This window comes from Nyctibius grandis, chromosome 3 (assembly GCF_013368605.1).
Source record: "Nyctibius grandis isolate bNycGra1 chromosome 3, bNycGra1.pri, whole genome shotgun sequence".
Classification (NCBI taxonomy): domain Eukaryota; kingdom Metazoa; phylum Chordata; class Aves; order Nyctibiiformes; family Nyctibiidae; genus Nyctibius; species Nyctibius grandis.
In genome coordinates this window covers 57,113,221-57,401,578 of record NC_090660.1, presented here as the reverse complement: position 1 = coordinate 57,401,578, position 288,358 = coordinate 57,113,221, and the positions used below count along the sequence as shown (strand labels likewise).

At 41.5% G+C, this 288,358-nt stretch overlaps 4 protein-coding genes across 9 annotated transcripts; 3 read left to right on the top strand and 1 right to left on the bottom strand.

Annotated features, from left to right (window-relative positions):
• The first annotated feature begins 19,200 nt into the window (after positions 1-19,200).
• LOC137661030 (myosin regulatory light chain 2, smooth muscle minor isoform) lies at positions 19,201-25,861 on the top strand. The gene is made up of 4 exons (XM_068396334.1): positions 19,201-19,308; positions 23,813-24,010; positions 24,260-24,421; positions 25,363-25,861. Exons 2-4 carry the CDS (start codon positions 23,827-23,829, stop codon positions 25,533-25,535), a joined length of 519 nt encoding a protein of 172 aa, XP_068252435.1. The 5' UTR covers positions 19,201-19,308; positions 23,813-23,826; the 3' UTR covers positions 25,536-25,861.
• Positions 25,862-36,815: 10,954 nt separating this feature from the next.
• On the top strand, positions 36,816-43,732 carry LOC137660839 (myosin regulatory light chain 2, smooth muscle minor isoform-like). Its single transcript, XM_068395954.1, has 4 exons — positions 36,816-36,852; positions 38,187-38,385; positions 38,548-38,709; positions 42,514-43,732. The coding sequence occupies exons 2-4, from the start codon at positions 38,202-38,204 to the stop codon at positions 42,684-42,686; spliced, it is 519 nt and encodes a 172-aa protein (XP_068252055.1). The 5' UTR covers positions 36,816-36,852; positions 38,187-38,201; the 3' UTR covers positions 42,687-43,732.
• A 49,038-nt stretch (positions 43,733-92,770) lies between these two features.
• TGIF1 (TGFB induced factor homeobox 1) lies at positions 92,771-102,988 on the top strand. Of its 3 annotated transcripts, none has more exons than XM_068396374.1 (3): positions 92,771-92,897; positions 100,394-100,620; positions 101,928-102,988. In XM_068396374.1, exons 2-3 carry the CDS (start codon positions 100,438-100,440, stop codon positions 102,492-102,494), a joined length of 750 nt encoding a protein of 249 aa, XP_068252475.1. In that variant the 5' UTR covers positions 92,771-92,897; positions 100,394-100,437; the 3' UTR covers positions 102,495-102,988. The 3 variants fall into 3 exon arrangements, with proteins under 3 accessions (XP_068252475.1, XP_068252476.1, XP_068252474.1); XM_068396375.1 differs by lacking the exon at positions 92,771-92,897 and adding an exon at positions 92,990-93,047; XM_068396373.1 differs by lacking the exon at positions 92,771-92,897 and adding an exon at positions 93,284-93,673.
• A 20,465-nt stretch (positions 102,989-123,453) lies between these two features.
• On the bottom strand, positions 123,454-263,545 carry DLGAP1 (DLG associated protein 1). Of its 4 annotated transcripts, none has more exons than XM_068396004.1 (11): positions 262,592-263,545; positions 248,566-248,780; positions 219,167-219,344; positions 216,458-216,698; positions 212,178-212,210; positions 152,636-153,009; positions 149,311-149,402; positions 137,822-138,240; positions 129,057-129,148; positions 126,494-126,646; positions 123,454-123,663 (listed from the first exon to the last, which is right to left on the bottom strand). In XM_068396004.1, the coding sequence occupies exons 1-11, from the start codon at positions 263,543-263,545 to the stop codon at positions 123,454-123,456; spliced, it is 2,961 nt and encodes a 986-aa protein (XP_068252105.1). The 4 variants fall into 4 exon arrangements, with proteins under 4 accessions (XP_068252105.1, XP_068252107.1, XP_068252106.1 ...); XM_068396006.1 differs by lacking the exon at positions 262,592-263,545 and adding an exon at positions 254,634-254,684; XM_068396005.1 differs by lacking the exon at positions 212,178-212,210.
• Positions 263,546-288,358: the final 24,813 nt, after the last annotated feature.

The window sequence follows — 288,358 nt, the reverse complement described above, 5'->3', positions numbered from 1 at the left end:
GTGTCCCGTAACAAGTTAATTGCTGGCAGCATTTATTTTCCTTTGTTACATTTTAAAGGTTTCTGTTCATATTAAAACCTCACCATGAGAGCTTATATCAGACTCCTAGAGCTATTGCAACAGAAAATTCTTATCATTTCTTTAAGCGCCTTTGGCACTTACAGGGTTTTTTAATCCATAGTATCTCCTGTCATTTTAAATTACATATTGAAACAGATGGTTATTATATGTTGTCCCATACTGTATTTGTCAATGTTTCCTAAACACCACAGATCCTTCAATACCTTTATTCCAATAATGACAGATAGATAGTTTCTGTTACCCTCACTCTATTTAGTTTTGCATCTTGGAGAGACTGGCCAAAACACCTTGACACACAACTGCTGAAGAACCAGAGCATCACTCCAACCGCAGATAACCCAAAGCCAGAAAACTTGACTGAGGTATAATATTTGAGCTCTGGCCATTTAGTTATGCAGCTTTTAGAAGCAGATAATATACTTCAAGATATGAATTAAGTAGTTTGGCCAGGATATTGGCCAAACGGAGGTGCCTGATGCCTGGAGCTGGGACTGCCTGGGTGCCCCCTGGCTGCCCTGCTCCTGGCTGGGGTGGTGCGACAGGCCTGGCTGCCAGGACCTGCCCTGATGGACCCCATGGGCAGCCCCCATGGCCCCTGGGGAGCCTGGACACTTAAACAGTGGCTTTGCATTGGTTGTCTTCCCCTTCCCTGTTATCAAACATCTGTTTAACTGCACTATTTCATTACAAAGAAAACAAACTGTAGATATCATCTCACTCATATTTAAGCCACTACTGCAATCATATAAAGCAATTGCCTCAGGTATTACAATAAACATTACCACAATCATTCAAGCATAGCGAACACCCAGTACACAATAACAACTTCCATTTTCCTTGTCCTCACATTGATTGATGAAATACTTATGAATCAATCAAATGTTTCCATTAAAGGAAAGGACAGTGGTAATGTCTTAATAGAAAAAAAAAAACAGTTTTAGCTATCACACCTGAAAATTATTTCCAATATAATAATTAAACTGAACAAAGTTTTGAGGAAAATTTGCATCAGAAATTTACAAATGGATTGGTTTATTCAATACTTCCTGCAGGACAGAGCCATCAAATTTAAAACATCAATTATGAATGAAGAACTATTCCAGAAGTTGGCAATGTAATGCAAAAAGACCTGATGAAGACGAAGAGGGGAAAATAGACTAGAGTTTAGTATTTGAAGAAGAGAAGGAGATACACTGAAGAAAAGAAGGAACTGAGATTAGAAGGATCTGATGGGTGAAGGCACGAGTAAGAGATAATTCTGGTGATTATTTGCCATCTGTGATTTAGCTTTAATGAAGCAGCTCAAACAACACCATAATTTGCAGCAGCAAATGATTTTGAGACAACTGCCAAACCCACCAGCACTTTTTACGAATATTTAGACAGATAATCTAATCACTTGAATAGTTTTTTCCAGTCACTTAAAACATCTGCTATAGCTGTTGGCTTCAGGATGCAGCACAGTCATATTCCACAAGGCCAGCAGTGTATTTAACTTTGAAATGGATCAATTCTGATTTTTATGTGATGACCCAGTACTCTTTGTTTCTTCATCCATGCTGTAGGACAAGTTTCCTACGTTTCTGAGCAAGTTCAAGTTTGAAGACTCAACAAAAGGGACCAGCATCAGCTAAAATAAGATGCTTCAAAGACTGGAGAATGTATGAATTTTCAGGGCAAGATCAGTGCAGTTTCTTGACTGACAGTCGTCAGTACTAGATGGTTCAGGAAAAGATGCAAGAAATCACACAGTGGACAGGTTTGCAATATCCTTTCCAAGGGGGTTTTTCACCTTAACATTTGTTATTTATCAGTTATTTTATGATCTCATAACTCATGTGACTTATAGGAGAAGCTGTGGTGGCTTAACAAGGTCCTTTATTGGAATAGCTGTTTATCGTAAAACTTCAGATTTCAGTATAATGCTAGTTCTACATATGAGAGCTCAACCTTCACCGACTCTCTCAAAATTGATTTGGATTTGGTTACTTTATAAGCTATTGAAATTTTCTAGTTCCCATCTGTCTTGTTCTTGCTATAGCTTGCTCCTGGCTTTCTACCAGAAGCTGTCAATGTCCTGTTAGCACGTCCGTGCCTCTTCATCTGAAATCTCCTTCAGCAGGACATGCCAGCAAGGTGTGGGCAGTCTTCCTCCATGGCAACTGGAAAGGAGCAGAGGACCACTGCCTCGTTTCTGATGGCTGGGATTCACAACCCAGCATCTTTATACCCAAAGCAAGCCTCGTAACTCACTGTAAGGTTAAACAACAGCAGTGACAAAATGGGAATCCTAACCTAGCAAACCCATCTCCTCCAAGTCACTTAGCCACACTAAATTTCAGAAGACCTCCTCCAAAATGCTGTGCTTGTGTATGTTCACCAGTGAAAAATAAGTAAGTCCTTCTGGATGTGTCATTTACAGCTCTTTTCAGTATTTCCACTGTGTAAGCTGCAGTGATGTTGAGTGGGAGACATACACCATAAGGGCAACAGATGTGCCCAAAGCCCACTGGCTGCCATGGCCCCCAGGGAAAAGGGACCACAGGTTCACTGCCAGAGAAAGAAATCTCTGTGACTGCAGCTGTCGGGGAACTGAGAGGAGGAACCAAAAGCAACTTACAGGGCAGGTGAGGGCCAAGAAGGGGGTGAGTTCCAGCTATTAAAATATCCTCCTCTGCCTACCAAGCAGCTGGCTTAAAAATCAGAACATCTTTTTCTTCCTGATATCAGCTATCACAAAGTATAGATTTATCCATGCCACATTTAACTAGCTAAATCCAGCATCAGTGATGGTGTAGCTCTGGCAACACAAAGCTCAGCATAGCACCTTTTCACCTGCTATTTACTGAGCTGATCAGTTTGGGTTGAGTTTTTCAGTTAGCCCTGATCTCGGCACTGCTGCAAGTGTACAGCTAGCTCAAATGAACTAATTAGTTTAAAGCTTTCCCAGATATATCTCTAGATGACGGCTGTGTGGACGAATCATTAATTGTTTTTTCAACAGAAGAACTTGAGGTCATCAAGGCTCTGTTAAAACCCAGATGAGGCATATCACAACTGCACAGAATGAAAAAGCCCTGCCTCCTAATGAAAACAACAAAAACCAAAATTACTTACCTAACACAAAGAGTGCTATTAAGGCAAGACTGTGCTTATATAGCCTTAATTCTGTCCCTGTGTCTGATTACGTGTTTATACTTTCTACCACTTCTCCCAGTACACAGCAACATCCACACTTCTTGGATGTGGATGCACATTGATCACCTGCTCCCTCTCTCTCTCTTCTTTTTGTGCTATTCTTAAAACCTCTACTCTTGGTTGCTTTTCATCTCTAAGTTTTCCCTCCAAGTTTTCACCTTATTTCATGGCGATGTTGCTTCTCACAATTTGAGACAAAATATTAAGCCATGATATTTGGCCTTATTTGGTCTCAGAAATACATATATAAAGTTACCATTCTACATGCTGTCAAACAGGTAAATGGTATCCCAGGAGCTCAATTTCTAAAACCTTAAATAAGGTCTTAAAAGGCTGAGATATGACATAATATGGCAGAAACAAGTGACGTATAGACCATATTTGTTGTGCAAAGCACAGGCGGTAGCACTGTTGAGTGTACAGCCTGGCCCATTCTGCATACTCAGCTTCTTATCTACAGTATTTTTTGTTTAGTGCCTCAGTCATTTTAAATGGATACTGAAAACAAATCATTGTCCAATTGAGCTAAAAATCATTCTATTAAAAATTTTCATACTGTTTTGCACCAACTACTTTGAATCTCTTCCACGCTTTTTCACTGCTCAATCTCTGTGTGGAAACTGTATGAAGATTTTATATGTGCTTGTAAATTTGACAGGCATATGTAATAAAAATTTATTCAGAATATGCAAATTCTTAAGGAGAAACATTCTCTCACTCTCTTTTTTTTCTAACTCTGATGATGATTACTGTTGCCTTGCATAAATCACAGCAGAGCCGTGGGAGCTGGAGAGATATAAGATTCAAGCTTCCCGTGTGAAGTCATTTGTCAAAAATCTTCCACATGCTGATATGCTTTCGAGAGAATCGCTATTTTAGATTTAGGATATTGTATCTCACATCTCCCAGTTGTTTTATATTTTAAATATTGCTTCATTTAACTTTTATTTATGAGCCTGGATTTTTCATCAGTTCTTATTTTCTTATGTCAAAACTCTTCCACATAGTATCTGTCATGGCCATCTCAGCTAAACTGGAATTCCCTATATGTTTTAAATTGGACCTCTTTCCATTTGAAAAAACAGTTGGGGTTTTTTTTACCCATTTTATGAATTTTTAAATAAAGTATTTCTGAATGTTGGCCCATAAAGGAAGACTGCAAATATAAATAAAATTTATTGTAAATAATTTTTATTTTTAAAAGTCTTTTATTCAAATACATCAAAAATCAGTCTAGCAGACAAAGGGAATTCAGCTGCAATATAATGGTTTGCAAAAGGAAGAACTGATTTTCTCCATGCCTGTGGGTCCTGTTCTTGCAGCCACTGGCTTTTCTAAAGTACTAAGTTAACATGAGCTGGAGAAACCCTGCTGGAGGCTCTCACAGATGAGTAACTGTCAGGTGTTACTAGTAGGCTGAGACAAAAACATTTTTAGCACCAGATAAAAAAATGAACCTTGAGAATGTGACTAACTTCCCGTTCTTTTCTGAAGTATAAGAAAACACACTAACCCAATGACTGTGGCAAAATGCCCCCATTTTACTGGCCAACGTGGTAATTTGGTACTGCTCTGTTTACCAAACCACAGGAATCTGGGAAATTTTCCCAGTCTGTAAACACCACCACTGCATGTTACCCACGGCATAAGAATCAGAAGACTTTGGTTCATATTTCTTCTTTTTTGTAGGACTTTTTGTCTTGTTATTATGTGTTCTTCCTTTATTTTCTTCTCTTTTTCCTCTCTTTCCCCTGAGTATTTTGCTCTTATGATCTGAGTATTGCTTGACTGGACAAAACACTGATTTCTAAATTTTCCTTACACCAGAGGGAATTACTATTGAAAACAACGTAACACGAACAGAATTTCTAAATCTAGCTTTACTTCAGTTGTGGTTTTTGATCACACTTCTCTCTAATGAGCGTGAATTGCGTGCAGCAGTATAATACCAGCCTTTTAAGCTACTCTGATTTGCATCTCTGAAGTAAAATAAAAGAGAAGTTATTATTTTTATTGGATTGCATTTACGCACTTGGAACAATATTCAGTTGCCAAGAAAGTCATTACTGAGCTTAAGCAGAGAAAAATCTCTCTTGGAAAAAAATTAAGCCTATGTGTAAGTGAAGGATTTCAGAAATTGGTCATGTATTTTTGTAAGATAAGATTGCTGGTGCTAAACAGAGGACAAGTGTCCCATCATTCTACTGTGATCTCTCTATTGGCCATTATTTCTAATTCATCTTATGTTTGTAGAAATTTGCATACTCTTTTCTGTCTCAAGGTACCATAATGCTAGTCCAGCTAGTAATTTCTAGTAATTACTTTACTATCAACATACAGTAAAGCACATCTGAATGGCAATTTGGGTCTACATACAATGAGAATCGCAGAACCACAAAATAATTCGGATTGGAAGAGTCCTGGGAGGTGTCTTGTTGAACCTCTGGCCCAAAGCAGGATCAGCTGTGAGATTCAGCTGTGAGATTGTCCACAGCTTTGTTGAGTTTGGTCTTGAAAACCTCTGGTGATGGAGACTGTGCAACCTTCCTGAGCAGCCTGTCCTAGCCCTTGACTATTCTGACAGCTGAGAGACAGGAGCATCATCCATAGATGCTCACAAATTTGGGGTTTCCCCTCCAGAATCATAGCTTGAGTCTTTGCACTTTTTATAAACTGTGTCATGTTTCTGGCTCTACAGTCTAGTGTTTGAGCTCCTCCAGATAACCCCAATGCACACAGGTTGCCAGCACTCTGAAAGCTGCAGAACAATAACAACAGACCATTTGGAGGTCTGATGACAGATTTGTTTTAAAAATCTCTGCAGTTTAAACAGTTCTGTATTTTACTGTTGTTACCGATTCAGATCTGTTAGGACCAAGGTAATCCTTGAGGCCAGCAACTTATCAGTGGCACAAAGCAAAGTCATTTTGCTCCATTGCACAAGTTTGCAGTGTCTACTTGTGGATGCAATTCTTTTCTTCAACCCAAGGGATGACTTTTGACAGTGAGGGGCTCTAAAGAAGATTTCAAGGGTATTTTTACATAGCAACCTACTTGCCCAATTTTCCATCTCCCATCCTATGTCCCTAACTCCTGCTTTCCGAGTTTACCCCGGAAAATCAGTGGCAGAGCTTGTCATTGGGCTGGGAGTATTTGGAGGGATGCAGCTGGTGAAAGCCTCTCAGGAGAACAGGTTTCCCTACAGTCAGTTGGGTGCTATCACCAGAGGGGAGGTTTTTCCTAAGAAGACAAACCTTGACATCTGGATGATCTCTGGACATCGCTCCAGGAAGGGTTAGTGCTGCAGCACTGCTAGATTGTCATGAGGGCTCACAGAGCTACAAACATTTAATATTAGCAAGCGTATGATGTCCACAAACATGGTTAGGTCTTCAGCTGCATGTCCAGATAAAGGATGTGGACCTGAGAAGAAGGAAATCATCTTTCCATAGATTCTGAAAGAGCTGTATACCAATCCAGAGAAGCTGAAGTGGTTTCAGGACTTTAATGACCTGTATGAAGGAAGATTAACTTCTTCACACTGGACAATGGCAAGGGAAAGACACTGATAAGAGTCATCAATGTTAGAGACAAGCAATCTGTATTTACCTTATTTGAAAGCACTGAAAGCACTGAGCTGTACATCTATGGCAAGCTGTAAGAACACGGAGCTGTGGCAATGATAGGCGATTTAAAATTTGAATCTGCTCACTAAAATTGCTGAATAACGTTAATTTTCAGAGCACTGCATCTCCGAATTATGTGTATAACTAGTAGATCAGTATTCTGAATGTAAGCTCAGACTAGCTAATCAACCACATGGTTATTTGCATAGATCAGTGAAAACTGGTGAAAGCAATATTGATATTCATAATCTCCAGCAAACACAGCAAAGCCTTATTTGTTTTTCAGTTTTTCTTTCCAAGTGTCAGATACAAGCATAATATTATTTCACTGAAAATACCTTTGAAATAACGAGCAAACAGAAACCAACTGCACAATTCACAAAGCTCTTTAGTTTCAGTCCCTTCTCAGCACAAGTTCTTAGAACAAGCTTGTAGTGTCAAATTGATTTTGGAATTCAAATAATTTCACCTAGGAGAAGGAATTACCTGGGAAAGACACCTCTTAAAAATCCCAAAATACTTCGGGGAAGAAAGACTATACATTAGGGCATTACTATGGAAGTCGTAGTATTCAGGGTGTTTGTGAACAGCACTCACAAGGTGAGCTGTGTATGCACTTAACTACCGGCCAACTTTTTATAATAGTGGACTTAGAGTTCACGGGGAACTAAAGATTCATTCAACACTATTACAACTTGAGCAGGCAGATGTAGGGCTGCCAAATCTGAATAGAGTCTCAGGGAATGGCTCTGGTAGGGTCCGGGCACACGGGGGTTATTCTCTCCCTGCCTTTTCTACACTGTGATCTCTATCTTTTCAGTCTGCCCATGGAGGTGGAAGGCGACAAGGAGATACAATGTAAGAGCCAAATATGTGCAATAATGACCAGAGAATATAGCGCTGGAAATATATTTCAACCTCCAGTCATCTAGTCAAACTTGCAAACATTAAAATCCTGCCACATAACTGGCTTTGTAACTTTCCCTTTCTTATTTCTCTCCTTTCCCTGTAGCACGATTAAATGGAGATCTGTTTCCACAGTGCATTTGTAAACTCTGTTATTTAAAGCTTTTGCATCACCATCACTTTGCTGCTGCATAGCTATGTCTTATTCTGAACACAGTTTCTCTTAGAGTTTGTTCAGTAGAGCAGGTCCACCCACACTTAGTGCCAGCATTAACTTCGCTGGCCAAGGAAGATGTTGCAGCCTAATTCTCTGCAACAACCGTAAAGGCTGGTGATCTCCTTACTTTGCTTGTGTTTCTCCTGCTCACCTAGCAAACGTGCTACATGGGCAGCGTGGCAGCCGTTTGAAACCTGCCGGGGATCTGGCATTAATAATTCTGCATTTTTGGCACAGAATGTCTTTCATTCTGGTGTCCTTATATACATTTATTTTGTGATTAATGTTAGCTGTCTCCAGTTCAAGAAGCTGGAGAGATACCAGCATCCTCATTTTTGTCTTTCTGTGATTCTCCAAATTGTTCTGATAAGTGTATTCTAAAAATCTTTGTCTGCATATGCCCTTACTACTTGATCTCACTGTTGCTGGCACTAAGCTGGCAATGGGGCAGAAAAGTCTCTTTTGCCCAGGCACTTCCTGCTTTTGAACTTCTTATAATAAAAAATCCTCCAGCACTCATCCCCCGTGCATTAAAACAGGCTAGATGAGTAATTCAGAGAACTACACACAGAGGGCTGTACTCTTTGTGGATAGGCATGCACTGTACACGATCCTAAAATGCCTACTAACATAATTGCAACACAATTTCTTTATCACAAGAGATCCCACTCTGCATGGCCTATTACACTGCTAACCCAAACAGATACGATTCCTTTATGTCTATCATGAGAAAAACAGTGGAAGGAAAATAGCCTCTAGAATTATTATCTGTATATACATACAGTCTTTGGATTAATTAGAAATACTCTTATAGATAACAGCATAATCTTTGTAGGAGTAATTAGAACAGTGATACAGACCCACAACACTCTAAGTTATTAAAGTTAGAAGAGCGTAGAGTCTGGAGTTCAGAGCTTTCACTGTGTTAAAAAGCTGATACCAACCTAAGGACTAAATGTGCACAGCAGAAAATATGGGGCGTATCTTTCTTTACTATTTATAGTCACATGCAAAAACAGAGGGGAGGTATTTGTCCACTAGATGTGTCTTATTTTCTATGAGATGGTCCAAATTTGAGCCCATCTGTTGACAATTTGTCACCTCCTGGCAGTTCTTTGAAGTTTAGCCACAGTTGCTGTATTTGCTCTTGCAAAAAAGATTTATTTAAACATCACTTTAGCTCTGGGCAAAGGCCAAAGAAAATTAAAGGTAGCTACAAGGGAGAGATCAAACTGAATAGTTCAAGCCTAGTTTCACATTCTGCGGTTTTATGAATTAAAGTTTTACGTTACTTAACTTGCAGAGGCTGAACTTCTTGAAAGTTTCAGGTTCCAGTCTGAACCAATGGGAAAAATCTTTGCAAGTAATCCACACTGGGGGAAAATGGCAGTATTTTGGGATGAGAAACATACTATTCTTAAAGATTTTTGTCAGTATTTTCTTGTATTCAGAAACCCTTGAAATTTTTAATACATTTATGTAACATTGCTTCTGCATGTCTGAAAGTGTCATTAAAACAAAATACACAATAAACATTTTTCAGCTGATATCAGATTTCTCTCATTTTGCCTGCAGAAAAAACGTTAACTTATTAAGCATACAACAGTACTTTTTACATTTCCCATCAACAAGAGTCCTGTGTTTGGAGTTTCAGAGTGGATGGGTGTGTGCTGCTCCAACAGCGACCGTGGGCAGACAGCTGAATCCTCAGCCCCTGGCTCCAAGTGCAGGGCACGTCTAAAGAACAGCCCTGCAAAAGGTATTAGTGGCTTCCTGATGCAGGGCTGATATTCTACTTACCCTCCTGCATCTGCAGTAAAATTTTACTTTTCTATTATAGCTCTCTAGGGACTGTTACACTAGCTGGCAGAGTAAATACAGAGGGAGTACAGAGGATGAGAGGAAACGGCCTCAAGTTGTGCCAGGGGAGGTTTAGATTGGATACTAGGAGAAATTTCTTCACTGAAAGGGTTGTCAAGCAGTGGAACAAGCTGCCCAGGGAAGTGGTGGAGTCACCATCCCTGGAGGTATTTCAAAGACATGTAGCTGTGGTGCGTAGGGACAAGGTTCAGTGGCGGACTTGGCAGTGCTAGGTTAGTGGTTGGACTCAATGATATTAAAGGTCTTTTCCAACCAAACAGATTCTATAATTCTATGACTCTAATATGTCCCTTCTCTCTGCTAACGCCAGCAGGGATTGACAACCAAGCGCAGCTGCATAATGACTGCTAGAGTGTTAATAACAGCTGCTGATGAGCTCCAGAAATTCCTGGTGGACCAATTACATTTGTTTTGCTGCCAGGTTGCTAATGAAGAGGGGAACAAGTCTGCCTGCCAGCAAAGCTCAAGTGAGCAGCGCCTGCTCTGGTGCACTTGCTGCCTGCCCTAGCAGGAGGGTACCTCCTCAGGAGGGTGCAGGAGCAGTGTGGGACCTGGCCTGCAACAAGGAAGCCAGAGTCCCATGTTCCCTCCAGCAGCTGCTCCAGAGAGAGCAGCGAGGGCTGGGCAAGCAGAGTCTGGTGGGAAAAGAGCTAGACAAGGGCTTCAAAACTTCCAGTTGGAAAAGTGGAAGCTCATCCTTTTATTTTCCTTGAAATCAGTACAAGGGGAAGAAAAGGGAAAAAAGGATTCTATTACATCTGTCAGATACCCCAAGGAAGCCTTTTTGGGGTGCAGTCTTGGGGGAGCACGACCTGTCAGCAGCTATTCTGCAATGAGACACTCACAAGAGGAGTACCTTTAAAATGTGAATATCTAGAGGGACTGCAAAACAGTTTTTTTGATTCCCCTACAATTTGCAATCAGCTCCTGTTCACCATCATCACTCCAGAGCCACAGGTCAGATTACAATTTTGGGTGGAGCATTTGGAAAATGATTGTGCTTTCCCTTATCCCCACTTTCAGTTGGGGAGGTTGAGTCAAGTTACACATGCTGTTTCACCTTATTGCCTGGTTTCTGGTCTCAAGGCTGCTTTCATGCGTAAAATGGTCAGAGACTTAATACTTTGTTTTTTAAAGCGAGATTTCCTTTTAAAAAGCGCAAAAGCCGCATCTCTAAACAAGGGCTTTTAAGACATCTTCCCAGCTCATCAACAGAAAAAATCGTATTTCCTTCCATAGCTAGCAAGAGAGAGCCAGTGGGGTCCTGTGTGCAAGCAGAACATCCAGATAGTGTTCCAGAAAAATTGATGGAAGACAAATACTATTAAAATAAAATATTTTGAAATCTTCCTTTTTGTAAGCCTATCCCACCAAACATCACCCAGCTCCCTCAGCCTCTCCTCATAAGAGAGATGCTCCAATTGACTCTGTAAAACATCTATGGCCCTGGTGATGCCACACCTGGAGTACTGTGTCCAGTTCTGGGCCCCCCAGTTCAAGAAAGACCAGGAGCTACTGGAGAGAGTCCAGCAGAGGGCTACAAAGATGATTAGAGGACTGGAACATATCTCTTATGAGGAGAGGCTGAGGGAGCTGGGTCTGTTTAGCCTGGAGAAGAGAAGACTGAGGAGGGATCTTATCAATACTTACAAATACCTTAGGGGCAGGTGTCAAGAGGATGGGGACAGACTCTTCTCAGTGGTGCCCAGCGACAGGACAAGGGGCAACGGGCACAAACTGAAACATGGGAAGTTCCATATGAATACAAGGAAAAACTTCTTTACCTTGACGGTGACAGAGCACTGGAACAGGCTGCCCAGGGAGGTTGTGGAGTCTCCTTCTCTGGAGATATTCAAAACCCACCTGGACACAACCCTGTGCAACATGCTCTAGGGGAACCTGCTTTGGCAGGGGGTTGGACTAGATGATCTCCAGAGGTCCCTTCTAACCCGAACCATTCTGTATGTCCAGCAAAGTCTCTCAGCAGAGGCAGGCAGATGCTCGCCACAGACATTTGAGGAACTCAGAAGCACCCCAAGCATCACCCTGCAGCACTTGTAGGGTCTTTCCCCTTCCTTTTCCAGGCCACAGCAGGATTTAGCCCCAAATCGGTTTAATGCCATTTTGCAGCGTCCTCCCGAGCCCGCGGCGGTCCCGCACCCCGGCGGTCCCTCCGTCCGTGCCCGAGCGCGGAGCTCCCCTCGCTGGTGACCGCCGGTACTGGAGCTCCCGCCCTGCTCCCCTCGGCCGGGCGGCTCGTACCGACACAAACGTGACCAGGTCGGGGTTAGAAATCAAGGTGAGTAAATCAGACGGTGCGTGTCTGTACGTACGGCCTCGGATGTGTACGGAGTCTGTCTGTCCCGGGCTGTGTAAGGACAGTACGGAAAGGTAGCAGGCTACCGATGTAAATAAAATAGACATCTTCCTCCTGGAGCAAGGCACAATCATAAGAGCTATTTCATCTTAAACATAGCATGATCAACATCCACAGCCATCAAGGAAAGAAATAACCCGGAAAAAATAAAACGTTTGTGGTACAAGACTGTCTCTGTTTAGCCTGCACACAGGGCTAAACAATGACCAGTTGTTCTAACACCCAAGACCCCTCCCTAGCTGAGAAAGGGAATTGGGAAAAGGAAGGAGACTTGTGGGTTGAAATTTAAACAGATTTAATAAAAATAAAAAAACCAATATCAATACTAATACAAAACCCACAAAGTTATACTCAGCCCATAGAGTGGTGGCAAGTCCCTCCAGGGATCACAACTATTGAAAAGAAAGCAGAGCAAAATGCCCCAACTACCCCCCAAGCTTTCCCATTTATAGTCAACCTGATGTTAATGTTATAGAATACACCTGTGGGCCAGCCTGGGTCAGCTGCCCTGGCTTTCACTGCTAATGGCCTTGATCACCATCCCACAGCTGGCCACACACTGAAACAAAATATAACAGAAAAGTGATTCTATAAATTGTATCCCCATGAAACCAGGACATAGACATATATAAATTACAGGATTAAGATTACAATAGGGGCTTAACAAATGAAGGAATGTTGCTGCGGAGAGTGGGGATGTCTCACCTGCCAACAAGGGAGGCCTGGGGGTTCTCATAGCGAGCACGGCAGGAATGTGGCTGTGCTGCTCCCAAACCCAATCTGCTCCCACAGCATCCACATCGGGTTTGTGCACCCCCAATTACTGCAGAACCTGCATAGAATCATAGGATCACAGGATGGTTTGGGTTGGAAGGGACTTTAAAGATCATCCAGTTCCAGCCCCCCTGCCATGGGCAGGGACACCTTTCCACTAGACCAGGTTGCTCAAAGCTCCATCCAACCTGGCCTTGAACACTTCCAGGGAGGGGACATCCACAGCTTCTCTGGGCAACCTGTTCTAGCATCTCATCACCCTATACTTGCCCACAGATAAGTAAGACCTGACAGACGTTGTCACAGAGCAGAATGGGCGTAGAGGACAGATGGGCCGCTATTCCTTTTCCTTCCCATGCTTGCAATGCCCAGTGTGTGGCTTGACTCCTTGCATTCAACATTAGAACCAGGTTTTGCCCCAGAATGAAAGGATGTAATGCAACAGTACAAAATGGGAGAGAGATGCATTTGCAAGGTTAAAGAGAGAAGAACATTTCAGTGATGTTCAAACTAAAAACATTCCTATAGTACTGATCGTGGCTGGGAAAAAAAGTAACGTGGCCTAGGAAAAAAGTACTGTAGCAACAGAGGTCTCTGGAAAGAGCAAGAAAGATAAATATAAGAACTGATGTCATCCAGTGTACTGTAATCAAAGGTAACTGTATTTTTAATCTTTACTTTGTAGTTATTTGCTGCTCAGCAATAGCAGAGGACTAACTCGCTACACAGACACGGCTGTTCAGTACGGACAGCCCACCAACATGCTCATTTTTAACACTTCAGGCACTTTGGTCGTTTCTCTTTCCCATGCTATCGCTCATGACCTCATGGTGCGGGAGAACAGCAGCTCGGCTCAGACAGCGCTTTTGTTTGGTTTGTTCTCAAGGGTTTTGACGGCGCTTTGCATTTTCAAAATGTTTCTTTACTTCAGCTGTGAGTGGGACATCTGAGCTGTGCAAGAAGCAAACGGATAATAAGGATAAAGCAGCTCAGCCTGCACTGAGCGAGCGAGCAGCAGCGCCTGTGACTTCTCCACAGGCACATTGTCACGGGTCAGAGAGGTGCAGGGCCATATTCCCATGCCAGAAATGCCCTAGGAATGGCACCGCAAGGCCCACGGTGTGGCACCCACCTTCCACGTGACGGTATCAGCTGGAGTTGCACTGTTTAAGTAAACTCATATTATTCACTGTAGTGTGGAAGACATGCATTGATTGCTGGAATTGGTAACAAGTCAGAGCATGTCCCTTCTTTCCTGACTGTCAGTAGTGACAATTCCCAGAATTTAACTATAGTCCAGCTTCCTTGGTTTATTGTATTTAATAGTCTGACTATACTAATGTTTACATAACAGAATACCATAAAATAATATATTCTCCTGACTTCTGTCGCAAATGCATTAAGCTATAATTATTATTATATTTTATATTGGTATTGTTGTTATTATTTAACTACTTTGGTAATTGTTGCATTTCTAGACAAAGATAATAAAACGTTTGAAAAGCATTAGACAAATTGCTAAATTTGACATATGGTTAGAGTAGGTAAATAATCTACTTGAGGACAGTGCTCAGATTTGGTTTCTTTGAATGCTCTAGGTCCCACTGAGTTGTTTGGGTTTTTTTAATGAAGCATGAGCTGCATTAAAGTATGCAGTTCATTAAGGTATGCTTCTCCCAGTAAAATACATCCTCAGAGAGGAGATACGCTGATGAAGAGCTGTGACATTCTGTCCCTTTATTTCCATATGGCCAGGATTTTGCTCTCTATGGGCTGTTCTTGGTAAATTGAAATAATTCATTTTAGGCTGCCCTTGCCAGCCTGGATTGCAACATGGTCATTTCCATGGAGGGGAATCGTATGTGTGTGGCAAATACCAGTCTACATGCAGAATAAGGTCGTACTGAGACTGAGAAGTTCCCCAAAAGTATATAGAAAGCAGCAGTGGAGTTCCTTAAAACAGTGGAGCGTGAAAAGATGTGGAAGATGCAAAACGCGATGATGCCGGTGACTAAGCAAGCCCAGGAAGGCAGAGCCTTCCCCAAACAAGCCACCGCAGAGGAGTTCCTGGGCAGATTGCCTGCTAGCTAAGCGAGGAGCTTGGTTGCTCCGTTAATAGTCTATATACTGCAGTGAGACTATCCACGGAAATGAAAGAGGCACCAACCCAGAAGGATTAGCCTAAGTCTAGCATATATTTAAAACTGAGTTTACAAGCAGCCTTGGAAAATTTCTTCCTTTAGGGTCCTCTGGCCTCTGAGGAAGCAGGAGGTATGTCACTTTAAGATAGATATTAAAGTTATTTAGGTATCCAAAGATCAGAAGTTCATAGGCGTTTTGGAAGCGTGCAAGCTTCTAAATCCCATTGGAGGTAGACCCTGATACTACTTATTGAATATCCTTTTACATTCCCACCTGAAGCCTTGATGTATCGCTGGTTGTCTAACCCACCTGTGCTTCAGTTTCACCATCTGTAGTAGAACTCATGATGCTTTTATACTGTCTAAAGAAGTTTAATGAGAGCTAATGAAGAAGAATGTTACAAATGAATCATGTATTTTTTTATAACTGGTTAATTGTTTTTTCTGGAAACAGGATTGCTCTTCTTGAATCAATATTACTACCGTCTGTATTTCTTAAAGATGCCTGAAATCTAGTGAGTCTCTAAATTTCTCCCTACTCAAAATAAAAGCTTGCACACCTTTTCCCATTAAGAAATGATTCAGAAAAAAATCTTGCAAAAGGTCAATGGGTAATAAGGTAAACTCGGCAATGATAATTTAGAGTATAGGCTGAAGTCCTCCGTGGTTAGTCAATATACTAAGTATTGCTCATTATGTTAAATATTAAACTTGGCAGCTACTCATATCCAGACACTTCAGACACGGATCCCAGGTATGAAGGCTTATTCTGACAGGCCTTCCTACGTATTCATCATTCACTTTTTAGCCTTTGATTATTCTTTTATTGGTCCATTTTTCATTATTTCAATTTTGTGTAAGCTAATAGATTATTTTAGAATAGGTCATAAAATAAATATACTTATAAATCATTGAGTTAATATTGTATCAAGTTTTGAAGGAAAAAATTAGGGAATCATTATTATTGGATATTATTTCATTGTTGGGTAAAAATAGAACCTCTGATATAGATAAACATTGCCCTTCCTGCTCTTATTGAGGCTAACTCTGCTAAATTACACGTCAGTTTTGCCACTGACTCCAGCAGCAGAAGTATTGGACTCTAGAAACATAAGAACCAATGACCGAAAAAAAAGTAGTTCAGAACAGGCATGAGTTTCGTATGCGGCACAAGGAACGACCCCTTTCTGGATCATGAGAGGAAAGGCTGTCTCAGCTTCCACGGCATAGCTGCTCTGTGTCAGAAACGTGTGCTCAGGGTCAGGTACTGCCTGTCACGATGCAGAAAATTGATTCCAAGGGGGCGGCCTGCAGCATCCCACCAGCACGTGGGAGATGTTACAGAAGCCACCACACTTAGAATCACAGAATCAGAATGGTCTGGGTTGGAAGGGACCTTAAAGATCATCTAGTTCCAACCCCCCTGCCACGGGCAGGGACACCTTTCCACTAGACCAGGTTGCTCAAAGTCTCATCCAATCTGGCCTTAAACACTGCCAGGGAGGGGGCATCCACAACTTCTCTGGGCAACCTGTTCCAGTGTCTCACCACCCTCACAGTAAAGAATTTCTTCCTAATATCTAGTCTAAATCTAGCCTCTTTCAGTTTAAAACTGTTACCCCTCATCCTATCACTACATGCCCTTGTAAAAAGCCCCTCTCCTGCTTTCCTGTAGGTCCCCTTCAGGTACTAGAAGGCTGCTATAAGGTCTCCCCGGAGCCTTCTCTTCTCCAGGCTGAACAACCCCAACTCTCTCAGCCTGTCTTCATAGGAGAGGTGCTCTAGCACTCTCATCATCTTTGTGGCCCTCCTCTGGACTCCCTCCAACAGCTCCATGTCCTTCTTATGTTGGGGGTTCCAGAGCTGAACGCAGTACTCCAGGTGGGATCTCACGAGAGCAGAGTAAAGGGGCAGAATCACCTCCCTCGACCTGCTGGCCACGCTTCTTTTGATGCAGCCCAGGATACGGCTGGCCTTCTGGGCTGCAAGCATGCACTGACGGCTCATGTTGAGCTTCTCATCAACTATCACCCCCAAGTCCTTCTCCCCGGGGCTGCTCTCAATCCATTTTCTGCCCAGCCTGTATTTGTGCTTGGGATTGCCCCGACCCACATACAGCACCTTGCACTTGGCCTTGTTGAACTTCATGCGGTTCGCACGGGCCCACCTCTCAAAATAAATGAATATAATATATATCTTCCCTATAAACGAAAAAACACTGCTAAGCAGCACCAGCTACAGGGAAAACTATGCAAGTGGGAGACCTTTTTCCCGGCTCAGCAGCTGAGCGGAAGAGATGTTCCCTTGGAGCTCCGCAGCTCTCCTCTCACCTAGCCAGGGCAGCCCCAGGGGCACAGCCTGCCCCAGTCGCCTGCCTGCTGTGTCTCCTCATCACTAGTTAAATGTTTTATTTCCCTCAGTAAAGTCAGAAAGTGAGAACTGAATATACCTGAGACCTCTGGCCACCTGTTACACCTGCTGGCATTGGCCAAGGCGGGTAAAAATTATTCCAAGATGGGATGACATACAGACAGCAAACCAGCGTAAGCCCTTTTTCTTAGGAAACCAGGCCAGATATGCAGCCTTACTTACTGCCTCTGAACCCAAGATAGACATGTAATTAACTTGTTAAAAACAATCTTCCAGTCATACCAGCTCCATCGGTTGTTGGGACACAGCACCTCCTGAGCATGCACCACAGCGTAATAACATCTTAGGGCTACAAAGGTGATCAGAGGACTGGAGCATCTCTCCTACAAGGAGAGGCTGAGGGAGCTGGGTCTGTTTAGCCTGGAGAAGAGAAGACTGAGGGGGGATGCTTACAAATACCTTAGGGGCAGGTGTCAAGAGGATGGGGACAGACTCTTCTCAGTGGTGCCCAGTGACAGGACAAGGGGCAACGGGCACAAACTGAAACATGGGAAGTTCCATCTGAATATGAGGTAAAACTTCTTTACTTTGAGTGTGGCACAGCACTGGAACAGGCTGCCCAGGGATGTTGTGGAGTCTCCTTCTCTGGAGATATTCAAAACCCGCCTGGACGCGACCCTGTGCAGGAACGTGCTCTAGGGGAACCTGCTTTGGCAGGGGGTTGGACTAGATGATCTCCAGAGGTCTCTTCCAACCCTTAACCATTCTGTGATTCTGTGGTTCTGTAACACGTGAAAAACGTAAAAAAACCCCATCCCTTCCCCGGCAGTGTTCAAGGCCAGGTTGGATGGAGCTTTGAGCAACCTGGTCTAGTGGAAAGGTGTCCCTACCTGTGGCAGGGTGGTTGGAACTAGGTGATCTTTAAGGTCCCTTCCAACCCAAACCGTTCTGAGATTCTATGATGATATTACCAGGTTGGTTACCGGCTCCCCCACACCACGCTGCCCTGGATAGGCAAAGACAACAGGGAACACAAGGTAGTTTTCTGTCAGAAAACGGCACCAGCGGAGGTCTGTGACGCTTTGTGAGAGACAGCTGCGACTCTAATTAGCAAAAGCCCCGTGCAGAGGCGGCACAGGCGGCTGGGGACGGCAGTTTTGCGGCGGTGGCGGGAGGGAGGGAGGGAGGGAGGGAGCCCGGAGGGAGGGAGCCCTGCCCGCGAGAACCGCAGCCGGCCGCGGGGCGGGGCGGGGCGAGGAGATAAGGCCCGGCCCGGCCCCGCCCCGCCCTGCCCTGCCCCCCGCCGCGAGTCGGGCGGGCAGGAAACTCCCGCCGTTGCCTTACAAGGGCAGACGCGGCGCTCCCTCCGTCCCCCGCCCCTGGAATGCAGTGATCGCACCGCGCTGCACCAACGCTCCGCTCCGCCGGGGGGGGAAGGGACAGAGGCCGAGCCCGGGGCCTTGACCTCATTCTCCCGGGGAGGGCGCAGACCCCCGAAAGGAAACGCGAATTGTATCATGACTGTCGGGATCCTCCCGTAGCACGGTTTGTGGCGCCTCGCCGCCAAACCGACGAGCCTCGTCGGCACCCCCCCCGCCTCTCCTCGCGGATGGTCTCGCCCACGCCTTCCTTCCTCTACGCCGGCGGGGCGGTGGCCGCTCGCTCTCCGGAAGTGCCGTTGCCGCCGCAGCCGCTCGCCGCTGCGCCCGGATCGGGACCCTTTCCCGCAGCCGCCAGGTGAGGCGGGGTCGTCGCCAGCGCTGCGGGGGGGACACAGCGACCGTCCGCGGAGTCTCGAGCGGGGGGGACGGTGAGGGGTGTGGCGGGCCGGGGGCAGCGCGCGGGGCGGGGCCGCCTGAGAAGCTGGGCTGGGGGTCGCTTGCGGCGCCACCCGCCTTGGGGGCGGCCCCCCTCGGCTCGTCGCTACCCGTCCCGGCTGGAGCCGTGCGTGGCGCGGGCCCCGCGGCTCTCACTCAGCGGGGAGCCGCCCTGCGCCACCGGCGCTGGAGGAGGGGACAGCGGCTTGGTGGCGGCCCGCGGCCTGCCCGGTAAGCCGGGCGGTGGGCCGTTGCCGCGGGCACGGGCGGCAGCGCCCGTCGGCACAAGCTCCCCGTGGGAAGGGACCAGCTGCCTTCCGGCCGCACCGACCCTCTCCAGCCGTTTCCCCGCCATTGTTAGAGCTGGGGAAGGGCTAGGCTGAGAGCTCCTGCAGTCGGGAGAGGTTGAGGTAGCAGGAGAGGTCGCGAGTCCGACCTTCCCTGCTCGCGTCTTGAAATAATCACGGCCCCAACAAAACTGTCAGGGACAGTTCATAGTGATTTCCCCTCTCTAATTTACAGACAGAGGCTTTGTTAAGTGACAGACACTAGATTTTGAGGCAGGTTTGACTCCTGTACAAGGGTTTAGGAAAACTTATTAATGAGGAGTGTATTAAGATGTCTTATAAGGCTAGATGAGATTGCATAGGGTATTTTTTTTTTTTAAGTGTAATCTGCTATTTATTGAGCTTTGCCACAGATCTGCTGGAGTGCCTTGGTCTTGTCATTTCTTCCTGCTGCCACCCAGACTGTGATGATGGATGAGTGGTGGTACCTGATGCTGTAACTGATTACATGGACAGAACTCAGGATTTAGCTTTGAGGTTGACTTTTGAATTTGATGAATTAAGCGAAGGTGACCATTGTATCTTAGTTTAATAAAGTTTCCAAATAATTGGCAGTGTTAAAATAAAATAGTCAGTACTAAATTTTATGTAGAGACTTTCTTGGGTGTGTTTTTTGTGTTGCATTGTGTTTTTTTTTTATTTTCAGTGACAGTCATTATAAAACCACTGTTGAAACACGAGGCTGTTCTCTGAAGCATAACTTTTGGTCGCTGCCTCTAAACAGGTCCAACTTGCAGCACTGTTAGTGGGTTGTAAAATTTCATATCTTATTGTCTGGCTTAAGCTCTGCGTTTGCTCAGTTTTGTCTCCTTCTAGGGTTTGTCTTTTTCCCAGAGGTGAGGAGCATAAGATGGCTTTCTGTGCTTTGGTAGTTTGATATCCATTGCTATTGCTTGACTAAGCAAATGAATGTACGTGTACCAACAGCGCAGAGCGGCACAGTGCTATTACAACCTCTCTAGATCAGTAGGTGCAATTTATTTATTTTTTTAATATGTGAAACATCTTTCTAAATGTTATGTTTTTGGAAATATCTTATGGTCTTACAGGCAAGATCTTACATTAGAAGTTTCTTGAACAGTTTCCAAAACAAGGCCCGGACAATTCAGTGCATCATAGCAGAGAGTCAACCTGCCTGTCATGACTTGTACTATTGAATGTGAAGTATTTTCACTTTTTATCTACTGAAATTCTTCTCTTTTCAGCCTGTACTTATCCTATTTCAATTATAAAAGCACGATTTTTTTTTTAAATAAATGACCTGGTGGATTTATCAGATTAAATCCTATTTTCTCTAAAATTAGTGGGTCCAGTGCTTGACTCAAGGTTAGTTCTGACTTGTTACATCGTTCACTGTTATACGCAGAGATAGCACTAAGTGTAAACACTTGGAACTTTTTCATCGTTAATTGATCTCTTTGGATAACTGGATTGATGTCCTTGTTTTTCTGAACACTTATCACCTTCTTTCTAACAGAGTTTCCCAGAGCTGAGTGCAGTGTTTCAGGCATAGCTGCACCGAACTTGTGCTGAAAGACACTACGATCTTGTGAGACCTAACGTTTCTCTACGTGCAGACTGACAGGTCTCTTCAAGTGAGAGTGTCGTCATGCCTTCCGTATTCTGTATGGCTGCCTCCCAAGCCTGGTTGAGTGAAACTTAGAAAATAGTAACGCAAGCATTGGCAACTTTTTAATCTTCTCTAGCACAATATTCTGGTACGGCAATCTTCTGAGTGGAATTAAAGAGGCTCTCTTCCCACCATGTGTAGCTACGGTCAGCAGTAGTCTGCTTTTGTTGCCTCCTCTTGATTAGGATTGTATTGTACCTGAGAGAATTGCAGGTAGTGGCTTGCTGGGAGCACTGCCATGCAGTGCATGCAAAGTAAACTTTTTAGTTTACTTTGAATAGGCCATGTCCTGAAAACTATGAATTATTTCAGAGAACAGTTATTAACAGATATTGTTTGACTCTATTTTGGGTAGTGGAACTTTTAATCAATAATTCGGTGTTTAACAGTAACTTGTTTGAGTGTTTTTACTGAGGTAAGAAAAAGACTGAAGTTTTGCATAACCCTTGACTGGAGCTTAAAGAAAACTACCTTTATTGTCAGCTGTCTTCATAAATATCTAGGTGTCAGGAGTTCATATTTATTTGTTGAAGTGTTGTTGGAGGCCAAACATCTCAGCCTGTGGTTAGTGAATGCAATGAAGGGAACTTCAGTGCTGTCAAATGATGTGCAGTTGCATTTCATAGGTTATTTTTAGTTGGAGACATAAGGGTTTGTTTTATACGTCAGAAGAACGTTGTCTATGCACGCAGGATTTAAAAGTGTGGAATTGGCAGGGGAAATCATTAACACTCTTTGTAGCCAGACTGAGGAGGACGTAACCATGGAATATCCTTTTATGATCCAGATGCTTGGTACAGCATGTCATGTATCTGATACAAAGCAAGGTAAAATGTCTTTCCTTTAACTAAAACAACAAAAAAAAAACCCCTAATGGCTTTTTGCCTGAATATTGGATTGATAGGCCATGTAAGGGAGTGACTTTGCTTAATTTCACTCTTTGTTAAGGGTGACTCCAAGTTAGTGACTTTGGTCTTGCTTTTCAGGAGTCTAACAGAAAATATAGTAACTTTGAGCAAACTACCCTGTGAAACATTAGAACTGTGCTGTGACTCTGATTAGAATTGCATTTCTGACCAGATAACTTTTTTAAAGTTATAAAATTAATACTTAATGTAAATTTCAAAATGTTGGTATTCTTGTGACTAGAGGCAAAGCTTAAATTTGTCCTCTTTCAGGACACTTGCTGCAGGTGCTTCCTGTAAAATTCAAAATGAAGGATGGAAGGAATCTGGTTTGCATAACATTTGGTTTGGGCATAATAACAGCCTGGATTGCTTGCATTAGATAAAACTAAAGCATCGATGTGTACAAGACTTCTAGAAACAACATTAAACAGGGTCTACCTTACTTTGATCCAATAGCAATGTTGAGGTCTTTGTGTTTGCATTTCAGTGAGTGACTCAGCTTTTTGTGTTTGTACCGTCAACCATAGTTGAACACAAGTGTATTGTCCCAGCTGAATAGAAGCAGTTAACTTGAAAGCCTCACTTCTACTCTTATATTAGTGTTATAACATGTAAACTACCATGTTTATTTCTTCATTTGACAGCTCAAGGGAAACAAAGAAATTAGTATATTGGTGATACATGAAACTATATAAAGATTCCATGAGAATATATAAATGTTTTAAAAGGGTGATAATTTAAAAGAAACAATCTTCAGACTTTTAGAACTATTGTCTAATTGTTAATTACTTTCATTAATTTAAAAAAGGGTATGCTTGCATTTGTATATGTATTGTGTAATAGTTCCACTGTTACAGCAATGTAGTGCTTTTGAACCAAGTCAGTGTCCTTTTTCTAACATACGCAATCCTCTAGTTGACTTTGGTGAAAGAACTGTAGCGGGATTCTTTGGTGGATCTCTCTCCCAGCCCCAGCGCAATTCAACAATCTTCACAAAAACATTAGTGTTCTGTGTCCAGAGACTTACTGCTCTTTTAACAGCAGCTATTCTAACAAAAGGCTCTTCAGAGCCTAAAATAACTTCCCCACCCCTCCTCCTCCCAAATGATAGTTTAGCATATTGCTTGATTCATTTAGCCACTGTATCCTACGCTAGATTAGCAGCCCATACGCGGTAGGTCAACAGTGCCTCCTAAACTGCGAAGTATGTAGTCATCTAAATTTGTGGAAGATCCAGATAGCGTACTGAATCAGCAATAGAAGCACTGTGTGAATTTCATTTCAGGAACTATAATTTGATTTGTTTTTTAAGGTAGCCTGCTATTGGCCTACAGTGCCAGTCCCCAAATCCTGAAAGGCATTATGTTTAATAGCAAGTGAAGTCCAAATGAAAGAAAATAGAGCAGGAGATATTAAAATAAATGTGTACTTTGGGGTATTTGCTTATAATGTGGAATTTGATATTCCTTTATCCATTACTCACTCAAGGACTTGCCATCTGATTTAAAGAGGCTAAATCTTGGATGTTTGTCTCCCTAGAACCAACAGCCAGCATGTCTAGCAAAAGGGCAAAGACGAAGACCACCAAGAAGCGCCCTCAGCGTGCCACTTCCAATGTGTTTGCAATGTTTGATCAGTCGCAGATTCAGGAGTTCAAGGAGGCCTTCAACATGATCGACCAGAACAGGGATGGCTTCATTGACAAAGAGGACTTGCACGATATGCTCGCCTCCCTTGGTAATGTTTTGAGAGAGCAGAGGGGAGTTCTTCCACTTATCTGTCTAGCTAATAATTTTCTCATATATAAATAGAATAATATAATGTTTGCTAGCCCAGTGCTCTGGGATGTGTTGCCATGACTCTTAGCGATGAATAAAAGTGATGGCATTTTATGAAAAACGTCACCTATAGAAATTAATGGGTTTGCTTATGTATCCGATCTTTTCTTGAGTGTTTTTTTTTAAGCTATGTGTATTTTTACTGTAGGAAAGAATCCAACGGATGAATACCTAGATGCCATGATGAATGAGGCTCCAGGCCCCATAAACTTCACGATGTTCCTTACAATGTTTGGTGAGAAGTTAAATGGCACCGATCCGGAAGACGTAATCAGGAATGCTTTTGCTTGCTTCGATGAAGAAGCAACAGGTATGTGGGTAATCTACTTATTTTTTAAAGTTACCTTTTCAAACACTATAAAACTTAAAATCCAAAACTTCTGGCGCTTCAGTTGTGGTGTTCAAGATAGGAGAAAGGGAGAAAGATGTTGACTGGGAACCGGGGTCTTGAAATTTTTCCTAACTTAAAATACAGATCTGGGACAACTTTTGTAAGGAGCATCCTCATCTTCAAAGCTGTTGTGCTTTTATGAAGAACTTTTTTTTTTTCTCTGTCAGCAACTTGTATTATCCACCTTCCCTCTGTTAAGCTGCACTTAAAGGATGACAAAATAAAGACAAGAAAAGCTTTGTGTGACTCACAAGAGTGCTGACAGAAGGAATCACAAGTTATATAAGGCTGCTTGTTTAATAAACAATGCCAAAAATGTATTCTTTGCTACCACTCTAGTAAATCTGAGTTTTGTCACCTATTTAAGATCAATTTAAAATCTTAAAAATATTTTGAATTTCCCTGTGTTTCATGCACTTGTTGAACATTGGTAGTCAAGTTTCATTTTTTTAAGTGGTTTTCATTAGGAATGTCCAAGACAAACAGATCCCTTTCGTGTAAAACGTACAGTTGTTAGAAGGCTCTCAGTACCACTGGGAGCATAGCCCTGCTGTTGGGACAAAGGTCCAATATGTATACGGACAAATTTGTGTATTCTTTGAAACAACACAGGCAAATCATAAACTGGCCTTCACTTGAAGTAGTGAGACCATGCAAATTAACTAAGAGGCTTGACTTGATTGAATGTTTTAATTATTTGGCAATTATAGTAATAGGCTTTAATGGCTTTGTTTTTATTTGGCAACAAAGACTGTAGGTCTCTGTAAGTGAAACAATGATTTCAAAGAAATAAATTGTCATCTGTCAGCAAATAAATGTAAAAACTCCTTTTTCTTATGTCCTCTTACACTCTATTCTAGGCTTCATCCAAGAAGACTACCTGCGAGAGCTGCTGACAACAATGGGAGACAGGTTCACAGACGAAGAGGTAGATGAGCTGTACAGAGAGGCACCCATCGACAAAAAGGGGAATTTCAACTACATTGAATTCACGCGCATCCTGAAACACGGAGCAAAAGACAAGGATGACTGAGCAAAGCTCCGGCTACCTGCAGATTATCTCTACTTTACAGTTATATTTTTTTTGAGGGTTTCTTCCAGATAGAACTTGTTGCATGCATTTAGCTTTACAGCTTTTGCCTTTCTCAATGTATTTATCTATTCCAGGCCATTTAGGCGCATTTGCACCTGTGTAATCAGACTGGAAGTGGGGAAAATATTGTGAGGAAAAGGATATGGGGACAAAGATTTGGGGACGTGATAGTCCAGGAAAATAATCTCAATATTTCTGGTTTAGCTGGATTTTTACATTTTTGTAATAAATGCCATTTTGAAATAAAGATTGCTATATAGATAAAATACCTCAAATTATTTTGTGAAGAATGACATTCCTATTGTGAATTTACAAATGCAGGTGTGTTAATTGTATTTTACTTGCAGTTGCAAATCAAGCTGGAAAACTTAGTTTCATAAGTATACTCAGTAGGTATGCTTTGATTTATTTCCCCAACATTTATATATTCCCCAATATGGGACACTTTCAAGATTCAGCTGAACAGGGTGCTGGACCATCTTGCATGGCCCGTGCTTTTGCCAAGAAAGGTTGGACCAGATGATTCTTGAGGTCCTTTCCAACCTGGTATTCTATGATTTTTTTTTTTTTTTTTAGTATTTTTTTAATCCTGGGTGGTTTCTTCCACTTCTGGGCTTAATTAAAATGAGTTTTCAGCAATTCTTTTCCCAATTTTGTGTTTTATTTGCTAACTGGAACTTAGCCTCAATTTTTCTTTTTTCCCTCCTACCTGGAGTATGTTCTTTGCTATACTACTTCAGACTGCCACACCTGCTCCTCTTCTCAAGAGTGTGTTTTTAAACTCTTGTCAGTGCTCTTCAGTATGGTTGCTGATGTATTTCTCCATTGCATGCCTGCAAGGTTCTAGCAACAGCTGATTTTTTTTTTTCAGAAGGTAGTTTACAAGTGTGTATGAAAGTTTTCACCTATGCTGCCCACGTGACAAAGACAACAGTGTAGAGATCTAGGAAACATGGTCTTGTTGAACTGTTGCTATGTAAGATTAAGGTGAACAGTTACACTGCCACTTCTTTAGACTGATTTGTCACATCTGTGCTGATTTGTCACATCTGTGCAATTCAATATTGTTCACTTACATGCAAGCAGCATGTTAGACTACCTTGATTATTTTTTCGCTTTGAATCTATAAATGGTGTAAGCTTCAGAGGATCAGTTTTCTTCTGTTACAAACACTGAGTCCTGAAACCATTCTTTTCCTGATCCTTCCTTCACAGTAAATTTTAGGTGCTGGTATGTCAGTTACACTGAGTAATTGGCAGACAAGCCAGCTGGATTTTTCTTGCTGGAAACAAGTTTTGAAGTAGTGATTTTTTTAAATCCTGAATTTCATAAAAGAGAATCTGGTATCCTCATTGAAAGGAAATTGTCCAAAATCTTCTGTACTGCTGCTCTTAATTTTTGAACAGCCAGCTGAAATGTGGGACGTAGCTGCTTTGTTCCTTGTCATGCTGTGTGGGTGTTACATTCTTGGCTGCTCTCTCTGCTTAGGGGGTGGGGATAGGGAAGTGTATTAATGGAAAGATACCTACTCAGGAAGACATGTTATTGAGAAAGAATTTTGAGTCATGGATGTTTGAGTATAACTAATGATGACCTTCCAAGTTCAGGCTTCCCCAGTATCTGTACTGTTATGTAGAAGACCAGTTAACCTGCAAGTGAGCACAAACCCCTTAACTACTGGAAGGCTATGAGACCTACAGACCCAGCCAAGAGACCACATAAGAGCATCAGAAGCATTTTGTAGCTAGGCAGCGAAGAATGTCCAGACAGCTGAGGTTGTGTGCTGAGGGCTGTAGGGATATGTCATCAATAATCCACTTCCAAAAATAAAAATAACTTTGGTCACTGAAACATTTTAAGCTTCTGATGACTTGGACTTAGCATTTTGCAGTCAAAATCTTGGAACCTAATCTTTTCTCCCTTGGGGTTCATATATAAGGGTCTCCAAGCTCCATGCCAGACAAAGCTTATGATGAAAAACTATTTTCAGAGGCTGATGCACACATTTAATAGTCTTACACCTACAGTGATACATAATGCCCTGTGAAGCCCTATTGAAAAGCAGTGATTTGTTTTACATGACCCATTTACCCTGTTCTAAGGCTATATCTGCAAAGGTCCATCTGAAGCCAAAGAGCTATTGCAGCTGCGTGAGAAACCTCCAACGAGGACTACGTGTGTGTGGAGTGCTGCCAGTGTATGCTTGCGTGCTGCTTTTCTTTTCCCCCTCCTCTGACTGCTGCTGGCGATACTGGTAATATGCAACATTTTAACCATTCAGGATACACTTGTTTCAGCTCTCTAGGCTGCATTTAAGCAAGGAAAATCATCTTTTATCACACAGTGATGAGATGACCAAAGCATTTCACAACATGTAGTCAGCTTAACATACTAGCTTAGCAACCAACTGATGTTACAGAGGCGGTGTTCATACACTCTGAAGTAAGGATCCATTTCACCACTGACCTAAGGACTATCTTTAGATCACTTGTTTCTAGGATCACTATAATATGTTGAGAAACAAAACGTAACACAGGGGCCCCATCCAGGCCTAGGACATCAGTAACAGTGTGCCTTGTGTCCTGCCCACTGCATTTGTTCCAAAAGCTGGAAAATATCTGAAATCTTGTCATCACATGTTTCTTGCAGCCATGGCCTTTTCTTGTCTGGAATGTTACTAACCTCTTATTTGGAATGTTCCTGGTGAGTTTCAAATGGCAACGAATAGCTCTTTTACCATACTGAAGGCATTCAGACAATGTAAATCCAAATAACTGGTGAGTAACAATCAAAACAGAGTCAGGAACATTTTAGATATCAGCAGTTAATCTGCCATTGGTATTGCCTATGTACCCATGTTCCTATTTTGGCCTGCTTACTTGAGTTTTCAAACTCTACTGTCATTTTTAGATAACCTCCTCCTTTGGAAAAAATTATTTAGGATGACAGTAACTCAGAAATGGTATTACAGAAGCCAGGAACAATACAGAGGAGAAAAAAAAAAAGATCAGTAAATGCCTGTCCTGGTTTCAGTGGGATTTTGTTTCAGTTTGTGGCCAGCCATGGTGATCAGGGCCCTTAGCAGTTAAATGCAGGGCAGCTGACCCAGGTTGGCCCACAGGTGTATTTTATATCATTAACATAAAGTTAACTATAAAAGGGAGGGCTTGCTGGGGAGAGGTGGGGTTTTTTTTGCTCTCCTCTCTTCTAGCATACCTTTTTCTGATTGCCAATGACTGGTATTCCTGGAACCTGCTGCAACTGTAGCTAAGTATACTTCTGTGTTTTATGTTATCGTTTGAATTGGTTTCTTTATTTTATTAAATCTGTTTAATTTTAACCCATGAGTCTCCCTCTTTTTCTCAATTTCCTTCCTTGGTTGGGGAAGGGACATTGGGTGAGAGAAAAACTGTTATTGTTTAGCCCCCGGGTGCGGGCTAAACGAAGACAATGCCTCTCAAAATGCAGTTTAGAAATAAGTTATCATGAAATGTTGAAGAGCAATGCTGGGAAAAAAAAAAAAAATTCCACACAGCTCATTTTTGTTGGGCTCTGAGCAGCAACTCCATAGGGACCACTGTTTTCCCAAACTTTTGATACATTAGATAGAAACCTTTTCTCTTGAAAAAAAAAAAAAAGGTGGCAGCACATGGCTGCTCTTCCTGTTTTCCTCTGCAACCCATGGGTCTGTACACATACCGTTCTCTGTTCCCTGGGACCATTCATTTTGGGTAGGAGTGAGCTCAGTTGCTGCAGGCAGACAAAGCGGGCAGGCTGCTGTGGTAGAACACCGTTTGTGAATCCCTGTGCTACACCTTGGAAAAAAAATAACTTGTATTGCAAATTCCAACAATACAGAACTAAATACTGCCAAGGAATGCTTTCAGACCAAATGTGTGGTATTCCCTAGAGAACAGATCGTACATAATAGGCGTTGCATCACAGGGCTTAAGCGGTCATGCAGTTTGCACGAATGTAATAACTCTGAGGGAAGATGTTTACATGTTCCTCGGAAGCCTGTAATTAAGGGGAGAGCAGGAAATCAATCTGCCTCCTGGAAAATCCCAACCGCCTGCTGCAAGCCACACAGCGGTGATTCCGCCCCTTAGTGAACCAGCCTTGCACTTTGATAAAGCTTGAAAGTCAGTTACAAATACTACAGGATTAGGCAGGTCAAGACTAACTTTAATATGTGTGCCTAAAGGAGCAGATGGTGTGGGACAGCAGCATCCATTTTAGCATTCTTCTAAACTGTCACTGCTCAATTTTGCAAGGTTTATTTAATCCTTAATTTGTAATTGCCTGACTTTTTGACTATTTTAGGGTATCAGTGAGTACAACCTCATTAAATATTGAACTAAGTTTTGTTTTGTTTTTTTCCTTACGAATGTTGTGGGCATAGCTCCTTGGGAGTTGAAAGACAGCATTTCACAATAATTTCCAGCCTCTGTCTAGCATATTCAAGTGAGGGGGCGTAAAATGAGGCCTGCAAGCCCTGTCTTAGTATTTGCTAAAATAGAGCTGGAGTCAGACACGAGTAACTTCAGCCTTGACTTAGCATTGTATCTAACAGACATTAGTTTTTTTTCCCCTCTATCAAATTCTGCTTCCTTAATTCTGAGGTAACCATCTCTAACGCAATAGGTTTTATACTGGCAACATTACTACCACCCCACAAGAAGCATGTTGATTTTGAAGTCGCTCCACCAGCCAAACAAACTTGCGTAGGCATCAGTTAATAAGAAAACCGATAACAACTTACTTTTTATGTCAAACACCTGACTAAATACGCTCCGTTTTGTTTTCCGGGTATGTTTTAAAATACCATTTTAGGCCTTCGGCCAAGCATTGAGCACATTTCATTTTCTTCCTTATTTGTACATACACATTGTCAGATAGATACAAACGCTAATTTAACATGCGAGGAGAGGGCACATATTTATGTCCTTAGGTTCAGCAGAATTAATTACATGTGTTTGGAAGACTGGAGGCCTTACTCTCTTCTTACTAAGCATACCTTATCAACACTTATTTTTGCATTTCCCTTATAAACATTGTGGAATCATGGTGTCTGGCAATATTTCTGTCTAAAACTAGTGCAAAAAGAGGAGAAAAACCCACAAAGATTTGGCTAAAATTATTGCAACTTACCAGCTGGGATAAAAAACAAGTGATGGACACACAGCACAAGTGGCAGTACAGTGACTTCTTTATCATAGAGAACAGGTAGCAAGGGACAGAAGCCTACCAGAAATCAACAGCCCAAGATGTACTTTTCAACTTTTTCTTTCTTTTTTTTTTGTAAATTTGTGTTCTTATAAATAAAGGACTTTGGACTTGGGAATGCAAGGAGCACACTGTGCTGAGGCCAGTCCCTCAATACTCTGTCAAACATGTTTCAGTGCCTGTTCATACAGTGATCAAGCTGCAGATTTAAATAATTATATTGGGTTTTTTTCTTTTCTCCTGTTTTACAACACTTCAGAGACTGACTTTATTTTATTTATGTTCCATTATATTTCTCTGCTTTGTCCTTGGCCCTGGCATACCGTTGTCATACGATGCTCTAGAGAACTTATGTTCTTGCCTTTTCCTCAGCTATGCATGCTGGAAGTTACCAAAAGTGAAAACAGAGCTATTTCTCATTTTCAATATGGAGAAAGAATACATCTTTTTTCTACAGGCTCCAGCACATTCTCTGAGAGATTTTATTTTTCATGCTTTGCATCTACATCGTGGCAGGGACCACCTGGGAAAGCAGTAACTTACCATTTTTACTCATGAGGTCTTTGAACGAAAACAGGGAATACACCACAGGAGGTTAGAAGTCTTGCTCTGATGCCCTCCAAGAGACCCAAGTGAAGACATGCATTCAGAATCCCTTATTTCGTTCCCAACTTCTCAAACATTTTCCCTTTGGATCACAGCACTGGAGCTATTTTGGAGAAATTCCAGAACAATTCTAGGACACTCCCAGCATCACAAAAAGAACGACTGTCACTCTGACTGATACAGCACTGCACTTGGCATAGCTTGACAGGGACAACAGATGCCAGCTGGAATCAGGGAAGAAGGGAGGGAAAGGCAGAGGGATGAGCCAGAATACTAGGTGAAGCAATTGACAGTCAAAATGCTTTTGTTAAATGACTGTTTTGACCTAGAAATGACTTAGAACAAAATTTTGAAATATTTTATTGTGCTGTCAATACTTGACCTCTGTAATTAGCATTTGCAACTTTTGTTGAACAGTGATAATATGCTCAGAAAAATCTCTTAACTTGCAAAACCATCCAACTTTCACACATTTTTAATTCTTAATTCAATGTGAAATCACAAATATGCTTTTTCATCTAGTCTCCTTTTTGTATTCTTTTGTTTGTTTCCTATGCACATCCTCAGTCTTACTTTTACGATGACCAAGGGTATGGAATAGCCACTGTACAAGAAAAATTACCTAAGCAGGACACTTCGCTACAGCTGACAGAACACACAAGAGCTCTCTAGAAGCAAAAGTAACACAAAAGAGGTGGACACACAATTCAGCCTTAGCATTTCTTCCAATACAAAGTCTAGAGTACCGAACAAAAATAGGTAGGTTCAAAATTAGTAAGGTGAAGTACTTCATGTAACAAATAGCAACCTTGCAAAGGAATCCAAAAACATCTGCAAAGGATACTGTGGATGCTAAATTTACATCAATTCAAAGACTACATATTAGGCAAGCTCACAAGAGAAGTTCATCATACGTTACTAAATACCACATTTGGCTCAAGGTGGATTACCTCTCCATGAGCTAAACATAGTAGAAGTTGGGAGAGGATTCTAGGAAGATACCATAGGGTCCCCTGATTCTTATTCTCCCTAAGTACCTGCATATGGCCATTGCTGCTGCTCACCCCTTAAGAATAAGCTGAATGCACCCAGTGCTCTCTCTCCTCCAAAAAGAAGAGGAAGTGTAGAGAACGAGATTTTTTTTAAAAAAAATGATGATTCCAAGTTTCAGGGGGGAAAAAAACCCAATCAAACAAATAAAACCCTCCAGGGACCTGCTAGGGGACACCTCACAGCACCTATTATTTGTTGAAGACATTCAAGGAGCCAGTACACAAATCCTAGTGGTGCTCCACCTAAAAATGCAAGAAGCAGGAAAAGGACATAGCTGCTGGGCTTCCCCTTCCCCACTTCATGGGCCAATTCTGACTTGCTGAAAATTCAGGTTGAGACTTGGACAATCTATCTCATTTAACCCCTGCTTCATGGTTCTCAGCTTCTTAGGAGGCAGTAAGATCTGAATGTTGAGCGAAACTCCAGCCTGAGCAACCCTGACAGGCTTGCTCTGCTCCTTGCTGTTGTGTATGGCCAAATGCAGGCGCTGGGGATGATCCTGGTATTTTTTCTGGCCCTGCAGCGAGCAAGCAGTACACCATGACCACAAACAAGTAGACAAGTCCCCTGGCCCCAGCCTGTTCAGTGCAGTTGCCTTTGTGGAACAGACAGTGCAGACACAGTCTGTGGGAACAGCAGCTCACCAAAGGATGGCCAAGACCTTGCTCCCTGCTTTCCACCTCCAGAATACACATCTCTCTACAGCTAGAGCACACTGGGCTAAGCAGACTTTCACTGTGAGCCAGTGCAGTTCCTGTACCGGTAATGAGATTCATAAAGAAACACCATATGACAGAGACTGATTCTGCTTCATTAAGCAACCAAGTTAGTCGCTGTCATCATAACTCAGCAGAGGTGAGGGAATGGAGAGAGTTAAATGAAAGTAGGGAAAAGGTTTACTGTAAATTGCTTGCTGTCTATAACAGCCTTAGGACGTAAGTATGAAAGTATGAAACAGATAATTTTGAAGGTTTTTAGACAACCCAAAAACCCAAGTCTAGGAAAATATTTCCACAGCACCAAAACATTTGTGTATTTCAGATGGAAAGGATAAGAAAATTGAATATATTTTACTTAAAAGGGTTTTTTCTTAAACAAGACTGACATAAATGAGAAAGAAGGTGGGAGTAATGAAGGAAATAGTAGTAGAAAGAAGACAACTGAGGGCGTTAAGAGCTCAGCATTTTTTTAAAAAATCATGTTTTCAGAATGGATAAATTAATTCCCATTCTGTATGGTTTATGTAGGAAATGTTGCGGTACTGAGAAATAAACAAATTTTTGGCATCCATTCTTGGATGTGGCAGTGCAAGCATTTTTCCCCAGCTCACAAAACAAACACTGCCTAAAACAAGAGCTCATCAGTAGGCAGCACTACTGCATGATACAGTACCACACGAGCATCCTTCCAACAGGCAGCCCGAGAACTCCCTGGCCCCAAACGCTCTCACAGTGCCCGGCCTGCATACAGGGCGGCAGGGAGGGCATGCTTGCTTTGCAGAGCAGCTGTAGGAGCACTTCACTCTGGACATACGTTACACTGTGTGGTGGCAAAAGTTTGGATGAACCACTTAGCAGTAGAGCTACCCATTTCAGCCTCCAGCTTCCCAGAACATGCTCTCCCTAGGATGTGCCTGGACTGTTTTTCAGAGCCTGAAGGCCGCCTTCAAGACCAGACCTGCTGTCCCATCAGAGAGCGATCTGCAAGCACAGCTCTCCATGCAGTCAGGGAGCACCATCAGAGCGCAAAGGAGCCTGCGTACTCAAGAAAGGAGCCTGCATACTCACGAAAAAGCCCGTGGCTTCATTGTACTCTCAGAATCGGTTTGTAAGGCAGCGGGAAGTGGGATTACAACCACATTCTTCTCCAGCTTCAGCTAAGGATGCACAGTAACAGGGAACTAAGCACTGTTCAGGGCTGCAGGCAGCTCACAGGTACAGTCCTCAAGCAGCATCCTTTACAGAGGGAGGTTTCAACAGCAGAAAAAAAGTCCTGAGAGATCATCATAACACACCTTCTTAATTAAGAGCTGAAGCACAAGCTAATACATTCACAAAAAAGACCTTTACTTTTTAATTTATTTTTAAGATTTACGTCAATGAGTAAAAAAATATTCCGCAAATATTACAAGAGGCAAAACAAATCCCTTTTTTCCCCTTTAAATTTCTTTAGTGGTATCACAAATGCCGGAATGAAATAAGATTGCACCATTTGTAAAAGCATTATATAGATTTACATCGCGCAGAAAATAGTCTGCGTGTAACAACTGCTTCTCATTCCATTATGATGCAACAAACTGGGGAGACAAAAGCTTTGAGAGAGACACAAACACACACACAGACAATGTTGTCAGTAAGAACTGTTCTCATATTGGATGAGTAATTTTACTGTACTTATTCTCACACTTCTTTGAAAGTTAAGCATTGGGAACAACGTACACGGTGACAGATTTCATATAACACCTTTTTAATAGCATGAAAAACAATACAATATAGAGTAGCATGTTTGCAGCAGTGGTTCAATTTAAAGTAACAGATGAAAGGATTTTAGATTAAGATATCAAATAACTATTTTCATAATTAAATTTCAACACACAATTCAGTTGTTCAAGATTATCACGGAGTATTTTAATAACTCTATTACTGCCTTGGTGTTTCTACTGCTTTTCTGCCCACTCACTCTTTGCATATAATTATCCTGAAACTATGAGCCATGTAGTAAGTACAGAGTATTTTTCCCCAGAACTTTTTCTGTGAGCATGCTCTCAATTCAACGAAGTTTAATATTTTTTTCCATTGCATTTTGAGGCAAATTTTAGAAGAGTGATATTAAAATTCATCGGGGAAGTATTCTTATCAGCTAATTAGGCCAAATTAGGGAAAGAAAGTTGGGCCTTTCAGCAATTAAAGCATCTCCCTTCAAATTTGGGACTGCAACTTCTAAATTATATGTTAACCTCAGTATGTACAGTGCCTAAATGTAATCCATTTACATTTGTAAATATAATTTCAGCAAAAGCCTGTTCATCTATTTTTTCCTTTCCTCCTTAAGAGTTATTTTTTACCAAGATACTGACTGTATACCAGCAAAACTGATAACAGGTAGGAAAGAAGTTAGAAGAATGATGAACTGACAGTGCAGCTTTCCCATGTGAGAAGCTTTCAGAGTCTACAACAGCTTCTTGAAGCCCAAGTGATTTATATGGGACTTCAAAATGCAAAACGTGAACAAGCATCCCGTTCAGAAACATGTCAGAAATGCAGAAGCGGTCATGGGCTAAAAACTAATCGCTTTGGAAGTCATTTCAGACCCCATCCTCAGGGGAACACCAAAAAGACCTTGTACCCCAGTTTCTTTGAGATCCTACATCAGTAAATGAAGAAAGCAAAAAAAAAAAAGTGTTTTCCTTTGCACTGTTTTCATGAGGAAAATATAAGCAAGAATAAATCCTCCAAGGGGCCTCATAATCTATGGATGCGAGAGGTGTTAAGTCTTGTTCATCCGGGAGCACTCATTTAGAAGACTTAAGATGCAAACTAGAATCGTTCTGATCCCTTAAGTGTAACACGAGGAAGCCTGAATGTAAGGACAACACTTTACTCTTAATCCCGGCAGCGCGTTACCAAACGCTCAGGCTTCTTGTGCCTCCCTGCTGTGACACCATGAACCTATCAACTCCGCGATCGCCGGCTGAGGCTTCAGGAACACGGACCGAAGCTCCATCTTCAACGTGATACGGAAAAAATAAAGCCCACGGGAGGAAGGCGCTGGCCCGAGGAAGCCCCTCCACAACGGCACTTCCACCGCTCAAACCAACAGCGCAGAGCGGAGCGTACCCCCGCCCGGGGCGGTGCCGGCTTCCCCCCAGCCCGGAGCTGCCCTATGTAACCCCCTGATCTCAGACACGCGTTTTTAAAGGCAGCTCGGGTTTATCCTTCCTCATCAGCTTTCTGGGCCCAGCACCCCCAGCCTCAGGGACCGCCCCCGGAGCGGCAGCCGCCAGCGGGGCTCCCTCCCTCCCTTCCCCACTGCCCGGCAGCTGCAGGCGGCGCCCAGGGCCGAGCCCCGGTGGCGGCGACTTCCCCCGGGCTGCGCCAACGCTGCCGAAGAGGGGGCAAAAAGCGGTTGCGGGGACATCCCGAGCCAGCCGCCCCGATGAGGGGGTGAGAGGGGGCTGCGATCGTTAAGGGAAAGGCATCGCTGCCGTTTCGCTGCCCTCCCCGCTGCTTCTCCCGTCGCCACCCGCTGTCGTCCCTCCGTTCTTCCCCACCACCACCGCCCGGATGGTTTCTCCGGGAAGCAGCGGAGCTGCTGCCGCCCTTTCCTCCCTTCCGCATCTGTTTGCTACCGGGTCCCCGCAGCGGCCGTTGGGGTGAGGCTGGGAGGGGTCCGGGTGCTGCCGGTGGGGGCTGTTTGAGGGCGGGAACGGGCTGTGGAGAGGAGCGACCGTTGGGGCAGCTGCCGCTGAGGAGAAGCCATGGTCGCCGGGCCGCCCTCGCCGCCGGTTGAGGCTGAGCCACGTCCGTGGCTGCCGGAGCCTCAGCCTCAACCGGCGGCGATCTCCTTCATCCTGTGCTCGCTGGAGAGCTGAGCGTTGTCTCTAAGATTTGTTATCCCCACACGTCCAAGCTTGGGGTAGGGGGTGGCTGTCACAGCCTTCTGTGGTGAAAGGTGAAAGGGGGCCCCCATCCATCCCTCCCACCTACCCTAAAGGACAAATGAGGTCTCCCCCCCACCCCCCCCGCCCCCCGGTTCATTTTATAAAATCTTAAAGCTTGCTCTGCAGCACCATACGATGGAAACCTCAGCAGGTTAAGCAACAGGTAAATTGATTGATGGTGGGAGCCATGAAATGGACCATTGCTCTGCGTTGGTCAATAACCCAGTTGACCCATTGGCCAATAACCCAAGCTCAGCCTGAGTGTTACAGGTGAGGATACCTTTTTCTGAGCAGTTTTTCTAGGGAGAAGAGCAAAAGCAGCACGAGTTGGTTGCTTTCCCCTTTTTGCTTAAAGGAGTAGGCAGCAGAAGTCAGCTTACAGGCATGCCAGACCTGTAGTATATTTCAGGTGAAATTAAATGCATAAAAGTAAATGGAAGTCAGGCAGAACTTATTGGTGTGAGCAGAAATACAGCTTGCACAGTCTTCTAGTTTTAGGGTGGTTTAAATAGAGAGCCATCGTTATACAAAATACCAACTACTTCCTGCTGTCAGGTGTTGAGTATAGGCACTTCAGAGTTTGTTCAGGTGAACTGAGTTGTGTTTCTCCTTCCCCTGCTACGTAATATTGCACACAGTTATTATATATGCATATCCATAGAGAACTCTTTCACAGACTTAATGACAGCTCTTAAAATCTCACTTTGCTCTTTTACGCTTGATACCAGTCCGAGTTCCCTTCTTGCAGGTGCATGTATCAAGAAGGGATCCCAGACAAAAGCTGTCCCTTTGAAGACTGAAATTCGTGTTTAACTTACATCTTCTTTTAGTGACTTTTTTTATTTAGGAGTCTGTCATTGATTTGTTTGTATTTTCTGCTTCTCTTTTTCCCTTCTTGGTTAGGGAAATATGTTCTGATGAGAGGAAATGGAAGTGTGTTAGAGGTGTTTTCTATCTGTGAACTTGAACATTATACCTTAGCACAGGGTTTTTTTAAGTCCTAACTCTGATCTTATTGTGTTTACCATATTTACTTCTCTCCCTAGTGTCCGAAAATCAGTATGTCTAGCAAAAAGGCAAAGACGAAGACCACCAAGAAGCGCCCTCAGCGTGCCACTTCCAATGTGTTTGCAATGTTTGATCAGTCGCAGATTCAGGAGTTCAAGGAGGCCTTCAACATGATCGACCAGAACAGGGATGGCTTCATTGACAAAGAGGACTTGCACGATATGCTCGCCTCCCTTGGTAATGTCACTTTTCTGTTTACGGTTGCCAAGCAAATTTGTGCTGTTAAAATTAAAATACTGAGTTTGGGATAGTTTATGAGAGGTGTCTCAGTTTGTATTACGCTATTCAGATTACTTTTAGTTTGAAAGCTAAAACAAATATGAATCCCGTTATTTGTAGGAAAGAATCCAACGGATGAATACCTAGATGCCATGATGAATGAGGCTCCAGGCCCCATAAACTTCACGATGTTCCTTACAATGTTTGGTGAGAAGTTAAATGGCACCGATCCGGAAGACGTAATCAGGAATGCTTTTGCTTGCTTTGATGAAGAAGCAACAGGTGGGTTCACTGCACCCAGCAACGTGGGTGAAACTCAGCCACTTGGTGTGGGGGGTACTTCTATGTTGTTTATTTGGGTTTCTAAATACTATGCTGATTTTTGCACCTTTATAAATGAACTGTGTCACAGTAATACTTCTAGATGGTATATTCTACCAAGTAATGAGAATTTGACTTATTACTGAGTGAGAATAAAAACTGTCTGGCTGTTCTGTGTAAGTACTGAGGACTAGTAGTAATGCTCTTCTCTGAGGCTTTGAAGAAGAGTGTTTTAACTGGGCAGCATGTATGTTCCTCAAAGTGCAAACTAGGATGCATTTGCTCAAAGAAGATTGAGGAATTCAAATTGGTAATATGTGATTTTGTATGGCATTGAAAAGGTAACAGATGTGAAATCTGTAATACAACTGAGTTTGTCCTCCCCCTGCAGTAGATCTGCGATGCATGTGAATTCTTCGATGTATTTAGTATTTCAAGACAGGCTGTCCAGACTACATAAACTCTTTTGAACCATCATCTTGCCTAGTGTTGTTATGGCTCTGATGACAAATATCATGTGTCATGCCCTCACCTGCAGCTCAGTTTGTTTTCAGGTTGCAGGAAAGGCTGTAGCTTTAATGATCTAAAGATAAAAACTGGGTGGAGTCTAGAAGACAGAAATGACAGATTGGACTGACTTGCGTAGCAAGATGGGGAGAAAGAGGAAAATGCAGAGCTCAGTTTTACTACATCAGACTTTCAAGGTTACACCTGTAATCTTGAGGTTAGAGGTTTATGCTTTTATTTATTTATTCATGTAGGCTAAGATTCCGGAGAAGTGTGTGGTAACCAGGGATGAATCCTTAGGGCAATTAGGGCAATTCTGCAGAATTACAGAATATCAGCACTTTGACATGTTGTGAACATGTCTTACTAGTACGTGCCGAAATTATGTAGCCTCTCTACTAGAGCTGTCACTGCACCTATAATGTTCCTCACAACTGTCCACCACAATATTTCAGTCTAACCTGTGGATCTGTTCTCTGAACCTTTCAAAGGATATTATTCCATTCCAAACAGCTATTTTCAGTCTGTGTATTTTTAGCACCTTTTGCCTTTTCAAAGAGCATCCCCTTCCTGCTGAGGTGTAGGTAAACAGGCTTTCTGTTGGTAAGGCCTTTTCAAATGTTAATTGACTTCCGCCCTCTCAAGGGAAATCTCTTTGCCATCTCCTAGAGAAGGAAGTTCTTTTAGTAGGTTAATTATTTTCTCTCCACAGGTAGTCTGACTCACTGTGCTACAGGGGTTTTTTGTGTGCACCAAAACAAGACCCTGTGAATTACGATATAAAGAAAATGATTGAGCTACCAGTTCTTTTGAACAGTAACCTTTTACGTTTATGTAAACAATAAGTTACTAGTTCAGGCCTCCATGTACTGATAAGATTGATTTTATTATCTTTCAGCTCTGTGTGGTAAATATTTTAGTCTAGTCCTAGGATCACTTGAGGATAATGGTTCCACAGTCTCTTTTGTGTCTTATGCCATCCTCAGATTTTAACCAGGAAACGTGTTAGATAGTTACACTGTTTTATTGATTTTTGATTCATAATAGTCAAAATGCAGTCTTCAAAATAACGTGTGATGTATTTGTAGAACCCATGTTATATTTGCCTTTTATTCATTTTATTCTCAGATTTGGCTTCTGATCAGTTTGTTCCTTTTAAAAATGAATAAAAGCATTTCCAGCTATGTCAAGCCTTTTTCTTTTTTTTTTTTTTCCCCCCACTTTGTAATCTCCATGTATGTTTGTGTTTGTGTTATGGGCCTAATTTTCTAGCTCTACATGTGTGTAGTTCTTTTGAAAGAGAATAATACAAATCGAATCCTCTCGACGAGGATAAGGTAGTTGTACTTGTTGGTTTTTACTTACATTTCCTATATTGCCAATCTAGTTGGGTATATTGCTTCAGCATTACTGTCGTATGTAGTGCTATGAAATTAGTATAAAAGCTGTATCTGTCTGCATTTGGTGTATCTTTTGTCTGCGCTTTGATCCTGCATTGTCATCTGTTTTGTGCTGTCTGCCACAGGCCGAATCTTAAATTTTGCTTCATTAATTTGTTACTCCCCATCTACATTGAAGCTGTGTGTGAGGGAGGGTGGGAATACTGTTCGCTTTACAGTTCAGTGCTGCTAAAACTTTAAGTATATTCCTAGTCTGGCAACCTAGTTCAGTGTTTAAACACCTAGCTGTTCAGACAGAAGCAGTTAAGTCCTTGAGGCTAAACTTGCAGCACCAAAGGCCTTGCATTCTTTGAATACTAATCCTTATGTCATCTCTCATCACTATTTGGTCCCTGTAGGACTGCAGAAATACAGAGCCTAATCTCTTTAGCTGTTTTTTTTTCCACTCTTTACGCACATCTGCAAAGAGACAACTCCAAAATTTGACCCGATTAAGATGGGCCTGGCTAACTGAACATCCTCCTCGTTTTTAGAGTAGAACATTGCTGTTAGCCGCCTTCATTTGGAGTCAGTAGCCAAGGGCTTGTCTGCACTGGGATAGGATGCTGTTTTAATTAGCGTATGTTGAAACACGTTTTTTTCCCCCTGCCTTGCAGCATACACCAACCCCATGATAATTTGTCATGCTCACTGACTGCCTTTTGGTCCCCTGATTCCCTATTTGGTTTTCTCTCTCTAATGAACTCTGTTTGCTTAAGTTATACAACTCTCTTTCCAAAGCAGAACTTTTTAAAAATCACATTCTAATTGAATCTACACCAGTTGATGTGGGTGTCTACATATGATTTCCAGCTGTTCTGCACAGTTTACATTTTTTTTTTTTTTTTGGAACATTCTTCTGCCTCCTCTGTTCTGTTATTGATATTTCTCCAACTAAAGTTCAGTAACCAACTTCTTTCTCAAATGAAGCAACTATTGTGCATTTAAAGGCATGGTAGGTCTTATTTCAACATTAAGCAGTTTCTGCATTCTTCTGTCTACTATTTGTTATGCGCATTCCTTTTTTCATCTCTAAACTTTCCTGGAGTTGTTCGGCAACTGGTGTTTCTGCCCGTCTATTGAATTTGAATTAACAGAACATACTTAGCAACTGCTCATTTTTATAACTTTGTTAATTTTCTCCAAAATCTTCTGCTACTTTTAGCATAAAATAAATAACATAATATATCCTATCTTTTTTTGACTAGCTTCTCCACCTCTGCCTCTCCACAGTAAACATTCTTCCTTTCTCCTGAGTTAACTTGCTCAGTCCTGCCTGAAAGTCTTTTCTGTTATAAACTGTTTCCCTGGACGCTTGCCAGCAGTTCACTGTATCCACGTAAATTGCCTCCAGCAACAGTATTGTGCAGCAGTGAAGAGCCAACCAGTGGTTATTTAGTCCCCAGAGGAAACTAGTTTATAGAGGATGCACAAATATATCTAATTGAGTCAAGAAAAATATAATTCAATTAAGAGAACAGCTTGTGTAATGAAGACTAGCAGTGACAGGAACTTGTTTTTCTACTTCGAGCTGTTGAAGATCAGTAGATGGAAATAGGTGTTATTAGATCACAGCAGATCAGGCCCTCTTTTCAAAAATCTGTATGAAATGCATCAAACTTCCCTCCTTCCCCTTTGCATTCAAGGAATTTCTGTAGAATTCAATTAAGAAAGTATTTTGGGCTCTTGGTGCAAATGTATATATTGCATGCCGTATTAGATAATTGCATGTCTGTTGGTCTGTCTGTCTTACTGCTTTTGAAGACTTGTCTAAGAAACGACTTCCCTTTTGTGTTCCTCTCTATACCTCTCATGCTAGGCTTCATCCAAGAAGACTACCTGCGAGAGCTGCTGACAACAATGGGAGACAGGTTCACAGACGAAGAGGTAGATGAGCTGTACAGAGAGGCACCCATCGACAAAAAGGGGAATTTCAACTACATTGAATTCACGCGCATCCTGAAACACGGAGCGAAAGACAAGGATGACTGAGCAAATCCCTGGATACCTGCAGATAACACCCCCGCCCCCCATTAATTTTATTTCTCAGGATCTGTTCTTTCTTTTTTTCTCGTTGGGACCTTTTGCGTACATTTTAACATTCCAGCTTTTTGCTCTGTGGACTCTGGGGCTGCTCGGGCAGACCTGCACCTTTGTCATAAGACTGGAAATGGGCAGAGACAGAGGGCAGTTTATGGTGACAGAAGTTTACAGAATCACAGAATCACAGAATGTTAGGGATTGGAAGGGACCTCGAAAGATCATCTAGTCCAATCCCCCTGCCGGAGCAGGATTGCCTAGACCATATCACACAGGAATGCGTCTAGGTGGGTTTAGGGACAAAGATCAGTGTGTGTGCAGGCCCAGGTAAAAATGACAGTGCTACTTATCCTGGCTAGATTAATTTTACATTTTTAATGATAACTTTTCAAATAAAACACTGCTATATTAAGTACGTCGTTAAAATTTTCATGCTAGAAGTGGCCTGTTTAATCATATATGTAAATATTTTTGTAACTGTATGCAACTGTATGTAGGAGAAGCTATTTTTGCCTTAAAAATGAAGCATAAGTCAGTTAAGCACACTAATGTTTGTACTTCAGCAACTGAGTACTTCACTTACTACTGTGAGCATATACAATGAAGCAGTTCCCATCCTTCAAATTTTAGTACATCGTAAATTAATGATTTCTGTCCAAGACTGGCACATTAAACATTTTAAATCTTATGGATGTAATTGAGGGGGTATTTTACCACCTTAGTGCCTCCATTTCTTGGCATTGAGTACTATGCCGTGTGTGAGTAGAATGCTGGAGTGATGCCTCATACCAGATCTGCAGGACTGACAATATGGAATTCATTACATTTCATTGCAACCATTTATATTTTTCTTTCTTTTATTTTCCCATCTTTTTTCAAAGCACAGTGAGAATGGGGCTGCATGAAGAAGGAAGGTGTGCTGTCTCTGTCCTTTTTGTTTTCTTTCTGTAAATGTTATTCTTGCTTTCCAAATGAAACAATATACAATATATTTTTAAGAGCTGCTGCTGAGAGTGGTGCTTTGGGTGTGTGAGAAGGAGGCATTCTTTTTTGTTTCATTTCTCGTCATTATATCCTCTAGTTCCTGTGGTATGGAATGCATAGATTTGCTACAGTCCTCTGAAGCAACTTTGCCATAATCTGAATACTTGTAGTTCTGGTTTTTTGGTGTTGAGAGGAAGGGTGATCAGAGCTGCTTCTGTCACTTCTAAGAATTACGTTGTTATCCCTTAAGAATTTAGATTACAAAATTAAGAAATGTCGTTTGGTTGAGAGTGTTTTTCTGTTTCACGGGAGGCTGCTATTGTGAACTGAACTTTTAATCAATTTAATTAGAGGACAGTGATTATTTGTTTTAGCAGTGTTTAAGGCCAGGTTGGATGAGGCTTTGAGCAACCTGGTCTAGTGGAAAGGTGTCCCTGCCTGTGGAGGGGGGTTGGAACTAGATAATTTTTAAGGTCCCTTCCAACCCAAACCATTCTATGATTCTATGAAATACACTGTTCTTTCATGAATAACCAAGCAGGACTGTCGTCTTTTGAGAAGGACAATGCCGTAAAAATAGTTCACTGGTACCTGTAAGAAAAAGCTCTGAAGCTTCAGCTCTACCTCGGTCCCAGTTAGCTTTGCAAAAGAATGGGAACAGTGTGAACATACAAAGGATGACAGGATGCTAACAGTAGGCCTGTCAGAAGAGTATGGAAGATGCTGAGAAACAGGGAAAAGGGTTCAACACGCTTTCAGAGAAGACAGAAGAAGAAATCCATGTGCTTCAAAAATAAGTTTTCTCTCAGTTGCTGCTTTTTTTCTGAAAATATTTACTTTTAGAGGGGGCAGAGATAAAAGCTCGAAAAAGAACTTTTGCAAGCTACCGGTGAAACCAATTTTGCCCTGCGTGGAGGAGGCGAAGTGGGCCAGGTCCTCCGCAGCCCCCCCCTGAGGACAGCCTCCCTCCGTGCCGCCTGCCGGCTTGCCCGGGCGGAGCTCGCGGCCGGCGCCCGGAGCCACCAGCAGGCGGCGTTCGAGCTCCGAGCGCCGGCCCCGCGGCGGGCACGCGGCTCGCAACGCGCTTTTTTTGCTGGTTTTTTGGAGTCCCGAAGAGCTGCTTTGGTGCAGCACACAGAGGGAAATACGGTCGGTTCCCACAGAAGCTCTGCGCCTACCGCAGCAAGGGCTAATGCTGTCAGGATTTTTCAAATTGCAGCTTTTGTATGCACTGGCTTTTGGCTTTTTAATCAAATTAATTCATTACAGAAGAGGGTAAAAAGGTGATTCTGCCCCTTTACTGTGCTCTCGTGAGACCTCACCTGCAGTACTGCATCCAGCCCTGCAGCCCCCAACATAAGAAGGACATGGAGCTGTTGGAGTGAGTCCAGAGGAGGGCCACCAAGATGATGAGAGGGCTGGAGCACCTCTCCTATGAAGACAGGATGAGAGAGTTGGGGTTGTTCAGCCTGGAGAAGAGAAGGCTCCGGGGAGGCCTTATAGCAGCCCTCCAGTAACTGAAGGGGGCCTACAGGAAAGTGGGAGAGGGACTTTTTATAAGGGCAAGTAGTGACAGGACAAGGGGTAATGTTTAAACTGAAAGAGGGTAGATTTAGATTAGATATTAGGAAGAAATTCTTTCCTGTGAGGGTGGTGAGACACTGGAACAGGTTGCCCAGAGAAGCTGTGGCTGCCCCTTCCCTGGCAGTGTTTAAGGCCAGATTGGATGGGGCTTTGAGCAACCTGGTCTAGTGGAAAGGTGTCCCTGCCCGTGGCAGGGGGGTTGGAACTAGATGATCTTTAAGGTCCCTTCCAACCAAAACCATTCTATGAAAAAGAGGTATCTGCAAGCCGTAGTTAGACATGCATGTACAAACACACACGTGGTGTAAGTTTGAAAAAGATTGGGTTTCAAAAGGACTTAAGGCCTTCCTTGTAATTCAAACCAGGCACGCTGCTCGTGCATTCCATTTCTCAGTATCTCAGTAAGTGCTCTTGTTGATCTGTAAGATTAGCTTTGAAAAATTACCCCCAAATTCAAATTTATATGTTTGCATAACTTTGTTTACATATGAAAGACTAAAACCTGTGATATGAACTAAACTGTTGCTGTTGAGGCTTGGAGTGAGGCAGCTGGTATTTATCTATAGCAATAAATGCCAGTTGTTAAACCCTAGTTCTTGCTTATGGGCCAGGGCTATGTTGCCATATAGCAACTCCTATATGCCATTTGGTCTTGTGATGAAGAACTGTAATTCACTATTGTAATTCAGCTATTGTTCTTAGCCTCACCTTTGGGAGAATCTTTGGTTTACCCTCTCAAGTTTAATGGCATTTAATGCTCTGATACAAACGTGTCAGAGAGACTGATAAAAATGGACTTTTGGTGAGTAATTCAGAGGCCTGGGATTTCTCTTGCAAAGAACTTTTAAACCCCAGCTCACCTCTGATGCAGGAGGTGCCTTAAAGTCTGTGTGTGTCTGGAACCGGCAACACTGGTTTTATAGACTAACTGCAGCTCTCAGATCTGGCAGTATCAGTCTCAGTAAGAACTACACAGAATCTCCAAGTGTTCTTACTGAAGTGGGTCAGCAGAACATGAAGGTGTTTATGGTGGGATGTGTTTCTCTCCTTTCATTTTTTCTATCATTAATTCAATTGTTTTGTAGCTGGGTCACTTGAGTGGAGGGCTGGAACAATTTGGCCTTGAATCCTCTCAGCTAGAAGAGAGAATTAAAAGTAGGTCTGCAACATTCAGGCTGAATGTTAAACCACTGAACAATTGAATAAGGGAGGGTGGAACCACCACAAGCATCTGTGTTTCTTATTGTGCTTTTTTTTTTTCTTTTTTGGCGAATGAAGGCGCTTAGGCAATGATCCCAGCAGAAGGGATTAAAGAGATCAATTCTACCTGAAGAAAGACTTTCCTACTCTTCAAGGTGAAGTTCCCAAAAGCTATGATTCACGAGTGGGGTTGGTATGCTTGTTTCCTGTGGTTGTAGAGGCAACAGAGCTGAACCCTAAATGAGTGTTAGCTTATAAACTGTTTCCTCTCCAGGACTGTTTGTAAATGTTTTCCTCTCCAGGGCTGTCTGTGAGAAGCTGTGCCTCACCAGGGAACTGTCTCACACATCCTGTATCTGGCCTAACACTCCCCACACATACGCTCCCCGTCAGCGTAGGTAATAACTTGTAAAGGTTGTCACCGCCTTTACTCTGCTTTAACATTGGGTGCTGTAAGCTGCTGTGGCTCAGCACCAGATTATCCTTGAGCAACCCGGCTGTCTCTGTACCGGGGGCAGTCATTTTGTAATCTGTGCTGTTTCTACTTGTGAATTACAGCCCTAACCCCTGTAGAAAGCGCAGTGGTGACTCCTTACCTTCTCTTCAGTATTTCTTGTTGATGATGTTCAGCAGATCCTTACTCAGTATGCTTGTTTAATAGTTACTAATTTTAGTGCCTAACTCCCCTAGATGGGGAGAGAGCAGCATCTGTCAATCTGGCAGGCGTGCCTCACTGTGAACAGTACCAATGATGCCAAGCATTCTTCCCTGTCATCCAGGTACCAAGTAGCGGGTATTTAATATGACAACATCCAAATGTCAAATAGAATGCTGCTTTGTCTAAAAAATGTGAGAATCTTAAGAGAATTCATATCACCAGGGTGGTAGTGTCTAAATACTAGGCACTTGGTGTGACCTTTGTGGACTGTTTCCTAGCAGCAGGCACGGTTTATATTGCTATTCAAATAACCCTGGCTAACTGCTGACTCATCTCCAGTTCCACTCTATGCATCCCATTGCTTAAGTATAAAAATTGTTTTAGTAGCAGTCATTAGCTGTGAAAGGCAAACCTACCTAGGGTTCCTATGTAATCATCATGAGATCAGAAGTGTCTTGTAAACTGAGTATTTAAAAATATAAAAAAGCATTCACACAAGTTTAATAGGGATGCACACCAGTCCCAGCAGGCTTCTTTTAGTGAGTAGGTAAGAGTTGCAAATTAAAGATACTTGCAGCTGGAAACTTCCTTTTCAAATAACTGCAGGTCACTGTGACATTGGAAATGGTTGCAAAAAGCTACAGTGAGACCGCAATCGTTGCACGCTGCCCCCCCACGCACATACACAAGATTTCCTTGAGAAATCTGCTCAGCTCTATGCCCCACAGCCCTAGCAAGCTTCAAAGCTATAGGGCTGGAGTCAGTTGAAAGGGGAGTTGACAAGTTTCATCTTAGCAAGATAAGTTCGTGAACTTTGTGATACATTTTTGGAAGAGAATTAAATGGAACAAAATTACTTGTAGTTAGTGCTTGCCTGTTCCTTTTACTGATTTAGGGGATAAGGTATTGTATATTTATTAGAACTTGAGATATATGTTGTGCAAAGCACAAGCTGTAATGCTGTTACTGCTATCCTGTTGGCAAACAGGGGAACTTGGCCATGAATCTAAACCCTTCTACTTTGCCTGCCTCCCCTCCTCTGCGAATTTTCCATTATGCAATTTCTAATTGTCAGAAGACAACATTTCTTTTAGACGTTCTTTGACTTTTTTTGTAACTAATTGAACATAATCTTAGAATTTAATTAACAATAACAAGTTTCTCTGCTGTAACGTGTAGGTACACAAACTGCATCTGTCTTGCTGGTGTTATTGGTGCTTTTTAGCACATCAGTCTATTCCACAGCCTCTTTGCCCAGGTGAGGCAGAGAACAGCAGCACCGTTACAGCTGTGTTTGGGGATGTCCTACCACATGCAGACCTAAGAGGACGAAGGAGTTATCAAACTCGTATAAAAGGATGAGTAAGGAAAACACTGCAAAAATGCAAACTCTGATTCACTTACTGGAAGATGACTATGGGCTACTTGAACCCCCAAAGAGGAGGATATACTGTTGCCAAGAAGTGCTAGTTATAGCTGTGTGATTAGCAGAAACCCTACCTGGTAGCAGCTATAGCTGAATTTGGAGGCATGTTGCAATGTGGATGGGACAGCAAGCAGAAGACAGTGATGAGACTTGTTGGAAGTACTTGGTTTTACTCTCTTCCTGTTGCAATACATGCAGCCTGCTGCCCCTGAAATTTTCTGCCCCAAGCTCTGGACACAGAATTTGGGTAACTGAGTAACCATCTAACTAAAAGAGATTATCTAACCTGGACAGGTTAGATAGATGGGCTGAGACCAATGGCATGACGTTCAACAAGAACAAGTGCCGGGTCTTACACTTCGGCCACAACAACCCCATGCAGCGCTACAGGCAGGGGGAAGAGTGGTTAGAAAGCGGACCGGTGGAAAGAGACCTGGGGGTGCTGATCGACAGCCAGCTAAACATGAGCCAGCAGTGTGCCCAGGTGGCCAAGAAGGCCAATGGCATCCTGGCCTCTATTAGGAATAGTGTAGCCAGCCGGTCTAGGGAAGTGATCGTCCCTCTGTACTCGGCACTGGTGAGGCCGCACCTTGAATACTGTGTTCAGTTCTGGGCCCCGCACTTCAAGAAAGATGTTGAGGTGTTGGAGCGAGTCCAGAGGAGGGCGACCAAGCTGGTGAAGGGTCTGGAGGGTCTGTCCTACGAGGAACGGCTGAGGGAGCTGGGGTTGTTTAGTCTGGAGAAGAGGAGGCTCAGAGGTGACCTTATTGCAGTCTACAACTACCTGAAGGGAGGTTGTAGTGAAGTGGGAGTTGGCCTCTTCTCCCGGGCAACTAGCGATAGGACAAGAGGACACAGCCTCAAGCTTCACCAGGGGAGGTTCAGGTTGGACATTAGGAAGAATTTCTTTTCAGAAAGGGTTATTAGACATTGGAATGGGCTGCCCAGGGAGGTGGTGGAGTCACCATCTCTGGATGTGTTTAAGAAAAGACTGGACATGGCACTTAGTGCCATGGTCTAGTTGACAGGGTGGTGTCAGGGCAACAGTTGGACTCGATGATCCCTGAGGTCTCTTCCAACCTGGTTGATTCTGTGATTCTGTGAAAATACCAGAAAGAGGAGAGAAGATAGGGGCTGAGGCACTGAAGTATTTCCTGATGCAGCTGATCAGAGAGATGACTCTCTAGTTGAGATCCCAGTAGTCAGACTTCTCCAGAAGCTGGACACCAATGCCTAGTCAACTCTTTAGGTAGCCCCTTACTTTGGCAACCCACAGCGGCTCTTCCAGGGTTCTGTTTCATATTTGATGTTTCTCTCTCTCTCCCTGCCTTCTGTCCTTTATGCAAGCACTTAAATGCCTTCCACATGTCAGGGGCCTGTCTACCCCTTCTGTTACAAGCTTTACACATGCCTAAGGGTTGAGGCCCTCAAGCAAGAAAGGCATTCCCTTCCCTACTTTATGTGCCACACCTGGGGCCTCACCTTGAGATAAGAAAGCAGCTAAGAAGCTGTAAGGCAGGCTTTGCAAATTTTGAGAAGCAAAAATTCAAGCACCTCCAGGATTAAGGAGTAATTAGATGGCAGCTTTGAGAATACTGGTAGTATCTAACTGGGACGTCAGTACATCAGACGTTTCAGGCTCTTGGCTGAAAGCGCAAATCAGATTTTGTGCACGTCTCTGGATGTGTAGCAACAGGGCAACACATGACAAAACTGTCATCTGAGGGCAGTAGGTCAGTATGCTAGGAAAACAGGAGACTCTTTTGGCTGATGTTCTTACTAGTGGTGCCTGGAATATCTTACTCTATGCCAGGTTTTCAGGGCAGGTAATTATGCCTCTTCCACTGCTGATCTCAAGTATTGCTAAGAAAGAGCAAATATCAAACAAAGGGGTCCTGGCTGTTTATTTTCACAACCACTTTCTAGACTCGAAGGGTACTTTACACCTATGTGACTGATTCTGGATTATTCTTACCTATGAGAGATTTAGTGCTTGCACACACCCTTTGCAGGAATTTTTTTGTTACCTGCTGGTGGTTTTTAAAGTTTAAAAGCGAGGAAAGCATTTGAGAGATGCTGTTATTATGAACAGGTTAAGGTGTGTTTATTTTAGTTATTTCTTCTCCTTCCAATCCTTCCATGCCTCCCTTAAGCCTATTCACAGGCTTTCCTTCTACAGGGAAATTGTACTGAATTCAGTGAGGCTCACCTAAAAAGGCCATTTCAGCAACATTATGCGAGTTTCCAATATTTATCTTTACATACTAATACGTAATTCTGGCTCATTTCCTGACTCTGCTTGTTTGAGGTATGATTTTTTTTTTAAGGTACTACTTGCTTGAGTTTCTGACTCTAAACAATATTATGTTAATGACTTTCCTATACAGTTTGCCCCATTTTATTTCTGTGGCAATTGAAATTTTCATTTGGTGAATCTCCTTGCATTTCTCTGCTATATGCAGCTGATGTCAGACACCTGCGATATCTGGGCATGCTCTTACAGAGTCCACAAAGGTTTGTTTCAAGCTGTTGTTCCCAGAAGCTATGGAGAAAAGGACTGTATACAATGTTTAGAACAGAAGTTGGTAGGGGGTAGGGGGCAAGAAGTTTTATCCCTGGAAATAAAAGCAATGTGGCATGAAGGTATTTGTAATATGGGTTCCTTTTAATGAATCTTAGCCACTTAGTTGACTGAAGACATTAAATTGGTTTTCCCCTAAAGTAAGTAATTAACTTTCAACACAGAAAATTAAATTGCTTAAGATTATTACACAGCTATCTGAACAATACTTCTAGTGTCTTGTTGCTTTTATTGCTTTTTTGCCCCTGGCATTTTGGATGTAATCATCCAGACACCTGAGACGTATTGATTAAATAAATTGGGGCCCTTTGCACAGTACGATCTTGGTTTATATAATCTTATACAATATGCTATTACTGTAGCCAAGTAATAAATAAGAGCAGAGTTAAGACAGAAAGTTTTGGCAAAGCTAGTGTATCCTGTAATCCATAGTCAAAAATAGTTTGGACTCCTGAAATAAGCTATGCCTTTACTGGGAGAGAGAGAGACAGACTCCTGAGTTGACTTTAGTAGATATTTTGCTATTAGGCTGAGCATAGTTCCTCTTACTACCGTGAAAAAAAGCTGGCTGAAGAGCAGCTTCCGTGCCAACGCTCACAGTGCTCTCAGAGCTCCAGACAGGTGCGTAGGTCTCCCTCTGTGTTTGTACAGTGCCTAGCAAAAAAAAGGGGGGCTGGTGGTGGAAATATAATGTCTTAAGGCATTTCCATAATAAAAGTCATAAGCACTTTTTCAGTAGAAGTGACAAAAGCTATGTTTGACCAGCTTCCACTGGGCCCATTCTAATTCATCAGAACATCATTTCCACCTCTGGCTTTGGCTAGGCTGATTTAACAGCTTTCTGTTAGCAGTGTTCTAGATAAGAAGTGGCAACCAAAATATTCCAAGGCCGCCTCATCCTTTCTTATCCCACAGCCTAATGACAAAAGGACACAATTGTAGCTTGTTTGCTAACTACATGCTGTGCTTTATCTTGTGTTTTGGCTTATGCTGTCATCAAGTTGCTAATCATCATTCCGTGATGCTGTCTGCACAGCTCCTCCATGCAGCTCTTGGCTGCGTTACACGGGCATGGTATCACAAAAGAACAAACGCGAGCGTTGGCACCTGTCGGTAACTGTTGTTTGGAGGGAAATTGTTCTTTTGCCAGCCAGTGGAACATCAGGTCTCCAGGCCACTAAATAAATGCTATTATACGTCATCTGGGCACCATATGGTCTGTGTGCTTCTGACTAGAGCAGAGCCACAGCCCTCCAAGCAGTCAGGTGAGAGAGCTACCTTCCAGCCTCAGCAGCTATCATCTGCTTTAGCAGCAGTAAGGCTTCCACACTGGTGTGTTGTGAAGAGAATCAGGGAAAGCTTCTCATAAAGTACCAGAAGGATTTTGTTTCCTTGTGGAAGTGCTGAAGTTTCTGCTGACCCTTTCAGGCACAGATGAATAAGTAATTGAGCTGTTTAATATCAATTGTCCTGCACAGCCTATAGGTCTGCACTCTGGTGTATCTGCAGCTCTAATGCCCCCTCAGAGAACTCCTCTTGTATTTGGCTGTCAGAAACCGTGGCTTAAATGAGCTCATCTCACCTCATGCAGCTTCTATTATGATGTCTTGCAAAAGAAGTCCATTCTACATTGGAGTCTTGCTTTGGCACCATGCTTGAACGGACAGAACCAACGTGTGTGCATAGCTGGAGGTGACTGGGTTAAATGTGTCAGCAGGCTAAGACATTCCACACAGAGAAAAGAGAAATGAGGTCTGAGTCAATTCCTAGAGTAGCACAAATTAGTGAGCTACTAAGAGACATCAGAGAGGTTCCAGAGAGCCTCACACTTAACCCAGGTAATTACAGCTGCAGGTGGCTATGTAAGCATGAATCACATAGGTGAAAGCAGTACCAAAGCCTCAGCAAGACTGGTTTTATAAGCCTAGGAACTGAGTCCAACTACATTTTACTGACCATACTGCCAAGGCACCCTCAGTCCTTGCACTAACCTCTAGCCAGAGTACAGCACGTTATTGCCATTTAAAACACCTGGGACTGGCACAAGCTGTATTGACCAAATCCTAGTCTATATCCATACAAGTAAATCCAGTACTCATACAAGTTTGACAGGCAAATTTTGGCTCTGTGCCCACAACTCACTTTTTAACAAGTGAAGATCTGTTTCCATCCTATAGTGCTTGAAAGGAACTTCTGTTCTCAAGAACATGAGATGACTAAGGTAACAAATGACTTAATCATCTACCAATGTCCTGTAAGCATGGACACACACAGGTTTTGCAAAGGAACTTAAGACTTCCAGGTTTCAATCCATACTGAACTTAGGCTTTGAACTCTTAACAGTGTGAACTGTATTTTTCCCATCCTAATTGCTTACACACCTCATTGTATAGAGTGGCCTTTTAATTTTTTTCCTAGAAGATTCATAACATATCTAGTGTTCTAGGCTAGGCTGAGCTGAACAGCTTCATTGTTATTTCCAACCTAAAGCCACATGCAGTGTACAATACGATGATGTCTTTGGGCCTAACTCGTGTCCTGCTCCTTCACGGGCTGAGTCCAACAGCCATACTCTGAATGTGTTTAGCAAGGATGGACAGCGTTGAGTTAAGCACAAGCACAGTGGCAACTCATGCGAAATCACAGCTGATGAGATTCATTTGCGTTCTAGTTTAGTATCTAGAGCTTACATATGGCAAGTAGAGACCAAGTGCAATTTCCTTTTGAGTCTGAGAAGGCTCCAGGCTCTTATACCAGAAGCTGTTATAGAATGTTATAGAATGAGACCTTTTTCTGCTCTTCCTGTTGAAGCTGGACGGTTAAAGAGGGTCAGATTCATGGGAGGACAAGGGAAGACAGAAAGAGTATATGTGCCTGGCTCTGTAAATCAGAAGTTCCTGAAGCACCTGACATTGGGCTTCTTCAGTGTGAGGCCCAACACAAGTCATGTCTTTTGTTCAAAGCAAAGAATTCCTCAGAAGAAGCCAGCCTCCCTTCTCTCCTAGGAAGCATCCTTCTTATTGAACTGTAAAAGTGGGTTTGGAATTACTTTCTTTTTTCTACCTCCTTTTCTACTTTGTACATACCCCTTATTATTGGCATTTCTTCTTGTCCAATTAAGAGGTTTCCCTTCTTGTATCATGGTTGACATTGGTCTCATTTTTACATACAAAGTGTTATCTTTTTATTGGATATAGTACTGGTGAACTGCAGATGCAAACTGGGTGATGGGACTTCATGAGCTGCATGAGTCATTATGGCAATTCCTAACATAGGGTCTGAGTTATTAAGGATTAAATGTCCTACTTCGAATTTAATTATTCTCATTTGCACAGGTCTGGTGCATGAATAGATGTTATGACTCTGTGGACAGAAGATTATACAAACAGAAGGGAACCCTTAACATGTCCTCTGCTTAAGGAAAAAAATCTCAAGGTGGCAGCATGATCTCTGAGGCTATTCAGAGGTCATTGAAAATAAGCCCCAGTTAAATGGGGCTACCTAGAGGGTGGATAGGAATGCAAAAATTTACATGTTAATATCAAATCATCCCAGGTGTAAAGAACTTTTCTTTTTATTATTTTTTTTTTTAACATAGGGCAACTATTCTATCTCTAATGAAGAGACAGGATTAAGGTGCTGGTTTCCTGATTTTCTGTCGATTAGGTTTCGATACCATGTTTTGCAAGGACATAGATAACAGAAAGATGCTGTCTACATGCTCCACTTCCACTTGGGTCTAGACTTCTAGCTGGTGAATTTCTCTAGGTTTTGAGATCACACAGGCAATGAGGGCTTGACTGAAAGATGCTCTTTTCTGCTCTTCATCTACTATCTCCCCCACTATACATCCAGTGGAGTGTAAGTGTAACCTCCATCACAGCTATAACTAATTGCTGATGAGGCTGAGGTATGTCCAGGCAAGGGACGAACTCCTTCACCACCTAATTCGGGAAGAAACTGCACGTCAAAAATTCCACCAGCTGGGGAAGAGTCACAGGGCAAATCTGGACCTGGGAAAGCAACTGTAATGTACAGATCATATACATTCTTTCTCCCTCTTGACCTAATCCCTCTTCAAACAGCCAAAGCCCTATACAGCAGGTACAGCCTAGGCCTAAAACATGTAGAAAACTGTGGAAGAGCTCCTCAGACTCCTAGAATGGTCTTCAGTGCCAAAGCACCTGAAGCAATGTTTCAAGCTTTCAGCCCAATTTATAGGATTAGCATTTGTCAAGCCTAAATAACTTTAAAAGGTGGTGGTGGTGGAGGGGGGTGTTACATAGGAACATACCAAATCTGTGCTACATGTTATGCTTGTTTCTGCTCAGGTTCCCACCCAACCCCACCCTCAGACACCAGTCTTGCCAATTTTTAGCTCCCTCTCAGCAGAGCTGTTATGCTACAGCCCAAGCATGCCAACACACGTGACTCCATGCCTTTAAATCATGCTGCTTTTCCACGCATGGATTTTCCCTGCCCTCAGCTCCCCAGTCAGAGCTCCTCTCTGGTATGGGATTAATTTGAGAGAGGGAGACTTTCAATAGACACACATTTTATTAGCTTACCATAACAGAAAACGACAGGATAATGGGCAAGCACTGTTTGGAAGGGAAAGGGAGTGCACAACTGCCTGCATGAGTGAAGCCATGCATTCACTCTACTCCATTTTTTCCAGATGCGGTGCTTAAGAGTTTGTAACATTGCAGCAAGTTGTGTAGCTCTGTCAATGTTTTTACAGCATACTGTGGGAAAATTCATCTGTCCCTACCCCAGATCCTGGCAGAAGTAGCATGGGTATGGCAAGTCATGAAAGTGAAGTAGTTCTGGCTCCACATCTGTGGTTCCATTGGTGGCAAGGCATTGATCCAGTGCTTCATTCTCTGGTGTATGTCTAAGTTATGCAACAAGCCTGCTTGTTTGCAACTCCCATTCTTTTAAATTGTCTGGAATCAGTACTGTGAGCCTATTCCACACTCCGGATGATAGGTCCATTTTCAGCTGTCTGACCCAGGCAGCCTTTTGCGTATCTATCATCTGCTGCGTCCCAAGACATCCTGCTCTTATCTTTAGTGCTATGCAAGTCAGCACATTCCCCTTCTCCTGGCACATTTCTGTACAAGCCAGTGTCTTCTCAGCTTTCTAAGCCAATTTCAGTGATGTCAGCCTGTGCCACATTCCATGCCTTTCTAGTCCCAGTTTCTATCTAAGCTCTGTGAATCCACAGAATGGCACAAGATAATCTGTTCACAGCTCCTGATGCAGTCCAAGCAGTCAGAATGCATCCAACTGAAATACATTTTGGTGGAAGCTGACATGATTGCAGAGGAGAAAGAATTAGGATCAAACATCACAGTCTGACATGACCTTTCTGGGCTGCCATGGAAGAGAAGTCATGATACTAAAAGGGAATCACTGTGGACTAAGGGAAGCAGGTATCCTGTTGGGGAAGAGGCCTGCATAACTAGTATATAAGCAATAATTAGTACACAAGGTGGTACCAAGTTCAAGAACACATAAAAACTATCAAGTGAAAGGAAAGCATTAGTAATACTGTTGTTAATTACCTACTGCAAAAGATTAATAAAGGTTTAAATAAGTTTAAACTGTATTTGGTGAAAAACCTAGAAAGATGAAACAAAGGTGCTTTCATGATTTGCTCGCTGAAAAGGGAGCTTTGGAGATTCAACAGGAAGCAGCCGGACTGTCAACATGAAAGGAGCGATTGATCAGAGGAGAGTGCAGAGGGGCCCCCGCTACAGAGCAAGCTCAGGAAATCGGTGCGATGGGCAATAATAGTGATGACGGAGAGCCCAGACCAAATGTTATAGGGGCTTTCTTAAGGGATGGGAAGGCTTAAAAGCTTGCTGGTATGAGTCAGAAGGAGGCAAACTGGTAGTAGTAGAAGTTGGTGGGGAGAGAATTTAGATTAATACAAGGATCAAAATTCTTTGCATGTGGCTCAGGAAAAAGGCCAAAATGGGGAAGACAAGCTGAGTAGAGAGATGAAAGTTACTGATATTGAAAAGGGAACCAGGATTATTAGTGTCTTCTGACAGCAGTGAATGGCAGAAATTAGTGTGCTGCTGAGAGCACTGTAGAATAGTGCGGCATCAGTATATCTGAGGAAAGCTGTATTATCTTTGTCTTTTCTACTTGGGAATCTCAAATTACTTTGTGCTGCGATACCTTGAGGCGTGGAGAAAGTTCCTACTCTTGAAAGGAGATACTAATAGGCCAAGATAACTGTTCACATTCATAATGGCTAGAGGAGAAAGGTTAGCAAGGGACAGAACAAGATGGTGAAATCTGGCTGAAATAGGAACAGTATGTTCAGAAAGACACTGGATGGTCATTTTCTGAGTGGTGAGAGGATGGAAAAACATACAGAACAAAGGAGCATAGAGTAGGTGAGCCCAGGAGCAGCTTTGGGAGACAAGCAAGAAAATCACTCCCAGAGAGGGCAAGAACAATTGACTGTATAGAACATAATCAGACCGAGACAAAAGAGACCACAAAGGAAAATTCAGATCAAACCACATGTCAGTTCTGCTGATTTGCTTTGTTAAGAAGTTTGCTTAATATTTCATGTGGAAATCAAGAGTTTGCATTTATTCCACTTCTCTGTGGTCAGTTTTAACAATGTAACCAACCCCAGAACTCTGACAGCTATTTTAAAGTAAAAGTAGGAAATTTCCTGGAAACCAGAAGTTTTGCTGTCCATACAGCTGGCACATTCCATTCAGATGCATATACAACTGACATGCACAAAAAAATAAAATAACACCATCGAGTCAAAAATTTATTGTCTTCTGTGCCCTCCTGCTTTTTCTACCTAGAAAATAGCTGTACAGATCAAGCCTCCTGTTTTCCCTCTCATGAGCACTGTCCTTTGTGTGCTGCCCCCAGAACAGAGGATGGAGGCTGGGAAAGACAAAGGCAAAAGTTTGCAGGGAAGGGGGGGGTTATCAACTGAAAGGTGCTAGCAGATGAGGAGAGGATGGAAGACCAACTGGTGGAGCTACGGTTTGGCGCTGGAAGAGGCAACAGCTGTGATGAGCAGTGCTGCACAGGGCACAGGGCCCAGGGAAGGACCAGATAAGCACAGCACATGGGCTGTGGCCAGGGCAGGTGGGTTGGGAACCAGTCACAAACTCCTGCAACTGGTGTGAGAGAAGGTGATGGACTTACCTGGCAGGGACGGCACTGCCCTGTTTCTAATCTTCTCTCACTTTGCCTCTTGAATTTTTTGGAGCCATTTGTCATCCTTACTCATGCAGATTCATTCCTACCCTGGAAGTGACCCTACAGATTTCAATTCAGATGTTAACTGTACAGACACAAATGTGTCATACAGAGCATTTAAAGGTAAAATTGTGACCTAAGAGTAATATGGAGGATAAATATTTGCTACACAAAATAGTTTCCTGTTTCCTGTGTATAGGTTTTGTTGTCAAAGGCTGTGTTGCACCATCATGTTGTGTCTAAGAGCAGGACTTTGGGCTGGTTAGGACTGTTTTGCTCTCCTGCATGGGCTTTCAGAGGCAGAGAGGCCTATACCACCAGTAAGGTCCTACAGGAGAGGGCTGTATATAGCTACTGAGTAAACTAGAAGGGCTCAGGAGAGGACAAATGCTACTATCAGGGAAGAAAATGCTAAAGGTGGCTGAGGACTTATATGGCAAGTAGATCCAGTGGAGACATGCAGGTAGAAATCCTCCCATATTCACAAAATATATAACCAAGTCCAGAAAACAGTAATACTGAGGTGGTACCCAGATCTGAATCAGGTACTGCCTGTCAGCATTCACGCGCAGAGGACCTGACACAGTGGGGCCTCAACAGAACAACTCCTCCTCTCTCCTCAGTGGCTGACCAAATATTGGACTCGATGGGCTCTGCTGGCTCCCCGCTCCCTTCCACATTCCAGACAGGAACGAAGACTCATCCTGGGAAATGAGAAGTCATGTAGGCAGCTATTGCTGCCCTTCAGATAGGGGAAACAAGCTACAAAGCCACACATGAGCTGAGATTAAAACTGAAGAGTTTCTGGCTGGGTGCCCTTTGGAGGTCATAGCACTCTGTCTGATTAGAAAGAAAAACATTTGATTTACATAGAAATATTTTTGCAAGAACAGGGAAAAGACACGCTATATGATGGATATGGTTTTGATTACACTTTGAAAGTTTGCCTGAGTGGAACAGTAGCAGCAAAATAGTTTGCTGTTTAAGCTATCCCCCTCCAAACTTAAAATAAGGCTTTTCCGCTTAGCCAAATATTAAAATGACATTTCACTACAAGTTCAGTCATCTCCCAAAGCTGCTCTTTCTTTACTAAGAAAACTTTTGACTTGCACATTAAAACAATTATGGGTGAAAATAATCTTGATCAATCACTGATGGATCATCTCCTGTTTATTCAGATGTTAACCCAGTATCTTTTCCTTTTCCTATTACAACCATCACTTTAATAGCAGACTTGCATTTAATGTTACAGGAGCCCTATAACGATGACTGATGAATGTGAATAGAGAGAAGTTATTTTTGCAATAATTATTGTGCAGCACTATCACTGCAGCAAGCACTCTGTGTTAGAACATGTGCAGCAAAAGCTACGTAGCTGAAATTATTTGCAGATCTCCATTTTAAATTCTAACTTCATGTACTTGAGATGCCCCATTTGTGGTCTGAGTCCAAAGAAGAAATATTTCTCTCCCTTTTGTTTGAAAATTATTTCTGTCTCAGACTGGAAGTATTTTGTTGCTGTCAGTGTTCCTGCTGTTCTTTAATCTATGGACATTGTGGATGAGGGACTGGAACAGAACCATAGAATACCACTTGTTTTGGTGCAGATCTCTGAAAAAGGGCTGGCAAAATGGGGATCCAAACACTGGACCTGGAGTGTTCCCATTTGGTCAGGATATGAGCAAAGAGTTTTCCCTTTTTATTTGCATACTCATGCTGGGGTTTGGGTCTCTTAGTCACTCTCTTACACAGACACCATGAAAAACATGTCACTTACCAAATCACTCTGACTCACTAAGTCTCTTCAGTTCAAGGCCTTATCTATTATACACTTGACCAATGTCACTGGAGTCCTATTTCATGGCATAGCCAAAATCTCCTCTTAGACTGTAAGTCATGACCGTGGCAACAGTCCAATTGCAAGATTTGTTGAACTGGACCTCCTGATAAAACGAACATGCTTTTATAGCTATGAGTACATATTTGCATTTCCAAACCAGAGAAAATAACATACAAGGTAAATATTAATGTTGCTGGATGCATTGTACAGCAAAGACCAAGGTACTGAACACAGAATTTGCTTCTCTTTCCACAGACACCTAGTTTAACAACTTGGAGTACCAAGGTAATCTTTCACAGAATCACACAGAATCACAGAATGTTAGGGATTGGAAGGGACCTCGAAAGATCATCTAGTCCAATCCCCCTGCCGGGGCAGGATTGCCTAGACCATATCACACAGGAACGCGTCCAGGCGGGTTTTGAATGTCTCCAGAGAAGGAGACTCCACAACCTCTCTGGGCAGCCTGTTCCAGTGTTCAGTCACCCTTACAGTAAAGAAGTTTTTCCTCAAATTTAAGTGGAACCTCCTGTGCTCCAGCTTGCACCCATTGCCCCTTGTCCTGTCAAGGGATGTCACTGAGAAGAGCCTGGCTCCATCCTCATGACACTTGCCCTTTACATATTTATAAACATTAATGAGGTCACCCCTCAGTCTCCTCTTCTCTAAGCTAAAGAGACCCAGCTCCCTCAGCCTCTCCTCATAAGGGAGATGTTCCACTCCCTTAATCATCTTCGTGGCTCTGCGCTGGACTCTCTCTAGCAGTTCCCTGTCCTTCTTGAACTGAGTGGCCCAGAACTGGACACAATACTCCAGATGCGGCCTCACCAGGGCAGAATAGAGGGGGAGGAGAACCTCTTTCGACCTGCTGACCACACCCCTTCTAGTACACCCCAGGATGCCATTGGCCTTCTTGGCCACAAGGGCACACTGCTGGCTCATGGTCATCCTGTTGTCCACTAGGACCCCCAGGTCCCTTTCCCCTACGCTGGTCTCCAACAGCTCTGCCCCCAACTTGTACTGGTACATGGGGTTGTTCTTGCCCAGATGCAGGACTCTACACTTGCCCTTGTTATATTTCATTAAATTTCTCCCCGCCCAACTCTCCAGCCTGTCCAGGTCTCTCTGAATGGCTGCGCAGCCTTCCGGCATCTCAGCCACTCCTCCCAGTTTTGTGTCATCAGCGAACTTGCTGACAGCACACTCTAATCCCTCATCCAAGTCATTAATGAATATATTGAATAGAACTGGTCCCAGTACCGACCCTTGCGGAACTCCGCTAGACACAGACCTCCAACTGGACTCTGTCCCGCTGACCACTACTCTCTGGCTTCTTTCCTTCAGCCAGTTCACAATCCACCTCACTACCCGATCATCCAGACCACACTTCCCCAGTTTAGCTGCGAGGATGCTGTGGGAGACCGTGTCAAACGCTTTACTGAAATCGAGATAGACCACATCCACAGCTTTACCATCATCTATCCACCGGGTTACATCCTCATAAAAGGCTATCAAGTTGGTTGAGCAAGACTTCCCCTTGGTGAAGCCATGCTGAGTGCCCCTAATGATCCCCTTATCCTTGATGTGCCTAGAGACAGCACCAAGAACAAGTTGTTCCATCACCTTTCCGGAGATGGAGGTGAGGCTGACCGGTCTATAGTTCCCCGGGTCCTCCTTCCTGCCCTTTTGGAAGACTGGAGTGACATTCGCTTTCCTCCAGTCCTCAGGCACCTCTCCCGTTGCCCACGACTTAGCAAAGATGATGGAGAGTGGCCTAGCAATGACTTCCACCAGCTCCCTCAGCACCCGTGGGTGCATCCCATCAGGGCCCATGGATTTATGGACGTCCAGGTTGCTTAATTGGTCCCTGACCCAGCCCTCATCAACCAAGACAGATTCCTCCTCTATCCTGACTTCTTCTGAGGCCGCAGGGGTCCAGGGCTCCTCAGGACAGCCTCCAACAGTATAGACAGAGGCAAAGAAGGCATTCAGTAACTCCGCCTTCTTTTTATCCTCTGTCTCCAGGACCCCCACCTCATTCATCAGTGGGCCTACATTGCCTCTAGTGTTGGTTTTACCTGCAATGTATTTGAAGAAGCCCTTCCTGTTGTCCTTGACCTCTCTTGCAAGGTTTAATTCCAAGGAGGCCTTAGCTTTCCTAGTTGGCTCCCTACATCCTCTGACAACAGACTTATATTCCTCCCAAGTGGCCAGCCCCTCCTTCCACGATCTGTACACCTTCTTCTTCCACTTGAGTTTGCCCAGCAGTTCCCTGTTCAACCATGCAGGTCTCCTGGTACCCTTCCTTGACTTCCTACCTGTTGGGATGCTCTGATCTTGAGCTCGGAAGAAGCAGTCCTTGAACGCTAACCAACTATCTTGGGCCCCCTTACCTTCTAGTACCCTGTCCCATGGGATTTCCCCTAGCAATTGCTTGAAAAGGCCAAAGTTGGCCCTCCTGAAGTTCAGGGTTGTGATTCTGCTAGCTATTCTGTTCCTGCCACATGAGATCCCGAACTCTACCATCTCATGGTCGCTACAACCAAGGCTGCTTTAATGCATCCAGCATTCCTGGGAAAAAATTCTTTAATATATTACACTGCCATTCTACTAAACTAGCATTCTGAACCTAGGCAAACACTTCTTCCACAATCTTTATTTAAGAGTTTTCCATCAAAATCCTTTTGGTGGTGGGCAGCTAATTATCTTTTTAAGCCGACTAGGGCTCTTTAATAAAACTAAAGTTTTTCACATAGAACTGGAAATTAAAACAGCCACATCAAATCTGGTACTCGGGAAGCACATCTGATTAAACAGGGATCCATATTTTGTGAGTGCCGCTTTCTGATCTGAGAATGCTCTGCAGCCATTATATCAGGACACACTAAATCAGAAGTCCTCTTCTGTGTGGAGCCTGAGCTCTCCCTTGGTGATGCCTCACGGGCCTGCTGGCACAGCTCTCACAGTGCCAAAACCACCCGCTCTTCCATAGTCTGGTGAGGCATGGTGGCCACAAGCTTCACCTTGCACCCTGAAGGCTGCCGCCTCAAATATTGGGGAAGACCCACATACTGAACAGGGAACTCAAGGGAACTGAGGTCTTGAATCTGTTGTAATGCCATGGGACTGGACTCATCTCACAAACTGAGCTACTGACAAGGTTGCTTTCACTGGTGGAGCTGGGTGTGCTGGGTGAAGGGGACACACATCTCAAATGGGGTGCTGCTGGGTTTGTTGCTTTGGCTGCTCTGGTAGAACCTCCTACATCACCACTGCATGCACAGCATCCCACCAGGGAAGGTAACACCTTTCACACTCACCAGGCCAAACACTCAGTGTAGGTCTGTAGAGCAGAGCCATGCCTGTAAGACCTGTCTTGCTCACATGGAGTCAACAGTTCAGGCCCCTGTTATTCCCTTTCCCTTCTGGCAGGTGAAGAAAATTCTCCCTGTTGAGATGCCACAGTGCTTTGCCATTCTCACAGAGGAGGAACCACTGACAAGATGGCTGCTTATGGTGGAGGAGAGCTCAGTGTGCCAGATGAAGGGGAAGCCCTGCCTGGGCAGGTTTCTCCCAGACCTGCTCCCTCCACCAGGAGGTACAGACCCTCCTTCAGCCAGGCTGCCTGTGAGGGGTTCCCACACGGCTGTCCTGGCTCTAGCCGAGCCGCAGGCCTCTCCCCAGTTCTGCAGAGCAGGGGTGGCACGCTGCTTGTAAGGTCTTGCCTTGCATCCAAAAGGCATGGTGTTTCAGTCCCCTGTTACCTAAACATCTTCCCCAGAAACACCCAACCTTTCTGCCTACCCAGGAAAACTGTCCCTGCTCAGAGGTAGTGACACTGAGACCCTTCCCAAACATGGCAACTGCAGGCATGACCCCTGCCTGCACATAGCGCAAGTCGAGGACATCGTAGGGCCCTTTGAAAGTTTCAGTGAAAGCTGTGTTGGCTTTGCCTTGCAACTGAGACGACTGATGTACTAGAGCAGCTTGGCTGTGCAGTCCCACTGCTCACGGGTGCCATCAGAAGGAAGGTGTGGATGTGGAGACTGCTTGTGAGCCCTCATATTAGAAACTGTGATAAATTAATATTCATAAACATATCAAGAAGCAGCATGCAGTGCCTCCCCAGAAAAATGACTGAACTAGTTTATTTTTACGTATACTTATGTATCCTAATCCTGCCCTTTCTTTATTCTGCTGCTGCCGAGACAAGGGAAAAAACCCTCAAACTCAAATCATTAAGTCAGGCTTAAACATCAACCATACTTCTTTTCAAAACAACTGTGCAAAAAAAAAAGACAAGTAGAAAAAACACGCAATATTTGTCAGCATAAACTGAAATAAGCACTAAAAAGAGAACTGTGGAAAAATATGTTGTACTTGCTATGGTTTAGGCCACGTGCTGATTTCACATCCTGATTTAATTCAGCACAAGTCTGAAAAAATGCTACTAAATCCACTTTGCATTTACCCCAGGTAACTGAGCAAACAAAGACCTGAAATGAAATTAAACTTGACGTTAAATTGACAGGTAGGCTTACTACTAGCACAGATGAAAGTATAATCTCAGACACTGTTCTTCCCCTTCCTTCACATCACATTGCATTTTAAACATATCCAGACACTGAAATTATTGCAGAGCTGGGCAGTTCCTTAGTTACGGGAACGTAGTTTTCACAGGCATCAAAGTTTTGTGCTTTGAATCTGCATAGGTTACTTATTTAGTAGCAGACTGAATACAAGCAGCTGGTTTTGCTCTAGAGAGCTCCACATAGCCCTCTATCTCTCAGGTTATGCTGCCCCATGCAGTGAGCGAGTGCAGACGGGCAGTTTTCTCCGAAAAGGTTGCTCAGCTGCCCACTGCCTACCAAGACTGAAATAAAGCAATCGCTTTAATGATCTTCTGTCCATGCTGCAAAGCATATATATTTTCCTGGCTTCCAGTCTATGAAAATGCTCCTGAGAACAAGACAACTGACTGTTAAATGCTTCCTTTCGGAGGGGAAGGGGTGGTTGAAATGCAGTCACTCTGTCTTTTTTCGAGTCACATTTTCAAATGGGTCAAGAAGCATCCAGGAACAAGAATAAGTGTTTCTTTCTTAGAAAAAAACAACCTAAAAATCTACAACTAGTTATTTAGATCTGTTTATTACTTAAGAAACTGAGATACTTTCATGAATGCTTCAAGGACCATTTTACTTTTTTTTGTTTTCATTCTAAAATGGCAATATTGGGACACATATAACTAAACCCTTCCTATATCAGTAACTCCAACATAAATAACACATAAAAAGAAGAAAAGCTCCAACATCAAGTGATACTAGATGACTAAGGCCACTATAAACACTACTGATTTCTGCAAAAGCTGCTTTCTAACCCTGCAGGTAGGTACACTTCCATGATTTGATGTCCTCAAACCCATCCTAGCATCCCTCCATAGGTATGTCACTGACTGAGGCAAACCCTTGAAGTCTCAAAGCAGAAGGATTCAACCAGGCTCTTCCTCCAGCATGTTCACCAGGACAACTGGAGCCTGTAGGTCAGCTCTGAATATCCTTAAGCTATATGTAGTGCTTGAAAAAGCCAAAACAAACCTTTTTTTTCCATGTATGTTTAGCACTTATCTTCTCATATTGGCTTAGTGGTTAGAGTATTCACAGCTACCATGGAAGATCTTGTTCCAGGCCCTCAAACTGGACTTTAACCCAGGGGTCTGTAACTCTGTGTAACATAGGCTGTTCTTGGGTAAGTCTCTATTAGGTAAGCTGTTTAAATAACTTTACATAGATTTGTATAAATAACTACACATCCATTAAAGCGAAGATATGAACCATGCTCAGTGACAACACAGCTGAGTGAGAGAGGAAGTCATTCTCTCTCTCTGACTTGATAAATATTTAGTTACAAGAGACTGAAAGAGATCTCTTACAGAGCATGCAGGAATCCGGGAGCTGGAACATTCCCTTGGGATATGTGTCACTTCATGACTAAGCAGCATATGCTTGTTCTAGCTAGTGACTGGCATTACCTTTGAATGACTCGTCAGATTTAAAGATCATGGCTTAAAAAAAAAAGTTTCCACAGTGTGGTGGGGAAACAGCTCCAGGAGAGGATGATGACAGAGAGAGAAAGATTACAACCTTAAGCCTTAAGGAGGACTTGAACAGTCCTCGTGATCCTGGAAATCATAGCTATTCCTGCTCACTCTCCTGTTTGCACAGCCAGCTGAATACAGTGACTTGGAAAAACAGCAATCCTTCCACAAGAGGTTTTAAATGCAAGGGCAAGACGGCAAGATTAGCTACCTATTCACAGGTGAAGTGACTTGATGGTCTGAATTGAAACTAAAAACATATATAGTAGACTGAAGACAAGGAACATGTCTCTTAACAGTCACGAAGACAAACATGTGAAACTGAATCCTTGACAAAGAGTGAAGTAAATGTGTGTGTGTAAGCCTCAAAAATTAAACTCTTTACAACCTCACAGTGTTTAAATTCAAGCAGGGGAAACCAGCAAGATGGCCTTAAAACACACAGGTTTCTAACCACCACCTTATTTTTCCTTTTCTCTCTCCTGCCATGTTGGATATAAACTCCTGAAACACTGAATTCTTCCTCTGGAAAATATCAAAATCAATTTTGCCCAATTTTAGATCCTCTAAATCATGGCCTTTTCAATACGATCTCTAGGTCACTGATCAAGGAGAAAATGATGTGCTGCACAAAGGTATGTTTGACTCAGACCTCTGGATCACTGATTTTTATCAAATGACCTGTGGGTGAGAGCTGATCACAAGGCATCCAAAATGGTCCTAAGCACAATGAAAACAGCATTCTGTAAACAAACACGTGCAGAGACAAATAAACATGAGGGGTATGGGGGTATGATAACAATCAGTTTGGACGTATTTTTAATTTGGTTTAAAGGGGTAAACCATTCCAGCAACATTACCCAAAATGTGTGTCCCACCAGGGTGAGATCTGACATGACTCAGCATTCCCTGTGCCTTTCCTTCTCTGTGGGACAGCCAGGCAGGAGCTGGTGTACACGCTGTCTGGTTTCCTACTTGGTATGAATGAAGGAACAGGATGTAGAGTGCAGGAATATCATTGCGTGTATTCATTCCTTAAAGTAAATTCAGCCCAAGGGTTCATTGGACAGAGTCAGTGTTAGGGATTAAGCCAGGGCTGAGTGCCCAGTCAAACAAATGCCATTTACAAAGCTAGACTTTGCACTTCAGTGAATGCAGGGATGACCAGCACTAAGAACTCAGGTCACTGGTCCCAAAATACTTTTAAAGTTGCAAAATCACTCTTTCTAATGGGATAACTAGATCTAACCGAAACCTTCCTCATTTAACCCACTGTTTTGAAAACAAACAATACTGGCACCAAAGAAGAAACATTAATTACTTTAGCAGGGGAGTTCCACCGCAGGATCCTGATGTATGGCTGAATTATGACACTTCGCAGGGTGCTGCAGGAACACGGTATGTGGCTGCTTTTAGCTTATCAAAGGGAGACAGCTTAAACCTTTTTCCTGGAGGTTCACACTAACACATTTTACCTTAGGCTTCCTATAGCCTAGCAGCACATACACAATGACAGTTACCACAACACAGTTGACACACAATAACTCGCTCAGCAAAGAAATTCAAATGTGTCGCCTTTACCTTTACCCAGATCTCCAAACTCCCAGTCTCTTACGCAGTGTTAAAGAAAATTGGCTGAGTCTGGGTCTCTAGGTTCGCTGATTCTTTATCGAAGTAACTCAGAGTTGGACCACCACCGCAGTGAATGGTACCTGACTCAAATTCACTATCAGTTTATATAGAAACTAATAAGTAGTTACATCACAAACTTCTCACGAGCTTCTGTTAAAAACCCACTAACTATTTCAGTTCCTCTTTCTTCCTTCGTCAAGAGTCCACAAAAGTCCATTGTCAGGAGTCCACAAAAGTCCATTCTTTTCCATCGATACGCTGATCTTTATGTTCTGGTTCCACTCCAGCTCCAGTCGACACCCCATCCTTAATGTTCTTGCTGTAATCAGCGTCCTGTCTTGATCCGGGTTGACCAGAGTCTGGTTTCCACTGCCAGCGTCTCCTAAGTATTAACCTAAAATAGCTGAAGTCTATTTAGAACTTTATTTCTATTAATGCTTATTTCTAAGTATCCCATATTTCTTTTAAAGTAAAGAAAAGGTTAACCATACATCCCTTTTACTAAAATCGTCAGAAGGTAATACTTCTAGGCCTACTCCTGCTTAGCTACTTGTTAAGCTTTGATTGATGATTTGTTCAGTCATAGGTCAGGATTACACAAGGAGCTTTGAGAACAATATTCATGGATTGTGAAAGCCCACCTGTGTTTATCAGATTGACTTATATTTATTATTCTATTCTTAATTCATGAGAACTTCTATAACAATTTACATGAAAATTTCTACAACACGCAGAACACTTCTCAGAAAAGCTAATGTAATTATTTTCAGTAAAAATTTTCCCTTTTTATCCTCTCCTACCTTTTTTACATTTTCCTTCTTAAATGGTGAAATAAAAGTTCATGAAGGAAGTATTAATCTGTTGCAAACTGGTGCACGATCATTATAGCCTTATTGTACTGCTTTAGCACTGAGTTTATACATCTGTCTGTGCCTGTGAAGAATCACTCCCTACAGAAAAAGGGAGTGATTCTTAACAAACCTGAACTTTGGCAGCTAATTCACTATCTTAGTAGCAGATACTGAAAAGCTGAGTTATAATGAAGTTCCAGAATTATCTCAGTACTATTACTGAGAGGTGAAGATACAGAGAGCAAGGGAAGACTACAACCAATGTCAGGGTCTCCCCACAGGTAGAGAAAAACCAAAAACCTAATTCTTCTGCTTCAAAGGATAAAAACTGAGTAATAATTTCACAGAATCACAGAACCACAGAATGGTTAGGGTTGGAAGGGACCTCTGGAGATCATCCAGTCCAACTGCCTGCCAAAGCAGGTTCCCCTAAAGCACCGTTGCACAGGGTCATGTCCAGGCGGGTTTTGAATATCTCCAGAGAAGGAGACTCCACAACCTCCCCGGGCAGCCTGTTCCAGTGCTCTGTCACCCTCAAAGTAAAGAAGTTTTTCCTCATTTTCAGATGGAACTTCCCATGTTTCAGTTTGTGCCCGTTGCCCCTTGTCCTGTCACTGGGCACCACTGAGAAGAGTCTGTCCCCATCCTCTTGACACCCACCCCTAAGGTATTTGTAAGTATTGATAAGATCCCCTCTCAGTCTTCTCTTCTCCAGACCAAACAGACCCAGCTCCCTCAGCCTCTCCTCATAAGAGAGATGCTCTAGTCCTCTAATCATCTTTGTAGCCCTCAACTGGACTGATATCAAAGTTCACTGATATCAAAGTTAATCTCATGATAAAATACTATCAGATTGGGAACAGGTCCAATGCATTCTCAGCGCTTATTACGCAGGACATATGTCACTTCTTAGTAAGGCACTAAGTAATAACATATAGTACTTAAATATAGGCACTGTAACATTAACATTTGGATCCAGCTCCCCCATAAGCGTCTCCATCTTCCATTCTTAAATGGGGATCGTGACTTGTCCACAATAACATGGCAAGTGAGAACCACAGCATCACATTGTTCCCATTCCATGAATGCAGCCAGACCAGAAGTGCCCAAAAGCTGCTGTGGAAGACAACAGTAGCCATTTCTGCAACTTTTGCTCTTCTGAAAATCAAGATTATTTATTTATGGCATTAAGAACTGCAGGATTAAAGATTGCTACAACTCTTCACTGAAATCTAAGGCTGAACCCCCAGGCCTGGGGTAACAGCTAACTTGCCAGAAGAGTCAGCTGAATCCAAAGCTGTCTTTAAACCAACTTGGTTGCTGTTTCTAGCTCTGGATCAGAATTGCTCTCACCCAGGCCCAGATTCCTTCTGTAAACCCTTCCCTGAGCCACAGTGCTTTATGACCCAGCTATCACAGAGCTTTGAACTGCAGCCTTATATATCAAAGACAACTCCCCTTTTCCATTCAGTAATCTTCTTGTATTTTCTCAGAACTCCTCCTTAATGTAGTTTGATGCCTCCAGGCACTCTCTCACACACACAAAAAAAAAAGCCAACTCAAAACACATGGTACTTAAGCTCAGCAAAGGAGTTTCTCAACCAGTTGCTTTATTATTAAGAAGTGCTGCAGAGTTTCAGAATTCTGTAAAGCTTGGCCTTGCCTCTGCAGCAGTCCAAGCTTTGTCAGTGTTTCAAGCCAGTCAGTTTTTCCTGCTTCCTCTCTCTCTGAGCGCCCCAGTTCACAGAGAGTCCTGGTCTGCCTCCTACCTGTCTCTCTGGACAAGCAGGCTCTCTCTCTGGTACATGCTGCTGTTGAGAAGCAGCAGGTCTATCAATCAGCTATGCTGGTTCCCTTCTGCAAAAACAAAGGAAAAAAAAAAAAAATCGAGAGTCCTCCACTTCAAGGGCCTAGTCCAGCAGTTCTGAGATCGCACCAAAAATTGTCCTACCATGGCTGTTCTCTAAGATGACTAAACATCTTTTTTTTCCGGGAAGACAGGTCATAATTCAAAATGGATGTCCTAATGTCTCCATTTTGGAGAGTGCAAAATTCTCCAGCAGAATGATGATAGAAATCTGCCAGACAGGTGCTGATGCTGATGCAGAAAATGTAAATCTTTATAAAATATATAAAGATAATTTTATAAAGTATCTATGACACTTTTTTACCCCAGTGCATATAACCGTATGTGGAGATACAGACGTGTTATACAGGTTAGACTCTCTGAGGGCAAAAAGAAAATTCCGGGACATAAGTTTAGGTTGCTCATAATTACGAGTGAAGCAGTGCTAATTAATGAATTGTTCTCACTGGACAGGCAGCTTTCAAGGGTCCTGTTTTCACATCCATAAATCAGATTTTGTTAGAAAGCAAACTGACCGGTAACACTTGCAGCAAAATCCAAGACCTTTTTTCCTAAGATACTTTCTTGCAAAATCTGTGCAACGCCTGATGCATGCCTCTTATTTTTCATTAAAAATACTCAGTACTTCTAATAATTTCAGTACAGACCATGAAAAGCTGAATTAAGGTTGAACAGAAATGTAGGCTTTCAGGATCCAAAGGACAAACTGAGGTTATGACTTCAGATGCGTTAAAAGATGAATGTACAATTTGACCTGAACCAAACTTCAAAGTCGGTGAAGGCCAAGTGGAGATAAAAAGAAAAATGAAAAAGATTTCAGCAATTACTTAGCACTGATATTTCAGCAGTAGAGAAACAACAGGTACTTAGGTTAGAAGAAGACTCTATGCCTCTGATAAATAATCTGATACTTAAAAAAAGAAAAAACAACAAACCAAAAACAACAACAAAACCCAAACTTGTGAAATGTAATATTACTTTACACTCTAATTCATTCTTTTCATGTTACAGTATAAAGAGCAGTAACAACTATGTTCCTTATAACACAGGTGTTCTTCAAATAAATAACAGCAAAAGGGAAAATAGTAGCAAGGGGAGAAAAGAGGGAAAAAGGCAGAAAAAATATTTTTCCACCCTACCACTAACCTGGAGGCCTACTGAGCTATATAAACAGGGGGCAGGGAGAGGGGGAGAGGCAATTTCTTTCCCAAATCCATAAAATTCACCACAATTATCTTTATGGACCCACTTACATCCATCTCTGCAGAATTTTAGTACTTCAAAATAGCGTAATATTTCCTAAAAGGAGAATTATCCAAGTTCCTCATGAAAGGCTGGAGAATTCAGTCTCCCAAGCCTATCGTTCACTGTAACAGCTAGAAGAGCTTGGAAAATACAGCTAAAGATATAAGTAGCACATGGAATCCTTGCCAAAACTCCCTTTCTATCAGCTTACTGCCTCCCACTCCTTTCTCCTGCTCCAATCTTTACATCCACACTGGGTTTTTAGATGATCATTCTACAAACGGTTAAAAATGAGTTTTATGTTGGATACTGGCAACAGCATGGTCAAAAACATCTGATTTGGTGGTTTTGGCCCAAAAAGGGCTCTACCAGCAAGAGCTGCCCCAGTCTCCTTGCCATGTTCAAGAGAAAATTAACTAGTAAATCTGTTGGCAGGTAAGTAATGACAAAGAACTACTTCCAATTGATCATTATTTAATATGAAATGAGCTCATGATCTCAGGATGGTTCTGGCTGTCAGGTGGCATTACATCATTCACCCTCGGTGTTGACACTGGGGCTTTTGGCACACATTCGGCAGACAGCACCTGCCTTGCTAGTATTCAGATGATACGTAATTCTTTACTAGTTCAGTTCCCCTGATATACTAATCAGGGAAACCACAGCTCAGATAAGGACAGGCTTGGCGTTTTTTTTTTGTTTTGGCTAGGACATCCATATCTGACTCAGAGGAGGACTAGATAGCACAATCATAAAAAAAAAGTTCCAGTCTTGTCTCTGCAGCAGGTTCTGCATTCACTACTACCAACAAAACCATTCCAGTAAACCATAACTTAGCCCCATTAGTGAAGGTACACCAGCAGAGAGATCACTGACTTAAAACTGATGATAGGCAGTGAGCTCAGAATCACATGCACATCCACATTATCTCACCATCCAAACTAAACCCTTCATTTCCTAGGGCAAATACAATCTGTGCCCACAAACTCTCTCAGGCATCCAGATACATTTTGGCCTCTGATACACTCTTCTTTGTAGCCAGCGTGCAGCCACACAGCCCAAAACCAAGGACTCTTATAGCTCCCTGCTCCTGTCTTAAAAGACCTTCTGCACACCACCTCTTTCCTCTGTTCCTGAGGCTGGGTAGTGCTTCACAGTTTCTTTTTCAGCCTTTAGCCCTTCATTGTCCACATGAATAGGCCAAGCAGCAAGCAGTTAATCCATGCTCTGTCTACCCAATGAGGCACTTTCTTGTGTGACCCTACATAACTACTTGTATGCCTGTAGGGAACACACTGAGCACCATTTCACTGCTACAGTGTAACTTCAGAGCTGCCTGGATGGCTGGACTGCCGTCCTGCCAGATTGAAATGCCTGGAAAGCATTCAGCACATACAATAGCTTTATATGAAGGCAAAGGATGCATACCAAAACAGCAGGAAGTAATCTTGTGAGCTTGGTCATAGTTGTGGCAATGCAAATGGCATCATATTAACTGCAGAGAACCTTTTCCCCAACATTTGCCCAGCAGTAAGAGCTGTTCTGGTTTTACAGATATGAAAAGACCACCGGCTGGTTCCCTGTGCCAAGTCCTTCAGTATCAGGTATGGAAGTCAGTTCCCTCGACTCTTAATTTGCCTATTCTAATGACAGCTATCCACACATTTAAGATGCATTTCAAGTGTTTTGTAAATTATCAAGTGTAAATATTGCAATTTGACACTGCAAATAGCAGACAAAGCCTAGAACCAGGTTAAAATCTGAGGTCTGGGCACTAGTGGTTATGTTGTGTCTTCATGGCTGGATGTAACTTTTTTCAAGCTGTAACTGCTGTGATTACCGCTATTGACAAAACAGGATCACCAACTCGACAGGCTTTGACAGCCATGAAAGCACAAGTTAGTAAATCGGGAGCCAGCGATCAGAACCTGTTCTGTCCTGAGAGTAAGTATGTGGAAATCGTGACATCACTGACTTAAGTAAGGACATCTAAAATAACTCTCTTAGTTTTTATGAAGCAATATGAGAAGCTGAATGTTCTAACTTCCTTGCAAATATTAATTCCTGTTAATTTTAAAATACATCAAAATTATCTCCATGGCACTCTCAAGAGAAAGTGGGTTTCCTCCATTCTCAGCATCAAAGCAAGAGGCAAAACCACACAGCTCTGGGAGCTCCTGCATTGCCAGCACCAGAGATTCATAGATAATCTCTGACTTGGATATTATGGTTTGTTTTACTGTTTAATAACCATATCCTTTTTGATCTGCAAGTCTCTAAATAGGCAGTTCTGTTCTTCAAATTTATAGGAACAGCCACTGCTTCAACTAGTTTAGGAAAGAACTGATTTCCATTACTTATTCAAAACTAAAATGAAATACTTCCAACAACATAGTTGAAGGCATTGTTCTATTATCAGCAATTGAAATAAAAGCCTTGTCATCGGTCACCCATTGTTTAAATTCCACTGGTGATCTACTGTAATTAAAAAGAAGAGGAAGACAACCGAATGTATTACTGACTTTTTTGTGGTGGACCCTAGAAATTGAACTCTGAGTAGGGGCAGACAAGCCAAGCTATTGGTTTAACATTTTTGCACAAAACTAACTTCACCAAGACAAATATTTGTTTTGGTATGGTGGAATTTTTTGTTCATCTGGTTTGGTGTTTGTTGGTGGAAAGAAATCAAGTAGACACCAGATTTGGTGTTAATAAGTCACTCTTCATCCGTGCAGCCACCATAGTCATGCTTGTGAGTTTGTAACTGGAAGCAGCTCAACTTTGGCTTTACAAACGCAAATGAACCATCAAATCTTTAAAAGGCTCAAATAGTTTCACAGGAAGTGAAATGCTCTTCATGTTTACTTGCAGCTTTTTGTCTCATGTTCGTATTATTCCATTTCAAGTGAGATACAAACTCTCATGGCCTTTTCTCTTGTGCTTGTGCTTGGGGCATTCAACATTTCCCCCTTGTGGGTTCGTCACTGTCTAAGAACATAACTGAACTCACACAGAATCACAGAATCACAGAATCACAGAATCACAGAATGTTAGGGATTGGAAGGGACCTCGAAAGATCATCTAGTCCAATCCCCCTGCCGGGGCAGGATTACCTAGACCATATCACACACGAACGCGTCCAGGCGGGTTTTGAATGTCTCCAGAGAAGGAGACTCCACAACCTCTCTGGGCAGCCCGTTCCAGTGTTCGGTCACCCTCGCCGTAAAGAAGTTTTTCCTCATATTTAAGTGGAACCTCCTGTGTTCCAGCTTGCACCCATTGCCCCTTGTCCTGTCAAGGGATGTCACTGAGAAGAGCCTGGCTCCATCCTCATGACACTTGCCCTTTACATATTTATAAACATTAATGAGGTCACCCCTCAGTCTCCTCTTCTCCAAGCTAAAGAGACCCAGCTCCCTCAGCCTCTCCTCATAAGGGAGATGTTCCACTCCCTTAATCATCTTCGTGGCTCTGCGCTGGACTCTCTCTAGCAGTTCCCTGTCCTTCTTGAACTGAGTGGCCCAGAACTGGACACAATACTCCAGATGCGGCCTCACCAGGGCAGAGTAGAGGGGGAGGAGAACCTCTCTCGACCTGCTGACCACACCCCTTCTAATACACCCCAGGATGCCATTGGCCTTCTTGGCCACAAGGGCACACTGCTGGCTCATGGTCATCCTGTTGTCCACTAGGACCCCCAGGTCCCTTTCCCCTACGCTGGTCTCCAACTGCTCTGCCCCCAACTTGTACTGGTACATGGGGTTGTTCTTGCCCAGATGCAGGACTCTACACTTGCCCTTGTTATATTTCATTAAATTTCTCCCCGCCCAACTCTCCAGCCTGTCCAGGTCCCTCTGAATGGCTGTGCAGCCTTCCGGCGCGTCAGCCACTCCTCCCAGTTTTGTGTCATCAGCGAACTTGCTGACAGCGCACTCTAATCCCTCATCCAAGTCATTAATGAATATATTGAATAGAACTGGTCCCAGTACCGACCCTTGAGGGACTCCGCTAGACACAGACCTCCAACTGGACTCTGTCCCATTGACCACTACTCTCTGGCTTCTTTCCTTCAGCCAGTTCACAATCCACCTCACTACCCGATCATCCAGATCACACTCCCTCAGTTTAGCTGCGAGGATGCTGTGGGAGACCGTGTCAAACGCTTTACTGAAATCGAGATAGACCACATCCACAGCTTTACCATCATCTATCCACCGGGTTACATCCTCATAAAAGGCTATCAAGTTGGTTGAGCATGACTTCCCCTTGGTGAAGCCATGCTGAGTGCCCCTAATGATCCCCCTATCCTTGATGTGCCTAGAGACAGCACCAAGAACAAGTTGTTCCATCACCTTTCCGGAGATGGAGGTGAGGCTGACCGGTCTATAGTTCCCCGGGTCCTCCTTCTTGCCCTTTTTGAAGACTGGAGTGACATTCGCTTTCCTCCAGTCCTCAGGCACCTCTCCCGTTGCCCACGACTTAGCAAAGATGATGGAGAGTGGCCTAGCAATGACTTCCGCCAGCTCCCTCAGCACCCGCGGATGCATCCCATCAGAGCCCATGGATTTATGGACGTCCAGGTTGCTTAATTGGTCCCTGACCCAGCCCTCATCAACCAACACAGATTCCTCCTCTATCCTGACTTCTTCTGAGGCCTCAGGGGTCCGGGGCTCCTCAGGACAGCCTCCAACAGTATAGACAGAGGCAAAGAAGGCATTCAGTAACTCCGCCTTCTTTTTAACCTCTGTCTCCAGGACCCCCACCTCATTCATCAGTGGGCCTACATTGCCTCTAGTGTTGGCTTTACCTGCAATGTATTTGAAGAAGCCCTTTCTGTTGTCCTTGACCTCTCTTGCAAGGTTTAATTCCAAGGAGGCCTTAGCTTTCCTAGTTGGCTCCCTACATCCTCTGACAACAGACTTATATTCCTCCCAAGTGGCCAGCCCCTCCTTCCACGATCTGTACACCCTCTTCTTCCACTTGAGTTTGCCCAGCAGTTCCCTGTTCAACCATGCAGGTCTCCTGGTACCCTTCCTTGACTTCCTACCTGTTGGGATGCTCTGATCTTGAGCTCGGAAGAAGCAGTCCTTGAACGCTAACCAACTATCTTGGGCCCCCTTACCTTCTAGTACCCTGTCCCATGGGATTTCCCCTAGCAATTGCTTGAAAAGGCCAAAGTTGGCCCTCCTGAAGTTCAGGGTTGTGATTCTGCTAGCTATTCTGGTCCTGCCACATGAGATCCTGAACTCTACCATCTCATGGTCACTACAACCAAGGCTGCCCTCAACCTTCACCTCTTCAACCAGACCCTCCTTGTTAGTAAGGATAAGATCCAGCAGCGCTCCTCTCCTAGTTGGCTCATCCACCATTTGCATCAGAAAGTTATCATCAATGCACTGGAGGAACCTCCTGGACTGAGGATGGCTGGCTGAGTAGGCCTCCCAGTAAATATCAGGGTAGTTGAAATCCCCCATGACAACCAGGCCCTGTAATTGCGAGACTGCTCTCAGCTGCCTGTAGAAGGCCTCATCACCCTCCTCATCCTGATCCGGTGGCCTGTAATAGACACCCACAACAGTATCACCCCTGCCAGCCTGCCCCTTAATTCGCACCCACAAACTCTCAACTCGCTCCTGATCCGCCCCTGGACAGAACTCAATACATTCTAGCTGCTCACTCACATAAAGAGCAACTCCACCACCTCTCCTTAGCGGCCTGTCTTTCCTGAACAGGACATAGCCATCCATGACCACATTTCAGTCATGCGAGGCATCCCACCAAGTCTCTGTAATTGCCACTAGATCATAGCCCCCCGACTGAACACGGATTTCCAACTCCTCCTGTTTATTCCCCATGCTGCGTGCATTGGTGTACAGGCATTTCAGGGAGCAAGCTGAGCACACCGATTTCACCCCAGGGGGATGGGGGGCCTCCTGGTCTACCTCAACACTAGAGCGTTGCCCCAGTGGTGCAAGCCCAGCTACTACCCCATCCCCCTTCGAATCTAGTTTAAAGCTCTCTGAATGAGCCCTGCTAATTCCTGTCCCAGAACCCTTTTGCCCCTACGACATAAACCTTTCCCATGTATTACGGTCACGCCTGGTGTCTTATAAAACCAGCCATTATCAAAGAACCCAAAGCCCTGCCTGTAGCACCAGTCTCGTAGCCAGGCATTAATAGAGAGAATCCTACTATTCCATCCCACGTCATCACCTGAAAATGGAAGGAGGGAGGAGAAAACAACTTGTGCCCCAGACTCTTTCACCAACCGTCCTAGGGCCTTGTAGTCTTTCTTCATCCCCCTCAGACTATGGGATGCAGCTTCTTCCCCACCTGTCTGGAAGATCAGCAGGGGGTAGTAGTCTGTGGCCTTCACCAGGTTGGGGAGTTTCCTGGTGATATCCCTGATTCGGGCTCCAGGCAGGCTGCAGACCTTCCTGTGATGGGGGTCAGCTCTGCATATTGGGCCTTCAGATCCCTTTAGGAAGGAGTCTCCAACCACTAAAACTCTTCTCTTCTTCCTTGTGGAGGAGGTAGCTATACGCCTGTCAGGTTTTTCTGACTGTGGTGGGACCTCTGATATAGGTTGCCTCTCCACCACATCCCCATTGGACCGGCTGTATTCCATTAGGGCTTCATATCTATTGCTCAGAGGCACCTGTGGAGGCGAGGTAGGCAAGGAGGGCACTCGCCTTTTGCCACGGCCATAGACTTGCCTCCACTCACTCCTCTCCTCTAGGTTATCGTTTTCCACCTGAGAGGGGCAGAGTACAGGGGTCCCTCGATCCTGGGAGCTCTCTGGCAGGTGCTCCCATTTTTGTTGCAGGGAGGGCAGAGCCTGGCTCCACCAGTCTATCTCCATTTCAGCCTCCCGAATGCTCCTAAGCCTTTCTACTTCGGCTTGACTCCTGTCAAAGCCTTTCCTTCTGTGGAGAGGTTCAGGCCTTTACCCACTCAATCATTTTCATCAAAAAGAAAGCATCTTTAAGACTTCTACATTCTGTAAAATTTATCCAAAACTGGCCTACAACTTTTAAATTTACTGAGGAACCCGGGCAGACCAGCAGACAAGGGCAACACAGTTGTGTAAACCTCCCTTCCTTAGAAATCCTGACTAAAATTCCTGACCTGGTTCTTCAAGGTTCATTCAGTGCCACCAGGTACCCTTTACTGCCTGCTCCTTACAGGAGACACACTTGTTTGTTCCTAAGAGGAAACTCCATGCTAAATCAGCACCTGGCAGCATCAAACCCTGCCCTGACCCTCTGAAGCCTTTGCCCTGTTTTCTGACCAAGTCTTAGCAGTACAGCTTCCCTGAGATAGGCTGTGGAGACAGAGCACACGAAGTTTTCAGTTTCATCTCTGTTCAACTTCCATGAAGCTTTCTTAGCTTCAAACTGGAGCAGTATATGATATTAAAGAAGAAATCACCAACCAAGACAGACACAGCTCTGACTGATCGCATCTGTGAGGGCAGGTTTTTCCTATCCCTCTGCCCCACTTTTATTGAAATCCCCGAGTTCCAGCAGCATTAGACGGTTTAGGCACACTCAAGACCAATCCAAACAACAAAAAAAAAAATGTACTGCCGTGATTTACAATGCATCAGGCAGTGACTCGTGTAACTGGCTCCCCTGAGAGCTCTTTTGAAGTGTGCATGAGTCAACAGGCTGACAACAAAGCAGAATGCCACCACCAGGCACTCATGGGCAGCCTCACTGCTTCTGCTGCAGCATGTCTCATTCTCCTGTCTCCAATATCTCTCTTATATATCTCCCTCTGGATCTGTCAAAGCAACTGACACTGTATTAATTTGCTGATGAGGTCCATTCATATTGCAGAAATTAAATTAATGAGAAGCACAGCATCTTTGAATGCTAGCAGAACCTGAAGTTATAGCACTTTGCCTCACCGAAGTCCATGGAAGTTTTTCCATAAATCTGAACTAGGCCAAAGTCTCACTTTCAAACTCTAAGACCATCTAAACACTAAGTGTGAGTGCTTGAGTCATGCTGAGCCCCGCACTCAAAAGAAGCTTACTTGTCCATGCAGTCTGCAGTCCCTGGAGGTCTTGTGTTTATCTGTCTCCACCAACACCTGCTTGCCTTTCTGCTGCCTTAAGCTACTTCTGACACTGGGCCACCAACGAGCCTTATCTTATTTGTACTGAATTTTACAGTTTTGATGTATAATGGAAATTTCTTACAGGGTCACTGTTTTCATTTCTGAAATGGCAGTTAACAAGTTATTTGTCCACTTCAGGGGAAGTGTGTTGCTGAAAATAATCATCAGCATGACTTTCTTAGCAGTTGTCGTGAATAACACTGTGTTATGTGGACATGAAAAGCTGAAGCTGGCTTTGAGACTGAAAAGTAGTATGGCTATATTAGTGTGGTGTTTCATCAACACTAAGCCTTGCATCTCAGCTAATCAGTGAAGCAGGAATGACACAATGACAAGATCATACTGCTATCAGTGATCAAAATTAATTTAGCATGACATGTGTCATAAATTTTGGCCAGTCGACAGAGAACTTTAACAGAGGCATCTCATTTCCCGGCAGGTGTCGGCACAACATGCACATCACAATGATCATTTCTGCTAGGCATTCCATTCACTAAGCCTTCCAAAAACAATATTGTTACCAAAATTGCAACATAGTATCTTCCATCTGCACATGTATTATTATTAATGTAGTAAGACAACAAGGAACATCATTGATAAAATGCCATTGTCAAGAATCAGAGTTACATAACTAACAGCATTGCGTGCATATTTGCAGACATACAGATGTATGCAAACAGTGCTTAATGTTCTCTGCTTTGTGTTTTCTTCTAAGATTTACACCAACAGTGAAGGTCAGGACAGGTTACTACAATGTATGTGCATGTTAGTAAGCACATACATATTCGTAAGCCCAGGACATATCTATATGTATAGAACAGAACGTCAGTCTGAAGCGCTCTGTATATTAACATGAGGCAGCAAAGAAGATGCTGCAAATAAATGCACTTTGTGGTATTATTCTTTTCCTCTTAGATTGGTAGGATCTACCCATGACATTAAATTTTATTAGCAATGTTCATGTGTTCATACCAAGATTATATATACACTAACTGTATTATTAGGAAATAAAGCAAGAAACAGTACAGCACTGTAAGAAAGCAGCAGTTTTCTCTCTGTGTTTTATCTCCACAGCACAGAACAAGCTTTATTTAAAGTTCTGCATTTAAAAAAAATACTGTGTAATACAATGTCATTTAACACCCTTATTCGGAGTGAATAATAGCTGTCAGAGTTTTAACCTTTGTATAATGTAAAGCTATTCCACTTCTAAAAACCAAACAATTTGAGAAATCCTGTTTTGGAAGATGACACTACCACCAGATTCATTACCAAGCAATGAGTACTGTCTCCTACATCATCATTATCTCTGTCTCTCTCAAATATGTGGTTCAGTGTGTATGTTAAAGAATCAGATAAAAACTTCAGTTTAAAGGGGGAAACTAAAAAAAAAAAAGTGGGGACTAAATTTATTTCAGCATTTCTGACTTCTGTAACTGGAACACAGATTGTAAGCCTATGCATTGCATAAACTCCCCCCTTTCCCCCCAAATATTCCAAACTCTCAGTGAAGGTAAGTACTTAATGCCACTTTGGCCCTTGATTTCATGTCTGTTTCAGTGTTGTACATCACATACAACGTATTGTCTATCCAGTAACCACTGTTGATTAAAAGGCTCTTTATTCTAGAACAAGAAACAAGATCCACCAGAAGCAGCTATTGCTCTACTGCCCTCCTAACCAGCACTGCTCATGGCAACATGGCTCCTGCTAACCACATGACATTGTCACACGTGGCTGGGCACTTCTATATTTTAGCATAAGTTAGGCACATTATGTTAACAATGAATAGGTATAGGTTAACAACTTGACAGTATACAGTCACATAGTGCTTTGTGCCCACTAGAGTTTACTGCAGGTATACATGATTTATCTAGTATTAAACCTGGTAGCAGTTTCTTTCCAGAGAAATGAGTGAGAGCACATTCATTGGTTCAATATCAATTAGCTTTCAGTTAACGAGTCAAAAATAAATATGGGATTTTTGAAACTTTCAACATTTCTGTTTCACATTTAAGGCTAAAAGGTTCTGTCTTCAAAGGGGAAGTTACTCAGTCTTAAACTAACATGATTTAAGAACAGAAATGACAGCCAGGACCTAGCTATATTCAGCTTGCTCAGATTTTGTGACTGCAGGCACACCTGCAAGAGATTGAAACAGATTTCAATCATCTGCCTTAACTGCACACAGGTAAGACAGACAATTAGCACCTTGTAAAGCTGTAAACAATTCAAAACAAAGACTGAAAGTCATTTGAACTTCTTGTAGCCTTCTGTTATGCTTTTCAGGACTAACCTGTTAATCAAACAGCTCCACAGCTGAGATTTATCTCTGAACAGCTGAAGTCGGTTCCTCAGCCATTTGAAGATTCTGCCTAAGACTGTTAGCATCCAGGTGATTCTATTCCTGCTCCTCAGGAGACTAATGACCCTACTTAGACTTGTCAGGTTTTGTTACACCTCATAAGGGCTACAAAGGTTGGGGTAGGTGTAAGAGATTCTGATATTTGCTGGCATTAGGATGTGTAGCTCTTATTATACCTCTTAACTGCAAGGGAAGGAAGAAAGACATAGACTTTAGCGTTTTAATAGTTGACAAACAAACGTATGATTAACAGCTGTGTAAAGACTTATGTTTGCTCTATAAGGGTACACAGTTTGTTCATCTAGTTTAACTTCTTCCTTAAGTGTCCTGAGACCCCTTCTTATCAAGACATGAAATCTCCACCCCATAATTTTAGTATTCAATCCAAGGTTGCTTTCAGTCAGGCTGCTAATGTATTCACTTTACACTGAGGATCCAAGCTCAACTACTTGTACCTTCAGTGTCTCCAGAGGCATTACCACAATTTCCGTGAGCTCCCAGGGCAGTTATCCCCCACTTCTCTGAAAGAACAATGTGGCTCTGCCTACAGCAGGACAAAGAACAATTAGCTATGACTCTGATCACCTAGCTAATTATGCAGGCCAGAGCATCCATGAAGTACTGACAATGTCCCCATGATTTCTGGCATTTGAGTTGACTATGTCTAAAGACTCCCAAAGAAGAGCAGAATCATGAAGACTATCACAAAAATATTTACATGAAGGAGGGTTTGAACATTTACACTCTAAAAAACATTGGAATGCCCAAATCTTACAAAAGCAAATGCTTAGAATATACACAGTTTTAGGGACTGCCTGCCATAATGCCATTCACTTTATGTAAGTTACGGTTTCTCACACTATTTAAACATCAGTGTTATCACAGGTCCCATACTGTCCCCGAGATGGATATTCATGGAGTCACTGGATTCTGAGATCCACGTGGCCTCACGTTCATTTTTTTGACATTGTGAAAGATTACTTGGTGACAGAAGGCCTTAGGCCTTTATAAAATGAACTACTTGTCTCCAGCTGCTTATGGACTGCCCAGAATACTCTTTAAGTATCTTTAAGTGCCATGTTCCAAAAATCCAGTCCTGGGGATGCTCCTAGGTTATAATTTACCCTTCACCAGCACATCGGAGTTTAAAAAACAGACAGACGAACTGAAAATGTCAATTATGTAAGGCTGTATCATTTTACTTCAGCATTCACAAAAGATATCTTGATGTAAACAAAATAGTTTTTATATAGAAAGCTGTCTCATTTTTCTTATGGTGTCTAGGTTCTTATTTCCTTTTTCACTAAATAGGCTACTACTTTCAGTAAGCAGTAGCCATTTCCCTACATCAGGCTGGCACTTATACATCCAACTGCAAGCCTGTCCTAAGAAGTGCTGGACTTGATGAGCATGTGTAGAAAGAGCACCCTACATAAAGAGCAGAAAGCCCCATGCAGACTCAGAAACATCAGCATTACTGAAACAGAGAGAGTGTGCATTCCTGTTTCTCTCCCCTGCTCAATCCTCCTTTATCTGCAAACCTCCAGGGTCTGGGTTTTAAAATCAAGCACCAACACCTGATGTATTTTCCCCAGTACAAAAGTACTGAGGCTGAGAGAGCAGAAGCCCCCACCCAGTTGCTGTGACCCTCCCCAAAAAACCTTGATGAAATTAATTTCCTTAGCACTCTCATGGTCTGCTAATATTCACACTTGTATGTGCCACATGCAGGTTTAGTGATCTTCCTTGGTGCTCTAATTCATACCTGGAGACAGGCAGAGTCCCAAATCACCACAACACCCATTTGCCTTCAGAAGACTAGGGCCTCAGGCTATGTCTAGGGTTTTATAGAAAGGCAGCCAACACCCGTCACCTGTCACTTTAAAAACCTTACACACCTTTTACAGAGGTGAAAACTTAACCCTTTTCTTTAGTCATCAAACATCCTTTTCATGGCTCCACCCAGGTGAAAAGATCAGCTCACCGGTGTCACCTGAAAGATAGATGCAGTAGTCCCCAATTCTACAAATTTGCTCCTTTAGGCTGGGCGTCTCAAGCAGGCACTGAATCTTTTCAGAGTACTATGTACATAAATGCTCACTAAATAAAATAACTAATAGCTTGCTTATATGTTCAATTGATGAAGCTGTGCCATAATGCTGTAAATTTGACTGGTCACTCAAAATTTCTGTAAAATCTATGATAGTGAAAGAATATTCAGTTCGTACCTAAATATGTGAAACTTACAGCTAACTTATAATAACGTAAGCATTAATTTTAAATTGTATAAAACGATCACAGCAGCAAAAATAATAAAGTTGATGCAATACCTATAAATGTACAAAGCTGACAACTTTGAAAAGAAAGCTTCCAGCATATATTCAGAGCAGGGACAGCACAGACAGCAGTGAAAGCTTTTCTAAATCCAATATACAGTGTTTAATTGTGGCCTATCATAAAATCTCATTATTTTTTAATAGTCTGCATCCTTTTCAATCTATCTTGAACACAAGGTTATATATCTGAATAGGTTTTTCTATACTATTATACCTAATAAATAATATCCACATCTATAAAAAGACATGGAAAATCTTCAGTGCCAGAAGGCATTCTTATTTTCTACATAAGTCTTCCACCCTAAAGACAGGGAAGGGCAACAGCGTGTCTTGAGCAAGAACTTTCTTTTTCCCAAGGTATTAAGCAGGCTTTCAAGAAGCCAGTCTTCTGAGCCTTTTCTTCCCTAATATTCATCTTTGCTTTTATTGGTTTGTGGTACCATCACTTCCTTAGTTCACAGGTCATAACAAGTATTCCAAGTTAGGTTTTTCTTATAAAGAAAACTAATTGTGTTATACTAAATAATATTTAGTAGAATAATAAATAATACATTACACTCATTATGACTGCATTTTTTTTGTCCTTCTGCAAGTCAAACTTAACCTTGTCTTTTAAGGACAGAAATAACTTAAGAGGCAATGTTCCTGAAATATAATTCTTAAAAACCAAAACAAACTTTTAGCGTAGACTGAACCAAGCGAACAATTGGCTGACCATTAAGTTACTTAGTTTAGAGCAGACTACACTAAAGAGAATAAAAGTGCCCAGATACAGTTATTAAGAAAAAGTTATTTTATTTTAAATTAACATTCTGCCCTGAAAAAAAATCAGTTATCAAATGTAGAGATCTCTTAGGCTTTGTTTTTGTTGCTTTATAGGGTGATTTTCGTAGTTAGATTTATTTTGCTGATGCAAAACCTGGAGTGGTGACAGACATTTTAGTATTTAGACAAGGTCAGCTAAGTGAGACCACTCTTGCTTAGGGAGCCTCGCAGTAAACCTCCTGCCTCCTCTTCGGTATGTGCTCACCAGTTACTGGTAAAAGCAAGCTAGTCATTCCACAATTAAAAAAAAACAAAACAAAAAACCCCCAAAACCACTTTTTTTTTTTGTTTTTGGTTAGCCATACCTGCTTTACTTGCTTAACTTCTTACAGATAAGCAAAAACTGATTATATACATTGCAAAATTGCCACCACAGTTTCAAATTTCAGGAAAGAAGGATCTGTTTCCTTGCATGCCCCAAGTTCTTGAGCTAAGCTGAGACTGTCAACGATCATGTCATTTGTCATGCTGATTTTAATACACGATCATGTCATTTGTCACGCTGATTTTGATACGCGCTCACTTGTGTGCCACAAAAGAAAACAGAGCCAGAGCCCCCCCCCCAAGAGAGCAAAGCTGTTATGAGATGCGCCTGTGGTGGACAAAAATTATCATTTCTGCATAACTGGAAGCAACACATGAGGTCTGTTCCTCGTCAAACTTGTACTTTTATTTTAAGTTAAAACCTGAAAGTGAACACCATTACTCCAAGCAAGATTAAACCTATAATTCACTTTTTTTTTAATTTTACACAGTGGTCTAACTTCAAACTGTGGGAAAGAAATTACTTTTACATTAATGCAAGTTTCATAAACCACTCCCCAGAGTATCTGCACAGCTTTTCGTCTCAGAGCACAAGTGATTATGCCATTTACAAAGTTTCTGCATTGTCTTACAATCATAACTAACATCACTACATATACTTAAATTCCCCTTATAGTAATCATAATATTCTATTTCCATGTGCTTATATACTGAGGCACAGACACGGGGGAGGACCATGCGGAGAGGAGGGAGCAAGGGTTGGTGCAGGGAAGAGTTGAAGGAGGCCCCAGAGAAAGACTCGTCGCTAGAACCTGCTAGAGAAGCCATTGCTCCCCTTTGCCAGTAAATGTCTGGAAACCCCAGTAGCAAGCACAGATCACTCCCGTGGCTGATCCTCATCACGAGTGATAGGCTATTGCCCGTTACCTTGACTCCATACTGAAGTCCATGCTGAGAACCAAAAACTTGCAAACCTGATGCTACACCAGACAGGAGTCAGTGTAATTCTACATAAGGAATTCCTGGGGGTTTTGCTCTTGTTTGATCTTCAATAACCACAAGAATGCCCACATAAAAAGTTAAAAGCATGTTCAAGCTGCAGAGTCAATTATGCAGAAGTTCTGAAATCTTAGGGTTGTCTTCACAACTTTGATTTACCCTTTTTGCCCTTGCACGAAAGTGGCAAAGTGAGCTCTAATTACGGGAGCACAGCTGGTTGGCATAATTTATTTAGATTTCCAAAAGGTTTTTGACAAGCTTCCATGCAAAGAGCTACTGGAGAAACTAAGAACTAAGATGCTAGAGGGAAAAGGCAAACGGTTGTCATGAATGACTATCTGGTTGGAGCAAGAGAATCAAAGTGTAAGATTAAATGGTTGTTTTTTATTATGACAAAAGGTTAACAGCAGGGTGCTTCCAGGTCCCACACTCAGACCAGTGAGAGAGGGAGAAATAGGGACAGGTAAAGAATAGCGAGGTGCCAGAAGCTGCACCTATCAAAAATATATTTTGGAAAAGGGAGATTTGTGAGTAACTTCAGTGTGACTTCTGTTACATGAATAAACAATGCAATGACAAAAGAAACTCAGCACTGAGATGAATATGAAACAGTGCACAACAGAAACTTCAAACAAGCTATAACACCTCCAAAGTTGATCAAGCCCCATGCTCAGTATGTAGCAGCAGCCAAAGATAAAGCTTAACGTGCTGGATTCCATAAGAAAGTCAGGGAGTAATATCAAATACATATATATTCTAATCAGAGGCATAACCTTGCTTAGAATACTGCATGCAGCATAGAATCATAGAATGTTAGGGGTTGGAAGGGACCTCTGGAGATCATCAAGTCCAACCCCCCTGCCAGAGCAGGACCAGTCTAGGGCAGGTTACACAGGAACGCATCCAGACGGGTCTTGAAAGTCTCCAGAGGAGGAAACTCCACAACCTCTCTGGGGAGTTTATTCCAGTGCTCTGTAACCCTTATGGTAAAGAAGTTCTTCCTCATGTTGAGGTTGAACTTTCTGTGCTCTAGCTTGCATCCATTGCCCCTTGTCCTATCGCAGGGCACAAGTGAAAAGAGGTTGCACCTTTCCTCTTGACACCAGCCCTCATATTTATACACATTAATCAGATCCCCTCTCAGTCTTCTCTTCTCCAGACTAAAAAGCCCCAGGTCTCTCAACCTTCCTCATAAGGCAGGTGTTCCAGTCCCTTAATCATCCTCATAGCCCTCCATTGGACTCTCTCCAGTAGATCTCTGTCCCTCTTGAACTGGGGAGCCCAGAACTGAATGCAATACTCCAGGTAAGGTCTCACCAGGGTAGAGTAGAGGGGTAGGAGGACCTCCCTTGATCTGCTGGACACACTCTTCTTAATGCACCCCAGGATACCATTGGCCTTCTTGGCCACAAGGGCACATTGCTGTCCCATGGATAACTTGTTGTCCACCAGGACTCCAAGGTCCTTCTCCACGGAGCTGATCTCTAGCAGATTGCCTCCTAACCTGTACTAGTGCATTTTATTACTCCTTCCCAGGTGCAGGACTCTGCACTTATTCTTGTTGAACCTCATTAGGTTCCTCTTTGTCCAGCTCTCCAGTCTGTCCAAATCACTCTGAATGGCCGCACAGCCTTCAGGTGTATCAGCCAAACCTCCCAGCTTTGTATCATCAGCAAACTTGCTGAGAAGACACTCTGTCCCTTCATCAAGGTTGTTGATGAAGATGTTGAACAGGACTGGACCCAGCACTGATCCTTGGGGGACTCCACTAGTTACAGGTCTCCAGCTGGACTTGGCGCCATTGATTACCACTCTTTGGGCTCTATTGTGTATCCACTTCTTATTCCATCTCACTGTCTGTTCTACCTCACACTTCCTGAGTTTGCTCACGAGGATGTCATGGGAAACTGTGTCAAATGCCTTGCTAAGGTCAAGGTAAACTACATCCACTGGTCTCCCTGCATCTACCCATTCAGTCACGACATCATAGAATGCTATCAGGTTAGTCAAGCATGATTTCCCCTTGGTAAATCCATGCTGACTACTCCTGATACCCTTCTTCTCTTCCATGTGCTTAGAGATGACCTCCAGAATGAGTCACCTTTACTGAAAAATGGAATATCGTAGGACTAAATAGACTTGAGAGAGAACCAAGGCAATGATCAAAAGCTGGGAGTAATACTCATAGGAAAAGAGATTGAGACAAGTGAAAAATTTTTATCTCAGAAAGCAGACATGACGAAAGTATATAAAATAATGAATGGTACAGAGAAAGTAAAAACCAGGAACTTCTGTTTTCATTGTCTCAAAGCACAAGAGGATATTCAATGAAATAAATAGATAAGAAAAAAACAAAATAAATGCATTTTTATATAATTCACAACTCAACATGCTCCCCTGCCACCGACTGCCATTACAGGGTTTTAATGCTACAGAGATATTAAACTTTTATACCAGTATAAGGCAATCCAGCTATCCCAGTAACAAAATGTGAAGTTATATTAAACTATTGCTCCAGTGCTTGTATCGAACTATTAAAGATTTGGACAGGACATTTGTGGGAAAATACTAGCTCACATCTGCCTTCTGTAGCCTCTCCTCTTCCTCTGATACATCTGAGCCTAGTCAATATCATGGATAAGAAAAGGTGAAGAATGGGTGTGACCCACAGTAGCAATTCCTGGTTTTCCATGCATAGGACAGATTTATTCATTGGAAGAACAGTTATTTGTTACATTGCTCTATTCTCATTGTCAAAGGTATGACCTGCTTAACTGACTGTGCGCTACTTAATTCTGTTTTGAATATAAAGGAATACATTTTCTCACAAATATTTCAATGGCATCTGAGAGTTCCACAAAGATCAATGGGTTTTTTTCATAACATCCTATAAAGTGAGGGAAAATATATACTCTGCAGTTTATCAAGGGGAAACTGGAACAGACCAAGATAACAAACATCCACAAGCCTAGGTGCCATTTTTCTAGAGTACTTCCTTTAAGAGCTTCTATACCCAAAGCACGGCCTTGAAGACTTTAGTAGCAGTTAGGCACTCACAGTCCCAGCACCTCAAAGCAAAGTACCTGTAAAGTAAGAAACATACAGTTAGTCATGCAAGATATCACACGTGGCAGCATGACAGGATATAAACACGTGTGCATCACCACAGAACATTGATAAATCTCTGATATGGACAATCGTTGAGCAATTCAAAATCTAGCCCCTCCAGTTTTATTTCTCTTCCTTCTTGGAATCCAGTTTTACAAATTCTTACAGCATGTCTATGCAGATGGGTCCAGACAGAGCTGAACTTGCTCTGACTAAACCAAGCTGTTCTAACCTGTTGGCACAGATGTATCTTGATGCACGTGTATACCACTACTTACCCAAGGAGCTGCACAAATGCCAGAGTTGCTCAGTGAGCAGTATGAACTGCTTGTGAGATAGGATTATTAGTGCTGGTGCAGCTCCAGCAGATTAAGTAATACTAAAGAACACAGCCTTGCCAACATGCGAAGCGAAAAGAAAAACTGCAGAAAGTTACATATTGTCTTCCATATCATCTACTTTTGCCTGCAAGCAGCAGCCAATACCAACACCCATCATCAACTTATAGGCCACTAGATTACTGCATTCATTGTAAAATCAAGTTGCTCTGTTCCTTTGATTTGAGCTCAAGACAGGTGAGAAAATCACCTGCCCTCTCTTTAGATACAACCCTGTTTCAGGTGTGTTGAGCCTCTACTGGCAGAGGAGGTTGTGGGGGGTTTTCTTCCACCCACCCTACTTTTTTGCAAACTTTATCCACCCTACCACCTTGAACACATATCAAGAGTCTTCAAGTGGTAAAGATAGACAGAATTTGTAGACAGAGCTGAGGTATTGCTCCAGGCAACAACTGTAAGGTGCGCTGCACAAGCCCACTTTCTGTTTTTCCCAGTGGTCCCAACTAGGAATACACCCCTCCATACTCACATGCATGCAGTAACTTGGTTCAAGAAAATGCCTCTCCGTGCATTTGGTACCAGGGAGCTAGAAATAAATACCTCCTGGTCCACTGCCCACTCCCACTAGCTAAAAAGCTGTTGCACAAAGTCTAAATCAATCTTCTCCTAGCATCCTTTGAGAAAATTCCTGGGAATCCACGTTCCAGCAGAGCTAAAAAGGCTGTTTCTAACGCTCTTAAAACCCAGCCTGAGCTCAGTGTGAAAACAAAACTTTGTTTTTTTCCCCTCATAATAATGACCTTGCCAAAAAGGAATTTTAAAAAAAAAACCCTCACCCTAAAAACCCAATCCAAACACACCTCAAAAAAAAAAAAAAATAAAGGTAAGAGCTTGTTTCCCAGATTTGCCGGCAGTCCCAGGGACAATAAGCAAGTGTGAGGCGGCTCGGGCGGCATGGAGAAAGGGAAATCTCTTCAAACCCTTGACGTGTCTTTTGTTAACTTCCCGTAATTACTTTTTTGGCATGACGAAGCCTGGACGCTCAAAACCCCCGGTTGAAGAGTGAGCCCTCACAGCTGGGAAGCAGGACTTCGAACAGCCAAAACAAAACAGAAAAATAAAAATACGGCGGCGTGTGCGCACACCCGCCCGGCCGCCCCTGAGGCGCCCTCGGAGGCACAGCTCGCTTCTTGTCATGTTAAAACCACCCGCCCCTCAGCAAGCCGTGTCCTCCCGAGCTCCCCCACCCCCGCCCGCGCGCGAACCGAACCGGACACAACCAGGAAGCGACGCCGGCACCACGGCGGGAAGGCGGCCTTAAGGGCACGCGCGGCTCCCCCCACCGCCGGCTGGCGGAGAGCGGTTGGGCGGCGGGTAACAGCCCGGCTCGCGCCGCCGGCGGGCGCTTCGTCAGCGCCGCGCAGCACAACCGTCCGCCTCACTCGGCGCTGGCCCGCGGTGCTGGGGGCCGCCGCGCCCGCCCTGCCTCGCCGCCCTACAGCTAAGCGCGCCGGGATACCAGGCACCGACCCCAACGTTGACCCAAAAGCAAATCCGCCGGCCCCGCAGCGGCCGACACCGGGGCCTTGTTAACTGACATGACTCACTAGCCGCCCCCCTCTCCCCCCCTCACTCCTTTCAGGCTGTAACAGCTGTTTTATCTCCAGCAAGGTCGCTGTAATTACGCCACATAAAAATAGTTACAGGGTACTCGGGAGGATTTGCTGTTAAAACGCTGTTGTTTCCTCTTCTGCCGTGAATGCACGTTTGTGTGGATGTCCGCGCCGCCGAGCAGGAGGGAGGGGGAAGGAGCGAGCCCTGCTCTGCCATAGGAATTCAGGATTTCATCAGCCACTTCCAGCGCTGGCTTCCCAGCCCCCGCCGCTGCCCCCGCTCCTCCTCGTCCGCAAACAGCCCAGCACGTGGCGGTGCAGGAGCAGTACAAATACACACGCTCCCGTGCGTAAAAATCACGCTATGGCCGCGCGCGTGTTTCGAGGCCAGGCGGCTTATTTTTACTTTCCACGCCAAAACCTTCGCGCGGGAAATGGCAGCTCGGCACCGACGGGCACCTCGCTTTGACAGGGGGCGGCGGGGGAGCGCAGGGACCTGCGGCCGGGGAGGGCTCTCCCACCACCCCCCCCCCCGCTCGGTGGGAACCTGGACCGAACCCTGGGCGGACGAGCCGTTCGCTAGTGCCGCGCTTCCCATCCCGGAGGAAAATAAACTGTTGCTGCACCACGTGCTCGCCGGAGAGGGATGAGTCAAGCTGTGAGACGCTTCTCTTTTACAGCTACGAGCATGTGTCGCAGCCAAATCCACTGGGCTGGGGGGGCGGGGGGCTGGTGAGCGGCGGGGAAGAAAACCAGCTTTTACGAAGTGATGTAAAAATAACCCCAGAAACGGGGCTCGCCTTTCCCCGCGGGAGGGGCTTGGCCAGCGCCGACCGGCCGGGGCTCCTTCAGTGCCATCGGCGAGGAGGGGGCGGTGTCAGGAGGTGAAGCAGCCCCCGCCGGGCCGCTCGGCAGCCAGGAGGGGGGCGCCGGGGAGACGAGTCGGCGGAGCCCGCCAGTCTTTGGAGGGCTCCTTCTCCTGCCGTACGTACTCTCCTTTCTTCTTTCTATTCACGCGAAGGAGTGGGTGGTTCATCCGGCAGCAACAGGAGGAGGCTAGTCAAGGGCAGCTGTCAAAATCTTGTCCCCCCCGCTCCTTCCAGTTTAATGATCAAACGTCTGCCTGGAAGAAAGGTGAGGGAGCGGGAGGCACGGAGCGCTCCCCCCGCCGCCGCTGTTGTGTGTGCATGAGCGAGCGGGTACGGGCGGACACCCCCCCCCACCCCCGCTTCCCCGCCGCCGGCCCGTCCCTCCCCTCCCGTCTGACAGAGCCCCAGCAGCCCGGGAGGGGAGGAGAGAGGAGGAGGAGGCAGCGCGGCAGCCGCGAGTGCCAGTGCAGCGCTCGGTGACTCTCCCGTACTCGCTGCGGGGAGGTGGGGGAGGGCGAGCGGGCGCTGTGTACTTTTCGCTCCCGTGCCTTCCCTCACTTTAATGAGCCGGGGCCAATCGCCGGCAGAAGGGAACAAAGGGAAGGGGGGAGGGAAGCCCACCCCGGCAGCGGCCGCACCAGAAAACCCCCGGGGAGGCAGAGCCCGGCGGCTCCCGCTGACAGCAGCGCGGTCCCGGACTGGGTGCCTGGCTGCGCGGCGGTGCTGCTGCTGCTGCTGCTTCTTCTTCGTCGTCGTCGTCTTCCACCTTCTCCTCGCCGAGTTTGAAGGGGGAGCAGCGTCCGGCAAAGGGAGAGAAACTTGGGTCGGTGTGCGGGCTGTCCGGCGGCAGCGGCGGCTCGCTCCTCGCCATCAAGATGAAAAGTAAAAAAGGTAGTTGTGATGGGGCGCGCTCGGCGGCGGGGAGCAAGCGGGGTGCCCTGCGCCTCTCCTCTCCCCCCGGGAACGGCTTGGGGGAAACCGGGGGGGGGCTGTTGCCAAGCCAGACGGAGTCTGTTTTCCTTATCGGCCGTTTTCTCTCCAGTGCCCCCCGCCCTGCCCCCTCGGCCCCGCTCCCGTGGAAGGTGGCAGTGGATGCTCCGCTCCCAGACAAAACATGCGGGGCTGTTGTTAGGTCGCGGCCGCCTCTCCGCGCCGCTGGCTCTCTGTCAAAAACATGTCCAGCCGGCCGCTTTGTGCCTCGGTGAAGTTTTGTTTTCGCTCCCTCCGCCGAGCCTCTCCCCCCTGTCCTACGCTAACACGATTTTTTTTTTTCTCCTCGCTTTTCCGCACCGAGCCCCGCCGTCCCGGTAACGGGTGATGAGGGTGCGGGTCGTTTTCCCAACTTGGGGCGAGGCAAGCGGGGGCCACCCGCAGCTCCCAGCGCCGCGACCCGCCGGTGTCTGGCAACTCTTTGTTCGCGGCGGCGAGGGGGGAGCGGGCACGCCGGACTGGGGCTGGGGGGCGGCGGGGGGGGGCTCGGCGGGAGGGTCTGCAACCCCCTCCGCGCCCTCGGCTGCGTGTTGCTGAAAGTTGCAGCCTTCTCCTTCCCTTTCTTTTATCCCTTGAAACGGGAGAATAAAAAAAGTACAAAAAGTTTCGACGCAGTTAGGGTTAAAAGGAGGAAGACTTTTTTTCCCCAGAAAAATAAGGCTGTTTGAGTTTTCTTTGTGTTAGTTTAGAAACAAACTTTACAGTTAGGGGATTATTACTCTTGGCGCTTGTGGTGCTTTAAGTGCCTTTAAATTAGAGCTTGGCCACAAAGATGCGGAACGCGCTTTCAGATTTAACACATCTGCGCTGTCTGGAAAGAACTTTATAGCAAAGCAGTGCTTTTTCAGTTGCGATTTACCAGTCCGTAGCGTGGATGAAGGGTGTTTTGCATTCAAAGACTATTAAAAGTACCCAGAGTGGAGGGTTAGAGGGGAGCAGTGCGCATGTTCAGTACTCCAGAGTTGTGCTGGTTTTCCTCTACTACGCATTCCTGCGGCTCTGTAGTAAAGCAGCCTCGCTCATTGTTAACATCCTCGGAGCAGTGAATGCATATGTAGTTCGTGAAATCATTGGGCTGCTGGAAAACGTGATGTACTAATATGGTTTGTAGCCCTCGTAAGAAGCTTTGGACGTGCCACTCGTCTAAGAGGAGCACATACAAAAGGAACTAAGCCGCAAAGACGAAGTTTAAACAGCGAGGCATTGCGAGTTCCCGCAGGAGCCGGGCGCGCACGGCGCGTTGCAGCCTGCTAGAGAACGCACGGGAGTTTGGGTTACACCATGTGCTGCATGCCAAGCTCAGCCCTCCCTCTGTGCCCGAGACAGTGATAGCATTGACTTTAAAATGTTTCAGTCATCTTAGGTAGGCTGAGATTCTTAACCTTATTGCAAGCGGGTTTTCTTCTTTTTTTTTCCTTTTCTTTTTTTTTATGGTTTCACTGAATTAATTTAGCCCAGTTATTTTTAGGACATTCCTCTGCTCCCTGTTTGCACAGCAGTGGTGAGCTGGTTTCCTGTCTGCTGTTGCTTCCATTGTTCAGACTTCTCTCCCCGAGGGCAGCTGCTGGTTGGTGAAATACCAAACTCCCTGCACTTTCAACTGTTGTTCTTGCCACCGCGAAATAAATGCGTGTGAAGAACGCTGACGTAGTTTCTAGGTATGCATGTGTAGGGCTTTGTGTATGTGTGTGAGAGAGGGGGGAAAGAGCTGCTTTGGGGATTGCAAGTCCTGGGCTGAAACAATGGAAACAATGAAAGGTGACAGGCGGGAGGGAGAACTTTTGAGAGGGGCTGTGGGCCTGGGGTTTGCGTGGCAGAAATTAAAAGGTGTGGAGACAAAGAAACTTTTAAAAAGATGTTAGGGCTAGGGTGCCTTTGTTTTATTAAAGGTTGGGCTTGTAGTTATTTGTGACCTCCTGGCATTTGAGGCTCATTCAAGAAGTTTCAAAGAGTGACTTTGTTACAGATTTCTTGCTTGCACTCCTAGAAAAATCCCGTTTTTAAAAAAAAAAAAAATGTATAGTACAGCCAAGTCTGGTTGCTTTAGAAGCGATAGAGTGCAAGCTGTGAAGTGCAGAGGAAAACAAATAAGCTGGTTCCTCAATTATGAAACTTACTCAGAGGAAAAAATGTTTTTTTTTACTGTGGAAATTCCCTTCTGCATCCTTGTAGTTCTTGGTTACTTATGAATAATTTTAAACTAATTTGTATTTGTTGTTGGTTTTTAAATTCACATTAAATCTTACTTCGTTTTTTTTGTTTATATGTTGGATTTTTTTTTGTTTGTTTTTTTTTTGTCTTTTTTGTTGTTTTTTTTTTAGCTAACAGGCTGTGGATTAAAACCCCGAGGACTCTTCTGTGGATAGTTTCATTTACAAATAATAAGATGATAGCAATCACACTGAACATACTCAGCTTATTAATTAGCTGATTTAGAATACAATCTCGCAAAGACACAGGCATGTGCTCAAGTTTCTACATGTGAGGAATCCTACTGAACTTGGTTACAACAGGATCAGGGCCTTAGATGGGAACTGGTTCTGTTTATCTGTGCTCATTAAAAAAATCCAGTTTAAGAAATTCGGAGAACCCTAAGGGGGGTGGGGTGGGAGGTTTTCCGTAAGGTGATTTTTGTCCATCCCCTCTGTGGAGGGCAGAGATTGTTCCTAGTGGTATACTTTGTCCTGTTTTGAATAACAATTGGCTTCTGCCACTTCCTCTGTGAAGCTCTTCCTCGACACAATGGGACAGTTGTTTTTTTTTTTTCCTGATACTCAGCCTAAATTTTTCATTTGCTTAACTCGCATTTCATTTGTTTCGGCCTCTCCGAATACTTTGTCCTCCCCCTCAAAGTATTTCAGCGTGCCTTCTTAAGTAGCAGTAGTTCGTTTTGAAATCAGCCTTAGTCGTCACTGTACTTTTACTCAAGTTGTTTCAAGCTGTTAACGGTGGGGTGTTGAGCCTAGACTCGAGATCCTGGGTGTAATCTTCCCTGAGCTGATTATGGGAGGACCTGCAAAGTCTTTGGGCTGTGATACAATGCAACAGTGTGTTCAATCATGTATATGACATCAGCTGGGAAGGCAGGAGAATAAAGTAATTTATAAAGAAGGGATGCTGATCGTGTAGTTCTTAGGTCGTTAATAGCGTGGACTGCTCATCTAAGTGGTGATGGCGGGAGTGAAGAACTGGGCTTTTGTGTTGTTCCTCAGACCTCTCTGCAAATGAACTTGTGCTGCTTTTTAATTTAGTCCTGTAAAAGCAGTTTTTCTGTTTAGATGAAAAGTATTTAGGAGGAGACATAAAATAACCTGGCACTAGCCTGCTTTTAAGACAAAATAAATTAGTAGGTCAGCTGGGGCTACTCATGGTGTCCACAAGCCTTTATTCTGGGTGTAAATAGCAGTAAGCCAATGGTCCAGTTGTGGAGCCTAGCCAGAAACCTTTTCAGTTGGGCCCTGTTAAAACAGGAAACCAGTGGCGAATAGCCTGATTACTAACAAGACGGAAAAACAAAGCTGGGTTGTAATCAGCAGGAATGCTTTAATGAAAACAGCCTTGACAGCAACAACGTGGCTCCTGCTCTAGTAAAAAATATCAGCTGGGGTAGTGTGAGATTTCTAGCCATGGCTTCCTGTTGCTCCGCGCTAGAGAGACCTGCCACAAGTTCAGAGGGCTGATCATCTATTTAAATGAGCTCATTTAAATGAGGAAAAGTTGTGCTACACTCGGTTTCCTGCTTAACCAAAACCTGCTTTGTGTCACTAACTTAGTGTGTCAATTAATATGACACACTAAGTGAGCGGGTCAAAGGGCAGGCTCCGCTGTTGACTCATTTCTTGCTCATTTCTTGCTAGGTGGGTTAGGGTTAGTCAGATGGCAACTTTTACTTTAGCAAAAGATCTTGTTTGCGAAATAGAGAAACGTTTTTATGCTGCTGGCTTTCAGACAGTATTTTGTCACTTTTTGGGAGGGGGTGTGTGAAAAAGAGCAATAGTTCTAGCAGAAGTTTTGCTGTCAAATCAGTTTTTCTCAAATTCAGAGAGGCTCCCGTGGAGTCTTTTAGCTGTGATCTTTTAGATCTTGGAGAGGTTACTCCAGATGAGGTGGTGTGTGACTGGAGGACTTTTTGTTATGCCATGTAAATATGGCTTGCAAACCATTAGACACCCAACTTTCTCATAGGAGTAGTTTCTTTGGCTTCTCTTCCCTCTTATTTCCAGCCCCCACTGTTTGCCTCTCCCTGTTTTCCAAGGTCCTGTCTTGCTGCCTATTATATTTAAAAACAAACAAATAACCCAACCCACTGAAGTGCTGCAACACTTCTGGTTTCTGACAAACAAGAACAGCACACTTGAAAACATTGTCTGAATAGTGTAGCCTAGTTTTAGCTAGTTTTTAAATTCAATTTAAAAGGGATGAGTTGCTTTGCAGAGCCGTCCCTCTTGTCTGTGCAGGATCTTTGTTCCAAGAAGTGCTCCTCATGGCTCCAGGAGCCCATTGTGCAAGGCATGTTCTCAGGTTAGGTTGCAAGCATGACAGCACTTTCCGTGAAGCTATGACAAATACAAAGCAGTTTGCTCGGAATCATTTTAAAGCAAACTTGACATACTTTCTACGTGAACTAAGAACCTGTTTACATAATTTGGAGTTTATCTTGTGTTGACCATTTAAATATTGTCCTATTGTTCCTGTTCCATGACTGGATAATTTATGTAGCTAATCATCACAGGAAAAATTTGGTATGTCAGTTTGGTGTTTGTCGGTTACATAAATCAGCAACTGGGAGAATGAAAACAACACTAAGTAAGTTACTGAAGTAACTATGCCAGACAAGTTGCAGATTGATCATCCTGGGAATGCTTGCATGACAAATATGCATTGAAATTTGGACAACTTAAATTAAATTTAAGGATGTTGGATCTATTCATAAATAGGGGAAGGAAAGAACAATTTATCATGTCAGCTTTGGCTGAAGTTTGAAAGCGTGGGGAAAGGGCCTCCTCTACTCCCCGGCTCCCACTGAAGTATTAAAGAAAACTTGTACACACACACCTTCTTTCTTTCAGTGTTGTGGGTCGTTTGTTTGTTTGTTTAAATGACATTAATTCGTTCTGTTTCTTTACTTACGGATATAACTATAGCTTTGTATAGTTTTATACTTTCACGGGCACACTACTTCTATTTTAGGGCTGACTTTGTTTCCTTAAACAGAACTTTTTAATTAAGGGTGGTTGCGCACATAAAAATTTTACTTTTGACATTTAACTTGTTTTTACTGTTTAAGGTTTTGATGTTATGAATGAGCAAGTTTCTTCACCCCGCCCAATCTAAGTTCAAAACACAGAAAGATTAAGGGCTTGTTTTCCTTTTATAGTTTCTAGAAAATGCTTCTGAAAGCCACTATAATTTCACTTGAAATTTGTATTAAATTCTACTAGTTGAAAATGGGTGATATCTGGTTTGAATTTATATATAGTTTGCAAGATTCCTAAAATTTCTGGTGAGCTTAGCCTGCTAAATATTTAAAGCATGGTTTTCTTTGTATTTTACAGTACTATTTGTTTCCTCAGTGACTTGTATATCCTACCAAAGGAGTAGAACTTTGTAGTCTTCCTAACCATTGGATACTTGTTTGTTTTTATTTATATACCGTAACTTCATGTTGCTAGTAGAGTGGTGTATATATAAACAGATAATCAAATTTCGAAATCTGATCCTTCCTTGGTGTTGAAGGAAAAAGGTGTGCAGTTAACTTGTACATCTGGGGCCTTTGTAGTAAGAGTAGCACAGAACACACATTTCTACAGATTAAAATGTGAGATGAAGACCATGAAGTTGAAAAAATGATCAGGCTGCAAAGTGGTACATTTAAAACAAACCAACCAGCCCACCCAAACATTAAATGGTTGTGGTTCTTTGATACAGAAGTGCAATTAAATTACAGAAGTCAATCTCCTGGTAAACTGGTAGACTCTTATATGAATTAGGCACCTGGTTCTTTCCTTTTCCCGCACTTTTTTTTCCCTTCCTTAATGAAAATCCACTTGGGGGTGGGGGCAGGCACAATTTTTCCTTTTCTTCTTTTCTTGTTCCATTGGGTTTTATTAATAGATCTGGAATGAGCTATTAATTTATAAAATCTACAAGCTATCTCTCCCAGGAGGGAAGCAGCAGCATGTTAAGAAGTAATTGAATAACCCATTGCTTGAGTTCGGTGTTTTAAGTTCTTGCTTGTTGACCTTTTGCCCAGCCACTGCATAGTCATCCTTGAAGAAGAGTGTTGGATGCATACCATAGCAAGCAAATTTGAACAATATTGGCATTAGATAGAAGCTATCTGATCACATGCAGCAGATAAAAGGTTGCCAGGGGAACAAGAAAATGAGGGTTTGCAGAGAAGAATTCCCCTAGGAGCAGATCGTTGGTGCTTCTTTTTGTTCAGCTGACAGAAAAGCTGCAGCTTGACAAGTTAACACTACAGGACGAATCTCCTGTATAGAAGGCTATACCATGATTCATAGTAAAGACAGATAATGTAATAAAAAGCAAACCGTAGAGTGCTCAAGCTGAGTACCTTATGGATTTAGGAGACTGATTGTTCTTGTCTTATAATTGTAGGTGTAGTTGCAATATCAGGCAGTGAAACAGAGGATGATGACACTATGGATGTCCCACTGGATCTTTCCTCATCTGCTGGCTCAGGCAAACGGAGGAGACGTGGTAACCTGCCCAAGGAATCCGTGCAGATTCTCCGGGACTGGCTATATGAGCACCGATACAATGCTTATCCTTCCGAGCAAGAAAAAGCACTGTTATCCCGACAAACACACCTTTCCACACTACAGGTATTAAAAAAAGTAGCTCTCGCTTCAAAAGGAGCTATTTTCTGTTTTGTCTTAATTTACCTGTGGTCTAGTTACTGATACAAATGTTTACATTGCATGTGAGATTTCCTTGTTTATTGTTACTCACTCTTCTTCTGACAGTGCTTGTAAGGAGAAATATAAATGAGTTGTGTGTTAAGATTATCTTTGCTTATTGGGAATAAAATTTCTTCTGTGGGAGGATAAGCAGTTACAAATTTGAGCATGCATGCTAATTTTTGCTGAATCGGTGCCCAAAAGATATAAAGTGTCTGTATAAGGTATTTATTGCGAGGAGAAGTTATTTGTCAGCAGAGGTTTTACGGTTATAGATACACAGCTTAACATATAACTTCACTCCTAAAACTGCAGCTTGAGGCTCCTTCATGTAGAACATGCATATATATAATTACGTGTATGATCACTTCCATTAAGATCAGTGAAACAAGCTATATGATATATAGGTGTGATGAGGCGTTTATGTAGTTAGCTTGGATTCTCATCCCGGGATACCACTGGCAGCTGTGAGGTCTCTTGGATGCATCATTCTCGTCTTCTGTGGTCACCTTTGGTGGAATAGCTGTTGACAATTGCTGCTTTCCACCTTGTGGGAGGGTGGCTGCATGACAACTTGGGTAAACCCTGGTTTGGCTTTGAGAGGCGCTAAATATAGAGCACTCCTGTTGACTTCTGGGCTTTATTTTTCCAGATTAATTCGTTAGTACAAATTTCGTAATTGGCTATAAAGTAAAATTTCCTTACTGTAACATCATAAAGAAAACCTCCTTTATGTAGTAAACAGAAAAAAGACGTTAAACTATAAACTATCCTGTATCGCCCAGGAAACTGGTTTGATGTTTAAACAAGGACAAACTTAAATGAGGTAATTCATGTTATGTCTGTCGACACAGTCAGTTGAACAAGGAAAATCAGTAACTATTTGTAGGAGGAGTGGCTTTCTTCAGAGAGAAAAGGTTTTCCTGTTGTTAATTAACCTAAGCTAGGAAACAATAGCTAATAGGTTAATGTGTGTGCACAGAGTTAAAAGCTAAACCCCTCCGTTGGGGCTAGCAGTCTTCAGATGTCCAGGGGCTTTCTGTAACAGGAGTGGGGAGCAGGGACAAGGGAAGGGCCTTTGCCAGGCATGTCAGAACTTGTCAGTAGGTCTCTCTTTTGTTCTGCAGTTAAGGAAACTGCTTGGAGGGACTTGTTAATCTAACTCAACTACTCTAATGGCACATAGTTGGAAATGAATGAAGGTAGAAATTAAGATGTCATTATATTCCCAGGTCTGCAACTGGTTTATCAATGCACGCCGCAGGCTTTTACCTGACATGCTGAGGAAGGATGGCAAAGACCCAAATCAGTTCACTATCTCGCGGCGAGGGACCAAGCTTCCCGAGGGCGGCCTGGTGGAGTCTTCCATCAGCACAAAGAACTACATTCCCCTCCTGGAGGAGACGGCCTTCCTTCCCGCTGCCGCGCCGCTTGGCAAGGCACTGCCCTCTACCAAGCCGGCTTCCCCGGGATCGGTCCTGGCTCGGCCATCGGTGATTTGCCACACGACTGTGACTGCACTGAAAGACGCCCCTTTCCACTTTTGCCAGCCGGCTGATGTAGGCCAGACCACGGACCTGCAGCAGCCCCCGGCCAACTGCTTCACAGACAACTCCCTCTCCTACCACGAGGATGCATCTAAACTGGGACCTGGTGCAAACGCACAAAGTGGGCTCTTTAACACTCCTCCTCCAACTCCACCAGACCTTAACCAGGATTTTAGTGGATTTCAGCTACTGGTGGATGTTGCACTCAAAAGGGCGGCAGAGATGGAGTTGCAGGCGAAACTTATGGCCTAAATCCCCTTCCTTCTCCTTCCCGTTTTGTTTTTCCAGGCAGGGATCTAACAGCTGTGTGGTTATTGCCACCCACACGATATCAAAAGACTTCACTGCATTATTATTATTTTTTTTATTAATCTTATTTGCACAAGGGATTGCTGAAATGAAGCTTCCTGTCACTGAGATGGTCTTCAGTGGAATATGGTCATTCCAAGAATTACAAACTTAAAGCTACTGTAGAAGAAAGGATTGTGTGTTGTTGTTTTTTTTTTTTTTAATGTTTTCTTTGTAGGTTTTTCATAATGTGAGATGGTTCCCAAGATCATGTGATTTGTTTTTGTTTCTTTCAGACTGTGCAATATCTAGTAATGATATAGAGTCTTCTTATCATTCCCATGCGGAACAATATACCGACACGCTGTTTAAAATAAATTTTCAATTTTTTTTAACAATATGAACTTTGGATGATTATGCTTTTTTCCCATAATGTAATAAAATATTTTCTTTAAAAATGGTGCATACAGAGTATTTTGTTGAATACGAGCTTTGCAGAAAACACAGCTTTACTCTTGAAATAAATGGAAGTGAGAAATATTTTTGAGCTCATACTGACTTTGGTTTAGAGAGCTACACTAGTAGTTGTTAACTGGATGTTTGAAGGAATGCTGAAAAGTGGGCCAGAAGTACCTGACTCTGTTTTGCTATGTTGAAACGTTTCAAAAGGGCCAAAGGGAGCCACGTAGGCAACTCTCATTACATTTCAGGGGGCTATCTTATGTCCCTCTAGGAGTTCCAGCTTTTGGCTCCTAGAAATACTTCAGGGCTGGGAGATGTGAGAACTCATGGAGAAGTTCTGAAGATGAAATGAGGAGGCCAGAAGAGGGGTTGGGGCGAGCGTTCTTTGCAGGTCTTTGTGACAGAGCTCCTAGATGTCACTGGTGACAAATTTTGAGGGGGGAGGACAAGGGCTGCCACTCCTCTTCTAGCAATGCCAAGGTTTTGACTCAGTAATTCTAGTAGACTGAAATAGAAGAGACCGTATTGGGTTGAAATCTGAGTTCTGGGAGCCAGGTCTTGGTGAGATACTTAAACAGGTTGTTGAGTAAGATTTAGAAGAGCTCCCTGTTGTATTGGGGTGTATTCTGGCAAACAGAATCTAAATTACCTTTCAGAAAAGGACTTTGCTATCAAAATGACTTACTACTGAAAAATGTGAAGACTTGCAGTTCACATTTCAACTTACTTGAATGTCAATCACCCACCCTTATGCTTCCAACAACAGTGAAATAAGAGACCTCTGGGGGAAAGAATCAGTTCCAGCTAATCCTTAAGAGCAAACCAGTTGTCTGTTTGGGAGGCTGGGGGGGGGGATTTGTGGAGCAGCAGAGCTGACAAATTTAAGGAGATCATCATGAGTAGAAGACTACGTTGTATGCATTTTGTTTTGCTGTGGCCTTTGTCTTTTTTTTAGTGTCAGAAATACTCTTTATTTGTTCTCTGGAGGAGTGCTCTTTGGAATTCTACTGAACTGCCTTTCTTTAACCTTCAAGTTTAAAAACGATTATATTTTAAAAAAAAATAGTAAACACTGGCTTACTCATGTCTGCATCAGCTTCAATAAGAGTCATCCTACTATACTGTATGAAGATAGAATTCTTTTTTTAAAATACTTTCTATTGAAATAAAGCTAGAAAAAATAACTGAACATAACCAGAGATGGCTCTATACTTTGTCTTCATGGGAGTCCAGAAAGAGCCTTGTGTCTTGTCTCTTTGGACACACTGAACTGTATACTTCTAGGCTATTTTTCCTGGGATACCTATGTATGGTTTTTCAGTTGTTTGTTTGTTTTTTTTAATGGCTAATTATAAAATAAAATGGAAGTACACTTTTGTGTAACTGTGAGGTCAATAGAGATCCTTTTGTGGCATAGATAATTGTTCTGAAAGGGTGCTAGACACCCAAAGAGGAGTGTCATCTTTGGTAAAGGTTTGGAAGATGCTTCCTTGTCCACGTGCAGGAAGGAACTTTGTTGCAACACTCCTTACGCCCACGCCTCAAGCACTGACAAAGGAAAAACAGCCTCATGCAAATATGTTTGCATTGTTTGATTGGAGTTGTTTGACTTTTTCCTCTTTTTTTTTTTTTCGAAGTAGGTTGCTGCTGTGCTATGGGGTAGAGAAAAAGTGGACTTAGATCGTTAAAGGGCATTCTCAGAGATCTTTACTCTTTGTTACTCTGCCCTTTAAAATAAAAAAAAAGTCAGCAAGTTTAGAAAAAAAAAGTTTGAGCTTTGCTTGCTGAGCTGACCAGTTCTGTAATTCCACTAGAACAGCTGCAGTAATGAAAATGAAAATAGGATGAAGAAGAAAGCTGTTGCCATTCAGGTTAACAGTTTTCATTGAAAGTAAAAGCCTGTGGTCTCTGCGCTGTTTTCATTTACCATTATGCCACACAAAATGGCATTAGCGTAACTGAGCACCAAAGTCCTGCCTGTGTGATGAGCACTGCATTTCCATTTTGCTGACTGACTTACCCTGGGGACTTCACTTGTGACCAGTTTTGCTTGAGGCCAATTGTTTTTTTTTTTAATTATTACTTTTGTTCAGGTTACACCTAGAAGTTCAGCTGTAGTCATAAGCCAAACCCCTTGGCGGAGTAGCACCTGGCACACCGTGTAAAAGCTTTTTCCTACCCTGAGGTGTTCCTTAACTCCGAGGAAGAAAATGACTCATATGGAGTACCCACTAAAATAATATCAAAAGGGAGTTTCTGTTTGCCTGTAATCTGGCGCTGATAGTTTTGGTGCAGGCTATTGAAGTTTGCCTGAACGTATTTTCTTTCAAAGCAGAATCTTGAATTAACTCCAGATAAAATTATCAAAGGTAGGTAGATGTAGGGCATCAGGTGGAGCTAGGATTCAGAACTGAGAAGTCCTAGTAACAAACCAAAGGCTTCATGGGCCGGCCACTCATCCCTCGTAGAGCAAAGAAAAAGTTTGTTTCTGGAAACTTGCATTACCATGGAATAAAAAAAAAATAAAGGCTGTAGAAAGAAACAATGGGCAATTTCGCTGTTCTTGCTGCAGTGATAAACCTAATTGCAAGGCAGCTGTGTCAAAACCTGACCTCTGCCTGAAAACACCCACTTAGGCTGACTCCGAAGATGAAGGGAAGGCATTGCCAAGCGTTACTGGAGACCGCGTGGCCGGCCAGGGCGTAAGCGAGCTCAGAGGTATGACAAATCTATGCCAGGGAACACTGCTCACGCAGAACTTTGTCAACCTTGTTTTCATGGCTTTTGTGTCTTGTACACAACTTGTGGCAGCTGCATGTGATAAATCTCTGCGCAGAGCAAAAATAAGTACAATAGGGAGGGGAATCTAGACTGGCGTCGCTGCCTGTGTGTGCGGGGTGGTGGTGTCTCGCTGCCTGTTTGAGGAGGGGCTTGTGGTATCCCACATGTCTCCCGGCTTCTGCCGTGAGGTCAGTGTACACGTCTGTAAAACCGTTGAAGCTGTAACAGCTGGGTTCGTGTGCTATGGGGGAGGGAAGGGGCGCGGGGAGAGCACGAAAGCGGGATAACTCACTTTGTGAGGGCTGTCAGGACAGGGCAGTGCAGCCGGTCTGCGAGTGCCCGAGCATTGCTGGCTCCGTGGCTGGAGGGATGCTGCTGCCCAGGCAGAGGGGTGCAGGCAACAACCTCGCTGGAAAAGGGGTGGCAGGGGAAAGTAAGCAGAAACCGGGGAGAGAGAGTGTGGGTGCCGGTGGGGAATGATCTCGTTTTTCCCCTTGTAGAGAAGGAAAGCCTGGAGTGGGAAGCGCAGCCAGCAGAAGGGGCAGTGCAGCTGGGCGCCCAGGTGCGCAGTGACCCTGTAAAGTGTCACTTTTGTACCTATGGTATTTAGGCTGTTGGCAGTTAACTGTGTGCTGCCTGTCAAAGTCTGTTTTCATTCATCGCTTTTCTCGCAGCCTTACGCAGTTTTCTTGTTAATGCCTAAAACCTATTCTTGGAGTACTTCGTAGTTCTTTTAAAGCTCATTTGGGTTTTCTTTTTTTTTCTTCGTCTTCTTCGCATCTTGCAGTTGTCAACTTCCCTCCTGGCTTTTGCCAAATAGGGATTACTGGCACGAATACAGCGCATGTTCACTTTTCAGGACACTACTCGTTTTAAGTCTCTTGTTCACCAGTTGCTGGAGTTGTTACGTCTCCATCCTGTTTCGCTGGTTCAGAGGGCTTTTCTCCCGTAAGCTGCAGTGTTCAGACTGAAGGAAAAGAGATTAAAGTAGCCACTCTCTCTAGCAAAGCATCACTTAAAGCTGTTCCAGACATCATAATTGCATCCACATGTTCTGTATGCGGTTCAGTGTCTATTCTGGTCCCTGTCACGACAATGAGTGGCTGGAGTTCTGCGCACACAGAAAATCACATAAAATGATGCTAGCTATACTACAAAGTCAAAACTCAGACTACCCTCTCCCTCTAAATTTTGCATGCATTCCTGCTGACAGCTCAAAGCCATGGCACTTAGCCATTTTGCTCTCTTTTCCCTTTGAAACTGGCTTTACTTGCCCTTTTCTTTCTGAAGCTTTCTAACGCCTTCAGCTCTGAGGCATTGGGTCTGGGACTAAAACTGGCAAGTATCACAAGTCTTGCTACACAGGCTTGCAGACTAGGGTAGCTTCCAACAACAGATAAACTTCACAGCCCTTTGTAGCACTGCAATGCTGCCTCACTGCGTAACACGAATCACGGTTCCTGAAGCTGATGCAGACAAGAATAAGTCACATCTGCCCCCCAGCTAGTCCCTGTTCTACTGGATAGCCGGGTTCCTGCCAAATTTCATGTACTTCCATGGACAGAGTCTTGATCTTTCAGCTCCTTGTGGCAATGCATAATAAACCTGTAAAGATGCACACAGGTAGCAGTGCTTTGAATTAGTGACTTAATCAGGGGGCAGGCGGCAGCTTGTGAGGATGGGTTGAATGAGCGCAGCTGACAACCATCTAACCCTGTTTATTCTTGGACAACTTCTCTGGGACCATAGACCAGGGCTGCGGCTGCTTTCTCTAATTACAGCCTAGCCAGTGACTGCCCTGGGCTATGAGCCCTCTCCGTAGGTGTGTAACAATGTGACCCTCTCACAGCAGAGAGCCCTTGTCGGGGCATATATAAACCCTGCATGTGGTTTTTGTTGTGAGCCTTTCATCAAATCATTCAGCTGATGATGAAGAGGATCAGCCTGACTGCAGCGAGAGCAGGTCAGTCCCGGTGCTGTGGGTTTTGCAGTAGGTATATATGTTTGCATGGCTTCTCTGAGTTGTTCCCACTCTGTACCACTGCCGTGCTGCTGGGGAAGTACCACCCCGGCAAGCGTTGCTGGAGCTCCTCCATCAGTGATGTTTCACAAGTTGGTAGAGCTCAGCTTCTTTTAGAGAATATTCATTTTTATCAGTAGTAAGGAAATAATTCCCAATTTTGAGGCCTCTTAAGTTTTACAAGTATAGTATTTAATAAATATATAGAAAATGTTTGGTCCCACCTCTGAAGTCCCTACAGTCTAATAGCTCTTTGGGAAATGCTTCAAGCTTGCTGCTGCTTCCTCCCCTACAAACAAACACTTAGGGCCAGAGCGTCTTACATTAGGGATAAAGCTCTCAGTTTCTTTAACTGATGTGTCCTATCTAGTTTCAGCATAAAACTGAGCATTCTGTCCTATCTCAGCTTTGCCTCTAGCGTCCTAGGTCTATTGCAGGAGCAAAATTTTTTCTGTTGATCAGTGAACAGATGTAGTGCTTGACTGGGGGCTTTCGGCCTTTTGACCTCTCCTTTAGAAACTGTTGATGGAAAGACAATCTTGATCATAATTTACAACAAGCTTAAAGATTTTACCAGGACACTATAGGTATATGTGTGTATATATATATATGAGTGAATACATATTGTAATAAGGACACCATATATTTGCAGTCCTGGTATTTTTTTATATATATAAAAAAAATGAAAAATCACTTGACCAACTGTGGGAAGAACATGATGTCCTCCAGCTTGCTTTAATGAATTTGTGTAGCTTGTCTTGGAAATTGTGCTGGATAGCAGACACATAACTGATGGTAAGGATCACAACAGTGTTGTAATTTTCCTGAGTAAGCGTTCGGCTGTTTTGCCAGAGCCTGTAATTTCACTTCCTTTTCTAGCCTGCAATGTTCTGATTGCCTGACCTTGTGCCGAATGTCTCATTTTGTTTTCTTTTGTACTTCTAGTCTCATTCCTTGTTTGAACTCTCTATCATCTCTCTCCCTGTTTGACTCGAGAGTGCTTACATAATATCATGTGTAGTCCATTTAACTAGGTTAGAGATTATTTTGACCAGTTTTGTACTGTTTTGAAAGTCATCTGATCCTTGCTACCCCACTAAACTAACCACAAGAGCAAATCTTGCTCTGATGCAAACAAATCAACTTCTGTTCATGAGAGAAAGCACATCTTCCCTGTATAGACAGCTCCGCTTTTTTCTAACTTCTGCTTTCTGTGATGTGACAGGGGTAAGCCGAAGAGAGAAGCGAGTAATAAAATCCACTGGGCATGTTTAAAACCGGAGGGATTGTTTTTAGTTTCGACTCGGTGGCATTTCTGGTTTCAGCATGCAGTCCTGGCTCTGCTGCTGCAGGCCTTCCCCAGGTGGACGTCCCACCAGGTGAGGTGTGAAGCAGACATTCCTCTGCCAACCTCAACTAAAAGGTTAGTTCAGGTTATCATATTTAACGCTACTTAGGCAGTTGCTGCTGTAACTCATTCTTCATGTTAAATTCAGCTGGCTTGCGTTCAGCCAAGGTATTTCCAGTGATGTGCTGCCAACTTTCTCCAAGGGCTTCCTCAAAAGTCTTTCTTCCTTACCTGGTGATACATGGTAAATATCTCCTTTTAGTGTATAGATTTACATCTGCAAAGCACATACTGTTATAAATCTACCAGTCCCTCTACCTCCCTTTACCAAACCAGGCCTTCTCAACCCACTGCTCCCTCTGTCCTGCCACAAGCATCTTCAGCCGACTTCATCTCCTTGCCTGCTGGCACTTGTCACCATATCAGCTGCCCTGGCCCTGGGGGCTGTCCCCAAGTTTCTGGAGGCTGCTCAGATGCAGAAAGCCTCTTTCATTGCTTGGCCAGTAAAACAATAGAAGTGCTCTGGGTCTTTGGGAGACACCTGGTCTTATTTCTTACCTACTGTGTCCATGACACTTGGGGCAGGGGGGAATGTCCCAGTCACCCTCTGAAGGGAGAGTGGCATCCCCTACTGTCTCTTTGGACCCTAGGAGGAGGTGGTGGGAATGTGGGCATACAAGTCTCTCCGTGGGAGAGTTCCCACTCAGTCCTGCAGCGCCTTACTCCTTTGCCTGGATGTGAGTGTGGGAGCGGTGGAAGCGGTGCAGATCCCGGGGGCCAGAGGGTGTTGGTGGTCTCAGGGAGGGCAGCATGCAAAGCCCAGCTGGGGAGCGTGCCAACAGCCAGCACTGCTCTCTGACCTTCCTCTGATGTGGCAACTTGAATTTAAATAAGCAGCATGCATGGAGGGTTTGAGGGGGGCATAATTTTCCCTCTTATTTACGCTGATAAGCAACAGGTATTTCCGCTGTGAGAAATTTAATTTCCTTTCAAATGCAGTGATACAGAAGCTCAGATTTCCTTCCACAGGGTCAGAGGAGCGAGGAGGGGGACGAGGACCAGCTGATGCCTATGTTAGCCAGACTCTCCTCATCTGGCAAAGCAACTCATCAACGGCATGACCGTGTTGCTCCGTGATGCTTGTTGAACTCAGAGGGAGCTTGATTTCGGATCCTCTTCTTCCCTGAAGATTTGCCTTTAATCCTCGCCTTACTCCAGCCCTCTTTGGCATTCACTAGCTGGTCTGGGCTGACAGCAGGCTGCCCTGGATGCCTTCCCCAGCGCCTGTGGGCTCCTTTGGCAGGGTGTGGGGAGCTGCTGTCTCAGAGCTGCTCCCTCCACCTGGGGCTAATTACGCACAGCTTCCTCTCCAGCTGCCAGGGGCCTGGATGGATGGAGAGCGGGGAAATCGCATGCGAGGCTCTAGTAAAAGCCGCAGCCTGGCCCTTGGTGCCTCGGCCCTCTCTGCCATTGAAAGAAGGAAATCCCCTGCTGCGAGGCAGCCCGACAGACCCACCATCCGGATTTTAAACTGCAGCCAGTGAGTGCTGGCTGGGTACAGGACGAGGTCTATGGGATTTGAGAAAGCCCTAATAAACCTTTTGATTGTGCTGAAGAAAAAAATAAATAATCCTTCCCACTCCTCTGCTATGTGGTTTGCCTAAACTTACTTCTCTGGGATACATCAGAGTTTGGTCTTTAAGAAATTATATCTAAAAAGCCCACATGTAAAAACTTAACTGTTCTGGTTATAGGATTGTAATCTGCCTTTGATCCTGTAAATTGTTGAGCCACAACTCTATCTGTTGCCCAAGGACTGCAGGAAACATACACAGGCTTATGCAAATGTCTAGGCGAGGGAATATTTTGCAGGGCTGGGGGGGAAGATGGCTCTTGCTGCAGCTCTTGGCTTCTGGATTGCAGCTGAATAGTTCGGCAGTCCTGACGCTCTCCTGTGTCATCCTGCTGCCAGTTCCCACGGCTTCTACCCCTCGCTGCTCGCAGCCCAGTTGTGCAAGCCTGGAGCAGCAAGATTTTTCCAGAGCTCTTCCCATGTACGCTGGTGGCATTTACAAGCAGAGTCTGTGAGCTGGGTCCTTTGGCTGCGTTTTTCTGCAAACAGCCACAGCGACAGCAACGTTCATGTTTTGCCTCTAAATCCCCATGACTTTTGCTTGTTGGGGGGATATTCACACGCGGGTGGATGAAGCTGATAGTAGGAGACAAAACAATTTCTTTGAGAACCTTGAGGGGAGCCAAGGCAGGACGCAGCAATCACATAGCGGGGGCGCAGCCTGCAGGTGGGGAGCTGTCAGGCAGGACTTCAATTTTGTGTAAAATGTGATTTTTCCTCTTTCCCAGACTTGTAAAAGAATATTCAAATCCTTGTAAAGAGGCATGTTGGGTGTAGCGTGGAAGTATGTCTGTCACCACATTCAAAACAACTCTGCTTTACATCTGAACACTGGCTCGAGGTAGCAGATCCTGCTAAAAAATAAAAATAGAGATCCCTTTATCCCTTCTCCATTCTTTCTTTTTTCTTTGTTTTTTTTTTTTTTTGGTATGTAAACCAAGTGACATGACACTGGACTTTAGTACTTCACCTGATTTACTTTAATTCGCATTGCCCTGTCAAAAGGGCAGGATGAGCCCTCCATCACCCAGCGGCTCTGGCAAGAGTCCCCTGGCAGCCGTGCTGCAGTGCCGTGCCATGCCGTGCCGAGCCAGGGGACCCCATGCTGCATCCAGAGCACGGCCCAGCATTTTTCGTAAGCCGCATGTGCCGTGCAGGTACAGGGCTGCACACACCAGAATGTGGGGCAGCTCTGCCTCAGCTGGGCACGAGTTTGTTTTGCTGTTCGTGTTTGTTTTTTTCACCTCGGTGATAATTCTTACCCAATGCGTGATCTCTGCTCTGTGTACTTTGCTACTCCTCACGATAATCAAAATCCGGCCCTGAACTTTTTCACTACAAAGGAAACAAGAACTTTGCCCCGTCAGCTGTTCACAGGGAGTCCGGTGGTGCTGCAGCCTTTTCCCACGTGCAAAAATCCCCAAAGTCTGTGAAAATCAATATTATGCTGATGGCAGAGCACTTACTCGTTTTTCACCAGTGTGGGTGGAGATCAGGTGCTTTGACACGACGTGAGACTTCTGCTGTCAAGCTCCTCTTAAAAAAGAGAAGGTGCCCAACCGGTGGGAACAAACCTGTAAGCACCAGGATCACCAATAACGTGCTGTACATGGCTCAAAGTGCAACCTGTGGTGAGGAAGTGCTGAAACATTAACCAGACTTTGGGACACCATCTGTAGTCGCCGCTCGGTGCCCACGCCGTCGCTCCTGGGAGCGGGGAACAAGGGCTGCACTATTATTACTCGGTGTGGAGAAAGGGCGCAGCGGTGTTTGCACAGTGCGGACAGAAGCGCTGGTGGCGGCCCCGAGGTATCGTGTGTACGGCGGTGCAGGCAGCAATAAAAAGGTACGAGCTTCCCCGTGAAGGGCAGCGTGAGAGCCGGGAGAGGCTGAGAGCTTATATCTTGGTTTCTGGCTCTTGTTGAGGTGCTGTGGCAAGCAATGTGGTGGTGGTCGAGGCCATCCTTCCCTTCCACGTGCACTCCCACACTAGCAGGTATAACCTTGCCTGCGGGTGAAACCCCTAAGCCTCTCCCTGCCCCCAAATGAGGTGAGGCTTGTGGGAAGAACAGATATCATTTATGAAATGAGGGCTGCGATGGCAGGGGAAAAGGGGGATGCTGGAGATGCTCCTGGACCCGCGCCTCAGATGGTTTGGATCTGGGTGGTGTTTTGGGGGTGGTTTTTTTTTTTAACACTGGTGAGCTGTCCTGGAGATCAGGCGAGGAGATACGAGGAGCCAGAAAGCGTTTCTGAGCGCACGGGTGTTGTAATCACATTACTGCTCCCTGAGCTCAGCTGACAGAGGAGACGGGTAAACATCTCCCACTGCCCGGGTAGGTGACAGTACATAAATCTTCAGAGCACCCTGAGGAATAACAAGTCTTTTGCAACTTTGCCTTTGAACTCTGAAGGAGTTATGTTTGCATGATGGATGGCGGCGGTGCCTGGCTGTACTCCGAGGGGCAGTGCAGCTCCTGACTCCCTTGCAGAGGTTTTATCCTCACCTGGAGGGAGGGTATAGCCAGGCTGCATGCCAGCTCTGACACTCACAGCTATAGAAACTGTCATCTCCTTTCAAACACCAGCACCCTCAGCAAGAAGCTTGCAGCCGCCTTACACGCTTAGCGTTGGGCCAAAGGCCGTTCCTATAGCGTCCACTCATACTATATACATGTGTAATGTTAACTTACCTGATTCCCACTGTGGGTTACTCCGCCGCTGCTGCCACATGTGCATGTCTTATCAGTGGGGCAGCTTTGGGAGCAGCCTCTTCCATTAAGGCTTAGAGTGAGCTTACCTGCCAGCCTGTCCCCATTCAGGAGCAGCAAAGCGATGCCTTGCCCTCCTCATGCTGAATCATTGTCACCTGGCAAGGGTTTGGGAACCGTGAGATCATTTTTTATTGTAGAACAATATGTAGAACATTACAGCTGCAGAAAAAGTATTGGATTTTGGGTTTATATCAAAAGACTAATTCTTGGTCAGGATGATCAAGTCTTCAGGTATAGGACTTTGCCTTCACAGCTCTTTGTAAAGTAATTGCTCTCCTAGTAGTGGCAAAAGAAAGGACATGCTCATTTATGATGCTTTAAATCATACAATTCATTTCCAAAGACAAATAACAAATCGTAGCAGAGAGCTCTGGTGCAGGGCTCCTTCTTGGATTGTAAACACTGCAAGACAGAAACCATCAATATTTGCAGTGTTCAGCTCAGCACAGCACAGCTTCTCTAGTTGGAGCTTCAGTGGCACGCTAATAGGGACATTAAGTCACACTGAATACCTTTTTACGATATTTACAGTTTAACAATAACTGTGCATGTGTGTACCCAGGACTGTGGATTGTGACCATACAGCACCGGAACCAAAAGACCCGTGATGAGGCCAAATGATACGGCCCCCCGCTCATCCCCTTGCTCATCACGTGTGTGCTGTGGTGGCTGGGACCCTTTCAGGTGCTGTCAGTATTCATCAGAAGCAACTTCTTAGAAGCAGCAATGTGAGACCAAGTGCGTTACTGTGTGAGCTGTCATCAGATGTGCCAAGGACTGTGTATTGAAAAGGCAGAGGGGAAAAAAAAAGCATTAAAACTACCATTGCCATGTTGCCCTCTGGGCTTACACAAATGTGACACAGAGAAGAATTAGACTTCTGCAGTTTCATGTTTCCTTGACCTTTTGAAAGAGGAAGAAAAAACCAGATCCAACTTCTGCTCCCAGTTGTAATGCTGAAAGTCCAGAGCAAATATAATACACTGGCTCCAGAGGTGCGAGAGCAGAGTTTCATGTTGTCTATTGAAAAATCAGAAAGAGCGAGATAGCTGAGGTGTAAAGATATTTGAAGAAAAGCTGGATGAATTGAAAGCTGAACGTCTGTCCCAGGTGAGTGTCATTATTGGTGTTTAAGGAGATTTGTTCACCCAGCTCCGGTAGGTTTTCTGACTTGACATCAGTACAAGGTAAAGCAGAAAACACGTAGCTCCTACAGCACAATGTCCTCTTACCCTATGAGTGAGGAACGTGCCATGTGGGAAGGTTCCTAGACAGTGGCACCTCAGCTGACAGACCCTGGCAGTGGTGGCTATGGCTAACGCATGTGGCAGAGATGCTGCAGTGCTTGGGAGACCCTTGGACCATTAGCGTTAATCTCACATGTGCTACTTGACATGAAAACATTTCCAGTTACAAATAATTTCAGAATATTGTTATATTGGCTCATGCAATGATGACAAACAAAATCTGCTTGGATTGCGCTTTAATATCAAACTCTGCATGCTTCAACAGGTTTTCTTTCTTTTGGCTTGGTTTCCCGATTTTATTCCCTGCCTTCTACTGAGAAATATTTTAGCTCAGAGAGGACAAATACGGAGGGTGGGCTGCTTCCTACCTGAATTCTCAGCATTGCCTGGGAGAAGCTGTTCGACGCGGATCATCGCAATGAAACGTGGTACTGCACAGAAGTAGCTTTTTTCCCCTTTTGTATGCAAGCACAAGGCTATTAAGCAAAGGACAAGAAACACGTGGAGTACAGCACAGTTTGCTAACGTATGGCTGGGTTCCCAGGTCCACGTGCATTCTTGCAGACAGGCTGCAGTTGTCATGATGCTATTGCCAGGAAAGATGTAAACAAAAGGAAACCTCTCGTTGTCAGTTGAAGCATTAGGTTAGTAATACAAAAGAGTACTTTATAGAGTCTTTTGGACTGATACACGCTATCTATTTATCAAAGATGGTATTTGTTATATGTAGTCATACAGATTCATTGATGTAAGTCGCCGGTTTTTACATTTTTTTAAATCACAGCACTATTTACTGTGTGGTGAGTCAGGGCAGTGAGCAAAGTCATAGGATCCTCTCGCATAGGATCATGACTTAAAATTCAGGTGTTTTAGGCATAGCTCTTCTGGGTTCACCCGGGGATTGACAAATGGACATGTTTCCATTCAAGCTGCTAAAGGTTCATCTTTATGCCTCAGCTAAATTTCACTGCTGGCAATTAGCCTGGGGTAAAGTCTCCTCTCTCTCCCAACCCTGAAAATGCAACTGTGTAACTTCACTAAAAGTCAAACACTGGTGTTTATGCTGGATTAAAACAGTTGTTAGCGAGATGACAAGACTCACCCTTTCAAACTCTTCTTTCCCACCATGATGGCTTACTTCGTGGAAGTAACAGCCATGAACTGACCTGGGTTACTTTTGGGTTACGTTATATGTGTTAAATCCATGCCACGTTCCCCTAGAGTTGGCATCATTTTAGTAGCGCATGACAAAACCGTGCCCTCTGCAAGGCCCGGTGTTGCCCAAGGACTTGCATCTCACTGCCCTCAGCTGTGTCCCAGGGGCTCCTTGAGAGCATGATGCTGCCCTGGCACATCTGAGGCTTGCAAATAGCACAGTGGAAATTGTGGTTGTGGTGGCACCGATGCACTGGGAAGGGATGTTGGATATTTAGAAACTTAATGAAACGTCGCTCCAAGATGGGAAGGAATTTCTCTCTTCAGCTGTCGCTACAGATTGCAGCAGCAAATGCTTTGGTCATGGATGAACTTGGTGGTATTGAGGCTCTTCTGCCAAGTCTCTCTCCTTTCTCCTGCTTTCTTCCTTCCCCAGGGCTACTGGTGGCATTCCCTGTTTCAGCTCTTGGTACCATGGCTCGTGCTCTTAGTGCTCATTTCACTCTGGTACCATACCATGGCAAAATACCATTGCAGTTTTGGTGCATTGTCTGTGAGCTGCCTGACCGGTACCAATTTTTTCCCTTTCACTGTCAATTTTTATGAGGAGAGATGAGGAATGACACATGCTGAAGTTCATCAGTTATCTCTGTTTCCCCCCCTTATGCCTAGTATAGCCATGATTTGCCAGAACTAGCTACAAATGAAGACATTTCAGTATTGTTTTTTTTTTTCAAGCAGTAGGAAAGTTTTCTTTCCAAGACTGGCAAAATGACTGGAGTATAGTGAGTTACTGTGGCAAATTCTTATTAAAAAAAAAAATAAAAAAGAACATGCTATAAGATGACAAATAACATAGCCCAACTCATACAATGCATTAACATCTCAGTGCTACATACTTTCTGGAGCGCACACAACAAAAGCAGGGACTATCACAGTTCTGGTTCAAGGACTGCAGCAATCCATTGCTGAACATATGCTCACAAAGTGATTCCAGATTGCAGTTTTGAGCACCGATAGCCAGTAAAATAACAAAAAATAAGCCATACTATTTTAAGGACATGACTTTGATAATTTTCTAGTTAAAAGCCAGGGAAAAGTGTTAGGCTGGGCATTCCCACTGGGGAAATAGGTTAGTTACATCGGAAGGGGTTACCTTTTGCTATTCAGCATCTTGGCTCCCTAGTTACCATCTCCAAACTAAGTTTGCCTCAGCACACGGTTGTTTACCCAAGTGACTTACTTTACCTCAGTGAGATATTTGATACCCATAAAACATCCTTCACACTCTGTCCTACTGCTTTTCTTTAACTCCAGGCAAGGCCCGTCTCTTTGACCGAACCTTTGACAGCTCTGAAACAGGGCAGAGCGTCATTGTCAGCATGGCTCTGGGGCCGTCCAGCATTTGACTTCTCTGGGGGCTCTGTAATGCTCCAGTATTTTTCCTCTCTGAATAGAGCTGACAAAATCCATAATTGCTTCCATTCTGCTTGGCTAAAAACAAGGAAAAGCCCAGCACCCCGCCATGGGGATTGTTCAGCACAGAGTCGATATGATGAAGGCCTCTGCACCTGGAGTCGCCCATAATAGGTGGTGGCAATGTCACAGCTCAGCTTGTTTTTTAATATATCTCTTTTTTTTTTCTCCTTTCATGTGCTGTTTTTTTTTCCCCCTGGGTGGAGCGCAACCGGGGAGGTGATGACTTACCAGCCACAGCTCGATAGATCGCAATCTGCAACTGGCAGAGTGTTAACACAATGGCCCAGCAGAGCTTTTCTGTCTCTAATTTCTATGATTATGTTGTTACCGGATCAGTGAAGAGAACCATGAAAAACACAATTACCAGGAAGCCCTGTTCCTTTCCTCGTCCCTTTGTCTTGCTGCAGATCGAGCGTGTGACTCACAGGGCAACAGAGGACCCGCTGTATTCGCCCGTGCTACCGAAAAGGGCGCTGCCCGCTGATGGGACCCGAGCGTGGGAAAGCTGACCGCTGGCTGAAGAGGCCAGTCATGTCATGTTTTGCAGCTGACATCCAAATGCATCCTGATGGATCGAGTGATAGCAGCTACCTTCTCCTGCTACAACAGTGGCCGAGCAGCAGCTCAGAAGAGGGGCTGTAAAAACCTCCCCGCCGTGTATGAAAGCACAGGGAAGGGAAGATGGTTGTGAATGAGCTTGCCGTGGCAGGACAGCAATTCTTTTTAGGTCACTGGCATAGCATCAGACTAAAGGGAAAGGGCACAAGTATGTTTCAACTGTGGGTGCTGGTCCCAGGTTTGCTCAGTGCTAGCCCAGGTGTGCATCACAGGCTGGTGGGGCTGACCCGACTGCCTTATGTCTTGAATAGTGGGAAAGGAGAACTTCACTTACTGACTGCACTCCAAATCATGTATAAACCTAAGACTCCAACAGCAAATGCCAATAGTGGCAGAGCTGCCGATATTTTTATTATTAATTGCTATCAAATGTGTCAGCTCAAAGTCAACACCAACTCCCAACAGATCTGATAGGCGAGCATGCTCCAAACTGACGTTTGAAATGTATTATTTGCCTATTGCGTGCTGCAAAAATAAATGTCTAGAAGGAGAGAACAGACTTTGGCAACAAACTGACAACAGGCTGTGCTTGTGGGGAAGGCTCATGATTTGATCTGGAAGGGAACATTGAGTATAAATAGGGATAAAGTTTACCTTAAGCATGCATGAAAGGCAGGGCTATGAGCCATGGTTTGGACTTCATCATTCCTCTGCTGGAGAACAGCTTGAAACGTATCTGCTATTTTACACCCTCTGATCTGTTCTCATTACAAAAAGATACCAGCCATCTCAGAAAGGTTTTTAAATAATAAAACATTTTTTTTCCATCCCCGGGGTGTCAGTTTATCAGTGATTAACAAGAACATAAATTCCAACAGATGAAGAGAAATCCCTTCATCTCACTGGTAATAAACCTTTAAGCAGAAGTTTCCCTACCTATAGATCCCTGGCACAAATCTTTCTGATCTTCCTGTGCTGAGGGTCTAAACGTGGGCAAATGGTACGTGGTGCAGCACTGGCATGCTATCAATATAACTATTAGGCTCGATAGACTGAATCAGAATCTGTTTAAATGCTGGTATAGCTATGAACAACATCATCTGGGACATATTTCTCTGGGAACTGGTGGCTGTCTTTATTTCATGTACTGGGAAAAACCCCATCTGGAAGCAGGACTCCAGTGAAGGGAAAGTCAGCTATCTCTGCCAGGGATCTCTTTTGCCCCCCGTGTTTCAGCCATCACCAGAGATGAGTGCAAGAGGAAGGGAACCAGTGAGGGGAAAAAGAAACAGGCTGAGGGTTTCTCGCTGCTTCTTTTGAAGTCACCAGCATAACTCCTGACATCTTCAGCGGGGTATGGCTGGGCTCCGTGCAGAAGCATCTTTGAAGATTTTGCTAAGGCTCAAGGCCTTGGTCATGGCAACATTTATGCCTGTAAGTAACTCTGTGCAGATGAGCACTTCCAGGGTGCTCAGCAGGACTCTCCATATGAGCCTTTGCAGGATTGATCTTAAGCAATGACTGCTTAAGAGAAACGTTCTGCTTGTTGTGCTTTTATCCTTGACCAATCAAATGCAACACCTTGGCAGTTCTGGGAGAATGAATTTGCATTGAAAACCCACAGCTCTTACAAGCAGTGCATTAATTATTTTATTAATTTGCTCTTTTTACATTATGGGAAACATTCATCTATTTACATTTTCCTGTCCACACACAAACTAGATAGATAATCCTATGGAAACCCAAATTGTCAAACCATAAAAACACTCTCCTCTGTCTAAAAGCTTTCAAATTTGTGCCTTTTGTTTCAAATCAAAAACATTTTTAAAATCACATTTGGAAATGCAGGTAGGCCAGTGATTTACATTCCAGTTACTTAAAATTTGACCATTTTCCTTAAAAAAACTCCCAAACCAAAAAACCCAATAAGTTCACAAAGATACAGTTTAAATTAAAGTGATGATAGTGCACATCAAAGCATTAAGGGAACACTAATAAATAAACTGAAATATATTACAAATAAATTATTTCTATTTACCTTTTAAAATATTAAAAATCTTTAATCCATTTCTTCATCTTTCTTTACAAAAAGATTGTGAGAATTTTATGGAAACATCTGCAAAAAATATAATAAATACTTTTTTTTTTTTTAACTTTTGAAGCAGGAGACAAAAACAACCTTTTCTAAAATTTCCCCCAATGAAAAAAAAAAAAGCAATACTTTAGTCCCAAAGTGAAACAGAATATAGGCATTTTTAATATACACTGGGCAGGTTAGCATAAAAACAAATAGTTACAAATTATACTAAAACAGATGATAGAGCAAACACACTAGCATTAATGTTGGTAAATGAGTCAAGTGGTTAACTAGTGGCATTCTAGGGGCAGAATTATTCTATTTTATATTTCTTGGTCTCGGCTGTATTTTTAATATTTTGCTAAAAAACTAAGCAAACATAATACCCTCTTCAGCGCCAAATGAACTAACAGGCATTCAGCTAAGAATAGATTCTTTTAAAATAGATATGAAAAATATTCTGTGATATACAAATACAATAAATCATAACATACAAGACTAGATAGTCCTTGCTTTTCTGCTTTTTTAGGCGGGTCTTGCTGGATATAAATTTCTGTTGCCACTTGTCAACCCAAGTCTTAACTCATCTTTCATAAAACGTTCACAAAACTAAGGAAGTCTGTGACACAGTTGTGAATGTGGACTTTCACCTGGATGCTGCTTTGAATATTTCAATACAAATGAGTTCCAAATAATTAATACTTCCTATGACTATATATGCTCAAAAGTGGCAGTCGGCACTATTACATACTGCAAACACGGTGATGTTTCGTTGCTGCTAAAAGTTGAACGCAGTGTTTCAAAACTAGCAAATACACTGGTATTCAAATGCTTAAGAGGGTCTAACCTTTCGAAGTTTCTGTAACACAAAGCACTCTAGGGTTACACTGGATTTCTGATTAGTTAAAAGTCTCTTGTATATTAAATTATTAGCCCTTATCTTGTAAACCACAGCGTAAATATTTGTGCCCTGTTTATAAAGACATAGCTCAGATATCAATGGCTTTGAGAGGTAGCAAATTCTCTAGTGGTTTTAGTATGCTCTCATGAAAATGCTTGGTGCCAGAACCTATTACCTCTCCTATTTTCTTGAATAAAATTAAATTAGCACCTGGCTGTGACGTTGTAGGAAAAGAAGCTGTCTGGCATGTTCTCGATGAATAGTTTTAGCAAGAGCTTAACTTTTTGATGACGATTTTCAATGCTTTTTAAATGCAAGCTGCAGAATTGCGCCAGCCGTGCAGTGGGATTTTTCATGAGTTGGACCGTCCATAGAAGTTTAACAGCTACAGGCACAGACAGCCAGCGCTGGTGTGCGGCCATGGCTGCACCCTGTGCCCCTCCATGGCGGAGGCTGTCCCTGCCCCTGCTCCCCTTGGTAGCAGAAAGCAGCCTGTCTTCCTCTCCCGCGTACCCATGCCCTGGCAGCCAGGGCGAAGAGCGCGCTGGGAGCAGCGGAGGGGTCCGGAAAGCATCGCCGCGGGGCTGCGCGCACACCGGGGGCCACACAGCGCTCCTCTGCCCTGGACCAGCCCCATCATCCAAACCAGCTCACGTTAATCCTGCTTCCAGCAGCACATGCCAGCTAGGCACGCGTGTGCACACACACACACACTCACACGCACTCAGGCACACAACTTGCTTTCAGCAACATGCCTGACATAGCTTTCCTAATGTTGGCACAAGAGGTTTTGGTAGCGGCATGGTCAGCATCGTTCCCTGTCAGAGGAGGTGGAGAACAAGCTCGTGGCTCAGCTGGGGGCAGCTGGCGGGGATAGGCATGCAAGGGCTGACCTCTCACGCTCCTCTCCAGCCCTATTGTCTGCCATTTCCCCCCAGTATTAATGAGCTACTTGGGATGCATATTTTTCGTGATTGCAAAACAATGGCAGAAGCCAGGGTAGGAAGGCTTGTAATGAAAAAAATTAAGTTCATATTGATCCCATAACTTGTGAAAAATACTTTATTGTTCTTCTTCAAATGGGTATCTTATACTATTAAGAGGAGTCTGAATTAGAAACTTACTCCTAGATATGGACTGTTTGGTGATAAGCAGTCTGAACTGTAGCATACAACCGGCTGTGGATAGAGCAAAGTAAGCCTGGCCTGGAAAAGCATCAGAGGCTCCATGTACAGCAATTTGCCTACAGGTGTCCATGTGTGGCTGCGTGGACGTGTGAGATCGGATGGTCCCACCGAGATTAAGACATCAACAAAACCAAGATTTTTTTCTTTTTTCTTTTTTTTTTTTAACCAATATAATCCATACAATACAATACAGGAGGAATTGACAATACAGTACAATTTTAAAAATTCTTAATACTTGGACAAGAAAATCCTTCTTTTATATTATCTCTTCAACTGTCATTGCTTCTAATCTCCTTTCTTTTCACTCTTTTATTGCCTTTCAAAATAGATTATTTCCCTGGAAGATCGAATTTACAATCTTCTGCTGATTGAAATGTTTAAGTAGTGATTGATGAAATAAAAATGAGGCAGTTTGTGCAGCTGTGAATGTGCAGGTATCTTTCCACAGGATCTTTTCTATCCCTTGCCATCTCACCTGTGGGATATACTTCCACTTTTTCACCCTCATAGATCTGTGTTTTTTTTCTCCCCCCACTCCCCACTCCTGCCCCAGCTCCCTCCCCTTGTGTGACTCATTAAATTCAGGTGAGAAGGTGTGATTCAGAGGTTTATAATAAAGTGCGCCATCTGCTTTAAAAAAAACAGTAATAAAAAGAAGGGAATCTGAGTCATAGTTCCTTTCATCTTTTGTGAGGAAGACGGCAGAGTCCGAAAGGATCACCCTGCATGACTGAAATTTCCAAAGTCCCCTACAGTTTGATATTGCTGTACACTGGGTAACAGACTAGCTTTAGGTCAACTAAAGATCATGAGTAAGTTAAATGGAGCGTCTACTGTACAGGTGCGCGGGTGTGTGGAAGTCTGAGCGCCGCGTTTATTTGTTTCAAACAGAAAAAAAAAAAGGATCGTACTCGTTTACATGAGGCAAAATGGCAGCATCAGTACATGTGACAAAGCATCGTGATGGCATGGGTGAACCTTCAGAAAGCAAGGGTGATTAGAGGACATCTCTCGGAGGACCGACAACTACGCCACGGCAGTGGAGTTCACTGGGAGCATCAGGGCGGCTGCGTACAGAGAGAGGGGAGGGGGAGAGGAGAGGAGAAGAGAGGAGAGGAGAGGAGAGGAGAGGAGAGGAGAGGAGAGGAGAGGAGAGGAGAGGAGAGGAGAGGAGAGGAGAGAGAGTGAGAGAGAAAAGGAGGAGGTACAAATACTTCATGGTGACCTCGAGCAGGAGCCTAGAGGGGCAGATTATACATGAGGCTTGTCTTGTCAGAGAGAGTCCTCCCAGTTGGATCCCTTCATAGCCTTGTCTGGGCTTCGGGGATGTATATCTCAATGCTTTCGGCGCTCTCGGTAGCTGAGTTCTGGCGGACCGATGCAGCGCGCTTGGCAGCCATCAGCCGTTTCCGGGCCTCTTGACGCTGCGAGCTTTCCAGAGAGCGTTCTCGTATGAGTGGCACCTGACCTTTCGATGGCTTCTTTGGCACTGGAGGAGGGACCCTTCTCTCCTGATCAAAGCAGAAGGTTAATGGCATTATACAGCTTCTCAGGGAAAGGCGGGAAAAACTAGGATATGTCAGTAGTTAGAACACACATTTTACCTAAGGTTTGTTAGCTCTTATCTGCCTCTCTGTCTTCAGTGAACTGGCTTTTGTGCTCAAGGGTTCATAAACACAGGGCAAGGGCAAAGGGGAGGGGAGGGCCGGCCGCAGTGCTACTTCTCGGGGACGGCCAAGGCCCCCACCGCTAACCGCTGAGTGTGGCACCCCAGGGCGGGGGGATCCCGGCGTCTCCTCCTGGTGCCAGGGACTAGAAAGGAGAGCATCTGAGACGCCGCCTCCCACCGCCAGCACAGTCGCTTGTGGCTGGGGAGCGAATGCTGCTCTCGGCAGAGTCACCCTGGAGAGCCCCGACTCCTGGGCCACCCTCTTCTATACGTGCATAACACTAGGTGCTCTTGCAACACGGAGGTACCGTGGCTTTGGAGTTCCCAAATGCATATGGGAACTAGCTGCCTGCAGCTGATGCATCAAAGTAAATATTTTAAAAAAACACCATACATTTATGTATACATTTTGTAGTGGCTTAATCACTGCTCAAAAAACCCACACTTTGGGTCTCACTGTGCAAGCTCATAAACTCTAGCCTCCTGCTAAATAGGCATGACAAGCTACAATCAGCTAGAAATAGAAAAAACTGGTAGGAAAAACTTAAAAACCATTAACAGAATATGCGTTAATCATCACTGTGGCAGCTAGCTCCAGATACAAGATCAACAGGGAGGACTTTTATGTATATCCTGGTGCATGTACACACATACACAAAAAAAAACACAACAAAAAAACCCCTTCAGAGAGGGATCTGTCCCGAAAAACAAAGTGCATTCAGGTCTGAATTTCAGGCGGCCACAAAGACTTTGTCAAGTTAATTAGATTGTCTTTTAAGTTACATCCCCTTCCAACTGTGAACATGGTCTCTGAGCAAAGGGATTTTATCGCACTACAAAGGTCCCATTCTGCCTTTTCGTTTTCTCTCATGCTGCTCACAACAGCTTCCATGGCTCGAAATATAAAGGTGCTTAGTTACACTTATTCATACTTCGCTTTTTCTCTCCATCCAAGGATTAATCTATGCTGCTTAAAAAGGGGCTGGTGGCAAAGGCCAAACGCAATTGCAAATATAAATTCCACAGAAAGTTTTTTCTTTTTTTTTTTATCCTTTTTAAGAAAGGAGATGATCTGTTTCATCTAAAATCATAGACACATGCTGTTGAAACAGGAACACAGTCAGTGTAATTTTTAAAATCTTTACCTTCCTACTGTAGGTCCCTTTCTTCAGCACTACTTAACTTCCTTTAACCCGTTATAGTCTTCTTTTTGTTGGAAACTCTTTGAAATGTTTTTCAGAAGCAAAGAAAAGGCACGTTTTTTTTAAAGGAAAGCTCTTGTTTCTTACTGCTGCAATTGCAAACACTTGGCCTACCCGCTTTACTGTAAAAGCTAATGAAAGACCATACACCAGCGTTTCTGTGCATGCATGTCTGACGGTTTTAACTTCCTTTTTTGACAGATACTGAAAAAAAAAAGAAGATAAGAAAATGACTTGCCTTCCATACCTTGGGCTAGGAAAACAGATTCCCATTCATTCCCCTACAAAACACACTAGGTATGCATAAATGATGTGAACATGGCACTCCTAAGTCAGGAATGGGTATTTAGCCTTGATCGGAGGAGGAAGGAGAGTGCTACCAGCACTGCCTTTGCAAACTTCCTGCTGCAAAATTAATGGGTTTTGATATTATTATGGTTATTTGTCCAAAAAAAACCACCACTTTGGTCATCGACAGCCAGCTGACTGTAAATTGGGGCAGCCTGGACTCCTATCTGAGCCACTGTACCTGTAAGTCATGTTCCCCCTCCTTCTGGTGACTCTACCTGTTGGCTCTATTCATTGGTGTCAGACCAGCCACAGTGGAAATTCAGCCATCAAATTACATACCTATAGGAGCGTGACATTAGACCGTTGATTGCTCTAGGAATGGGTCTGTCTTTTAAGGATTTCCTGAAACATTTGTGTATTTTGGCTCACCCAAGTGCTGTTTGTCTCTATGCAGATAGTGAGGAGAAAAATAAGGCAATGGTGCCGAATGAGAATGGAAAGTGAAATGTGGCTCACACTTGGAGATGTGGTAGTTTTTCATGGTGACTACATTTAAAAAAAAGACCAAAGCTCCAGGTGATCTTTATGCTACCTTGAGTAAGCAACACTACCAGCAAAGTGAACCTGGTTATGAAATCACCCATTAAAAAAAACCCAAATAAACAAAACCCCAAACAAACAGACAAAAGAAAAAGAAAGATGTAGAAGTTCTTTCATGTAACATTTTGGAAGGCATATTTCTGATATTGCTCCGTTTGTAACCTGGTTACCAAAGTCAGCGATGGTTACAGTTCTTCCCTATTTTTTTCAGTAACACAACCTAGAACTCTTGCTATATGCAATAATATGAACCGTAAATGTGATTTATTTAATTTTAAGAATCAATATATAAGGCAGTTCCTTCCAACGATTGATCACCTAATAAGATTAAATGTAAAGCTTAACAAAGTACCACATTCCCATTATCCGATTCACAAAGACAGATTTGGTTTAAAAATATGCCTGAAACATATTACAGATAATATCCCAGATGATTATTATGTAAACATTGTTATTACAATTTGATATGAGCTTCATTTCACATTTTTAATGTCAACACTGTAACACAGAGGCCTATTTAATCTGTCCAGTATTTGTGCAGGGTTTTAAATGAAGCATACAAAATCTACAATGTTCTACCTTCTTGTCATGAGGATCCATCTGTTTCCAATTATTGGCCTTTAACTGATGAAGTTCATCAAATTTCATACTAATATTTTCTATGGACAACTGCAGCATATCCCAAAACCCTGCTAAATCCTGGGAGGTCGGCCGTGGATGTGCATTAGGATTCTGTACAACAGAAGAAAAAAAACACGTTGGCTTTAGTACCTCTTAATGTAAAGCATTTGTACAAGTGGTTACGAATCTCGCTAGCAAAGCAATTTCAGCAGATCCAAGCCATCGGTGAGACACAGAGAGAGAAACAAAAACGATCGCTACTTACTGGGTTTTGTGAGGGGTCTGGCTCAGTGTCAAGCCTCTGTGCCCCCACAAGCCCCCGCTTGCCGAAGGCAGCAGCTACCCTTCCTGGACCACCGGGAAAGGGCACATGGCAGGTCTCCTGTTGCAGCGTCTGCCTAGGGATGTTTCTGGGCACAACTGGTGACGTCCTAACTGCCCGGAAATTAATTGCCAGCCTCCACTTCGATGAGGAAGGATTCCCTGCCATGTTCACACTTCAGAAATACTGTGCAAACGCACATTTGCTACTTGTGCAAATAGTGATATACTAAGGCATGAATGCTTTTCCCACACTCTGAGAATCTAAGGGCTACAAAAATACACCATTTCAAGTAAAATTGCCTCTCATACACCTCAGGCCAATTTCTTTCTTTTTTTTTTTTTATACAAGAATAACCTCTGCAGGGTGAAAAGCTCAGAAGAGAACACGCAGAAGCACAGTAATCTCATTTTTGCAGGCACATTTTTGGGAAGAGTGAGTCTGGGACACAGGTGGGGAGTGTTGCTTTGCGTGTGCTAACTCAGTCCAGCTCATCAGCCCCGGAGTATTGCTCAGAAGAGCACACCTGGACTGTTAGCGTCTCCAGCACACCATGTGCCAAACTGGTGACCCAAGAGGTCCTGTGCTGTCTCCTGTCCCTTCTGTGCAACCCAGCTCTGAACATTTTGTGCATGCAACGGACATACATGAAATGGTCCCTGCTCTGCCAGCAAAGTTTGTATGAGTGAAAGCTTTCTAGAGGATGTGTATCTGTATGCTGGTTCCCAATTGAAACTCTTCAAATAAAATGAGGTGTTGCATATGCTCACTTCAAGCATGTTTTTTCATAAATGCCGAGCAGTCCCTATGGCAATCTGAGTCTGAAAGGCTTTGTGGGTGCTGTGGCCTCATAAGATTATATCAATATATTGTTATTAATAAAGAATAAATAAATTATTATTAGACCCCTGCATGTTGTTTTACATGGTTCACGTTTTACTCTGTGTTTAAGTTTTCTCCCTTACCAGAAGCAATAAACCCAAAAGAGTCAGTTGCTTGCCTTACGAAATTTATATTTGTGCTTTTCACATCAACACTGACAAATGATTTTGATAGGACGATTATATCACCAAAGCAGCAATTATTGAAAACAATGAAGCATATATTTTAGATTCATAAGGAGAACAGAGTTTATACCTCAATCCTAGTTTTTCAGTGCTTGACACTAGCAGGTTGCCCAGTTGTAGGCCTTTATTTACAAAGATGTGCAACTAGAATGCTTTTTCAATTTTTATATTAAGAATTGGAAAGCTTATTCAGACAGAGCCAATTTCTGTTGCATTTGTCCACTCGGGCAGATTTTAGTTTGGGGCTTGATTTTCAGAGATGCATTAACTGAAGTGGAAGATGGTCACCCGACTCTGGTGAATATCACAGGGTTTGCCTTCCCTTCCTTATTCTATGCTGACAGAGCATATTAATAGCTCGATGCTTTCTGGGCTTCTAGCAATTTATGCCAAAACTGGGAATTAAATGTATCTACTATGCAAGGATGGATTGTTAATTTAAAAGTTTGAAAATTTTTATAAGTGGCATTTTTGAGAATACTGCTTTAGATACATGGTGTGAAATGTATTTTTATTTGTCAACAGGAATATAATTCTGATTCTACTACTACTAACAGCATAAAAATAGCAAATAATAATAACAACAGTGGTAGCATATACCAATTATATACAGCAATAATAGTGATAACATACTAGCTCTTTGCCTCTTTGCCCTTTTAGCACTCTGGAAAATTACTTTTGCTGTTGGGGTTGTGGAACATGAGGCACCAACTTTCAGTGTCTGATTTCCTGGTATTTCTGTCTTTCTTCTGAATACAGGCAGCATTGGGATTACGTGGGAAAGTCCCACTTGTGAGACTTCTGGAAGACCCCAAGGAGACACCCACGTATCTCTGTGCCCATGCAACTGAAATGAGAGGTCAAGGAACAGATCCTTGCTCCTCTGAACTCAGCAGCAGAGCCCCTGTGATATTTCACCCAAAGCTTTTTGCCTGTCTTCATTTTAAGGATCTCAGGCTATTGTGAAACTCATACTGACTCCACCAAGTTTGACAGAGTTACTCCCAAATTCATATCAAGGCCTTTACTGGAAAAATTACCGTGTTATTCAGAACATCTGTCTAGTTTAGGTACGATTATTCACAGGGTTAGTAAAAGGCACACAACAGTGTCTAGCAGAAAAGTTACATACCAGGTTTTCTTCACAAAGTTCTCTGAACTGGTAAAATTTCTGGGCCATGAGAAGCTGGGCACTGCCCACTGCAGTTCGAATTTTCCCTAGAACTGAGAGAAAAAGAGACGTAAGTCACGATGTTTTCTTTTCTGCGGGCAACTAAAAGCCTATAAAAAGAGAGGAGAAAGCTGCGCAGTAGTCAGCTCTAGCGTTCAAAAAGCATGTTATCTTTCAGTCATAGATTAGAGAGAAACTGATAAATCTAAGGCCAGATCTGCACTAGGCAAAAATACTAATCTGTTGCTGCAACTTACTCTCATTCCCCCAGTGAGACCAGTTGTAACCAGCAAAGAGCACTTACATGGTAGTATAAACATGGCTAATCAAAAGCTCTTGCAACCTGTACAGAAAGCTCACCAGAACTTACACCTCTCGTCATCACCGTGACTCAGGCTCAGGCTTTGAATACCAACCCAGCTCCCTGCACAAGGACACGTGGCTTTCAAACCCTGAGATGCCATCTGCACTATTTGGAAATCACTGCATCTACCAGCATTTCTTCCACCTCGCTTAGCAACTCGGCGCCTTGTTTTCAGGTTTAGCTGAGTGTTGCTCTATCTGAGGCCCAGAAAGGGAACGGTGATTTTAATGCACACCGATGAATCTCATTCAGACCCTCTTATGAGCACAATCTGAGGCAGCTTTTGCCTTTGAACCCGGATGCCCAGGTATACTTCAGGGAGCAATCACACCCTGGCCTCTCCTCCTTGCTGGTGACCTGGAAGGAGGTGTCAAAGAGTCCTAGCCCAGCTCCAGCACTCTCTGGGGACTCCTTTGTACAGACAGCTGGGTACTTATGGTGTCTTTGGACTGACTGAGTGCTGTGAAGGACTGCAGTGAAGCAGAAGACAGCCCATAGTAAATGCCTCTGAATAAAACAGGAGCTCATATGGTTTTGGTTGCATTCAACCTCACTGAAACAGTGGAGTTTTACTGCTGCAAGGGCTGGTTGGGAATACGCTACCCAAAACCAAGGCATACACTGGGGCATTCGGAGACCTGCATTTCTCTGGGGCTTTGCTGAGTTCTGGTTGAGAGACACACACACAAACACCATCCCTTTTTGTATAAAACCTAACACAACGTTAGCAGAGATCCACTGATAGAATACTGTTAAGTGTTTTGACTTACCACAATGAAAAATAAATAAATAGAAAAATAAAGAATAAAAACCCCCCTTTTCTATAACCCCACCTGACAACATTTTTAGGGTCTCATGGTCCTGTGACTGGCTGCAGTGCATGTCGTCAGCTCGAGACCAAAATGCCACCATGCAGTGTTTAGTAAGAGAAAGGTCTCTCCGAGGGATTCACTTGCATAACCACATGTTAAGCAGACTGCCACAAACACTCATGATGAACTGAAACCAGACACACAGTAGTATAAAATCTGTGTCTGCCCCTTCAAGGCAAATGGCTTTTCCTTCAGCAGCCTTAAAGCTCGCTCCTTAAGGCTGCGGAAGGAAAAGTGGGATGCGGAGTTCATATATACTTCAAACATACAAAGGGGAAAAAAAAGAGGGAGAGGGAAAGAGAGAATCTTTTCACTTTTTTTTCAGAAACTATAGGAAAGAGCTCTGTAGGAAAGAGCTCTGTGAACACACACAGAGCCCAGACTTTCATTTTGTTCCCAGAACTCAGCTCAGCACTGCCAGGAAATAGCCGTGACCTGGAAGATTCACTAAGCAGAATATTTTCAGCATATTGCGCAGGGAGTTTTGCACACCACTCTCATTATTGTTAGCAAGGCTTGCGTGTCTAATTCTATGCGCACAGTGCTGAAAATGGACCCCTTGGTGTGTCTAGTCGTTTATGCAACCCAATATGCAAACCACTCAACTGAAAGGACTCTTCAATAGTAGGAGGAGCTACTCCGGGAGCTTTCATGTGGTTCCCATTGTTATGAAAACTCTTCCCACTGAGTATATTTGGGAACAGCTGCCTCATCTGGAGCTTGGCCACTCTGATGCTTCCCAAGACTTGAGAAGGGGAGAAAAAAAGGTCTCTTGACTTCTTGGGACAAAAAAAGACGAGGCGGGCTCTTCCTGGAAACCTGCACCACCCGAGTTGGAAATCACGTCCTAAGCATGAAGAAATGTAAATACACCTTGTTGGTGATGGGTGGGAATGTGTCCCTTTCTTTGAGCTTAATATTCAGAGATCTCAGCAGAGGGAAAAGGAAGTCCTTGTCCTTGGCTGCCTAGCGACTGGCTGTTTGCCTAAAAACCATCATCCCAGCTGACTGTGGGATGCATGCTGATGCTGTTCTCTATTGTTGCCACTTCTGCTGTAGCTGTGGCTGTATCTAGTCAAGTGTCACTGATTCCTCACCCCTCAAAAGCAAGCGGTCTGTTAATGTGCAACCCGTCAACAACCAACTCTGTCACGGAACTTAACAGGGGAATAAAAAAAAAAGACAAAGCATGCGAAAGACTGAAAGGAATCTCTCCAGAAGGCCCAAAGCCTTATCAATAGCCTAAGTTTTGCTTCCAAACACACGTTGCTTTTAGTGTTTCAAGGCAGAGTGCTCATTTCATTTACTCAGTCAAAACCTCTGGTGCCAAAGGGAAAGGCCAAGGTGTAGTAAAAAAACAAAAATTAAAAATAGACCGATACTTTCTTAGGAGAAAAGCCTGTGAGATTTGAAGCCACATACCAAGAAAATACATGGAATTGAAAAGATAATACTCAAAACACATCAGAAAGGAATCAGAGAAATCTTTTAACAGTAAGGGAGATGGTGTACAGGAGAAAAACATATAAACATTCAAATTTATGTTCAGCTAATAGGATACAAACAAAATGTATAAAACCAAGCAACAACAAAAAATACCGACCCATCAAGATGCAATCATAACAGATTTAAACACCTATATAATGTTATTCATGTCTGCTTTCTATTCCATACAGGGTTATACAGCACACTCAGCACTGTCAGATCTGAATGCCTTCCAGTAATGCATTAAACAACATTATTAACATCCATCATATGCTTTGCTGTCACCCCTTCCCAGGGGGAGAAGTGTGTGTACTGCAGTGTTTTGTTTTTATAGTTTGAATTTTTCCTTTTTTTCCCCTCTCCTTGCTTTGACCTCTCTTCCTTTTAAATTCAGTTCTCTTCTATGACCACTTTTATGAAATATGTCTATTCTGGAAGAACTGCTTCGGTATAGCTATTTTGATATAATTCAGCTATTGTGGAGTGCCTTCTCACTATTATTGTTCTTGACTAGCAGTTGCAGAATGTTATTCTAGGATAGACACATGACAGTGAATTTCCTTGTGTCTCTGACCCCACAACCTGTTCTCCTTTTCAAATGTTCTTAAATATAGACTTAGACTATGTGCTGTTCAAGCAAGAAGTTCTTGCTTCTCTTGGTTCTAAGAACTGCATAGGACCTACTTTGGGGTTGTAGAGCTCTATGTATCTCTTCTCTATGTCTTCATGGGAAAAGAAATGAAACAACAAAAAAAGAATTGCAAACACAAGGGAAAAAATGGTGATATTGTCGTCTACCCTACCTTGGAAGGACACTGTGTGTGTAACAAGGATAACAAAATATAAGAAAACAACAACAAAAACACCTGAAGTCATGTGAAAAGTCATCACAGAGAAGCCACTGGAGTTCTGGGGAGTGCCAGCATTATTTGGCCGTAAAATACCAACTGATCTCTTTGCATTTCAACTTTGACAGGCCCCAGGGTCTAACAAATGACAAAGGAGGCACTTTAGGACTGTGACTTTCAAATGCCCTTAATGTGAAAACACCTGGTTGGTAGGCAGGGCCCAAGCGGGGGAACAGAAAACCAACGACTTGCTCATTGCCCCAGGAGCAAGTGGCAGGAACAATAGCTGAAATTACAGGGACACAGCCTGACATTTGGGTTGCAGATGTTGGCTGGGCACTGTGCATATGAAGCAATCCTGCCATAGAGCTGTCAGAATCCATTTCCAAGCCAGGATGGACCAGCATTTTAGCCTATTCATGTTGAAGGACCTACATTTAAATAAAGCCAAGCATGACAAAAGCCAGGAAATTCAAAGTTAAAGCTACTGCTCAGGTCTTAAGCTCGGCTATTAAGGAGAAAACAGCCAAATGGAGCAAACTATGGAAGGAGCAATCCTTGCTTTGAGTCATATATATTTATAGGAGTGATGTCATTGAAATTAATAGGGCTGTCTGCATGAGTAAATGCTGTTCTCTGGGAGTAAAGCGGTTTCCATGTGTTCTCTGACTTACTTGGCTTTTATTAGCACACTTCATGTTTTTTCCCTAATAGATTGTTTCCTTGCTTGTGGATTTCTCTTTTTTCCTTTCTAGCCTTTGGACACTGGCAGGGCTTCCAGCCAGGTGCTGGCTTTCCTTGGAGAAACTGTCATGTACAGAGAAGTCCCTTCTGGGGAGAAAAGAAAACCAGAACAAGAAAAGGGTGAGTGAAAACCAGAACAAGAAAAGAACGGGTCGGGTATATGGCCAGAGGCATGTAGCCAGGGGGATTCCAGCAGGACTCGGCCACACGTCAGGCTGGTGTCCATCCCTCTGCAAGGCTGCATCAGCCTGCTGCAGGATGAGGACACCTCGCTCCTCCAAGAAGCAGGGACCAGGACAGCTTGGGGAAGCCCTGCAGAGGACTGGCAAATGGTTTTCCTTGCTTGTGGCTAAGAGCAAACTCATGGGTCTCCTTTTCTTTTGCCATGCACAACTATTATGAAAAATATATATTTTCCTTGTTTTTCTTCTCCTGTGTCTAGCCTTCACTCTTTAAGTTTTCCTTTGAAACAACCAGAACAAACCAAAACAGCAGAAAGTGTGCAAGCATTGAGTAATTTGCCAGAACTGGCTGAATTTGCAGAGACTCTGGTCCTAAGCAGTGAGGTTACTGCAGATTTGAGGTCAACCTTTGTTCGCAGACTAGCCCAAGGGAGTATAATATACATGCAAGGCAGTTATAATGACATGTCTTGTCAGAACCTTGGTTTTCTGTTTTAGTTTTTACTTGATTGGCCTGACTTGTCTTGCCACTAAACCCACATTACACCTGACTTGTGGTGAATCAGGCCCACTGTTTGCTTCCGATGGTTATTTTCACGTTGAAGCCACATTACAATCCCACATGAAAGAGAAACATTTCTGAAGGGGGGGCAAAATGAAGCCCTCTGGTTCTTCCAGAAAGCTTAATGCCCCATGTGAAATAAAAACACGACAAAAAATCCAGCAAAAGCCAGGCTGAGACTGTAGGTGTATGTTCCCGTGCCCACCATCACTGGGAAAAAAAGTGGTGAGAGGCTGCTCTCTAGAAGCGCTGCGTGGAGATCCAGGCCTGTAGCTGCTAATTCTGTGTAAATGGTTACTCCAGTGGCCTGAGACAAAAGTCACCAACATCAGCAGCGAGGCTCTGACTATATGAAATTTTGCAGGGGAGAGAGCAGAGGGTTGAGGAGAAAACCAAAAAAAAAAAAAAAGGTAAACAATTGATTTCACTTGAGGCCTGATCCAAAGCATCAATCAATTCTCACAAGGTGTTTAGCCTCATATCTCTAACGTCTTTTTTTTTAATGAAAGCCCTAGAGTTTGTAGCCAACAACCCCATAACAGCAAAATACATGGAAACCATATCACGTATCCTAGCTTGAAGTGTGAGTGATATTCATCTGCCTGTTACACATGCTGCGGCTTTATCAGAAAATGATTTCAGATAAAACCAGAATATACTATACCATAAATAATTCATGGTGGAAGGGGAGCCACATTTCTCTCTATATTGGCATTTCATCGTGCAGCCACTGAACCACAGCTTGTTTTTATACACAGCAGCAGACTCCATTTCCCAGCTAGAAACATTCAATCCCATCTGGTAGATTCATTCCCAGCTAGATAATACCCCACGTATCTATGTAACATACAAGCTACTGTCAAACAGCAGCGAGCCGTCTCCCCAAGACAGCTGTTTCGCACAAGGACCGCATTGTCTGGAGGAAGCGCGGATCGCTTTACGCGGAGCGCCGGGGGGACGAGCCCTCTGTCAGCTGCCATGGCATCGAGAAAACCTCGCTCATCGCACGTTCGCGTTATTTTGTTATCTGGCCAAACACACGCTGGGGATGTCAGGTTGAAAACAAAGGATGCACTCCCTGCTCTTGTTATATTTCATTAGGAAAACCAAAGCAAACACACTTTGTCTACTCCTTTCCTCCCTCTCTTCAAAGTTTATAGACGTATGAAAAAGACATATTTTGGGGCAGGGTTTGTAACAGCCAGGCTTTGTTTCTGGCACTGCTGAGTGGGCAGAGTGGCCCCAGCCATATGCTTTTCCTTGGCACCAGGTAGAGCAAGGTGTGCTGAGCCACAGCAGAAAGCCCTGTGCAGCCTCTGCAGGAGGCAGCTGCCACGTGCCCGAGCGGCCGACAGCATCACACTGAAATCAGTACCTCACCAGTAACCACAAAACCAGGTGAACCCTTTCCTCCTTCATTTTCTAGCAATCATGAGAAGTGCCAGTCAGAAAAATGAAGAGGAAGAATAATCTGGAGGACACATGCCATGTGCACTGTAAGGAGGCACTGGGAATAGCCAGCCTAACGATTCCTTTTTCTTATCTTCTCCATAACTGACTTCTCCCATAGATTGCTCAAAGAAGAGCCTTTTAAAACTATCATATATCAAAGACACCAAGACACTGTGAGAAAATTCTGTACATGGATATACATGTTCTGCATGTATTAGCATTGTAAAATTCACTTCATGTTCTTTTCCCAAGGTGAATAACTACTTTGGTGCACAAATGAAATATTTGTAGGTTTTTCCATTATTATCAGTTCATAGAATCATAGAATCACAGAATGGTTTGAGTGAGAAGGGACCATTAAAGATCATCTAGTCCAACCCCCCTGCCATGGGCAGGGACACCTTTCCACTAGACCAGATTGCTCAAGGCCTCATCCAGCCTGGCCTTGAACACTTCCAGGGATGGGGCATCCACAACTACTCTGGACAACCTGTTCCAGGGTCTCGCCACCCTCATCACAGAAAATGTCATCCTTTTGTCCAATCTAAGTTGTTGTGGAAAAGAGAAAGCAAGTGGGTTTTGTGGCTTGGACTTACAAATGTTGTGTATTTCCTATTTGTTATGTGTTCACACTTATTTTTCATTCTAAAATCTCTTATTTCATCGAGTTTATTTCTTGCATGCTAACAACAGAAAACCTTTGTATTCTGATACATGTTCAAAGAGATTTTTGAATGTATTGATGATGTAAATTAAAATGAGGTTCAAATTCTCTAAAACTTGGGGAATCTGGATCTGCTTTGAAGGTTACTCCTATATTTTTCCCTCAGAAGAAATAGTTAGCTTATTATATAACAGAAATTTTGTAGAAATAGAAAACCTTAACATACCTTAACATTAAGGTTATCTCATACTTTCCATTACAAGTCAATTTCCAGTTCCTTACAATAGTGTCTAACTATCTAAATCAAACTTCTCTATGGTTATTTCTTTCATTGGGTTGAATGGAAAGTTCCAGCAGAAACAGCTTATGCCTTTCTAAGAATTTAAAGAAATACATTTTTTGCCAGTGTTAACTCCTTTCCTTCCATAAATCAAAACCTTCACAGCTCAAAAGAATTCTAGTGCCTCCCTTCTTGAGAGGAATGGTTAGAAATTTGGAAGAAGCAATCCTGGAGCTGAAGTAGTAGTCCTTGCTTTGGTAGGAGCTAATTTGGGGGTCAGAAAAGTGTTATTTTTATATACAGGAAAACACACTTATGTGTGCCTAAATTATATAATATTGACCTCTCTATATGCAGTTGCTCCTTTGTGTTTTCTAGAAGCTCCCTGCTAGAATTTGAAAAAGCTTCATTCACAAGGAGCATGCTTCTCAGTGCACAGGTTTACATGTGTCCAACAGTTGACAGCTATCAATAGTACTGCTCCTTGTAATGGAAGTAAATGGAAAAAACTTCCATTTTTACTGGGAGAAAAAATTCTGGACAGTGAAGAACATGTTCAGCTCTTCTTCCCTAATTAGAATGAATGAATAAGATGTGAGCTACCCAACTCTTCTTACTAATGAAGGCTTACTAGACGTTCCCATTACCTTACAGGTTGGATAATACTTCTGGCAGGTGTGACAACTGAGATGTAGTTTGCATATGTGTGGTTTTTATCACAGAATACAGAGAGCTTGTTTTACTGGGAAGGTCAAAGAGGAATGAGAACTGCCATGGAGATGAAGGGAGGCTGGAGAGGTGAAGAGAGGGAGAACAACTTGGCAGCACAGCTGAAATCCCTTTCAGTTGGGAGAAGCATCTGAAGACTCTGATGCCAATCACCATCTAAAAAGGCAACTAAAATATGAATTTAACGAAAGGGAACTAGAATCTGTTCAATTATATTCTAAGGTTATGAGAAGTGATTTCAAAGGGAAGAGTTAAGAAACATTAATACTACAAGATCCCTAACCACGATCTTCTAATTATCCGTTGAACTATGCAATCCCAAAAGCTAATACCTCTGAAGTTTCAGAAGTGCTGAGCATTTCCATTCCCTGTCAACTTTAATAAGGATTATTATATACATACATAAATACAATCTTTTTGAGAATCATGACCATAGCTTCATTAGCTAAATGAGAAAGGGCATGATACAGAATTCACTGTAGTAAATTTGAACTATATTAAATACTTTTTTGCAGTTGCAATATTGTTGTAAACAGTTACTTACTGTCCTCAGGTAAGTTATTTTCCTGCTCTTCTCTCTCCATCTGTTGGCACCAGCCCTCCATACGATCTCTCTCTGCCTGAAGTAGCTTCAGAAACCAGTGGCCGTCTCGTGGGCACACTGACCTTTGAACAGCTTCCAGAGGATCTTCAGTGATAGAGTCAATCCAGGGGTCAGGAGGAGGTAAAATTGATGGATCAAAATCTGTATCAAAGTCATCATCCACTGCACATGCATGGTAATGGTTTCCTGACCCTTGTATGCTAACGGTAGAGGTGCTTGCATCTCTGGAAAATTGTCTTGATATTTGACCAGAACATGTATTGTCCTCTTGAGGGTTGATTATTTCAAAGTTCTCGTGGAAATCCAGGTCTGCTTGCACGGCTGTTGTTACACTATTAGATCGTGTAAACCTGCGAAAGCTTTGGAGAGCACAAACATGAAAAGTTTAGAAAGTTTTTCTAGGTAACTCAGTAAGAAAGGACTTACTAAGATTCTGCCACTCCTCCTAAGACTTGGCAGTCATGGCTCTCAGTGCTACACTCAGGTGCTTTTTCTTGAAATGATAGCATAAACTTCTTTTCTCCTTGCAAGCAGAACAAACAAAACACCTCTTTTTTTTCCATGCAAGCTCACTATTTATTGAGGCAAGTATCCCTAATTGTTGTGTGGTTTAACAAAGCCAGAGGCTAGCCCAAGAGACAGCTAATACTGTCAGTAGCTCAGGATTTTAAGTTACCAATTAATGAAAAGTTAAATTTTAAGAAGTGGCTTATCTTTCAACTTTTAAAACTCACACCCCTTTGAAGTTACACATGCAAACTCACAAGCCACATTTAAAAATTATACATGTGAGATGATTGATAAGATAGTAATACCAATGAGTCCACTATCTACGTAATATTATACATTCCATTTATAAAGAAGATAAGTATTTTTAACCCAGATAAGTATTTTGTATTGCTTCTTCATAATTACTCTTTATAATTATGTACCTGCTAATACCACTGCCATCTCTCACACTTCTAGCTCCCATTCCCAGTGTTCAGACATTTTGTTTTTCACATTCAACCTTCATTTTCAAAATGGTCTTCTCTTTTTCACCAAAGCTAGCATTCTCAGTCACTGTCTATGTTACCCTCATCGTGATGGCTGCTACCCTGTCAGTAGCTTCCTTTCACCTTGCACAGTTTCCCTATGATGGAGCCTCTGAGGGCAAAGAGCAAACTCTGAGGGCAAAGAGCAAACGCTGAGGGTAAAGACAAAGGCAGGGGAGAGAGGAGGTTTGGGGCTTTGGGTCTGAGTGGGTTTTCTTTATGTAAATAGCACTCCAAATCCTGCAGTCCAAGGCATCTGAGGTGAAAAGGCTGTTAGAAAAGGAGCAGAAGGAAGTGTAAAGAGTAAGAAACACCTAATGCTGTTGTAGGGGGTGGTAGTGAGAGCAGATACGACACGCAGTAGTAAATTGTGAAGGGAATGAGTGGAAAATCTGCAGGCAAATATTATTACAGAGAGTCGGGGTAACTCTAGAAACTGATGCTCTGAGGAACACAAGAAAACAAGCGAAGCAGCCATCTGTCTTGACTCATGACAGAAGGAGATAAAGAAGGTAGAACCATAAAGTAATGAAGATGTTACTTAAATGAGTAATATCCAGGCTTCAGAATTAACATAGTTTTGAACTGAATAGGGACAGATTCTCACTCCTTCTTCTTACTAATCCAGCATGCCTGTGCACTTGTGCAGCTGGTAGCTCGCTTCTAATTTGTTCACAATCTCACATTTACTCTTGAAACCAGTGTTAGGACCCGTTTCCGTGTGATATTTTGGCTGTTTTGCCTTTACAAGTTCTATTTTTAGTTTGAGCTCAAGTAGCAATGAAAATGCTGAAGAGACTGTGAAGCTGGATGCTGGGCACCATTTCTCTCCCCTTCGTTTATATTCCACCTTCCACTGAAGAGCAATAGCTGATTAGACAAGTCCAACTGACAGCAAAACTTTGTCAAGTGTATTTAGTCTGCAGCTGGGGATGGAGCAGATGGAAAGATGCTGAGGGAGAATTTCATGTCCTATATACCTGATGCATCCAGATACCTCAGGAGGAGTGCAGCAGACTTCAGGGAGGACTGTATCAAGTCCTGCTCATAGAGGAAATTAGTGGCTGTTGATCTGGGGCTTTGAGAGGAGTAGAGCAAAGCAGAACAGGAATTGAGAAAGGTTCTCCAACTGAAAAAAAAAAGGCCAATTCCTCTGCAGAAGAAAGCTCAAATTGACTTTTCAGCCACACCAGTCCCTGGAAAAATTTAATAATAAACTGTGTATGTATTTTTCTATAATGGCCTAGAATACAAACATTTTAATGTAGTGCCTGTTGCTTGCAGTGCTTTTGAAACCTAAACAATGCAAAAGTCACAGCTATGCCACCGTAGTTTTGCATGATATGCACCAGCAAACTGAAGAATATGGAGTGAGCAGAGCTCTTTAGCTTGGTAGTATTTATCGTTTGACAAGCAGCGCAAAGCATTTTGCTACGGACTGATGCAGCAGAAAAAGTTCACAAGGGAGGACGAGAATCATTGGAGATATGGTATAGCTTCCACAGGAGGAAAGGCATTTCTTGGTTTAGAAAACAGATGGCTGAGGAGATATATGAGATCTATGAAATCCCGACTAGGTGATGTTTCACCATTTCTCAGAGTGCAGGAACTGTGGGGAGGAATGCAGCCAGTTGCAAGGCTTAGAGATCTAAAGATTTACATCTAGCAAAAGGAAGTATTTCTTCACACAATGTGTAATTAAATTGCCACAGGATCCTGGGAAAACCAAAGGTAAAAATAATTTCAAAGAGAACCTGATCAAATTCACAGGAGAGCTGTCCAGGAAGAGCTATTACACAGATGTCATATTTGGCTTAGGAAGTCCCTGAACAACAGAGTGCTAAATTGGGAAGGTCTACTGGGAGAAGTAGTGCTTTATACACACCCTTTATACTTTTCCTAAGTATCTGCTACTGGCCCTTGGCAGAGAAAAGCTGTTAGACTGGTATGAGCGGTTAGAAAGACTTTAGCTCTAGGCTGACATTACATCTTTTGGTCCAATCTATGCTAGTTTTTTAAAAAATTGCTTTAATTTGGCCACAAACCTGACAAATCCCTTATCTGCACTGAAGTGTGTGCATGCATACACACACACAGAAACATGTGTGCCCACACAGGCACATGCTCACACAGGATTTCTTTTCAGTCATTTAGTCAGGGTTCACTGAGAGGCAAAGCATTAGTACACAGTGTACTCTTCCACACCTTCCAAGGTACTGGAGAGAAAAGCAAATGCCTTAATCCAGCCTCATTCTTCTTTGTGCCCCTACTTCCACATCACAGCTGCCTTCTTTCCCCAGTGCCCTAGACTCTGATATACTTCTGTTTCAGATGACTATTTGTATTTTCAATTAACACCCTATCTTTTCAGTGTACACCAAATCCCAAATGTGAAAACATCAAGGTCTACTTGTCAAGAGAATATATTGCTGGAGGCACTACATTTCAAAGCTTTCAGGTGTGTACTCTTACTGGGTTCAGTATGAGCTAGTACCACCAAAACCAGACTCTGCTCAACAAATAAAATAGAATGGCCTACTTTTTTTGCCTTTGCCTTTATCTATATAATAGTATGCTACAGGCTTGCTTGACAAATTCTTGGCACTGGATTGTGTAACCTATCTGTCTTCAAAAGAAAAACAACTTGGCAGTAGAATATAGCATCAGTTCAAAATTAAAAAAACACTCTCAAGGAAACGTATGTTGAATGAAATGGAAATGGAGGAAGGCACCTACCATCTGCCTGCCTCCAGCACATCTATATAAACTGCCTAATAGATGGTAATTTTAGTCTCTGACATAGCTTCCTCACTCACTTCCAGGATGTTTTACTCTTACAAAATACTATTTGTGTCCCATGTGAGCCTTTTTTGTTTTGTTCTCAGTTTAAACTCCATACCATACGAGAGCCGCTGAAGCTAACGCCTAAGTTTTCACTGTTTCTACACACACAAAACATTCATAGGTCTACCTAAAAAAAAAAGTTTTCATAAATTGCTAGTAATCATTACAAACAGAGATTTGCTTCTTCCTCTGCTTTCAGGCTTGGCCCTTTTGTAGTCAGTTGTGCCCTGCAGGCACAAAGTGTAATAATTACAGCTTCAGAGAACTGCAGCAGATATCTGACCTAAGGTGCACAAAGCCATGAAACCTCAGACTGGATAAACCAGTATGGAGAACAACAGCATGATGTGTTTTGAACAGCAACAACAGGGTCACTTGTTCCCATTTGATTCTCCGCTTCTAAGATTTCTTTTGCTTTCTTTTGAAAAACATGTTTACATTTCAACTCAGAGAGCTTTCTTTCCTAAAAAAAACCCCAAAACCTAGAAAAAATCTATGTATTAAACCAATTGATGCATGGTGAGCCTCAAAGGCACTTACATTAAATTCAGCCTGCCTCACTTTACCCGTTGGTTCTACTCTTTCTCAGTTGTGGGCTTCTCTGCTAAGGTTGCAGCTGCTGTCAGCAGAACAAAACAAACTGCAGAAGGAGTTCACAGATACGGTACCATGTCTTCTAATGGCAGGATCTCCATCCATACATCTTCAAGCTACACAGTCTTGTGTGCTTTGCTCTATCCCTACCCCTTTTGCCATTCACATAGTCTTTTTTCATCACTAAGAGTCTTAGCAGGGAAAATTTAATCCCTTATGGCAATGTTAAAATAGACTATTTCAGTTGGAAGGAACCTACAACGATCATCTAGTCCAACTGCCTGACCAATTCAGGGCTGACCAAAAGTTAAAGCATATTGTTAAGGGCATTGTCCAAATGCCTCTTGAACACTGACAGGCTTGGGGCATCAACCACCTCTCTAGGAATCCTGTCCAGTGTCTGACCACCATTTCTCTCTAAAGAAATGCTTCCTAATGTCCAGTCTACACCTCCCCTGGAGAAGCTTTGAACCATTCCCATACATCCTGTCACTGGATCCCAGGGAGAAGAGCTCAGCACCTCCCTCTCCACTTCCCCTCCTCAGGAAGCTGTAGAGAGCAATGAGGTCGCCCCCCAGCCTCCTTTTCTCCAAACTAGATAAGCCAAAAGTCCTCAGCCACTCCTCACAGGACATTCCTTCCAGCCCTGCCACCAGCTTTGTTGCCCTCCTCTGGATGCATTCAAGGACCTTCACATCCTTAAATTGTGGGGCCCAGAATTGCACACAGTATTTGAGGTGAAGCCACACCAATGCTGAATACAGCTCTCTTGTGCTGAGAGGTTTCAGCCCTACCCAAGACTCCATCAGCATGGGCCCAGCTCCTTGGCAGTGGTCAGCCCCCCAACAGTGAGCAGTCAAGAGGGGGCAAAGAAAACAGGTATGCTGCGGTGGGAAGCCAAGGCCTTAGCATGGTTCTCCACCCTGTTCCCACTGTTCCCTGCAGACCTGCCATCCTGAGATGGCCCTGCTGCTCTCCCAGCATGGCAGTGGCAGAACCCACAGACTTGGGAACTGGTACCCGCAGGGCTCAGCCTGCTGCTGCTGCAGCAAGTTCATGCCAGCTTCACATGCACACAGAGCAAGGGCTGTCCATGCTCAGGAGTGCTGAGCTGCTGCACAGCCCACCCTGGGATTGTGCTCCCCTCTATCCATCCTGCCGACACATGGTATGGTTCCCAGTGACCAAGAGGTTGGGCAGCCATCCAGCCCCATCGCCCTGGCAGGACACCCCTCCTCGTTGGGTATCAGAGAGGCTTGAAGTCCAAGATGTAAGGGTGTGTGGGGAAATCAGAGCGGTTTCCAGTGAAAGGAAATGTCTAATGCCATGTGGGGACAGCACTTGTCCGCTTTACACACAGAGATCCCATAACCACATTTTTTTTCCTTTTTTTACCATATATTGGCCTTTGCATTGAAGAGCAGAGGGTGCTAGCTGGAGCGCTCAGCCTCCCACCAGGGCCAGGGCTGGAGGAGAGAGGCTATTGCCAACCAGCAGGGGCTGATCAGAAATTTATGGCAAATTCTGCAAATGCCAGGTTTGGGGCAGCCCACCAGTAGGCTGAAAGCCACCAGGACTACAAGGGTTTACTCTGATCACAGCCAGCCGTGGCCAGGGAAGGAGACTGGCCATGTCAGAGCCAGTGGCTGCTTCACCTTCTGTTGACCAGAGCAGCAGATCGTCCCCCAAGCATGTGTGGGGTGGCGGGAGGTGTGGAAAGTGGGTCCCACCAGGGTGGGACTGGGCAAGGGCAGAGCACCCTCAGCCCCAGGCACCCTGCTCTTCCCAGGTGGGGCATCTTTCAGGCCAGACGCCCCTCAGCCAAAGGGACCCATGGTCAGCCATGTGCTTGGGCCGCCATTACAATGGCCTCCTGGTGTCACGTGCCACCTCCTCACTGCCCATTGTCCCCTGACGATAAGCCCTTTGTGTCTGGAGTGCACTCATTTTCTAAGGATTAGAGGCTGTCCTTTATCAGCCAGTTCACTCCTGAAAGTCCATGATAGATTGCTGCTTGCCTGTCTGCTCCAAAATGGTAGCCCTACCCCTGGCCACCACTTGCACAGCTGCTCGTGCCTTCAGTGCCAGGAATCGGAGCAGGACAGGAGCAGGGAAACCTCAGGCAGCGATTTCCAGCCTCCGGGTGCTGCACCCCAACGAAGCTGTCAAATGCAACAGTTGTTGGGGCAACTACAAGATCGCCTGAACCAAAGAGGATGTCTGGGGATTCTAGTTGGCGACCTAAAGCCGCAGAGGATGGCACAGAGCCAATGGAGGCTGACCCACTGGAAGATCAGGAAGGCCCCATGGAGGTTGATCCAATTCCAGCAGACTTAGCTGGGTACTGCAACGCTGATCCCAGGCTGTGCTTGAAGAAGGGAGCCCATCATGCTGAGATGGTCTGGCCTCACCGAAGACTCTATCGGCATGAGCCCAGGTGCTCGGCAGTGGCCAGATGTGCTGCAGGTGGGAAGCCGAGGCCTTAGTGTAGCCAGCCTGCATGTGTCTTCCAGCCATCAATCAATCAATCAATCAATTAATCTCCAACTATCAATCTCCCTTGAAACATGGTGGAGCTTCAAGTGCTGCTTGGGCTCTTCCTCCCCATCCTGCATTGCCCTGCTGACCTCCAGATATTCACAGGGTATCATCTACCCTAGCGTTTCCAGTCCGTGAGGAGCACAGCAGCACAGGGAGAAGCTTGTGCTACAGACACCATCCTCGGTGAATACACACCCTGTGCTGGGCATGTCTCTCACCAGCAGAGTTTGCAGAAGTCGGAGGATCAAAGTTTTCCTGGGATCTCTCATCCTCAGATAAATGTGCTCTAACCTTTGCCTTGTGACACTTTCTGGCAGCACTGGAACAAGAAGGCAGCACTTTATTAAGGCCTAGCACACAAGACCAGGTCAGGACCCTTAGCTTTAACCAGCGAACGTTATTAAGCTTTGCTTTTGAAACTGCCTCTCTCTTCTTCTGAATGCCACCTCAGTCACTCACAGCCAAGTTAGAATCACAGAATCATAGAATAGTTTGGGTTGGAAGGGACGGACCTTTAAAGGTCATCTAGTCCAAGCCCCCTGCAATGAACAGGGACATCTTCCACTGGACCATGTTGCTCAGAGTATGGTCCAACCTGACCTTGAATGTTTCCAGGGATGGGGCATCTACCACCTTCATAATTTCTCAGTGGAATGGCTTCCACTGTGAAGAACCAAGACAGACAGAAAATGTTGCAGACAAAAGCCAAGGAAATATCAGTCCCAGCTCAGCTTAGCCAAAATAGAGTTTTGAAAGTCCTGTCCTAAAGACTAGAGAGTTGAGAAGTTTGAGTTAGAGCATAGGACTGGCCTGCTGTGCATGGAAGACCCTAAAACCTGAGTATTTTTTGTCAGGACAGTAAGTGACTAACCCAAAAGTCTAAATGAAAAAAAGAGAAAAATATTGCTTTATATAGTAACAAACGCCAAAGATGTGGGTTTTTTTTCCTTGAAGAGACAGAAGAGTGTTTTTTGGGTTTGTTTTTTTTTATGTTACCTCACCACCATTTCAAATCATTTCACTTTATACCACACCAAGAGGTATTGTGTGGTAAACCACACTTTATACCACACCAAGAGGTGGGGGCACCTTCCCTAGCCCCACAGAAGCCGGAGAAAATGGAGAAGGAACATCTGTCTATGGTCTTAGTCTCCCACGGCAGTGTTCTTACTTGTGAAACTACCATTGTTTCAGCATTCATAAATTCCTATGATGGCAAACCAAGTACAATTACCAGCTGATGGTATGACTAGAGCAATGAGAAGACAATTTTGGGGGTGAGGGTGTAATGGGAGGAGATCTTGGGGCAAACAAGGTAAGTTGCAAGAGAGACTAAAAGTGGTTACAGACTATGGGACTGAGAGCCCCTTGTTCAGTAAGTAAGTGTGCTAATTGGCCTGGCACAATATATGATTTCTTCTTTTCTGGTTCAATAGAACTGGTTGACTTCCAAAAACTCAATTATCTTCTCCAAGTGAGAAATGGAATGTGGTCCCTTGAGGTCAAGAAGAAGTCACAGGTAGAGAGAAAGGACAAACAGAAATGGACAGAAATGGAAGTGGCCTGAGATTACACTGATCAGCTTCATTAGATACACGTTTCAAAATTGCCCTGGAAGGGGTGGGTCATGTGAGAAAAGGGGAGGAACATTTTGGTTGGAGTTTTGTTAACATCATGGGAGAGATCAGGTGGGAGATAAGCGAGTAACAGCAGGAAGATCATGAGGTTGAAAGAAATGCATACCAGGTTTTTTTTTTCCATGAGAAGGACTGGACAGAGGTATTCTATAAATGCTAGAAATTGTAGAGCTACACTTAGAGAATGGGTATGAAAAAGATTATTGAGAGCAGGCAGCATAAAGAGCTAAGGATAAGATGAATAGAGGTGATGAATTCAGTTGTAATACGGTCTGGTAGCAGTGGGCACTTTTATCCTTTGAGCAATACAAGAGGAGGAGGAGGAGGACTCAGAGTCATTTGTCTTGGCAGGAAGCCCAGGTTGCAGAGAGTAAAGGGCTAATGAAAGGTCTGAGTTGAGATGGAAGATGGAAGAGATAGAGCTGTCCTCTGAAGATGCTCTGTTTTTGAGCTACTTCGATCAAGAAATGGAAGCAAAATCTTTTGCTTACTTGGTCCAAGCACAGAAGCAGGAATATTTAAAAAGACATGAGGAGGTAAGACTCCTTAGTGTGAAAATGACAGTCTCATGATGTGAGGGAAAGGGCGAGGAAAGAGCAAAGGAGAAGAGTTAAGGAAATTTTGTGTGGTAGGCTTTTGGAGCATTAAGCAAAGAGCTTTCTTGTTTTATAACAGTACACTTAATAACTTAGACTGGCAAGGAAACATGATCAATTTACTGTATTTATCCTCTTTGCTGTGCCATTCTTATCTTCTTATTTTATCTTTATTTAATATTTCTGAAGCCTAGAAGATTTTTAAAACATTCATTTGTCAAAGATTCAACTCAAAAGGGCTTTTCTGAGGCTCTGCAGATGTTATGGTGCAGGGGCAGGGAAGAATGCACTGTATTTACAATTCTATTCCTGTAACAGATAATCAATACATTGTGCTCTGCTGTGTTAAAAAAAAAAAAAAAGAATGAATATGAGTGCCAAACTGTGACGATAAGCCCTTTGTGTCTGGAGTGCACTCATTTTCTAAGGATTAGAGGCTGTCCTTTATCAGCCAGTTCACTTCTGAAAGTCCATGATAGATTGCTGCTTGCCTGTCTGCTCCAAACAGCAGCAACCTCAACTTTATCAGCAAGGAAACCGCCAAACACAGCTGTCAGTAGGTAATGCAGAAATATTGCTTTCTCAGGGCAGACCCTCACAGGCAAATCTTAAGTTTTTCTCTGGAGCAATAAAAACTGCAATAGAAAGAGGACTTTGGAAGTAAGGTATACAAACAGCCATTTCTTTCTTTGTTTTTTTTTTTTTCTGACTTTTTTTTTCTTTTTCTTTTTTTTTTTTTTTTTTAGGGGAGGGGGAGGGTTGTTGGAGTAGTTATTTCCTTTGTGCTCAGGCTGAAGGGAAATGGTCCTTCAGCATCTATTCTAATGTGCTCATTTATCTAGTGCTGGAAGAGTTGTGGGTAAATGGGGCTAAGGTCTAACACATAAAGAAATGTCTGCCAGCAAGAGATGTTTTAGCAGGTTAATGAGGAACTTGGTAACAGCCTATCAGGGTCATTGCAAAATCACATTTCTTTTTGCTGAAATCACTTTAGCCTTTTAAAACCACAAGAAAATACTCTGCTACTTTACGAGGAGATTTTGTTGAATTGAAAATGGTGTAGATAACATGTTATTTTTGAGTATTTTTAGCAGACGTAGGAAAAAAACAGTGTGAAAATGAACATCTCTACTCGCTACTGCAGTTGGTGGGCCAGAGGAGGGCAGGGGGCCTTAATTTTGTCAGCTCAGATTTGCTGCACTCAGATTTTCTCTGGAGAGATTGCAAGGGAGACTCTTCCCTCACCAACAAGCTATACTGCCCTGAGGCTTCTCCTACGCTAGGGTACAGTGAGTTATCAACAAAATGGCTCCAGGATCCAAAAGTTACACTGTGCCCAAGCGGCTTGTGAAAAACCAACAAAGACTTGGGTGGGTGCTTGCAGCCACAGCAGCACTGGGCAGGCCTGCACGCTCAGAGGCGAGGGCAGAGTCCCACTTTTCTTCAGTTGCTGAGTCCAGTTTTGGGCAGGAATTAAGATTTGCGGTTGTGATCAAGCACTCAGAAGCTTTATGTGTCTGGAAAGTGCTACGGACAGTTACGCTGCCCTGCAATGTAACTTCAATTTGTCATCAAAAAGAAACACAGCCCTTAAAATCAACAACTATTCTAGATTTTTTAATTTTCATTTTTATTGGAGCATATTTGTTTACTAATTCAGTTTACACTGCAGATTGGGGAGAGAACTGAGTTTTACAGGCTCGCTTTTTAATCTCACCAATTTTTTGCATGGGAGCAGCTGTAATGCAGAGATGGCTGGGTGAGATACCTGAGCAAAAGCAATCAGTTTGGCTCTGCCACTGCACTGCTCCACGTGGCTGAAATTATTCTGCTGAAAATCAAGGTAAACTTCCCCATCAACATTACACTGCTGCAGCCATCCTGAGACTAATACTCCAGCTGCATCACCTTCTGATGTTTAGGTAGATTTTCTGGGGAAAAAGAGCTTATTAAAAGTATATTAACCTTCAAAGTATTTCTTCCAGTTCTCCCACTGGTCCTGAAAAATCCCCTCTGAGAAACAAGAGCTACAGTATTTATAAAACTCAGCTTTTCAGTTGGGCGATCTAACAATTCATCCCGGAAGCCAGTTTATAAGGTCATGTGTGGAGGAACTAGGGCTCTTAAAAATTAGTTGTGGCATAATTATTTACTTTAGAAAAACAGTATTAACTTTTACTCACCACTTCTCCTCCTCTACTTGAACTCCTATGGACTGGAACTTACTGGTTGTTTTATTTTCACCTGATTTGGTGGATTCTTCAGCACCATCAACCTTAAAAAAATTAACCAGCTAATTAGAATGCATTTTAGCAGAGATCACCCAGCTACTTACAATTTCTATGCATGATAACTACTAAGTGTTTGCACATATAGCTTGTACCATAAGTACCCTCATCTAGTCAGATAGTTTATCTGTGGTGTGCCCATTTCTGATGTTATTAGTGAATATTCATCATTCTTGTTAATCTGTAAAGCATTTCTGTTAAGACAACATTCAGCTTGCAAAGTGCAGATGGAGTTTATCCAGTATTTTATGGAGGCTGGATGCTCACATTTGCCAGAGCAAATCTCTGAGCAGCTGTAACTCCACTTGACTGTGCTCCACCATTTGTTTGATTTTACCTGTTAGTCTGTATGTGCATGCATATGTGAACTCATGTCAAAATTATGTGTTTATTTTGTTTAAATGTTAGTGCCCTGAATCAGAGCACTGTACAGGTAAGATTTAAAGAAAGCAAATGCGACTCTTGGATGCATTTTCTTTACTGCTTCATCATGCAAACAGGTGTTCCCCAGGAGCACTGTCAGGAGCTTTATACCACCTCTTCATCTCTGTGAGGAGATTTATACTGATGGTATAAAGTTAAAATTTAACCACAGATGTGTCTTTGAGCAAAACTTCTGGGTCCAATCAGTGTAGCTGTTAATTCCCAGTGCTATATATGACATTGTTAGTCATACAAGAAAAAAAAATTGCCGGCACAGAGAATATTTGGACCACAGCAGTGTTATGAAGTGACCTGTGGATCCACTCTGACCTCAGGTGTACAAAATCTCCTCCTGTAGCTAGCATCTGTTCCACCAGTAACTAAGCTTCTTGTTGAGAGCCAATTGAACAGCCTATGCAGGAAAAAGTGCTCAAGGAGGGACAGCAGTTACAGAGCCAGTGAAGTGAGGTACTTACCTGAAACTGAAGCTTTTGGGGAGATAACTACACCTTAAATCCCATAACAAATCCCATAACTGACAGAGAGAAGCAACCTTTTGATGGAAGCGTTTTTCTTTGCTTTACTTTGCTTGTTTGCTGAACAGATTTACAGCAAAGGCTTGCCGTGTCCTGGGAGTGACTGAGGGGTGCAGAGGAGGCACACGGAGGTTCATCACAAGTGCACATTTAGTTTATTTGTCAGAAGAGGAAGCAAACCAAGAATATGCTTCTGGCTAAAGTGGCTTGCCCTGCTCCTCAGAGATGGGCCAGTACGGTGTATAACTGGTCTAAGTTCAGTCTAAGCCTAAACTAGGCTCCCTTTACAGTCAGTGGAGAGAGACTGACTTCATACTGCCAGTCAGATGGCGGACAGCTTACCTACCTATTTTAGGGCAGCTGTTTCTAGGAGAAGTCATTTCTGGCAGCAACAACTATCTTACAGTACTTCCACTCCCACACTATCCCTTCAGCTGCAGCAGCATGACTGCTTGTGCAATGATGCTGCAAAGTGGACCAGACAGCAGACTGGCAAAGTAGTTTTCTTTTATTTGTGAAGCCTGTCTGACCCTCCAAATCTCATTGATGGGCACAGCTGGGAGGATGGCAGGGTGCACAGACAGGAATCCTGTATGGGTGTATCACTGCTGAAGGTTTAGCTTCATGTAATCCCACCTTTAGGTGTCTCCATTGGTTTGTACACAAAAACTACCCTGGCAGCCCCTCTATGTACCATCCCCAGGCAGCTTTCACATATGATTATGCTGGTCATCTGTAAATTTCAAAGTTTTAGAGAGAGATTTTCAAAGGCTTGAACAGCATTTGGGGCTCCATTTTCCTCAGATCTCAGGAAACTGAGGCTCCTATACCTCTCAAAAGCAGCATTTGTTACTTGCAGCAACACTACCTTAAGGAGAGGCAACAGGGAGGTGGTATCTCAAGAGCCATGATTCACATTACCGTTGTTCATTTTGGCTTCTGCAAATGCGGAAATGATTTCTTTCTACCCATTATTTTGCAGTGTGCTTGCCGGCTAAGGAGTCTTTGTTGCTTTGCTCAGTGAAATGAGGGATTACAACAATAAAATGGCACTTTAGGCTTGGCTGGGTATGGGAATAAGTAATAGAAGAGCTTTCTTCTATCCCTGTCCCACCTGGATCTCCCTCCTGTGTTTAACACTGAACATCAGCCTTTCTTTCAGAATATACCCAAAACAAAAGGCTGTAAAGCAGAAAAAGGCTACAACAAAGGCAGTGAACTGAACCCACAGGCAATAGTAATTAGTGCCCTTCCAAGAAGAAGCAAGCGAAAAGTCACAGCTTCTGCAGGAGCTGCCCCTGGGATGGCATACTTCTACACAGCACCTCTCATCTCATCAGGCTGATGCAGAGATTTCATGGTAAATTCTTAGGCTTTGCTAATCAGATAAGCCTGTCCAGGCACATAGTGCTGTGCTTACAACCTCCATCTGCAAGAAAAAAAAATCACGTCTTCTTATGAAGGCTGATAAACTGTGGATTGCTATTCTGTTTGCTTGGGATTCATCTCCCATCAAAACTTGTGTCGATTCTCTGTTGATTGGAAGTTCAAGTACTTCGTTGCAAAAGCTAATCCTGCAAGCAGATAGTTGGAGTTCTATGTACATTCTTTTGGGGGGGTGGGTATGGGAAAGGTTAATTAAGAAAGCAGATTAAATTGGTCTAGTTTATTTGCTCTTCTCCTTTCTGTAAATAGGAGTGAACTTTGGCAGGGTTAGTTTTCTTGTTTCATTCCACTAGAAGTAACAAAATGTAATTTTCTTTAACAAGGGCAAATCAGAAGGAACTTGTCCTCTGCTCTTGAGGCTGAGATAGGAACAACACTGCCTCATTCAAACGGCTACCAGTCATTATGAAATGCATGAATAAGCAGTGACAATTAATTCTGTGAGGCTGCATGAAAATATTTTTTGGGTGATAGTGTAATGTAAATCATTGTTTTACACATTCCCTTTCAGTGATTTAATTCATGCCTTTCTGACCCCTGCTGTGTTATGATTCATAGATTAGTGCTCATGTGTGTAATTTAACAGAACTGAATAACAAGCAGCAAGGAGACTTAAACAAATCCTCTCATCTGATGTTTTTACGATAAATTAGGAAAACATCATTAGTACCATCCAGAATGATTACGCTGCTGTGATTTCTACATAGGTACCTGTCACGAAAAGAAAAATACACAAAACATCGCATAACAAGCAGTAAATTAGATGTAGAAATCCAAAACAATGGCAGGCATATAATCCATGTCCTGTACTGTACCTGTATTCCAATAGATAAGCATCTGTTTTTCTTGAAGTGGTCCTTCTTTCTATCTTCTACTGCAACGGTGGCAATGGTTGTGGTGGTGGTGACGGTGGCAGTATTGTTCCCTACGTGTTGACTTGCAGGGCCGTGTATCTGCGCATTGGCAGCTTCAATAGCAGCTGTTAGCGCCTTCATACTGTCCAAGCTCTCTGTGGAGTTGCTAAGTCCAGACTGACTGATGATATCTCCCCTCTGTCCATGCCCATCCATATATGCATCTTGGGCAGACTCTGTGCTGCTCTGGGCTGTGATGGAAATAAATGGTTTGGTGGTAGTTCTTGGTGGGACTGGAGGTGGTGTCTTCTTATAGGTGGTAATGCAGGATGACACTGGAAAAAACATATGAGAGTTCTTGATTTATTGATGTTGCAGGGAAAATGGATGCAAATATGATCTCAAAGCATCAGTGAGTATGGACAGAGCAGATGTAAGGGCTCCAAAGAGCCCCCAAAGGCTCCAATGTAAGTGCCATGGAATTACCTCACTTATCAGTGTCCTTTGTTCCTACTAATCTACGTGGCAGAATTGCCAGTTGAGGGAAGTAAATTATCTGTTTGTCAAGTTCCTCCTTAGTCTTTTTAGGATTGTTTTCTCCAGTATGTTTTCTACTAACATTTCTAAGTCCCATGGGAACAAGTCCTTCCACCAAAAAACTTTTGTTCTGCTCATGGCTTCCAAACAAGATTCACAAGGATGATGAATCTCCAACAACTTATCCTAGCTAAACCGTACTTCATGCAGTTTTATTGCAATTGTTTTCTGTCTCTCTACCCTGTCCTACTGTATTTACCAAGCTTACATAGAGTTTTAAACTACATGTTTTGATGAGAGAGAGATCCCCAAACCATCCTAGGTCAAAGTCTGTTAACATTCACTATGCTTGGACTTGTGTATTTCTTGCTATGAAACACCTCACTTGTTGCACAGACTTCTCAAATACTTTGAAATGCTTTGTAAGCTGCTGAGGGCATATTTAAAATAACATTTTGCCACACATAAATTTCTAATCACTAATATGACATACCAGTTCTGGAAAAAAATTGCTTGATTTTTACAGTCAGGGATTTAGTGTAATGAAGTCAATGGCTAAAGCCTGTCAATCAGTGGGACTATTTAAAGGAAAGTGTAAGTGTAAATGTTTGCAACAACAGAAGCTTTAATAAAAGTTTATGATAACTCCTTTTTTATATTTTGAAGGCCATGCTCTGTTTTTAAGTGCTGCTATATGGATTTAGAAGGTTAGCTTGAGGTTCCCAGGTTAAAAACTATTGGCCTCTGTATACAGAATTACATGCAGAAAGCACTACGTGGAGATAAAAACATATTCCTTTATGGGATAGTTTGCAGCTCTGTATTACTGAAGTCCTGGAACGCTTTCAAAAAACAATCATGATATGCTCTGTTTTTTAAGAAAATAAATGCAGGCATGAACCTGTGGAAAGTTCAGACACAAACATGTTAACATAAATTCTTATTAACAGTAATCATATGGCAAGAAATGATTAATCAGATCATTTTAATTGGCAGACGTCTATGCCACCCACATAAAAGGTAACTCTACTACAGCTGTTCTGCTCTCTGTTTGCACTGTACGTGCTTGTCGAGCCAGAAGCCATTATGGTATTAATTTGACTAGCTCAGATCCATATGCCTCATACCTCCTGACAGCTGTAGGAATATAGTGTAAAAGGTGTTTCCAGGACATGAAATCACACGAGATTTTTTTTTAAGGACTCTGGTAGAAATTTCTGATAACGTGTCTGAACTCATGTTAAACACGTTGAATGCTAATGGAAAAAGAGTGTTTCACTAAGGCAGTAAGGGTTTTGAAACTATGATTCACTTCTGAAGAATCAAACAGAAGCCACAGCATCTTTGAGAGAAGGGACGGCTAAAAATGAACTTGTCAAATTTTAACTCCAGAGAAGTGAATAGTTGATAGGGGTTAAAGGTGTTTTTTAAAGTGCTTATGACAAGACCAATACCTGGAACTAACAGAAGGGATGACGATTTTATAAAGGAGATTGTGAATTTTGTGCCGTTCCTCACTGGTTTTGATGCTGCCAAAAAGCATTTGTTGCAACTGTGCACGTTCAGGTAAATCAGCTGCTGTTGCTGCAGCACAAACATTTACTCCAGGAGTTAACGGAGAATTGTGGAAGCTGCTGCTTGGGTGATGATATCCCAGAAATGACCCAGGTGGTTTGTGGTCTGGAGAATGTTCTTTGAGTGGTGAAAATGCAAACTGAAATTCACCCCTGAAGAATTCAAAGCTTATACATATGTGTATATCCAGGTAACGCTTTGGGAAGCTGGTGCCAAACTTGTTTAGTAGGTGTGCAATGCTACTTTGCTACAGTGAAGTGTAAATTGCACCATTTGAAATACTCTAGGCAAGGTCATTGTGGAACTCCTGGGGAGATGCCAGCACCCTCAAGACATCCCAGCAAGGCACAAAAGTATCATTTTTCCTACATAACAGATAGGGAAATGATAATGAAACACACTTGACAAGGGATCTTAGGTAGGGGAGAGAGCTTTGAAAATAAAAACTAAGCCTTAACAAGACTGGTCCGCACGTCACTGGTCATGCCCCACTAGAAAGAGAGTCAATAGCAACTGTCTATCGACAGCTACCGGGCGCTCTGGGCACAGCAGTACAAATACAGAAACGCTTGATTAAGATGTCTTTCATTCTGTTGGTAAATGTACTCAATGAGGAGTCTAATCCACACGGCAACGAAAGTTGTTTGCACTCAGCTAATTAAATCTGAAGTTCTTAAGAGAGGGAGAGAACTGACAAGTCATATGGTGAAATTGTAAAGAGAAACAGCAAACGTTCTTTTAGCAAGTCAAAACAAATCCTCAGTTTCCTGGAGTCACGCAGCACATACTGTACAGTGCCGGAGAAGCAGAGTGTCCAAGTCATAAAAGAACCCCAGGCACTTCATTACTGGAAATGATGTAATCTCCCGCCGCTCCTCTGCAGAAATGACAGCAAAACAATGCTCGGGCCGCTGCCGCCGTCGGAGGCAGCTGTGCTTTAAATGTCGTAGCTGGCTGAGCCCTCCAAATGACTGAAGCACAACAACCAAGGGGATTCGGTGCATCAGTTTGTCTCTGGATGCTTTCAAGAACCTGGCAACTTGTGTCATGGCAACCTGAAGGATCTGCTGGCTTTTCAAGTGGCTAACAGTATTTTAAATGCTAAGCTGCTTTGAAAAACAAAATGAGTACTCCCCAAGAAAAATGACAAAAACCTTGGTGCTCTCCTTGTGCAGCCAAGAGAGCCTGAGTATTCAGTTGGTGCAGGAAGAGCACATCACGGTGCTTTCTGTCCCCACGGGCAAAGGGGATGCTCTTCCATCCAGCTTTCTCGCAGCAGAGATGGACTGTCCTGTAGGAGGACTCTGAGGGAGAAGATTACAGGATCACGGGATGTGTGAAAAAGATGGAGAAATCCTCACTTCACACAGAGGGAACTTTCCAGGGGTTTTGCACATGAAAGCTAGTTTAATTCACATCAGGAAGTGAATTTAAAGGGCTGTATAGATTCCCTGATAAATACATTCTTGGACAGGGATCAAGGAACGAAGTTCTGTATGGATATTTATCTGACTGGAGAGTCAAGTCAAAGTAGTTTAATTTTTCATTAAAATTGTTTAGACATGGATTTAATCAGAAATATCTTTTTCTGAACAGCAAAAGTGTATGTGAACCCTCAGTTTGTCACAATATAGACTAGCTTTTCCTATTATTTTCCAGAGCACACATGCTGCTGGAGCAGGTATACATCCCTCTTCTAGGACATATGCAAGGTTTAATCCAGAAACTAGTTAAATCATGTGCAAGAATCCTCTGACTCCCAAAGCACCTTGAATCAGGCCCACCACTTCCAGCTGTATCAATCTACCAAGTAGTGCTCTCCTTTTCCTTTTGATCTTTATCCTATTTCTGTGGCCTGCCTTCGGGTTACAGTTTAATCCCAAATACCTAGTGAAAAAGCACTTTCTCCAGATTAAAAAAAAAAATTCATGGTGTTTGTCCTCCTAGCCAGTATTTCCAAACAACTAGCTCATGGGACAGGAATTTGGAACAGGGAGTGTCAACCACCCAGTTCAGAAGGAAGTCTAATGATAAAAAAAAATAATCCCAGATTGCATAATAATAAAGGCTTGAATTTGAATGTTTCATTGTAAGAGCACTTCAGTTGTTTAAACATGCTCACTAGGGAGATGAGCCCTCAGGAACAAACATCAGCACACAAACACAGATTTTTAGCTCATTGAATGGGTGCTCAGGAGTACCCCAAGGCAGATTAATACTTGTGAAGAGATCAAATTCATGCAGTACTTTGAACAGTTCAAGTGATGAGATATGTAAGCAATATCAGTCTAATTTGGCAGTCTCGTATAAGCTTGGTTAACAAATACAAGAATAAACGAAAGTGCAAATTTAAAGTTAATTAAAATAATAGTGGTTCTCTTGAGAAAAAGAACTAATTCCAAAGTTTGAAAGGAGCAGCAAAGGACACAACTTTTGCACAACTAAGTATTAAGGTACAAGGCAGGAGTTCTTCCACCCCACACAGATGGACCTCAATCTTCTGATTTACTGTCTGTTAAACAGGTGCGTTTACAGCAGTGCCCTCGCACCTCACACAACTGCATCACAAAACAAGCAGGCACGACTGCAGCCCCCGAGCTCCGCACACAGAGGTGCAGTACTTGATTTGGCTTGTTAGACTCAAACAGAGCTGTTTTTCTCTTTACCGTGCACTTATATCCTCGCTTTGTTGAGGTTTGAGGGGGGAATGCTTGGAAATGGAGTGTCAGATCCTGTATTGTTAGTTTTAGATGCAAAAAATTGGTATGAAAATGGAGAATGCATTTTCTTAATAAAAAACTGTTTTCAGAGGACGCAGAGATTTACTATTACAAACAAACTGAAATAAAGATTTTCCTAAGAATTTCTAAACTGCCCAATGGAATGATACCAGAGTGAGTTATGGGTGCCATTATCCCAATGAGAGCTACTGAAATCGCTGTACCATGCCATCTTCATGGTTCCACCAAGGCCATGCTTTGCTGGTACACCGCTCGCCCCCTGCCCCGCCCCAAACCAGAGATCTTATCCGACCAAAGCTACACTAGGTTTGGAAGCAGGCATAACTGATAACTAAAATCCTGCAGAAATCTATACAAAGTATCTGAGCTATCTTTACTGCACACAATAGCACCACAGTGTTAAGATTTAATATCCCATGTACTCTCAGGTCTAAGAGCTGGTGGTGGTGACCTTTTCATAAGTCTGGACATTTTTCTTTGCGGGTAGGGTGCCTTCAGCTTCCCAGCTGGATACAGTAAGGGACCTCCTGAAAACTAGGAGAGGGGTGAGACTAAATATGGCTCATCCTCCATCTCAAATGAATTGAGCTAGAAAATCTGCGTGTGCATAGCCAGTGGATGACAGGTGAATATTTCTCCAGCAGATTATTTTTTCTTTTAATGTGTACTTCTGGAAGCTGCTAATGCCAGTCAGAAGATTAATTGCTATCCCAGGGAAGCTGAATTAGTGTACAGAAAGCAGGTGAGACAACAAAAGGTGTCTGCTAAATGCAGTTTATTACTAGGATATCACCACAAATTATGGATGCACAAAGTTCAGTGCATGTAGGCTTTCTATGAGACCCACTTCACTCCTTGTACTATATAGCCATACCTGAACTTCTCTATACCTATGTCACCATGCCATAGGGGAATAGAGAGCACAACACTTGTGGTCCCCTAGCTTTAAACTGAGTATGATGTGGGTGGGATGGAATACCCTGTTGGTCAGGTTTGGGTCACCTGTCCTGTCTGCTCCTCCCCACGTGTGCGACACTTTACAGTCCCTTCCCTTGTGGAACAAAGAGACCCAACAGGGACCCTAGTTCCCACAGCAACAAGCATGCGTAGTCAACTTCAGAAAGTAGTCACTTAAAAGAAACTTAACTGAAAAGTCTGTCCTAGTCCAAACCAGGACAACACAAAAATTACCAGTACATTAACAGCACACAACTTAAGCAATTCAATTCATTTGGCCTCAAAGCCAAGAAGTCTATGAACAACTGAAGCTCTGGAAAAAAGGTTTCACATAAACTGAAAGTCATTACCCGAAGTGGATCATTGCTAGGATAGCTTATAATGCTTTACTCCTAAAGCTGTGATCTTTAGTGGTGTCAGGCAATTAGGACTTGGCTTTATCTTTTGTGAAGGCAGAGATAAAATAGGTAAGAATATGATCATGTGCAAACCCTAGATTTCATTTCAGTTAATGCATATGAGCTACCTTGCCTTCTACATGGAGTGAGCAGCTGGAGGGGACAGCAGTGTCATTTACTTCTGCCATTCCCTCACTAGCAGCTGTCTCCATGAGATTGATGGTGCTTTACAGATGGGTTTGATCCTGGCCATTGGCCCATGGGACATTGTGAAGCAGTATACCCATGGATGACATATAAACAGCTGCTGAAACTGAAATTTAGTCAGGCTGAGAGGGAAGTCAGAAGTGAAATTATTTTGGCCTTGTCCTTAAACTCTGGCTACCAACAAAGCACCTGGAAAAACACCACCAAGAACAGCAGGGATGATGACGCGAGTCTGTTCCAGACAGATGCTCTCTCAGAGCAGTGTGGTCTTTTTTAGTAAGCATGTGAATTATTTACCATCTCTTTTCATCTGCACAGCATTTTTTCCTGTGAAAACTGGGGAAACACTGATCTACAACTTAAACTACGTATAGCGATCCATTCAAATGTTTTCTGTACTTAAATACTTCACCAAATCGTTCATGCTTCCCCTCCTTTTGGAGCACTCATGGAAAACAAGAAACATTATAATTTCAGATAGGAAAAAAGGATACTTAAAAATATTTCATGTTTCAGAACTTACATGTCATAAAATCACCATGGTAAGAAATTCGTAAGCTTTCTGAATATCAATACATTAATCTTAGAGAAGGCATTTATAGAAAACAGAGGAAACCTTCTGAAATATGGTAGTTTATCCCACTTAGACCAAGAATGTGTAACAGGAAATAAAAGTAATAATATGGATCTTGATGAAACCAGATCCTTTTCCCATATATTTTCCAGGAAGCAACTTCACTGGCACTTAGATATAACACTTTGTTATGTGTTACTGCAGCACTCTCAAATTCCAGAATTTGCATCTTCTTCCCCCTAGCAATACTGTTATTAAAACAAAACGGGCAATTTTTTTTTAATGTGAAGTTGTACTAACCAAATACAGAGACATATATGTAAGCAGCTATGTAAGTAAAAACACAGTGCAAGAACCAAAGTCTGGATTTTCAGAAACACAGTGGGTTGAACTTTTTGCAGTATCTAGCCACCTTAGCTAGGAAGATGTATTTTAAAAGTTTCAAATCCAAGTGCAATCTGAAAAACTAATCGCTTTTTTTTTGACTAATGAGGAATGGTTGAAGGTAAAGTCTTGAGCTGCAAGAGCTCATTACAAGTTCTTGGGGCTAATCACTTGAAAACCTGTCTCTTATTTACATTTCTAAATTGGATCTGGATTCTTGAAAACCTGACCTGAACTGTGAATACACTTTCCAGATTATATGAGTAGCTCTTTCAATATATAGCTGCATAGTGAGCATGACAAAGTGGAGCCCACATTGCCGCTCTGTTTGAGCATATTACTGTAGGCGCTATTCCTCAAAATTATCATGTAAGTTTGTTTACTAGTGGTTCTGGATGTATTAATATACTCTTGTATATATGGTTTCCCTTTAGTTACAAATAGAATGTTAATATCTGAGCAGCCAATGCATAGGAGACTTGAATCCTGTCAAACCTGGAGATATATCAGGGTAGATGTGTGGTCAGAACCAAGCCCACACATTACTCACGAAGCAAGTACTGTGGGTCATGCCCTCCTTTACAGCTCATTAAGAAGCACTGAGTTTTGTCCTTCCTGAGCCTCCGCTGTCAATCTCTCATCCTTCCATGGTGGCAATGGAGATAACTGATGATAAAGCAAGTTTAGCAGTCAGTCATTTTAGGATGAGTTTGTCACAAATTTGATGGAGAAACTGAAGGTTGAAATTGTATTTCTTTTGTCACATAGAAGGTCGGACTAGAGAAAAATTAGGATTCTCCTCTTCTAAATCTGTGAACCCCAGATACTAACCTGTGAACCTAGAGGAGACTTGAGCAAGCCAGTTACCTCTGAGTAATCTGATCATGTGGCATTTAAGTTAGCTAGATATTAATGTAGTTGGATACCACCATTTTCACATTACTGCAAGGATTTTCTTTTTAAGTTCTTCACTGCAACTAACTTTCAAAAGGCAGTATTTGGCTGGGGTATTGACACTTCCAAGTGTGATTCCTCTATAAGAAAAAATGACTGTAAAAGTTGGTCCCTCTTCCTCAGTCTGGAAATGTACCTTCTTTGTTTGGTGCTGATGTTAGCAAGAAAACAAGCTTCTACTGGTTTTTACTCCCAGTGGTTTTCTGAATGCTTAATCAACTTAAGGTAGGGTAAGCAGAATTCTGTATCATTGCACACATTGGCATCAAGCTGGTCTCAATGAATTTGATTAGTAATGCATCTAAATTGGCTTAGAAATCAATTAGTTTAAATTGCTGCAAACCCACCCCTGATGTAGACACATTTAGAAGTGGATATGACTGATAAGGTCTTTTTTTTAAAACTTAAATGAAAATCCAGTGGAAATAAGAGTAATTCATTCAAAGAATTTAACCCAATTTACTGTATAAGATCACTGATTTTAAACTGTTTTCCTTTCATGCCATGGTGTGCAAACAAACTGTACTTTGTTATCAATTACATCCAGCTGAATCCACTGAAAACTGTAGAGGTATAATTTGACCTGATGACAACTGGTGAAGTTCGAGAGCCCACTTTAATTTTCTAAATCAAAATCAGTTCTCAGGGTTGCTCTATTTGAGTTCATTTGTACCTGCATGATTTGGTTACTTTTATATATGGGATTTTTAAAAAGCTACAATAAAACAGAACACAGTGAGCAGCATTGTTACTAACGAACTTTTCAAAGTTGACCCACACTGGGGAAGTTCTGCACTATAAGACAGGTATATATATGTGTATGGGACAGTTATATTCCCCCAGTCATTAGGGGACTGGTATACACTGCGAGTATAGAAATGTAGGTACACCAGTTTGCATGTTATTCAACCTTAAGGCTGTTCAGAAGCTTTCAAGCAATCAAGAAAGTAATTGCTCTGACATATATTATTCCAATGTGTTTAATACAACCTATATGAGATGAATTTTACTATTTTTGGTACAGTAGCCACCTACTTTATTAAGCAAACGACCTCACGATGTTTATGAGTACAAGTTTTGATTCCTCACAGCAGAAAGCACTTTGTCACCTGTTCCAGCAAAGGACTCAAATCTCTTTAAACTCTTGAAAGAAAATATATTCTCAGTCCCTGGTGGCATCAAGGCTTTACTGCTCTCATACCATCTCAAAAGTCTACCTTTCAATTTGTTTTGAGAACCTTATTTTATGCTACTTGATATCTAAGATTATTTTGAACAGTTTGGCTAAGAGTTAAAAGTTATTCAAATGACAGCAATGATGAAGGGCTGCTATGATTTAATCAGATATATGTTGGGAAGAAACTGTACAAATGCCAAAGACAAGAAAATAAAAGCCAATACAAACTAGAAGAAGAATGTGATTGATAAAAGCAACGTGAACAACTTTTTAGATACTATAAATTGCCATGAATCACCACAAGAATGGATTTATATAATTTTATTATCTGTTTCGATGTAGTTCACTATAACTCAAAACTGCTATGCAGGTATAACAACATACTATGTTATTCTCATAGAGAATTACTAATAAACGCAAATGTAGAAAAACAGCATTCAGGAAGGAAACCATCATGTGGGTATTGAGCAAGAACATTTGTTCAGCCAGGGAAGTACTGACTTGTTTTCACACAGCCAGTACTGCATTCTTCAGCACACTTATCATTTTTGGGGTGTTCCAGTCCAAGCAGGAATGTCTACAACAAGCAAGTTATGCTCGTATACTTCCTGAAAAAACAAAACCAAACCAAAACCGAAAGCAAGAGCCACTTGCAGCAGGAAGAGGGAAGGGAAGAGGGAAGGGAAGAGGGAAGGGAAGAGGGAAGGGAAGAGGGAAAATTATGACTAAATCCATGCTCCAGGCTGAACAGTGACTTGTCACTTGAGAGAGGGAATTATGAACCAGCTCAGAAGTCCTGCCTCCCCTGATAAGGTTATCAGATGACCTGCTAAAAGTCACCTGTCAGGGCAGATCCTCTAGAGCTGTGGGGGAAAAATCCAATCCTCTCTTAAATGAGGAGGAAATGTAGACAAGAGGTTTACACAAGAAATTATACTTGTCTTTGGCCAAATTTCAGGTGAAATAGCAAAACTGACTCAAGCCCAAGGACATTAACATTTTTCAAAACCTAGAAAAAATGGAATTGTTTGGTCAACAAGACATATGAAGGAGGCATATGTAATGTGTATTCTGTGTTGAGAGGAATTAAAATCTACACCAAAATCTGATTTATATCTTCCCATTTTACATTCAAATTAACAAGTTACGTCCTTGCTCAGTGACAGGTTTGAGGTCACTCTGAGTGACCTCATCCGTTTATCTATTTGCTTGTTTTTATGACAAGAGCCCTAGTTAATAATGCAACAAATCAGCTGAAAATACTGGCTTGGCATGAGAAATTCCTAATGATCAGCCTGAGTGTCCTGAGCTGAAAAAATACTGACATCTCATTTACAGTTACTGTAGTGTGCAGATAAGAGCATTTCAATAAATCTGAGCACAAAAGTAAATTCTTGTGAGACCTGAACTAGTAAGAGGACAGCATGAGATCCCAGAAGACATTTAGACAAAGAAAGATGGTGGCCCTGGCACACATGAAAGAGGACAGAACAGTCTCGTGTTACTTCTAAACAAGATTTGAGTGAAAGACATTCTCATTTCGTTCTTAATGAAATAAGAACATTTCTTAAGAAATGCTTATAAAACAGGCCCTGAAGAAATTCAGATTCACAGTTTGCAGGAGATGTCAGATGCAGACTCCTGTAACTTCCTTGGAGATGTCAGCTGCATGTCTGATTATAGTTCAGCAGCTTTTTTGTCTATTTTTTTTATTTTATTTTTTATTTTACAAAACATCAGTTTAGTAGAGGTGGAAATTTTAAAACTTGCCAACATGATCCTGAAAATCTGATGGCTGAATTCATGTCATATCATTCCAGTGGCAAAAACCAGAGGTTTATTTTATATAATTTCCACAAGAACGCAGAAACATTGCCACAGTAAGGAACCAATGTGAGTAAACATTTCTCTCCCAAGCACACATAGAATTTATCTTTCAATTACAATTTCCTTTAGCCAGAGATTTCGGAATTAATGCTCATGGTCTCAGCCTGGGATAAACCTCCCTTTTCCCTAACCCCTAGGCAGCAAAATAGTATTAGCATTTCTTATTTTTACATAATTGTAAAAAATGCATGATGCATTTTGTACTGGTTTAGTTAAAAGGTAAACCCAGATGTTCTGTGCTAGCTAAGTTAAAAGGTAAACCCAGGCTGTCTATTTAATACGTAGAAGGAGAAAGCAGACACACCCAAATGAATCTCAACACTTCAAAGTATTTAGACCTTTGAATTTCTAGACTACAGAAATGCTTTCTGAAGTTCACAAGACCAATACAAAATCTTTGCAAACGCCAGCAAAGTGAATCCTCCAAATCTTTACAGTTTCACATGCACGTAGAAAATCCTCCACAGCTCTGAGTGGATGAGATGCAGGAAAGATCAAATTTTTAACCAAAGCTCCAATTTTTGAGTTCTCTCCCTACCATTTTCTTCCCGAGCCTGAAATTTCCTCTTCTTTAATCATCCTGCTAATAAGTCCCGCTTATTGCACACACCTATTCCTCCTACAAACTTGGTGTTTCTTTTGGAATAGAAATCTGTCTCGGAGACTTCACTGGCTCGCTGTGAATCAGAGGGTAACCCGAACATCTGACTGAAGATGCTCCCGCAGGCATACGGGATGTGAAAGAAAGGGGAAGAATCAGATCTGGATCCTCTTGTCCAAATCAGTCAGTTAAAAAAAAAAGATAAACTAATAGAAATAGCTGTGAATGTTCTATGAAAACAAGGATGCTCAGCAGAGCAACAGGCAACCTGGTTCAACTCAGGCTGTTCAGTTTGTCTCTTCCCACGCTGCTTTGCCTGAAAACCTTTACATGACCTCAATTTCTGTTTGCATGGATGTTTGGAGAATGTCTGTCTTAATACCAGCACCTTTATCTGCCTGGTTAACACTGCTGAGAACATGTGGTTATTCATTATTTGTTATTCTCCTCAAATTACAGAGTCTGAGCAGTATCACTGTCGAATGCCAATCACCCAGCACAAAAAGCAAATAATTAGAATAGACAGATGATGAATAATCCACAGGCCAGGGTCTGCTTTTCATAAATTGTCTGTTAACAAACAATAAACAAATACACGTGTAATAATGAGGACTGTTCGCAAACAACTCGGGAGCTGGGAAAAATTATAAATTCAAGATTAGCATCAGTTCCAGTGAGTAAATCAGTCAGCTCTTGTTACCAACAATATTAATATAATTTACTTTTTATCACAGGGGATCTAAGAGGATATGCAGACTCTGTGTAGCTGTAGGTCACAGTAGCATCATCCAGGGCTGCACTGCACCCAGCTGAGAGAACGGTTTAAGGCTAGTTGGATGTTTTCCAGAAGAGCTATTACTCTGGAGTAATTATGCATTTTGCAAGTGGTTTAAACTGAATCACTACACCCCCACTTTTTGTTTGGGATTAAGGGTATCCAGACGAAGAGTTATTCCGGAATAACCATGGTGTTTTTGGAGAATTTCCGGAGTCACACCAGACTTTGCTGCAGAGAAGAGTGCGGCACACCGAACCAGCCGTCTCCTCCCGCGACATCTGTTTTCTTCTTTGGAGTCTGTCAAAGTGTTGGCAGGTCTGATTCCCTTCAGCTTTTAAAGACTAAAAAGGGCAATATTCAAGGTACTATGGCTGAATGACTTGGGGGAAGAAAACAGCACAAAGTGTGTGCATGAACTCGCCTCTATCTAAGATTTCTCAGGGCACAGACTTCCCTACCTGCAGAATGATTAGAAAAAGCATGAACAATTAGATTTTCCAAAGGCAGCTTATTACATCCACAATGTCATTCTTTTATGTATAAAATTGCTGTTTAATTCGTGTACACCAGGAGTGAAATCTATTCATAAAGTAAAAAGGAACTTTCTTAACAGTTTTCCTGAATTTAAAGCTTAGGACTGTGGATGAGTCATATTTTCCTGTTATCCCATTCAGTTGGCTTTTCTATATGTGTCTTGAATGTGCTATGTATTAACAGCCAAGTAGGCCATGACAGCAGTTTTCTTTGAGATTGGGAACCTGCTGATTTGACCTGTTTATCAAGAGAAAAGTGTCATCTCAACAGGACAAGATTGTTTCATATTTTTCCTCCCTATTTTCCTCTTGTGAGCAATTTCTTTTTAACCCCATAGAGCCAAGTAAAAAGTGACTGATCTAGAGGATTTTCTTTTTCTTCTCTTCTAATATTTGTACATCATTCAAGAAAAAAATACAGAAACATTTTTCTTTATATAAAAGTTTAAATTGTGAAGTTGGAAAAGCATACCCTTCGTTTTTTTATATACATCTGTGTGGAACCTCTTTTTGTCTATTTTTAAGGACATGCAGTGCAACTTAGTCTCTTAAAAGGGCAAATAAATGTCTATATTTATGAACAACCCTATAATGATAAGGGGAAAAGTGCAAAACCTGTCATGACAGAAATAAGGCAATCATTTCAAACCTTGCCATGCTCACACAACAGAATGGACTCGAGCTCTGTTGAGAGTGTTAGAGTTCTTCAGGATGGAAGGCACTATTCAGTGTAATTTAAGTTAGTATTACAGTCATAGAGCTTTTGGTTTTAAAAGTGTCCTAAGCTGCTCTGAAATGTTGCAGAGCTTTGTTTTCCTCACTTTCACCGGTAAAAGTAAGACCTCCTAGATCATTGTATTAGCCTCACTAAGGAGAACTGAGCCAACGGTACTTCCCTCCCTCCCATAAATTAGATGTTGTCGAAAGAAAAAAATGGGTTAAAAAGGCTACTTTCACATTCTCCAGACTGCTGCATGCCACTTGGTCGAGAACTGAGCTTCTTGAGCTTCCAGAGCCTGCCACGTGTGAAATCCGTCCTACGTGACAGTTTTAACATCAGTTGCATCATTAACACATGTTATTGTCTGCACAATGTTTTTTTTGCACTTTGCCAGATGAGGCAGAGGCTAGATGAATTGTTACTGTGCACATGCAATTTTCTAATAAAAACAATATGGGCATTATTATTCTTGGAAATGCATTTGGAAAATCTTACTCTACATTCTATAATTCGCATCAGGGTGACAGGTAAGGGAGATGCTGGAAGTGTATGTGGAGTAAGAAAGAGGAGTCCACAAGTACAACAAATACCTGTGTGCATGTGCTTGTCTGAACACACAAATGTAGCCACCTGTGCATACACATAGAAAACTACGTTCATTTTGAACTCTGCCTTTGAGTTTTGCTTTTGTTCGCATCTTATATGATGCAACAAATTTCAAAGCATATTCTCCTGAGCTTTGATTTGCATCTTCGGTTTCTTAGAGGATGCTCCTTTTGGGTGGCTTTCTCACCTTCCTCAGCATATAACACTGGAAGGGATTATTTGGTCTATCCATAGCTTCCACGCAATACATGTGAAGTCCCAAAGTATTTTTTAACACTAACCATTCTGACTTAAACCACAAGACACTGCAAAACACCCCAAAAGTAAATGAAAACACATAGAATTTGCAGTAAAAAGGCTAAAACCTCAAAAATGAAATGCTACGGGAAGAGAGCAGAAGAGCTTCAAGGTCTCGGCCAGTGTCATGGGCCCTTCTAGCTGAGGGTGAAGCTGCCCAAGTGATCCTTTCCTACAGGTAAACTGGTTTATTTGACACTACAGATTGGAGTTAAGAGGTTGGTGTCCCCACTGTTAACTGTTTTGAATCCAAAGACAACTTAGTTCCCCACCAGTTCTGCACAGAATGACGTACGAAGGGATACTCGAAATCTTTTTTCTTGAAAGAGTTTTCTTCAGCTTTAAGATAAGTGTATATGCATGTGCATATATTTGTGTAAAGGTGTTACTGGGACACAGAGGGAATTATAGTTAATAGCACCAGATGTCCTATGGCTTTGTGTCAAAGACAAAAAACCTGCAGCTTGGTTGCTCGCACAACCTGCTTGCTATGGGCTAAAAAAAAAATTCTCCTTATGAACAAAATAATACACATTATTCCACTGCTCATTCTAGCACCAGCCCTATAATTACTGCATTCTCAACTATCTTCCACATTCCCCGTGAGCTGTGAATTACAAGCTTTCAGCATATTGGATACTAGTACTGTGGCATGATTAGATTACCATTTCCACAGGTTGCCAAAGCAGAAGAATAGCTCATCTATGTATGAATAGATTCATTTACTTGAAGAGAATTTTCTTTACCTTTCAGGCTAATCATCTGTGTCTAACACAGGGTAAAAAGCACAGAAATTCTTTGCAGGTTAGCATCTCTTAGAAAATAAAATTAAACCCCCGTTTTTTCTATCGCAGCATTTGAAGGTATGTAGATTTGGGGGTTTTGTCTGGCTGCTCAGAAGAGCGCTGTTGTTTGCAGAATGCAGATACAGACCTGTTTTCTGTTGTAGACTGAATGCATTAGTCACTAAGGAGGCTACAGCATAATGGAAAGTAGCCATTTTGTGTTCGTTTTAGTGCACAGCCTTGGAGAGGAGAAACACACATATCCATGTAATTTTTGATGTGCTATTGAATAGAATATAAAGATTATAAATATTTTATTAGTCGTTTATGGGTTAAAAAAAAAAAAACATAACAGGTTTGAATTTGAAATAAGAATCAGCATTTAAGGATATTTGTTATTTGCAGACTATTTATAGTGTGAAAATTTAACTGTGTAGGTTCAGTAATACTCAGAGCACCAGTATGCCAGTAACACCCGTTCCAGTGCTACCAAGCAGCCGTAACCCCAGCCTAATAGGCAGCGCTTATCAGATTCACAGCTCTCTTATGCTGCCAGAACTGCAGGCAAAGCAGGCGGGTGAGTCCACTCTATTGTCCGTTCAAGTATATAGGTAACAGATCACGTGCAACACACTTGGCTTTTTTATGTGGGAGCTGATATACCGCACGCGGTGATGCAGGTCGGAAGCAGACTCAGTGGCTCACCAGCTCCACTCGCCCACTGTTGATGGAAAGCTGGTTTTGCTCAAATGTATTCACATCCTTGCCCTACACAACAGCATAAAGCAGACAGCCCCACAAATTGCCTTCTCAGCCATTTGCATTTAACAAAAGGTTTTTGGTGGATGCAAAGGCTGACCCATGCAGAACACTGGAGAAGTCGGTGAAAACTTGTAGATCCTTCCATCAGCGAGCAGCCTTTGGGGCCCATCCCTTATGTTTGTAAATGAAATTCCTGCCACACATTTGTGTCCTGCTTGTCAGTCTTACTGCTCATGTTTTAACTCTCCAGTTTATGATTTTATTATTTTAATATGGTCTCTAGACCATCTGCAAACCACCTACAGGGCCTGGCAGCTCACACAGTTTAGGAATCATTGCCTTATGATATTCCTCTGTAGTTATTAAATTAAAAGCTTGTTAAAAAGGCAAATCTAAACAACTTTGGAGATGTTCAAGGAGAACCACAGATTTCTTCTTGATGTGCATCATTATGTAGTAAAAGAAGATTCGGCAAAATACAAGGATATTTATTATTCAACAGATCACACTCAATTACAGCCTAAGTTAGTTTGGAAAAAAAAAAGCACAGCATTATTTAATTAATGATGGTTTGCAAATTACATCCAGAGAAAGAATAACTGCCTTTCCAGTTTTTGTTATCCTGCATGTGGCCATGTGAGCACTGCTCACAGAAATACTACTCCCTTCTCCCTCACTCACACACAGACACGCACATCACTCTCCTGACTGTGTCCTGACCATTCCTGAATGGTTTTCCATTCAAACAAGCATCTAGGCAAACAAAACCATGCTGCCTGTAGGAAAAAGAAGCCCTTTACCTTGGGGTGTCCAGGTCTGTCTCTCCGTAGTACAAATACTCACTTCTGTTTTCTGCCACGGCCTCTCTCCAAGCTTTCGACCCCCTCCTCAGCCCTGCCACACATTGCAACCTTTTGGATGCTTTTCCTGAGTCTCACTGCTTCCTGCAACCCAGTGTGATTATAGCCAAATTTCTCCTTCATTAAGGACTCTCAGGACACCATATTTCTGCCTCATAGTTCAGTGCATCATGCCACCTCTAGCCTCTTGTGCATGTGCTGTTTTGCTTTCTATAACAACGCAGTAAATGTCACACTCATTATCCAGAAGGATAAAGCCCCTGTGTAAGAGCCTGCTCACTACATAACGTATGCGCAAAATGCCTGAAGTTTTCCAACATGCTGTTTATACCCTGTTGCAGTACTGTCTTTCTGAAAGTCCCAGTTATGACCTGACTCCTGTATGCTGGGTAATTTCAACCTGGCTAATTTCAGTTCCTTGCTGTGAAAGGAAATCTGAAACAAATACAAAGCACACTCACAATCTTGGCAAATATTTCCAGAAAACAAAAAGAGGAAAGATCTGGAAGAACCTGTATAAATGGCAATAAATGCCGAGAAAACACAGACACTCTGCCTAACTTATCCCACCCTCCTTACGACAGATATATTTGGAGGGGATGAACTGCCCTTTGGCAATGTCTACCTCCCTCCGTATACGAAACGATAGGCCCAGATGACTGATTTTGGATGTCCAACTCGGCACAAGGAATCCCAATGCTAAATGACTCCAGCACATTGATGCAGAAAGTTGCCCCTGTTTGTATTTAGTCCCTTTTCTCCATTCTTGTCAAGATCTGAGATGAAAATCTGGAGACAAAGAGATACTATTCTGGATGCAGAGTTTATCTGTCTCTGATACAGTGCTTGTAAATGTGCAAAAGGGCTCTGCTTTGCTGTTTGTGTAGTGCTGTGAAGTGGAAATCAGCAGTTTGTAGACAGCTCTTTCAAAGATCAGTGAGAACAAACACTCCTTTCTTTCCTCTCTGATTTCCTCAGAGTTAATGACAGGTATTGACCTTATGGAATCACTGCAGCACATTGTGAATTATGTATGAAATGCAATTTCCCTGTCCGCTGTGGACAAGTTTGACTGTGCTGTTTGCAGTACCTATCGTTGGAGGGCTCGCAGTATTCTCAGAGACAGAGTTAAGGAAACCCAACTCACCAAAAATAAGCTGTTAATTTTCAATTAAAAAAAACTTTTTTAATTTCTCAAAATCCTCCCAGCAAACAGCTTGTCATAGCTGCTGTCCCACCTCCTAACACAGTTTGAGACCTTTTAAAAGCACATATTTTATATTCTCCCAAGGGTTCAACATGTGCTTAAAGGTAAAATGCAATGTTAAGTAAATAGACTAGACTAGACTAGACTACAATAGAATATTTCAGTTGGAAGGGACATAATAATCATCTAGTCGAACTGCCTGACCGCTTCAGGGCTGACAGAAAGTTAAAGCATGTTGTTAAGGTCATTGTCCAAATGCCTCTTAAACACTGACAGGGATGGGGCATCAACCACCTTCCTAGAAAGTCTGTTCTAAAAAACCCAAAACCAAGGGAGATACAAAAGTATGGGCAGGTGCCTCAGTGGCAAGCCTGGAGTCAAGAAATCAATGATTATAGTCTACCTATTCTTTTTTCCATCCAGTGAAACTTACTTGAGTAAAGATCTCACTGATTGCATCAAATCAGTGATTTCAGATAACAGATCCCATATAGAGAAAACCTAACTTTCACGTGTAACCTGGCCTGTGCTGGTTCCTTGCTCAGCACATTTCTTGTGCCCTTTGATTTGATCATCAGAGACCTTCTGCGGGGTTTATCCATGTGTCTAGTCCTGGGCACTAAGGTGGAATTTTGGCTATCTTAATGTGGCTCTAGAAGTTTTGCAGTCAACTAGCAAATCAGTGGGAAAACATATTTTTAAAATTCTGATCAGAACATTTCTCCATAGTTGGGTTATTAAGAAGTTTGAACATGAGCACTTCTTTATGGCGTTATTCAATTTTCCTTCCTTTTGTATCATTCAGTTTTAAAGCTAATCAGTGTTTTTTCCTCATCCTATTTTTATTCTCATCCTAGAAACAAAATACCAACATAACAATGAAAAATAAATGGACACACTTATTAACACTTATTAAAATATATAAAAGCCATAGAAGAGGACTGAATTACTAAAGCTATTATGAGGAAATTTCAACCAGGTGTTTTTTTCTCTCTCCTCTCATGCAAGCCCCATTAACAATGTACAGTGTGTCCATTAACAATGTACATATGGTCCTGGATGTGTACTAGGGTAGGAGTCTAGCAGGAGCTACCTGACAGCATGGAAACAGTGTTCAGCCACACTGCTGCTTTTCTGAGACTCAGAGATTTTTTTGGGGGTACAAACTATGCTCACACTTGAGCTAGTAACATAAGTAAAGGCAGAAAATGTAAGCAAGCTGCCTTTAACTTCTGACTGCATGAGCAAAATGGAAAGATACTCAAGTATGGCATGTAGATTTCTGTCAACAGTTCATTCTGCTGATGCAAGGGTTGTCCTGTAAGCTGCACCCAAAAGCAAGCAGAGTTGGCTTGGAATGTTTACTTCTAAAAATGAATAATAAAATGGGTTATTTTAAATGCACCAAATCTTGATTTCGTTGTGGGCATATGTAATTTGCACTCATGGAAACTGTAGGAGCCTTCTTTTCTTCTGCTCTCAAGTAATTAGAAGTGAAACTGTTCAGCTATTTGCACGCGATGAATTCGCTGTTCCCTCACTTACGTTGCTATGTCCTGTTATACATTACACATCCAAAGATTATGTATTTTATACACATAATTGCTTTTGATCCTCTAGTGGAAATAAATTTTATAAACCAGCCAAACTTCTCCTAACTAAGTATACATCTGCTGTCTCCCTGAAGCTTGCTGACAGTGAATTCCCTTCACGTCTCCTATAGCTGCACAAGAGGTACTGTTCCCAGTGCCGTTGCGAGGTTATAGCCTGCTTCCACCCCGCATGACTAAATCAAAGCATTCTGAAAAGCCAAAGGGACAGTCAAGTCTCTGGAATTTCAAAGCAAACATTTTTCTGTATGTCTGGTGCTTCAGCTCCTGCCAAGTCATTTCCCCTGGCAATCACGTGTTTTGTTTAGCACACCAGCCCAGCTCCTGACTGCCATTTCACCGACAGAGCAGAGGCTTTGATTCCCGTCTGATGTACAACTGGATAAATCCATCAAGGTCAACAGAACTGCGCAGGTATAAATTGAAAATAGATCCAGATCCGGCTTTGTGCACACAGATAATGGGTAGTAAGAATGCACCATGACTTTTGCAGTAAAACTGTTCAGCCTGTTCAAGAGCGCGCATCCGCAGGGAGCGGTGGCCATACCGACCCCCTGTTCTGCCGGGAACAGGATGTCACTGTGGCAAGACAGCAGGCAGCTCGTGACGGATGACACACCTGTCTTAACTGAGGACAATTCAAATATAGATTTTTCAATCAAACAAGCAGCCTGCCCAAAGAGTGCTAGAGCTCTAGGAGAATGACGATCCCATATAACATCACTTAATCAACATTTAAGGTACAAAGAGCAAAGCCTCTGAAAAGCATTGCCTTATACGTAGGGTGATCTAATATGGGGCTGTGCTATACTATAAGGCAGAGCTGCTAGCTTGTGCCACTCCACTGACTCACAGCCATGCTGGTGGGAGCAGAAGGTGACATCTGAAGCTTCAAGGGTTAAACAGTAAGGTTTGCCCAGCTGTGCCTAAAGGTGAGCTGCGCGGGAGCTGTTAGCAATAAAGAAGAGTAAATGGGCTGATCACAGTCAGTCTCAGATGCTTCTGAATCAATCACACACTCTCCTGGGCCACCTCCAGGATGGCACTGCCTGTGACAGGCATGGAATGGAGATACGTCATCATGCAGCTCTCCTTCCAGGCATGTCTCTTCTGTGGACAACTGCCAGTACCTGGAGAGAACTAGCAAGAGCTGGGAGCTCTTGAGCCTGATCTGGGTGGATTTCCAAGGCAATGACCCTCTGTCACCTCCCTTGCTTCCCAGGAGAAGGAGCCATCTACCACTCCCGTGGCTCAGCCCAGATTAACAGCAGTCTTTTATTCTCTGCTGCTAGTGCTCCAAACAGAGCCTTTCAGTTAGAAGTCCCTTTATGTTAATGGATGTAATCTAACAAGCCTCCACAAGAATCAATGCAATTTTTTCATCTAAATATGGAGTCTACACACGACAGGAGAGAGAAGTAGAAGAAAAGAAGAAGGGAAGCAAGCAGGTCCAGAGCCAACACTGGGCTTCATTCACCATAAAACCTAAGGACAGGTTTAATTCTCCCAGCTTTACTCATACAAGAAAGAAGAGCTTGCGCTCTTTCACACACTGCTTCCTCACACTCTTTATTTCTCTTTTCTTAACACTCTCAGAGACTTCTGTCTTTACGCAGTCATCCTTGCTCTAAGTTTCTTTAAACTGCAATTGGATAATGTCCCACGCTCTGGGGGAACCCCTTGTCAGAGGGATTCCTGGGGATATGACTCCTATCTGACAAAACGGAGAGTAGCTAAATTGCCAAAGGAATGACTAAAGATATGGTTCATTCTTTGTAGCAGAAATCCCCTTTTACCAGCAACTATTTTTAAGGAACCCTATAACACAATACATGTGCTTGTATATTCATGCTCCTATATTTTATTTTCTGTCAAATAAGACCCTGAATTCCTGAATATTGTGATCCATGTCTGTGTCTCATCGGGAGTTTGGACCTTAGCCAGGGCACTTGCTACCCTCGACCTTAGAGATCCCAAATGTGTAGACACCATTTGCACTAATTTCCCCACACCCATTTCATTGTTTCACTCTCTCTGCATGTACATGTGGCTCTTAGTCACATGCAAAAGCCCTGTGTGTAAATACACACAGACAAACCTGCAGTAAATGCAAAGAGGGGATTGCTTTATCCCTTTAGGTTTCCAGTGTCTTCCTTCTGTGCCCTGAACCAAGTCCCACAATCTTATTTATTTTAAAGAATAACCCTCAAAATACTTTTCAGGAGCTTGGTTAATCTGGTATTACTTATACTTCTAATATTTCAGGGAAGACCTTGAATGACATTTAGGTAACAGGCAGTGTGTAGCTATGGACATAATTACTTCTGAGGTAAAGACCTTGAGCTGAACGTGCATATGGTTTACATTTATTTTTTAAGAGAAGTGCCTAATGAAGCACATTGCCTGTCCCATGAGGCATAATAGTCTGCAAAAATGGTGGAGATGAAGTCTTCCCATTAATAATTAAACTTTTGTTGCTACCACAGTGATGAGCATTAGGCAACTACCTTTTGTCTTTGGAGCTATTTGTTCAGATAGATTTGTAAATAAATCCCTGCTTTCATGGGTCTGATACATTAAAAATAAAAAGAAAAAAATAGCAAGCTACCTCCTGTTCCAGAAGATGCCAAGGACTACTGCAAATGTAATGGATTCTGCTCCAACCACCATATGCATTTTGTCTGCAGTTTGTCCACAATCTTTGATATATATATCAGTAAGCAATAAGCAATATCCACTACTTATTACTCATTTCAAAATTAATAAGAGACTATTTCTGAAGAAGTACGTAAACTATGAGTCAATGCAAGGAGCTGTCAAGGCCACTGCTGTCAAATAGATGAAGTGCTCAGGACTGTTTCTGTGCTTGACGAGTGTGGTTTGTGTCTCAGCCAGGGCGTACGTTGTATGGATAACACAATCTTTCCAACAACCACCTGCACAGGTCAGTGTTGTGACCTCACACATGAGGGACATAAACAGAAGAGGCAGAGCTCAGGCACAGGTGTTTTTGGGATGTTCCTCCTAGTGCCACCAAAGGGGACACAATAGATGGGACTTGGTGATTGCTGGCCAAGTGTCTTCAACAAACAGGGCTATCCACCTACCGATGCTGCCTCTTCCTTCAAAGGTAGCATCCCTAGCAAGTCTTGCTTCCCAGGACCCAAGGCAAGCTGGGTCTTGCCAGCTTCCGTGCAGATGCTTGGAGCATATACAATTTGGACTCTCACCCTGTCTCAATGCCCTCCCTCCACCTCCATGCCAAAACCCGACTATGAGAACTTGCAGTTTAAAGGTGTGCTGTTATTTTACCACAAGTTTTCAGACATCAGTAACATCTTTGAGGTCCTGCCACTTTTTCCTTTCTTTTTGATTACTCTTAAAAACATATTTTTGTGGTAAGGAAGAATGAGGATGGCTCTCTATTTTGGAATGTAGAAGGCTGTGATTGTGCCAGTGAAACTATATTAAGAAGAAGCTGGGGATAAACTGTTTATAACCAATAATGAATGTAGCCCCCCTTTTCCTATTTACAAAGCTTGCAAAAAGTTTTTTGACATTTTCTGTTATGCAACATCATTCTATAACACCTCTTATGGAGCTAGGTGAGGTTTTAGCACTTGTTTATAAACAGCTCGCTTCAACTGTATCTTGGCATATTCAGCATTTATGGTGTGTGGCTGAGCAATTTTCATCACACCTGTCTGCCACTGTTCTCTGTTTGTTAATGGCAACTTTTGTAAAGGGCAGAGAGATTGGCAACTTCAAAATGCGTGTGAAAACAAACCGAGTATCTGAGAAATGAAAAGTTCTCTTTGAACTTGCCATGAAAAATACCTGGAAAGAGCGAAGAATACTGTTCAAAGAGACTTTATGTCACTTTTCAGACAAAAAAGTATAGAGGGGATTTGGGGTTGCTGGTCCCTACTGCTAGGTCAGAATTAAAAAAATGGAGTGCTATTGTACTTATTCCTAAATCAAACATTATACAAAGTGGAATTCAGCCGCAAAGTTAAATATAAAATAAATTCAACAAGATTATAGAAGGGCACCGTAACCCCGTCCCCTGCAATGACCCATGTAATAGCTCTATGCTGGTGCTTGTGATGACATGTCAGCAATCCCACGTTAAATGTACTTTAAAGGCACATTAGCTTCTCCTCTTCTCTGTGTTTCCAGAGGTTTCCTTCAGTCCTTTATGAACAAATTTCAGTACCTTCTGCCCTCTTCCCTTTACCCCCATGTTATCTGTGAACAGCATTAAGCTGTTCTCTTCTGACCTTCCTCCTCAGCTGATCGTTGCAGTGAGGAAAGTATTTCGAGATACCAGCTCATTTTTTTTTTTCTTCTCTGTTTTTAGCAGAAATTCCTTCACGGCATCTTGTTCCAAACAGCTGCCGCGTGCAAGCACTTTTGCAGCCACATTTGCTTTAGCACTGGCAAACAGCTAACACTGTCTTCGTGAGACACGGAGGTAAAAGAGGCAGACATAGCCCTAGAGCATCAGTGGCAGGAGCAGAGATGAGTGAGGGTGCAAAGAGCAGGTCTATATACCAGGTAAATACTATCTGGGGTGAGGGGAATCAAATTTTCTTGGTGAACTGGGGGATGGATAGATACGGAGGGTTATTTAATACCATATTTTCACAGAATCACAGAATCAGAGAATGTTAGGGATTGGAAGGGACCTCGAAAGGTCATCTAGTCCAATCCCCCTGCCAGAGCAGGATTACCTAGATCATATCACACAGGAACGCGTCCAGGCGGGTTTTGAATGTCTCCAGAGAAGGAGACTCCACAACCTCTCTGGGCAACCTGTTCCAGTGTTTGGTTACCCTCACTGTAAAGAAGTTTTTCCTCATATTTATGTGGAACCTCCTGTGTTCCAGCTTGCACCCGTTGCTCCTTGTCCTATCAATGGATGTCACTGAGAAGAGCCTGGCTCCATCCTCATGACTCTTGCCCTTTATATATTTATAAACGTTAATGAGGTCACCCCTCAGTCTCCTCTTCTCCAAGCTAAAGAGACCCAGCTCCCTCAGCCTCTCCTCAAAAGGGAGATGTTCCACTCCCTTAATCATCTTTGTGGCTCTGCGCTGGACTCTCTCTAGCAGTTCCCTGTCCTTCTTGAACTTCTTGAACTGAGTATATATTTTAGACTTGTGAGGTTACATGTTAGTCAGCATTTAATATAGACTATTGTCACTTGATTTCAGTTAGCTCTGTCAGAAGATTAGCTCTAATATTGTAAGTTTGGGAGAGCTTAAAACACTCTAGCTGCTCCACAGATGTTGTGGGTAGGCAGGGAGAGCTCATCTGAATGGAAAACCCACAAACTTCTTATTTTGAGGCCACAATTACACCTTCCAAGGTTGAAGGCTGGCAATGACGAGGACAATTTTTCCATGAGAAACAGAGCAAATGAAGCCTGTTTTCTCCTGGATTACTTCTTCCTCACTTCAGCCCCTCCTGCCTCCGTATCTCCATCTCCCTTTTGCCAAGTGCCCTGTTGCTTCACCCTTTTTTGGTATCTCCTTATCCCTCACTCCAGGCCCCCGGTGCCACCAGTTTGCCAGGGCCAGGCAGGGCAAGCAGCACCCACCCACTCTCATGCTTCGGGGCTGCTGGGATGGGAGTTGCCGGGCTTGCCAGCGGGGATGCAAACCCAAGTTGCGCTTTCCTATCTCGCCACCAATTTTCACAAAGCCCAACAGAACGTAAGAACTTCTGAGAGCTTTTCCTCACTTAAATTTGGTTGAAATGGATGAACGGGTTAAAAAATTATTCAAAGAGGCATGGGTTATTGGCCTCTGCTTGCCTGCAGGCAGTGGGAGAATACAGGTTTAGGAAACCAGGGTAAAATCAACTATTCTTTTTTGTTTAAAAAACAAAAGTACTTTATTCAGAAGTAGCTGATGCATAATTTTACTGTGAGATGACAATGGTGGGACACTTGAAATATCTGTAGCACACTGTCATTAATGGTGCCTGTGATGGAAATGCTGGACACAGGCAGTTCTGAAAGTATCTGCTCCTAGTAGACTCTCATCCCTGAACTCCTGAGCTGTCTTCTCTTGTGCATTGTCAGAAACTCCTTCTCTATTCAAGCAGTAAGTTTTGTAATGGCAGTCAGGACACAGACCTTTTCATTCGTGAGAGAACGAGTGTGTATTCCTGCTTTTAGTACAAAACTCAGTGTTAGGAGCTACCATGAGGAATTCTGTCTGTCACCTGAGGCTTACATTTTAACGAACATTAGCAAATATCACCATTTTCTGCCGTTTGGAACTTGCAGCAAAACATGGTTGATTATATGTGTTGGATGCAGGAGCTTTATTAAAATCCATCAGTTCATACTATGTGCAAATTAAAAAAAAAGGTATATTCCACTTGCATGTATAGTTAGTTTCTCTCTGCATATATTTTAATTTACACAAAACTTTTTCAACACCTGTTTTTCTTCCTCTTGCTGAAAAATTGTTCCAAAGTTATTCCTTGTGCCTCTTACACTACTCCCTTTCACCACGTGCTAACATATATGATGGGAAAATGGTCAAGGCCTTGTAGAAAGCAATAATAGAAATTACCTAAGTTTCCAAGTGGTTCCATTTCTAGTAAGTATTACCAAATCTTGATGTTTTATCAGAAGGTATTTTGTTAAAATACCTTTCTGAAAGGACTGGTCCTCAAATTAGCTTAATATTCCTGTAATAAATTAATTGCACTTGAACAGTTTGAAAATCAGAATATAGGTAGAAAGACATTACTTTTTTACATCTCATTATTTTTAGGTAGTCATCATACTTCAGGATTTGGAGTTGCTGCAGCATACAAATGACAGTAAATGATTTGGGATATTTTAGACAAGGGAAAACCTCATAACAGATGAACACAAGTTAAAATGTATCCTTCCAGAAATCATGTATAGTGATCCCAGATTTTCAGGGAGCCTCTTATGGGCAAGGAGGATAGAACTTACTTACACAGTTCCTTTTCTCTCTTTTTTCCCCCTTAATAGTTTAAAATCTGAACCTTTCAAACCACACGTCTGCTCTAAGCCAGCAAAGTCAACCAGAATAATTTAGAGGAAAAAACCCCTCATATTTCATTTTACTCATTCAAAAGATAAAAGATGTGGCACTTTATGATCTCGCACTGTGATAGTACTTGGAATTTTGTGTTTCATATCACAGAAATAAAAATACATAAAAGCAAGGTTAAATGAAAGATGAACAGCCTCATAGTCCTGAAGAATTCACTAAATATTTTTTCAGAAAAGGGAAGCTTTCAATCCCCCACACTATTGGGAAGGGGTCTGTACCACCCTGGTATTACAACCTCTTCTTTTTTAGATCTGGAAAGCATAAACAGAGACTAATATTACTTCTGGGAGACTCTGCCTAGCATAGTTTGTGTGGGTGTTTTTTCTGAAAGTTTGTCCCAATAAATGATTTACTGGGACAGTAAAAAGATCAAGAAAGCATTGAGCTGGCCTCTCAAGACAAATTGCTTTATTCACTCACCTCTTGAAATCCTTTAAAAACTTCTTGTAATGATTAATTTTCCAGAATTCTAAAATCTGTTGAAGATCAGGGCCTGTAACTACCGCAAATCTCTCCTGGGATAAAGATATGGCATGGTCTTGGATTGAATCCCATCTGGTGCATCCACACATTTGCTTCGGGTATCCATTTGTTTTTCTCGTTACCTGAATTTTCCTACATCATTGGGGTTTCTATATTTTATGGTGCTGCACATTTTTCTACTAAACAAAACACAAGAGAGTGTTTTGCCCTCCTTTTTTATATTCGTTTTGTCAAAATAATTTGTTTCAGGAGTAATAGAGACAAAACCAGGCTCGCAGGGAGGAAGGAAGAGGCAAGTGGGAAGGTGCCTATAAAGGCAGACAAGAGAGATAAGGGAGATATAGAAAGAAATGACTTCAGTACTCGGGAGGCTCCCCTGCCTTTCGGCGATACTGGTGTCTTGCTGGGACCCTTGAGGAGTTTCACAATATGCATAATAAATAAACAGTGGTATGAGACACATGGAGAAGAACAATTAAGAACAACAATGAGAAAAAAAATTACAGGCATAATTGTGCCTCATTAGAGGTACTTTATGATAACAAACAATGATATGTATTTCTGGTGATAATGAACCTGCAGTTCATTCTCTCCACTTATTCTAATTCCCCCTACTGTGCCACTGCTGTCTAATATAGGACAGTTATGCAAAAGATGGGCTAGAAAATTAGATTCCATTATAACAATATCAGGTATAATAAGCAAAGCTATGGAAAATAACTGCTCTTCCTTTACTGCTTCTACACCTGTCATTTCCAGTGGTTTCCACCACCCACCCATAGACATTAAACATTTTACAAGCATCACTAAGTCTCATATTATCTTCATTTTACTGAAGGAGAAACTGAGTCATAGAGTAACTTGCCTACAGGTATGGACCTAACAAGCAGCTGGACTAGGCACCGAGCCAGTCCGCAGTTGCATGCTTTAACTGTTTCTGCTGCTTCTGTGTGGAATATTGTTAATTAGCGGCAATTTTTAGCAGGCAAACCCATATGAAGGCCTTATTAACAGTGTGCGAACAAAGCGAGCAGAGCTTCTGCTCCTCAGAGGAGCTCCTGAAAGGTTCACAGCTTTAATAGCTCATAGAAATTCACATTGGAAACAAAGATCTTTTAAAACATTACTCCCGTAGAAATTTTAATTACGGCAGATCATTAGTCAGCAAACCCATGCTCAGAGACTGCTTATTGAGCAAGAAATACCTCGTGTCCACAGCTGCAGCTGCGATTGCAAGCTGGAGTGCCTCGCAGTGCTAACAAAAGCAATTATAGAAATATTTTCAAGACCCTTAGCAGACCCAGGCAGGACAGTTTCTTCACCTACCACTACTGGTCTGATCGGCTTGCAAAACCAGGGAGGAGAAAAGATGCTGGTGATGCAGACACTGCCTGCAGGGCAGCCAAGGGTCAGGCGTTTGCCCTCTTTTTAGCAGTAATTTGGTACCTAAGGTCTGCATGTGCCTTTGCAGAGCAGTGCAGTTGTTTTTAGAGGCCCCCATCAACCAGCCCATCGCGTAACTTAAGCAGAAACGGCACTGTAATAACAGGCGTAATAATCTTCTTGCAGAGTCTGCAGTTCTCCCACAGGTCTGCTCTCCTCTCACAGCAGACAAACCTCCCGTCAGGAATCAGTTAACAGGGATGGTGACGAGCAGCGCTGACAAGCAGCAGCTCTGGAGGAAGGCAGTCATGTATTTGAAAAGGAAAAACCACCACCAAGAAGCCCACAAAAAAACCACACTATTTATTTTTCTGGGAGGTGAGTGGGAAGACTTTCAAAGCGTGGCTGTTATGTTGTTTTGGCACAAAAAGTACTTTTCCAAATTGAAATCTTCCATCAGGCTGGCTTGGAAAACAGCGTGTGGTTTACAACCATGGCTTTTGCCTTTCGGCTTTGCCTCCTCTTCCAGGTTGAAGTCAGCAGCTGGGAGCATCTCTGGGAGGAGGTAGGAGCGTGTAAGAAATGCAGCATCCCCAGCACATTTCCACTGGCTGGCCCTGGTATCTGCAGGTAGTAAACACAAGTGCTGTCCCTAAAAGGACCTTGCTTGGCAGGATACCGAGGGAAAAAAATGAGACTATTGCCGAGGTGGGGAGCGAAAAGAAGTTGTTATTTGCTGGCACAGGGGAAAGGAACGAAGGATGCTGAAAGTGTACTGGGCAGCTGCTTTTCCGGCTGCTCTGGGAGCCAAGGGAAGAGCCTTTGATCTGCTGAGCAGGCCTGGGCTTGCCGCCAGGACCTACATCCTTTCTCCAGCAGTGACAGCAGGCTTCCTCACTAGCCCTTCTCCGATTGCCGAGTCAAAAAAACAAGTGACATAACTCATATAGGGACCTCACTGAAATGTTTCTATTATCACCAGCTCTGCAGAAAACATATGCTACAGATGCCTCAGTCTGAGATTATCTTCTCGTCCAAGGCAGGAAAAAAAAAAGAAAGCATGAGGTTCTGGATTACATCTTGCAAAGCCTCATAAAAATCCTTCTAGCATGCTGGTGAATTAAACAAACACACTGGTTCTACAGCTGAATGACCATGTCTGCATAGCACCTTGGCCAAGCAAGCCCTCCCCTAAATTTTAATGCGCTCTTACCTATTGTGACTGTGAGATTCAAATAGGAATATGGCTTCCAGACCTATACCTCAAATGATGTCATTGAGATAGTACTTACTAAAGACTGAGCTCTTTCAAAATAATTGCCAACAATTTTTAGTATAGAGTGACGTGAAGACCAGCCTTCTTGACTTGTGGTGTTGCCCAAGAAAGGGGAACATGAAGGCAGTTGTGTTCCTAGGCTCTCAGACCAGAACAACCAGAGTATACAGAATTTCCTCCAGCAACAGCATGCCTTTAGTACTTATCAGCATAACACGCTATCACCATCACTGCAGGTAGATTCTGCTTGGATGCAATCCAGGCTTACATCTTACCGCAGAACCAGACGGGATTTGAAAGTCTTGTCACTTGAAGCACAGAAACATGCTACGTTCTATTTCTAATGAAGCTGAATCATACCTATTTGCATGACATACCAAAATTCGCTTTACCTTCTTTGCAGCACAAAAGCTTTTGCACCATTGCCTCCCCTTCCTTTTGATGCTCACCATCACTACTGAGAATGTGACCTTGCAAGACACTGGGAGTACTGGCTCAGGAGTTTGGATGGTCCCATAAAGTTAACTCAACCAAGCACTTCTAGTCTCTCAGTAATGCTTCCATCTTGCTATCAGGTACTTGTTGCTCTGTATTAATGTTACTTGCACGGCAGTGGCAGCTTCTCTGAAGTGGGATTCCCTGCAAGATGCACTGGATGGCTCTGTATTAGTTCTCTTTCCCAAGTCATAGCTTAACACCGTGGGATGCAATAACTATTGCACCAGGTGTGCTGTCTTCACCACGTTCAGCTCTGCTGAACTCAGTTTGAGACTTGATATTTGGGTCAGGTTCTGTCTCCAGCCGTTATCATACTGACTTCAAATTGCTCTTGATGAAATCCTTAGTCCCTGGTGCCGCTTTGGGCACCAGTTCCAACTTGTGATGCTGCCTGCTGCTTTTCACATGGACAGAACCTGCAAAGATTTTTTGCTCTTCCCCTCCCAGCTGCTGAGATTTACTGAACCTATCAGACATTGCTACGCATGAGAAGACATTTTAAACACAAACTCATTTGCGAAGTTGGGTGTATTGAGAAAAGAACAAGCCACAGAATATGAGCAATGAGTTTTGAAATCGTTGGCTAAATTTTGCCTTCTAGGACGCACAATGAACTTCTGTAGTATTCTTTTTGAACCTATGCACCTGAAACCTGATTTTTTTTTTCACTTGAGACACTCATTTGTGTGCAATTACTTGAAAATAAGGCAACACATATCGGTGGAACTCTTAGCTGGAGTAAACCCGTGCTGACAATTAGGATTTCTATCAATTTTAAGAAGCTGTTTTGCTCACTGCAACACTGCGAAAGCAGCCAAACCTCCATCTCGTTATGGCCGTCTTGGATAGTGGCTCAGGTAGGCTGTTCAAGACAAGGACAAGGCAAAGCATGTTCTCTCTCCCAGCCACTCTCCCAGCTCCCGTGACTTGCAGTTCAGCAATTTCCCTAGTCTGATGTGGTATCCTTCGCAATTCTAGTCCTTAGTGGATTTTATTTCATTTATTTGTATAGTTGCTTCTTGAACCCATATAGTAATAACAAAACATCTAAATAGTTTTGCGCATTTCATAAAAACAGTGAGTTTTCCTTCCTACCTATGTGCAATTCAATTTCAACTTTTTTAGCACACTCTTGTTCAATATACTATGTGTGTGAGTGCCTCTTTGCTTTTTTCTACCTGTAATTGTTCACCTTACTGCTGACGACATTGACTGATGGAAAGACAGAGGTGTAAACAAAAAGGGGACATTTGCAGATGTAGAAACACTAAAATAAAATGTCTGTCGAATTGAAAAGAACAACACTGATCAGGGAAGAAATTATGTTTTCCATCTTCCAACTGTGCACATTGCAAAAGATGTAAAGCTTGTTAAAAAGGACAGCTTTGAAAAAGTAGTTGACACTTTAATTTTTAAGAGAACTGAACAATGAGATTTTCTGCTGTGTAAATGTTTGAAACTTCATTTTTAATTTGTCATCAGTAATAAACACACAAGCTGTAGAAATGTCAGTTGGGTTTATAGGAACTTAACACTAATATAACTAGAGATAACTCTGCAGAACAACTGGAAGCATACAGCAGCAAAGCCCTCTTCACTATCTATCTGTCCACAGCTGCACAGAGGGTTAAGCTATGACAAGTCAGCTGAAGGACTTGTCAGAATTATTATATGGCAATAATAAGCTGGAATTTGACCCAAAGAGATGACACAAAAAACATTTTGCCATGACAGAGTTTGCCTGCCATTGGCTTTTTGAAGCTGAAGGCCCATGATGACTTGTTTTTTCCTGTGATTGGGAAGCAGGTGGCCATGGCCTCCAACAGCCCCTGTCAGCTGAGCCTGTCACTCACCTTCTTGATGCAGCATCAGCAAGAACTATTAGGACCTTCCTTCTGGAATTCCACACCAAACAGCCCAAATTTGAAGATCAGGAGGGAGACCTAATGCCAGTAATTCTTCAGCTAGTAGCTCTTATTCCTACCCTTTTACCATACCTGTGGCTCTGGCAAATGACCCAGTCACTTAAAGGGCATCACATTCTTAAAGCGCTTCATAAATTAGTACCAGCCAGATCTTACTTAGCATAGCAGGCTCCTAGGATGTAGAGGTGGGACTAAGCCTGTTGGAAAACCAGCTCAGGCTATATGCTTTTGCAGTCTGGTGGTAATAAAAACCAGCAGCGTATCTCCTAAGCCTCTTCTTCAGACTGCTGACAGTTCTATGTGTCTAGTATGTAACTGGCATCAGACAAAGGGAGGTAAGCCTATAGAGTCAGAAATAAAAAGCACTCAGTAAACCAGATGTATTGCAGCTATCATAGTTTCCACTTATTTCTGCACATCTTTAATAATTGCCAATCTGAAATGGGATCAGCTGACTGGCTGTAATATATAACAAATATGTTCATGTTTATATATGTCCCTAGTTTCCTTCCCCACATGTACACATTCAAAAAGCCTCATGTTTTGCAGCCCTCACCCAAACATCTGCAATCATTTATGGAATAAAACAGTCTGCCATCTCAGCCTAGGTTTTTCAGTGCACACTGTAACTGATGTCATTTTGGTATTTTGGATTTTCAAAAGAAACAAATAGGTTTCTAGGCAAACCATATCACAGAACATGCCACAGTTATCAGTTCAAAGAGCTTCACTGGCTCAGCAGCTAGTGCTGTGTTTCATCACATCTTCCTGAGGTCAGGCAGGGAAATGCTAGCCCAGGAATACAGATCTGTGTGTATACAAATAGCTTCAGTCTTTGGTTGTTCTCTTCCTGGCTGCCCCCTAAAATAATCCTCTGCAAAGCCCAAGAACTGTCAAGTACAGGCTTGGCCAAGGATAGACTTTAATATGAATCATGCTACGTTCTGGAGCGTGGGTGTTTTGTATGTGATTTTAGGGATGAAGGAAAATAGACTGACGGAAACTGATATTGTTACTGCACTGTCCCATCACCTTACTATGAAAAGGACTCTTAAACTTATTTACAAAAGGCTATTCTGCTTACATTTTGTCTTTCCTCTAGCCCACACCAGAGCTAGGGTGAGAAATAAACTCCTTAATGATCCCAGAGCGTGGAACTAAGACTAGATTCAGGATGGACTGTTTAGACCTTTGCTTCTCCCATTTGGCCAAAGAGGCTGGATGTATTTTTGGTTTCCCAAGAGGACCCAGCACGGATCCAGGCTCCAGTGAGTGACAGATTGGACCAGACAGAGCAGAGGCAAACCAGAAGTGCCTCTGGGGCTGCTCCCAGCTAACCTGACCATGTTTTCAGCTGGTAGCCTCGGGCAAAACCTGGGCTGATGCCTATGCAACTTCTCTGAAACAAATTCTGCTGCATAAATGGGACGAAGGTGTTGCAGGAAGGGGGATGAGAGCATGCTAACAGCTCAGCATCAGCACTGATTAAACACTTCGCTGATTAATCCTGACAGGCTACCAGTGATAAAATTACACCAGACTCTAAAGACAACTGGTAAACTTTCTAAACAAACATCCGTTATTAAAATTAGAGGAATAAACTGGTCAGGGAACTCAAAGTAGTACTGAATATTTATTAATATTTGAACCCTTTGAAAAAAGACATTACTCTAACATGGTAAATGGGCGTGAACCTAGGTGAGCTAGGGAAAATATGGTGTAGGAGACACTGTGTTTTAGGTAGATGAAGTGTATTTCTGGAAGGGCTACAGTTTCAGAAGACTACAAACATCAAATTAAGTGTCCCATTACCTTGATGTAAAAACATAGCTAGAAATGAAGGAAATGCAAAAGTTGGCTGTAGAGAAAGACACATGTGACTCAAGAGTTTCACCCTTGGAAATCAGTCCCTGTGTTGTCACTGTCCAGTGCTTCTCTTCCCTGTTTGCAGCCTGACATATGCAGGCACACACTGCTGTGACTAAGATTTGTTTATCATAGGTTATAAGTCCTCATGAAAGGGCCGTAAAGGGTGGGTGTTGTTCAAAGCAGGCATTCAAAGACACGTGTTTCTAAAAATGTGTTATTAAAAAGGAACTGTATGAGCTTTGCAAGCCATATTTTCCCAAGGATAAGATGACCTTTTTTTCCTTGTTCTTATTCCTGAGGTGTGGGATTTCTTTTCATAGACACAGATCCTGAAAGACCCTAGTGAAAAACGATTCTTCATGTTACAAATGCCTCCTCTGCTGTCCATACACACTGCCTGGCAAAACCTTCTGAGCTTTAAGGTGACATAACAACAGTTACTTTTGAATGTAAGTCATGCTTGGCATTGCAAATTTTAACTGTTTGTAGGGCCCTGGTTTTACACAAATGCGATTGCTCCAACAGTTTAAAGGACTTGTCCTTTCCACAGGCATGCTTATCTGATGAATAAACATTCATAAGCATCTGAACTTGCTATTCCTTTTTGACTTGATATGCTAGTCGGTTTTGGATTAGATGGTTGCTGTTGCTAGGAAAGGACTGTGGTGATGAAATAAGCATCAATCTTTGAATATTTGTTAGCAAAGAATAAAAGGAGTCTGACTTCCTTCAACTCTGGAAGAATCAGAGACAAAGATTTCTGTCTTGCAAATCTAAGCGGTTATCAGCACACACTTTAACCAAAAATAGTCACTACATATTCCCACACACCCCCAGTGTCATGACCTGAGGTTTTCTGTGCTATATCTAGCATTTTTTATGTACTCATGTGAGTTTCTGTTGTTTCTGTCACGCACCGATAGGTACAGCTCAACAAATCAATGCCCCAGCTCATGTGTTTGTTTTTGTACTTTGGTCTTAAGAGATATTCACCATGTTTTTATGTTTTGGGTGATGACAACATATTGCTTCAGGTCTATAAAACAGATTGTTTTTGAAATCTGTACTCAATGAAGGACAGTTTCTAGACCCGCAAGATCCTGTGCAGATTCTCCCCATTCCCCAGCAAGCCAATGTTCTCCAGGCCCCAGCAGAATTCGCCATAAAAGCTACTTTCAAAAAAAAAAATTTTTCCCTTTACCACAGCTCTACAATACTGTTGCAGAAGAAACACCTGCACTACTCAGGAGTTGTGAGCAGGTCACATAGAAATGTTTTAGCCTCACACAGAAATGTAGCATGGAAATGTTTAAAAGTCTATAATGAAGATGTCCCCAATGAATCGGCTGTTCACAAAGGATCATTTCAGCTCCTTTCAGAGAATGTATTAAGGACAAGGTTTGATGGTAGCTGTCTTCAGTGGTAGTATGAATACAGATACCTTAGCCACTTTCTGCCACTTCTGCATCTCTACATCCCCACCTGTACTAAAACACATCAGTTGGATGGTGCTGTCAATCAGATCAGGTACCTGATACACACCACTGCTTTTACATTCAGGTTTTTTTTTTTTTCCCTTCTCTTTTCTTTTTTTTTGTTTTAAAAAAAAACAGATTCACAGCACAGCTCCAGAAAACAGCCATATGTCCAGAGCTGGAGGGAGCAATAAACTGTGAAGTAGGGACAGAGATACTGTAGGACAGTACCGCTTCTGAAGACAGGGCACTGTCACTACAGCCTAACTTTAGGTGCATGGAGGAGCCCCTGTCTTTCCACTGACTATGAGAGTAGTCCAGGGACATATATTTTCCTAAACTGAAGCTGGTCTTTATATACAACCTTTTCTTCTTTCCATATTGTAGGAAGATTCAAATCTGTACACTGATTTTTACCTTCAAAATCAGGAGCAATGTAATACCTTGCAACCAAGGAATCAGACCTGAAGTCATAGAGATACCAATATTTAAACAGATTTACAAAACCAAGCCTACTTAAATGTTTGCTCTGCATAGTGGTTTCTGTGAATTTTACCAGGCACCTATCCACATCATTAAATACCTAAATACATTTTTCCTGCTTTACATTTATGCTGGTGTAATTAAGATGAGAATTTGATTCTAGTTCTCTCAGGGTTCTTTTTTACTTATCAGAAGAAAAAGATTTACTGCCTGGATAATTTGTGTATGGTTCTGATTTAATGAATCTACAATTAAACACCCACCTCTAATAATGCCCAGAACTTTTAAAAGATGTCTACAATGCAAGTCATCCACCTGAATGTATGAAGCATCTTCTATGATGTTCACCATTATAACAATGCCATGATTTTTTTATTTTGTGCTGGTGAGCTCTGTAATATTGACACACCTAAGAGAATAGGCTCATCTCCATTAGATCTTACACACCTGCAATACAACTCTTAAAAAAAATAGTTTTGTTGCAGAATCCTTCACCTTGGCAGCGTTGTGAAAGCCACGGGTATACAATTTAACATTGGGCTCAGCCTGGATTTACTTTGATATTTGTCAATGTGATTTTTACAGAATACCCTTTTGAGAACAGAAGAGAACTTTGGAAGTCTTCTGCTGCAAAGACAGCTGGATTGTGTAATGAGCAGATCTTTGCTTTATATTCCACAGGTGAACCTCAGTGTAATGGCTGTGGAAAGTTAGGTACTGTGTAAATAATAGAAACTAAATGCAGTCAGTGCAGAAGCATTAATTACATGTGGGGAAAAGACACAGAGTGAGCCTCTGCTTTAGTCCGTTGTCTTGGAAGTTCAGCGGTGAACTGGAGAATCTTCCCACCTGCACCAGCTTTGTGTGACCATAATGGAGTTGGATCAGTTTGTTCATTGAAATGTGTTTTCTAAAAAATACTGGCATAGATTCACCTTGGGGCTGTCCGCATGTTTTCTTTCAATCACTTACTGAAAATTGAGCAGTTGCAAGAGCCTCTATATGGACGGTCCAGGGGATTTGCTTTTTCTGGTCCAGGCCAGCTGAGACTTTGTGGGCAGAAGAAGGACAGACTTTTAGCAGGCACAAAATACGGGTATAGCTGCTGAAAGGGCAGAGCCACAGCCATGGTGAGCTGAAGTACAGGGCACTTTGACAGTCACTTGGATGCTCACAGAGCTGTATTTTTTGTCTCTGTGACTTTTGCGTCAAGATATGTGGTGTATGTAAGTAAGGATCCTTTTTAATTATGGGACAAAGTTACAGAAGCAGAACAGTGATGTTTCTCAGGTACTTGAGTTCTAACTGTGAAATCTAGACCTGTGATATATTATTGCAGAAAACAGCTCTGCAACTTTTTCTCATCTGTGTTTCTCTGGGTAGAAATATATAGGATCCTGGACAGAAATATAGAGGATTGTATGAAAGTAGCCAAAACCTTAAATTTCCAATGAGTAGATAACCCACTCACTTCTTTCCTATCTGTGCTCCCAGATTTGCTTCAATGGAAAATCAGGGCACCTGGGGAGATGGTTGCATCGTGGTCCCTTTCCAGTGCATGCAGCCCACCTGGAGACCAGGACTCTGAAGGTCCAAGGACTTTATAAGTTCAGACACAGGGGCAGGGGACATGTGGATCGATCAGGAGAAAAGACTCATTTCATGAATAAGTGAAAATGGTTATTTCTTATTTTCTGCTCACCTGGCTCTGGACACTGAACTGTAAGCGTCTAGTGTTGCAAACAGATCTCATAATGTTACTGGACTCTAAGCGGGAGTTATGCAGCAACTCCTCGGTACAGAGTCAGTGCATTCGAGTAAGCACTGAAAAACGGTGAAGAGCACACACTCTTTCAAAACATCGCTAGAATGAATGGTTTCACCGTTTACATTTTTGTCGAGTTACGTCATCTGAACTTTTTTCTTTGTTTAGAAACCCCAGTCACGCTATTTACAGGCCCCGTACCCCGAGGCGGTCATGTCCCGGCTCTCCAGTGGAGCAATGCCTCCCTCTGGTGTTTGCCGGCTGTTGTTACTGCCTCAGCCCGGCAAACCCTCCCAGATGATGTACGTACTAGAATCCCTCTACTCCTTGGTCGCTGGTGTTTTACGCTTTGGGCAGTGAGGACAGGGTGTGCCCATGAGGCACACGCCGGCCCCAGAGGCATTCAAGGCTGAAGGTGAACATCGCTGCATCATGGAAAGTGGATTTCCAAATTCTGCTGCTGCCGAGCAGCTCATGGTGCCGAACCCTCATTAGCATGCTCCCTGCATTTCTTTAATTACACAAACAATGGGCTTATTGCAATGTGTCTAGATGCTTTATTTGATGAATAATGGAACTTACCAACCCAGTCCCGAGGGGGTCAGAGTGCATATAGGGATATGTCAAGTGGCTGGGTGATAGTTCAGAGTTAATGAATTGCCGTGCTCTGCTCTTGGGACAGACAATGTGTAACTGTCATTCAGCTGCAAACATATTTACAGGAATGCTGTCACAGCTTCAAGGCTCAAATCTGACCTATAAGTGAATTTCAAGCTGTATCTGCAGGCAGAAGAAGCAAAATAGGATGCAAAGGAACTAAGCTCCTGTCCTTAGGGCTAGACCTTATCTACCTATTGCCATAATAGTGCTGATTGTCAATTTTTTAAATGCAAAATTTTCAAGAATATATAAACTTTTTATGTTGAAAATGTATCACATGATAATTTAGAAGTAAACACCCAATAACTATTTTTTTCCAGATTTTTTTTCTGTAATCAGTTGATGAAAACAAATCTGCAAGACAAGATGAAGGAAACTAAATGTTTGAGATATGGCTATTGCCAAAGAGAAGAGGCGCTTTTTGCTGGGCAATTAAATAGAAATTCCTTCCAAAGAATCATGTGACTGTTCAGCTGGGTGCTTGCGCTAAACAGCCTTTTTATATTTGACCTAAATGTCTGGAGGTTTATTTTTTCTGTTTTTTCTCCGGCATATCACAGAGCAAGAATCTGTAAGCTGATTATTGTTGCTGTTAATTCACTTCTGAATGCGAACATCTTTGCATGTTTCAATCACTGGTGTATAGCTGAAATCAGAAAAGTTAAAAGAGCTTGAAAGCTCATACTAAATCCTGACTGTCTGTCTCCCTCATCCTTGTTATAAATAGCCCTGTGGCAGAAGGCTCTCTGGCCGATGCCTTGTATTATACAGTGTGTAACCATACTACATCTTTGATGTAAAACAACTCCCCTTTAATGTGCGGTAATCTCTTATCCCCTTCGTCTCTCAGATAATAATCCTCTTGCAAGTGGTAATCCTCAAAATCACATATGCTCTTGAAAGCTTTTGTTTTAGAAATTATTCATATCTATTTTCTGGGCACTGGCAACTAAATATCACAGAAAACCTGATTCTTCTGTATTTGACCAACACAGTCTGATTTTTTTGTATTCCAGATTCACTGCTTGGCTGAAACTGGGTCAATAGACTGAGTAAACAGTGTCAAGTTGTCCAGCAGAACGCTAGTGTGCCTACTTTCTCTTTGGTCAAGACAGAGGAACAACATTTCTGGGAGAGTTAGCAAGAAATAAGTGAAACAACATTTTCTATTTGGGCTGTAGAACAGAGAATTAGAAAAGAAAGATCTAGCTGTCTAGAATGATTTAAAAATATCTCCTCCTGGACTACTAAAACAAGGTAGTAAAAAAAAAATTCCCACCTCAGCAGTAATAATCAAGCCCCCTAGCACTGGCACCTGGACATTTACAAGCATGCTACCGGCTACTCAAAGTCTCATTATTGCAAGATACATTTTTAGATATTGCCACCTTAAACCAGAGGTAGAGGTTGAGACTAGAATTACCTCATCTGATCAGCATGTTTATGTAAATAATCTAATCGTGACAATAGGTGATGACTATAACGTGCATCTCATCTGGTCAAATGTAGGATCCTAAATGATACAAACTGCATTAATTGCAGGACTCGATGAATATTATCTTAAGAGTTAAAAAAGATCTTTTTATTTGCTGACAAACGTACATGTTACCACAAGGAATTTGTGGGGAGTTGGGAGGAGTGCTGAGGTGGGGCTTCCAATGATATAACAGCACAACCTGCTGATTAGACCACCTCATCTTGTCTGTTCAAGCCCAGCCAGCTTGCCTCCCTCGCTTCCCAAAAGACCAAGCACAGAAATTTCTCCAGGTTTGTTTTTTACGGAGGGCAGGTTCTGCTGCCAGCAGGACAGATCCTGGTTGTACTGCTGAGGTCTAGGGGCATTTTATTCCTTTTGCCCTTGTTGGGAGGTGGTCCCAGCCATCCTTGGGCATGGGGATCACCCATCCGCAACCCTTCTGTGTTGGTCTGTCCTACACAGCCATGTTGTCCTCCCCTCTCCTGAGCCAGCGGGCAGAGCGAGGGATAAGCCGCGGGCTCTGGGCCAGCTGCTGACTCACAGCAGCTGCCCTGGGGATGATGGATAAATACGCTTGAGCTAAACAGCACAGCTCTCTGGCATCCTGAGTTAATGTTTCACAGTGTTTGTCATTTAATCTTGTGAATACAAGAGGCTTCAAGTTTCTCCTGAAGTTCTGTGAATCTCTCATCCTCGTACAAAATCAAAATTACCTTGCACTTACTTCATTCAGATTATAACCTGTTCCTCATGAGTCACAAACCTGAATGCAAACTTCCCAGTTTCACGAGCTTGAGGGAAGGGATCTTGGTGGTCTCTCAGCCTAAGTGGTTTTGAACTTTGTTGGAGGTTTAGGGATGCCCTGCAGACCTGCGGCTCCTTCTCTGCAGTGAACTGCAGTAGCACGTGTCATAGCCCAAAGACTGACACCCAGGCATAACGAGAACAATAAATAGTACTGATGAACACTCCAAGCTGAAGTGGGTTGCATGTGGGAATCAGGCAGTACTATTTCTAAAAGAAGGGCAGGAAATTAGGCTCTCTTATGCCATTTCAAATGTTTACAGTAAATCAGCAAAATTAATGGTTCTAGCAGAGAGAAACTCTACTTTCACTGAGAAATTCACTGTACTCCAAGCAAACTAGCCAAATATTAATTTCCTTACAGCTGTTTTCCCAAGTTATTTCCTGGATTTGCCAAAATTAAGTCAGCTGAATTTTCTCATGAGTGCAAACATTTGCATTGCAAAAAATAAGAAACTCAAGTTTAATCGATTTTTAGGAAATAAAGTTAACTTATCAACTATCAGTGCTAATCTTCCCACCTCACATGAAAGTCCAGAACAGAGATAAAACACTTGGGTAACTCGACTGTTTACATGAAGTTTTAGGTTCTGAACATCGAAGCAAAACAACTGTCAAAAGGAACGAGTTTTAATTTGTGAGTAGAAAAAAGTGTGGCAAAACACCAAGGTTACAAGCAAGACTCCTAGGAAGATGCTAAACAAAAATTTTCACATATGTACATCAATGGACATAAAAAAGAAGTAACCTCATCTCCTCCATTCCTCTCTCTAAGGAGGATTAGAAGTCTAGCTGTCACGGGGAGCATGCTGCTTCTCTTTAGTCCTCATCTAGGTTATGACAAGCAACTCTAGTTTGACAAAGCTTAATTAAGCAATCACATTGCCAAACCTCGTTGGCAGTGTATTGATTAGAAAAACACAACTTTTAAATGATGAACTATGTTGCCCCGTTCAGTTTCTGAACTTTTAAAATCAGCGTAATCCCTCCTGAATCACTGCTTTAATGTTGTTGATTGAAAAACAAATTATTGATGTAAGAGCCTGCAGTTATAATTAATACTATTTTTCTTTCATCTTAATTCTTAATTGAAGTAAGATTAAGTGAACAGGAATTAAAATAGAAGCCAATGTAAACCCACTGCATATATGTTATTACTATGAGGAGAAGAAAACTTTAGTATTAAGATGAGAAGCTTAATGTTGTCAGCACTTACAAGACTGGAATCAGAATGTCCAGATTAAAATTCAGGCTCTAATTCTGCTTTATCTCTGCTTTCTCGTAAGTGATCAGCTAACAATCCTTACTTTTCTCATTCATGGATTGCTTCAAGGATGAAAAATACAATGCCAGTATTGAGTATTATCATAATTAGTTTTAAAAGTATGAATGAAATCATTAAGATATATCATAAAAGTAAAGAAATAGGGTATTTGAAACCATAAATTCACAACAGTGAATTCGTCAGGAAATAATAACTGATGAGAAAAATAAATGAATCTTTTTTTTTCTTCAGTGGCAAGGAAGCAAAATTTCAGACATGATCATATGACTTTTTTTTCCCCACATATTTCCCACTAAAGAGGTCCATTCTGAAAAGGTTTGTAGAGTAATTTTTGAGAGTTAAAGCTATTATAGGTGCAACTATCTTTTGGTGTACGTATGGGTAGAGTGTAAGATTTTCACTTTATAGAAGAGCGGTTGTACAGACAAAGAACAGGAGTAGGGAGCTAGTAAAATGTTGTAATTAAATGGGTGATGCATATAAAAGAAACTACAAAGCCCTATGTAACTACCTAATTGTATCAAAAAAAAACCCCAAACCTTCCCACTTAGAGAATTCATGGAGACTATAAATGGCATGATGGCGTAAATAACTACAGAAGGAAAAAAACTCCTTAAAATATTAAAATTAGTCAGTAAAAATCACCCATCACAATTTAAGATAACATGACAAGCATAAGCAGCTTATTATTTTTCCAAGCTTTCAGTACAACAAGATGAATGACAAACCTTACGAGTTACAGCAATTTATCAGTTGCTTGTAAAATAGTTTAAGTCTATTGCTTTAAAAAGTGGGTTGCTATATATCAGGTAATGGTCCGACTCCCTTTTTCACATCATGGACAACACCTAGTTACTTCTTCTCTACAGTGGATTTTCAGGACTCACTCCACTGATAAACATGGGAGTGAAATGCCTTGGAAAATTTGACCCTTTAACCTTTTTACTCCTAATTTCAGCAGAACTTCACACCAACAAGCAGCGGCTTATCACGCAGAACAATGTCACTTAGTGGCCATTGGTGGGCTTCCTCCCAGGAAAGACAGTCAAAACCCAAATCTTACATTTACATTTATGACTGAAACACAGAAATTCCAACCCACTTCACACTTCTAGGCGTTTCTAAATCAACATGAAGGCCTATGCTCCAATGGGATTTTTGGTATAAATTAATTTCTTTGGGTTTTAGGACATGGAACTGGTTTAGTTACTCTTTCAAAGGCAAACTCAAAGTCATCTTATATGCCTTTCTAAAAAAACTTCAGGAGGAATTAAGTGAATAAGGGATACAACATAGATAACCTATGGCAAGGTGTATGCAAAGGTCTGTTTTTGCACATTGTTATTTGCTATGGAGACGTGTCAATGCTTTTCATGACCTGAGGATACATCTGTGTACTATGTAATGTGAAGATGAGATCAAAATGACAGAATTTGAAAAGTGACTGTAAAACTGTCAGATTTTGCATGCTGACACACTTACTTGTGTGGTGCTACACTGTTCTGTCCTCTCTGATTAAAATCTGGAATAATTTTAAAATGAATCAACATGACATCAAAAGTACAACACTATGATACCATAAGCATGTTATGTTTTTCTGTAGAAAATGAATCCTTTATTAATTGCATTCATGGTTAATATGACAGTTATCTGAAGAAAAATATTTTAGTGATAGGCATTGGTCTAGTTATTCAATTTCCACAGAAAAACAAGGAAGAACGTATGATACCATTTGGCTGTCATAAAATCCATGAAAATGTCAAACTTTGTCATTTCAAAGTAGCTTTAAACCCTTCAGTTAAGATATGCAGGTCTATCATTATGTCAAATCCCAAGCTTTTAACACCAAACACATGATTAGTGTTGTCAGATCTGTCAAAACTCAACAACTTTGGTGGATACTAAATGCAGCAGCACCGACTCGGTTGTCGGCAGCTGGTTGGCTCTTGCAGTGCCTGCTGTTGGACCGGGTTGGGATGCTCCTGGCAGCCCTCTGGGGTGACCTTCGGGGTTTTCACCTTCTCTAAAAGACCCTGGGCAAGCCTGGGCACAGGGTGAGCTTTCTCGATGATGGAGGGACAGTGAAGGGATTTAACAGGTGTCTGGTTACTTGACTTTCTGTTTAATTGACCATCTTAATGCTGCTGAGATCAAATTATATTGTTTACAGTGTGTTATGAAACACTACCTTGGACAGGGTACTTTTCATTATTATTGAAATCAAGTAACTGAATGCAAAGGGCAGCTGTGCAAGAAACGTATTTTGTAGCCAACAGCGTATTGTGTTACATTATACTACCAAAAGCACACAACAAATGTCAGATGGTGTAAGTTCTCACCAGCCTAAGTCTTCTGTAGCTGCATCTTTCCTGAATTAAGAAATATTATGAGAACAACTAAAAAATATTTCAGAGTTTCAGTTTTCAAAGAATGATTTCTTGTATAGTTGTTATGTGCCCAACTCTATATGACTCAAGCTTTGAAAGCATAAAACCAAACATATGTATAAAACTTATGGAAGCTTTTCATGCCTGCAATTGATAATTTCAACTTTGACACATCAGTTCCTTACAGGATTTGAAAGAAGCAGCTGCACAGAACAATTAGGCAGCTGGAGAACAACCCTCTGCAGCGACATAAAGCTCCATTTTCTGAGCCTGCAGGGATATGAGATATCAGATTTTAAGTAATGACGTCTTAACACGCAGAAGAGCTGTCACTGCTGTTTTTGGTTTCAAGAAGGGAAATAATTTTTGGGGGTAAGGCCAAATTTAAAGATGAAACATTTTGGGGGTGTATTACGGCTAAAGCTGGAAACTCTGAAATGGCAAACATGTTTGAAACAGCATAGTATAAATGTTCTGTTTAAACATTATCGCTACATTTACCTTTTCTGAAATACTTTATTTTTAGCCTTGTTTACAACGTGTTCTAGTGCATTTGTGTGTGATAACTCTTACAACCCAAAGGCAAAATGGTAACAGCCTGTAGGACCACTTTGTTCCAGCATTTTTCAGTCTCTGCCAATTGATTTTTAATAATAGCTTTTTTATATTTCTAAATTTATTATGATGATTCATCAGACCTGTAGACCCTTAAATACTGCACAGAGTGCATGGAGAAGTGCTTTACATATACTGACATTGAATTCTGCAAGTGTCCAAAAACTGGGGGGACCTCTCTCAGAGCTAGACAGGCACTATAGGATCCCCAGCAGTGCTTGGATCCATTTGCAGCTTCTGCCTGTAAAAGAACTCCATATGATACTTGAAATTACTTAGAGTGAAAATAGCAACCCTCAGTATGAACATTAGTGGTTACAAAACCCATTTTTTTGGAGATCCCGGGGGAAAATGCACACACAGGGGCATAAGATACAATTTAAACTAAATTTGAGTTAGGGAGAAATCAGAGGACAGAAGACTAGGTATAAAATGTATATTATGTATTTTTCTATATAATCAATATAGCCATACATCTGCACATAATACATAAGCCTTCCTAGAGGATTCTGGAAGAACAATAAATGCCCTGTACTCAAAATGTAAAAAATTACAGCCCTTATAAGCCTTAACTTAGCCCCCTCAGCTTTCTTCACAAAATGGCTAACTCAGCACACAGGAAAAGCAGTGCTCATCTGATCAGCAACTCCCTCATTTATGGGGATTTCCTTCTTGTTCAATGTGCAGTCCCATCATAGATCTGCTAAACACAGTTCACACTACAACCAAAAGACAGAATTACTGTATTCTTAGTGGCTAACTTTTTCTTTCAGAAAAATTACTGTATTTTAAAAGCACCCTTCTGAGGAAAAGGCGGGTTAATTACTCCTGTTTCAGAGGTGGGGAAATGAGAAGCAGAACAGTCAAATTTAAGATTACCTACAATTTTTAGTGCCCAGTCTGAGATGTTATCTAATTTTCCAGATTATATCACCTCGTACATGCAAGGGAGAGCTCCCAGTGCCTTCAGTTCTCATCACTTCCACAAATCAGGTCTGCATCTCCAGCCAGAGACCTATGAAGCAATGCTCTCAAAGCAGGCAGACATGTCCCTGCCCATGGCAGGGGCACCGGAGTAGCTGGTCTTTAAAGGTCCCTTCCAACCCAAACCATTCTATGATTCTATGACATCTGCAAGAAATGACTTAACATCACACAGGAGCTTTGTGTTGGAAGCAGGGCAGAATCCAGCTCTCCAGGGCAGCTTTCCATGAGTTTAACTGTGAGACCATTCTTTTTATCACTGCAGTTCCCTGGTCTTATTTGGTACACATCTTGCTTCTGCAACAAATGAACCTGGGCCTCAGAGGACAACAGCTTCATAATGTTCAACAGCCTTTTTTATTTCTATGCTGTCTCGTTGAGTCACTTTGAATTTTCTGTATTTTAAAAACTGCCTACTTCAGGTTATAGTCTGGAAAAACATATCTTTTTGAGGTTAAAAGCTTTTCTGTGTCTTTTTGGGATCATTATCAGGAACAGGCTGAGGCTGATCTACCTCAAATCATTTATAGTTGTCTTGCCTTCCCAGTCACCACCCTCCTGACTTTTAGTCCCGGTGCCTGGGCTCCTCATCCATCTCAAAGTCATCAGCAGTTTATATGTATCCTATGAGGTGATTACTTTGTCTTCCTAACATGTTGCCCTTGCAGCTCACCAAGAGAGTTTGCTTAGGCAAAACCTTGGCTGCCCTTGTTTTGAACACCTGCCTGCCAAGATTTCAGGTGAAAATCTCAACGTGGGCTTTTTTCTTTAAAGTACATAGGCATAATGTGGTGTTTGAGAGTTTTTTCCTCAGCATGTGAAAATCTTTAGCTTTGGAAAGAAAACCAGCTTGTTGAATATGTTATGCATTATCTTTCTTTTTTCAAGATGACCATGGAAGACAGTAAGTGTTTGCATTTTGCTTTAGTCTCTTCACCAGGAAGCAATGGTTGCTGCAAAATGACTTTAAGGGAACCAGGCATCCATACATTAAGTGAAGATCTCTGGAAGTAATCATTAGCTATTTGCTTTATGTGATCCCCTTTGTTCCAATGTGATATGCATAAGTAAAACCAGTTGTTCTCAGGTCCTGCAAAAGTGACCTCCACCTGCATCAATGGGAAAGGCCAGAGAGCTGCAGCACTGCTTGGTAGGGCTTACTGCTGCTGTTAATGAAGAACAATCACATCAGAGAACGAAGCAGACACATCTCATTTTGGTCATTGGTCTTTAGGAAAGCTATGACCCAGATTTGCAGTTACCTCCAAAAAAAGTTCTCGTTTATTCATTTTTAGTTTGAAATGATCTTTTATCAAAACTACAAGCATGTATAATTCAGGGGAATGTGAATTCAGACTGGAACTTTCTGCCTGTGACCAATTTGTACCCTAAATTGGGGGTAGAAGCAATGGAATAGACTGATACAAGTAATATAAACAGGAAGATCCGTGAAAAAATCCTTCAAGATTGAACACAGCTGACAAACTAAAAATTAACAGAACTGAGGCACAACAGCGTCAAGAAAATAAGCATTGTTTAGTAATACATTTGCAAACCTCTGCAATAGAAAGGGAACATTTCAACTAGAGCACCTGTTGAAGTATTTTGTTAGCCTTCCAAATCAAAAAACATCATTTCACATTCTTTGTTTCCGGGATCAGATGTCAGTCTCCTTGGAAGCAGGAGGTGCAGCAGATAATGCCCTCTGTTACGCTTTCAGCAGTGCTTGCTAGTTGTTACTTTCCAAGCATGTCTTTCTGTTTTTCTGAATGTTGCAAGAGCAGCTTTCATTTTTGCAAATGAAGGGAACGAGGGCATCGTGGCAGTTGCATGATTTCCAGAAAAGTGAAAGACAAAGGGCACGTTGATGGGGTTCATGCTGTGCTGCAGTTCACACCCAGATGAACTTCACGCCTTGGAACTGGCTGTCCTCAGCACTTGCTGCAGCTGTGAAATTCGGAGCTGTGCCTTGGCTGCTGCTAGCTACAGCATGGCAGGGCCACACATCACAGCCTGTCAAGCACTCAGGCTATAAAGGAACTAGCGCGAAGCACACCTGCACTATTTTGTTGTGATTTCACAGATATCCTCAGCTGCTCAACGTCAAAATACATGAAATAATGGATTTACTTCTGACATCCAAAGAGAATAATCTAGGGTGTATTTACTTGAGGGCAAAATTCACTTTAGCTACAGAAACAGTGTGGCCTTCAGTGTTCAATAAGAATTTTTAGCATTTCAATTAGAATACATAAAAAGAAAAAAGGGATTAACTCATAGCTTTTCAGATATCAGAACTAGGCTTAATTCATACTACTGCTGTTATTATCAACCTAATTTTTATAAAGGGAATTGTATTTCGTTTAAACTTAGTTAACAGTTTTGTGTCTTGTGCTGGAGTAGATCCTTATGGCTAATTCTGAACCATTAATGAGATGAGGGCTCCCTGAAGGCACCAAATGAGATAAATCAGCACAAGCATATGCAGTTATTAAAAAGCTTGACCCTGTGCCACAGAGTCCATACATCTGAATGAAATACAAGCCTTAATTTTGCCCATAAATCTTACATTTTTTAATCTGTAAGTCAAAAGAACACAATATACTGTAATTGTACTGCATTTGTAACAACTTGTTCAAAAAGAGATTTTCGTAAAAGAACAATCATGAAGTGGAATTGAGCCAGTCAGATTACTGGCAAAGCTTCCTGCTGAATATGATTAGATAAAGGGAAAATGGAGACTGGAGAAAATTGATCCTCTCAGCGGAATTTGCCATAATTATATGCAGGATGAGGAATTAGTTATTATTCTACTCTTAAATTCCTCAAGTGGCCAGAAGGAACACTCTTGCATAATCTGCTTTTTCGATCTAGTCTATGCAAAATGAAGATATTGTTGAGAAAAATGGAGATGTGCCTGATCAGGTTCTATAAACCTGGTAATTTTTCTCCCTAAAAGTTAGACAGTGGAAGGATGTATTGGGGTTGCCTTACCAGCACTTCTCCAATAGCTCACTAGCTTCTGTTTAACAGAAGTTTTCATTTCAAGAAATAAAATCATTGAATGTCACACATGCATTCATCCCTGGCAAGCTGCAATGCAAAAAGCCTCTAGATTTCAAATGCTATTCTTGCAAGGCAATCTCTTTGCAATGGTTCATTGCTAGCATGACCTCAATTTTGCCCTGTTGCAAGAGCAATCACACTGTTATGAATGAAATTCTCATGTTAGTCTCTTCTCCCAGGTAACAAGTGATAGGACGAGAGGAAATGGCCTCAAGTTGCACCAGGGGTGGTTTAGACTGGATATCAGGGAAAATTTATTCACTGAAAGGATTATCAAACATAGGAACAGGCTGCCCAGGGAAGTGGTTGAGTCACCATCCATGGAGGTTTTTAAAAGATGAGTAGATGTGGTGCTTAGGGACATGGTTTAGTGGTGGACTTCGCAGTGTTAGGTTAACGGTTGGACTCGATGATCTTAAAGGGCCTTTCCAACCAAAATATTTCTATGATTCTATGTTTCTATGTTTTTGCTAACAAAACAGGACTTCTCTGACTGCGAGCTTCTGTTTATGCAAGGAACTCAGGGCTTGGAGTACACCTTTCTCGTTGCTACCTAATTCAAGTGGAGACAGTACTAATAAGATGAAATAATAATTCTGAGAAGATACAAATGACTCATTCACACAAACAGGGAACAGGCAAAGTAGCCCAATGAGAAGGGAGGATTGCCCTTAACATTACCGAGTGCAGTGAAACAGCAGCAATGAAATTGTGATAGGTTGGCTTTGCTGGCCTCTGGGTTAACAGCAGAGTTAGGTAACAGAGGAACTGTGAGCTCGGCTATACGAGCGGAAAACTTCTCAGTGCTTCTCCTTTCCAAAAATCAGAAACTGTTACATAATTATTCAGATTAGCAACAAGAAACAGCATCAAAGGAAAAGGAAACAAAAGCGAGAAGCTATGAAAAGGGACAGCTTGTCTGAAAGATAATTATATACAGTTAAAAAGAGGAAGAAAAAAAAGCACTGTGTTTAGTATGCATCTAGATTAGCAATGCTCCTGCCTTAAATGTAGTCTGCTCTGATAATTCTTCCCATTTCTTTTAATATAGATGTGGTAAGCAGAATGATTTTATAGTTCATGACTGGGTGAGTTATCTTAGCTGCAGTACTACTGCAAGCCACCCATATCCAGTCTGCTGAGATGGCCTCACTGTAATTCTAACTGCTAAAATAATCACTAATTAAAACATAACAAGGAAAAGGAAGTTTTGATTTACTAGTAGGGGCCCAGAAATATCTCTCACTTTGTCAGAGCTGTAGCACTGTCATCTCCTTTGTGCTTCCTGCAGCCTCCCATGTAACCCATTCCCTTCCTTCAGCCAGGAATGACACTTGTCTGCTGGAGCTGCCCAGTTCGTACAACAGCACATTTGACTGGGAATGCAGAGTTCCCCTTCATGCTAACCAGAAGGGTGCAACTGGGAGAAACCAGAAAGTTAACATATAGGCAAAATTGAGAGGAAATGACTGTTACAGCCATGAGTGATTAATACATATGTGCACAGCAGGAAGAGTTGCAGACCAGTAACATTATGATACAATAATGCATTTACCAGATATGAAATATGACTTTAATGGATATGATTCCAGAGAAAGCAGCTGTATTCAAGAGGTGCCTGTATGGATGGAAGTTCAATTAAAGGCCTTGTAACAACAGGAGATCTAACTATATATATGCCATAATGGATGGGCAAAGGGCATCTGGGACACTGTTTGGGAGTTTCTCCCTAGAAAAGCCTTTATTTATTCTGTACATACCACTGGACCAGACGCAGCAAATACTTTTATGTTATATAATTTTTAGATATTCTAATTTGCATCTTTAAAATGGAGGCAGATTAACAGCATATCTTTAGAGTTTGTCTCAGAATATATAGTTATGCACTACTGGATGGTAGTCCCTCAATTTTTTGTGAAAAAGTCAATTGCATACTGCTGGTTCAAGAAAAAGTCTGGTTTTGACTGTTTGCTGGAGGTGTTGCTGGCTAATAAACTGAAAGACATCTGCATTTTTCATAGGCAGGAAAAGGTGAAAGATAAAAGTCTCTGTGATAAAAATAAGTATGGCAACATCATTGGTTTTCTCCAAAGGAGTATTATAGAATAGTTGGAGAGCCATTATCTGTAAAAATCAGAATAAATGGCCTAGGAAAAATGGTGACTGACATAAATGTCGTGAGGTCATCAGATAAAGTTTACTAAGCAGCAGTTTTTATTGAGTAACTGAGCTATCCCGTTAGCTTCAACTCATCTCCAAACAAGTCTTCATTAACTAACCACTTCTGCCAAGCATGGCAAACAGCTCAGGCTTCATTATTGTGGGAAGTCATCAGGGACTGAGACAAAGAAATCACAGTGTAACTACAAGTGTAGGAGAAGACATGCCAGTTGCCTTCAACATCAGCCAAGTATTAAAATATAGATTCAATGGAGACAGAATTGGAAATCTGCAGTGAGAGTAAAGAAGATTCAAAGTGCATGAAATTTAAAGTTCTTTACAAAAACATATTTTAAGCAGACAAACTGATAATAATCATCAAAGCAGCTAAATTGAACAGTGGAAAGCTGACTGGCAGATGACTTGTGCATCAGCAGCACACGAAGCATTTGCAGACCTCGTTCTACGACATTATTTAATGACATTTCCACTTTTGCAGTGTGAGCTTCTTTTCACTTAAGCATATTTGAGAAGTACAACACTTGCCTTCAATTTGATGAAAAGCCATGACTTGGTGACTTACTGCACTTTGAGGAAGATGTGCGTTAATTCGGATTTTGCAAAATTTCTACAAAATGCCCCAGTAGAAAGATACCCACTTCTTCCTGCTACGTTATCAAAAGGCAAACATGTACCAGTTTTATTGTACAAGTTAAATGTTTTTTTGTAACAATACGAATGAGCTAGGCATTGCTGACAGCTTGAATTAATAATTTCCCTGGGCTTCTGTCTCACTCCTAAGAGTTATGCTCCAATAGCAATAACAGATTTTTCAGGAGAAAAAATTAATTGTAGAAGATGAAGCCAGTGTAGCCAGTGCACTTCAGTATCATAACCTGATGATGCCTCAAGCCTCCAAGAAGTTAAAATCACGTTGAAAGTGAGAAAATGAAAAGTGGTTTTGAAACGGGAAGCCTAGACCAGGTGGGTATGCCTAATCCTGCACCCATGATTAATGTCACATGTCCCGAATTACTACAGTGATGTTGTTCAATAACCTTACTGCTTATTTTTGGAGACTGGTGTTAGTAATTGGCAACATTTTGCAATTACACACGTTATGGCTTGGGATAAAAAGACCTTCTTCCATGTGCTTCTACATAGGCTTTGGCCAGAATGCCACCCTAAAAAAGTCCCTGACTTCTCTCCATGCATGCTGGAGAGGCAGCCGGCTGAAGATGGAGTAAGGCTTCCTCTTCTCATCAGCAGTAGCTGGCAAACTTATTTTTTTGCTAATTCTTCAAAGGTGACACAAAGGACATGCATGTACCAAACTCAATGTGTTGAGGAGGAGAAAACACAGATGTTTTGTGGGAAGCACATGTGGTTGCAGTGCAAATAGAAATAATCTCTTTAATAGAGATATGCTAGTTGTGCAATGGGTGGTCTTCTTTTTATCACCATTTAGCATGTGTATGAAATATGGTGGCAGTGGTCAATTCACAATATGATGTTATGGACAGCAGATGCAAGGCACCAGGATTGCTCCATCTCATTCTGCTGACCATGATCTCCTTGCTAATTGTGGGGGTTGAAAGAAAGATACAGCCGCCCCTTCTGTCTCTTCCATTTATGAATGTGACAGAAACAATCTTGACATTGGGTAAAAATCAGCTTTCCTTGTGCTGCAAATTTGTCTGCTACTACAGCATAGGGAAAGTGTAAATATTTACCTCACTGACATTTCCCAGGATCTCACCTTTTGTAGCAGCATAATGGAAAAAAAAATGCAGCGTTTGAAAAGATTGCCCAGAAATTATGTTTTGCAAACCATTTCTATATTATTCCCTAGGATCTGGTTGCATGATTTAAGCTTTCAACAGAAAAAGGACTAGAAATGCTTACATTTATATCTTTCAAAAAATATCATAAACTGGTTTCCAACAGATTCATGCTCCTGACCCAGACTCTTCTGGTTGTAAAGGCACCTGCAGTGAAATAGAGGAGCCAGATGTTTCTGTGACACCAAACATATGGAAATTATGAGCTAATTCTATGATGTTGGCAGCTGAGGACACTCAACACCTTTTACAATTAGACCCTCAATGAGCAAAGTTTGCAGGAAAAGAAAGATCTGTGTCACTTTTGCAGCTTAACAGACTGCTCTGATCTGCAATATTGTACTTAAAATATTAAAAAATGTATCTGCAAAACAGATGGTGGAAAGAGTTACCCTTCACTTGATAAATTCCAACATTGCTGCTGTGGTCCCACAAATTCCCACAGCTATTTAAGCTTTCTATCCAACGCCTACTCTTATCTGTCATGTTCATTATTTTCCATTCACTAGTTTTGCCAGCCTTTTGAATGCAATAAAGGGATTCTGGACGTCATTAATTTGATGACCATCTCGTATCCCTCTATATCTCCTGCCTGCAGGCGAACTGGAGACTCATCACAACCAGAAAACATGTTCTAAAATAAGTGTCAAAAACTATCTACACTGGAGGGTCAAATAGCATCAACAAAACATACTGGATAGCACACCACCTCCATCTAGTCTACAGACCAAGTCGTATGTGATGAAGGAAGAGAGAAGACAAAGCATTTGGAAAAACTCAGGTTAAAAGCTCTATGCATCTATTTCTCACCATCAACTATTCACACAGGGAAAGGTGTTACTGATTCTACATTTTGTTGAAATGAATGATTTTTGAAGTGCAGGACACATTTCTGTTTTATGAAACTATTCTGGATCCACTTTGCTACTCAAAATAATTTTCTTCCTTGTCTTTTTCCCTCTGCTTTTGTCACTTCTTCTCACCTTTTTTTCTTAACCATCAAATTCCTTGCCCTTCAGTGAAAGGAGGTATGTTGAACTAGGAAAAAAGTATAATACTAAGAGTAAGAACTGCTTTAACTCCTACTGATTTACAGATACAAGTTTTCTCTGTTGGTGCGTGTCACCTGTAGGGTGGGCTATTATATTTTATTAAATAAAAAAAAACCCACCCATGTGCTTTCAGGCTCAGTACCCTTTCACCCTACAGCTATTACTGTAAATCAGATTATGGGACAGAGATCTCACTCATAATGTCATGTGTAACCTGTGGAAGCATGAGACACCAGAACAGATGTTGATGTGCTGCAGGCTGCAGAATTGGTGTAGACAAGGGCTGCCCGGCAAGTAGCTGATGTGAGGTTAAACACAGCTGCCCATTTACACAAAGTGACACTCTACACTTTTAGGCGAACGTGATGCAGCTTTTTGGCTATGGATAAATTCCTAAAGGAAGATTTACGAAGGGTGAATATTGATATTGGAAATCTTCACTAACGACTTCTTATCCTTATTTGTTGCCCTTTTTTCTGAAAAAAGAATAAGCATTTTGGCCTTAGCTGTGCATTAATATAACTTTTAACATGATCTAACTTCCCCATAGCAACATCCCAAAGAGGGAAAGAGATAGCATAAGGCAATACGTGTCAAGACAGAGCTATCTCCCTTGGAAGTATGTAATGAGACAATAACTGACTTCACCTATATCAGAGCATGCAGCCTTGCAAACCATGGTATCAGAGCTTCCAACACAGGCACAATACTTCCTCTCACCCCACCTCCATCTCTCTGAACACCTTCTTTCCCCGTTTCCTCCTTTTTTGTTTTTTAAAGAGGCAAATGGTAAAATGTCACGTGAGAGTTCAGGGAGCTGTGTGAGATAAGACAGCACAAGGCCACAGCAGCACCAGGCGACAGCTAATTCTGTCACTTGGGTGTAAACTAGCCTTCATGCAAAATGGTAAGTGGCAGATTTTCTCAGGACTTCCTGAGGCAGGCAGATTGGGACTAGTAGTTCATGGATAAGTTGGGTTTTATTCATAGCTTGTTTATTTTTGGTCCCTGGCTTTTTTCCACCACAGATGTACATAATTTTATTTGACTCTTAGCAAAGTTCAGGAGAAGAGAGTTAAAAGAAATTGAGAGTAAGGAATTTCAAAACAGAAATAGCCTGCTTTGTTTAAACAAAGAGTCTGCCAGCATTTATTTTGTTATACTATTACAATGTTCTGACTTCCATCTAAAGCTTCCAAGAGGGATACAGATCTACATTTTACTTCAGCTAAAGAGAGAATTAATTTCAAAAATCATTACAGCAAAAAGAAGGGTTATTAAGCCACCATCATCTTGTCTGTACAGAGACAAAAAGTAGGCATCTTTCTCAACAGAACAAGCAAGAGATCTGTCACCGTAGAGGGTTCTATGATATTATTTATTGTTTGTTTTTTTTTCTTTTCTGAGTGCTTAGCTCAAATCCTTGATCAGAGCAACTAGGAATTGTTCTGCTCAGATGGCTTACTGCATTTTAAGTGGAATGCAGCTTAGTGCTCTCCCACCTGACTAAAGCTAAATTCAGTAAGGGAAAACAATTTCCAAAGACCAACACATCCATTTCCCCCTTGAGAGGCCAGACAAAGGTTGTGGCATTAGAACAGATTACCAACATATGTCTACAGTGTGCCTTTGATAAAATGGAGTATTAGACGGTAATGGCAGCTAGACTGTCCCTCTTTGCAAAATAACATTAGGCGTTTTCCAAATCCCAGTATTTGAGTTGCATTGTGCTTTGTTATTGAGCATTGTAAGAAGCAGTGCAGTAAGATCAGTGTAATAGCAAGAAATAAAAAGAATAAATCACATCTCTGTGTATACTTCAGAGCTTCTGTAATTTTTTTTTAGTGTACAGATTTCTTTACTGCCACATTTCCTTTGGGTTTATCTGAAGTATTACTAAAGAAAAAAAGCAGTCTCTATTTCAAAATGTGGTTAATAATATACACACCCCATAGTCCACCATAGCTTCAAAGAGCCAATTACTGTTAGACTGTTACATAAACACATATTTAGGAAGCGTGAAAATGTGTAATTATTTACCAGATCCAGTACCTAAAGCATCATATCTGAGCTCTGAAATGGGAATTACTGACATGATGAAATATAACAGCTCCAAACGGACTGCTGGAGCACAAGAGGGGCCCTGCAGAGCCGTACTCATTAAACCCACTTATTAAAAATTCTTACTTAGTTTTTTGAAAACCCAAATTCACTCAGACACTTAAAAAAGCCCATCATCACCAAATATCTCATCTGTAACTTCTCGGAATATGCTATGGGAGGACAATCAAAATATTCAGGTTTGTCTTAAAGGAATGACGTGGAATTTACTGCAGGTGAGTGGCAACACATTGCTGAAGACTGGACGGTAGCACACACTAAAAAGAACAACCTGAGTTATTTTTACACACTGCATGTATTAATTAAGCATAACCCCTTCAGGAAAGGGGCCCAAGTCTTTCTTCCCAAAAGACAACTGTAGTTAAAAGTGATCACATTAGCCTATTTTAGGAAAATGGCAGGAATTATTACTGAAAATGTGATTGCATTATATAAATTGGGGCATGTCTTCAGCTTACTGATTCAGCTCATTTCTGTCACTGCCATCACGAAAACAATGCATTGGAAATAAGCCAGAACAAAGAAAAAATTCAGGTCTTTGATGTATTTCTCCATAAAGCGAAAATTGAATTATTTGCCCTTCATTTGTTATTAGCATCACGGCTAAGGGACAATGTTTCCTTAATGCACACAGTTCTGTCATTTTAGAGCGATGACCAGTCCCTGAGAACAACATTTTGGATAAAGGTTATACTGTCCTCCCACAATATGTAAGTGGAAACGGACTATGAGTTTATTTTATATTCTGCTGCACATTCTACCCATTCATTTGTGATTAAACCAGCGCTGCTATGGGAAACCTGCTTCCTTGCATTGTAATTCCAGGCATATTTTAAAGATCCTACTCTTGCTAGCAAGTCAGAAAACATTGTCCCCAAAAATGCAGATACACAAGGCTGCCAAGTCACAGCCGTTGAAGTCACATCAGCCTGGCACTGCACCTGAGCTCACTGTTAGGACACCAGACCTGAGCTAAACTGCTTCCCCTACCTGAGGCAGACCTGTCAGCCAGCCCAAGCTCGACGGCACAGGGTAGACTTGCCTTGCAGCAATGAGCAGAAGAGATGGTTGATTTAGCCAACGCTTCTTGGATTGTGGCAAAATCACTGAGGTTTCATGTCTGTTTATAGGCTTAAAAAGACAATTGATTCTCAGCTAATGAGACTTGAGGCATGCAGCGCTCAGTCAACAGAGTAACCTTCAAATTACCATTTTACTTCAGCTCCAGGGTGAATGCCACAGGTTCTCTCTCTCCAGATCTGGGCAGTGCCTCAGATAGGACCAAGCAGTTTAAATTCAGTATTCATAATAACACAGAGAAAAGAGGCAGGACGAGGGGGGATGATGAAAAATTGATGTAATACATTCCACCACCTAACATCACTTAAATTGTGAACCAGCTGTAACTACCAAATATTCTTAAAGTAGGGGCCTGTGTAATACTTATTCCAGTAATCCCTGTCTTTCAGGCCCAAAGTTCCATATGTCTTCAGGACATACAGACTTTACATCCAAAAGGTAAAATGGAAGTTATCAAACTTATTTCAATTCCTGTTCTCAATTGGCATAAAACTATACCACATGTAAACTGACCTGGTGCAACCTACCAGATGCTTGGGTAGGCTTTCCACGGCTGACTCTTTCTCACGACTCAGTCCTGCTCCTTCTCAGGCACTTATTATCAGAACAATTTCCATGAGTGCCTTGCATCATGCTTTAAGTCAGTTAGAAATGTTCCAGCAAGAGCTCTGTTCTGAGTTTCTCTCATTAAAAACTTCCACTGGATTCATAAACATGAGTTTTTTTGGTGTGATGTGGAGCTTAACATTCGTAAAGCTGACTTATGGGATAGACAAGATGAAGCTTACTCCAGCTACAGTCAGATGCCTCTGAAATTGGAAACAGTGTTCTCCTCCAAGGTCAGCTCCTCATTAGTAAAGGAAAACATTTTTAAGTGCTGGTTTAAGCAATTGAGAGCAGATCCAAAGGCAGGCTGCATTTCAGGATTACTCAAGGAAAGAAAGGAAATGAACCACGTAAATTCTTTGTCAAACAGTTTTCTGCACTCTTCAAATCTATTTTAAGGTTCAACATCTGCATGAAGGCCTTAACTTAGTTATAATTTTTCAGACCTTCTACGGAAACATCTTAATCTTGGTACAGGTCCAGAAACCAATCCTAGCTTCACCTGGAAATCAAATTTGAAATCCTAATTTCTTGTTTCTTTTTGGACAGAACAGCCTCTGAAAGGATAGCTCTGAGGAGTTCAAAAGAGCTTAGATACAGCTGGCACAGTCAGTTATAGATTCCTTCTCCACAGGATTTGATTTTATTTTTGAATTCTGCCTGGCACAAGTCTATTTTTAAAGCTGTTTGCATTTTTCTTTTTTTTTAAAAAAAAAAATTTGTTTTTTTATTGTCTAGGCTGCACTTTAGATACTGCCACAAAATACCTGATCCCTCTCAGTCAGATGTTCCAGCCAAGGGAAGGAAAACAGCTTGCTCAGCTGAAGCACCATAATTAGCATATACTGTGATAACTCTCAGTCCTTCTCTAACCTGCTGGCTACACAGCATGATTTCGTTCGGATTTTTGTTTGTTTTGCTTTTAAGCAGAAGTGTAATATTACAGAGAATCACCAGATGGCATTGCTGCAGATAACTGCGATATTCCTGTTTACCTGAATGTACAGAGGTTAGATATTGAGAAAATACTGATTGCAATCTACTGCAGAGTTTTTGCTGATGTTACTGCTCCAGCTCCATTACAGAGGCGTCATTTTCAAATTAAACATATCCAATCTCAATTGTATATTTGCATCCACATGTGCTAATGCCTGAGCCCTCACAATGTTGTAAGATTTGTTTGCAGCAAAGGAACGTGCACAACTGTACACGCATGGTTTAGAAACATAGACACAAGAAATGTAGGTGAAAGATGTTCTTTAGACTGTTTTAAAATTACTTTGCTTCTTAATTACTGTATTCTTTAAGCTCATTGAAGTGATTTACAGACTTTTTTAATTGTTAAAAGGCTACATATTTAGAGACTGAATCTGTTGGCTGAAGAGTTTCAGCTACAAGAGTTGCATCTGCAAATAACCTGGGATCAAATTATATAATAGCTCACACCTCATTAAATTCCTCTGAAGAGACCAGATAACATGGGTGGTAATTTTTAGTGCAGGTTATGGTGTATAACATATGCCAGCGCTTCAGAGCTGCTGTAGCTCCCAGCCTACACAGCCCTGCTCCCAGGGACGGGCCCCAGCCGACACAGGGTGCAGCTGCCTCCACGGCTCTGACCGATGCTGAGCGATCAAATATGAAGGTGAACAGACCTTTTCAACTGCTTACCTTTCAAGGTATGATGAAGTTGTGACGTGGCGCTTATTTCCCAAATGTCTCTATTAATATATAAAGTGGTAAGATCTTATTTTATCTTCTTCATTTCAAAATCCCTCATTTAAAAACAAGAATAAAAATCCATTTCACACACAAGACTGCCTCATGAACACAGTACTCACCTCCCAGATACATTCACAAAACTTCACTTTGGTGAGGTTAGGATTTTTTTCCTCACTCACAGTATCACATTTCATGCCATTGATGACAACAGGTTTATGCCTACAGCCCCATTTTCACACTCGGGCTCGGTTTCAGACAAATGCAGTCACCCCCCAACATTGCCGTGATAGCACTAAGACCAGCGCAGGTTGCAGAAGCCACCAGTTGGGCAGTCAACCGTAACTGACCTTTGCACCACAGCTAGCACATTAGCACCAGATTTATAGAGTCTGGGGCCAGACTCTTCTCAGTGCTGCCCAGTGACAGAACAAGGGGCAACAGGAACAACCTGAAACATGGAAAGTTCCATCTGAATATGAGGAAAAACTTCTTTACTTTGAGGGTGACACAGTACTGGAACAGGCTGCCCAGGGAGGCTGTGGAGTCTCCTCTGGAGATATTCAAAACCTGCCTGGACATGACCCTGTGCAACATGCTCTGGGTGAACCTGCTTTGGCAGGGGGTTGAACTAGATGATCTCAAGAGGTCCCTTCCAACCCTAACCATTCTGTGATTCTGTGATTCTGTGATTCTATAGTTAGATTGCGCATGTCTTCAGGAACTGAACAGCTACGCCAGTAGAGTTGTATTCCTAATTTCAGAACTATATCTCCAACACTACGTGGCAAAAAGAAGTTAAAACCTGAGGCTGCAACCACCATAGCATAGGCTAACAGGCAGAAGTAAGTGTGATTTTTGTCCATAGTTCTTCCTTAATATTTTTATCCATATGCCTTGGAAAGCTGTGGGTTATTGCTCTTGAGGAATAATTTTGAACCCAATCGACAGGCAGGTCTCTTGTCTTTTTCATCATCATCAAGTTGGCATTTTCCTAGGCTTACAGAATTCAAAGAAATTCCCAATATCAGTGTATGATCACAGCTTTGTGCATTAGTGAATGAAAAGCCAGGTCCCTGAGGGAGTTGCTAATGATGAAAGGAACCTTGCTTGTTTGAACAGACAGAGGTGTTCTTGGGGAAGGAGGACAGCTGTCTCATTTGGGATCTTAAATCTGTAGTTTAGATAATAACTGCCCTTATGTCTCCCACAAAAGCATTTGAAACATCACCTCACTGTTCTTCTTTCTTCACATCTGCCAAGTTGTTGTGTCATTTCCCATTTTATTGAAGCAGATATTAATATAAATCATCAAAGGTTTCATGTTGTTTCTCTTCTGTGAGCCAGCCACAGACAACAGCAAGGTAGTCAATATAGATGCTTTTGGATGGAATTAATTCAGCTCTAATTCCCCTGAAATGGACAGTGGCATGTAAGTCAGGTAGTAAAGGAGATAAGTTGTCTGAAATGCTACCAGTGCAAGGGATGGGCCCTTGGGAAGCCAAGAATTAAAAAATGAGAAAGTAAAATTCCCACAGTAGAAAATGGATACCTATACCAGTCTTTAAATGCTTCTATGGATGTCCAAAGAGAGGGCTGCAAATCGTTCCTCTCTCTGCATTTTAAGGGGCTGACTCCAGAAGCGGTAACCCAAGACAGACCCACTGGATTACATTTTTCAATAACACAGCTTTGTTCGTATGATTTTCTAATAAATTCAGCTACCCAGAGAAGAGACCAGGCATCTGTTTGTGGTTGTACTACAAAAAATGAGCATAAACAAGAGATAGTTTACAATAACAATTTTCCTCTTTCGGGTTTTCCAGTGTTTCTGGCTGATACATACAGCCAACATTCTCCATTTATACATCATCATCCCCAAACACAGACACCATTTTTCTAAGTGACAGAAATAACCTCTTATATAAACATAATTAAAAAAATACTTCTTCTTTTCTGGATTAATGATTACAGTTAGTTTTATAAAGGAAAAGTGTTAACAAAGCCATTCTCAAAGAACTGAAAAAACACTCTGGGATACCCAAGGTGATCTAATAAAGGCAAATGCACACTGAAAAATCCCTGAAAACTCCCATCCTTCAGCTTTTGCCTCAGAACACATCTGGCACAAACTAATACTGTACAATGAAGTAACACATACCTTATGTAAATCCTGTCTTTGTGGTGCAGTGCAAACCCTGCCTGCACACAAGAACTACATTTATAGCAGAAATGTTGTCAAGTGAATGCTGTTTCTTAAGGGTTAATGATTTAGATGAGAACTCCTCTGCAGCATTTGTTAAAAATGCTTTGATGTTTGTGATGTAGCGCCAATGTATTTCTAACAGTACTTAAACTTGTTACTTTTAGGAAAATCATGAATTAAGCCGAATATTTTTGGTAAAAGGATTGAAAGTGTCCTTTGATGACATAAACCAATTGACAAGCAGCTTTAAAAAAAACTGGAGTGAGAGATAAAGAACTTACAAGGTATAAACAACTGCAGCTGTGAGATAACACACAAAAAGACAAAAGTTTAAAGTGCAGAAAACAGAAATTAAAGAACCAGGAAAAGAAAGAGTAGGTACAGTGAAATACTTATGATAGTCAATATTAGTCATGAATACAAATAGTACATGAGTAGTAAATGAAGCTTGTGTAAACCAGTGGAATGGATGCAGAGAAGTCAAAAGAAAGACGGCCTCTCATCCTCCCACAGGGAAGAGCATACACACATAATGTTTCCTGCCTCTTGCTTTCCTGAATGAGAGGAGGCAGATTTGTATTTTGGTCTCTGACTTGCTTTTTCTTCCCCTTAAGCACTAATTTTGGTGACAGAATCTGGAATTCATCATGGTTATTTCCAAAAGAAAAGCAACCTCAAACATGAAAAGGAAGGTTTGTAAGTCTCACATTTAGACTGAAAGCTCTCTCTCTTGCAAGGCTTGAAGAGTTTGAACTGCAGAAGGAATAACAGCAGGATGTGAACATGCATGTTTTGACTGGCAGACCTCTTATTCCCTTCTTCTTTCCCGCCTCTTAAGATATGGCCTAGAGAGCTGTAAGAGTGTCTCCAAGCCATTAAACAACACATCCAATAACTTGTAACCTTCAGAAAAGACAAAGATCACCTCATATTTGTAGAAAAACTCAGGAGAGGAGCCCTCCTGGTAAGAGCCAGCAGAGCTGCTAACCCAGAGCCTTCCTGTTCAGCCTTGCCAAATTGTGATTGCTCTTTTGGGGAGGAGAGTGACAGGAGACATGACCTTCGACTTCCCTTCTATGTGCTTTTAGCCCAGAATAAATCAGCTTGGATGTAGGAGGAACCACAATTGCATCAGACTTGATCTGTACGTAGTTTTAGGCTGATTAGTCTGTCCAGCTCCCTGGTGAAACGCAGACCCTTATGGGCTTAGTGTCTGACAGAGAAGAGCTCATCATTGATCTAATGGAGCTGCACAGAAAGGTAACTTCCCTTTCTGTCATCCCTGTAGATTTCCCTTTTTGTTACTCACCAGTACTGCTCTGGATGGTCCTCACCGTGGTGGTTGTACGTGGGGGAGATGAGGACCGCAGCGATATACACTCGTCGTCCTGGGAGCAGCCCTTCTCAATGGCTCTGACGTAGCTGTGGCTCCTCATGCGGAAGCAGCCCGGCATGGGCAGATCCAGTGCCTCCACTGCCTGAGACTCGAGCTCACTGAACACCGACTCGCAGACGGATTCGAACTGACCATTCACCTCCATCTCACTCACCTGCAGGCAAAGACCAGGCAGGTTCAGTACATGACATACACAAGCCTACCTGGTACAAACACTCACAAGCTACAGTGGCACAATGGCCAATGTCTGTTAGAAGATCCCTTCACGCATGAAGAAGAGGTGAATGGCACATAAACATGTCCTATTTTACAAAGCAACAACTGTTAGAGGGAAAAAAATCACGTACAAGAAGGGGAGACAGCGGCTTTAGGCAGAGATTCAGCAGAGTTTAGTTGGTTCCTGCCGAGACTGGTGGGAAGTTGGGAGGTCTCAAAGTAGTGTCTGGTTTATCTCACCCTGGGCCGACAGCAGAGGTTGAACCTTTGGCCATTATGATCTTTACATTGGAAAAAATAAATCACTCTTTCTTTGCAGGGCAAGGAAAAAAAAAGGTCAGCTTAACTCCGGTACACAATCAATGCAACCCACAGGCAATCACAGTGATAAACCTGAGGGGCTGGGAGGGCAGAAGTGGTGACGAACAGTTGGGGAGGGGAGGCTGATAAGGGAACCAGCTTTGCTGCAGGGGGAAAATGTTTGATAACTACATCTCTGGGCTGACTCCTTTGGGTGAGAGTGAGAGATGCAAGGGAATCCCTAGACCCTTTGTGGAGAAGACACTAGATGGTGACAAAGACTTCACTCACGCAGGTTAAAGAGCATTCAAAAGCATGTGGGCTTGCTTCAGGTCTTACGAACCTGGAAACGATTTAACTCAGCTTAATTAGTAGTGGATGCTCATGTTGCTAAACTGAGAATAGAGCCCTTAACTTGGCATTAAAGCACAATAATTATCAATGTAGGAAACAAGCACATGGAAACCATCACTTGGATTTTGTTAGTTTTTGAGCATGCAAAAGGCCAAGATCACAAGAGAAGACTGTGTTAGAGTGGTGGAAAAAAACATCAGAAATCCTTTTCTGGGGTGAATTTTGCCAAAGAAAACGTTATGCTGATTATTTGTACACGTAAATGAAAAGGGAAATCTCAAAGAGTAGAACATACTTTTTCAAAAGTAAACTGCTTAAAAGTGCATGGAAGAGTAGTGGACAGTACATCACAAAGAACAATCCTACAGTGGTGGAGAATAGCAATATGCCTCAAATAAATCTCTGAACGAATGTTTTTTTTAATAAACCCCAACTTCTTCATATTGACAAATAATACTCACTCTTTCGTAGACAGCTTTATAAAAGTGTTATATGTCCAGCTAAATAAGTAACCTAACCTAAAGCTCATATAGTTGCCTCTGAGACCTGAGTTTCAGTGCTGTTTCCTCCTAGATACATCCTGACCCACTTTCTAGAGCATCAACTCATACCCTATTCAAAGTGCCTCACTACAAAATACACAGGTGAATACTCTGAGGTTGCAATGCCCATATATAGAATAATGCAGAATTTCAAACTACAGCTCCATTCTGAATGGCACATATATTTGTTATGGTCACAGTTGAAGTCCTGACATCAATGATGTCACGCCCTTTTTTTGATATTGCAATGACTTGACATGCCAATAATACAGGGCTAGTATCTGGCACCATAAATCCTGCCCTGCTGCACTTCTGGACAAGTGTAAGAAAATTCTTCTATCCAAGTGATTTATCCAAATGATCCACTTAAGCAAACAAGCAAAAAAAAATATCAAGGAGCTACAGGATTTAGCAGATGAAGTGCTGGTCCACTGCCCTGTGGAGTGGTGGCACTTTTGCATTTCTTTCAGATCTGTCCCTGACCAATTCAACCGTACAAGCAAGTTATATGCAAGGACAGGCTATTTTATGATGTTAAAACTCATGAAATGAATGTGTCACATCAGCCTTTATTTTTTTTTTTTCTAGTTTAGAATGAGCATGAAGAGATCTTACAGAATTTCAGGGCAATAATAGCTTTGCACTTAATATATATACTGGGACATTTGTATTATATAGGTGGAAAGTTCAGAGGTGCATGGGGTTAGGAACGTATACAATAGCACAAAGAAAGCTTTAAAAATTCTAATAAAATATTAATAAAATTGTGAAATACAAAATACTATGGATTTAATTTTCCTTTAGCATCTCACTCAGCCTGTGGATATGGTTTTTTTGGAGGTATTCAAAAAAATTTGATTTCAGGTACTAAGCACAAGATCCTTAAGAGAACCCTGTTTAAAGGCACTGTTGATGAGCACCTGCTTTTGGAAAAGAAAAATAAAAAATTAGACTGCTGCTTCAAATGAGTTACATGTTGTGCCACTCATCCATTTGCAAAGGGCAGGTTATGGCATTATGAAATGTTACCCTCTCAAAAACAAGATTGTGTGAAAACATTTCTGTTTTCTTAAAAAACATTTTGCAAATGTGTGGCATGCAACAGCCTGATTCCACTTAAAGAAAAATAAAGTTTCTTCTATTGCAAGGGCTCGGCCTGTGTCCAGCATGGCGGCTGCTCTCCGGGCCACCGCGGGTGCATGTCACCCACCTGACTGATGGTGCTCATGGCTCTCATGTAGCTTTCGTTGCGGGAGCGGAACTTGGGGGATGTCAGCAGCCCCGCAGGGTCCAGGCTGTCCAGGCTCCTGTTGATGGAGACTTCACTCACTGCCCTCAGGTAACTGTGGCTCCGGATCTGAAGCTTTGGCGAGTGTTCACTGGATATCCTGGGAGGTTTGGGAAAAAAGAAAAAAAAAAAAAAAAAAAAAAAGATATTTCATCAAATCTAAATGGCCTCACCAGGAGTGGGGTAAAGAAAGGAGAGGCCCAATAGTAAGATTGGCTGCATGATCCTAAACACATCAGCTGAACATCCACTTCTTGAAATGCTGTTTGTAGGAACTGTAGGGTCTCTATTCCTCTAAAGGGTTGTTCCTCTGCAAAAACCTGGTGCTGATCAGACCTGCTAGTGCTGTGACTCTGACACCCGTGCAACAGGGCTGCTTCTCGTGGAGCTTTGAAGGGTGTATGGGCAAATAGGTTGGGCAGATCATACACAATATGTAAATGCACTTATAGTACATCTTAACCTGGGAAATCATTCAAAGAATTTGGGCCAAACCCGGTAAAGTTTGATGTGCTTTAAATTTTATTTTATTCCTGGCTTAAGCTGAAAGTTGAGAAAATATAGGCTAGAGAAGTAGCTTTACATGACTTGATGTCAAATTAGAAGTTTAAAAAACACAGTTGTATTTCTGAAGTGATAACATTCCTCAACTTTCCAATATCAGTGACAAATGACATGCACAAGTCATCAGAAACAAAAAAAACCCCATAGGTAGTGTGCGCAAACTGCAGTACTCCTGTCACATGTGCTTGGAGTCAACTAGCAAAGGTTATAATGTGTAGCTACAATCCTCCACCTGCGAGACTTTTTATCCTCTGAAAATGCTGGCTAAGTGCTGTCTTCACAATCTGAGGCATCCTATAAAGATGTGAGTCACAAAAAGTGATCCATGTCATGCCTCTTATGCAACACAATTTGTTTTGCGGATATTTCTTTTTAAACAATTAATCAAGGATAAAGTATTGAAAGGGTGTTTCTTTAATATTTTTATTGACATGTCTTTAATATTCTCCAAGTATTATGAAGTAAACAAATTAAAATATTAACTAAATTTTCCATTTTTAAATGTAAATCTCACATGGATATTTGCAGGTATATGAAAGAAAGATCTGTAACTTAATTACAGGCTTAATCTTGGTCCCTTAGTCTTTATAAATACATATACAGCTGACCTGAAAGAAGAGAATCCATTTTATGTCTAATTCCTCAAGCATTTAAGGATATTTTGTATTCATGTAGCTAATGATGGTAATTAGTATGAGCAATTTCCCAGTGGCATGCACAATTCTGGTAATTGTCAACGTATTTTAGGAGGACAATTCCATTGTGTAATTGCACACCTAAGGAGTTCAGAAACTGGGTCTGTTTCTGAATGGTACAATACTGTAATAAAATCTAGGTCATCTCTACAATACCGTATTCTCTGGCTGCTAATTACCTGCCTAATAAAAATACGTAAACTTATGCTAATTACTCAATATTCCTGTCACAAGATGAAGATAAAGCCTTTGCTTGCCATGTTCACTGTGTGTACGGTGCAATACCCACAGCAGCCATATTCATATGCTTTGACTCCGTACGCCATTTGATTCCACATGACAAAAGTAGAAAGCTTTTTAGACATCATAATTACTGGTGTTCCAAACTCAAAAAAAGGAAGTGAAAATAATGAAAAAGTGACTGTTACTAGTGGTTAGCTACATCATTTTAATAGCTAACACTAGCCATGGAACTCTTGGAAAAAAGTTCTTCTCTGCTATTTGATGAAAAAATAAAGAAATAAAAAAATCAAAAAAGATAAAATAGAATGAATAATTCAACAGACAATTTTTCACATGCATGCAAGATACACCACTCTGCAGATCTGTAAACTGATGAGTGTTGCCTGAAATGCATTGCTTAAGTAAGTTAATTCAAAATGTATTTTATGAATATGTTGTGAACAGTTTGCTGCCAATATGTGACATGCAAAATTCAAATATGCTTGATTAGCTGCCAGTTAGTCAAATATGTCACCTGGGGCTGTTGCTGTTCACTGATTAGCTGAGCTCACCAGAAGACTGCAGCACATCACCAAATTCAGCACACAGATATTGCCAGACAGAAATTTGCAAGTGCTGAGGCAGGTGCCCTTTGAAGATTGGAACCAATATGACAAGATGCAGGTACCCATAACAGCAAGATTTTGCTGTGACAGCTGGAGTACAGATCAGATCAGATGCTCCAAGTGTCACGGAAAGCCACCACAAAAGGTGTAGAAATTAATTTTCTGTGTGCATTAGTGTTGCATAACAAAGATTTCGCAACTCTGCTAAAACAAGGGCATCCATCCATGAGAGTAAATTTTTCCCTGATGTTTCAGATGTGGGTGGTCAGCACAGCTGCCTTCTTTTTCTGTCTAGTTTTATTCCTGACTGTACGACTGGCCAGTTTGGCACATATCTAGAACCATATTTTACAGGTGGCCACTTATCTTAGCCTGCGCGTACCTCCCATCTGTTGTATAAAACAAACTAGGATATTGGCAGCTGTTGGAGGAGGTGGCTTCTTGCTTACTGATTGCTACAATCACTATTTCACTAAGATGTAGTGATTGGAAAAAAAAAAGAGAAAGGATTTAAAGCATAGACAAAGACACATCTGAAGGTTAGCATTTATAATGATTACTACTGCTTTTATAGCTGTGTAATAAATTGTCACTATATTCTACAGTACACTTTAATGAACAGCTGCAATGCCACTGGAAATTTTGAAAACATTCCATTTAGGAATAAATCTTGCTATGTATGATGGGAAGATCTGAATGTCTAATTTGTTTTCTCAGAGTTACTATTACCAGTAACCTGTAAATGAAAATATTCTTTTCTTCCTTAAGGGTTCAACTCCATCTTCTATTTATCCTGCATTACCTAAACTTCTGTTTGTGCCATCATAATTTCCACAACTAAGTATAACAGACAAGGGACTGAGACTTTGGGACAGCTCTTTGGCCAATACAAAGTGGTCTGGTAGCTCCACTCACTGCGTTGGATGTATTAATTGGCAGAAGGAGGATGTGAATTATTAAAGATCTTGAACGAGCTCCTCAAGCATGCTCCATCATTTCTGTGCTGCAGTGCCTGCGGGTGTGACACGGGACAAGTGCTGAAAGGTAGTTGTGAACTTGGTGCCAGAGCCCTTTCAGAGGGGCTTATACACAGCTCATCCTTACTGCTGTCATAAAAGAGAGATTTTGCCTGGGAGGCTTTTAGTCCCTTGTGGATACACGATGTGATAATGTTGGTGGAAGCAGCTTTCAGGGAGCTCGCAGCAGGCATAAGGAGCCGGACGTGCTTTGGGGCTGGGTTGTCCCCTAAGGCAACATGCTGCGTTCACAGGTGACAGGTCTCCACACCGGCTGCACTGTCCTTTTTCCCCATACTGCTGCCCTTGCCCCAGGCCTCACCCCAGAGGACGGGAGCACAGCCACAATGGCAGGACGCTGATAGCGCACGGGGCTGGAGGAGTAGCACGGCCTGACGTGCTTCCCAAGAACCGCAGCAAGAGACTCCAGGAGAAGATGAAGGCTTTGGGTTTCTGTCACTCTGCTGGCTGCTGTTGCAAGTGTCCCAAGGGGGCTGACCAGAAAAAGAGGCAGCCCTGTGCCGAGGTGTGTGGAAGTGGAGTCTGCTGAGTCCCAGCGGAGAAATAAACGCTCCCCTGGGTAAAGGAACGCAGGTGCCTCTGATCCACAATGTGCCTCAGGGAAGATTGAGGTACCCTGCCTGTGAGGGCAAAATGCTACTGAAAGTCTGTGAGGGGCTCTGAGAGGCAGGAGAGTGTTTATTTAAGCAGCAAAGGTGTTTTAGCAAAGCATCTAAAACAGAAGATCGTGTAGGTGTGTAAAGCCCTTTGGTTTCTGCTCTGTATGTTTCAGACATACTGAGAGTGATTCTCCTTTTTTCATTCAAATATAGAAAAGATTTAAAATGCACACACGTAATCACCCCTACCACTGTTGCAACATGCATACTAATAAATACTTTTAACCATTACAGATGTGTTTGTATTTACACAGTCTTAATTCAGATGGAAACACATTGTGGTCCTTAATTTGCTTAACTGACTATTTGCAGAGTAAGGACTTAGCATAGGTAAGCATGGGAGGAGCTAGGCTTAGCTGATTTCCTCTGGTTTGTACAGCGAAGTCTGAGACAGAGGCAGGGAATAGTCTTAGCCTAGTGCCAGCTCAGGTGATGGCCCAGGATGAATGAAGGGGGAAGGAAAACAGTACTCTATCTTTACATACTGCCTTGTAATTTCTATATGCTGGCCATAATTTAGTTCATTCAAATATATATTAAAGGGTTTAAAACGCAGTGATAGTGGATTAAAAGTGAAATAACCTTGAATATATTCCCGGAAGAGTTCCTTTGCCTTCAAAATGGCTTTCAAATGCCAAAGAGAAGGTATACAACAGGGATTTACAAGAACAGGCAAGTTTAGTTTCAAATATTTCCTTTTAATTTAGGAAAGCACAATGCACTCTGTCTTATATGTGCTTTTTATGAAAAACACCTTCATTTATTACATTTCATTTCTGAATGAAAAAAGGGAGACAAGACTGACGATGGCTGCTTTCTTTCCCCTTTAGGCCAGACACAATATAAAAAAGCGTTACAATGAAAAACAGTACTAAGACTGTATTGTCTTCTGGAAGTTCATCATTCAGATACACAGCACAAAGTACCATGTTGTGTCAGATGGGTACTGCGCTATGCCAAGAGAAAATGACAAAGCAGAATAAAGTGGAAGTCGAGAAACATGTCCTGAATACTTCTGTAAGCCAGCAGAGGAGAGTGCTAAAATTTGCCTGCAAACAAACAGAAAGCCCCCAACAACGCACCACACACAACCCAAAACCAAGAAAAAAACCCATCAAAACCACCACTATTGCTCAGCATCCCAGCTCTCATTTTTGTAGCCTACAATGGACAGTTTAGTTCCCTGAGGCTTAATTATCCTAGGCTGAATGCCCCACCTCCGGCGTGGCTGGTGGGCACATCCAATGTACATTTCTGTGCTTAGTTGTATTTGCATCTTAGTGCTGCTAGAAGGTAAAATAATGCAGTGCAGTCTGACACAAGACAAACACTGAAGGACATCAGGGAGGAACATGTAAAGAACAAAGTCATTCAAATGTGTCTGTCTGATCCTCATCATGATATGGGTCACCAGGCTGGGGTAATTTGATCATGTTGGCACATATGTTCTGCTGCTTTTTCAGTGCAGTGAACACAAATCTGTTATGTTACTGGCAGAGACAAGGGCAGCACATAAAAAGTTTTAAGCATTCTTCCCCCTCACCAGGGATTTTTCTAGGTTTTGAAGATGTAATTTTCTGTTTTTTTTTATACTGAAGTGAACCTCTTCATAGGGATTTCCTACCTTGAAGCTAAAGAAAAAAAATAAAACCTCTCTTCAAGTCCTTAGTGTGTTGCTAAAGAGCGAGTGTGAGAAAGAAAAATCTAAAACTTTAAGACAACGAGAAGAAGCTCATCCGCTGAAGAGCAATTCGATGTTATCAGCACAAAATTGGCATCTGCTTCCTTTTGCATTATAAAAGATTCCACTGATCAGACTACAAATTGTCCTCACTGCATGGACCAGCCAACACATACCACAAAGCAGTGTGGGACGTGCCGGTGTCACAGGGTTTGCCACAGGGTGAGAAGAGGGAGAAATTGCTGTACGGTGTATTTGTCTCTCTGCCTGATTTTACAGGTTGTGGTAGGGCTGCAGAGGAAAGCACTTAAAAAAAATAAATCCAGAACTCCACACAGTTTGGTGTCATGCAGCTCTCGAACGTGTCTGTCTCCAGCTGTTGTGGGTTTTTTGAGTAAGCCCATGGTGTCCTGCCAGAGAGCTCCTGTTTGTTTGATAGAGGGCAGCAGGAACTGGATCAACATTTTTTAGTAGCAAATGCTTCTAAAAAGCCCAGTCCTTTTTAAAACTCTCCATGTCTGGCTACTGCCAGCTTCAGAATCAGCTATGAAACCACTTCTTTGTGATTTTATTACAAACCTGCTTCCTTCTCAAAGGACACGGAATCATTGGGTCTTTCTATTACTTTTTGGGGTGTGGGGGTGCTGAGGTTGTATGACCATGTTTCAAGAGCACCTTTAGCCCTTAATAAGTGTTAAAATGTTAGTAAACAAAGCTGACTACTGCATAAAAATTCACATATACATTAAAACAAAGCTTCCCCTTTATTTCAAAGATCCTCTCAGGTGCTGTGTACAATCAAAAAAAAATAAGCTAATGAATGGAAGGAACCTTTCCCTTGCCATTGACGTGCTGTATCTTCTCCCTGCTTTCTAGACAGAATGAAAGAACAGAGCACAGCATGCAAGGGGCACATAATGCCACATGCAATTGAGTTGGAAAGAGAAGCAGATGGAAGATGATGCAGACAGACATTATACAATTCTCTTTAATCAGAAACCTGGTCTACATGCTGGTGCTGATTCCCATATCAGGCTGTGTGGGGAGAATATTTGTGAGCGCTCTTCTGTTCCACCCTGGAGAGTGAAAAGAGATGCTGAAGCGTAGAATCAGTTCAACTCAGATGAACCAGCTCAACCCAGTGATGCCAGAGTAAGCCATTTCTGTAGAACACACAATTTTTGTTTACACTAGAAGAGAAATGCATCCTTTCTTGTCACACCTAGCAGGGTAAGATATAACATTGTTGAGACCGCCCAGCTTGAGAAGAGTAGCTTTCCTCTCAGAACACCCTCTGAGGAAAGCCGTGGGCCTTCATGTCCCCTATTGCAAGATAACTGAGTACCTGCTTAAAAGGGTTTTGGAGATTCTTGCTTGAGGAAAAGATGTCTGAGCCTAGACCAAATGTGTGACTCAAGGCCCTTGCCTTTTTCAGCACGAGTCTCCTTTGGGCTGGTACTAATAAACCTGGGAACAAGTGCCGCCCACCAACAGAGAGCTATATTTATCTAAACTGGAAAAGATCTTGCCTTGTATCAGATATAGCACTAAGAACAAACACTGCTGGAGGGCCTGAGCAGGTCAGTCATGCCTGCTGCCCTGCCTGGAGGCTTTTGACCCATGTTGGGGTGCGGATGAATCCTTTGGTGCTCTCCCTATTAAACCGCTGCTTTGATGAACTCTCTCTTTGCCAGCACAAAAGTCAAACCCTCCTTCCTGCAGAAAGTGCTCCTTCAGCTCCCCTCGGTGAGGCCAGGCTCACCCACCTGATCACACATCACATTACATTCTTGGTTGCTTCAGTGGTTAGTGCCCTGCTATGCCACTTAGACACACACAAATCTATGGGGCCAGATCGGATATACCCAAGGGTACTGAGGGAGCTGGCAGAAGTGCTCACCAAGCCACTTTCTATCATTTATCAGCAGTCCTGGCTAACCAGGGAGGTCCCAGTTGACTGGAGGTTAGCAAACGTGATGCCCATCTACAAGACCGGCCGGAAGGAGGATCTGGGGAACTACAGGCCTGTCAGTCTGATTTTGGTGCCAGGGAAGGTTATGGAGCAGATCATCTTGAGTGCCGTCATGCGGCTCGTACGGGACAACCAGGCAATCAGGCCCAGTCAGCATGGGTTTATGAAAGGCAGGTCCTGCTTGACTAACCTGATCTCCTTCTATGACAAGTGACCCGCTTACTGGATGAGAGAAAGGCTGTGGATGTTGTTTACCTGGACTTTAGTAAAGCCTTTGACACCATCTCCCACGGCATTCTGCTGCAGAAACCGATTGCTCATGGCTTGGACGGGCATACGCTTTGCTGGGTAAAAAACTGGCTGGATGGCCAGGCCCAAAGAGTTGTGGTGAATGGAGTTAAATCCAGCTGGTGGCCGGTCAGAAGTGGCATTCCCCAGGGCTCAGTATTGGGGCCAGTTCTCCTTAATATCTTTATCAATGATCTGAACGAGGGGATTGAGTAAGTTACCCTCAGTAAGTTCGCAGACACCACCAAGTCGGGTGGGAGTGTTGATCTGCTGGAAGGTAGGAAGGCTCTGCAGAGGGATCTGAATAGGCTGGATCAATGGGCTGAGGCCAACTGTATGAGGTTCAACAAGGCCAAGTGTCGGGTCCTGCACTTAGGTCACAACAACCCTATGTGCCGCTACAGGCTTGGGGAAGAGTGGCTGGAAAGCTGCGTGGCGGAAAAGGACCTGGGGGTGTTGATCAATAGCTGGCTGAATATGAGCCAGCAGTGTGCCCAGGTGGCCAAGAAGGCCAACAGCATCCTGGCTTGTATCAGTAATAGTGTGGCCAGCAGGAATAAGGAAGTGATCATCCCCCTGTACTCGGCACTGGTGAGGTTGCACCTCGAATACTGTGTTCAATTTTGGGCCCCTCACTACAAGAAAGACATTGACGTGCTGGAGCGAGTCCAAAGAAGGGCAACGAAGCTGGTGAAGGGTCTAGAGCACAAATCTTATGAGGAGCCACTGAGGGAACTGGGGTTGTTTAGTCTGGAGAAAAGGAGGCTGAGGGGAGATCTTATTGCTCTCTACAACTACCTGAAAGGAGGATGTATGAGGTGAGTGTCAGCCTCTTTTCCCAAGTAAGAAGTGATAGGATGAGAGGAGACGGCCTCAAATTGTGCCAGGCGAGGTTTATATTGGGTATTAGGAAAAATTTCTCATGGAAAGGGTTGTCAAGCATTGGAACAGGCTGCCTGGGGAAGTGGTTGAGTCACTATCCCTGGAGGTATTTAAAAGATTTGTAGCTGTGGCACTTAGGGGTGTGGCTTAGTGGTGGACTTGGCAGTGTTAGGTTGATGGTTGGACTTGATGATCTTAAAGGTTTTCCAACCTAAAGAATTCAGTGCTACCTCTCCCCTCTAGTAAAACCAAAAATCATCCACAATCTCCTCAAATTAAACTCTTATTTTAGTAATTCAAGCATTTTAGTCTGCCAGCCAGCCACCTGAGAGCATGTGTTTGAGGGCAAGCCCTCCATGAAGGAGGGAAGGAGATGCCTCCAGGTCCGCTGAGGCATAGCTTTTGGCATTGGACATGGACCGCTTCACTGCCACTTCTGTAATTGCTGCTATTATCATAAGTGAGTCAGATCATACTGTCATTTTCCTCCTCTTGGGTGTCTGGTAACACACTCAAAACATCCTCTTGCACACCTGTGGATCTGCACTTCCTGGGTCATTTGTGGTGAGAACTGAAGTATGAGTCTCAGTCTGTATTAATATTAAGCTTTGCCCTACTCAGAATACTGACAGACAGCTTTTTTCTTTTTTCAACCTCAGAGTATCTGGGATTAAGATATTCCCTGTCACAATCCTTGTGCTATTCTTCAAAAACCACAGTCTCCACAAGCTTGGACCTCACCTGCTTCATTTAATTTTCAGGTCTCCCCCATTCATACATTAAAAGTTTGATTAATTCTGCCAGTGGGAAAAAACAAGAATTACAGCTCTTTGCCAAACCGCAGGAGGAAAGCAGTTACTTTCCAGGAATGTCACCCAGCCGTGTGCTGAGCTGGCTGCACAGCCAGCTCTTCCTGCTTAGCACTGCGATTTATGCAGGAGCTCTGGCTTGTTCCCGGGAGTGGGAGGATAGCGCTCCAGCTCAGCTAAAAGGCATCTTCTGGGCAGACTTCCCTTAACTGAAAGTCCTCCTGTGTTACTCCCAGTTACAATATTGGGCAGTATTTATCTACAAATAATGTTTTCCAGTAAATACTAAAAAAGTGTTTGCTGTTGAATGTCACTGCAGTGTTTATTTAAGAGCAATTTTTCCTTACAAATTACCATGCATTTTCAGTGTTCAGTGTCCTCAACTCCACATGGAGCTGAAACCAGGTGATGGTCACCCACACACTGCATGTATTGCAGGCCATGAGCCTGCAAGCCATGCCACTTGCCTGCTTCTGAGTAACCTAGTTCAGAAAGACATTTCCAAACATCCGGACTAGATCTGTGTAAACATCTCCCAGTAAGATTAGGAACACATCTTAGTTTTGCAAGTCAACACCGTTACTCTAAAACCTCCACATAAATAAACAGCCACCTGCATTTTCCAAAAATGCATTTTATATATGCAGTATTTTTCCTCTTCCTATTCAGTCTTCTGCCATTTCAAAAGCAGATTCAACACCAGCTGTACCGATGTGCAACACAAAACAAACTATTGGAGAACTCTGAAAAGCAAGTACATTTTAAAGCAATGAGGAGGGTAGGCTAGTAACTCTATAAGGGAGAAGGGAAAAATCTCAAGTTCAACTAAGCTAAGGGGCTGAGCTCACCTTCTTACATCTCTTGAGTAACAGCACTACCTCCAAATGAATGTTTCAGAAAGCAAGATTCAATACAGGGCCAAGCATGCTACGTGACAAATACTATGAGTATGTCACTCGCTGTGGGTAGGCATTATTTCTTGATAACACCTGCAAATTGTTGATCTGGACTGTAATATGTGCTGGTGGTGGCTGTGGATTTTCTCTCCTCTTCTCTCTTGATGGGTTCATTTTGAAAGATCACACGTGCACTCTTACTAAGTGGCTATTTCAGTATTCTCTATTTTAGCTGGTTTGTATTTGAAGCACACTAAGCAGTTTGAAATGCCTGAAGAGGAGACTGCTTTTTCTTCTTTTCTAAGCAAGCACTTCTAACTTATTACATTTTGTTTCTCTGCAGACACCGGGGAGGTGGTAACTTGAAATTCAAGCTACTCCTGACGGCACAGGGGTTGAGAGGAGGGTGAGAACACAGAGCAGTGACCTCCTGGATAACTCTACAGCCAGTTTCTCAAGCTGTGTCTGGATAAGTATAGCTTGGAGCTCAGATCTGACTTGCAGCCATCCCTTCCTGATGAAAAAAAAGCAAAGATTTTAGGGGAAGCTGTTCAAATAGAGTCACCACTGACTACGATAGAGCCCTGCAACTTCTCCTCTCATACCAAAGAAGCTGGCAATACTAACTTTCCTTCTATAATTTTATTTAAAGTAGTGTCTAGAATATAAGTAAATGAAAAAATAATGGTGTGCAGTAGGGTTTTTGGCAAATTCTCTGATTCTCTGGGCAGCAGTCTCTGCTACTCTGGGAGATTTTCCCTTTTATCACTGATATTGCACGGCAAAAGTGATACCTCAGGAGCAGGGAGACTTTCCCTCTATGTAACTTTACCAGAGCTATTCCTCAGAAAAAAGAAGCTGATACCACTTTCCCTTCAGGTGCTTTTACATCAAATGAAATCCCTCAAAAGAAACCCAGATAATTAAAAAATCCCATCTGTCCATGTGTATTTTATAAGTCTCTCTTTCCATTCCAAAGTCTTTCTAGTTTTGTTTTGCAGTGATTACAAAAAGACCTGTCTGCTGTACTGAGATACAACATGAAGTTATAACCTGTTATTTCAGGTGTGTGTGAAATATATTGTGGTTTGGGCAAGCTGGCTTGTCAATGGTTTTATAAACAGGGCCAAAGCACTGAATACCTTGAGGCGGAAGTCTGCAGCTGATTTCCATTATGAAAACTTTTCCAATAAATAGAAATTTGCTCAAAAGATGTAAAATTATGCTTAACACACATTTTTAGATTTTTTTTCCCTTTTTTAAAAACAGATGCCTTCTGTGTTATAGGCTATCATTGAGCCAAACTTGTACAGAATGAATCCTGATAAAGTAGAACTAATTGTATTTTGGAGTATGAGAGAACAAAGGAAAAAAATGTCTTGAGAAGCCTGCATGATAGTGCCAAACCCAGCTGGGGACTGAAAGGGATTTTTTTTTAAATTATTTACTATCTTTTATTCCCATGAAAAAGAAATACCCTGAAACATTTATTTGCGTCTGGAAGTAAAGGAATGGAGAAGTAGTTATCATGTCGTTCATCATGACGTTAGGGTCAAGTGCCATGATTCAGACAGAGACAATGAGGATGTAAAAAATATTTCCAAAGAGTATGCCCTTCAGGGTTGAGGACCTTCAAAGGGGTATTGCACATCATTTTAAAGTAAGAAAGCCTTTAACTCCTGAAAAAGTCATCTGGCCTCTTGTCCTGTAGTAGTAGGCAGTCTTAAGTACTTCCAAATATTTATTTGAATGTAATCGTCATACTTAGAATTAAAATACGTGCTTTACTGAATTGAGACACTGCTCTTTTCTAATGAAAAATTGAAGCAAAAAAATCCAGCAAGGTCAGATGAAAAATAGAAAAAGTGCCCAAATTTCTGTGTTTGCATAGGGAAAGGAATAAAGATAGTTCCTTACAGAGGACTGATTAATAGTGTGCGGTCTATCCTGTATAAATCACAGACCAACAAACCACCTGCGAATAAGTTAAGAAAAAACTCTCTCCTTTTCAAAACATAATGATAGGAAACATGGTGAAGCTGAAGATGGCCTTCTGTCCTACTCAGAAGATGAAAATATCTGGATATCGATGTTTTTGTTTAAAACACCATAACAGAAAAAAAAAAGGAAAGATAAACTAAAATTTTCTCGATAAATAACTTCTACCTGGCATTTAAAACCACGGGCAGTGGACTGTCACTCATGGGTTGGGATTTCAGTGTTGACAGAAATTTTCTGTGTGACCTGGAGGAGAAGTCACATAAACTCTCAGGCTCAGCAAACAGGTATGTTAATGCTTCCCTACAGCACCTCTCATGTGGCTTTATGATGCTGAATTAAAGTTAGCAAACATGACTGAGGTTCTTTGATGGAAGAGAATAGAGGCACCATACTTTTATTATATTACTGGAGGCAAAGGTGACAGAACAACTGAAATAATAAACTTCAGCCCCAGAGACAGATATTGTATATAAAGCAGAATAGCTGTTTAATAAAGAGTAAAGAGTGTTTGGTGTGATGGTCAAAAGGTACTTTAGAAGAAATGCATTTTTTGATTAAAACCATTATTGACTATGGATGGTGATTTATGATATCATCTCAAGTCAATGGTTTTGCTGAGGTAAGACAGAACTCCTTGAAAAGATCTCTAGTCTAATAAAACTTCAGTGAGCTATGGAAAAATTTAATGTCTAAAATGTCAATTTTAAGCAAAGCATAATGAAACCCTTATTACTTTCTCAAGCCTCACAACTCTTATGAGGGGGGCTGCAATTTTGCCTTGAAGTTACACAATTTAATTGAGTCATGTGAGTAAGTACCCTCTTCCTTAGATGACCTCTTCCTTAAATGGCTGTTGTACTTATAGCAGCTATTTTTACTGCTCAGATTTTTTGTCACCCTCATTAGGAAAACAGCAACATTATGATAATGTATTAATCCATTTCTCATTGTGAGAAGCAGCAGGGCAGAGACCTGTCTGATGATGTTTGAACACCAGCATGTCTTTGTGTGCAGGTGGGATGCACAGGGCCACCTTCGAAGGTCTGCTCAGTGTCCTGGGACTCTTGCTTCTCCTGTGATATGCTAGGTTAAGGGCCATTTTGTCAACCCACTGAATTTTGTCCCTCTGACTAAGCAGGGGTTGCTGCTAGGCAAAATTAAGTGGAGCATTCCAGCTCTGCAACACCTTTACATTTTCCTGAACTATCCATGAAAGGATGTGTTTGGTCTCTCTTAATGACATGAACATGCCTGAGCTGCCCACTGGTGTATGGGCGTGCACTGACACATCCAGGTAGATGAAGGAAGCAATAAGCAATCCTGATCATTGTCTGAACGCAGTTCCCAATATTGCACCATGACTAGACAAACCAAGCTGCCTCAAATTCATCACTGTTTTAGTTTAGCATACATCAGAGATCAGCTGTGATCAGTTACCTGCACCGTGTGGAACCACAGAAAAGCAATAGAAGTAGGGCGACCTTCTTTACGTGACTGCTGCTGGGACTCATGTAATATAACGTACAGAAGGGACTGGGAAAGCTTGAGAACACTGTAGAGAGGTGGCCTTGAAAAATTGAAAGGCTGGTCACGTAACATAGTCACGGACGTGTGCACAGAGGCATCATGGATTACCAAGCAGTCAGGGAGCTGGAGGATGCTAGTCTGAAAAAAAGTAAGTTCCCAGTAGCTAAGCTAATGGAATAATTCCTTGAGATGTTAAGAGCGAGCTCCATTTATTCTCAGTGGAGCCAGCCTGCCAGCCACTAGAGAGAGGAATAATCTAGTGCTGCTAATGATCGCTATTTATCACGTTCTTGCAATGCATTATGTTTTTCTTATAGCTCATCTCATGAGGCTTGCAAAACTTCTCCAGTTAAAGGAAAAAAACCCTTGAGTTTTCACAGTTGGTGAAGAAAGCACAAAACTACAAAGTTCAAGGACTCAAGAAACAGAAAGCATATAAAAAAGATGCTGTACACCTATTATATCTTAGAATATATTCTGATTTTTACAGCCCAGATGAATTGTGGATCTGATTTGCAATTAACTAGGATTCATAGGGCAATTTGCTTTCATAGTATTCAGCATATCCTTACAAAAATGGTAGGATTTAAAGCTTTTTAATGTGCTTTTCATGAATGAAAGTATTTTTCTTGGTGACTAGAAATGACAGGTCAGCACTGGGGTTGAAAAAGGAATTTTTCTTCTGTACAGAAACTGGCAACTATCTAAAAACATTACTTCTGTATTCTTTAAGAATAAAGCTATTTGGAAGTAGAAACCAAAGAAAAGCCCAACACAATAATACACTCTCAATGGCTCTATTATCAGTCTTGCTCCTTTCACTACAGATAGCTATGCTAAATATCCATTTATAGCAGGAAGGAAGCAATTTGGATATGTGAAGGTAGCTATATGGATATGTGTGTACAGCTATTCACTACCTACTAATGAGAAGATATTCAGTAACAGGAAAACGCTAAATAAAATTAAAAAGTTGTTTCTACCTAAAGATAAGCAAGTAGCTAATTAAATAGGTAATTGCTAGATTTCTGGCAGGTCAAATCTTGGAGTTCTGCTGAAAGTCTATCAATGGGAAAGTTTGAGTCACGTTTTTTCTTCAACTTAGACAAATTCTGCTTAAGTTAACAGGCCCAGTACTGCCTTTCCAACCAGGAAAAAAACAAACTTAAATTCAGCGGGAGAAAACGGGTCAATATTCCTCATAAGAAGACTATGGCAAGCTCATGGATAATCTCTGTGATGAATGCACTAAGATCTTGGGGTGTAAGCAGAAAACTGCTCCTCAACTAGCTTGTGTGGGTTTTACTGTCCCTGGCAGCATCATGCTCTTAGTGGGTGATTAGGCTGCCATCAGTACAGGACCATCCGTGCTGCTGTCTGCCCTCTCCAAAGAACAGAAATAAGGAAGCAATAACAGAGACAAATGTTTCCTGCAGCCTTGAAAATGGCTTTTAACCAGAAAATTCACAGGTTTTCCAGGAATAGGCATGCACAGAGCAAACAGTGGGAACTCCCTCCACTCAGCCAGACTGTGATTTTCAGCGTGTGTGGTGTGCTTGCTTCTCTGTGCAGCACATACCATGGCAGCTCAGGCTTTGAGATGTTTTAAAATATCTTTTCCTATCTCCGAAGGCCTTCCCTATGGGGAAAACGTGTTAAGATTCCCTTCTGCTGTAGTGTGAAGGGTAACAAATACAAAGAAAATGTATAGTCATGAGTGGGAAGCTGCGTGTTAGCGTATGTAAGCAGGGCGTAGAGGGAAGGGGAGAGGTGGGACTAGCTGAGGGGAAGCATGCCTATCTATCATTCACCCCCTGTGAAAGTATCTGAACCACCTCTGGGACATATGTTAGCAATGGGTGTGGGCTGCCTGGTGGTAAGAGAGGGGGAGATGTGTCAAGTTATGAGAAGATCATACCTATGAATTTCAACAGACACAGCAAAATGCACCATGAGTTACTGTTTCTCCTAGGAGTAGTGTGCTCCCCTTCGGGCTTTCACACAACATGGGGACAGCAAATACTTCCAGCAGGTGGAAAGAGAGAAGAGCAAGTCTTGGCAGCAGGATGCTTGTGGGAAGCACAGCTGAGGAGGAACTACAAGAACCGACCCTGTATATCCCTGGCTGAGGTCTTGCCAGCCTCTGCAGCATTTTCTCCAGCAGGGAAGTACAAGGGTGATTTAACTTCTTCCCCACGCTGTATCTTGCTGCTCGTGCAATATGGTGGGGCTCTTCCCAGGCATATCTTTGAGTACAAGGAAATGCTGCCACAAGCCTTGCTTCAGGAGTACAAAACAGGATCTAAGAGCAAGGGGGCAATGACTAATGATGACTGTATTAGCATTTCTGCAGCCTCTTTAGAAGGCTCCGTAATTGCTTCACTAACTCTAATGAATCAATTCTCGTGACATCCCGACGTGCATGAGGTGAGTGTTATTATCCCTTTTTACCCAGAGCTGGAAGCACATCGATACGTGCAGCTGGGAAGAGGCCAGGCAGGGAGCAGCAGTGGTAGGGTGTCCAGCACTCCTTCCTTGGCCCCTGCTCCAGAGGCCACAGCCTAACTACCACAGAGGCACAACACGCAGGTGTGGGGTCCAGACTGTCCCACCACCCCGCTCCCCTCTGGCAGAAAAGGGGCACCACACCTGAGAGTTTTGCAATTTCAGTCCTTCATTTTAATCACTCGACTGATCCTCCCCTTCCCTACAGGAACAACGCAAGCCAAGCGCTGGTTCCAGGTGCACCCCTCACGCTCTTTTCAGACTTGAGAAACACCAAGCAGCCAAATCATACCTTAGAGTGCTCCTGAACCATAATTAACCTTAGTGTATCATTTTATGGAAGAGAAAGCTGTTAAATTTGTCTGAATTCAAAAGAACTTGGAAGATCAAGATAATGTTTTTAACAAGCAGCTTGATTAATTCATGGCAGAGGTTATCATCCCATTGTGGTGGGTAGGAGGCTGGCATTTAAAACTGCATATGTACTTTGTCAGGGGGAGGAAAAAACCCTCCATAGCTCAGATTTTAAATGCTACACTTGAAACTTGTAAACAACCCACTGCAGAATCCAGCACTGAGGACCCAGATCCCAATCGCATAGTACTCCCAAGGACTTTCAGAGAAACAGTTGACAATCATTTTTCTGTGCCTTATTCGTATTAAGTCTCATGCCTTAGGGAAAAAACCCAGTGTTGATTTTGAGTACAGCACATACCTCCCCACGGAGTGAGATGCCCTCCCAATGGGTATCTCAGGCCTGTACTGGCGGCAAGGGGTAGCCTGGGGAGCCGGGCAGGGGATTTACATTCACCTCGGTTCTAACCTGGATCAGATTTAACCTTCCCACACTGGCTGGCTTCAGCTCTGCCCATTATAGAAACACTGAGGAGTAATTGTGAAATATAAGATAGCACAATAAAAACTATAAGATTCAACTCAAGCAAGGTTTTACCTGGTTTTGGCTACGAAAAAGACTAATTTTACATTTCCTCTCTAGAAATATAAATATTCTCTTTATGAGAAGGGATTAGATTTTTTAAAAATACTGATAATTGAAAATGTAAAACAGGCTTGCAAATAACCATCAAGAGGTTCTAAAAATCAGTGTTTTAAGTACAACTTTACAAGTAATTTTATTTCATCCTGTTCTTTAAAAATATTCCTTAAAAATAAAGATTCTTCCTCTATGTATTATTCATTATTGTCTATTGCATACGTCATTTAAAGGAGGTACATAAAATAAAACATATAATCTGAAAACATATTCAGAAGATGAAGAATCTCTGTGACATCAACATCAAACTACAGCCCTATTTTTAAAGAGACAGCTGTTCAGGTGATTCATTGTTTGGATGAACTTCAAATGGATTATTTTATTATTCTTTGGGCTGTCCCCCTTAAGGGAACTAGTTACATTAAATAACAAGCTACCATTATGTGGACATACTGATTCCAAAAACAGCGGAAGGAAATATAGTCATAATATGCAATTTCAACATAAAACGAGGGCTTGTCAATCTTCTGCCAGAGGCAAAACACTCAGGCAAATACTGCAGTCACCACAGAGATATAACGAATCTGATTAACTTATATGGAGAAGAGACAATTAGAGCTGATGGGCTAAAGCCTCCTTGGTGTTCATGCATGTTTGCACAGGGATGAGTGCACAAGGGCTGCCTGACCGCTGGTCGATGGCAAGGGCACCTCCGCTGTCAGGCTGCAGTCGTGAGCCACCATGGCAACTTCTGGCCAGAGAAATGGAGCAGGGAGCATACCCAGTTGCCCAGGAAATTACTCCAAAGACAGCCTGAAGTGTGACTGAGTGCAACTAAACACTATATGTACAGTGGCAGCAACGGAGCAGTGAAATGAAGGAAGGCATAGCCATTTTCCAGCACAAGCTGTATGCCTCCCTGGCGAGAAAAGGATGCAAAGAAAAGGATACAGGAGTGCTAGCAACAGACCAGCTCTAGTTAGGACTAGAAACTGTGGGATAAAAGAACTGTGAAAGACTCACAAGGGTGATGTTAGTAACAGGACTAGTGAAAAAGGTTAATAATTAAATCACTACTGATGAAAATCTTAGCAGGAGAGTGTGTTAGGATCAGGACTGTAATAAATGAAAGCAGAAGAGAATGCTACACACATTATTTTCAAAGGTGTGAAATTCATTAAAAAAAGAAATAAAATAAGCAGTGGGGAGGTGGAAATACAGAAATAGTTAGTAGTCAGAAGGTCATTCTGTCATTATGTGAAGGGACAGTGACTCTAGATGTGGTATTCTTCATGCAAATCTTGGCTCTTTTAATGGAGAAAGGATGCTTAGCTAAGTAGTGAGGATTATTACTTAGGAATATTAAGGAAGCACTTAAAAAGGAAAAAAAAAAAGAAAGAAAAGAAAGGAGAAAGGGACAACAGAAATAGTGACATAGTGCTGACATTCATTCCAGCCACTGTCAGTCTAACATCTTATTTGAACAAGGCATCGTACACTCCCTCTCAATTCAAATTTGTTCATCGCAGGTAAACAGCAGTTAATTGTGCCCCAAATCAAATGATCTCTAAGTAGGGGGGGAGGCAGGAGAAACAGACAGAGAGATACTGCTCTGCTAGAAATGACACTGTACCCAACAGTAAATGACTGAACAACTGCAGTGGCACAGCCTGACTCACCAGCATTTCAAACAAGTCTGAGCAACAAATCTCTGCCAAAGCCCTTTTGTCTCACAGCTCTTACAGCCACATGACTGAGATGAGTCCAACAGATCCTGCACTAGTCTGGAATCCGTGGCTAGACATCTATATTGGACCCTATTTACTACAACGGTTCTGAGATTTCTAACATCTTTGACGGAAACTTCATGAGGATGGGTGAATAACATGTTGTCCACATCCCACTAGAGTAAGGAAAAAAGATCTTTTCAAAGTCAGAAATTGGCCCCCTTCCCAAAACTCCAGCTTTTATAAATGTAATTTCTATCACTGCTGCAAACATAAATATTATGAGATGAAGTCATGACTCAGTCGATGTCATCATTGGCACCATTTAACCCAGAGTGGTTATAAGATTTCTGCATTGTGTAGGTATCCTTGGTTTTGAGATTTATGCAAAGTTCAGCACAAAATTATTTCTCTAAATGTGATAAAAGCTAAGTAACAGTTTTAAGTTTTGTAAAACAAGGAGTAAAAGGAATGAATGAAGTAAAAGAACCTTGTATTATTTTGCATTCTAGTGCATTTTCTAATTTTTGGTAGGCAGACAGTAATAAATATTGATTATTACAAGAGAGAGTTTTAAGAAATGTCTATATTATGCCTATTTTGATGTGATAAAGTAATAAATAATAGCTTTGAACATTTTTAGGACTAGGTCAAGGAAGACTGCCTTCCAAATGAAGTTTTTCAAGGTTTCCTTTCAAGTGTAGAGCAATGAAAGCTTAGCACAGATTCACAATAGCAATTGTCAGATATAAAACAGGAGAGATTTATATACTAGTCCTGAAAGCTCCTGAGTTTGCCTTCAGCATGATACATCACTGTCACAGTGCAGAGCTGCACAGACACAATCCAAGCATGGCTGCCACCCTGACATCACTTAAACAAAGGGAAGGATTTGGGTGCTCTGGATGTGGCTTCTGGCCTTCAGGGATGACAAAACCAGTTAGTGCTTTCTGAGGTCCCTGGGCTTGCTGTAGGCAAAGCTGCTGGGCAGCTGGAGTGCAGGCTGCTCAGGTAGCACAGCCCTTCTGGAGGGGAATGGGAAATTGCCATGCAACTCAGCTGCAGATGCAACCACAGAAACCTCTCACAGGAACTCAGTAGCTGCTGCAAAGGTGCTTTCAACAAAAATGTTTTTTTACACACCAGCAAATAATGCAAGCAGTGATCGTATGATAGTTCTCTGTGGTGTACAATGAACAAGAAAGTAGGAGCAGTGTAAGAAAGCCTTAAAGGATTTTCCCTAATTTCTCACTCCTGAAAAGATTTCTAACTTCATTAGGAGGAGAGGAGATTTTAAAAAGTCAAGTCTCTTCAGATGAACTTTCATTCACGCATTTCAGTGGGAGCAGAGTCATATTTGATGCTGCCCTACTTCAGCACCTCGGCTACTAGGGGCCATACACATTCTTTGCTGCCCCCTGCCCCTAACCTTCGCCTCATACTGCACCCAAGCCAGCAGAGAATTACTAAATAAGTTAAAAGTTACTCCATTTAGCAGTAACACAAACACAAGAAAAGACAAGAAACAAATGACTGGGCATCAGCGTGACTTAGATGTTAATAGTGTCTTTTATTTGTAAGGGCAGAACAATTACTCACTTTCATGTCTCTCTTTCTCACCCTAACATGATGCAAAGTAACAGAAGATCCCAAAGTACGTCTGCAGAAACACTGTTTGTCTTGTAATTTCATATTAAAACTAAAGCAAAATATACTATTTTAAGTTTTTCCATTTTTAATCTAAAAGGGCTCCAGCATTTCACAGTGAAAGAATGTTGCGCTTCTAGCTGATCAGAACAGAAAATTATTACGAATAATTAATTTAATTATTGTTGCCTGTTTGCTTGTCTTGTTATGTTGGACATTAAGGACTCCAGACTGAATTTTGTGCAAACGCACATTTCTTTTTGTGCCTGTGAATTTTCTGCATGACAGATTTAATACATCAGCTGAGCTCCCCTTAGCAAACTAAACCAGATAGATAGTACAAGATCACATACAGAGAGTCAAGCATGGCATGGCTGGCAGCAATCAGAACAAAATTTCAAAATGCTAGCAATGAAATAACAATTAAAATATGTGAAAGAATTGCACAGCACTGCTGTGGGTAAGATACCTATATTTACTATTCAACAGCAGGCCTTCATGAATAATTTGGTCCTGATGAGAATTTTATATTTGTATTTAAAAAATAAGTCAAAAAAAGGAAGTAAGAACAGTAATAGTGGGTATATTCAATAGCTTGAGAAAGACAGACAGAGAATCACAAAAAATAGGTCTGGAGGGGTCTTCATATGGTCATTTGGTCCCTCCTCCTACCCTAAAGCAGGATCAGTGATACCTAAATTTGTCCTGACAGATATTTTCTACCCTTTTCTTGAAAATGTCTGGTGAAGTGATTTCTCTTGGCAATCCACTCCCGCGCTTAACTATCATTACTATTAGGAACATTTTCCTAACGTATAGCTTGTGTATGTCCTTGCAATCTAAGGCACTATTTCTTCTGTCCTCACTGGACATTATTAACATCCTTTCTGAGGCAACCTTTTAAGTAGGTGGGCAGAAGTAGGGCTAAAAATAAACAAGATCAGTTTTGCACACAAACATGCAGGTTGGCTGTGTAAAAACTATACCCTCTAAGAGATGGCTGAAAAACACATCTCAGATCAGTGATTACAATTATATTTCTTAAAGTAAGCCCTAGAAATGCCCATTTGACCCATAAAGTACAGCGACAGACCTTGCTTTTAAAAACAGACAATGGGACGGACTTGAATTTGCCAAAATCATTTGCTCTAAAAGAATAAATTTTTACAGGATTTAACTGAGAGAAGCTAAAAAGTTGGAAGTCCTCATTTTCATCTGTAGTTATGTCTACCAGAAAGCTAAATCTTGTGCAGAGTTGAGCCAGATGACTAGATACAGGACAAGGGTTTTCATTTCTGCAAGTAAGGCAATCATCTAAATGAGGTTGCAGCTTTTCTTTAAGAAATTATTGACTTCCAAAACTCTGTTCCAGTATTGCCAAAAGATCACACTTTGACTAGCAAAGTTAAAGGCTTTTTTTTTTTTTTTGCTCATGGTCATTCTTATGTAAGTTACTTATGTAATTGTTACTGTTTCATTGCCTCAAATTTCAGCAAGTAAAGGTAAAAGTAGAAGTGAGGCAACAACTGCAGTATAGGTCACAGATTACAACAAAATTCTGTCTTCTCATCTTAGAGAAACACGAAATAATATTATTTATACAAATGTGACAATACTGATGTGACAAGTCGTAAGGGTATATGGAGCTAGGTGTGGATTGACACAAGGGTAAGTTTTATGATGAGATAAGCTATGTCTGCTGGCAGAGAGACTGTAACAGCTAGGGCATCTCAGTTTCATTGCAAGATAAACTGGTGAGGATCATCACAGAAGTAGAGAGAAGGAGTGCCCATCCTACCTATGTACTATGCAGTGAACTGGAGGAATGCCCTGTCTCGATGGAGGATTATACAGTGAGATGATTGGTTCATTTCTGTGCTCTAAAGGCATACATACCTTTGTGTGGGGGGACACAAGCCCAGAAGGGAAGCTGCCATGGGGTACAAGCTTTCTCAAATGTTCATCAGTGATATTAAGCATTAACTGACTGAACATGCTTTATATATCCATCAGTGGAAAGTTGCAACTGTTTGTTAAAAGCTCCAAGCTCTAAGTTCCTTCAATAAATCAATATCCTCTGCTCCTTAAGTATGATGTACACAAAACAGATGTCAGCAGCCATAAGGAAACCACTGGCACCAGAGGTATGCCCACCTACTACCTCAAAATAAATATATTTTTTAATGTCTTGCCTTTCAAATTTTCTTCTGACTTATAAATTATTCACTGAACTTAATCATACCTGACACACGAGCCTGAAAAGTAAGAAACCTGTCCAATAGCTTCTCCCTAGCTTTCAGAGAGGAGAGAGAAGTTATTGCAATAATATGAATAAAAAGCTAAGTAATATATCATGCATCAGTGACTGCAGGCTGGGAAAGTTACTACCTAGGCCAACAATAGTTCCAGAATACTATTCCTTGGCTGCATGTCCAAAGCTCATGGAGATGCTCCAGTGTCTCTCATGGGAAATAAAAAACCCTCCCTCTTCAATCAAACAAACAAAACACACCTAAAGGAAAATGGAAACAATTCTGTCACTAGCTAAAGGTTTGATGAAAATGAAAGAGACTGCAACACGAAACAATGAAGCACAGTGTACTAGAAGCATACTGTAAAACACTAATAAAAGATTAATCAGACTTATTCCTTTTGTACTAATTAGGAAAGCCATTGTTCCCTAATTGGAAGTCACTCAACAAGAAAGAAAATTAACAAACTTCCTTGCATGTGTCTAAAAATATTGCCCTTAGGGAAGATGAGGTACTGCATCACTTTATATTTTCCCTCTCCCTTCCCCGTATCTGTGATCTGGGCCAGCGAAGTTAATGGGACACTTACATTAATTTTAGCAGAATAAGGACACCACCTCTATTTAAAATAGTATGCTTTTGTTTATATGACATGTTTTTTTCTGGGGATATTTTGGAGCATGTTATAATAATATAGAAACACCTTAAAGTAAACAGGACCTCATTCCTAATACCAATACGGTTTTCGTACTCAAAGATGTATGCTATGTTGTATGGTGAAGTGCAGTCAGCGTAAGGACATCAGTTTCAGTTTGCTCAAATGCCAGAACAGCTTAGCCAGTGTGTCAGGCTACAATTGTCCTTACATCCCTTATCATTTCCCTCAGTACAGACACTTCCCAAGAGCAGCATTTCAGAAAAGCTGAGAAACCGGGAGAACCATGTCCAGAGTTTATATTGTTGCATAGTTTTCTGAGCGCTGCATATTTCAGTTTGAGAACCCATGAAGATAACTACGTACACAAATGCACGTGTTGCACCACTATAGGAAAATCAAAGCTATAATGACCTCCAGCTTTGCACATAACAGTTAACAACATCCTTGCCATGCAACATTTAATTTGCTGTGTCTTTAGTGTAAAAAGCTTTTGGACCGTTGCTCATCCTTTCATTCACATCAGTCCTAGCACCATGTTTGAAAACAAACATTATGCAATTTCACCATTAATTCACTCAGTGCAGATGATGCACTTTACCTTCCCATCAGTCTATATGGATGTGCCCATGTGTGCATATCACCTTCCTCCTGATCACCACAAGTTACCACCAGACAAAATTATTTGGGAGCTTTGCAGATTATAAAACTATTTTGATCATAATTTCTTTGAATTTTACAGGGACCAGAGAATTTTCTATCTGAAACACCTTATATTATGTAACAGCGGGGTGGTTGGATTTTGTTTGCAAGTCATCCTAGCAGAGCTGGTCTTGCAGCTCTGTCAAGATTTGATTTGTAATATAGGTTGACCCTAGCTTGAAGGCTTGTCCTCCAGGAACTGACCTGATCAATCCTCAGACAGGTGATGAAAAGTTGAAATTCAGGATGTATAAATCAGATCTACCTCTTTCTTCTTGCCTCTGTCACTGTTATTAAGTTTGCTACTAGATTCTGCCTCTTAATTGAGCTTGATCATTTACTGTGATTTTATAGGATATGAAGAAAAATGGCACAGACGTTTACAAAATAATTTTATCTTCAGATTCCTATGAACATACAAAAAGAAAGTACTTACGCAATTTCTATTAACACATAAAAAGTATAAGCCTGGGTGTACACAAATAACATGCCCATATTTTGAGATATTATTTTTGGAACGTCTCTGATTGATGAACTTTAAAGTTAGGAATTGGTTGGTTTATTCTAAGTATGCACTAAATCACAGGAATAGATGCAGCTGTCATGTAAGCTACGCAGATGAATTCTTTACCATGGGATAAAAAGGAGAAAAGCCTAATGTTTTTTGCTTAGATGATTACATACTCTTTTAATCATCAGTGGTGTATCTTGGTGCCCATTAAAGAGTGTTTGTGGTGTTTAGAATTGTGTTTCGCCAAGTCACAGCTGACTGGAAAAATATGACGTCTATTAAAATACATTGAAAATAAAGATTTGTTAAGAAAAAACTCACTGCTGGTCTTCCTTCTCTCCTTTTTACATGAGTTCTACAAATGCATCTCCAAAGTATCAAGATCATTGAAACTGTCAATACACTGATGATCAGAGAGTACAACTTGTCTCAGAAAAAAGTTTGTATGATCAAATATGAGTTCAAAGGAACAGCTCTTCAACTGTATATAACCCAAAATCCATATAAAATGTCCACAAATGTATTACCATTAAGTACTGTAATATTTTAGAAAAAATAAAAAAAAAGAAGGGCAGAAGACTTAAGTGGCTGAAGTAGTAGCAGCAATATTGAGTTTGGAAGCAGAATCTGAACCTGTATTTTAAGCAGTGAGTGTGCATGCAGTGGAGAAGAGGAAAGGGGCAGAAAGAAGTAGAAAAAATATGGTAACAGGATCCATCCCTTAGACCTCTTGTCCTCAACAGAGTTTTCCAGTCTCTTCCATATTCCTCATCTTTTAGGCTGGGAAAGTGCTGCCATCAAGTTATACCTTGTGCTGCCTCACTAGCTCCTTTGCCCATACTCCTTCAAGAGATCATAAGGGATGGCTGCAGAACTTTCTCTACCTTATCCAGCTACAGATCATCATAAAGTTTGCTGGAACTTCATGTCTTTCAGACTTCAGTCTCTCTAGCAAACTTGGTTAAAGTTGGTCAACGGATTCAAGAGTTACTGGGAGGTGGAGGTGACAGGTTGGCGTGTGGACAGACAATGTAATTGCATAATTTTTTCCCCAATGAAAATCAGGCTAAACATAGCCAAGGTACATATAGATAGTGAAGGAATATGCCTTGAATCAATCTCAGCTGTAATAGAAATGTCTGTTATCTGTTGCCTGCACCTTCTTTAGGAAGTTAGCTAACCGGTCCATTTTCCATTTGCTTACAAGTGCAAGATAAACTTTTGCCACTTTTCAGGAATGGGCAAGAAAATGTCACTTTTTCAGCTGGATCAGTTTATCTAGACTGTGAAAGTTTAAACACCAAGAGGATACTGCCAGCAAAGACAGTGAGAAAAAGCTAGTTACTTCCTGGTAGGATAATGAGAGTGCAGCAACAGAGGTGTATATTTCAAGGTCACAGCAAGCTGTGCTTTATTCAGAATGGTACCACAGCACTTGATGCATGTGCTGTAACCACATGGAAACCATGGCATGATAGGAATATTGTAGGAGGGAGATTGTAAGGTACAGCAAGAAAAAAAGGTCAGCAAAAACAGGAAAATAAATTTGTATTACGTAAAGGATATGTGACACAGTTGTGCTGTTCAAAATTATTCTTTGTATAAAAAGAAACATTGGTAATAATGAAAACCCTTTCTTAGAAGAGTAGGTGCACAAGCAATGGTAGGTAGGTGGGTGGGAGGAACAGTGTGGGTTGTGAGACTAATATTAGACTTAAAGTACTCAGAGAGGAAAAGTCCCACAAGATGAAAAATCCCTTCAAAAACAACAGTGAAAGCAAAAGGAAACATGTTTTTAAGTTGTTTGCTCTGCCAAAGATGAAAGTGAAGCCAACTAGAGACTGCATACAGAAAACAGAGAAAGAGAGTAACAGAAAAAAGTGCAGAAGATCCCTGACAATTACTACTGTAGAAACATTGCTTTCACAAGGTGCCTTGTTCTTCACTGACAGAAAAAACATAATTAAAGGAGTGAAATGCCAGGCAGCTTTAAGGTGTTAATAATGTCCTGCAAGGTCAGCTAGAAAGTCAACTAGTGTCAATAAAAGGCTACCTACTGACTAGAGTGGCTTTTGGCTCATTTCCATAAAGCTCTTATTCAGGTGCAAACTCAACTTAAGTCAACAGTAAGCCAAGGAAATAACTTGTTATCACACATTACACAATTGCTTGATGACCTATATTCAGTGAGTTAGGGGCCCTAATTTAGTCTCTGGCTGACATACCAGCAAAACTCTATCACAACTCTCAGAGTAATCAGGGTAGCCCTGGGATGAACAAGCAATGTCATGGTCAAGGTCAAGTCATGCTACTAAGAAAGTACGAAGAAGTCTGCAAAAAAACCCTAGCTTAACAGCAGACTTCAATTCCCAGAGCAAGGACTCGGCTAGTTCTCACAAAAAAACCCCCAACAAATTATCATGTTCAGCAGAAATGAATAAAAGCAATGCATAATTAGGTATTATACAATTTGTCTCTGAAAGTGGAAAGGTTTCCCAGGAAGAGATATTTGTATAAAGTATCATCATAGATTAAAAGGAATAATTCTACTTCATCCCAATTTATGCTGAAAAGTCATTGAAAAAGAAAAGTTATTTCATATTTTGTCCTCTTTTTTGTTTTACTGCCATTTACCATTTTCCCCTTCCTTCTTCTGCCCTACTTCTGTGTAACTCCTAAACTTACATGAGTTTTTCAGAGTGCAACTTAAAATTAAGCACATTCCTAAAAGCTTTCCCAAATAGGAAAGGATTAAAAAAGGTATTGAAATGAAGTATTCGTACAAGCACTTTGCTGAATTACGATGACTTCAAAGTTAATCTCAAAAGCTTCTGCTGCCTAGCCCCTCTGATCTAACATCCTCTGTGGGTGAACAGTGACATACAAGACCTTTCATTTTTAATAATTCCATATTCTTTTGCAAATCTCATATCTACAGAGAACAGAAAGGAACAAGAACAAATACACTCATTGTGATGCATTGCACTACACATATATATTATGGAACTATGGAACATATGTTTTTAAAGTCTCAAAAAGAATAAGCTCCCTGCCTGATAGTGTGTCCATGCATAAACCATGGCTTTATGGATTTTGTGGTGGTACATAACATTTATGTTCAGCTTGCAGAGGTTGCAACAACTGATCTCAGAGGGGGAGTTTTGGCTCAGGAAAGGATGTGGTAAAGTCTGCCGGATGATGAGAGAAATCACTGGATCCCTTGAGCAAACAGCATCTAGTTTATGAAAATCCCTGCAGACAATGAGACTGCTTTCTCCTTTGGACGCTAATGGAGAGGCAGAGCAGGAGCAATTCCTGGCTTCCCCTGAGACAAAGTCAGGCAGGCTGCTATGGGGAGCTGCAATAAGCATGTTTTTGTCTTCCGGTCTATTCATCACTGATGTCAAGAGCATGACATTGTTAACAAGGATCAAACGTTTTTCTCTAAAATCTATTTCTCAGATAAGGTCTCTGGGAAAAAAATGGGGTTGAGGAGGACAAGGAAGGAGAAGAAATTAATGAGGGAAATGCAGGAGTCTTTTGCCACTAATCACAGATACTAGAAGAGATACAGTTCTTTTTTTTTTTACATTTTAAAGCTACAGCCTTAGGCAAGTTATACTAAAATTAGGTTATTTTTGGTTCCATGAACTATGATTCACTATTACAGCTACAAATTTTGCAGAAGCAGATAGAAACAATTGTTGATTTAAATCCACACTATTTTCTTTTATGGATATAATTTATTTTCTTGCTTTAGGTGATCTCTCCATTTTAGAATCATTTAAAATAAAACACTTATACCAAAATTGTCCATTTGTGCAATTTTCATGAGAATTTGGGTATGTCTTTTAAAAGGCCCAGATAAAAGAAAACCACAAAGTGACATTAAAAAAACATAAATACATCTTTCATCTTGACTAAAGCTTTCATAAACGATTAAAATTTTCAGTTTTGGTTATATTTCTCCACAAAATACAGTCCAATTCTGAGTGAACTAAGGAGTGGAAAACATGGATTTGTCTATTTTAAGTCATTGTTCTTTTTAATTAAATGTCAGATGCTCTCTGATGAGTTGCAAAGACTAGCTTAGGGCTAATTTCACATATTGAGTATATAAAAATACACAACTATGCAAAGTTTTCGCAGGCCAAAGCTATAATTCTGCAAAGTATTTAAAGAACAGACCTATTGTACGTACCTGAACACTCATTAACACTAACAGGTTGAAATACTTTGCAAATTCAAAGCGCATACTAGTGTCCTTTTTCAGAATAACATTGAGATACATTTCCAAATCCACTCTTGTTCAGAAAAAAAACAACTAAAAATAGGCATGACTGAACACTCTTGTTTGTTTAAATACTTTCCCTAACTGGTACCTAGAAGTAAAAAGTAGAAACAAATAGGAACGGAAACAGTATGTCTTAACGGAGAGCTCTGTATGATGTAGTAAAACACAGACTTACTTGAGGGTGGTGAGCTCTGTAAGGGATGGCTGGGTGGCCTTGAGATAGCTCTCTCTCCGTGCAGCAATCTTTGGAGATGGCTTCGGACTTGTGTCTGAGTCTCCACTGTCATCATCCCCCATGGCTTTGATGTAACTGCCACTACGCATTCGTCGGCAGGGAATCTCATCATCTTTCCCTTGTGGAGTGTATCCAGTCCATTCATCTTGAGGAACCTGAAGCGATAAACACAATTCTCTTATTAGTACACTCTTCCCTGATGTAATTGCAAAGCAAGATTTGACCGTGCTAAGCCACAACAGAGCTATAACAGAAACTCTTATGGCCAAAGGCCTGTCCTCAATCCTATTTGACCATGGGTTGCTGTTTGTAGTGGAGACCCACTTCTCCCCCTGCATAGTCACAAGCACCTCTGGAGTTTGTTATTTTCCACTACTTATTGGGAAGTTTCTGGCAAACATGCTGACATAGGAGCCTCAGTTAGGTCGAATACTGGGCTGGATAAATCTGGTTTTTTTTTGTGGTTTTCATTCAAAGCATTTACAAACCAGATCAGGGTATTTTTGGTTCAGCTCAACATAATGAACACCTTTGGGGAGGCACAAAAGATGAAATATGAATCCCTGTATCACAATCTTTTCAGACAGTGTGTGTATAGCTACACTCACTAGGATGATTTTAGTTTAAGATACATTTCAAGCTAGCGGAGCTATGCATCAGTCATCACAAAAGTAGGTTTGTAAGTGTGAAATTATGCTACTATTGCTTCCATAGTATAACTAGTGCAACTGAATGTCCACCAGCTTGCAGGGATCTTCCTTTTGAATTATGTTAGCCTGAGTGTCTGAGTCATACAACTCTTTACTCCTTTCTTTTTTTCTTCTTCTTATTGATGTGCATTATTTCTCTTGATCTGAAGTAAGCGCTCTCCGTTCTTTGCATTGGAAACTGGAACGCTGGGAATGTGCATTCACGAGGTTTTGGGACACAGCAGAGGACAGTCCAAGAGCACAGTCCTCTTGCCCACCCATCCTCTCCCTTCCTCTGCTCTTGGGGCTTCTGACCATTGTAAACCAACACCCTTCTCTTTCCTGTGACAGTGGAAACAACATGCAGTGGAGCAGGGTCCTTGAAGGAGTTGTCCTGAAATTAATTTTGCAGAAATCTTATTTTTATGGTAAAGGTGAAACTGCAAAAGGGCTTTTTAGTTAAACATATTTTGTGTTAGATTTAAATAGAAGTAGTTGTGAATTTTTAGTTTTCTATTTTTCTGGTTATTCTTAGTGAATAAACTCTATAAAGCAACCTATAGCTACAATACTCAGAAACCCTCACAAGCCATATTAAAAAAGGAGTCTCAGATTTAGGTTGCTAAAATTTGTCCTGCAGCTTACGAATACTAGCATCTACCAGGATAATCACCAAGTGTCTCTTTTCTATGGAAAGTTTGTTCTTCAACAACATTTAACTTCCGCTGAATATCTTGTTTATCCATTGCTTCCCAATCTTCAGTCCGAGTATTTATGTGTCAACTTGTTTAGACAACCAAAACTGAAACACTGTAATGTTTGCTAACAGCTTAGTTGTTGATTCGCATTGATTCCCACCACAAACATAAGCCTAAGACCAGAGGCTGTAAGGCCTTTCAAATGTTGCTGTCAATGTAGGTCAAATTTTTACAACATTTTTATCAATCTCTGCTGTTATAAACTGCAATCCAAAACCCACTGTGTTATACAAAGGAACAAAGATTATTTAATGGTCCTAAGCATTCATGGGTTTATTACTAATTATAATTAATTAACCAAACTATTCATAAGCTATGTCATTGCTTTCTTTCCTGCTGATTTCAAACCCAAGACCTTGCCAACTTTCTCCCTTCATTGACTCTTCTTTTTCTGCTACTGACATAATGATTTAGGGCCTTCCTTGAACTTCCAGGCTCAAACAAGTCCTTCTTTCCTCTTGTGCTCAGTCTAAGCTCTCTCTTTTCTCCCAGATCTCTCTTGGTCAAGTTTGGCCTTGATAAACTCACTTGGAGATTTTATATTTTCCTCAGAGGACTCAAGATTTAACCCTGGAAGTGTACTCTAGTTTGTATCTTTATCAATGTTTCTTCTTATGACTCAGACTTCCTTCTCAGTTGCTCCATGTTTTATTTAACCAATTCTTTCCTTGTGCCTTTTTAAAGTAAATTCCACATTTTCTTTAAATATCATTTAGTTAATGACTCTGATAACTCTACTTCTGCGAAACACTTCAATTCTTATTTTTCAGCAGCATGCAAGCTTTGTTGCAGTTGTCCTTTTTTTTCTTTCTTTTTTTGTTTCTTTTTTAAAATTTTGATATGTGCCTGGACTTCAAGAAAATAAGTTCCTTAAGGTAGGAATATATTCCAAAGTCCAGTATTCTTATTGAACAATTCTATGCAAAATTGTGTATCTATAGGAAGTAATTGAATAAATACACTTAAAAACATTTAAAATATTCCTCTAGAAAAGATTAAGACTCTGACTATGAACTAGAGTATTACAGACTGAGAGTACCAGGTACTAACAGAACCCACTGGAGGAACAGGATTGAATATATGGCTCTGATATGTTTCCACATCAAATAAAAAAAAAGAAAAAGCAATGTTTTTATTCTGTGGCTTCTAAGTTTATGTCTAGACCCCAGAATTGGAAGGTTGATACTTCCCTGGTGTGTATACATTTGTAAAGTGCAAATGAAGGTAATACTTGCTAGTGGTTTTGATTCTGATTTTTGACATACAAGAGTATGGATCATTTTACACTCCTCCTCCAGGCACTTATGACAGACAGAGGATAATATTTTTTTCAGGTCTTGTTCTTGCCTTGGTTCTCGGCCTATAGCATCATCAAACAGCGAAAATACAATCTATATTCACAATACCCGTCGTGTACATTTTGGAAACTACAGCTCCTGCTTGCCAACTGTAAAACCTTGACTTGAAATCACTCATGTACAAAAAAGAAATTAATGCAGGTTTAGTAAAATCAACCTCAGCTGACATTTTGATGACGTGCTCGGACTTCAGTCAGAAGTTTAAAACCTGTAATAGTCTACTTCCAATCAGTTTTCAGGCAGATATTAGATATCTAAGTCAGAGTGTGTAAAGAATCTGTGAATTCTCAGAGGACATGCACTTTAATCTGTTTAATATTTTATTCATTATGCTTTGGTTAAAGATCTGTGCTTTTTCTTAATAAAATAAATTAGTGAACTAATCTTTAATGCACTAAATAAAATATGTCAGTATAATGTTAAGGTTGGTGTCTTTAACTGAGAAAAAGTGAGGGGAGTTAAAGTTACAATGCTCATACAGCACCCATATTTCTGGCAAGCTGAACACTTGTAGTTTTATTAAATAATAGACATACTGTTAAATTTAATGCTGTAGTTTATAGGTACAATACAAATGATGAGATATAGTTGCTGTGGGGAACATAAGTCTGAAATTCTTGAGTTCTGTTATCGATAACCCCATACATAAGTATAATACCTTTTATCCTGAAGCTTCTGAAAATGGTTTAGATACGATGATAGTCCAAGTTTTGAAAGCTGGTTGCAATGAATTTACCACAAAACTTCCTATTTACACACGCAAACACTGTGTACCGTGATGAGCTTTGAATGCATTGCTCTAGCCCCACAATTCGTATGATGTGATCATGAGGATGTTTCCATTTTGAGCTCTGCTCACTCAATGAAGTGAGCAACCTCTGAAAAACGGCATGCTACCTTTTTAGTAGCTCTTCCACCTTTTAAGTGCTCTAGTTGCAGAAAAAGAAAGCTGATTCATTCACATAGAGACCAGAGGCAAATCGGTCTCAGGTAGTGCCACAAACCCACTGTCTGGTTTGTTCACTGGGAGTTACCTGCATGCACAAAACCAAAGGAAATGATACAAATGCAACCCAAGTTCCATTACCGTTTAAGGGTAAATCCTGTATGTGCCAAAGAGAAAAGGATGGCTATGGTTAGGAAAAACATTCAGATTTAAGAGAGCAGCCTAAAATATCAACTCAGATACACTTCTAATTTCAGTTAACATATTGAGAAAGTCAGAGTGTTTGTACAAACTATCTTACCTGCCTAGACAAAGCTGCAGTAGAAGAATGTAATGGATAGTTGATTAAAAAGTTATTTTAATTAAACAGTTTGTCCACTTTTCTTGCAGATATTTAAGGCTAAGTGGTTTTATTTTTTTCTTTTTCTTTTTCTTTTTTTTCTTTTTTTTTTTTTTATTTTTGGTAAGGTTTCAGTATTTAAGAGAATATTAGGGAAAAAAATCTAGGTCCAGTTCCCCTTCATCTTATTTCAGTTTCACAAGATGATTTCCCTGATTTCAGAAATTTGAGTAAGAGAAAACAATAAGACTTTGTGTAACTGGTAGAGAGCACTTGCAGGGTAAAGAAACACTTTAAAAGTCATAGATTTTTGCTTTAGCTATTAACAGTTGTAATACTTTTTATGAAAGGATCTGAGAGCACTGTCTGTGTATTACTTAAGTAGGACAAAAAAGCCCTCAAAGCTCAGCATTTCCTTTCATTGTACTTATCTTACTGTTTAGAAAATACAGGCAGATAAAATAATGTCAACGTTTTAATTCTTCTGTGCCTATAGTCAAATACCTCAAGCAATACCTACTAAAAGAAGTGACCTGCTTTTCAGAGTGCTTCCTTTGGTGCCTAAAAGGAATGTCTGTAACAGCTTGTAGCAGACAATGCAATTTACTGTCACAGTAAAATGTTTCATATCAAGGGAAAAGAGTAAAACAGAAAGCCCTTTCAAAACTATACGTTGCAAAAATAAAATTGATCACATTATTTCATGCATTCTGTTTCTATACATTTGGTACTAAACATTCTGTAATGTGTTTCCTTCTGTTGATCTGGAAGAATGCTGGTAAATGTGTCTATGTGAACCTGCAGCTCTTTTATTTCTTTCAGTCAGGAGGTCTGCACAAATTTTCCCACAGGCTCTTACTTTGTTTGAATGGCCAATATTATGTCTTGCAAGGTCACATACTATGCTGCCTGCAAGTGCATATGCACGGTATCTGCTCCCTTAGAGGATTAATGGCATTAAGATTGACATGCCTGAGATAAAGCTGTTTCCTGTTTTTAAGAAAATCATATTATTCAATTACCTTGGCAATACCATTTTTTCAGCATCAGAATATCAAGCAGGAACATCACTTGCATGATTGTTTTTACTCTCATGAAAAAGGAGGACGAGCTAAACTCAGATCTAACAATGAACGCCATTGTTTTTATTAAAATAGAACTATAGTATTATTCACACTATCGAAGTAATAGAGATCCTGGAAACATTTCATTCTGCAAATGATCTTTAAGATCATGTACAATTCTTTCTTTACAAGCCTAAAAATCAGGAGTGCACTTTACTTACACAAAAAGCACAGTGAAACAGAACGCCATTATTACTTGAAAATACATAGAAAATATTCAGCAAAGGCCTCTGAGACAGGCAACTTACTGAAACTTAAGACTTAAGCATGCACCTAGAAATAAGATGTTTGTTATGAGTATGAAAGCTAAGCTTGACTATAGTTTTTTTCTTCTGATTAAATGGCAGATATAAGATTTGTAAACAGAACAGGCTATACAGATAACATACTGCCACCAGCCAACATCTTACCTGGATTCAGCTTAATTTAGTGTATAGATTACCTGTCCTGATCTTTAACTAAATTTATGTTGCTGTGAAGTGTTCACACTTTGTCATTAGCCAGGCTGGACAGACTGGTCAATTCCTTTAATGCATTTTTTGATATAAAGGAACTGGATTTTTCTAACAGATAGTATAGGTCCCCAAATAAAGAAACTAAGAAAACAGGTGTACTGGCCCCCCAGTTTTCAAACATCCATTTCAAAAAGCTCACACACAGTGGCATGTGAAATAAATACAGCACATAAGGACAAAGGTAAAGAAAACATTTTTATTCCATTTCTAAACAATAAAACTAGAATATCCAATTTCCTTCTTTTTTTTTTTTTCCCTCAAAATTGTTATTAACTTACCTTACTGGATGAAATAGCAAACAGACTGTCTTTATAGCAAATTAAGTTCATTATTGATCTCTAGTTTGGTTTGGTTTATTGCAGCCAAAATCATTAAAGCTTCTCCCTGTGCTTTGCCAAAGCAATGTGGATGACTATAGAAGTAAACACAAGGACTGGAAGGAGTGGCTAACCATCGCTCACAGCAGTAGACTTGTAACTTTAGCTTTCTATTAGTATGCAAATACTTAATGAAATGAAATCACACAACTGAAGAACAATGCTTAATGACTGCTCAGTGCAGATTTTCAAACCCATGCAATTTGGTTTTCTTAGCCGTTATTATGCCTCTTCTGTGTGCTGTTAAGGAAGTTTCAATTGCCATCTTCCACTTACTAAGCCTATTCCTAGCACTCATGAATATTGAATTAATCAGACCAATAAAGACGAGTAGCATTTCATTCTATCAATGTGCATGCATTAAGAATCATTGAGGTAGGTAAAAAAAAAGGAAGCTTTAGAAAGATTAAAGAACAATGTATGTCTAATAAGCCTCAAGAGTTTTCAAAAAGGCTGGTTGCTTCTATTTAGGACAAACTTAATATGCTCAGTATCTGCAGCAACACTTGCTTTAGTTTGTACTATTTCAGGAACTGGTTTCTACTATAAATTCATTTGATTTGGCTGACTTATCTCCATATTTTTTTACATGAAGAACACTAACAGGAAAGACAAAGACCCTGTCCAAAATAGAAAATTACTTCCTCAATCCTAAGTGCCCACACCTTGCATCAAACCTGAAAAAGCAGTGTGAAGAATTGCAATCTTCCTTCACATAACAATATTTTGGAAAGTCTTCTAAAACAGTACGAATCCTCACAGAGTAAGTCAATAGACAAAATTCTTCAAGCACCGCTCCAGTTTATAATTTTCATTCATCAAAAGGCGCCTTGACCACTAGCTTGTCAATCTGATTCACATCTTGTTTTATGAAGAGGAATGTGTGTCTCCTGCACAAAGCAACCACGTCTTGATTCCAGATAGATTTTCTCCTCCTGCTTTACGCATAAAAATCCAACCAACCATGAAGAGGACCACGTGGATATAATGATTCCAGCCAAAAGCCTTGCAAGTTTGCCACCCTCAAACACATTCTGCAGAAAGGAAGCCAAACAGCAACTACCACATCTGTTAGCTGAAGGAAACATAACTGAAGGTCATGTAGCAGGACTCTCGTCCAGGACCTCAAACTAAAACTGCTTCAGAGATACTCATGGATTATATTCTCTCCGTGGCAGAGGACAGACATTCATTCTCATCTTGCTTAAATACCCTTGAAGCTTTCAGTGCAGTTGGCTATGAGATATGGAGTTGGCTATGAGATATGGCTCCTTGCCCAAGTAAGGACGACAAGAAGATTGCTAACATGAATGCCAATCCTTGAAAGGAGACTTTCAATGACTAGCAATGAAGAAATGTCCTTTCACTTATAGATACCTTCTTTTGGGGTGAATCAGTTCTCTCCCTAATCACTTCAGCACCTGCATACAGTGACTAGTTGGCATTAAATGCCAATACTGCTAAATGAGATGTCATTTTACCTTTCTTTCACTGCACATGACATGACCAAGCAGCCAGCAGGGATCTGGCTTGTGGATGGAGAACACGAAGCTGAATCTGTATCCTTGGAAGAAAACAGATGTGGAGGGGAGAGCATTTTGAGAAATAGTCCTTATGCTGTTTCTGTTAGCTGACTGTAACTGCACAATCTCTGGTACTTTGCTGATGTTGTGCTGTCACAGGCAGCAGCTGGAAGTAATGCAGTTAAGCTACCATCTCCAGCTGGCTATTAGCTTCTGTCACATTTTAGTATACAGTGGACAGACTTCACTGAAACTTCCATAACGCTTTCTTTTGGATTATAGCAGTGAAATATATCTGTGTAAGAAGCTTTCATTTGGCTCTAAGGAAACCTTCCCAGTTTCAGAACATCATAGTGTGTCTTCTCAGTGACTCCAAACTGTCACCTCTGCTCTACAGTAGTGTCCCACTGGATATCAAATCAAGTTCATCGTCTTAACTCTCACCTGCTGGGAACTGAATTGCTAGAGACCAGGCAATCTCAAAGATTTCCTAACAAAACTGATTAGCAGGCTGAGGTTACACCAGTAAAGCAAAATTAGACACAAACTTATTTGCATAAAATACACTTAGAGACAATTCGAAAACCATCTCTGGAAGCCCTGGCCCATCAGAACTGTCACAGTGTCTTATCCAGCTGCATGGCACATTGCTTAGTCTTTGGTGAAAGAAATACATATTTGTCAGAAATCCAAGCAAGACAGTCCATTGGACGGGCTCAAGGTAAGAGGATGAAAGGACAAACAATACACAACAGATTCATGTTCTTGTTGCTTAATTCACTAGTGACAGAAGCTCAGCTGTGCAACAAGCACTGCACAAGATCATTTGTAAGGCAGAACAGAAACTGTGGCCAGCTGCCCCCAGTTCAAATCACTTTTCTGGCACATATCACTGCTCCATGTTTTTTTTCCCCACCTACTTTGCATGTCTCCGCAATAAAAGTTAAGGATTTCAAACTCAGATGCAGATTGAAATGATCCTTTTTGCTGGACTTGATTTGTCTGGAAGATTTATTTTTTTTAACAGTGAAATTACTGAAAATTGTAAGATTAGAACACTCCAGATATTTAAGACTACAGAAAGGAGTCAGATGCAGGACTGAGTCAAATCTTATCCATGAAGAAACTTAAATAGAAACCATATGCCAACTATTATGTGCAGCCATAATTTTCATAAACATTTCTGACATAACAGTATATGTAACGTAGTGTCACCCAAGTATGTTGCTAAATCCTATAAATGGTGTGCCAGCAACACAAGACGGGGATCCAGCTGCCAGTTTATGTTCATTAATGGATGCGCTGTTAGAACATAGGGATGTTAACAGAATGAACCAACAGTAATTCCAGTTAATCTAGAAAAAATAAGATCAGTGCTGGTATATTCAAAACTAAGAAGTTACAGAATGGTGATAAAGGATAGAAAATTATTACCTAAGAAACATGGGCAGATAAAATTACAGCTAAATGTGGAGTACTGATGTTGCTGTAGAACAGCTCTCTTAGTATTTAGGTGGCCCCCATTATGGCATTACTCAGACATCAAAGGTCAGTCCAGGTTTTAATTAAATGAATGAGAAGGCAGTAGTTGTTAAGGTGAAATATGTGGGAAGATTATTCTCACCAACTCAACTGACAATTTGGGGTTTTTTAAAGGTAAATTAAAGGACTGCAAAGATGAGGAGGATGGCTATACTGAAATACTCTTCTACATATTTGTCTTAATATAGCAAAGATATCTTGGGTAGGTTTGCAGGTAAGCTAAATAACCAAGATGTAGGTTCAATGGAATTATTTGTTATTAATATATTTTTTGTAAATAAGATATTTTGTGCTTTATTTGTATTTTCCAAGTTCTTTCAAATTCCCTAACTTTATTCATTATTCATATTACCCATCTGACAATTTAAAAACTGAAATAAATTAGCTTTCTGTGTATTATTTTTTTTCAGTTTTAATGTTCTTAGATAGTAGCTTATTTTAAAATTCATGAACATTTAAGAATGTTTTCATGATTATTCCAGTAGCTGGAAGCTGTCCTAGAATAAGTTATAACATTTGACATTTTATTTCACAATTGTTCAAATTGTTTCACTAGCTTTACTGAGAAGTATGATTCATATGAACTCAGTAAAAAAATTTGAAACCTCATGTACTTTGTAGTTCTGACTGGAAAATTGAAGGGGAAAGAATATACACTTCATTCATTTTCAATTTATAATGGAACAAGAGAAAAAAAGGCAGGTCTTCAGATATATGAAAAATGGAAGATCAATATTAATCGATGTTAAAATAGAACTTTTATATATATATAAGGACATACTGAGACAGTCTGGCATTGAGCAGTATCTCCTAGGAAACTGTGGAAGTGCTTTGTCCTGAGGCTGGAAAACAAGTCACTTTAACTATGAGTTTCTTGACACCACGCATTATAGAATAATGCACATTACAGACAACCTTCACACAGGAAGCTGAGCATAGTACAAACCAGAGTCCTTCGCCACCAGAAAATGCTTATTACACCCAGAAACTTGGCTTATGTTCTTTATAGTATTACTCACAGTCTCCCAACAAAGGACAAGCGATGTAAATGCGGAACTCAGATGACTGCACTGCTGTCCCCACCTACTGCACTTCAGTTTTCAGAAGTAAAATTTCCATCCTCAGCCAGAAGTATCTGACACAACTGACTTCAGTCTCATCAGATGGGATCAAAAGAAAACATACGACTGACCCACATAAGAAGAAAAGAGGAATAATGTGAAAAAAGTAATCCTTTGTATTTTTCTCCATCTCTTAACGAATGGACCAAGGCCAATGGGAATAGCAATTACTGGGAACATTGAATGGCAAAACTATAATCAGAGACAAACTCTGCAGTGTATTTAATACTCTGTTAGCTTCAACAGTCATGAATTCATAGAAAACAAGAGTGTCAAAAATGTCTACCCGTGTATTTAGATCCTATCGTTCACAGAAAAAGACTGCTGCTTACATTTAATCTTTGATAGTTTTGCTTAATTTTAATTTCTCCAGAGGAGAAGCTAACAGAGAAGTAGAAGCTGTCCACTGCTTTCTAAATTATTCTCTGAAGGGAGGGAAACCTTTTTGAAGATGAGTTTTGAGAAAGCACGAACAGTTCCTTCTCACCTTCCTTCAAATTAGTCCAACTGTAAACCTGGATCAAATAAAAGCAATTTTCTGAAGTAAGAAGCAGCTCAAAAAAAGGACCTTATCTTTCTACAATCCAGTTCGTCATTCTTGAAAGGAGAGATAGAGAGAAGAGAAAAATACATTTCCGTTCCCAAAATGCAGGTGAGAGGAGAAGGTTTGCTTGACAATCTTTAGACTATCTAAGTACCTCTTTCTGAAGGAACTAATACCTCTTTCTGAAGATGCAGTGTTGAGCCAAGCCTGCCCTACACCTCCATGGGTGGACACTGTGCCTCAGCACCCGGGCTGGAAGCAGAGCCTGCTGGGGTAAAGAAAGGCTGTGCAATGCAGGAGGACTCTGCATTTGATACAAATTCCAAATTATGAGAAATAAGCCCATCTGTAACATGAACTACTGCCAACTCCTTCCACAGAACGGTTATGTGGAAAATATCACACCAAGTGAGATAATTGTTTGTTATTTCCATGTCTTTACACTGAGAATTCATCCAGATAGTTTTGTGATAAAAACCCTTACAAGCAAATGTGAAGTCAGTGTCATCTGTGGTCTCTGGTATACTCAGATCTGTCAGGATAAAGAAAATTATCCTGAGTACCCTGAGTTGAAAAAAAGTCATTCCTTCATTGAATTCAGATACTATCACAAGAAGAGTTTGCATGAACAAAATAGCTGCCTCTTTCAAGGATCAGAGAGCTTATGTCTGGACCATACACAACAGCTTAAATTACAAGTGAGTTGATTGATAAAAGCATCTATTTAACATTTAATGAGCTAAATAAAGCACCAAAGAATCGTCATAATAATGAAATTAAATTATCAGAGTTGTCATGATTTTGCAACTTTCATCTCATTTAGTGCATTTCTAATTGTTCTAACATAGGCCACCAGCCTTTCAGCACAATGTTGAGAGGGTCACCAGGAAGATAACAGATGTATAGAATACCTCTACAGCCCACTAAAGGAGTAATACTCTGCTGCTGTTATACATTTATATTGCAGGACAGCCAAAAGGCCTCAATTAGGTTCTGCACCCCACTGTGCTGGGCACTGTGGAAACACAAAAGGGAACAAAGTCTAAGCCCCAAAGGGCTTGTAGTGTAAAAGGATAAGTGATATAGTGAAGAGAAAGGCAATGGGATGCATTCAAAATCGACCAACTATTTAATACCTATATCCATTTGTCATCCTTCAAGCTGCCAAGAGAGAAGAAAAACCCTGACCTGCTTCCTCAAATCTACCCTACTCTGTTTGAATATTATTTCCAATGTTAACTGAAGCCTCGTTAAAATTTTCCTTTTTTAAAAAAAAAAATTTTTCAAACCAGTTATATTTCCCTGTCTTTTACAAACAAGCGTACAAATAGAAAAAATGAAACAAAATGAAATTAAAACCAAAATAAAACTACCATTGAGGATGGGAAACAGTGACAATTTAGTTATTCTAAGTGAGAATTTAGTTATTCTAATTCCTGCCCTTGACAATTGTTGGACACATTTTCATACAGACACAGATAATGTCCTCTAATTCCACTTCAAGAGTCTATTCCTGTCAGTTAAACATTATCTAAAAGTCCCTATGGAGGTGTTCATTTAAAGCTGATGCTGGCACAGTTTTTCACTCTTTTCTAGCCATCTGGTCACATACTGAATTGTCAGCTATTTTATCTAAACCTGAGAGGAAGATTGAAGGAGTAAACAAAAACATCAACAAAAGAAATCTCAGAGTCCAAAGTAACCAAAACAATCAAGCCTAAAGTTACAATTTCTTCTCACTCACAAAATTCAGACAGAAGAGACTTAATAAAAAAAAACCCTCAAAAGATTGCAACCCGAGGCTATTTTGAACCCCCTCTCCCTCCCCAGTCCATACGCACAGCTGCAAACACACACTGAGCATTCATATTGCCCCCTCTCCCCCCACCCTGCTCTCCTAAGAATTAATAGAAAAGACACAGATCCATTTCCTTACATTTAAAACTTAGAATCCAGGATGCTGGCATTCAAAATTATTTTGCGTGCCATTCAATAAAGCCTTTTAAGACTAATTTTTAAATGCGATGCCTCAGTCCTACGCTTTCTCTGCGTCCTGACTTAAAAAACAGAATGTGGAAGCTGACTGTCTCATTAAAGTACCCATATGAGAAAACTCACTACAGTTTCTATACAAATAGACAAGAGTCCCACTACATTAAAATGAAACCAAATCATCTTAGCAAACCTCTTTTTTCCTCATGGTCTTCTCTCTTCTCTGTGCAACGTTGTTCCATCTTACGCACACACTTAGATGTGCCATGAGTGCTTCGTTTAAAGTGCATAAAAGCTGTACACAGCTCTCCTAAGAATGAAACAGTTTTAATATTTTCTGATCCATGTTCCTGCCACAAACATTCACAGGCAGCATGATAGCTCCAAGAGCAGACATCTGATTCTTGACATTTAAAGACACAATACTGGTGAAAAATAGTGACGCTGTATTAACTGCAAACAGCTTGTGAGGGAGTAGGTGATGTACTCCTAAAATGTATAATCAGAACAAGCAATAATTTCAACCTTGATTTTTTATTTTTGACTCAAAGCCATGAGAAAGAGGAATAGCCAGATAGACAAATCTGGACATGTTACAGTAACTGTTTTATGAGAATTTATATTCTATGGCAAAAAGGAAAGTGGGTTGTTTTCCTGCTGGAGAAAGTATTAAGGTACCCCAAAGTTTCTCAAAAGGGTTTCAGAAGCTTTCATAATAAAATAAGCAGTAAATGAAGGCAAATCTTAAAATTACAGAAATCAAAGAATTTGTATCCTGGTAACATTCGGTTAATTGGCATTGTAATGCTAAGTGCAAGCACTACAACACCAAATTCCCTATACCCCTACTGTGACTGCCTTATAAATTCAAAAAGTACACAGAAAGGTCTTATTTTTCCCACATGAAAAAATTAAGCCTGTTCCAATATGAGCTGTTTCTTTGAAATACTGAATGTTGGTTAAAAAAAAAAAAGAAAAGAAAAAGCAGATTTATTTTTAATTTCAGCAGCATTACCCCTTGTTTAGTGATCAGTGACCTCTTGTGAAAGTTGAAATAGCAGAGCAAACCTCCATCCCCCACAAACACCTGAGACAAGGCAGAGCACAGTTAACAGCAATCAGTTCTCCACACTGTACCTGGAGGTACTGACATGACCGTTCCTGTTGACACGTCTCTGCCTTCACCACTGTCTGGTCCATGTTAACTGATGCTTTCTGGTAAACTTCACGGGCTCTGCTCACGGTTAATGTAGAGGACCAAGAGCTTTTCTTCATTAACTGGGAGTCCAAATTCACAGGCAGGTTTGCACAGGTAGAGCATTTGACATCATTATTGCTTCTGGATGACTTCACAGTATGTTCACTAATAGTGTTATAGGCTTCCATAAAGTACTGGGAAGAAGAACGATCAGGACATCTTCCCATGGTCATGACCCCACTGGGACCATGAAAAATGCAAACATCGTTGTCCAAGTTGTCATCTGAACTCCACCATCCTGATGCATTGGATCTGGGCTTACCTTCTGATCGCCTTTCTTTACTCTTGCTGCGCTTCCCATACCTCATCGTCTGCGACTCCTCCGGGCTCGCTTTGCCCCCATTGATGCTCCCCTTGGATGGTCCCTCCAGTGAATGGGACTTGGTAAAGAGCTTTTGGACAGAATGAACCAGATGCCGGATCCTCCCTGGGCTGTCACTGCGATGCTCCATTGCAGTCCTCTTGTACTGCAGAGTGTGGTAGCCATCCCGATTCAGAGGCAGCTGCCGCTCAAACTGATCCAAAAGGTTGGCAGGAATGCGGTTGGTCTTGTTGGCAGTTCCGTGGGGAACCAGAGCACACTCGTCCTTGAGTTCGTGGTGGGAATTGTAATGCCTCCGGGGAAACGTGCTGCTGGCAATCTGATCGCTGTAGGGCACCATGCACTCTGCCTGAAAAGAGTTCCTTTGAGTGTAGTAAGGGTGGTCTGCAGGATGGGGGTCCACCGGGTTTAACAAATATGGCTTCCTGTCTGGGTGGTGTGGCAGACTGTCACACGGAGGGTCACAGGCAACCCCATGATGATGACTACGGCTGCTAGATAATCCCTTCATGGTTGATGTAAAGCAAGTCCCAAAGTCATCTAATACGTATGGCTATGCAACGGGCAGATCTCAGAGAAAGGCCTAAAAGAATGAAATACAACAGAAGCCATAAGATATTCAAGCTAAGAGAAAAAACAGCATGTGCACATTTAGTATTCACAGTTTCTTATTGTAAAAATAATTGGAATAAACATTCTCTGATTCTTTTTATCACTTAATCTTTCCCATGTCCAACATAGTGATAGGGGATACCTAAATAATATACAAGAAAAATTATCTTGTTCCACCAGCTGGAAAACAGATGCAAGAAAATTTTTCTGATATGAAATTCACTATTGTTCATGAATCCACAGCAAGGTAAGTATCACTACCTATGCTCTAAAACCTCAGTCCTGAAAACATTCATGGACAGGGGTCTCCCAGGACGCTTTAATTGCTCTTCTGTATGTTTTCAGGGCCAAATAACTGCATTAAAAGAGATCTTGTCCTTAATGGAACACTTTCTGTGTTACTTTGGGCCAAATACAAATTGTGGCAAAATTAATGCAAAACTTTTCTCTGTCTTCAGTTGTTCATGATTCAAGTGCAGTTTTACTTGATCTCCATGTTGTCTGCCTAGACTGTACGCATCTCAGACAAAATCAAAACATTATTTCCATAAGCTCTTTTCAAATTAAGAATACACCAATAATACATTACATTAACTCTGTCAAAATGAAGCCAAACCAACTGTTTAATAACTTATATATTTGGGGTTGTTGTATTTACTGTTTACTCACTCCTATGCACAAAAGAAATCTTATTCTGATAATGCATGGCTTGGTTTAATTTTCCATAAATTCTCAGAGTACTAAGCAGTGTTTAAATATCCCTACCTACTCCTTCTACCATTAGGAGAATTGGTCTAGCCAAAACTTGCACACTGCTATAACAGTATAAGAGATTTCAACACTTAATATCTGATTGCAGTTATTTGGCCCTAAAGTGACTCACAATGTTATAGATCATTGGTTACAACAAGTTGAAAATTGAAATCTTCTTGACAAGTTATATCATAACCACTCTGTTTGAGGCCAGATGTCCTCATTTCAGCTCTCACCGCTAGTAACAGTCTTAATGCAACTGCTACTGCAACCTCTGAGCTATTAATGTGTAAATTATGGGGTTTCAGATGTGGCAAAACATTTTCATGGTGCTGCCTCAGCTCCTGATGGGCAGAGGACTCCTTAGAGGATAGCCTCTTATACCTCACACAACTGAAATGGGAGTCACTCAGCTACTTTATTCCTTTCCAGCATGGCTAATAACATAATACTTTTGGAAATGTCACCCTTGAGATCTTTCTTTTAGTATGGATATACATGCATAGCAAACAGTTTTCCACTATATTCTTCCAGTGTTCTCTCAGATAAAGTTCATGTCTTAACAGGTTGTAGACTTTGTACCTACTGGCAAATTGGCAATAATGACGTTTTCTAAAATAGCATCAAGTTAATGTCAGTCTGGAAAAGCTTGCTCTGCATTTCATCAGAAGATATTTTATATTTTCTTCTGAATCTGTGGTGAGCTAAAGAGGAGTTTTTTTCAATATGCTTCAAAGCTAGTGTGCATGTCCTGCATTTCACTCCCCCTCACTGGATCCCTGCAATGCAGAAAATGTTCATTCTCAGGAGAACCTGAATTCAAAAAAAAGAGTTTTCAAAATACCACAAAAGGCACTTGAAATATTCCAAATGGATGAGTTCACTGGCTTACCTGAAGTGGAGAATGGCCAAAGACACTTTTAAAAGCACAAATATAATATATTCAGAGAACTGGACTTGTCAATTATACTGTAGTGACAATCTGTAACACTTCTAAAGAGTATTTTACATCTTTGCATTTTACCAACTCCTTTAAAAATCTATTAGACTGTGTAATAGAGAAACATGCAAAGGGATGTTGTAGTAGATCCATTACTTAGATCACTGAAAATGTGACTTGACCAAGAATATCCTGTCAGGAAGAATACCATTAAAGGATATAATGACCAAATAAAAATACTCCATTCTCTGGTATCTGTGAATATCTTTCACACTTGAAGGCTTGTAAAGACTGGGCTTCAGCCAGTTAATTTTTATTTAAATCCATTTACAATCATGCAACAGTCCTCAAGATGATTGATAAATTATCTTAGGGCTAACAATAGACTAGTGTGCTATCTAAGATTAAAAATAGTAAAACCTTGCCCCAAAGATATGAGAAAGACACAGAGAAGTACAGTAAAGTGGGACGTGCCCAGAACCAGTGATTTATTCTCATTTTTTCATTAAAAATGGCTATGAATTTTTCATTTTTGTGTACTGTGGAAAAAGAGTATATGTAGACAAAGAATCGAAAGGACCAATAATTTCAGAACAGTGAAGTCATGACAGGCATGAGGGACGTAATGGAATTATTAATAATATGTAGTCTTAATATATTGATAGAGCAGAATGGCTGGGATGAGGAAACACTTGATCTGATTTACAGGCTGGGACAGAATAGTGTGGAACATCTTGAAGACACAGATGAGCTTAAAAGACAGAAGTGTGGTTTGACCATCGAGAGCTGCAGTATTACTAGCTGTGTTTTGGATAGACTGGCAATATGGATGCTAAGCCTCCTTAGCAAGAAGTCTTAAAAAGTGAAAAAGCTTATAAAAAGTTACATTTGTCTGCATAAAGAGAAAGGGAAAGGCTTTCCATATATTGTGGAGGAAGATTGTTTAAGCACTGCTATATGAGCTTGGATGGCAAGTAGGATGGTGGAAAAGTTTAGGAGAAAAGATAACATTTAGTTCTACACGCAGTTTGATTCTGAGCTGTCAATGAATCTTCCATGAGGAAGTACTGGAGAAAAAAGCAGAAAATAGATAGGATGATCTGACCAAGAGGAATCAGATGAATAGGTACAGAGAATAACAGAGAAAATATGCTTGGGAAAGCAAAAGATCCTGGAGTTACTAAAAAAAAGGATGACAAAGCTTTGCAGGAGCAGCAAATTTAAAAGATGAGGAAAAAAAGAAGCAGCAAAGATCAGAGAGTGTTAGAAAAACCAAACCAAAACCAAAAGGGAGCAATCAACTTGTGTAACAAAAAGGAGTGATGGTAAAGGCTCCAAAACCTGGGAGAAATCGAAATTCAGACTAAAAACTGTTTATTCCCAACTCTTAGACTGGTGTATGCATTATGAGAGTTTTTTTTCTGCTGCAACAGCATTGAAAACATTTATTTTATCATGTGTTAATTGTGATAAACCATGAGTATTAAGTAGAATATAGCTTTATTTTACCGTAACAATATTACTGCTGCTACAGTATTGAAAGTGTCATGAATTAGAAAAAAAAACAAGAATGTATCATAGTGCACTTTCCAGGAAGGAAAGAATAAGTATAATATGCTCTGAACTGAAGAAAGGGGTGGTGCTTTTCTTAAATATTTAGTGGGCAATTCTTCTGCACAGAAACAACCCCAACACAATTCCTAAATCACTCTCACACCTCCATCCTGCTTTAATATGTTCATATGTTAGTATACGTCTAGAAAAGAAACACCCTACAGCCTCTGATTCCATCAGTATTTTTTGAAAAATATGCATAATTTTCCATAGTTGTGTTGGCCGAACCTATCCATCAATGTTTAGTACAATTAACAGTTAGAGACAGGGCTATCTGATCATGCCATGAATAGCTGAGAGGAAGCCAATAAAGATTTTTATTGTATTGCTATTTTTTGGCCAAACTAGGAACATTTCATTACTCATGAAATAAGGCAAGATAATTGACGAACATACTGCGTATTAATAAACAGCGGAAATAGTAATTCTATGGGCAGCAGACCAAAACCGCTTGATGGCATAGGAATAAATGAGATGTTAAATAGATACAACATTGTAGGGCTGAAGAATGCTTATTACTTTCAACATTCATGTTACATTTGCTTTTGTTTTCTTGAGGATGCCCTGGGTAAGAAGGACATGAATATATTAATTCTTGCTGCTAACATGGTGTCCCTAATGCACAACAATTTGTTGGAATAACTTGGTGTCTAGAAAAATGAGTAATTAATTGTTATGTAATTAAAATGAAAATGCATGCAAAATAACAAAACTTGAATGCATAAATTACCTACACTTTTACAAATTTTATGTAACTATATTGTGTTCCAAATTCATTCATAAACATGTCTTCAAGAAACATATTATCTCCGTTAGATATATGTGAAAAATTCTCTCTTATAGATTTATTGATGTGCTACATAGTTCCTTCAACTTTATCTCATGAGGCTGCAGAATTACGTTTCTTACATTTTTGCAGGAAGCTGTGAAAAACTATCAGGTAACAAATGCTTTCACTAAAATAATTCATACATAGGTATATAGAGAGTAAGTAGATAATACAGGAGAATGTAGAAGGCAGTACAAAATGGATAATTAATAACTCAAAATGACTAATATAATAAAAAGGATTTATGGTCATTGGTGACTTCCAAATCTTCATAATTGAAATGTATTTCGTAGGATCAGTATGAAGAGTCAACATCGATAATTTTATCTTTTTTCAATAATCTGATTAAGTTGTAGCTGTTTAAGATTCAGAGCAAGGCAAACTGCCAGATGCACTGTATAATGGATAATGTAAAGTGTAAGGTCAATAACTGCTAAGATAACTAACAGAATAGCAGTGATATCTATGTCAAGGTGTGTAGCTTAACTATAAAAACATGCAAGTAAGATATATATGAGAAACAGACAAACGTGCTCTTGCAATTTGTATCAGCAATATACGGAAGGAAGGCAATGCAAGGCAATGCAACTACATCATGCGCAGTTACCAACAGAGACACCCTAACAGCCGACCCTAACCCTATCGCCAACAGAGACACCCTAATTAAGCATCATCAGGGTCAAAGCACCTTAAGTCTAATATCCTTGTCTGTTCAGAAACTAAGCAGTGAGAGAAGTTGAATCTTTTTTTCATTTGGTGAATGTGGTTCTTCTAAGATACCATTCAGTGAGTTAGAGGATGCTTCTGAATCCTCAGTTTTGTGGCAGGTCCAAAAACTGAAGGGCTGGTACACATGTGGAAGGCAATGTAAACACATAATGTCATGTATATAGAGCTCTGAGTCAGGAAGGCACTTAATCACGTGCACAAATTGAAACACACATTTGGATCATATTGGTACTTACACCTCAGATCACAGCAGTCTTTTCAAAGAAATGCTGTGTTACTGTCTGAAGTGAGAGGACATAAATTATGCTTTTTAGCAGTACTATTTGTAGTTGTGGTCCTATTTTATGCTCTATGGCAAACAAAGAGAGGTTCTTATTACCATACTGAACATCAAAGTTTCTCAGCATTTTCTTATTTATTTACTCACATGCTATGAGATGTTCCCAGGGAAATGCCTTTCCCTGATTCTCAGACTTTTACAAACACATGGGAGATATGTTTACGCTGAGAATCAAACTTCCACATGCTCCTCATACAGCAGATGATTGCTTTACAACAAAGGTCTTGATATTTTGCAGCCATTGTATGTGGCCTTTCTGTTATGTTAAATTACATTAATGAAAATCTAGACATCAATAAAAGGATACATATTCAAAAATGCATCTGTCCACGTATTTTATTAAAGGTGTTCAGAAGAAAATGAGGTCTCAAATTATCTTCCTAATCCATTTTGACATGTAATATGAAAGATACTGTGCCTTGGGTAAAACGCTCAAGAGAATGTCTGGCTTTTGCTTCCATGTCAGCAATCACACCAGGCAAGCGACACTCATGATATAATTTGATCTTGAACAGTGGACAGGGAGTCATAAAGAGAAATGTTTTGGCCAGTAACATAAACTCATTCCAAGTTCATGGGCAGTTCAATAATTGGGAGTAACTGGGGAAAAAATGTACTTAAACTCTAGCTGATCTGTGAGGAGTCCTTTATGAATGGTATGCATGCAGAAAAAAACACGGAGAGGCATCCCACCAACGATGTCATAAAAATTGATTATTTTTTCTGTCTGCATCCAACAATCTTTAGTTTGCTTATACTTGTGGTGATAAGCTTCACATTTAGATTTGATAACTGTTTTCATCTATGTGCTTTTGGTGAGCAACTGTTGTGGTCAGTACCAGGGTAGCATGTGCCTTGAAGCTTTGGGTTTAGATTTCTTTTCTTCATCTCTGTGGCAAACAGCAAGCTGATTCTTCATTAGGAGTGTCACTAAAACTGTAGTCACTAAAGGAACCTAACACATAATTAATCTCTGAGTCATATCTAAATACATCACAAGGTCTGCAAGAATTCTAGCAGTAATATGTCAGCAAAATTCTGACACACAGAGTCTGATTTTTTCAATCCTGTTAGAAGCGCGACTGGCAATAGGCAGGATTACATGCAAAAATCTCAGCTCTATGAATAGAAATACTGTGATCATCTGCTCTTCGACTGTCTTCATTTGCACATACAATTAACAGTCAACTTTTAAAAAATTCTGATCTGCTCCAGTGAGTAATAATGTCCTGTGTAATTAGAATGCTCATGCCTTTTCTGTGGTGTAGGACACAGAGTCTCTCTGACTCAGTGAGGTACAGCACATCGGTTGGAGAGCCTGTTGTGAATTCCACTGCAAATTCAGAACTGCCAATCAATATTTTCTTCTCCCAGAAAGAAAACAACCAGAAGATTATGTCTGTACAATGTCCATGTAAGATAATATATAAAATGGAATCATTTGATAAATGTCATATAGGCAGTATTGAAGCATATACCTCATATACAGGTTTAGATGCTGCATTTTATCCTTCTCAATCTGTAGGATGATGAACTTTATGACCTTAGTATTTTTTTTAGCAGTACTTAAAATGAGTTTCCAAAGTGCTGTTTGGGCTGGGGTAACAGTGAAAGGGGATGAAAAGGAAGATGAAAAGAAATTTGGAATGAGGTTAACCCATACTTACCTGGCTTGCTCTCTTTTGGGTACCCTACTGTCACACCTAAGTTTGCAACTCTAGAGAGCTTTTACTTGCTTTTCTACAGAAGAATTCTTAAAATGAAAGGATTACAGTTACTGCTTTCTAGCAATTACAGATAACCAATGTGATTTAGAATGCTCATATTATCTCAGGATTACAAAAGGAAGCAAGTATGAGGGACAGGCTACACATTCCTACAGCATGGACATCTCATAAAAACAGAGGGGCTATCACAGTGCCATAAAAATATACAGCATTAAATGACATACACATGTGGAGATTTCATGTATGTATATAGATTCCTGCAAGCCAGTCAGTTACGAATGTCAAATACTTATTTTTCTAGCAAGAATGAGATGATAAGCAGATAAACCTACATTCAATGTGTGCAATGTACTTTTCCTGTGAAAGTCAAGTAGTTTTATACTCTGCAATGTGGTAACATAGTGAAAACGGACATCCTTGTACTAAAAGAAACACGTGATCCTCACTGCAAGGACACTAATGTGACTAAGCAAAGGAGCCACTATAGCATCTAGTGACTGTTTGACTTTCATCTAATGGAAGATGTAAATCTAAGTCAGACCTTGCACCAACATTACACAATCCTCGGCTGCATGGCTCACTAACTCATTTTCTACCATTTTTTTAAGTACTCTTCAATTCTGTAGCATGGCACTTTTACAACAGGAATCACAGTTAAATTATTGACTGAGCTACAGGTTTTCATGATCTGAAGAGCTTTTCTACACATATCTTGAAATGACAATATTCACTGTCAAGTCAGGCAACTGGCTTTTCTTAATCCTATGCACTACAGTTCATTCAAGGCACACCACACAAGAGAATCCATACTTTTATTTCTGTGATGGAAGTGACAGTGTCATTATGTGACTTTGCTGGTCTTGACCAGCAATTCTCATGACTCAAACTGGCTGTAAGCTTTTTATGCCTTACTACTTAGAAATTAAGCTAAAATTATGTTAAATATTTCTTTCTCTACAAAAAAAACACCCAACTCATTTTAATTTAATGAAACATTGTTTTATGAGACTCTTTCTACAGCTCCAGTCTCACTCACAGACTGGGACCTCATTTAGCAGAAATAGGGATTGATTTCCTTGAAAAATGTTCTTCTAAGTACACTGTGATCTTTTAAGTCCAAGCAAAAGTGAATGCTACAAAAACATCCAAGCATCAGAGACACTATGCTTGCAGATTGTCTCCCATCTTGTCTTTCAATTGGTAGCTCTATTTGAATGGTGTCACCCCTGAAAATCTGTTGTCAGCCCCAGAAACTAATGAAGATGAAGACAGAAATTTACAAGTGTCTTAATGAAGAAACTTCATGGAAACCTTATAGGAGTTCTGTGAAGACCAAGGATAAGAATTGTGAAGACATTAGTTTTAAAAGAATGACACTTCACGGCTTATTGATCTTCACGGCTGGACAGCCCATATGCTACACCCACTAGCCTACCAGAAAGAAAAAACTCACAAAGCCTCAGTGAAAATGTCCCATATTGTAACTACCAGTAAGAACTTCCTGGAAAATCCACTTCATAGTCATATTGGTTTTATGGAGCTTTGACTGTAACAACAAATGTCACTACTATGATCACCCTGCCTGGTCATGGATATGTTCCAGGTCCTGTGTGCCCAAGGCAGGTTTCTCCAGTGAGGCAGTAGGAAAAGAGATGAGTCAAACAGTGGCAAGAATGTTCTGCTCAAGTCCAAGGCCAATGAACTTCTACATAGGAGAAAACTGACTCTTGGAAGAAACACAAGCCGTCTCTGAAGATATGAGATAAAAGAGCTCAGCAAGCAAGGTAGAAAGTTCATTGGGTTGGAGGAAAATGGTCATACTTAGATCAAAACTTAACCTTGCTCATTTGAATCTGTTCCTTCCAGTTCAATATAAAAGTAAAAAACAGCAAATGTAAGCTCGGTTTGGTATTGAATATGAAACATCTGATTAAAAGGCAGAGAACAACAGGACTATTGTAACCCTTCCCTAAAACAGGGTTGTAACATTGAACTTTGTGAGTTTAAATTTTTTTTTTAAAAAAACAACTCAGAACTGAACCAAACCCTCCTATACACTGTGGTATATAAACGCAGCTAAAGAACTTCAACTGTCTTATCTTTGATGGCTATAGTAACTGATCGATATATGTTGTCACATAATAGATGGAATGGAAATAATTTCTGTTTTTATAGCACTGCTATGAAATTGAGTTAGATTTGGTGGAAGACTTAAGCCACTTGCTCAAATCAACTTGTCCCATTTCATCTCTGCTGGCATAAAAAATAATAAGAAGCAGAAAAATCTTTTCAGAGAAAAACATTTACTACAAATATTTGTCATGCAGCTCTAGTTATGAAGAAATTGAAATGGCAACCATTTTGAAAATGGACAATTTTTCACAGAATTCTGTGAAAAAACATTTATGAGCTATGGCAAACTGGGAAATAAACCTTAATTTACGAAGAACATCTGAAAAAATTACTGGTACTTTCAAAAAGCTACTTAAGTTTATCAAGTAATTCATAGAGTACAATGTGACAGCAAAAGTAAGTGCGGAAGAGAAAGTCTGTGGGCAAAATGCTCTTCCCCAAGCATGGCACAGGATAGTGGCTGCATCCCCTCCAGGAGGGTATTCTGCGTTCAAGCAGAGGACAAAACATCTCAACTTCTGCTTTGAGGTTTCACTCAATTCCACCTAAACCACCGAATCACATTTAATCTGTATATTTACAACAGCAATAATTTTAAAGCTTTTACAAAAAAACCCAGAACAGTAATTTTGACTTTATTTGGATATGATTGTGATTGAAAACATAAAAAATAAAAAAAAGTGTCTCTCAGATTTTTCTGCTATTATTTATGCACATGTAATTTATTTCCAGTGCGCTCATGTGCTCATGCCTTTTGGAGGGGTTTTTTCCCATACATATTTCAGTAAATAGAGATTCAATGGTCTGTACATACATACCTAGAAACAAGTAAATTTAAAGATTAAAAAAAAACTTCTGCAAAGTTTATTTTGAACTTTGTTAATGTATGTTGAGGTATGCAGACAAATGGCATATGACAAGAATCTGATTGTAGAACTTATGCTTATCCAATTAAGAATCAGAAAATAATTCTATTAATATGAAGGTAAAATCTTAATTACTGAATTAAGAATTACTGAATTACTTAATTACTTAATTACTGAATTACTGAAAGGCTTAATTACTGAATGCAGAACACTTCTAATAAACCCGTGCAAACATGCTAAATATTATTCATAGAAATAAATTTTTCAGAATACTGAACATGCCTTAAAATTTCAGAAATTGCTTTCAGAATAGCTTTTAAATCAGGAAGAGGCAAAAATAACTGAAAAAATTATTTGATGAAATTACTCATTGAGAATAATAGTCTGTCTGATATTGAATAGCTGAAAAGGCAAAATGGATAAGCATGTTGATAGCTTGAATTGCACAGGTCAGCTTGGTAATGTCATGGAATTTAACTGTGATTTGTACTTGACTGACTGATTGATCTTTAATTCCACAGTTAGTGACTGATCTTTTATCAATTTGGTGAGGTTATGCAGGATTCACGCTGGGGCTTCAATACCGGGAGGAATACGGTGGTGGTACCCTCATGTTAGGTGCCACCTAAAATGCTTCTGCATGTACTTCACATACATATTTGTTAGAAACTCAGATCTGAAGACGATTTCTTCTTCACTGTATGCACTCTGTACAGAAGCTCATCACAAATTACTGTTGAAGGATGCCTGATTTCATCAGCATATTAGGCATTTATACACTGCACATTTCAGTCTTGGGGGCTCAGATGGAATACCAAAGCACCAGACTACTTTATACTAGCCTTGACAGAATGTCACACATTGCTGACATTAAACACAATAATGAATAAAATTAAAATTTTCTTTATATATAGAGAGAGTCAAGAAGTCAAAATCAACTAAAATATAGTAAAAAATGTTTCCATTTCACTTGAACTTCACCGTATTAAGGAGTACTCATTGAAACAGGAAAATCAAGTATAGGGAGGGAAAGAGTGGAAGAGAAAGCACTAAATGAAAAGAAGGAAAAGGAAGTATGAGATTAATTCTCCTTTTTGTGTGTTACTCTTTCTAGCAATGCCCCAACTGATAGAACGTTATAGATCTCAATGGAATTACCCTGAGACTAGCATGAATATCATGAAAGTGAATGGAACGAACTCAATCTCTGCTTTTAATACTTGCTAGTTTAAAGTAATAATAAAGAATAAATATTTTCCACAATATTTAGTAGGTACAGTTTCAAAACCATTAATAATACACTTTAGAAGAGAATGGTATTAGTAACTCAGTGTTTCATCACATAGAAGCACCATAAATGAAATACATCCCTAGGAGCTCCTGAAATTTATTTTACAATTAATGACAAAAGATAAAGTGTACACATACTGGAATAACATACACTTTAAGGTGAAATGCTTTATTTCTAGGTTCTACTGCAAAGCATCTTGTCATGAGTATTTAAAAAAAATCACTTAGCTAATGCATTTTAATATTTTTTAATTAAATTAAGCTCTGATATTCTGTAAAAACTGCCTGCAGACTAATATGTAAGTGTGCATTAAATATTTCCGTAGCATTGAAAATACTTCAGGAAAATGGTTCTTTGAAAGAGAAACACCATAAGCAGACTACTATATATATCAAAGTGGTGATATATGCAGAATATCCTGATAATTCTTTGTTACTTTCTCCTCCTAATTTAATTGCATTTCAGGGTGAAGGGTGAGTGGATTCATGCAACCTACTTTAATTTGTGTACTAAAAAGCCATACTCCCTTAAACCTGAATGAAAAGTACACAGCTTTTTCACTTTATTACATTTTAGCTGTTCAACAGAAATCTCATCTTTCCTTTCAAAACATGAAGTTCATCATATGTTAAATGTCAACATTATCGTGTAAGCTCAGGAGGAGCCATGGTTGCTACACTGTTTGTCCTCATACATAATATGAGGGTTATAAAAAACATCCATAACTGCTACTGTGGAGCTACAATTTTTTGTTGACACAGAGTACACCTTGTAGAAAGATAGTAATCCCGATTTTAAAGATATGAAGTAACAGAATCTGACACATTTCCAAGCAAATTGTTCTGGCAATTTGCCACTGATACATAACTGCATCTAAATGTGTCTGGCATACATTGCCAGCTAATAGCTCTGGAGTTTTTTGAATAGACCTTTTCAGAAGACCTTAACCATGAGCCATGTTCCCTCTTGCTGCTATAACACAGAGCTATTTCATGCCCTTCTCTGTCATAAACTAAATTGACTGGATTTCTTCAATCACTTTTGAAGGCATATTTTCAGGCTTTTAGTAACTCCTGAAGCTGTCTCCCATCCAGCCTTCAGCTACTTTATAAAATACGGTTCTTACCAGATATGCAATAATGTTGTTATGATGTATCAGTAAATACAGATTTGTTCTTGTGAATTCCTCTTTCTACAAAGAACTTGACTGAAAATGTCCAGTAAACTTGTCATAGAAGGGCTTGGGTCTTTCCCTGCTTTTCCCCGTGAAGATCCTATCTTGGACTGTAAACACAGTGCAACATATAACATACAAGATACTTTTTCACAGCTGTCTTCAGTTCACGTAATAGAATTTTTGTTTGGTTTAGATTTGGAGTGCTAATTTAAAACAACAGTTTTCAATTGTTGTTTCTTGAATTCATGCTCACACAGAATGACAGATTCACATTTTACCAATAATTAGATAAATTATAACCAGTCACGTTAACTTGTATTTTCACAAGCGTAACTCAGTATCATACCCAACGTTCAAGTAAACTAACTTTATTTTTCATTCATATTTTCAGCCATTACTGTTTACCAATGTTAAAACTGTACTGCATGGAGAAAAGGAAACAAAATTACATTAGCCCCTTAAAACAGTAGCCGATCTAAAATTTCATGTTTGCCCTCTTTCTTGGGAAATTCACAGTAAAGCCAGACCTAGTGATCATTATCGACTCTGACAGTCAGGCTAAGCCCTGCTGAAACAGCAATGTATGCGAGCACTAGCAAAGAAACAGGACGCATCATTGTTAGAACACTCACACTACTGCAACTGTGATATCCAGTGTATTTTCAGAGTGTGCTATTTAAGGCACTGCAGAGAAGATCCAAGGAAGGAATTTTGTATAACGTGCGTGGTTGCTTTCAGAAATGTATGATTTCTGTAGTAGTACCTTCCAGCAGATAAGTGAAGGACACTGGTTTCAGTAACTATCCATTTTGAAATTACTTGAGCATGAAACTTGTTTAAAAGTAAACAAATATTTTAAAAAAGGTAAATAAATTACTTTTTTTAGCTTACAGGTGACAGCTTCTTAAAGGATGTTAGTAAACTAATTGTATTTTTTACTCCAATTATAATATTTATGCATGGATATTCTGTACCTATTTAAAGAACTGCTAGCCAATGAGTATTTAGAGTAACGTTCCTCAAGGGTTTATAAAATGCCTCATTATTGTCTGAATTAGTGAAGGTAAAACAGCTACAGAACACAAGTGACTGAAGACATGGGTTGAATCTTGTGTTGTAAGTGGGCAGAGTCCTGGGATCTACAACACTGTACAGCCACAGAGAGTTTGGCCATTTGCACTTTGAATTCCTTTGTTTCCGTCCCAGAATAGCTGTATGGAATAAGGTGGACTCCAGCAATATCGGGATATATATTTCTTTTATCCAGTCTCTTCTTTCCATTTTATTTCAGATTTAAGAACGAATGTGGTTAAGGTGAGATGAGAGGAAGGCCCATCATTTTATTTCACCATCTTCCTTAACAGGTTTCTGTAGAGCAGTGTGAATCAGAAGACAAAACAAAACATATATACTCCACGAACTTACTGAAAACACACCAAATAAGAGCACGCAAGTAGATCCAGCAAATGCTGTTACACTTTACGTAAGTGAATATGTAGAATATTAAAAAGTGATGATCCTACTCTTTTTTTTTTAAAGGATACCTACTTTATTGACTGATTATAATGCTGTGTTCAGAAGAGCCTCAAGTACTTTTAAAAAGTCATTCCTATCTTTTCCTAAATGGAAAGAGACTGGTGGGTCAAGGATATACATAAAGTTCAGAATAAAACCCTGGAAACATCATGAAGAGGTCTGTGATCTCTCCTACCCTAAGTGAACAGGAAAAAAAACACCAAGCCTGCTAAGGTTTTTAATATTGGTTTAGTTCCATAAGACTGTGATTTAAAGGGAAGTTTTAATGGTCTTAATACAGCTATTAAGAGTGTGATCTCAGACAATTATGGTGCATCTTTGAAGTCTACAGGAGAGATGGTGGACAGCAATAAAAATGATCTGTTAAGTATTACTTGCCAGGTTTCCTGCAGTGATAAGGTTTATACCATCCCCCTATATGTGCACTTGTGTCCATTCTTCCACCCACTGCCCTACCTCCTGCCCTGCCTCCCTACTTCAAATTTGAATGGGCAGGAGTTGAAATACAAGTTTTGTACAATCTCTGAAAGTTTTAGTAAAGAAAGGCAAATCCTGCCTATTTCTTGACAGTGGGAAGAACCATAAAAGGAGCATGAATCTTCTTAGAGATGAAAGAATCTGTTATTTTTGGACCTGGGCTCCAGTGGTACAAGGCACCAGGGACACCATCCAGAGACAAGACCTTTCCAAGATTCACAGTGGTGAACACCTTCTTCAGTGGTGTCATCTGAAGATCAAAGAATAAGAGCAAAAGGCACAGAGGGCATCATGCCTCCTCAAAGCTCTCCCTTCTTTTTCCTTCAGAAAGTACTGTCCTCCAAAGCACACTGCTTGGGAACCTGGGAAAGCCAAAGAGCCCATGGTTCGATTCCTCCTCAGGTTTCCTGCAATCAGCCCTCAAGGTTTGCTTGGTGCAGAAACTGCTGTCAGGCTCAGATGTGGCCAGCTAATTTGTTTTCTTTGGTCCTGCAGTTTGAATTCCCTGAGCTGATCGAACATCTCCTATTATATTGCTCATTCTTATAGCAGACCTGGGAAGTTTCCTTCATGTGTGTCCTCTGTTAATTCTCACCTCACTGGGAACCGTGCAAAAGAACATTTTTTCCCTTTAATTTCGAAAGGCGGTGCAACCATTTGGACTGAATACGCAGCTATATTTTCTGCCATTTTCTCATAAAATGTTGAACTCAAATCTAACTGAGGCAACTATAGAGCCTGTAAAGAAGATTACTCTCTTACAGGTCTCATAAAAAAACAGGAACTCACACTAAGTCTGAACATTTACAAGTTCACTTCTCATAACTTTATTCCCATGTCTGATTATTCCAGTTGAAGAAAACAGCCTGACTGCTGCTGCCAAAAAAATGATATGGGAAAATACTAAAGATACATACGGAGTAACAAAAACACTACCATGATTCAATTAACTATGCAGTCAGTTGACACACACAAAGCTATAGAAAGTCACATTTCCCAGTCAAGGCAGCCATGCTTTACTCACACAGATACTGGCTTTATGTTATGACAATGAACATATTAGTATCAGCACCTTTAATTTTTTTATCTTATAGACATTTGAAAGGCTTAAAATCTATTAATATCCAAGTAAAAAGCCATCCTCTTTCTTACGCAACTTCCAATTATGTCAAAAAAACTTTGAGAAAAAAAAGTATTCCCAGGTATTTCAACACTATTTTAAAGTCTGGGTTGGGAAAAGTAATCAAAATGAAGTGTATAAGACTTAATCTTTTTTAAAAGTAATGATGGTGACATAGAAGGATTCCATTACCTATGCGTCCAAAGGATGAAGCAATGAATTTAATATGAATTTGTTCTGCTGCTTTACATCTAACTTGGACACATAGGGCATTCTTGTGAATGTAGCTAGACAGAATGATAAATAGAGAATTTGAGTTTAATTATGATAATTGTAAAAAGCATTATGTCTGTCTCCATTTCTTGATGGTTCCTTTTTTTAACAGACAGAAGCTCAAGAAACTAGAATGTGCTGTAGTAGGAAGATTTTTAGATTTGAATTCATCAGTAAAGACTTTTTAAAGGATGTTCTAGATCTGAAATGGTACTAATAGAAACACTTCAGTTAATCTGAAAAAAACTTAATTATTATAGCAAGTCTGGTTGTCCCACAGTCATGCAGGTAACAAAACAAAACAGTCCTTTATACCTTCAATTCCAGATCACCCATATTCTCATAAGTAGCTAAAACAAGCCAGGGCACCTGGAAAAACAAACTGTCAAAATTTATCAAACCTTGTTCAACACATTTTAAACTTTAGCCAAAGTGAGAAGTTCTGAAGGTTGCAATATTCTCTTGCTGTGATCAGACTCAAGTGATTGTGTCCTGGGTGACGGCTGTGTTTCACAGCACAACCCTGTTCCTCCTCTGGAGGACATACCATCCCCTTATCAAGGGAATGGGTTGATGGCAATATCCTGCTCTGGTTAATTAGGCAGGGCTGCACTCACTCTCAACAGGTAACCTGTGGAAATCTTAGACTAGATAATTACAGTCTTCTGTCTACTCCTTCTCACAGGGCCAATAAATCTCTCTTGTTACCAGACCTTTTGGTCATGATTCTCCCATGGCCTGAAGTTCCTGCCAATTGTTCGTGTTGTTTTTCCTCAACACTAGTTGTGATTAGAAAACAGGATGAGGGCAAGAATGCAAACCAGTTTTGTCAAGAATGCACTGAATAACAAAGTTACACTTATTTCCCTAAGCTGCCAATTTTCATGCCATTGATCATGAGTAGTATGGCTAAAATCAAGATGTCAAGGAGGAAGTTTACCTGGAATGTAACAACATTGCAGGAACATTCAGTGATGAACTTAACCTAAGGCCCCTGTTTCAAAGCTCTTCTAATGACCAACTAGATGCCCTTTGTGAAGCTAGAATAACTGGCAAATGGGTTCCTAAATGTCAGTAACTGAATATTTTTTGTTAAACACTTAATGATATGACTTCTTCTCAAGCTAGTTTCAGGACGAAATGAACTCCACAGGCAATAGTTTTTTCTTTTATGATGCAAGGGATATTATTCTTCCCTTTGCTTCCACGGATAACTTCAGCACACAGCTAACTTCACTTTGCTTTAAGGTGATTTGCCCTTAGAAGTACATGCTCAGGGACACGTAAGCAGCATTATGGTTCTAAAGAGTAATGTTCTTGTTGAAAGAGAAGACGTAATGAAGTATGATAAGAAACATGAAGAGGAGTGAGAGGAATATGAAATGCTCCATGGCTAAGAGGTCTTGGCTGCCTTAGAGGCAGAGGAGACAATAATAAGCAAAGAAATTGGCTGGTGTTATTAAACTGCTAACCAGAGAAAGCCTTTTCTGTTTCACATCCTGGTCAGTTACATCTTGTGGTAGGTATTTCTTAACTTCTTGGAATTAGGGATATGTAACGGCATTCTCTGTGAAGCATGAAGAAACAGAATGTACACAGCTTCCCAGAACATCATATGATACTGAAGAGATGAAGTGAAACAGGAATGTCTCAGTGACGCCCACAGGAACAGTCACCATCGCCAAATTGTCAGCCTGCCTCTGCAATACCAAACCACAGTGAGCATATGGATAGTTTAGGCTTTCTGCCATTAGACTAGATTAGTGAAGCACAGGGTTCATGCATATCTAGTCTAGTCTTGTGACAGTGGAAAAAATATTTCCACTACAAGGAGCCTCCCGGACTTAGGGAAGAAGGGCTAGTTCTCGGGCAACTTCCATGGAAAAACCTTCTGCTGCCTTCCGCATATGTCAAGTTCTGTGGTACCTCCCCAGAGAAACCCTTCATGTGATCTGCGATTACGCCTCTGAGACCATGAACCGAAGGTGTGAAACAGAATACCCTTCCCTTCTGTCGAGTGAACATGACTGACAGTTCTGCAAAATCTCTCCAACAGATGACACTACTGGGGATTTTCATTCTGTTACAACTCACTCAGGCTGTATGGCAGCAATTTGTGTAAAGCCTGATCTTCATGACCTCCCCAGGCGAGAGTGCTTTAGTGAAAGGTATACACTGCCCAGAACCTTTTGTGAAAAAAATGCTCTGTGTCATTTGGAAGATAAAACTTCAAGTCTGGTGAAACTGGATATTTCAGGTTTCATTTTCTTTAGAAAAACATTAAGCCCAAGCCATAAAAAAACCACAGGCTGAAGAGCACAACATACGGTCCAACTTTGGTCTCTACAGAAACAGCTTCTGGTATGGTCTGCAGTGCTGTCGTCTATGTTGCAAAACGACCAAGCTATTTAGTACATTTTCATGTATTTTTCTTATGGAAGATTATTCCAGCAGAAATTTAGTGTTCAAATTTGCAGTATATTGACAAAACTAAGAAAACCAGAATATACTATCATGTGTTGCAGTTGACTAAGTAGCTAAGTTTTATCAGCCCTGAATGAACTAAAAATATAGTTATATAAAATGTTCCTCTTTTTGAAGTTGACCTGGTTATTTGTACTCCAGTACATAACCCATGTTACAATTCTGAGATCTAGGAAGGGTTCCAACTAATATGTTACTGATATAACAGTGGCAGTCATGTGCCTGTACATTTGTTCCACTTCAAACAAGAAGCAGAATATAAAATAGGATGAAAGTTAAATAGTAATCTAAATACTGGTTAACATATACATCCGTCATTCTGCAAACACACCTGATTAATTATATTAACTTCAATAATCCTATGCAAATTAATCTATTTGCGAATAAAACTCATAATATTAAATATTTGTGAAATAGAGGACAAAATGTTCATGCCAAACTTGCAGTTGAATACAGCACTTAAACTATTCTTTCAGTGTTTGCCTTTTATTTTTTGTCATATTAAGTGAATTTTCTTTTGCACTGGCAGCATACAGGAATGATTTGATCAAGAACTCTTTAAATATTAACAATGAGCCAGAGGAGTCTCAGAGGAAAGAATCTTGTTAGTTGCAACGTAAATGCAAACATATGCAATGTTTATTTCTGACATACTACTATTGTGGTCTACCTTATAGGCCAAAAACATTATTACCCAACATACTGTAATTAGACATCTTTTCAATTAATATAGAGAAATGTCTTTTTAAAGCCAATTAGTCTTCATGTGAGGTATCAATGTATTTTTTCTTAATACTTAAATGTTCTGTAAAACTGAAAATAACAATTAGCTATGTAAAATTTCAGTAAAGAAGTACTTCTAACTACCTCTCCTCCCCTATAAACTTTAAGCATACAACTTCAGGCAAGGGTTGAAAAAGAAACTACACATCGCTATATAGTCTTTCTCTTCAGCAAAAAAATGCCACGCACAGCATTCTGCAAGACTGGTCATATTCTTTGCTAAAATTAACATTCAATGTTGACAACTATTAGTGATTTTATATAATACAAATTATTCCAAGTAAAATATCTTTAAAATATAATCTGGAAACATTCTCTTTAATATCTACAAATCAAAAAATAAGCATTCAGGATTTAACATAATAATTATAGGAACCTAACTCTTCTGGCAAGTCTTCACATCCCTTTTGTTTATTCCTACACACAAAAGTTAGTCACTGCTTGCACAAAGAAATACTAGAAAGAAGATCACTCCAGACTGGGTACACAAAAATAGGTATGTTTAGATAGGTCATAGCAAGACACTGTTGGTAGAGACTGAGCAACCACTTTTTAAAAAACTCTGACTTTGCACACATATTGCACACACATATTTTCCTAACAGCTCTTAGCTAAGCTAAGCATCAAGTTCTCGAGCATAATTTTATCATTTATAACAAAGGTACTTCCATGCAGCTCCACTGCTGAAACCAGACCTTGGAATGAACATGAATTATACAGCCAACTTCTTTAATTTTCATTTACACTAGTCTTCAGGTCTACTGGATGAAGTCGTAAGCCTATAGAAGAACACGTTACTGATGCCACGGTGAACTTCATGAGGGTTTGAGGTGTTATGACCATGCACGACAAATTGCAAAAGACTGGAAGTTTTACAGATACTGCAGTTGCTAGGAACTACGAAAATATTCTTGAACATCTAACATCTTAACAATTATCAATCCAAGAATGTACACATATACTGTATTCCCATGAGGCAGATATTTGTGGTTTATGCATTACACTATCTTGAAAAAATCTGCTTGCCATATTCATGACAAGGCAAACACATTCACATGTTCTTACTCATCCTCTTCATGAATATTCATTTACCCAACTGATTTGGAAGTACTGTTCTAAGTATTAGATAATCCTTCAGAGAATTTTGCATTCTGAAATGGAAATAGTCTTTTTCCCCTGGACAGTTGTCAGTGACCAGAATAAATGTGAAACTTGCAACTTCATCCCTTATTCAAGACCGCCATAATCTACGTGTAAAAAGAATGAAATAAAACATGAGCTCAGCATTCTCTTATTACTATTTATTATTCATTAAAGTATGTTATTCTCTGTTTATGGAAGATTTTTTTTTTTAGTAAGGACTTATTGCTCAACTAATTTCTGTCCTGAATCCAGAATTATAGAATATCAGATTCTTTCACTGACTTAAGAGATATTTACAGACAGCACACAGACCAAAAATGATGAGTCACAGTTTCTCACACACTGTTCGTTGCACTCCTCGCTGCCCGTCTGTCCTCCTCCTAACCTTGATGTAGCAACTTTCAAACAGCAGTGGTGCAATACAACCATGAGGAACTCCATACAACCTCCTGTGAATCAAATCTTGACACAGGGGAACATCCCCAATAGTAGCAGGCTAATAGGAATTGGCAGCTAGTATTTTGAAAGGCTGCTTTAAAATTCCCATTACTTCCACAGCAAGGAAAAAACCCCCACCTCTTAAAAGATATCTATTGTTGGATAATAACTACTTGTTCAGTGAAATGTGCCATTGTCTGTAATTTACTATTGCATTTCAATAGTTGGAATGTGTAATAAGAATGAATTTGCAGTATAATAATTCAGATGTAAAATAAGAAGGGAAAAAAGAATTGCTTTCCATCCTTTACCACTTCTGGAGATTATATTTAATGTGGGTTTGGAAAGGAATTCATTGAAAAATTCTCTGTCTATGTAAAAGAAAAAGAAAAAAGAACATCCTTCGCATCAAGTTAGGCAACAAAACATTTTTACTGCAGAACACTTATATCACTAAAATATTTGTATCATTGTTATGCGATTAGGTTACAAATAAATCTATTCATCATCTTATAATACTGTAGAAGACTATGTTTGCATGTAAATTACTGCAACACCCACACTGACTTACTTTTTCTCCCTACAGAAAAATGCCAGACTTTCATAAGCATTTTTATAAGGCCTATAACCTGGTTAGTGTTTTATAAAAAAAACAAGGGCTAAATCAATACAAATACTCAGCATACGAAATTCTGGTTTTCTTTCATCCCCCCTCCAGCATTTCAGTGAATTCCATGGATTAAAATCGAAGGGGCCAGCAGGCCCAAACCCTCTGTTTTACCATTTCATGCTGCAGCTTAAAGTTCTCCTCATTTTGGCCAAATTCACGCGAGATGCAGAGAACAACTCCTGCAAGCCTGTGCTGCCCTTCAGGTTTTATATTCAAATCAGCGACACTCATGTGGTCTGTGGATACATCAAGCTTCCCTTTTTACTTTCTCCTACAAGTATAACGCAGCAAAGTAGACGAGGGCAGGATTCACAGCTACCACAGAACCACCTATGGGTTGCCATCAGCACCACCACTGCCAAAGGAAAAGATCTTGATATGTTATCAGCTGCAACTGAGGAATAAATAAAAAGGACGGAGAACTGAACTGTGACAGATGATAACAGAAGGTTGCTGATTTTTTCAGTTACTTGCAGACTGCTTGTGGGAAGAGTTCGAGGCAATGTGCTCTCAGCTGCACCTCACTTGCACAGTGGTGACATTCATGAAGCACTCCTGCATGTACAGAGGTAAAGACTCATATTCAAGTTCAAGCTTCACATCGTGTCATTTTTGTCAGATCCCACAGCTATACATAGATAGGTAATATGAGGGAAACTACATGACCTTTGATATGGTATGAGCCAAATATGCAAATGTTTCTGTAAACACACATCCAAATCTCCAGATAAATTGACAGATTGTTATTTTGTAATTTTTTTTAAAGCACTATCAGACTGTTTCAAGTTCTTTATTCTGACAATATACATTAATAACATTTTTCTGGTATTGCAAAGATGATCATCCGATTACACAGCCAAATTCCAGTTCTGCACTGTCAACTTCAGCACATAGCACGTTCCCACAGTGTTCAAAATGTTGCCAGAGCTGCCACTTTCCCTTCACTCCTCGACTACAGTCAAATGTGTCCTTACAAACTAAAATAAATTTACAATATAGTGGCTTTAATGAAGCATTTTTCACAAAGATGAAACCAATATGCAGTGAGGAAGAAACATTTTTCTGCAGCAAATATTTGTTGATCTTAGAAGAGAAATGAATGTAAGTCCTCTGAAGTATATTTTAAAATGTCAAGTTCAGGAAAACTTTCAGATTTAAACTCCATTTTTGTGAAAGGCACCTGTAAACAAAGGGCTTGTTTTCCACCTCCCATTCATCCATTTATTGCCCTAGTCCTAGCGGTATCTGACCAGGCTAGCATTGAGCTGAGACAACCATTGAACTTGAGGGAATTAGATGTGGGTACAACTTGCCCTGACTTGCACGCAGCTAAAGGACTTGGAAACATTGGCAAAAATGCAGTATGAATTACAGCTGACTTGATTGAGTATGCCATCGTGTCAAACAGGTGGTATTAAAACTCTGCATCACAACGGTATTTTTTATATATAAGCCTAGTGGCACCACTTGTTACAAAGACTGCCAAATACCTTATAACACTTCCTTTCCAGATGCTTATAACCTTAACACACGTCTGTGCGTATGGGCTGACGATTTCCATTACTGAGAGTCATCACTTGTTCTGAATATTTGAAAATTTCAGCCAAAAGAATCCCACTATTTCTGCAAACAAACCTAGTGAAAATATGTTGTTTTGCTCATTTAAAAAAAATGTAGTGATGATTGAAAATTAAGTACGTCAGCTCCTTTGTACTTTAAAACAAGGATATAAAATTTGCCTAACACTTCTTATCCATTCCTGTGAGTATTTGATGAGACAGAAGACATGGTGAGACTCAGGTTTTAACAACTACATTTCCACAGGTCCTCGACCCCAGGGCTTACTTATGTTTGCAGATGCAATGCAAATGTTTTGAGCACAGAAAGCTACGCGATTCTAGCTCTGAAAAATTGTGTCTTGACCATATGGATGTGCTGTATACGTGGTAGAACTTTCTCACATACACAACTTGTCTGATGCTATAAGGTTTCAAAAATGGGCTATATATACACATAAAAATGCATCTCAGGTAGACTTTGCTTTATTACTAGGAGAAAGAATTATTTGGCTACCACTTTCTAAAAAGATGTTGTATAAAGAACTTTAGAAAAGATGCATGATCTCCATTTTGACATAGTGATTAGTATATTACTGTGTAACAGCTTCTGGGAAGTATTTGGAAGCCAGACAGCCCTGATAATTCTGTAAATATTTCAGTGAGTCCATTAAGTATTACAATGTAAGGGTAAAATGAAATGCGTATAGTAGACGTGATGGAAAGGCGCTGGACAAGTGAGCTATGTACCACACAGTGGAGAGGGCAATGAGTAAATGTGACGGGTTAAACTTGGCTGACTGTCAGGCACCCACCAAGCTGCTCTCTCACATCCCTCCTCAACAGGACAGGACACTCAACAATTACCTTCATGGGCAAAACATACTCAACTTGAGGAAATTAATTTAATTTATTGCCAATTGATAACAGAGTAGAACAGTGAGAAATAAAAACAAAACTGAAACCAGCTTCTCCCCACTTGTCTTCTTCCAAGGCTCAGCTTCACTCCTTCAGTCCCAACTGTTTTACTTGCCCACCAGCGGCTCAGGGGGAAGGGGAATGGGGGTTGTGGTCAGTTTGTAACAGTTTTCTCTGCCACTCCTTCCTCCTCATGCTCCTTCCCTGCTGCAGTGTGGGTCCTTCCCATGGCTGCAGTTCTACAAGAACTGCTCCAGCACAGGTCATTTCCACAGGGTACAGTCCTTCAGGAACAGACTACTCCAGAAAATCTGCTCCTGCATAGGCTCCTTTCCATGAGCTTCAGCTTGTGCTGGAAACCTGTTCCAGTGTGGGCTCTCCATGGGCTGCAGCTTCCTTCAGGGCATGTACACCTGCAGTGTGGATATCTGCTCCATTGTGGTCCTCCTTGGGCTGCAGAGGGCAACCTGCATCACCAGGGTCTTTCATCATGAGCTGCAGGGGAGTCTCTGCTCCAGTGCCTAGAGCACCTCCTCCCCCTCCTTCTTTACTGACCTTGGTGTCTGCAGGGCTGTTTCTTTCACAATTTTCTCAATTTTTACTACCAAAATGCTAACCTATTTTTGGGGGGGGAATAAGGAGGGAAAGGGGAGTGTGCTTGTGGTTGATCTTAATTTTTCTTAGTTAATATACTCTCAGCCATGGTGTACTCAAGAGATGTTTCTAGAGGGCAATACAGTCCATTCTCTTATTGGATAACTTTGATCACTGATAGAAAGTGCACATGCAAGATCTTGCCTTGGGTTTCCTCTAGCTTGCCCCCTCTTTATGCAGTTCATTAATATAACCCTATATGTTTCCCAGAACACAGCTTTCAACCCTACAAATATCCAGATACTCCCATATTTGCCATTT

Coding starts and splice junctions, on each gene's coding strand:
- LOC137661030 (XM_068396334.1), top strand. CDS start 23,827: ATGTCTAGCAAAAGGGCAAAGACGAAGACCACCAAGAAGCGCCCTCAG. Junction 24,011..24,259: donor CGATATGCTCGCCTCCCTTG/GTAATGTTTTGA, acceptor TTTTTACTGTAG/GAAAGAATCCAACGGATGAA. Junction 24,422..25,362: donor CTTCGATGAAGAAGCAACAG/GTATGTGGGTAA, acceptor ACTCTATTCTAG/GCTTCATCCAAGAAGACTAC.
- LOC137660839 (XM_068395954.1), top strand. CDS start 38,202: ATGTCTAGCAAAAAGGCAAAGACGAAGACCACCAAGAAGCGCCCTCAG. Junction 38,386..38,547: donor CGATATGCTCGCCTCCCTTG/GTAATGTCACTT, acceptor CGTTATTTGTAG/GAAAGAATCCAACGGATGAA. Junction 38,710..42,513: donor CTTTGATGAAGAAGCAACAG/GTGGGTTCACTG, acceptor CTCTCATGCTAG/GCTTCATCCAAGAAGACTAC.
- TGIF1 (XM_068396373.1), top strand. Junction 100,621..101,927: donor CACACCTTTCCACACTACAG/GTATTAAAAAAA, acceptor TTATATTCCCAG/GTCTGCAACTGGTTTATCAA.
- DLGAP1 (XM_068396004.1), bottom strand. CDS start 263,545: ATGAAGGGATTATCTAGCAGCCGTAGTCATCATCATGGGGTTGCCTGT. Junction 219,345..248,565: donor ACAGAGCTCACCACCCTCAA/GTAAGTCTGTGT, acceptor CAAACCTCCCAG/GATATCCAGTGAACACTCGC. Junction 129,149..137,821: donor AAATAACTTACCTGAGGACA/GTAAGTAACTGT, acceptor TTTTTCTCTCAG/TTCTAGGGAAAATTCGAACT.